Source organism: Schistocerca gregaria, unplaced genomic scaffold, assembly GCF_023897955.1.
Source record: "Schistocerca gregaria isolate iqSchGreg1 unplaced genomic scaffold, iqSchGreg1.2 ptg000336l, whole genome shotgun sequence".
In the NCBI taxonomy this organism is placed as follows: Eukaryota; Metazoa; Arthropoda; class Insecta; order Orthoptera; family Acrididae; genus Schistocerca; species Schistocerca gregaria.
The window spans coordinates 352875-641232 of NW_026061801.1; the positions used below are offsets into that span (position 1 = coordinate 352875).

A 288358-nucleotide genomic window follows, 5' to 3' on the forward strand; every position below is an offset into this window, starting at 1 on the left:
ATAAACCCACCGTGGTTCAACAACAAAGTTAGGAAACTACTGCGAAAGCAAAGACAGCTTCACTCCAAGTATAAACGCAGCCAAAACCTCTCAGACAAACAGAAGCTGAACGATGTCAAAGTTAGCGTAAGGAGGGCTATGCGTGAAGCGTTCAGTGAATTCGAAAGTAAAATTCTATGTACCGACTTGACAGAATATCCTAGAAAGTTCTGGTCTCACGTTAAATCAGTAAGTGGTTGGAAACAGCATGTCCAGACACTCCGGGGTGATGATGGCATTGAAACAGAGGATGACAGGCGTAAAGCTGAAATACTAAACACCTTTTTCCAAAGATGTTTCATAGAGGAAGACCGCACTGCAGTTCCTTCTCTAAATCCTAGCACTAACGAGAAAATGGCTGACATCGAAATAAGTGTCCAAGGAGTAGAAAAGCAACTGGAATCACACAACAGAGGAAAGTCCACTGGACCTGACGGGGTACCAATTCGATTCTACATAGTACGAGAAAGAACTTGCCCTCCCTTCTAACAGCCGTGTACCGCCAGTCTCTAGGGGAACGGAAGGCTCCAAATGATTGGAAAAGAGCACAGGTAGTCAGAGTCTTCAAGAAGGGTCGTAGAGCAGATGCGCAAAACTATAGACCTATATCTCTGACGTCGATCTGTTGTAGAATTTTAGAACATGTTTTTTGCTCGAGTATCATGTAGTTTTTGGAAACCCAGAATCTACTCTGTAGGAATCAACACGGATTCCGGAAACATCCATCGTGTGAGACCCAACTCACTTTATTTGTTCATGAGATCCAGAAAATATTAGATACAGGCTCCCAGGTAGATGCTATTTTTCTCGACTTCCGGAAGGCGTTAGATTCAGTTCCGCACTGTCGCCTGATAAGTAAAGTAAGAGCCCACGGAATATCAGACCAGCTCTGTGGCTGGATTGAAGAGTTTTAACAAACAGAACACAGCATGTTGTTATCACTGGAGAGACGTCTACAGACGTTAAAATAATCTCTGGCGTGCCACAGGGGAGTGTTATGGGACCATTACTTTTCACAATATATATAAATGAGGTAGTAGATAGTGTCGGAAGTTCCATGCGGTTTTTCGCGGATGATTCTGTAGCATACACAGAAGTTGCAGCATTAGAAAATTGTAGCGAAATGCCGGAAGATCTGCAGCGGATAGGCCCTTGGTGCAGGGAGTGGCAACTGACCCTTAACATATACAAATGTAATGTATTGCGAATACATAGAAAGAAGGATCCTTTATTGTATGATTATATGATAGCGGATCAAACACTGGTATCAGTTACTTCTGTAAAATATCTCGGAGTATGCGTGCGGAACTTTTTGAAGTGGAATGATCATATAAAATTAACTGTTGGTAAGGCGCGTACCAGGTTGAGATCCATTGCGAGAGTCCTTAGAAACTGTAGTTCATCAACAAAGGAGGTGGCTTACAAAACACTCGTTGGACCTATACTTGAGTATTGCTCATCGGTGTGGGATCCGTACCAGATCGGGTTTGCGGAGGAGATAGAGAAGATTCAAAGAAGAGCGGCGCGTTTCGTCACAGGGTTATTTGGTAACCGTGATAGCGTTACGGAGATGTTTGACAAACTCAAGTGCCAGACTCTGCAAGAGAGCCGCTCTTCATCGCGGTGTAGCTTGCTCGCCAGATTTCGAGAGGGTGCGTTTCTGGATGAGGTATCGAATATATTGCTTCCCCTTACTTATACCTCCCGAGGAGATCACGAATGTAAAATTAGAGAGAGGCTTTCAGATAGTCTTTCCTCCCGCGAACCATACGCGACTGGAACAGGAAAGGGAGGTAATGACAGTGGCACGTAAAGTGCCCTCCGCCACACACCGTTGGGTGGCTTGCGGAGTATAAATATAGATGTAGATGAGTGTGGTGCGTGATGCGGCGCTCCCCATCCCCATATACCGATCAAATCAGTCACGACTTGAACCGAGCGTGCCCGAACATTGTCCTACAAAATGATGTCCGCCTCCTGCAGAAACCGACGCCGCTTCTTTCTCTCAGTTGCTTTTCTGCTTTTTAACACAGTCTGTTTCGTTTTCGAGTCCAAACCGCTTAACAGATATTGTTCAAATTTGGCATGGAGACAGTTTGAACTCTGAGAAAGAACATAGCCCACTTTAAAAAGCAAGAATTTTTTTTTTTTTGCATCAGTGAACGTAAACTACATTAAAACTTACTTATTTTGCTTGTATAACTTAAGAATTCTATAATGTATAAGTACTTCAGTAGTCGCCGCGCGGGATAGTCTCTCAAACGAAATTGCTCCCACGTCCGAGGCCTTTCAATATCACTTCTTCCATTCCGCTTGTAGTTCATAATCTTTTGTGGAAGTCTGGGACGTAGCATTCTCACCAGTCTTCACGATATTTTTGAATTTTTTAGTTTCTGTTGAAAATACTTAATTTTTCTCTAGTATCTTCATTCCTAATCATTTCTTGTTGTGCAGCTCTTCGAATTTCTTAGGAACCTCATCTCTGCCGTGTGATTTTTTTTGCTTTTTTTTTAACCATGTTTTCGCTTTCATAGCATAATACAGGAACCGGGACCACGTTATAGAATTTCGGAACAATCTTTTTGTACTTCACTGCCCAATATTCAGATAATAGTGTCACAGACAGCTTAGAATTTGTGTAATTTATTTTAAGTATCAGAGTAAAAATCAGATCTTACAGCGTAGCCTAAGTGAAAGATTAAGAGACCAGTTCTAAAGCAGGATTATCCAAAACTAGTTTTAAAATGACTGAGTATTTTCCTCGGAGTGCACTTATTTTCGTTTTATTACTAGAAATTTTAAAGTTGTATTCATTGCATATTTCGTTCAGGTGGTATATAGATCTTTGGAGGTCATTTCGTGAACGTGAATCATGTCATCTACAAACAGAAGCACAATCAGGTATTTCTCATTCGTTATCCCAATTCCTTTGTCTTGTAGTAGTTCCTGCTTTCATTTATGAAGAACGAAGTCAATGTAAATACTAAAAATGCTGACTTAATCTGCTCATTTAAATGTATACCGAACGAGCTGCCGCAGTGGTTAGTACATGGTATGATGATGATGATGATGATGATGATGATGATGATGATGTTTGGTTTTTGGGGCGCTTAACTGCACGGTTATCAGCGCCTGTACAAAGCCCCAACCTTTACACAGTCCAGTTTCGCCACCTTCACGAATGATTATGAAATGATGGCATCACAGACACCTACTTCCCGGGCGGAGAACGCAACCCAGCCGTGAATCGAGCCCGGAATCCCATCACCAGCAACGCTAGCTTCTACACGACGAGCTGTCAACTAGTACACTAGACTCGCATTCGGGAGGATGACGTTTAAATCCGCATCCGGCCATCCTGATACGTTTTCCATAACTTTCCTGAATCGCTCCAAGCAAATGCTGGGATGATTCCTTTGAAAGGGAACGGCGGACTTCTTTTACCCTTCCCTGACGCATTGCCAACTCCTGCTCCGTCTCTAATGACCTCGACATCGATAGCACATTAAATGCAATCCTCCTTCCGTCCTTCATTTAAAGGCATAGGTTTACGCAATAAGTCGGGCGTTAAAAGTTACAAACTGCGTACTCGTCTAAGGCAGCATAATTTCATGGAGCGCAAATTATCGAGACTATATTCACCGAGCATTTGTGAAAGGCAGCACGTAGCGACTTCCAACAAACTTCACACATAATTTCGAAACTTGGCGAAACTTTTTTTTCCCCTCTGACATCCCTGACAGAATGATGAAAGGAAAAAGACTTTTATCACTTCTACATTTTCGCTGTTCGTGCAGTAAAGTGTCAGCATCAGGCTTGATGTTTCACTTCATTACTTCTTTACTACTCACTTTATTCGCAACACATTTGTCAGACAGTATCCACATACGTCGCCAAATGTACCTGAAAATTATAGAATTGTACAACACCTAGTTCAGTACATACATATTGAGACGTTTTCGAAAAACTAGCTTCTCTTACAACAGAGCGTCTTCAACTGCAAAGGGTTATGTTTCTTCAGGTCAAGTTTTTAACACATTAACTGATACGGAAAGTGAACGAACTTCTGAAGGTGGTTTACATATGGGACTTACCGTTTTGAGACAGCAATTTGGAGAGGAGAAGGGGCGGTGGTTACGCGGTCTATTTGGATCTTCAGTGTTTCCGCAAATGATGCTGTTGCCTGTAATAAAGTTCTGTTTGAAAGAAGCCACGCCCTCATAAGATTTCAGTGTAGTGCAAAGCATGACAACTTAGTTTAAATGTTCCCGAAATGTAAAATTGTTCGGTTCACAAAACGATATAACCTTATCCTACGAGTATAGTGCAGCGAGTCAAATTCGCAATCGCTCAACCCACATGAATACCTGGGTGTAAAAATTTCTAGAGATTTGAAATGGAACCGTCACATAGTCGCAGTCTTAGGGAAATACGGTGGCTGGCTGCAATTCGTTGGTAGAATTCTAGGAAAATACAATCGGTGTACAAAAGAAATTGCTTACAAATCACGCTTGCGACCCATCCCCCAATATTGCTCGAGATTCTTGGATCCTAATCAGATACAACTGCCCGGCGATACTGAATGTATACAGAGAAGGGCGGCACGAATGGTCACAGGTTTTTTGACCCGTTGGAGAATGTCACACAGTTTCTGATCAAATTGAACAGGCAGGCGCTTGGAAACAAACGTAAAATATCCAGAGAAAGTCTACTTGGAATATTTCCGGAGGGATCCTTAACTGTTGAATATAGGCGAATGGTGGTCAATGGAGGGAATGACTGGGAATGCTCGTTCGATTTGCGTTCTCTTCCGTAGGCTGCGATGCAAACTAATCCTGGTAATATTCCCGGTGTGAGATGTAGTTGGCAGCTCTGTAAATGCTGACCGGTGAGTCGCTTAAAGTCCAGGTGAAATTAATCTCGGAGGGACACATCACGCTCCCAACCGACTAAGCATATCCCCTAAGGATCGCCTAGAGCCTGTGACTAGTGCATTGAATGTAAATACGGAAAACTGCAAAAACTCACTTTCTGAACTATTTGTAATTCCATTAACTAGTTTTGTAACCTTTACAGACTCATCTTCAAATGTGGCACACAGAATTTCCGTCTCTCTGACGTGGAGACAGGGCGACAGTAACATGGTGACATCTGTCGGAAAACCAATTATTCCACTTACTGACTAACGGGCAGTTCATGGTAGACACAGACTATCCCGTGGAAGAGCAAAGTATCGCGAGGAGACCTAATTAGAAAGTTTCTAGAACTGACGTTACATGATGAAAGTAGGAATGGAATATACTTAAACCGCCTAGGTATTGTAACTGTAGGAAGCGTGAAGACCAGAAGAGACTAAGCACAGCACGCACAGAGGCTTTTAAGCAGCCACAGTTCGCACGCTCCATACGTCAGTGGAGTGGGAATAAGTCCTAATAACTGGTATACTGGCAAGTTCCATCTGTCACGCAATTCACGGTCATTTATAGACTACAAATTATAAGCTGCCTATGTTTTGTTTAAATTTGGATTACAAGAAAATGGGCGTTTTGCAAAATGTCCTACATAAGTCTCCTCTTCATCAACACCACCACCATGAGTGTTCTGCCCTAGGGCAGGTCTTCACATGTAGCTCTCCATGCAGTCCCATCATTTGTTACCCTCTTGTTTTCTCACAACTATTTTCTGTTCTTACGCTGTCCATCACCTGGTATGTTCATCGTCTTCTTCTTCTTCTTCTTCTTCTTCTTCTTCTTGCATTCACCGTTTCCTCCATACCATCAATAAACAATCTCTTCTCATTCAGTGTCCATGCCAATTGTGTTTGCTCATCCTGCTACCTTTAAAATTTCTCTCTGTTCTCCCACTCAACACCACCTCATTTCTCACTGTGCCTGCCTATTTTATCCCCTATCAACGCACCCACATAAAAGCCTCCTGTTATGAAACGTCTCGTTGGCAATTGCTATACGTATTTTCACCTCCATATTACTTCCAATGTCGTCCATAATAGCACGTCGCAGTTATCTAAAAACACTAAATTGTTGTGTATCTTCCTGCCTAACATTATAGTTGTTCTTGCTTTTCTTGCACCTATCACCGGACATTTTGCGATTTTCTTATTATTTCTCATTCCAATTTACTCACGCCTCTTGTTCAATTCTTTTAACATTTCAGTCATACTTCTTTCGCTCTCTGCCAATAACACCACATGATCCGCGAGTCTAATACATTCTGCTCTCCTAACAACAACCCGCTCCCGTCTATGTCGTTTCAAACGTTTTTGAATGACATGCTCCAAATATATTTACACACTAAGGAGAATAAACGTATCCCGGAGGACTTACCCCAGCGCGATGGAAATCGATACACGTGATGTTCATTCATGCCCAATAGTATCCGAACGACCTGAATTGAAATTCGCCTGATTCACATGCAACCCACATAGCGCAACTGTCTAGCAGGTCTCCTTATCGCTCCTTGGTACAGTCGTTTGACTATTGAAAGTGGTTCCAACAAGTCACCACGAGAAAAAACTGTTCTGTATCGCAATAACTCAAGATGTAAAGTAATACCACGATACTACAAATATCACGGAACACCTTATCACAGATAAGACTGCCCTTAAGGCTTGTAGCTCACATTTATTACAATAAATGACATACCTGACATTTTACCACTCTCATTATTACGTCAGATAGGTAATGCACGTAGTAAATTCGTCGTATTCATGATTTACTCTTCAAAGTAACATACCGTACTTATTATTTAACACAAAATAAGATTAAAAATTAAAGGTATTCACGAGCAGCTAATTGAGAATATTTATGAACTTCAAATGACACGACGAACCGTCTCGTTCTGCATATGGATGCAAACTCAGGTCATGCAGACTAAGCAATGATTTCGTGCCTGACGGATACTAACTGCCACTCGTGATTAGGCATACAGAGAGTGATATACCTCGATTTTAGACAAAGCCAGTTTGCAAATTCCATCTTTAAATTACATATCGCAAGTATTTTTGCCGGACGCGAATTTATTGTCCCTGTAACGAACGACGAGAGATGTTGAATCTTGGTTCTTAACAAGTAACTTACGTGAATTGCCGTGAGGTAAGGCTTTGTATTGGGCAGGGATTCGAACGCGGAACTTAATCGGATAGATAGCGACGCACAATCAACTGTGACATTTCGGATTTTCTCGGCAGTAGCTAGATGTTTTAACTGAAATGACGAGACGAAACATTAATTTTTTTCCTTCCCAAGACCCCAACCCGGCATCTATCGCTGTTATATTCTAGAGAAAACGAACGTTAAATATGGGTTTGTTGCACCAGCAGCGACATGTGAGCGTGTTGGAACTAGAAATAATATGACGAAGAGTTCGGTGCTCTCTGGGAATACAGCTCCACACATCATATCGCTTTTGACTACACACAAAGATACGTCAGCTTCCGAATTTTTGTCCAGCTCGGACTAACATCTTGAACTTACAGTGATCTCGCAAATAGTTCTGTGTCTCACTGGGTGTCAAAAACGTCACATATCGTTAGTGTTGACAACGAATGAAAATACATTAAACATTAAAATATATATCCACCAGCAGATAGGTGTTCTCATGCTAGAGCTTGATAATACATAATGAAATCTATAGTGCCGGGCCAGGATTCGAACCCATTCACGCGCAGTATGTGGAGACGTTGAGGAATCTGCAGTTCTGAACAAACAACAAATAGTAGCCGTGCTGTATTCTCACGAAGGGATCAAATTGAGCGTTAAGTACGGTCTAAGTTGCATTCCCAGTTCAGAACCGATTTTATCGACATACAGAAGCTCAGATAAAATATGGACTAAATGTCCTGTGAGCCTACATAGCGTTTGTTTCGTCACTAGAAATAAATAACAAGTATAAGAAAGGTTTCTACGTGTCGCCGCTCCAGTCTTTATTGTGATTCATCCTAACGTCTACTTTGTAGAAAAGGAATATCATTTTTCATGTCAATTTCAGACCACAATGTCATTATATCTTCTTCACTTGGTGTAGCCAGAAGAGAATGGAATCTGTCTCTTCTTATCTAAAATCATTGACAGAAGTTGGAATCGAACCCAGTCCATAGATATTCAAGCATATTATAAGTATGTGGCTCATTTTTCTGTCGTAACGCCGTTGCACCACACTGGATGAGAATTGACACACAGGCTTCCTGTAGTAATTTGCAGCAGGTTCAGTAAATTCATTTACTTGGTTGACCGAATCACAATGAACTAGCTGCCTCGACTACCCAGTACATAAATTCGACCGAAATAAAATCACGTACCTGCCACCTACACAGAACAGCCAACAGTGTAGGATGCACAAATTTGAAAAGGAAGTGTTTCTTTCCACTTGAGCTACTGTATTGCGCCATCTCTTTGTTGAAAACGTCGTGCAGTACAAATGTCGCATTTCATAAGTAAAGTTTTGTATTCCTAGAAACCCAAAATTTGTTTGTCAGCGGCGGGAAGAGGAGTTACCCGTTGTGCAGCATTGTAAGTTTTCACCATTGAACTATGAGCCGAAAGTATTTTTTTGCGATTTCCTTATCGATGTTTTATCTGACTGTTAGTAGCTCTTTCACAGAAGGGATAAAAACGTTACAGTCAGCGAGACTGGAAGTGCGAACCATAACAGATGCTATTTCTCAGGTCAGCGCATTACCATAGAGCTGGCGTAGAAGTACGTGTCTTAGCTTACTCTTACGAGATCGATAATGTCTAGCACTCGTAAACCGCTATTTAAAGGACGAGATTAGTTACGATTTCCACGTGCAACGACTTTCCTGGGCTGAAAACCGTAAATTTACAATCTTTTGTTACACGTAAAGCGATAATAAATCAGATTATTCAATGGAAATGACAGGTAAAATCAAGTGAACTTTGAGGATAAATTCCGTGCACACCAGGAAGCAACTGGTCGATCACAGAGTTGCCAAACATACGTTGCCTTGTTGTCAAATCTCAGTTACAGTACCAGCAGAAAGAAGACGAACCGATGTGATCGTACAGCGGTCTGGGAAGTGACCATAGCTGGTGTCTCCAAGTCGTGGTTGCTACGGCCTGGAATACGTAATGCGTCTGATTCGCATTTCTGTAACTAGGTTTAGGGACTGGAGCGTGGTTACTAATAATACTCGGAACTGACTGAAAACTAAGCATCATATATCAGTAACTCTCACAGTTATTTTTATATTTATTTCGTAAGTGTACTAAAAACTAAGAAGCTCATTCAGAGACGTTTTCATGCCTCGCCGATAGTCGAGCAAAACAAACAAATAAAGAAAAAAAGAATGTGTGTGTGTATGATAGAGAGAGAGAGAGAGAGAGAGAGAGAGAGAGAGAGAGAGAGAGAGAGAGAGAGAGAGAGAGAGAGAAATCAAAAAGAATGAGAGAGAGTAAGAAATTGTTGTAAAGAAATTGAATCATGGTATGTAAAGAAATCTTTCATTAAAATTACACGTTACACGTCATTACGAAATATCGTATTCATGATCTATGAAACAAGAATTGATCTAATGTAATCTAATCATATCATATTGATGGCTATCCATGAAGAGTCATGAATTTTGCCAATACCAGTAATGAAATCTAAACTTGAAAATAAAAGACGACAATTTTTTTAATAAACCGGGACTCCTAACAAGACAATTTCGTCCCTGTTAACTAACCACGAAAGATGTCTGATATACCTCCATGCTCAAGTAACAAAGTGCGCATGCATTTAAAGATTAAGTGCATGATGTGAAGTTATATGACGGAGATACGAACCCAACACGTAATCGTATTGTTAATTAAGTAAAATCAAATTTACGTATCGGTTTTTCTTACCAGCTGCTAGGTTTTTGAATCTAAACTAAGGATACAAACTTTTGTACCTAAGCGACAATCTAACTACACGCCTACCGTGCATCCACAAATATAGCTTAAATATCAGTTGCTTACTCACCAACGGTAAGGTGTGTGCGTGTTTGACAAGAAATAATGACACCTATTGCGATTGTTGGCAACACATGAATAGACATTAAAAGCGCACGTTGGTTTTCACTAGCGGGACGGTGTGCACGTTATAGGGCTTGAACTGAAACTATGAATATTTTTGTATTGGATCAGGATTCGGACCCACATACTTACCTTTGGAGGAGACCTAGAGAAGGTTGCAGTCTTGCGAAAAGGGACGAAATGGTTGAACTATAATGTCCCGAGAGATTCAGATCCTCGAAAGAGGAGAAACGAATTCGAATCACAGTCCAGCACCAAATTTTTCAACGTCTCTAGTTCAATCAATTACAAGTAAAATAAGAGCCCCATCCTTTAAATGGCTATCGGTTCATAAAATAAAATAAAATTTTCTAATGTAAGTTTACTGGCGACTGTATTTCTGTTTACGATGACTTCCGCTATGTCATTTCCCAACGTAACCTGGCTCTGCCAGTTGGTAATGATGGAACGTGATTTGTATTGCGAATTCTGGATTATAACGTCTTTCTTTTGAGGTTACCAGACGCAAAGTAAATCTGTTTGTGCTTCTTAAAAGTAAATGTCTGAACCCACGCATTGCTCCTGTGATAGTTCCACCAGGCCATTGTGCCCATATTTCCCAGCCCCAGGAGTGAGCTGCAACGGATGATGTGCTGAGCTTACAAAAGTAGTCACGGTGGATAAAACGCGAGTCTATTAAATGTTTAAGTAGAAACAAGCTTCTGACGCGGAGATTATGCTATTCTCATGTCAGCAGGATGTAAAGACCCTTGTAGGCATCATAGGCTCGATGTGAAGCCATTTTGAAATGTTCACAAATTCAGATATTTTCTTAGTTCGTGAAGATCCACTGGGAAGTGTGAAGTTACCGGATAATTGGATTATTACCGTCATTATTACTATCATTTTCTTCATGCCGCTGCTGGAACACTGTACTTGAATATCAGTTCGTGCCTTTTGGTCACTATACAAGTAGTTTCCCAAGAAGAGGTTCTTTCTCTGTCTACAGAATTCTTTTCATGTTAATATCTATGAGTAATTACTCATAGATTACATTAAAACTAAAGTAATCGATGAAGACGTTACTTGATAACAATAACGCTCTGCCTTTCTTCTATTACTTGCGCCTAGAAATGGCTGTCGAGTACTGCCAAACCAAAAGCCAAGAGATCTTACTGCCTGCCGATATACGCCGCTGGCAATTTTTCCATATGATTTGGTCGACGTGACCTGTTTCAAGTTGTGTATGACAGAGAATGTTTTAGAAAATCAATTGTTTTCCTTTGCAATAAAGAAAAAGATTTTCATTCTAAGCTATCCAAGTTCAAAATTTTTGGAATATTAGTTCCAGTTTAATATTCGCTTCTATAATGTAGGAAAGTATTTCGCACTTGCAAAACTCGGATCCGGCCCACTGACCTTACACTCAGCCGCCGGCCATAAATTCTAGCTCAGAGTGACACCAGATTAAGTAACCTAATTTAGCGAAGATTATTTGCCAGTGCTCTCTCTCACCGGAAAATACGCAGTTCTCTCATTAATTGGGCTCCATTAGTACACTGTAACAGTAATTTCTGTGTGTCTGCAATGCATACGGATTGTGGAATTTAGCGGTGCTCTCTCTTCCACTTCTTTATACAATATGACTGACCTAAACGGGCCCTTTATCGTTACAGGCCCTGAGCAGTGCTACATCATACTGACAACAGTAATGTTCTTATACTGACAATCTGACTGATCGTTTTACCTGATTTTGTAATCATTTAAATAAGACAACATGACCTTCCAGTGGGAGACATTTCGTTCTCCCTTTTCCTTCTGTGACATTTTTCCGTAATCTATTTGCCTTCCAATCAGCGAAATGTGGTAGAGTACGGCCGGTAAACGATTTACAAATCACGATTTAGTCCCGTTAAGACGGTTTCTTCAAACATTGTCGTTGCTAAAGGTATTTCCTTTCGTCTTAAATCGTCTCAAGCAGCAACGTTCACAGACATCCCAAATACGTGAAAGCTCATTATCCTGGTACGAAGTTTGTAAAACAAACTTCCCACAGTTTGTGTCAGGTTGATCTTTTCGTCTGATAGCACTGCCTAAGTATCACAAGTAGTGTCCCTGTAGCTGTGGGAATCATTGGTTAATAACGAGTTTAACACCAATGGGTATAGTATTGCTAAATATTCAAATTAATTATCAACCCAAGTCTGAGTTTATCCGCGGACTGTAGCGATTTTATAATACTGAAGCTACACTTTGTATCCTTGTCCTCCTTGAGTGGGCATTGGAAGGCGTTTGCACACACGAACACAACACTATGAATACTTCGAACGCCATAGTTAACGTTGCTCTCATAAACTACTTTTGTTATTTTAATTCTTCTAGGTGTTCAGGATGCAATATGTGTTGTAGATACAGCCTTAGAGCAAAACATTGACCGCCGAGCCGTCCTCATAAGGTGGACAACACAGTCGTTCTCCTCTCAGGATACTGTGTCCGGCAGTAAGTTCGATCTGCAACATTGTAGACTGCGGCACCTCCCAGAGGAAGTCTTGAGTTCAGTCTTAGTACATTATTCTTGACTAAGGCCGTAGTCTTGAGGTAAAACGTGAGACTAGCTAATATGACGTCTGGCGACCGGAAGCAGACAACGACAAAATTTTTATCGCCCCTTTCCTCTCGGTGCTGAAGCTATGCGTGTAATTCAAGCGAATCTACAATATATTTCGCTTTGTGTCACACTGGTAATAATAGTTTGGTTCAACAATGTTTTAGCGAAAGATTTCTTTACCGAGCATCTGCCTCTGAACACCGCATGCGTCTGAGTTCTCTGGGACCCGTTTGCTGCCTACCGGCGGGGGCTGAGGCACTGCGCTGCCTTCTGCCGACAACATCTGCTCCACTCCACACTCTCAACCATGTAAAATGCTTTAATGTTGTTGAGTAGTGACCCATAAAATCTGTCTACGATTTGTGTTTCACTCTTGATAGCAAAGGAGGCACAAAACCGTTTTTATTTGATGATTATTTTATTACATTAGAATGCAGTACATCAATGTGACACAGAATTAATTTCATTGTTTCTGATCCAGTGCGCTATAATTAAGGCGTCCCATTCTGTTCTTTTCCTTGCACAGGAGATTCTTCAAATAATTTATTATTGTCATGGATTCATATGTGTTACTCAAGGCACAGGGAGTAAATGCAATGTAATGTTTGGTTTCTTTCTTTGATTTTCTATGGTAAATGGATGAAAAAGATTGCGTCAGTTCCTATCAGAACCTGCTCTATAGCTACTAAGGCAAATTGCTTCTTTTGAGGTCCATAAATTAATTAATGGAGAAGTGAACGCTGTTCACAAATGATATTTAGAATATTCAATTGGATTTAAGGCGACAAAACTGCCACATTTGAAGCTACCCAGAGAAAAAGTAAGTTGCTAGAGACACTGTCAGCACATGTCTGCAGGAAAGTTTAGCATAGAGTAATCAAGAGGCTCATTTCCTTCATACTTATCACCCTGGAATGTGAGTCTTAAGTGAAGAACAATATTGAAATTCGTATCGTTGATGATCGATTCGAATTTCTTCAGAGACGCTGGTATTGCGAAGCAGCTTGGAAGTCAGAACGCCATGATCTATGACGATTAACACAACTTACTGAGTCGAGCTACCAAGAAGATTTGATGTGTAAAGGTTTTCTTCCGATTTCGATACAGAATTTTTTCTGGAAATTCGCAGCTCCTTAAAAAAAAAAGCTCGCACACGATGGTCCCTACCTCAGTTGGAACTGACGACTGATTGAGCCGTTCTGACACGAGACATGGGCGGTACCACCGGGTTACAGACACACTGCTACCTTTGCACCACTCTCCTCATGGTATTGGTCGCTCAGCCTCATAACGCATCGTGAAAGATAATAAAAGTTGCCACTTATGTGAAGAATAGCATTTCTTTAGCCAAAAAATTGAATTTTCTGCCTCAGTATCTTAGTTTACGTAAGGATTATACAGCATGAGCCATTCAAATGGAAAGGTAATATCAAGTAAATTTAGTGAGCCAATTCAGTACCATAGGCGGAAGTGATTGCATTGTCACAGTGTTGCCTAATGTTTGTGACGATGTTGCCAAATCTCAGGTGTGCTAGGAACAGCTGTGTAGCGGTATGCGTGGAGAATCCCCTGCTCGTGTCTTACGGGGATATGGAGAGGAACCGCAGGGTTTGGTTAGGATGCAGCGTTTTCTCCTAGCAGTTGTGTCAAACATTAAGGTGTATAATCTTCCATCACGATTACAGTTTCCTACAAAATATATACAAATAAAACACTTACCTTGTTTCTTTCCGACAAAAGATTATTTCAGTACGATAAAAAGTTTTTGGAAATCTCTTATGCCAACCTGTCACCAAAGTAAGATAAACACTTTGCACCTCGAAATCGATTGCATGTATGTGCAGTCTTGTGATGCTTAAATAACGCTCAAAGGACATTTAGTCCATATTTTATCTGAGCTTCTGTATGTCGATAAAATCGGTTCTGAACTGGGAATGCAACTTAGACCGTACTTAACGCTCAATTTGATCCCTTCGTGAGAATACAGCACGGCTACTATTTGTTGTTTGTTCAGAACTGCAGATTCCTCAACATCTCCACATACTGCGCGTGAATGGGTTCGAATCCTGGCCCGGCACTATATATTTCATTATGTATTATCAAGCTCTAGCATGAGAACACCTATCTGCTGGTGGATAATTATTTTAATGTTTAATGTATTTTCATTCGTTGTCAACACTAACGATATGTGACGTTTTTGACACCCAGTGAGACACAGAACTATTTGCGAGATCACTGTAAGTTCAAGATGTTAGTCCGAGCTGGACAAAAATTCGGAAGCTGACGTATCTTTGTGTGTAGTCAAAAGCGATATGATGTGTGGAGCTGTATTCCCAGTGAGCACCGAACTCTTCGTCATATTATTTCTAGTTCCAACACGCTCACATGTCGCTGCTGGTGCAACAAACCCATATTTAACGTTCGTTTTCTCTAGAATATAACAGCGATAGATGCCGGGTTGGGGTCTTGGGAAGGAAAAAAATTAATGTTTCGTCTCGTCATTTCAGTTAAAACATCTAGCTACTGCCGAGAAAATCCGAAATGTCACAGTTGATTGTGCGTCGATATCTATTCGATTAAGTTCTGAGTTCGAATCCCTGCCCAGTACAAAGCCTTACCTCACGGCAATTCAAGTAAGTTACTTGTTAAGAACCAAGATTCAACATCTCTCGTCGTTCGTTAACAGGGACAATAGGTGCTGGGTAGGAATTCGCGTCCGGCAAAAATACTTGCGCTATGTAATTTAAAGTTGGTATTTGCAAACTGGCTCAGTCTAAAATCGATGTATATCACTCTCTGTATGCCTAATCACGAGTGACTGTTAGTTTCCGTCAGGCACGAAATCTTTGCTTAGTCTGCATGACCTGAGTTTGCATCCATATGCAGAACGAGACGGTTCGTCGTGTCATTTGAAGTTCATAAATATTCTCAATTAGCCGCTCGTGAATACCTTTAATTTTTAATCTTATTTTGTGTTAAATAATAAGTACGGTATGTTACTTTGAAGAGTAAATCATGAATTCGACGAATTTACAATGTGCATTACCTATCTGACGTAATAATAATGAGAGTGGTAAAATGTCAGGTATGTCATTTATTGTAATAAATGTGAGCTACAAGCCTTAAGGGCAGTCTTATCTGTGATAAGGTGTTCCGTGATATTTGTAGTATCGTGGTATTACTTTACATCTTGAGTTATTGCGATACAGAACAGTGTTTTCTGGTGGTGATTTGTTGGAACCATTTTCAATAGTCAAACGACTGTACCAAGGAGCGATAAGGGGACCTGCTAGACAGTTGCGTTATGTGGGTTGCATGTGAATCAGGCGAAATTCAATTCGGGCGTTAGGATGGTTTTGAGCATGACTGTACGTGTAGGGGCAAATGAATGATTAGAGTTGAAGAAAAACTGGATGATTAATTCAAGACAAAGAGATTCACAAATTGATAAGTCGATAATGTGTTGGGCCACCTCTGGCAGTTACTAGGCTTGACATTGACTGATAAAGTTAGTGGAAACCTTCCTGATGGATATGGTACCAAATTCAGTTCAGTTGGTTCATTACATCGCCAAAATCGCGACCTGCTTTAAAGAACCTGCCCATTGTGCTCCAAATGTTCAAAATTGGTGAGAGATATGGCTATCTTGCTGAGCAATGTATTGCCTTGCATGTACAAACACGTAGATACGATCTCCGTGTGTGGTGCGTAAATTGTCGGCAGGCACCTCACTTAGTGTCCCGAGCAGAGTTCAAGCCGCCATAGAGACAAAGGTTGGACACACTGCATATTAATGTCCACTAATAGGTGTCTGTACACTCATTGATAGGATAGTGTATTTCGAAATGTTAGCAGATAAAGCTTACGTGGGGCGAGTCGTAGAATCTCTAAAAAGAGACACCTCTGGCAACACTAGTTGAAAGTGGCCTTCAAACTAGCCGTGCTGCGCTCTCTACCTCCGGCCATTCTCGTGGCCGTCAGAGCGGCCGTAGCCGAGACGCCCCCTGGGTAAACGCTACGGACGTCTGCACTCGCGCCTCACGATCTGTCACAAATTATGGAATGTATTCGCAGATACCAATTGTAACACGACAACGGCTATACAGTTTGCTGGAAACGTACAGGATGTTCTGAAATTCCCATCACTACCTGCTACAATTTGTAGAGGGGACTGAGTACATAATACTCATATTTTAAATTGTAACCCGTCTCCCGAGACGTACCGTATACTAGAACAATTTGAAAACATGTTGGTAAGGCTGTCACATTGACAAGTAATTTGTTACACTGTGGAATCAAAGAAATATCGTTTATGGCCCCCGCGAGCACGCAGAAGTGCCTCAACACGCCGTGGCATGGACTCTACTGATGGCTGAAGTCGCGCAGCAGGGAACTGACACCATGAAACCTGCAGAGCTGCCCATAAATCCGTAACAGTAAGAGGGAGCAGAGATCTCCTCTGATCAACACTTTGCAAGGCATTCCAGATATGGTAGTTAATGCTAAAAAATTTACTAGAGACGTACAGTATGTTTGGGGAGTTTGGTGGCCAGCGAAAGTGTTTAAGCTCGGAAGAGTGTTCCTGCAGCCACTCTGTAGCAATTGTGGTTGTGTGGGCCGCTCCTTTGTCCTGCTGGAATTACCCACTTCCGTCGGAATCCACAATGGACACGAATGGATGCAGGTGATTAGACAGAATGTATCTAGACGTGTCAGGGATCCCACATAACTCCGAATGCGCACGCTCTACAACGTCACAGAGCCTCCACCAGCTTGAACAGTTTCCAGCTGACATGCAGGGTCCATGGAGTCATGATGTCGTATTCATACCCATACACTTCCGTACTGTATATACATTTTGAAATGAGACACGTCCAACCAGGCAATATGTTGCGAGTCATCAACAGTCCAATGTTCGTACCGATGGGCCCAAATGAGGCGTAAAGCTTTGTGCTGTGCAGCGAGCAAGGGTACACGAGTGGGCCTTCGGCTCTGAAAGCCCATGTAGATGATGTTTCCATGAATGGTTCGCATGCTGATACTTGTTGATGGTCAAGCATTGAAATTTTCAGTTACTTTCGGAAGGGTTGCACTTTCGCCACTCTGAACGATTCTCTTCAGATTCCATTCTTGCAGGATTTTTTTTCTGGCCGCAGAGATGTTGGAGATTTATTGTTTTACTGGATTGCTGATATTCAGGGTGCCCTCGTGAAATGGTCGTACAGGAAAATCCCCACTTCATCGCTACCTCGTAGATGCTGTGTCCCATCGGTCTTGCGCCAAGTATAAAACCACGTTCAAAGTCATTTAAATCTTGATAACCTGCCATTGTAGCAGCAGTAACCGATCTAACAACTACGGTAGACACATGTCTTACATAGGCGTTGCCGGCGGCAGCACCATATTAAGCCTGTTTACATATCTCTGTGTTTGAATACGCATTATTATAATAGTTTCTTTGGCATTTCAGTGTAGATGTGGCCGAGTACATCTATTGTTCTACAGTTTCACTCTTTAATAACCAAAGAATCAAAAAAATCGGTCTTCAGAGACACTGTTTTTACAGGAGGGCCTTTTCCAATTTGAAATTAGAATGATATTATTTCCTTCAGCTGCTGACGGGCGTTGATAGATATCAACGAAGACAGGTGAAAATGTGTGCCCCGACCGGAACTTGAACCAGGGATCTCCTGCTTACATGGCAGTCGATCTATCCATCTGAGCCACCGACGGCACAGAGGATAGTGAGACTACAGGAATTATCTCGCGCACGCCTCCCGCGAGACCCACTCTCTCACCTATGTATGACCACACACTACATTCGTAGCGTCCTTTCGGACATGTCCGAAAGAACAGACACCATATCCATATAAATATATTTTCCAATTCGCGTGCGCTGCGTCTCCACGGGCACCACACACGCACCTGATGACGTTGAAGGCACCCTTACTCGAAGACGTTGTGCAATGGTAACGAAAAGCGTGTGGGGAGGAGTCAGACGCTGTGGACAACGATCTTGATAAACGCGACCAGCAGCTCTTCCAGTACTGTGAGCTTCGCCACACAGAATACTCCTGTCGGTATATTCGGCAAAAGTGTACTCATCAATGTTCCTCTAACACTCACAGAAACATGAACGAGACTCGAACCAGGTCAGAGAGGAGACAGCTGTCAAATGACATCATACGATCCGACGTAAGTAACCCCCCTCCCCCCCCCCCCCCAGTGATTATAACCCTGTTGCATACCACATTAGCGAAGGTGTATTCATACGGCTGTAGCACGGATATACCTTTCCATACATGGGCTCCTCTTCAAAATATCATTACTCATTTCCCTAGAAGTTTTTAACGTGATTTTGGAACATCCTGTATCTCTCCAGTAACTATACAGCTGTTTCCAGAATTAGTTCCCTCTGGAGCGGAGTGTGCGCCGATATGAAACTTCCCGGCAGATTAAAACTCTTTGCGGGACCAAGATTCGAAATCGCTACCTTTGCCTTTCATGGGCAAGTGCTCTACCATCTGAGCTACCCAAACACGACTCACGCCCCGTCTAAACAGCTTTACTTCTGCAGTACCTCGTCTCCTACCTACAGCTGTTGTACCACATTCGAAATATACGGATGTATTTCAGAATTTCGGCGTAATGCTACTTCGCAGAAACATGACTGAATTTTCCTGTATATTGTTATCATTAAAACCAAGCACCGTCTCTGTCTCCATATCAAAAAGTATTAGGTAATATTTTCATCATTTCTAGCACTATTAAAGTTGGTAGGTGTAGGAAAAAATACTACTATCATTCTGAAAATATCGTTGAGAAGCGATAGAATTCCTACAAACAAATTTAAGAAAATCATTTTGGGTACTAGGCCATGTCATTATACAACAGTGAAACAACTAAAATAACGACATTTCGACCATCATTTGAACGATCCTCTTCAGAGCGAATAAATGCCACGAAATTTCAAATCAGCAGCAGCGAAATGAAAGATCGATTTGGAAACAATTTCTATTTCTTCTTTCTTATCTTCGATTAATTTCCCAAATATCTCGTTCGTTTCGTATGTTGCTTTCTTTATACAAGGTGTTCAACATTTCTAGAGCTTGCAATTTTACCTAGTAACTCATGCATGCAAACGTCATCTAACGAGGCTACAGAGCATCAAAATACAGGCACCAGCCCCGGCGAATGTATGTAAGTAGAGTGTGATGCCGTGATTATTTATCAATTTGATCATGTATCATGTTCCGGAAGTTACAAGGGAATATCGTTATCATACCTCTGACGGCGGAATACAAGTACTGGTACTGTTGTTGCTAACTTTCATAGGTGGTAGTATGGATCAAAGTAAGAAAAAAATGTCCGGTAAACATGGGCTACAAAATGCATACCTGAGGCGCTATGAGCACTTGTTCAACAGTGGAGATATGTTTTATGCTAGCGAAGATGAACAAGTCCTCACAGCTCTTAAGGTATGCATTTTACAGCCCATGTGTACTGGACATTCGGTCCATACTACCACCTCTGAAAGTTTCCTGCCCTACATCTTAGCTGCAACACTACCGGTACATACTGTCACACGTAACAGGAATGTCTTCTCTTCCAATTTTTCGTTATAGGGACATAACCTCAAATTTATCCATCTCCATCATCATAGAAAATTGCTAACATCTTCATTGGATCTCCCTGTGTACACACATTTTACAGACTACAGCGCCTGTAACTTTGATACTCTGTAGCCTCGCTGGATGACGTTTCCAGACATCGATTCCCAGGTAGGTCCCCTCTACAAACGCGATAAGTGTGTCGCACGACGTGTGAAACTTTCTGTATGCAAACTCACTCTCTCTCTCCCTCCTCAACTATCAACTACCAGCTTTCTTATAAGTCTTACATCTGCTGGCTGATTTTTGGCAGAGCTCTAGATAACATGCCGCTCACTGTATTTTATCGCTGGTTGCATCTTAAATTCAAACTATATTTTGGTCAAAACTGTGAAAAGTTATTTTCTACATCTATAGATGTTATAAATATGGGTTGAATTTCTTCAACCGATCTCTAGCGGCTAGTGTGTTCGATTTTCCTATAGCTCGTCTCCTCTAATGTGTTCCATTCCTCTGTAAATATTTTGGATCAGTATTTTCAGCCAGGACGTATGAAAGAGATGGTTCGGTAGTATTCACAATTATCACTATTTGCCATATTTGGTGTTATTTTTTTCGTTTATTCTGAAGATTTAGCAGCATATCAGCGAGCATAGATGTTGAGCAGTGAAGCAGCAAACGCCGACAGAGTGAGTCCTCGCCGATGCTGATAGAGCCCTCTGGTAGCGAAGCTCTGCACTACAGGCAACGAAGTGTGTGAGGTACTAGTAGCGACACGTAGCAGCGAAGTGATGAACCGCAAAATGGCCGCGAATATTGAGTGACTTAAATGTCTAGTTGCTGTTTATTTCTTCCTTTACACTATTATTACAAAACAGACTACGGCATCACTGCTCGGTTTGTCTGTTACCGTATTTTTGTGTATTTCACACATTACAAAATAATTCTGTTCTCGTAACATATAATGCAAACTACATCTCGAGCGACATTAATGTATGCAGCATGTTACATTCATCATTCCCTCTTCGTAATTTAGTATTACTAATAGTTTTGTCCACAGTTTTAAGCATTAAAAATGGATATGTGGCTCGGAACAGGGCTACTGTTATATTAAATGTTAACAAAATAATCGCACGGTATAGTGGGTTAAAGAATATTGAACAGCAACGAGAACTGTAAGTAAGTTTATGCAATGCAACGTTAGTGATATAATAGTACAACAGTAATAGACGTTTGTCATCCATTTTTTCTATTTTACAGTTTCACTCATTACTGATGGCAAATGCCTTGCAGAGAAGGTAACATTCTGCATCTTCGGCTAAGGCCTTTACAATCTCTTTCATTCAACCAGACTTAACTCATAGAAGTAGTAACATAATTTCTTTTCTGATCCAAAAGATACTTTTACATAAAGTAGAGGCAGAGAGGTTGTCATATAACTATTAATCGAAATATTATATCAAATATATGGGCTTGTTAGTGAAATCCCCAAGAAATTCCTCTTGTTAACGTTAAGTATTATCTGTTTGATTCAGCATTCAGCTCACATAAAACCACGAGAAATAACGTTTTTCATACAAAAAAGAGTTTATCTCTTTAGTGACCTGTGTCACATCAAACATCTCATTTTGATACTAGAATAATTTGAGAAAAAAGAAGGCCTTTGTTCGTTTTTGAAAATGCAATTAGTGAAAAGTATTTTTGAAAGATATTGTCAACTATTACGAAACGATTTCTTCTACAGGATTTATTTATCACATAGTCAATCATGATACTAAAAATAACACAGCGTTGGCTTGTGATTTGCTATTGATGTAATATTTTGTATTTTCTTATGACGTTGAAATAATTATTGCTTTTTCAACACTGAGAATGTGTGAAATACAGTATGTAATATATGAATCAGTATGATAACCTTTTTTTCGAATATTCACTGGTAACTACAGGAAAATGGCACATGTTTGGGTATTAACCTCAGCAGTATTCAGTACACGAAGGAAAACATCTTTTTTTTTGTAAGGGTTTTATTTCATAGTTGTAATCCTACAAATATACCAAGCAGTTTCTTTTGATAGTGAGATATATTAAATACCTTAAAATATATGTAGATGAAGTCTGGTGAAGAAAGTGTGCGAATTAAAATTTTAAATGTTTGTAGCAGCATAATCAGGTACAGTTTGTAGTGTGGGAGTGAGCTCCACGTGGGATCCAAAGCACGGACCCCACGGGGGTGCCTGACATGCGCCACATGCCAAGGCAGAGGTGGAGGCTAGTGTTCGGAAGTCTGAAAATTCCAGCGCCGGCCGGGGATTGAACCCCGGCCCGGCTGGGGCGAATAGCCCCAGCCGAGGCGCTGGAACGTTTCAGACGCCCCTTACCACTAGACCACCGGGGACCCCGGCTGTTTCCTGCTCTGGAGTCCAGCTAGTGGTCGTGCACTTCCTGCTGTCCTCCGTGTTTACACCGAGGCAGCAGTGGCGTGGTGTAACAGGAAGTGTTTACCTGCGTCCGCTGGATGTCCTCTTAGTGTGGGACTTATTTACCCGGCTGACGTTCGTGTCCTATAAAGTCCTTAGTTGAGTTACAATTATTTCCAGAGACCAAAATCTGCCTATGCAGTTCCACACAGTCGCGTCTCACTATTTGAACCTCTGTAATTCGATCGTGTTGTCAAGACCCATGTAAGAACTTCTGTTTACCGAAGAAACCTCCTGTGTTTGGTACATTCCATAAACGGAAGCGACTGTCATAACAGACAGCCCCGTAAACATTTCGTAATGAAGTGCCAGCCGGTACGTAATACTCGATATCTGGAATTGTTTTATCGGTTATTAAGATAATCGTTTCATCTCTAAACACTTTGAAAAATTTACGTGTTTTCTCAATAAAGCAAAGCACAGTACATAGATCCGCCGTGAAAATGACATCGAAGAAGTACAAGTGTTCGAGTGCCATAGAAAAGAAGTTCGTCCTTGAAGGTGTGGAACGAAGAGCAGTACAAAAGTAAGATGTCACGTTTCGGGATTCCCTCATACTCGCTGTAGACACTCCAGAAGCAGGAAAATAAGTTTGATGATGTCTCATGAGGAGCGAGGAATAAATTCACTCTCATATAACTACTGTACGAGATGCCTCGCCGCCTCTTAAAGGGTGTCATGGGCTTCTGCGGCCGTGAGTCAACGTGGTGTTTCTGGCCACATACATTTTAGCTGCGGTTTCTCCGACCTGCAAAGGAAGCCGCGACAATGGGGAGGCTCTGCGTGCCGTTTTGTAATAAGAACGCCTCTCCACATTTTATCGTAGGAATGATATAAATTTTAAACTTCTTAGATCCACCGAGTCATTATGTATTCTTAAAATATCTTTTAACTCTTTTTCAACACATATGTATCTTTTACCTCTTTCACTGAAGAAGCTGACCAACCGTGCAGTTAAGCGCCCCAAAAACCAAACATCATCATCATCATCATCATCATACCATGTACTAACCACTGCGGCAGCTCGTTCGGTATACATTTAAATGAGCAGATTAAGTCAGCATTTTTAGTACTTACATTGACTTCGTTCTTCATAAATGAAAGCAGGAACTACGACAAGACAAAATAATTGGGATAATGAATGAGAAATACCTGATTGTGCTTCTGTTTGTAGATGACATGATTCACGTTCACGAAATGACCTCCAAAGATCTATATACCACCTGAACGAAATATGCAATGAATACAACTTTAAAATTTCTAGTAATAAAACGAAAATAAGTGCACTCCGAGGAAAATACTCAGTCATTTTAAAACTAGTTTTGGATAATCCTGCTTTAGAACTGGTCTCTTAATCTTTCACTTAGGCTACGCTGTAAGATCTGATTTTTACTCTGATACTTAAAATAAATTACACAAATTCTAAGCTTTCTGTGACACTATTATCTGAATATTGGGCAATAAAGTACAAAAAGATTGTTCCGAAATTCTATAACGTGGTCCCGGTTCCTGTATTATGCTACGAAAGCGAAAACATGGTTAAAAAAAAAGCAAAAAAAATCACACGGCAGAGATGAGGTTCCTAAGAAATTCGAAGAGCTGCACAACAAGAAATGATTAGGAATGAAGATACTAGAGAAAAATTAAGTATTTTCAACAGAAACTAAAAAATTCAAAAATATCGTGAAGACTGGTGAGAATGCTACGTCCCAGACTTCCCCAAAATATTCTGAACTACAAGCGGAATGGAAGACGTGATATTGAAAGGCCTCGGACGTGGGAGCAATTTCGTTTGAGAGACTATCCCGCGCGGCGACTACTGAAGTACTTATACATTATAGAATTCTTAAGTTATACAAGCAAAATAAGTAAGTTTTAATGTAGTTTACGTTCACTGATGCAAAAAAAAAAAATTCTTGCTTTTTAAAGTGGGCTATGTTCTTTCTCAGAGTTCAAACTGTCTCCATGACAAATTTGAACAATATCTGTTAAGCGGTTTGGACTCTAAAACGAAACAGACTGTGTTACAAAGTTGGAAAGCAACTGAGAGAAAGAAGCAGCGTCGGTTTCTGCAGGAGGCGGCCATCATTTTGTAGGACAATGTTCGGGCACGCTCGGTTCAAGTCGTGACTGATTTGATCGGTATATAGGGATGGGGAGCGCCGCATCACGCACCACACTCATCTACATCTATATTTATACTCCGCAAGCCACCCAACGGTGTGTGGCGGAGGGCACTTTACGTGCCACTGTCATTACCTCCCTTTCCTGTTCCAGTCGCGTATGGTTCGCGGGAGGAAAGACTATCTGAAAGCCTCTCTCTAATTTTACATTCGTGATCTCCTCGGGAGGTATAAGTAAGGGGAAGCAATATATTCGATACCTCATCCAGAAACGCACCCTCTCGAAATCTGGCGAGCAAGCTACACCGCGATGAAGAGCGGCTCTCTTGCAGAGTCTGGCACTTGAGTTTGTCAAACATCTCCGTAACGCTATCACGGTTACCAAATAACCCTGTGACGAAACGAGCCGCTCTTCTTTGAATCTTCTCTATCTCCTCCGCAAACCCGATCTGGTACGGATCCCACACTGATGAGCAATACTCAAGTATAGGTCGAACGAGTGTTTTGTAAGCCACCTCCTTTGTTGATGAACTACAGTTTCTAAGGACTCTCCCAATGGATCTCAACCTGGTACGCGCCTTACCAACAGTTAATTTTATATGATCATTCCATTTCAAATCGTTCCGCACGCATACTCCGAGATATTTTACAGAAGTAACTGCTACCAGTGTTTGATCCGCTATCATATAATCATACAATAAAGGATCCTTCTTTCTATGTATTCGCAATACATTACATTTGTATATGTTAAGGGTCAGTTTCCACTCCCTGCACCAAGGGCCTATTCGCTGCAGATCTTCCGGCATTTCGCTACAATTTTCTAATGCTGCAACTTCTGTGTATGCTACAGAATCATCCGCGAAAAACCGCATGGAATTCCGACACTATCTACTACCTCATTTATATATATATTGTGAAAAGTAATGGTCCCATAACACTCCCCTGTGGCACGCCAGATATTATTTTAACGTCTGTAGACGTCTCTCCAGTGATAACAACATGCTGTGTTCTGTTTGTTAAAACTCTTCAATCCAGCCACAGAGCTGGTCTGATATTCCGGGGGCTCTTACTTTATTTATCAGGCGACAGTGCGGAACTGTATCGAACGCCTTCCGGAAGTCGAGAAAAATAGCATCTACCTGGGAGCCTGTATCTAATATTTTCTGGGTCTCATGAACAAATAAAGTGAATTGGGTCTCACACGATGGATGTTTCCGCAATCCATGTTGATTCCTACAGAGTAGATTCTGGGTTTCCAAAAACGACATGATACTCGAGCAAAAAACATGTTCTAAAATTCTACAACAGATCGACGTCAGAGATATAGGTCTATAGTTTTGCGCATCTGCTCTACGACCCTTCTTGAAGACTCGGACTACCTGTGCTCTTTTCCAATCATTTGGAGCCTTCCGTTCCCCTAGAGACTTGCGGTACACGGCTGTTAAAAGGGAGGGCAAGTTCTTTCGCGTACTATGTAGAATCGAATTGGTACCCCGTCAGGTCCAGTGGACTTTCCTCTGTTGAGTGATTCCAGTTGCTTTTCTACTCCTTGGACACTTATTTCGATGTCAGCCATTTTCTCGTTAGTGCTAGGATTTAGAGAAGGAACTGCAGTGCGGTCTTCCTCTATGAAACATCTTTGGAAAAAGGTGTTTAGTATTTCAGCTTTACGCCTGTCATCCTCTGTTTCAATGCCATCATCACCCCGGAGTGTCTGGACATGCTGTTTCCAACCACTTACTGATTTAAATTGAGACCAGAACTTTCTAGGATATTCTGTCAAGTCGGTACATAGAATTTTACTTTCGAATTCACTGAACGCTTCACGCATAGCCCTCCTTACGCTAACTTTGACATCGTTTAGCTTCTGTTTGTCTGAGAGGTTTTGGCTGCGTTTATACTTGGAGTGAAGCTGTCTTTGCTTTCGCAGTAGTATCCTAACTTTGTTGTTGAACCACGGTGGGTTTATCCCGTCCCTCACAGTTTTACTCTACACGTACCTGTCTAAAACGCATTTTACGATTGCCTTGAACTTTTTCCAAAAATACTCAACATTGTCAGTGTCAGAACAGAAATTTTCGTTTTGATCTGTTAGGTAGACTGAAATCTGCCTTCTATTACCCTTGCTAAACACGTAAGCCTTCCTCCCTCTTTTTATATTCCTATTAACTTCCATATTCAGGGATGTTGCAACAGCCTTATGATCACTAATCCCTGTTCTGCACATACAGAGTCGAAAAGTTTGGGTCTGTTTGTTATCAGTAGGTCCTAGATGTCATCTCCACGAGTCGGTTCTCTGTTTAATTGCATGAGGTAATTTTCGGATAGCGCACTCAGTATAATGTCACTCGACGCTCTGTCCCTACGACCCATCCTAAACATCTGAGTGTCCCAGTCTATATCTGGTAAATTGAAATCTCTACCTAAGACTATAACATGCTGAGAAAATTGATGAGCAATGTATTCCAAATTTTCTCTCAGTTGTTCTGCCGCTAATGCTGCTGGGTCGGGAGGTCGGTAAAAGGAGCCAATTATTAACCTAGCTCGGCTGTTGCGTGTAACCTCCACCCATAATAATTCACAGGAACTATCCACTTCTACTTCACTACAGGATAAACTTCTACTAACAGCGACTAACTCTCCACCACCGGTTGCATGCAATCTATCCTTTATATCTGTCTGTACCTTTGTAAAAATTTCGGCAGAATTTCTCTCTGGTTTCAGCCAGCTTTCTGTACCTATAACGATTTCAGCTTCGGTACTTTCTATCAGCGCTTGAAGTTCCGGTACTTTACCAACGCAGCTTCGACAGTTTACCATTACAATACCGATTGCTGCTTGGTCCCCTCATGTCCTGCTTTGCCCCGAACTCGTTGAGGCTGCCGCCCTTTTTGTACTTGCCCAATGCCATCTAACCTAAAAAACCGCCCAGCTCACGCCACACAACCCCTGCTACTCGTGTAGCCGCTTGTTGCGTGTAGTGGACTCCTGACCTATCCAGCGGAACCCGAAACCCCACCACCCTATGGCTTAAGTCGAGGAATCTGCAGCCCACACGGTCACAGAACAATCTCAGCCTCTGATTCAGACCCTTTACTCAGCTCTTTACCAAAGGCCCGCAGTCTGTCCTGTCGACGATGCTGCAGATGGTGAGCGGTGAGCTCTGCTTTCATCCGGCTAGCGAGACTGGCAGTCTTCACCAAATCAGATAGCCAGGAAGGGTTTCCTCCGATCCATAGCGACACACATCATTGGTGTCGACATGAGCGACCACCTGCAAATGGGTGCAACCTGTACCCTTCATGGCATCCGGAAGGACCCTTTCCACATCTGGAATGACTCACCCCGGTATGCACACGGATTGCACATTGGTTTTCTTCCCCTCTCTTGCTGCCATATCCCTAAGGGGCCCCATTACGCGCCTGACGTTGGAGCTCCCAACTACCAGTAAGACCACCCTCTGCGACTGCTCGGATCTTGCAGACTGAGGGGCAACCCCTGGAACAGGACAAGCAGCCACGTCAGGCCGAAGATCAGTATCGGCCTGAGACAGCCCCGGAATTGCGCCCTTCTGAGCTCAGCTTGATTCCTGACGTGAAGGTAGCGTTCTCGCTTTCCGCGTCTGGGTTCCCGGGTTCGATTCACGGCGGGGTCAGGGATTTTGTCTGCCTCGTGATGGCTGGGTGTTTTGTGATGTCCTTAGGTTAGTTAGGTTTAAGTAGTTCTAAGTTCTAGGGGACTGATGACCATAGATGTTAAGACCCATAGTGCTCAGAGCCATTTGAACCATTTGTCGAACTTTGGGGTATTCGGTTCGGAGCTGTTATGGAGATACGTCAGACAATAGACCGCTCCATTCGAACTACCTATACAACTGGCGTAGTTAGGGGTATCTTGCTCTTTCGACATCACTGGCGATGGCTTATATACATGAGCTGTTCAAAAAATATCCGACCTTTTTTAATTGTTGAAATCAACAATGGTATCAGGGCGCGCATGGGCTCATGTTTTCAGGCATATTTAGCACACATACCTGATTTTCTCCACTACTTCGGAACACTTGCAAGTCGTACACGTTGGATTTAGTATTCTGAGCAAAATGACGTCTTTACATCACATTTGGCTCCAAGCTTGGCGATTCTCAAGTTGAAACCATCGTGTTTGTGGACAAAGTAATGGGTACTGCAGGGCTAAAGGAGTGGTACAACCATTTCAAAGGTAGCCGCTAATCAATGAAGACAGAAGCCAGTTAAGGTACGCCCGCAATATCCGCAAATCAGGTCGTTACTGATCCCGCAATATTGCTGGTGAAGCAGAATGGACGAATCACTATCAGAGAAGTTGTAGTCTAATCTAAAAGCCGTAAAGTCAACTAACTAACTAGGTGTTACAATAACTAACGTCCGCCCGCGGTAGCTGAGTGGTCAGCACGACAGACTGTCAATCCTAAAAGACCGGGTTAGATTCCCGGCTGGGTCGGAGATTTTCTCCGCTCAGGGACTGGGTGTTGTGTTGTACTAATCATCATTTCATCCCCATCGACGCGCAAGTCGCCGAAGTGGCGTCAAATCGAAAGACTTGCACCAGGCGAACGATCTACCCGATGGGAGGCCCTCGTCACACGCCATTATTATTATACAATAACGAACAACTTAAATTGGAAAGAACACATAGAAAATGTTGCGGTTAAGGCTAACCGAAGACTGCGTTTTATTGGCACAACACTTAGAAAACGTAACAGACCTACAAAGGACACTGCCTACACTACGCTTTTCCGTCCTCTTTTAGAATACTGCTGGGAAATGTGGGATCCTTAAAAGATCGGACTGACGGAATAGATCGAAAAAGTCCAAAGAAAGGCAGCACGTCCTCCTATTATCGCGAAATATGAGGGAGTGTGTCACACAAATGATACAGGATTTTGGCTGGACATCATTAAAAGAAAAGCGTTTTTCTTTGCGACGGAATCTTCTCACGAAATTCCAATCACCAACTTTTTCCTCCGAATGCGAAAATATTTTGTTGACACCGACCTACGTAGGGAGAAACGACCACAACGATAAAATAAGGGAAGTCAGAGCTCGTATGGAAAGACACAGGTGATCATTCTTTCCGGGTGCTATGCGAGATTGGAATAATAGAGACTTGTGAAGGTGGTTCGATGAACAACCTGCCAGGCACTTAAATGTGATTTGCAGAGTATCCATGTAGATGCAAGTATAGGTGGTCACATTTTTACTATCCCCTGTATGTGCATATCGCTTCACACGACCTTTGTTACCTCAATGTCGATATCGGCATCATTTTCGAAATATGTGAGCTTTCTTATATTATCTGTAATGTTAATATACAACATGAACAGTAAGGCTCCCAACACGCTTCCCTCTGGCACAAGTGGTTACTTTTACACGTATAGATGAACGCTCCATTTAGGATGAGATGATGTGTCCTCCCTACAAAAATATTTTATTGGCCGTACTTTATACGGTGCAGGCAAATGGTCAACTACAATTGCTGTTTACTGTGAGGTAACGTCTAGCGTATCAGAAGCAGTTTAGGAACATTTTTTCAAATGAGTATACGCACTCGTATTTCGGCAGGTGCACAGTTTTTCCATTTCAATTTTTGCACGTTTCACAGATACCTTTTCGAAAATTTCGAGCAAAACAAATCGAAATCTTTATTACATCATGAAACAATGAAGAAGCAAATGCGGGTTTGTTCGCAAGCCCGAAGCAACATCTGGTACAAGAATCATGGATTTTAATAAAATAGCTGTCGACAGGTTTTTTTCGTTGCTTACAGATGTAACTGACAATCACAAACTAATGACTTCTCAAATAACTAATTGTGATGGAACAGGCGTCTCGGTTAATGCTAAAAACTAATCGAACATCGCAGCTTGCAAAGGGAACCGTCCAGTGCGATCGTTAACATCTGCAGAAAGGGGCGAAACTGCAACCAGCCTCATTAGTACGTCAGCAAGCGGAGCTGACATTCCTCCTACGATTATTTTTCCACGAAAGAAGAAGCAGAAAGAATTTGAGTTAGGACAGGCAGCAGGAGGTTGCGCTGAGGTCCACAGCACAGCATGTATGGCCACAGAGTCCTTCTTTGTATGGTTTCCACAATTAGTGGTATTTTCTAAGGCATCAAAGCAGGTCCCAGTTCTCCTTATATCAGATGGCCACTCAGCACATACCACGAACATTGACGTTATGGACTACGCGAGGGAGAGTGGCGTTTCTTTACCACCACATTGCTCTCACAGACTTCAGCCGCTTGATGTTTGTTTTATAAATCCTCGTTATAGTGATCAGCTTCGAAAATGGCTACGGAACCATGCAGCGAAAGTCGTAACTATCTTTCAAATTTCAACGCTTTTTGGTTCAGCTTTCGTCTAAAGCGCAACAATGAAAACCGCTATTAAAGGTTTCGAAGCTACTGCAATATGGCCCACGGACCCATCCATATTCACGACGCACACTTCCTCCCGGCACACACAACTGACAGCGGACGTGATAGGCCGTCAGATAAAGAGGTTATTATATCTGAACAATTGGAATTGCCTTCACCTAGCACACCAGCTGAAAAAGACGACTCAAACGGGCTGGATAATCAAGGGGACGAGGTTTCAGCGAATTGTTACAATGAACTGCCGCCTAAGAATAACAAAGTTATTGGGGCTAATTGTTCTAATCTTGGGTGCTCTTGGATGACAACTGACAACACAACCTCCTCATTTCATATTTCACCTGAGATTCTGATTTTCTTGTCAAAAGTTAACGAAAGCAAGAAAAGATCGAGACTGAAAAGGGGGAACAACGTTGTTTTAACTGATTCGCCGTACAAAAAAAGAGTTAAAAGGCATTAATGGGAGAAATAGAAAAAAGAACTTTGACAAAGAAGAAAGAGCAAACAGAAAACTTTCTGCGAAAGGGAATAAAATTAAGAACTCAAAAAAGAGAGAAAGATTCTGAAGGTAAATGGAAAAAAGGAGAGAGAATACAATACTAACGAGAGTGATTATGAGGAAAGTTCTGACTGTCAATGTGTATATTGTGGTGGGTTATATTCAAAATCAGTTGGAAGTTGGGTCGCTTGTTCCACCTGCAAAAAACTGACACACGATTCTTGTGCAGGAATAGATAGCGAAGATGATGAGTGTCTCCCCGTGTGTGAATTTTGTAAACAGCCTCAAGAAAAGGATACGATACATGAAAACTGTAGTTTGACATTAATACTCACTTTGAACTAAAAAAAATACCGAGCAAGCCAATATTTTCTGCATTTCCGATAATTTTATACGTTTTTGTAATCACTTGTATTTACCACCCCATTCTGCCGCGTGCAAATGATATAAATTTCTGTTTTTGAGTGAGAAAATATTGTTGTTTTATTTTATGGCAATGTTCTTATATTTTTGTGATTAATACATCATAATGTGTTCATATAAAAATTTGTAACTCTCTTATTTATCAATTTTGTACATTTAATCAAAGTTTTCAACTGTGTACCCCATTATACCTTGGATTCCCCAACGTGTCGGATAAGAAAGATAAAAATACAATCACTACTCGTTTCTTCAACGACAATTTAAGCTGTGTTCTGTGGTTCCTCCCAGAGTTCATCACGATATATTCCGAAAAAAATCATAGTTAACGAACATTATAAATTGCTCTAGAAAGGAAGGCAATCGCAGTTAACATTTAATAAGGCCACTGGTATCCTTCGAAATGCAACTAATCAACGTCATGCAGAACGTCGTGGGTCACAGCGGATGGGTGGAATCGAAATATGACATTTACCCACGATCGCTTCTTTTTGTCAATTTGTGCCATTAATTTCTCTGCTCCCTAATCTGATTTCGTATCTCCCCATCAGCTATTCGATCAAAACTTTTTTAGCATTCTTCTACACCACCACATTTCGGAAGTTCCCCAAACGAAGTTTCTAGTCGTCTCCTGTTTGGGGAACCAGGCATGTTAACTACTGATTCGCAATATATTTATTCCGAAAGGCAAAAGGAACCCCGAAAACAATGAAAATAATTTTGTTTATTGGTGATTGTACCAGTTTTATTTACACTTAGTGTGAATATGAAAGTATTTTAGTCCAAATCCGTATTTGAAGGTTCTAAATGTCGGTTTAAATGGCAGCTTGCTATGTAAGACATGCCCACTTGTTTCTCTGTGCCATCTCTTCTTTGAGATGATAAGCCTAGGGACATTTTACCCGTAGCTTTGAGCTTTCACCTATTGAATACATTTTTTCTTGTCTCGTAGTCAGTTGTTTGCTAGAGTAATAACGTTTCTGAACAAAACAAATGCCAAGATCTACCCACAAAGTTTTCGAAAGAAGTTCTAGAAGACTTGCAAGAAATAAAAAAGTAAATATCATGAAACAAATGTTATGTTTATTTACAGCATGCGTACTATTGGAAAGTGAAAGAAACTATGAATTTAAATGAGTGCATGTACGACGGTAAGTGCAATACAACTTTAAATTTTCCGTAACTTTTCTAACTAAATGTACCTTTCCTCTCAAACCATTTATCCCAGAACCATGGAATTCTAACGACCAGTTTTCTTACTCGAGGGCATGAAGAGTCGAGGGATATGAAAGGAAGCAGTGGTTGGGAAGAGAGTGAGACATGGTTGTAGCCTATCCCCGATGTTATTCAATCTGTTTGCTGAGCAAGCAGTAAAGAAAACAAAAGAAAACTTCGGAGTAGGAATTAAAAACCATGGAGAAATTGTATTATAATGAACACTATGGTCTTATAATTTTTGAAATTTGCCCGCAAAACCTGTCTTTCAAAATTTTTCTAAAAATTTCACTATTAATATATTATTCATGAAAAATTGTCAGCTTGTTGGAAAATAGTGGAAATGCATGTAAGAAATGTTTTGTGTTGTACCGTTAATATAACACAACTTAGGATAAGGGTCATATAAATAGATCAGTTAACATGGTGGAGATGGAAGATACGTTCTCCCCGTGAATATTGTGTTTAAAAACAAATGAATATTTTCAAATCAACAGCTCATTTCATGAAGTCATAACTAGAAGTGAATAATCTCCACAAAAATTGGTAAGTTAATTACTTTGGTGCAAGAAAGTCTCCATCATTAAGGAGAACGATGTTTTCAGTAACTTGCCGGCAGCCATAAAAAGCTTTACTACTGACAGATTTCTGTTTAAGAGGAGCCTAAAGGATTTCTTGCTAACCATCTCTTCCGACACCATTAATGAATTGAATTACTTAGTAGAACAAGAGCGCGCGCGCGATTGAGTGTGTGTGTGTGTGTGTGTGAGAGAGAGAGAGAGAGAGAGAGAGAGAGAGAGAGAGAGAGAGAGAGAGAGAGAGAGAGAGAGAGAGAGAGAGAGAGAGGGGGGGGGGGTCAAATAATACGTGTACTATCAGAAGTGTGACCAAATTTTCATTCCTCGTTCATGATCAGTCCATTTGCGGTCTGTGGATAATAAATTAGCATATTATTTTCCCATTGAGTATCTCCCCATTATGGATCAATTTCAATGGAAAGTACATATAATCTAACCCTCTTGTCTGCCCCACTTCTGTTGAAGGTTACACATGAGACAAATACCTTGTTGTTGTTGTTGTTGTTGTTGTTGTTGTCTTCAGTCCACAAACTGGTTTGATGTAGCTCTCCATGCTACTGTATCGTGTGGAAGCTTCATCTCCCAGTACCAACTGCAACCTACATCCTTGTGAATCTGCTTAGTGTATTCATCTCCTGGTCTCCCTCCTCGATTTTTACCCTTCACGTTGCCCTCCAATATTAAATTGGTGATTCCTTAATGTCTCAGAACGTGTCCTACCATCCGACCCCATCTTCTAGTCAAGTTGTGCCACAAAGTTCTCTTCTCCAGTATCCTATTCAATACCTCCACATTAGTTATGTGATCTACCCATCTAATCTTCAGCATTCTTCTGTAGCACCACATTTCGAAAGCTTCTATTCTCTTCTTGTTCAAACTATTTATTGTTCATTATTCACTTCCATACGTGGCTACACTCCATACAAATACTCGGAGAAAAGACTTCCTGATACCTAAAGCTATACTCGATGTTAACAAATTTTTCTTCTTTAGAAACACTTTTCTTACCATTGACAGTCGACATTTTAAATCACTCCTAATGCGTACTCCCAGATAATTTATGGAATTAACTGCTTCCAGTTGCTGACCTGCTATTTTGTAGCTAAATGATAAGGGAGCTATCGTTCTATGTATTCGCATCACATTACACTTGTCTACATTGAGATTCAATTGCCATTCCGTGCACCATGCGTAAATTCGCTGCAGATCCTCCTGCATATCAGTACAATTTTCCATTATTGCAAACTCTCGATACACCACAGCATCATCTGCAAAAAGCCTCAGTGACTTTCCGATGTCACTCACCAGGTCATTTATGAATATTGTGAATAGCAACGGCCCTATGACACTCCCGTGCGGCACACCTGAAATCACTCTTACTTCGGAAGACTTCTCTCCATTGAGAATGACATGCTGCGTTCTGTTATCTAGGAACTCCTCGATCCAAGCACACAACTGATCTGATAGTCCGTATGCTCCTACTTTGTTAATTAAACGACTGTGGGGTACTGTGTCAAACGCCTTGCGGAAGTCAAGAAACACGGCATCTACCTGTGAACCCGTGTCTAAGACCCTCTGAGTCTCGTGGACGAATAGCGCGAGCTGGGTTTCACACGGCCGTCTTTTTCGAAACCCATGCTGATTCCTACAGAGTAGATTTCTAGTCTCCAGAAAAGTCATTATACTCGAACATAATACGTGTTCCAAAATTCTACAACTAATCGACGTTAGAGATATAGGTCTATAGTTCTGCACATCTGTTCGACGTCCCTTATTGAAAACGGGGATGACCTGTGCCCTTTTCCAATCCTTTGGAACGCTTCGCTATTCTAGAGACCTACGGTACACCGCTGCAAGAAGGGGGGCAAGTTCCTTCGCGTACACTGTGTAAAACCGAACTGGTATCCCATCAGGACCAGCGGCCTTTCCTCTTTTGAGCGGTTTTAATTGTTTCTCTATTCCTCTGTCGTCTATTTCGATATCTACCATTTTGTCAACTATGCGACTTCAAGAGAAGGAAGCACAGTGCAGTCTTCCTCTGTGAAACAGCTTTGGAAGAAGACATTTAGTATTTCGGCCTTTAGTCTGTCATCCTCTGTTTCAGTACCATTTTGGCCACAGAGTGTCTGGACATTTTGTTTTGATCCACCTACCGCTTTGACATAGGACCAAAATTTCTTACGATTTTCTGCCAATTCAGTACATAGAACTTTACTTTCGAATTCACTGAAAGCCTCTCGCATAGCCCTCCTCACACTACATTTCGCCTCGCGTAATTTTTGTTTGTCTGCAAGGCTTTGGCTATGTTTATGTTTGCTGTGAAGTTCCCTTTGCTTCCGCAGCAGTTTTCTAACTCGGTTGTTGTACCACGGTGGCTCTTTTCCATTTCTTACGATCTTGCTTGGCACATACTCATCTAACGCATATTGTACGATGGTTTTGAACTTTGTCCACTGATCCTCAACACTATCTGTACTTGAGACAAAACTTTTGTGTTGAGCCGTCAGGTACTCTGTAATCTGCTTTTTGTCACTTTTGCTAAACAGAAAAATCTTATTACCTTTTTTAATATTTCTATTTACAGCTGAAATCGTCGTTGCAGTAACCGCTTTATGATCGCTGATTCCCTGTTCTGCATTAACTGATTCAAATAGTTCGGGTCTGTTTGTCACCAGAAGGTCTAATATATTATCGCCACGAGTCGGTTCTCTGTTTAACTGCTCAAGGTAGTTTTCAGATAAAGCACTTAAAAATATTTCACTAGATTCTTTGTCCCTGCCACCCGTTATGAACGTTTGAGTCTCCCAGTCTATATCCAGCAAATTAAAATCTCCACCCAGAACTATAACATGGTGGGGAAATCTACTCGAAATATTTTCCAAATTATTCTTCTGGTGCTGAGCCACAACAGCTGCTGAGCCTGGGGGCCTATAGAGACATCCAATTACCATGTCTGAGCCTGCTTTAACCGTGACCTTCATCCAAATCATTTCACAATTAGAATCTCCGTCAATTTCCTTCGATACTATTGCACTTCTTATCGCTATAAACACGCCTCCCTCTTTACTGTCCAGCCTTTCTCTGCGATATACATTCTAATCGGAGTTTAGGATTTCATTACTGTTTACATGTGGTTTCAGCCAACTTTCTGTCCCTAGTACTATATGGGCGTTGTGACCGTTTATTAATGAGAGCAGTTCTGGGACCTTTCTATAGACGCTCCTGCAGTTTACTATTAGCACATTAATATTGTTATTCCCTGTCGCATTTTGCCTACTCCTGCCTTGCCGCGTCTCAGGAGGCGTCTTGTCGGGCCTAGGGAGGGAATTCTCTAACCTAATAAAAAGCCCATGTGCACTCCACACGTACTCCGCTACCCTCGTAGCCGCTTCCGGCGTGTAGTGCACGGCTGACCTATTCAGGGGGACCATACATTTCTCCACCCCATTGCGGAGGTCGAGAAATTTGCACCCCAGCTCTCCGAAGAATCGTCTGAGCCTCTGGTTTAAGCCTTCCACTCGGATCCAAACCAGAGGACCGCGATCGGTTCTGGGAACGATACTAAAAATAGTTAGCTCTGATTCCACCCCGCGAGCGAGGCTTTCCGCCTTCACCAACTCCGCCAACCGCCTGTACGAACTGAGGATGACCTCTGAACCCAGACGGCAGGAGTCATTGGTGCCGACATCAGCAACAATTTGCAGTCGGGTGCACCCAGTGCTCTCTATCGCCGCCGGTAGGGCCCCCTCCACATCTCGGATGAGACCCCCCCGGCAAGCACACAGAGTGAACACTGGCCTTCTTCCCCGACCTTTCCGCTATTTCCCTAAGGGGCTCCATCACCAGCCTAACGTTGGAGCTCCCAATACCTAATAAACCCCTCCCCCCGTGTGCCTGCTCGGACCTTGCTGAAGGAGCAGCCACATGTCCATTCACAGGCAGAGCGGGCGATGCCACACGGCCAGCCTCCACATTGACCCTCCGCCTCGTGCGCCGCGAACGCCGCTGAACCCGCCACTCCCCTTGGGGAGAGGGTGGCCAGCCGCGCCCGGTACCCGCGAAGATGTCTCGACAGCAGGGACAGTGGGTGAAGCATCTAACACCTGGGGTGCACCATGCGACGCACTAGTCTCCCCACTGCCGCTACACTCCGAGGCAGCAAAAGCAAAAACACACGGAAGAAGAAGTGACAAGTAAGAAAAATACAGTTAATACTTAAATTAAGGTAGCTCGCTGCACAGCAGACGTGAAGCAGACGGCGGTTAGGGCGACACATGAACTTGCAACATAAAAGTAATAACAGATAAAAATACATGTTCATGAACCTGAGAGAAAATCAGTCCATAAGTTTAAGCAAACGCTATCAGCAGTACAATGAGAATCAGCTTAATTTTTCAATTAACTCCTCGACAGAATAGAAGGAGTTACCCATGTGGAAACACTCCAGTTTCGATTTGAAAGCGCGTGGATTACTGCTAAGATTTTTGAATTCGAGTGGCAGCTTATTGAAAATGGATACAGCAGTATACTGCACACATTTTTGCACAAGAGTTAAGGAAGTCCGATCCAAATGGAGGTTTGATTTCTCCCGAGTATTAACCGAGTGAAAGCTGCTTATTGTTGGAAATAAACTAATATTGGTAACAAGAAACGACAATAAGGAATATACATATTGAGAGGCCAATGTCAAAATACCCAGACTCCCTGAACAGAGGTCGACAAGAGGTTCGTGAACTCACACCACTTTTTGCCCGAACCTCTCGTTTCTGAGCCAAAAATATCCTTCTAGAATGGGAAGAGTTACCCAAAAACATAATACCATACGACATAAGTGAATGGAAATAAGCAAAGTAGACTAATTTACTTGGCGCAGTATCACTCACTTTCGGTACCGTTCGAATAGTGAAAATGGCAGTATTAAGTCTTTGAACAAGATCCTGAACGTGGGCTTTCCACAACACCTTACTATTTATTTGAACACCTAGGAATTTGAACCGTTCAGTTACACTAATCATATGCCTATGCTGTGATATTAAAACGTCAGGTTTTGTTGAATTGTGTGTTAGAAACTGTAAAAACTGAATCTTACTGTGATTTAACGTTAGTTTATTTTCTACAAGCCATGGACTGAGGTCATGTACTGCACTACTTGAAACGGAGTCAATGTTGCACACAACATCCTTTACTACCAAGCTAGTGTCATCAGCAAACAAAAATATTTTAGAGTTACCCGTAATACTTGAGGGCATATCATTTATATAAATAAGGAACTATAGCGGCCCCAACACTGATCCCTGAGGAACCCCCTCCCCCTTGACAGTACACCACTCAGATCCCCCATCACACTGTATTACGTTCCCCCATTCCTGTAGATCGTTCCCTAATGCTCTTCCTGAAACACTGTACAACTTCTGATTCTGTCAGTTCTTTCAGGTCCCATCTCCTTAAATTCCCACCTTTTTCCAGTTTCTTCAGTTTTAATCTACAGTTCATAATCAATATATTGTGATCAGAGTTCACATTTGCCCCTGGAAATGTCATACAATTTAAAATATGGTTCCTAAATCTCTGTCTTACCATTATATAATCTATATGAAATATTGCAGTATCTCCAGGTCTCTTCCACGTATACAACCTTCTTTCATGATTTTTGAACCAAGTGTTAGTTATGATTAAGTTATGCTCTGGGCAAAAGCCAACCAGGCGGCTTCCTCTTTAATTTTTTACCCCCATTCCATATTCACCTACTACGTTTCCTTTTCTTCCATTTCCTACTGTCGAATTCCAGTCACCCATTAATATTAAATTTTCATCTCCCATCACTATCTGAATGATTTCTTTTATCTCATCACACATTCCATCAATTTCTTCATCATCTGAGGACTACTTTTACGACTTTGGTAGGCGTGGGATTCGTGGCTATCTTGGCCACAACAATGCGTTCACTATGCTGTATGTAGTAGCTTACCCGCATTCCTATTTTTATTAATTATTAGACCTACTCATGCATTAGCTTCATATTAGCCTTCCTAATACTTAAATCTATATCCGATGTTAACAATGACGCCGGTGGATGGACTATCACGAAATTACTGACCGTCGAGAATGTCACAAATATAACCGACAAGCTAATGGGCCCTTCACAGGAAAAGGTTTTTTGCCAGAAAACGGGGAAAACTGAAACCCAGCAAATGAGTAAAGAAGTGTATATTCACTAACAAAAAAAATAGTGTACGCACACAACTTACACAACAATACTCTGGGATTACTCTATTACGTAATACAGTTTTTGTGATTGTATCTTGCAGCTTTAGTTATTTTTAATTAAAAGAGGCTTTAAAAGGACAGAAAGAACGTGTTGGACTACGCTAGAGATCGTTCTGTTAGCACAGTCTTTACTTTGTAATCACTTTCGTTGACTTCGGCAACTCTCGACAGAAATCTCCAACCTAACCGAGACAATGTGCTACGATACAGCCGAGATCATGACAAGAGAATGGGCTACATCACACTCGAAGTAAATGTATATAGGTAAGGATCCCCATGACCTGTATACGTCTGTTATAAAAAATCTCCAAGCCACTCTCCTCAAATAGACCGCAATCTTCTCTTGACCTTCAACTGTTACTATTTCAGAATTGAAAACCAGATTCAAAGAAAATTTGGCTACAAGGCACAAAACTAGAAAAATAAAAATAATAAAAGTGAGAACGTGAAACATGTTAGCAATAACCATAAACAGGAGATTTTACAGAAAATAAAATTGAGAAAGGAAATTATTAATATTATCGACCGTTTAGGAACTCTAGGCTACGAAAGGGATGAAAACACATATCGAATAAGTGGTGGAAGAGTTAGTGTGTTTTAAGATTAAATCCAAACAAGAATTAGAGAAAAACATATCGACGCAAGGCCTCTATTACGAAAAATTGCTAAATCTCGAGACAAATTGTGTCCTTCTGTATTTGATGAAATGTTTTGGCCCCTAGTACGGATGAAACAGTATCTGCAATATCAACAGGAACTTCGGACATGTGTTTCATATTTCATCCAAGCCTGCAGTCTATAAATATTTAAACAAAATACAATAACAAAATACCACTACAGGGGAATTACTTACGGAGTAGGTCTTGGTAAAGAAACACAGGACACAATTACGTATGTGGGCTTAATACGAACTACAACTGTGTTTATAAATCGCTATAGTTGCCTTGGACTAACGACGAGCGAATATCAATATAACCTTTACGCTTTTCAAAGCTGTTATCCATGAAAAAGCTAAACCACGTATCGCGAACAAAATACTATTTAACACCGAAACAATGATATTAGCTGACAATGGGCACAGACTTTAGTCAATGGGCACTGTTGAAAATTTGTGCCAGACCAGGATTAGCACCCGAGTCCCCTGGTTACTAGGGAGAGGCAATGATCACTGTGTCCGAATTACACAGTGGTCAACAGAATATCACGAACTGCCCGAGCATGCCGTTCGTTAGATCCAAATTCTCAATTTCTCCATAGACTGCTAATGCACTGCTCCTTGAACATAATCCTCCTCCCCTTAATTATACAGTACATGGCCAAAAAAACAGACACCGAATATATGCAAACTTGGCCTTACGAACATTGCAGACGTCGTCTATGTAACACACGTCAAACTTCAAAGAATTTACCAATTCGTTGCATTGTTTACTATAGACCACAAATCAAGTAACGTAAAAAAAGCACTGCGTCTATTGAGATCATGATTCAGAGTTTAAAAAAAACTAATAAGTCGCCTACATATTACAGTTGCTGCCAAAAGAGGAGAACCATTATCTTCCCACAAAAGGAAATATAGTTAAAATGACGCTTCTATTTCGGTTAGTTTATGCGGTTACTAAAATTTGCCGTGAAAGTTACATAGTGGACTCTACCCTCCCCCCACCAGAAACGTAGTTATCGTGGCTGTTGTGAGACTTTTGTACACAGTTAGAGAAAGTGTGTTAAATGTGGCGCGGACGGAAACACTAGGCTACGCTACAGGGCAATCTGCTCGCACAACGTTTAGTCGGCATTCATAATCGTTGGCGTAAACAACTCTCAATCAAATTACCACCTTCCAACCTAACTTAGATCTCGGGCTACACTACCAATCGGCCTGTCATCACAACCAAATATTCATTGAGTGGGGGTGGGGGGATTTCCTGTATCTCTAGGAAAAACTGTCAGTTTTGTCAGACTCAACAGCAAGATTTACCAATGGTAAACACTTTTTAGACGGCTCGTAATTTTAGAATAGTCCTCTTCGTCTTACTTGGCATAAATTGTTCGCTGGCGTCCCAGCAGCTAGCTCCCTCAGTGTCTGCTTCTGCCATCGCACCACGCCAGTCTGCTGTTGTCCTAGCAGACCGAACGCACCGCACATCCGACACCTTCGGAACCACTCACTGGCCAGTTAGCAACTGAGCGGAACACTGTTTACATCGTGAAAGGAAAACTATGCAAAGATGTACACTTAAATGGCACGACTGAGTAGCACACACACAGTAATATCTGAGGAATGTCCTTCGACACGCGCAGAACGAAAGTCTTCTCGCGAACGTACAGCGTTTATGAAAAAAAAATCTCGTGACTATATTCCGGCGTTACGGCCAGGTTCTCATACAAATGAGCAAAAAAGGGTAAATTTGAAATTTTTTTTGAGACAATGAAAATACATTCGAACGATCTGTTTGGGAATTACGAGTGACAATACTATGAGCTTAATTTTAGATTTTCAATAAAAAATGGCGCCCGTAATTATGATTTGATCAAGGGCTTGCGAGACTGGAGTACGCAGAGTGCGTGCAGTGTGGCACCTCAGATGTTACCTGAATTCAAAAATGGGTAACATCAGTTGATACTACATTATTTCTCTGAACTTGAAAATGGATAACATCAGTCGATAATACATAAAATTAATGGGAGCGCATACCTAACCGCAATGAAACAACCTTAAATTTAACGATACAGTGCTAATTCGAACTTTGAGTTCGATTTTGAGGGGTTTTTTTCACTCCTTATGCCTACACAAAAATTAGTTAATATTAACAAATGTCATATTATAGCTATAAGTTCCTAAGAAAAGTGTTTACTTTTAGGGGTCAGAGGTAGAAGTTAAGAGATCGAACCACTTTTAATTTATGCTGCATGCCGTTCTGAGAAAATAGTTACCCGAAAAAAATGTGTTCAAAGTTTAGGGAAAACATTTAGTTATATTATTACTTCGATTTGCATGAACTGAGTGTTACATATATATTTTTAATGTCGCTGAAAACGAATCTGAAGTCAGATTTTCAATATTCAAAACAGCTAATCCAATACGGAGGGCAACCGATTATGTTTTGACCAATTTTTACCAAAAATGTATTTTCGTTATTTACGTTTAGTCTGCAAGTCAAGGAGTATTTATCAACCCCTCCTCTACCTCTGATTGTTCCTAGACAGCAACTTCCTGTTCTTCTTGGCAGGAAAAGCCGATCTGTCTAAGCTGGATATGCAGCACTCGGCAGCCTGCACTTGATATTCGTCCGAATTTTCGGTGAGTATGTTTGCATGCATTCTGCAGTATGAATCCTTTTGAGCACGTGCGACACGGGACGAGTTATCATCTACATCTATATGGATACCCTGCAAAACACATTTAAGTGCCTGGCAAAGGGTTCATCGAATCACCTACACAACTGATAATTAATTGAAACCCTCAGCTGCCGACAGGTGTTGTTGATATACTTCGATGGGGACAGCTGAAAAGTGTGCCGCTACTGGGACTCGAACCCAGGATCTCCTGCTTACAAGGCAGACGCTCAATCCATCTGAGCTATCGAGGGCACAAATGAACAGCACGACTGCAGGAATTTATCCCTCGCACGCTTCCCGTGAGACTCACACCCCGAACCGCCCACAATCCGTTTACGTAATGTACTTAATAGGTATTTGTCCATCCACTCATTACTGGCTCACACTAAGGTGACGATTCCCGTAAGATTTCCGGTAGCCTGTGCGCATTCGCACAGACGAAGGTCAATGGCTGGGTGACGTTTAACCATAGATATGAAGATAGTAACTGTTCTAGAAAGAACAGGCGCCACTGACGACCGTGCAGCTCTTCTAGAATACATGATAGACCGGCCGATGTGGCCGAGCGGTTGTAGGCACTTCAGTCGGGAGCCACGCGACCGCTACGGTCGCAGGTTCAAATCCTGCCTCGAGCATGGATGTGTGTGATGTCCTTAATTTAGTTACGTTTAAGTCGTTCTAAGTTCTAGGAAACTGATGACCTCAGATGTTAAGTCCCAAAGTGCTCAGAGCCATTTGAACCATCAGTCCGTATGTTTGCACACTACTTACAGTAACTTATGCTAAGGACAACACACACACAACCATGCCCGAGGGAGGACTCGAACCTCCAACGGGGGGAGCCGCGCGAACCGTGACAAGGCGTTGGACACATGGCGGGTACCCCGCGCGGCTCATGGCAGCCGTGACACTGCTTCAAACAATGGACTGTAGAAACTTTTGTAAAGCACGGATTAAAAAAAAAAAACCTTTCCGTTCCAGGAGTCTAGACAAGTACACCTTTAAAAAATGCAACTACAAAGAAATTGAATTTTCGAACGGGGCAGGGCTTAAAACTTTGAAGAGTTAAATTTTAATGGCCGTTCTCTTGTATGCAAATAGTTTCACAGTAGAAATTTCTCTAGTTTTATTTATTTATTTATTTTTTGCTGTAGGTAAAGAAGGATAGGATTCTGAGAAGGGGGAAGGGGGGGGGGGGGAGGAATCTCGCCTCTCCCACCTTGGAATTCTCAGTACAGAATTTTTATTCATTACGAGATTCTCAGCCACTTGCAGAAGTGATTTCGTGTGATTCTGCAAAACTTTTCCTTTAGCCAATCGTAGCAACTATAGGATTCCGTTCCTGCTGCATGACATGTCTCGGAACTTAAACTGACCAACTTATTTGCATAAAGAGCTAGCTTATCATCCGCTTCTTTACTTACTTAGACCGTTCATGGTCTGCAAAGCATTTTTTCTTTAATCGTTTTTTTATGTCTTTTATAAACTGCAACACTTTCTAAACTTTTCTAAACTTAACGCCGTTGAAGCATGGTCTTTTGCTGAATGACCAAAAAGCAATGCTGACAGCTGGGGTCCAAGGTTTTTGTTAATCAAGCCGTTTGTATTCTTGTTTGTATAACGCATATTTCTTTATATCTAATTGAGAAGTGAAATACGGGTTTTCGTAGATGCAGATTTAAAATATTTTAATATAACGCAATAAATATTTCATTAAAATTTTCATCCCCTTATGCTCGAAGTTAAAAACCAGTGAAACACGTAGTTTTTAAAAATTGTAACAGATTAGCCGAATACGAATTGTCAGATATGCTTTCATAATGCTTTCATAATGAACCATTTTCAGAAACGTGGAGCCGGATCTGGGGGTGAATTTCCTTCTCTCCGAGACACCCGGCTTCTTCTTCGACTTAGCCGGCAAACAGGCCGAGGACGCCGGGTGGGGACCGAATATGCAGCAGTTTGTGGATGGCGACGTCGTCACTAGCTGTTGCCTTCGTGCGGGCCTCTTGTGTAAAGGGGGAGCCAACCGTGGCCAAGTGAAGGTCTGTATTCCACAGGAACGAGTTAGCATGGCACTCAGATATTTCCACGAGTCGGCGGACGGGGGTCATTTGGGGTTCTTCAAGACCTTGAACCGAGTTCAGGAATACATGTTTTGGCCCAACCTATATCGCGATGGCAGGCGATTTGTTGGCAACTGTGTCCAGTGTAAGCGTGGTAAGCCCGATGTTGGGCTGCACAGAGAACTACTACAGTCGCTTAGGGAGCAGTGTCCTCTGGACCGCGACTCAAAGATCGAAACAACGATCGACGGAAACTGGCGCCAGAAACGCACCAGCTCACTCTATTTCATCCCCTTAGGGGTTGAACTTCCAAAAACACCGAAACACGTATTTTCTTATTTGTAGCCTTGAAGTCAAATACCAATTTTCGTAGATGTAGCCTTAAAAATACTTTCATAGTTCTTCCATAATTATTTATCTCAAAATAAAATGTTCATCCACTATTTCACCTCATAGAGGTTAAATTCCCAAAGATACTGGAACACATATTTCTTTATTTCTGACCTAGAAACCAGATACAAATGTTCGTATGCCTAGCTTCAAAATTACCTTAATAGCTACATGATTCAGAAATCCTTTCATGTCCTGCGTCTCCCCCTTAGAGGTGGAATTTTGAAATATGCAGTATAAGCGGTATAAGATCAACACTCTTTCCAAATCTCAAGGTTTATTTTCCTTGGCGGTCTGGACTGTGTGAGTTTCATAGTAATAGTCCTCCACACACACACACACACACACACACACACACACACACACACACACACACACCACTACCAATACCACCACCACCTCCTGGGGAAATTTCTGCAGACGCCCTTGTTCCACTGCAGTCATATTTTGCCGACGACCTACATTTAGCAGCGTGGGAGGGATAGTGTCGTGCAACAGACAGTATACTCAGTAGACAACGAACTGTTCGTTGTGAAATCAGCGACATATTAACCGAGACTGACACAGAAGGTGCTGAAGGTGAAGCACACTAGACTCGTGTCTACCACGGCTTCAAATAGTATCGATTTACTATGAACGGAAGTTCCGAAAAGTGAGCAAGTAATTTTACAGTAAATTCAGTACCGATGGTGAGGATACACAACGAAAAACATTTCTATAAAATTTCAGAAATAATGAAATATTCCACTCAAGTCGCTTGACAGAAAACGCAATGGATATGCTTGCACTTAAGACGGAAGGCCCTACGTGCTTACGCAGGCTTACGACAGATCGCAAAATTCGGCAGTAGGCGTAAGCCAACCTCTTGTGCTGCCATCTGTTATTGATGCCAGACATCAAGGTCTCAGTAGTACGACCATCCACTGGAGAGTAGTTTGCTTTGTAAGCACTCCGTCTTCAGGCCACGAGTGACCTACTGGGACAGCACCATCCGACCGCCGTGTCATCATCCGTGGAGGATGCGAACAGGAGGGGCGGGGGTCAGCACACTGCTCTCCCGGTCGTTATGTTGGTATTTTTTGACCGGAGCCGCTACTATTGGGTCGAGTAGCTCCTCGATTGGCATCATGAGGCTGAGTGCACCCCGAGAAATGGCAAGAGCGCATGGCGGCCTGGATGATCACCCATCCAAGTGCCTTCAACGCCCGACAACGCACTTAACTTCGGTGATCCCACGTGAACCGATGCAACCTCCGCGGCAAGGCCGTTGCCGCAGATATTTTACAGTAGTTGCTTACGTTTCATAATTATCTAGTTTACGGGGAAAATGTAAAAAAGGCGATTGTCACCGAAGCTACAACTAATCTGAATTTCTGGTTAGTTATCAAGTGGTCTTGTGTGCGAGCCTGAATTTTTCATCCTTTGCGGTGGGAATGATTCAAACCCGTCATGTTCTTCTTATGAAGTGTTCTATTTATTTTGCACACAATGATCGTTTGTAGTTGTCTTGAGTTACTAGGTTGATAAATTTTTGTTTGGTGCACGTATCATAACTGAGATTTGCGCTTAATGGCTGAAGGTGAATTAGCGTAATGAGTAGTAGCGAATGTTACAGTAACATGTTTGTAAATTATTTCAGGTAAATTACGTTAGTCGTGTAATATTATCCGTATACCAGTACAGTATATGGGCCAATTACGTTAGTCATGGAATACTATCCGTATAAGACTATGTCACCTTGGTGTCCCGGAATTTGCTTCAATTTTGGAATCCACGAAAGAACTGGAAATTTTCCTTTACACAGCTTTCCATATAATTTCTATTACAGTGATTCAGTCTTGCCTGTCACTCGACTTTTCTGACTGTGAAATAAATTCTATCGCTCAGGTGCTTATTACCTCTTCGTGTTTCCATTTGCCGATATTGCGCATAAACACATATCTCAAAGTTGCTATGGACATTGATGGAGCGACACACTTTTCTATGGCGACACTGCAGTTTATAGATAGAAAAACCGATCAGTTAAAACGACATGGGTATTTTAGTTCTGAATAACCGATGTATTTGTTTGCTCTCGGTTATAACAAGTATCTTTTCATTTTTTCCTGATAACCACGTAAAAACAGATATATCAATTAGCCACAGATGTCGTAGTAAAATTTTTAGTTTTCAAATAAACCTTTTTAAAAAAAGACGAGTAATTTTTATTCGTAAGATTTCCATAGCACTGAAATACGGCGTTATTACAGAAAAAAATGGGAAAAGTTATGTATGCCACTTTAATAACACTGCTGATAGAAACGAGCAACAAATGGATTGGTCCAACATTGCCGAGACAATACTGTGCCTGTTATTCAAGCAGAGCGCGAGACTGGACACAGTTTCTCGCTGTTGTCGAACGTCAGTTGTAACATAGAATGGCACCATCTGGAAGTCTGGAAGTATTTTACGATATGCGGTACGAGTGAAGAACAAAGTTAGATTTGGTCGACTTGCGACATCATACAAGGAAAAAAGTTAAAATTTAACAAATCATTCATAGTTCTGGATAAAAGTAGAAAGTGCCTGATCTGCTGCTGTGTCTACGTAGTATGCCGTTATCTGCTTTTAGCCCTTAAAAACAGAGAAATTAAAACGAAAAAGAGAGTTCTCCTGCCGCAGTTTTCACTCTTTATCGCTGGACTATACGTAATGCCTGCATAGTGCTGTGATAACCGATTACAATATAATTTTTGAGCAGAGCTTCTAAAAACTATAATCAGTAGGATAATATTGCCAGTTTTCTGTAGTATAGAAGCACTCGCCAGCAGCGAAGATCGGACAAAGTTTTATTTGACTATTTAATTTAAAGAAATTAGAATTATATTAATACCGTCAGTTGCTCGCGGGCGTTGATAAATATCAACGTGGACAAGTGAAAATGTGTGCCGCGACCGGGACTCGAACCCGGGATCTCTTGCTAAAATGACAGACGCTCTATCCATCTGAGGCACAGAGGACACAGTGTATGGTTCGACTGCAGGGACTATCTCGCGCACGCCTCCTGCGAGACTCACATTCTCACCTTGAATGTCCATACACTACAGTCGTAGAGTCCCACTCCAACACACTCATTCCTCGTGGAAGACATGTCCATATCAATATAAGTATATGGTTCTGGCAATACCAGCCATGACCTTCTTCTGTGAAGATGCACACGTATTCCCCGAACTGGACTTGGTAAGAATGTGTTCCACGAGTAATGAGTGTGTCGGTGTGGGACACTACGAATGTAGTGTGTGGACATGCAAGGTGAGAATGTGAGTCTCGCGGGAGGCGTGCGCGAGATAGTACCTGCAGTCACACTATCGTCTGTGCCCTCGGTGGCTCAGATGGGCAGAGCACCTGCCATGTAAGCAGGAGATCCCGGGTTCGAGTCCCAGACGTGCACACATTGTCACCTGTCGCCGTTGATATATATCGACACACGTGTGCAGCTGACGGTATTAATATAATTCTAATTTCGTTCTGAACGGCTGCAGGTCATCATAAGGGTATTTAATTTGACATTTTGATTCCATTTATCAAGAAACTGAGAAAGTAAAAATTGTTTAATCTTTGTTTGATTTCTACGTTTACTAGAGAAAATAATGTAAATAAAAGACTGAAAATCGGTTATTACAAGAACTGGTATTGTGACGGGCTTTAACAATTAGCTTAAAGAAGGGTTGGGAAACTGATAAGAGCCGAAAACCAGTTATTTCAGCGATAACCAACATTCCCACTGGTGTTCTGAGTGGTAAGATTGACGCACAAGGACAACAAGAACAGTTTCTCAGAAAGGTTACTGGAGCTCTGATGTTCTCAAAATGAACGGGCCAGCCATTGGCGTCTGCGAGGGTGAAGGGAAGGGGGAGGGGAGGAGGTCGGGAGGGGAGGATAGGCAAAAGGGCACTTTCACCCATCGCCCCCAACCCTCCCTGGAATCTGGAGTAAAGAGTTTTTATTCGTTACAGTATACTCTTCCAGATAAGAATTCTCCACAATACTGATAAACCTTAGCTTTGGCCAGTTGTAGCGCTTATAGAGTTAGGCACTTGTAGCTTGATGCACCTCGTAACTGACCAGCTGATTTGTACACAGAGTGCCAGTCTCAGAATCATGCACTCCAGCCCCGACCCGCCTTCCCCCCTCCCCACCACTGGAAATATTTCTGCAGACTCCAGTCTGCCACTGTGCATATATTTTGATAACATCCTGGTTTTAATAGCATCGAAGGAACAGCATTGTGCAGTAAAAGGGTAGACCTAGCACAGAACACACCATTCACAATGAAACGCATCACTTAGTAGATGGTGAAGTACTCTGAAGCTAGCCAGATAGAAACAGAACCTCCTGGCACTGCATCTAACCCAAATTCTAATCTTACACTAATCTCTTGTATGTACCTACCACGCCCTCAAAGAGCCAACGATTTACTATTATCAGAAGTTCCGAAAAATGAGGAAGAAATTGACCCACACTTTTTTGCGTTGTTTATTATTTCGATTACACCATAAAGGGAATGAACTTGTAGCCACAGGTTACACAAGCGATAGATGGTTTAAAAATACATAAAAAGAGATGACAATAAGAAACGCTTTTTAAAAACACAATGATGCACGGCTTTTACTATTTTTACAGGAAAAAAATGGATGACAAAATAAAGGGTTTTCAAAAATACGCTGGTAGACAATATTGGGGATTTTTTATCTTTATAGATGACTAGCGGAAAAGCTTGGTGTTGACCAGGCATTTATTTAGAGCTGTGCGTCCACGTCCGTACTATGCAGCGTCTGGCCTTGTCCTGAGTTTTTATGACGTATCTCCCGAAACATGTGTCGTACAATGATATAATTTTGTAGGTACATTCAGCGTCATATGCGGATACTGTCTGCAAAATTTATTGCGAATATAGTAGCAAAGAAGTAACAAATTAAAATGTCACGAATGCTGTGATGCCCACACACTTGGGTGTAACTAATGTACACGGGATGCTTGGCACGATCATTATGGCTACCATCACCTGTGGTCGTAATTGGACCAGCTGTGTCGACGTAGTGAAAATATAAATGTGCATAACATGGTAAACGTCCATTCTTCCCAGCCATCAGACCTGAACTACGATCAAAAATATCATAAAAAGTGGTAGGGGCAATGGCCTTGCCGCAGTGGATACACCGGTTCCCGTCAGATAACTGAAGTTTAGCACTTTCGGGCATGGTCGGCACTTGGATGGGTGAACATATGGGCCGCTATGCGCTGTTGGCATTTTTCGGGTTGCACTCAGCCTTCCGATGCCAATTGAGGAACTACTCGTCCGAATAGTAGCGGCTCCAGTCAAAGGAAACTACCACAACGAGTGGGAGAGCCAGCTCCTCCTCCACCCTCAGTGAGAATGACGTGGCGGTCGGATGGTCCTGATTGGCCACTTGTGACCTGAACACGGAGTGCTTTTTTAAAGTAGTACTCCCTACATAAAACTGACAGTCTAGGCTCAGGGACTGTCCACGGTAAATGCTGCAATGGACCTACGAATACTATTAAAATAACGGTTTGAGTTCTCTTTAATTGTCCAATCATCTGAAGTGAGTCCTTATTGCAGTACGCTGAAAAATAGATTTTATGTTAATGGCGGATAAATTTTATGTGAATGGCGGCAAATTAACTTTACCCTAATGACACACAAGGTCAATGCTGTACTATCACGTAAAGTATTCTCAGATCGAAATGTTTTGCATTACAAAATCTCCAATGTAGATTCATAATACCGCAATTATAATTCTCAAAATAATTTGGAGCTACGTTCAATGCATATTTAAATGCATCTTTCAAAACAATAACAGAATTCTCATTAGATCATCATTATCAATGGCTAGAGTATTCCTATTATTTCGTCTACCAAAAACCGCGTCTCACTATGGCTTCTTCAGTACGCTGTTTTGTTTTCCACTGTTGACAATAGAAACGATCTAGCAGATGTGACATTGTAGATGCGCAGTATGCGTGTCTTAATGCAAATAAACCGTCTGGAACATTTACCCTTGAACGTCCCTAGAATGGGATTTCATGGAACGTTATTACTTTCCTGTGTCCATTTCCATCACAAAAGCTGATCGCCACGACTGGGGAAGGGGAGGAGGGGGTGGGCTGAAAGTTGGCAGCAGTGGCAGAAAAACCGAAGAAAACCTCACGTTTTCGTCATTTGTTTTCATAATGAAGTAGTGCTAATTCATCACATCGCACGCTTTTCTCTCGGAAACGGTAAAATTCATCGTCTGGATATCAATGTCGCCTGCTGAGGTATGCAGTCGCACCACTCTGTACGAAATAGGTTCTAAGCTGATGCAGTCGACAAGTAACATCGAAATATATCGTCACCTAGAAATACATCGACACCTCGAAATAAATCCACACCTCGAAATAAATCGCCACCTCGAAATAAATCGCCACCTCGAAATAAATCGCAACCCTCGAAAAATCGCAACCTCGAAATAAATCGACACCGTGAAATAAATCGAAACCTCGAAATAAATCGACACTTCCAAACAACCGCTACACCGAAATGAGTCGATATCCCGAAGTATATCGACATCTAGACGCATTTCGGCTTACCATATAGACCGAAATCTCGATGCTAGTCGACATATCGAGATAAATTGAGGTACAGAAATATATCGATATCTCGAAATATATGGTACCACGTAACATAAAGAGATCTCTCAAAATAGCGATATCTAGAAATTTATGGATTACTAGGTTCCTTGAATTATAACGATATCTCGATAAGAATCGATATCGGTAGTACACCAATACATGGAAATATATCGATACCTGGAAATATATAGACAACCTTAATTGTGTCGGTATATCAAAATAAATCGATATCTCGATATAATCGGATACTCTAAATCAATCGATATCTCGAAATAAATAGACTCCTCAATATTGATATATATCTCGAAATAAATCGATATCATGATTTAATGTGCGCATCTACGTAAGTCGATATATCGAATTGAATCGATAATGGGAAAAGTATGGACGTCTCAAAATAAATCTGTACCCCTAAGAAAACGATTATCGAAATAAATAGATATAACGAAATATATCGCTATCTTGATAAATACCATTATCTAGTGGTCGGATAAATGTTTCAAGATGACATGACATAACAGTATAGTCTACATACATGAAAATACTTTGGATTTTCAATATATCGATAGATATCTAGACCTCGGGAAAAAAAATCTTTGATCCGACCTCGGGGCAAAAACGCAGACCTCGGGAAAAAACGTCGACCTCGGGGAAAAACGCCGACCTTAGGGCAAAAACGCCGACCTCGGGGAAAAACGCCGCCCTCGGGGCAAAAACGCCGACCTCGGGGAAAAACGCCGACCTCGGGGGAAAACGCCGACCTTGGGGAAAAACGCCGACCTTGGGAAAAACGACGACATCGTGGAAAAACGCCGACCTTGGGGAAAAACGACGACATCGTGGAAAAACGCCGACATCGGGGAAAAACGCCGCTGTTGGGAAAAAACGCCGACCTCGGGGAAAAACGCCCAACTCGGGGAAAAACGCCGACCTCGGGGAAAAACGCCGACCTTGGGAAAAACGACGACCTCGGGAAAAACGACGACCTTCGGAAAACTGCTGACCTCAGGAAAAATCCAGTTCCATTAATTTACATAGACAATAATGTTAGTTACCATTAGGTTCTCAAAATGCAATCAAATTCCTGGTATTTATCACCTCACACAAAAAGTGGTCATGACAGAAAAGTCTCGTTCTTTAGAAAGTTTAGAATGAGATGTTCTAAATAATGCAGATAATCCATTTACAATAATCTACAAGCACTGCACAATGAGAAGAGACTGTCAACCAGAGCACTTTGAAATAGTGCACAGCCAGGAAGACAGAGGTTGCATTGCTGTTTATAATCCTCTGGTGCTTGAGATTCAGAATCCAGGATTGCCTCGAATGAGAACAGCACGAATGAATGTCCTGCACCAGTATAGAACTTACTCTGGAACTCCACAGAAAATCACAAGGCACAATTATATCACATCATTTTCAGCAAACTACAGAAGCCTCTAGTGGACATAACAACGTCGTCACCTCCTTCACTAGTGAAAGATCTTAGTAGCTATTGAGTCAAGAGTAGGTGGCCAATTAATAATTTGTTGTTCAAAGCTAACTTCAGTGTATATGGGAATACTCAGTGGACACCTTTAACCATCATATTTTAATGTCTAAGATATGTCAACTTCCCAGACTATAAGTATAAGCAGAGCTTGGTCTTTACCAATCCGAGATTGTTTAGAATAGGTATCAATGGAATCAGATCCACTGGGCATTTAGAGCAACCTGCTTTAAACAATATGAGCAGGCAATAGACACAGACACAGAATTTGAAATTTCTCTGTGAAGCGGTTACCTTCATCGTCTTCAAACTTACTTTGTGTGCTGCGGTATGCGGAGGCACTAATAGCAACACAGTAAAACACAGAAGAAACTTATAAGTTGATGTAATCAGCCAGTAAGAAGCAGTAAAATTCAAGTTTTAGTAATCGATTATTGACTTATTATCCGGCTTTGGTGCCTCAGACATGTCCGACGACCTTAAGATTTGGCATGAAACGAAGTCTGGAAGACACGTTACACGATGGAATTGGAAAAGTTTTCATGTGTTGTAAAAACCTAAGAAATCGTCCCGTTTTCGTCAATTGCCGTCGAATCGACGTAATGACATATCGTCACATTGGATGCTTTTCTCTATAAAACAGTTACATTTATCGTCTGGAAACTTATGTCCCTGGCTGCGGCATGCGGAGGCACTAATAGCAACTCCATAGAACACAGAAGAAGCTTCTAAGTTATTGGTTCAAATGGCTCTGAGCACTATGGGACTTAACATCTGTTTTCATCAGTCCCCTAGAGCGTAGAACTCCTTAAACCTAACTAACCTAAGGACATTAAACACATCCATGCCCGAGCAGGATTCGAACCTCCGAGCGTAGCAGTCCCGCGGTTACGGACTGAGCGCCTGAACTTCTTGACCACCGCGGCCGGCTCTAAGTTGATGTAATCGGCCAGTAAGAAGCAGTACAATTCAAGTTTTAGCTATCGATTACTGACTTATTAGCCGCCTATGGCGCCAGGGATATGACTGACGACGTTACGATTTTGCATGAAACGAGGTCTGGGAGCCACGTTACACGAGATTGTGTGAAAACTGATCATATGTAGTAAAAACTTAAGAAATCCTCCCGTTTTCGGCATCTACTATCGAATCGACGAAATACCAGATCGCCACAATGGCCGCTCTTCTCTCTGAAACGGTTACATTTATCGTGGGCAAAGCTATGTCGTGTGCTGCGATATGCGGAGACCCTAAAAGCACCATAGTAGAACACAGAAGAAGCTTCTAAGTTGATGTAATAGCCAGTAAGAAGCAGTACAATTTAAGTCTATTTATCGATTTTTGACTTTTTAGCCTTCTTTGGTGCCTTGGATATCAGCTAGGTCCTTACCATTTTGCATGCAGGGACGACTAGCAGCCACGTTGCACGGGAGAATGTGAAAAGTGATCATATGTAGTAAAAACCTAAGAAGTCCGCCAGGTTTCGTCATTTGCTATCGAATCGACTTTATGTCAGTTCGTCACATTGGCCGCTCTACACTTTGAAACGGTTACATTTATCGTGTGGAAGGCTATGTCGCGTGCTGCGATATGCGGAGACACTAATAGCACCATAGTAGAAGAAGCTACTAAGTAGATGTAATAGCCTGTATGCAGCAGTAAAATTCAAGTATAGTTATCGATTTTTTTACTTTTTAGCCTTCTCTGGAGCCTTGGACATGAGCTAGGACATTAAGATTTTGCATGCAGGGAGGTCTAGCAGCCACGTTGCAGGGGACAATGAGAAAAGAGTTCATATGTAGTAAAAACCTAACAAATCCGACCGTTTTCGTCATTTGCGATCGAATCGATTTAATGTCAGATGGTCACATTGGCCGCTCTTCTCTCTGAAACGGTTACATTTATCGAGTGCAAAGCTATGTCGCGTACTGCGATATGCGGAGACACTAAAAGCACCATAGTAGAACACAGAAGAAGCTTCTAAGTTGATGTAATATCCAGTAAGAAGCAGTACAATTCAAGTTATCGATTTTGACTCTTTAGTCGGCTTTGGGGCTTGGACATGAACTACGAACTTAAGATTTTGCATGCAGGGAGGACTAGCAGCCACGTTGCACGGGAGAATGTGAAAAGTGATCATATGTAGTAAAAACCTAAGAAGTCCGCCAGGTTTCGTCATTTGCTATCGAATCGACTTTATGTCAGTTCGTCACATTGGCAGCTCTACTCTCTGAAACGGTTACATTTATCATGTGGAAGGCTATGTCGCTTGCTGCGATATGCGGAGACACTAAAAACACCATAGTGGAACACAGAAGAAGCTACTAAGTTGATGTAATAGCCAGTAAGAAGCAGGACAATTCAAGTTTAGTTATCGATTTTTCAATTTTTAGGCGGCTTTGGTGCCTTGGACATAAGCTATGACCTTGAGATTTTGCATGCAACGAGGACTAGCAGCCACGTTGCACGGGGGAATGTGAAAAGTGTTCATATGTAGTAAAAATCCAACAAATCCGACCGTTTTCGTCATTTGCTACCGAATCGACTTAATGTCACATCGTCACATTGGCCGCTCTACTCTCTGAAACGGTTACATTTATCATGTGGAAGGCTATGTCGCTTGCTGCGATATGCGGAGACACTAAAAACACCATAGTGGAACACAGAAGAAGCTACTAAGTTGATGTAATAGCCAGTAAGAAGCAGGACAATTCAAGATTAGTTATCGATTTTTTACTTTTTAGCCTTCTTTGGAGCCTTGGACATGAGCTAGGACCTTAAGATTTTGCATGCAGGGTCTAGCAGCCACGTTGCAGGGGACAATTAGAAAAGTGTTCATATGTAGTACAAACCTAACAAATCCGCCCATTTTCGTCATTTGCTATCGAATCGACTTAATGTCAAATGGTCACATTGGCCGCTCTTCTCTCTGAAACGGTTACATTTATCGTGTGCAAAGCTATGTCGTGTACTGCGGAATGCGGAGACACTAAAAGCACCATAGTAGAACACAGAAGAAACTTCTAAGTTGATGTACTAGCCAGTAAGAAGCAGTGCAATTCAAGTTATCGATTTTGTACTTTTTAGCCGGCTTTGGGGCACTGGACATGAGCTAGGAACTTAAGATTTTGCATGCAGGGAGGACTAGCAGCCACGTTGCACGATAGTATGTGAAAAATATTCATATGTAGTAAAAACATAAGAAATCGGCCCGTTTTCGTCATTTGCTATCGAATCGAGTTTATGTCAGATCGTCGCATTGGCTGCTCTACACTCTGAAACGGTTACATTTATCGTGTGCAACGCTATGTCGCGTGCTGCGATATGCGGAGACACAAAAAGCACCATAGTAGAATACAGAAGAAGATTCTACGTTGATGTAACAGCCAGTAAGGAGCAGTACAATTCAAATTTATTTATCGATTTTTGACTTTACGCGTTACATAACTTGTAGGAACATGAAAAGTATTGACCTTGACGCTCTAACAGCCGATTGCTCAGAAATCTCATGGCATCAAATAATCAGAGAACCTTCAATTGACGGCAAAATTAATGAACTTGGTGATAAACTCTTTGCCCTCTATGACAAACATGCACCTGCGCACACAGTCCGTGTAAGAAAATCTCCTGCTCCATGGTTGAGAGCTGAATTACGTCAAAGGATGACTAATAATGATGCTGCCCACAGGCGTTTCAAGGCAGATCCGAAAACCGAGCGTTTCGAAGAAGATAGAAAGCTACGGAACAGAGTGAAACAATGTATTCGCAATGCCAAAATCAGGCACGCTCGCTCCCTTGTATGCAGCGATCTGAAACCCACGACTCTATGGAAGAATCTCCGTAGCTTGGGGGTCGGAAAGGCAAAATCGGAAACTAATTTTCATGTGTCAGCTAACGAATTAAATGAATTCTTCTCTGCACCTCTGATTACCGGCACGGCTGATAATTACGGTCCACAAGAATCCCCAAACAGGATAACTAACAACGATACCTTCCATCTAAAACATGTAACAACAAATACGGCAAGAATAGCAATAATGAGAATCTCTTCTGATGCAATAGGCAACGACATTATCGGTATAACCATGATTAAGAATGTTGCCGATATCTTAGTACCTGTCTTAACTGACATATTTAATTTTTCCCTCGTGAACGGAATATACCCCACTGCATGGAAAAGAAGCATAATTCGACCCATCCCTAAGATCGAAAACCCGCAACTGCCTAGTGATTACCGACCAATTAGCATACAGCCAGCTGTTTCCAAAGCACTTGAATATATTGTTCATGACCAAATCACTGAACACTTGCATGAATTCAGTCTATATGACAAATTTCAATCTGGTTTCCGTAAACATCACAGCACAAACACTGCTCTAATTAAAGTAACTGATGACCTGAAATATGCCATCGACAATCGAAAGGCAACAATATTGACGCTACTGGACTTCAGCAAAGCTTGTGACACTGTTAACTTTGACATATTACTCAGAAAAATGCAACAGCTTAATTTCTCTGATAGTGCAATGAGATGGTTTGAAAGCTACTTACAAGACAGACAGCAATGTGTTGTCTGCGCAAATGAAAAATCTTCCTCGAAACATGTTTCTTCCGGAGTGCCACAAGGATCAGTCTTAGGACCACTGTTGTTTTCGTCGGTTTTGTCCTCCTGTAAACATATGCCGACGACCTCCAGCTCTACCTAAGCGTCAGACCTGAAGACGTAAACACTGCAATCGCTCTGATGAATGATGATCTGTCTTCAGTAGTGACATGGGCGAAAAACCAGGGGCTTAAATTAAACGCAAAAAAGACGCAAGTAATCTTAATAGCCCATCAGAAATTAATAAGTTCAGATTTCCGCGAACGGCTACCTCCTATTCTGCTCGAAGGTACTCCAATACCATATCAGAAAACAGTGAAAAACTTGGGTGTAACTTTGGACGAGCATCTCAACTGGGCGGAGAATACAGTCGCAGTGTGCCGAAAGACGTCTGCTTCTCTCTATGCTCTCAAAAAGTTTCGGAACATATTCCCACAGAACTTGAAACGCCAGCTCGTGCAAGCACTCGTTCTACCGAACCTCCACTATTGTGAGGTGATTCAACAAGGCATGAGTAGTGAAAACAAAAGACGGCTAGAGCTAACCATGAATGCCTGTGTGCGTTACACCTGCAACATTCGCCGATATGATCATGTTAGTGCTTCATACTCCGAGCTAGGGTGGCTGCGGCCGGACAAACTGCGTGACTACCACACTATATGTCTACTTCACCGACTCCTCGTCGCCCAAGCACCCCAGTACCTAGCTTCAGAGATTAAAAACGTGTAATGCCATCATAATCGAAACACGAGGTCGCTCTTATCTGGTATCCTAGCTGTGCCCACTCACAAAACAAAAACTTTTGCAAACTCCTTCTCAGTTGCCGCTGTTCGCCTCTGGAACAAACTGCCCCTCACCTTGAGGAAAATTCAATCTCCTGTTGCTTTTAAGAAGAAGTTGAAGCATTTCCTACTATCATCCGCATGAAAATTCTCCACAAAATTAATGTGCAAGGCCAATCCTCTCATATGTCAAATAGCAAAGCTAGCGTCTCCTATCTTGCTTCTGAGATGCCTTCCTCTTCATCTATCTCTATTAGCCACGCAGTCTTCTTTTCCTTTATATTTTCCTTAATTATGTATCATCATGTCCCTCTATTTCTCTCCTCCCTTCACCATGAGTTCCCCCCACACTCCCTGCTGCCAGCACTCCTATCTGAAATCTTTCTCTTCAATAATGTATTTTTCGAGGTGTACCTTTCTAATTGTTTATCTCACTTTTTGTATTACATGTAGTTTAACATGCCTACTACAACATATGACTGTAAAATAAGTAGAATGCCTGGTTAGATGTAAGAGAGGGACTGATGGCCCTAATCTTCTCAGGTTAAATAAGAAAATAAATAAATAAATAAATAAATTTGCTATCGAATCGACTTAATGTCAGATCGTCACATTGGCCGCTCTTCGCTCTGAAACGGTTACATTTATCTTGTGCAAAGCTATGTCGCGAGCTGCGAAATGCGGAGACACTAAAAGAACCATAGTACAACAGAGAAGAAGCTTCTAAGTTGAAGTAATAGCCAGTATAAAGCAGTACAATTAAAGTTTAGTTTTCGATTTTTGGCTTTTTAGCCGGCTTTGGCGCCTTGCAAATGAGGTAGGACCTTAAGATTTTGCATGAAGGGAGGACTAGCTAACACCTTGCATGGGAGAATGTGGAGATTGTTAATATGTAGTAAAAACCAAAGAAACCCGACCGTTTTCGTCATTTGCTTTCCAATCGAGTTAATGTCTGATCGTCACATTGGACGCTCTTCCCTCTGAAACGGTTACATTTACCGTGTGCAAAGCTATGTCGCGTGCTTCCGAATGCGGAGACACTAAAAGCACCATAGTAGAACACAGAAGGAGCTTCTAAGTTGATGTAATAGCCAGTAAGAAGCAGTACCATTCAAGTTTACTTACCGATTTTTGACTTTTTAGCCGGCTTTGGTGCGTTGGACTTGAGCATGGGCCTTAAGATTTTGCATGAAGGGAGGACTAGCAGCCACGTTGCATGGGAGAATCTGAAAAGATTTCATATGTAGTAAAAACCTAAGAAATCAGCCCGTTATCTTCATTTGCTATCGAGTCGACTTAATGTCAGATCGTCACATTGCCCGCTCTTCTCTCTGAAACGGTTACATTTATCGTGTGCAAAGCTATGTCGCGTGATGCGGAATGCGGAGACACTAAAAGCACCATAGTAGAACACTGATGAAGCTTCTAAGTTGACGTAATAGCCAGTAAGACGCCGTAAAATATTAGTTTTAGCTACCGATTATTGACTTTTTAGCAGGCTTTGGTGCCTTGGACATGAGCTAGGACGTTACGATTTTGCATGAAGTTAAGAATTACAGCCACGTTGCACGGGACAATGTGAAAAATGTTCATATGTTGTAAAAACCTAAGACATCCGCCCGTTTTCGTCATTTGCTATCGATTCTACTTAATGTCATATCGTCACATTAGCCGCACTTCTCCCTGAAACGGTTACATTTATCGTGTGCAAAGCTATGTCGCGTGCTGCGGAATGCGGAGACACCAAAAGCCCCGTAGTAGAACACAGAAGAAGCTTCTAAGTTGATGTAATAGCGAGTAAGGAGCAGTATTATTTAAGTTTTAGTGATCGATTTTTAAATTTTTAGCCGTCTTTGGTGCCTTGGACATGACCTAGGACCTTACGATTTTGCAAGAATGAAAGACTAGCAGCCACGTTGCACAGGAGAATGTGAAAAGTGTTCATATGTAATACAAACCACAGATATCCAACCGTTTTCGTCATTTGCTATGGAATAGACTTAATGTCAGATCGTCACATTGGCCGTTCTTCTCTCTGAAACGGATACATTTATCGTGTGCAAAACTATGTGGCGTGCTGCGATATGTGGAGACACTAAAAGCCCCATAGTAGTACACAGAATAAGCTTCTAAGTTGATGTAATAGCCAGTAAATAGCAGTACAATTTAAGTTTTAGTGATCGATTTTTTAATTTTTAGCCAGCTTTGGTGCCTTGGACATGAGCTAGGACCTTACGATTTTGCATGAAGGGAGGACTAGCAGCCACGTTGCACGGGAGAATGTGAAAAGTGTTCATATGTAGTAAAAACCTAAGAAATTCGTCCGTTCTCAACATTTGCTATCGAATTGACTTAATGTCAGATCGTCACATTGGCCGCTCTTCTCTTTGAAACGGCTACATTTATCGTGTGCAAAGCTATGTTGCGAGCTGCGATATGCGGAGACACTAAAAGCACCATAGTAGAACACAGAAGTAGCTTCTAAGTTGATGTAATAACCAGTAAGAAGCAGTACCATTCAAGTTTTAGTTATCGATTTTTGACTTTTTAGCCGGCTTTGGTGCCTTGGACATGAGCTACGACTTTAAGATTTTGCATGAAGGGAGGACTAGCCGCCACGTTGCACGGGAGAATGTGAAAAGTGTTCATATGTAGTAAAAACCTAAGAAATCCGCCCGTTTTCGTCATTTGCTATCGATTCGACTTTATATCAGATCGTCAAATTGACCGCTCTTGTCTCTGAAACGGTTGCATTTATCGTGTGCAAAGCTATGTTGCGTGCTGCAATATGCAGAGACACAAAAAGCACCATAGTAGAACACAGTAAAGCTTCTAAGTTGATGTAATAGCCAGTAAGTCGCAGTAGAACTCAAATTTAGATATCGATTTTTGAATTTTTAGGCGGCTTTGGTGCCTTCGACATGAGGTAGGACCTTAAGAATTTGTATGAAGGGAGGACTAGCAGCCACGTTGCTCGGGAGAAGGTGAAATGTGTTCAAATGTAGTAAAAACATAAGAAATCCGCCCGTTTTCGCCAGTTGCTATCGAATCGACTTAATGTCAGATCGTCACATTGGATTCTCTTCTCTCTGAAACGGTTACATTTATCGTGTGCAAAGCTATGTCGCGTGCTGCGATATGCGGAAACACTACAAGCACCATAGTAGAACAAAGAAGAAGCTTCTAAGTTGAAGTAATAGCCAGTAAGAAGCGGTAAAATAATACACTCCTGGAAATTGAAATAAGAACACCGTGAATTCATTGTCCCAGGAAGGGGAAACTTTATTGACACATTACTGGGGGTCAGGTACATCACATGATCACACTGACAGAACCACAGGCACATAGACACAGGCAACAGATCATGCACAATGTCGGCACTAGTACATTGTATATCCACCTTTCGCAGCAATGCAGGCTGCTATTCTCCCATGGAGACGATCGTAGAGATGCTGGATGTAGTCCTGTGGAACGGCTTGCCATGCCATTTCCACCTGGCGCCTCAGTTGGACCAGCGTTCGTGCTGGACGTGCAGACCGCGTGAGACGACGCTTCATCCAGTCTCAAACATGCTCAATGGGGGACAGATCAGGAGATCTTGCTGGCCAGGGTAGTTGACTTACACCTTCTAGAGCACGTAGGGTGGTACGGGATTCATGCGGACGTGCATTGTCCTGTTGGAACAGCTAGTTCCCTTGCCGGTCTAGGAGTGGTAGAACGATGGGTTCGATGACGGTTTGGATGTAGCGTGCACTATTCAGTGTCCCCTCGACGATCACAGAGGTGTACGGCCAGTGTAGGAGATCGCTCCCCACACCATGTTGCCGGGTGTTGGCCCTGTGTGCCTCGGTCATATGCAGTCCTGATTGTGGCGCTCACCTGCACGGCGCCAAACACGTATACGACCATCATTGGCACCAAGGCAGAAGCGACTCTCATCGCTGAAGACGACACGTCTCCATTCGTCCCTCTATTCACGCCTGTCGCGACACCACTGGAGGCGGGCTGCACGATGTTGGGGCGTGAGCGGAAGACGGCCTAACGGTGTGCGGGACCGTAGCCCAGCTTCATGGAGACGGTTGCGAATGGTGCTCGCCGATACCCCAGGAGCAACAGTGTCCCTAATTTGCTGGGAAGTGGCGGTGCGGTCCCCTACGGCACTGCGTAGGATCCTACGGTCTTGGCGTGCATCCGTGCGTCGCCGCGGTCCGGTCCAAGGTCGACGGGCACGTGCACCTTCCGCCGACCACTGGCGACAACATCGATGTACTGTGGAGACCTCACGCCCCACGTGTTGAGCAATTCGGCGGTACGGCCACCCGGCCTCCCTCATGCCCACTATACGCCCTCGCTCAAAGTCCGTCAACTGCACATACGGTTCACGTCCACGCTGTCGCGGCATGCTACCAGTGTTAAAGACTGCGATGGAGCTCCGTATGCCACGGCAAACTGGCTGACACTGACGGCGGCGGTGCACAAATGATGCGCAGCTAGCGCCATTCGACGGCCTACACAGCAATTCCTGGTGTGTCCGCTGTGCCGTGCGTGTGATCATTGCTTGTACAGCCGTCTGGCAATGTCAGGAGCACGTATGGTGGGTCTGACACACCGGTGGCAATGTGTTCTTTTTTCCATTTCCAGGAATGTAGTTTTAGCTATCGATTATTAAGTTTTTAGCCGGCTTTGGTGCCTTGGGCATGAGCTAGGACCTCAAGAATTTGTATAAAAGGAGGACTAGCAGCCACGTTGCACGTGAGAATGTGAAAAGTGTTCATATGTAGAAAAAACTTAAGAAATCCCCCCGTCTTCGTCATTTGCTGTCGATTTGTCTTAATGTCAGTTCGTCACATTGGCCGCTCTTTTCTCTGAAACGGTTACATTTATCGTGTGCAAAGCTATGTTGCGTGCTGCGATATGCGGAGACACTAAAAGCACCATAGCAGAACACAGAAGAAGCTTCTAAGTTGATGTAACAGCGAGTAAGAAACAGTACAATTCAAGTTTAGTTATCGATTTTTGACTTTTGAGCCGGCTTTGGTGTCTTGGCCATGCGTTAGGACCTTACGATTTTGCATGAAGGGAGGACTAGCAGGCACGTTGCACGGGAGAATGTGAAAAGTGTTCATATGTAGTAAAAACCTAAGAAATCCGCTCGTTTTCGTCTTTTGCTATCGTATCGACGTAATGTCAGATCGTCACATTGGATGCTCTTCTCTCTGAAATGGTTACATTTATCGTGTGCAAAGCTATGTCGCGTGCTGCGATATGCGGAGACACTACAAGCACCATAGTAGAACAGAGAAGAAGCTTCCAAGTTGACGTAATAGCCAGTAAGAAGCCGTAAAATAATAGTTTTAGCTATCGATTATTAACTGTTTAGTCGGCTTTGGTGCCTTGGACATGAGCTAGGATCTTAAGATTTTGCATGATGCGAGGACTAGCAGCCACGTTGCACGGGAGAATGTGAAAAGAGTTCATATGTAGTAAAAACCAGAAAAATTCGTCCGTTTTCGTCATTTGCTATCGAATCGACTTAATGTCAGCCGTCACATTGGAAGCTCTTCTCTCTGAAACGGTTACATTTATCGTGTTCAAAGCTATGTCGCGTGCTGAGGAATGCGGAGACACCAAATGCCCCATAGTAGAACACAGAAGACCCTTCTAAGTTGGTGTAATAGCCAGTAAGGAGGAGTACAATTGAAGATTTAGTGATAGATTTTTAAATTTTTAGGCGGCTTTGGTGCCTTGTGCATCAGCTAGGACCTTACGATTTTGCATGAAGGGAAGATTAGCAGCCACGTTGCACGAAAGTATGTGCAAAGTGTTCATATGTAGTAAAAACCTAAGAAATCCGCCCGTTTTCGTCGTTTGCTATCGATTCGACTTTATATCAGATCGTCACATTGGCCGCTCTTCTCTCTGAAACGGTTACTTTTATCGTGTGCAAAGCTATATTGAGTGCTGCAAAATTCGGAGACACTAAAAGCACCATAGTAGAACACAGAAGGAGCTTCTAAGTTGACGTAATAACCAGTAAGAAGCAGTATAATTCAAGTTTTAGTTATCAATCTTTGACTTTTTATCCGGCTTTGGTGCCTTGGACATGAGCTAGGAGCTTAAGATTTTGCATGAAGGAAGGACTAGCAACCACGTTGCACGGGAGAATGTGAAAAGTGATCGAATATAGTAAAAACCTAAGAAATCCGCTCGTTTTCGTCATTTGATATCGAATCGACTTAATGTCAGGTCGTCACATTGGACGCTCTTCTCAATGAAACGGTTATATTTATCGTGTGCAAAACTATGTGGCGTGCTGCGGAATGCGCAGACACTAAACGTACCATAGTAGAACACAGAAGTAGTTTCTAAGTTGATGTAAAAAACACTAAGAGGCATAACAATTCAAGTTTTAGTTATCGATTTTTGACTTTTTAGACGGCTTTCGTGCCTTGACTGAGCTAGGACCTTAAGAATTTGCATGAAGAGTGGACTAGCAGCCACGATGCACGGGAGAATGTGAAAAGTGTTCATATGTTGTAAAAAACTAAGACATCCGCCCGTTTTCGTCATTTGCTATCGAACCGACTTAATGTCAGATCGTAACATTGGAAGCTCTTCTCTCTGAAACGGTTACATTTATCGTGTGCAAAGCTATGTCGCGTGCTGCGGAATGCGGAGACATTACAAGCACCATAGTAGAACACAGAACAAGCTTCTAAGTTGACGTAATAGCCAGTAAGAAGACGTAAAATAATAGTTTTAGCTATCGATTATTGACTTTTTAGCCGGCTTTGGTTCCTTGGACATGAGCTAGGACCTTAAGAATTTGTATGAAGGGAGGACTAGAAGCCACCTTGAACGGGAGAATATGATATGTGAAAGTTTTCGTCATTTGCTGTCGAATTGACTTAATAACAAATCGTCACATTGGCTGCTCTTCTCTCTGAAAAGGTTACATTTATCGTGTGCAAAGCTATGTCGCGTGCTGCGATATGCGGAAACACTAAAAGCGCCGCAGTAGAACACAAATGAAACTTCTAAGTTGATGTAATAGCCAGTAAGAAGCAGTACAATTCAAGTTTAGTTATCGATTTTTGACATTTTAGACAGCTTTGGTGCCTTGGAAATGAGCTAGGACCTTACGATTTTGCATGAAGGAAGGACTAGCAGCCACGTTGCACGGGAGAATGTGAAAAGTGTTCATATGTAGTAAAAACCTGAGAAATTCGTCCGTTTTCGTCACTTGCTATCGACTCGACTTAATGTCAGATCGTCACATTGGCCGCTCTTCTCTCCGAAACGGTTACATTTATCGGGTTCAAAGCTATGTCGCGTGCTGCGAAATGCGGAGACACCAAAATCCCCATAGTAGAACACAGAAGAAGCTTCTAAGTTGATGTAATAGCCAGCAAGGAGCAGTACAATTTAAGTTTTAGAGATCGATTTTTAAATTTTTAGCCGGCTTTGGTGCCTTGGACATGAACTAGTACCTTAAGATTTTGCATGAAGGGAGGACTCGCAACCACGTTGCACGGGAGAATGTGAAACGCGTCCATATGTAGTAAGAAACTAAGAAATCCGCCCGTTTTCGTCATTTGCTATCGACTCGACTTAATGTCAGATCGTCACATTGGCCGCTCTTCTCTCTGAAACGGTTACATTTATCGTGTGCGAAGCTATGTTGCGTGTTGCGATATGCGGAGACACTAAAAGCACCATAGTAGAACACAGAAAAAGCTTCTAAGTTGATGTAATAGCCAGTAAGAAGCAGAAGAACTCAAATTTAGCTATCGATTTTTGAATTTTTAGCCGGCTTTGGTGCCTTGGACATGAGGTAGGATCTTAATATTTTGCATGAAGGGAGGACTAACAGCCGCGTTGCACTGGAGAATGTGAAAAGAGATCGCATGTAGTAAAAACCTAAGGAATCCGCCCGTTGTCGTCATTTGCTATCGAAAAGACTTAATGTCAGATCGTCACACTGGTCGCTCTTCTCTCTGAAACGGTTACATTTATCGTGTTCTAAGCTATGTCGCGTGCTGCGGAATGCGGAGACACTACAAGCACCATAGTAGAACACAGAAGAAGCTTCTAAGTTGACGTAATAGACAGTAAGAAGCCGTAAAATAATTGTTTCAGCTATCGATTATTGACTTTTTAGTCGTCTTTGGTGCCTTGGACATGAGCTAGGAAATTAAGAATTTGTATTATGGGAGGACTAGCAGCCACGTTGCACGGGAGAATGTGAAAAGTGTTCATATGTAGTAAAAACCTAAGACATCCGCCCGTTTTCGTCGTTTGCTATCGATTCGACTTTATATCAGATCGTCACATTGGCCGCTCTTCTCTCTGAAACGGTTACATTTATCGTGCGCAAAGCTTTGTTGCGTGCTGCGAAACTCGGAGACATTAAAGCACAATAGTAGAACACAGAAGGAGCTTCTACGTTGATGTAATAACCAGTAAGAAGCAGTACAATACAAGTTTTATTTATCGATTGTTGACTTTACAGCCGGATTTGGTGCCTTGGACATGAGCTAGGACCTTACGATTTTGCATGAAGGGAGGACTAGCAGCCATCTCGCACGAGAGAATGTGAAAAGTGTTCATATGTAGTAAAAACCTGAGAAATTCGTCCGTTTTCGTCACTTGCTATCGACTCGACTTAATGTCAGATCGTCACATTGGCGGCTCTTCTCTCCGAAACAGTTACATTTATCGGGTTCAAAGCTATGTCGCGTGCTGCGAAATGCGGAGACACCAAAATCCATATAGTAGAACACAGAAGAAGCTTCTAAGTTGATGTAATAGCCAGCAAGGAGCAGTACAATTTAAGTTTTAGCGATCGATTTTTAAATTTTTAGCCGGCTTTGGTGCCTTGGACATGAACCAGTACCTTAAGATTTTGCATGAAGGGAGGACTCGCAACCACGTTGCACGGGAGAATGTGAAACGCGTCCATATGTAGTAAGAAACTAAGAAATCCGCCCGTTTTCGTCATTTGCTATCGACTCGACTTAATGTCAGATCGTCACATTGGCCGCTCTTCTCTCTGAAACGGTTACATTTTTCGTGTTCTAAGCTATGTCGCGTGCTGCGGAATGCGGAGACACTACAAGCACCATAGTAGAACACAGAACAAGCTTCTAAGTTGACGTAATAGACAGTAAGAAGCCGTAAAATAAATGTTTCAGCTATCGATTATTGACTTTTTAGTCGTCTTTGGTGCCTTGGACATGAGCTAGGAAAGTAAGAATTTGTATTATGGGAGGACTAGCAGCCACGTTGCACGGGAGAATGTGTAAAGTGTTCATATGTAGTAAAAACCTAAGACATCCGCCCGTTTTCGTCGTTTACAATCGATTCGATTTTATATCAGATCGTCACATTGGCCGCTCTTCTCTCTGAAACGGTTACATTTATCGTGCGCAAAGCTTTGTTGCGTGCTGCGAAACTCGGAGACATTAAAGCACAATAGTAGAACACAGAAGGAGCTTCTAAGTTGATGTAATAACCAGTAAGAAGCAGTACAATACAAGTTTTAATTATCGATTGTTGACTTTACAGCCGGATTTGGTGCCTTGGACATGAGCTAGGACCTTACGATTTTGCATGAAGGGAGGACTAGCAGCCATCTCGCACGGGAGAATGTGAAAAGTGTTCATATGTAGTAAAAACCTGAGAAATTCGTCCGTTTTCGTCACTTGCTATCGACTCGACTTAATGTCAGATCGTCACATTGGCCGCTCTTCTCTCCGAACCGGTTACATTTATCGGGTGCAAAGCTATGTCGCGTGCTGCGGAATGCGGAGACACCAAAATCCCCATAGTAGAACACAGAAGAAGCTTCTAAGTTGATGTAATAGCCAGCAAGGAGCAGTACAATTTAAGATTTAGCGATCGATTTTTAAATTTTTAGCCGGCTTTGGTGCCTTGGACATGTACTAGTACCTTAAGATTTTGCATGAAGTGAGGACTCGCAACCACGTTGCACGGGAGAATGTGAAACGTGTTCATATGTAGTAAAAACCTAAGAAATCCGAACGCTTTCGTCATTTGCTATCGAATCGACTTAATGTCAGATGGTCACATTGGAGGCTGTTCTATATGAAACGGTTACATTTATCGTGTGCAAAGCTATGTTGCGTGCTGCGATATGCGGAGACACTAAAAGCACCATAGTAGAACACAGAAAAAGCTTCTAAGTTGATGTAATAGCCAGTAAGAAGCAGAAGAACTCAAATTTAGCTATCGATTTTTGAATTTTTAGCCGGCTTTGGTGCCTTGGACATGAGGTAGGATCTTAATATTTCGCATGAAGGGAGGACTAACAGCCACGTTGCACTGGAGAATGTGAAAAGAGATCGCATGTAGTAAAAACCCAAGAAATCCGCTCGTTTTCGTCATTTGCTATCGAATCGACTTAATGTCAGATCGTCACACTGGCCACTCTTCTCTCTGAAACGGTTAAATTTAACGTCTGCAAAGCTATGTCGCGTGCTGCGGAATGCGGAGACACTACAAGAACCATAGTAGAACACAGAAGAAGCTTCTAAGTTTATGTAATAGCCAATAAGAAGCAGTACAATTATAAGTTTTAGTAAACGATTTTTGACTTTTTAGCCGGCTTTGGTGCCTTGGACATGAGCTAGGACCCTAAGATTTTGCATGAAGGGACGCCTAGCTGCCACGTTGCACGGGAGAATGTAAAAAGCGTTCATATGTAGTAAAAACCTAAGAAATCCGCCTGTTTTCGTCATCTGCTATCAAATCGACTCAATGTCATATCGTCACGTTAACCGCTCTTCTCTCTGAGACGGTTACATTTATCGTGTGCAAAGCTATGTCGCGTGCTGCGGAATGCGGAGAATCTAAAAGCACCATAGTAGAACACAGAAGAAGCTTCTAAGTTGATGTAATAGGCAGTAAGAAGCAGTAAAATAATAGTTTTAGCTATCGATTATTGAATTTTTAGCCGGCTTTGGTTACTTGGACATGAGCTAGGACCTTTAGAATTTCTATGAACGGAGGACTAGCAGCTACGTTGCACGGGTGAATGTGAAAAGATTTCATATGTAATAACAACCTAATAAATCCGTCCGTTTTCGTCATTTGCTATTGAATCGACTTAATGTCAGATGGTCACATTGGCCGCTCCTTTCTCTGAAACGGTTACATTTAACGTGTGCAAAGCTATGTCGCTTGCTGTGGAAGGCGGAGACACTAAAAGCACCATAGTAGAACACAGAATAAGATTATAAGTTGATGTAGTAGCCGGCAAGAAGCAATACAATTCAAGTTTTAATTACCGAAAATTGAATATTTAGCCGACTTTGGTGCCTTAAGATTTTGCATGAGGGGAGGTCTAGCAGACGCGTTGCATATGAAAATGTGAAAAGTGTTCATATGTAGTAAAGACATTCATCGTCTGCAAAGATATGTCGCTTGCCGCAGTATGTGGAGACACAAAAGCAACATAGTATAATACAGAAGCACATTCTACGAAGATGTAATCGCCAATAAGAAGCAGCACTATTCAAGATTTAGTTGTCGGTTATTCACATATTTGCCACCTTTGGTACATTGGACATGACCGAAAACCTAAAGATTTGGCATGAAACGACGTCTGGAAACCACATTGCACGGGGGAATGTGGAAACTGTTCATATGTAGTAAAAACTAGAGAAAAATGCCTGCGTTCGTCATTTGCAACTGAATCTATTTTATTGAAACATCTTCCCATTGGCCGCTTTTGTTTCTGAAACAGTTACATTTATCATCTGCAAAATTTTGACGTGTTTTCCGGTATGAGGAAAAAACTGAAAACATCATATTAGAACACAGTAAAAGCATCTAAGAAGATGTAATCGCAAGTAAGAAGCAGTACTATTCAAGTTTTAGCTATCGGTTATTCACTTATTTTCCGCCTTTGGTACATTGGACATGACCGACGACCTAAAGTTTTGCATGAAACGACGTCTGGAAACCACTTTGCACGGGGGAATGTGGAAACTGTTCATATGTAGTAAAAACTGGAGAAAACCGCCCGCTTTCTTCATTTGCTACCGAATCTATTTTATTGCAACATCTTCACATTGGCTGCTTTTCTCTCTGAAACAGTTACATTTATCGTCTGGAAATGTATGTCGCGTATTGCAATATGCGGAAAAAACTGAAAACATCTTATTAGAACACAAAAAAAGCTTCTAAGAAGATGTAATCGAAAGTAGGAAGCAGTACTATTCAAGTTTAAGCGATCGGTTATTCACTTATTTGCGGCTTTATTGCATTGGACATGAGCTAGGACCTTAGGATTTTGCATGAAAGTACGTCTGTAAGCCACGTTGCACGGGAGAATGTAGAAAGTGTTCATATGTAGTAAAAACCTGAGAAATCCATCGCTTTCGTCATTTGCTAACGAATCGAATGTATTGCCAGATCGTCCCATTGGCCGCTTTTCTCTCTGAAACGGTTACATTTATCGTCTGGAAATTTGTGCCACGTGTTTGCAATATGTGGAAAAAACTGAAAACATCATATCAGAACACAAAAAAGCTTCTAAGAAGATGTAATCGAAAGTAGGAAGCAGCACTTTCAAGTTTTTGCTATCGGTTATTCACTTATTTGCAAGCTTTGGTGCATTGGACGTGAGCTATAACCTTAAGATTTTGCATGAAATTACGTCTGTACGCCACGTTGCACGGGAGAATGACAAAGTTGTACATAATAGTAACAACATGAGAAATCCGCCCGTTTTCTTCATTTGCGTTCGAATCGACTTAGTGCCAGATCGTAACATTGGCCTCTTTCCTCTCTGAAATGGTTACATTTATCGTATGCAAAATTATGTCGCGTCTTGCGGTATGCGGAAAAAACTAAAAACATTATATTAGAATACAGAAAACGCTTCAAAGAAGATGTAATTGCCAGTAAGAAGCAGTACTATTCAAGTTCCAGTTATCGGTTTATTCACTTATTTGCCGGCTTTGGTGCATTGGACATGAGCTACGACCTTAAGATTTTGCATGAAAGTACGTCTGTACGCCACGTTGCACGGGAGAATGAGAAAAGTTTTCATATGTAGTAACACCATGAGAAATCCGCCCGTTTTCGTCATTTGCCGTCGAATCGACTTAATGACAGATCGTCACACTGGTGGCTTTTCTCTCTGAAACGGTTACATTCATCGTATGCAAAGTTATGTCGCTTGCCGCGGTATGCGCAGATACTAAAATCACTATAGTAGTCACAGAAGAAGCTTCTAAGAAGATGTAATTGGCCAGTAACAAGCAGTACTAGTCAAGTTCTAGTTATCGGTTACTCACTTATTTTCCGGCTTTTGTGCATTGTACATGAGATAGGACCTTAAGATTTTGCAAGAAAGTACGTCTGTACGACACGTTGCACGGGAGAATGTGGAAAGCGTTCATATGTAGTAAAAACCTGAGAAACCCGATCGCTTTCGTCATTTGCTATAGAGTCGAATGTATTGCCAGATCGTCCCATTGGCCGCTTTTCTCTCAGAACAGGTTACATCCATCGTCTGCAAAATTATGTCGCGTGTTGCGGTATGGAAAAAAACTGAAAACATTATATTAGAACACAGAAAAAGCTTCGAAGAAGATGTAATCGCCAATAAGAAGCAGTACTATTCTAGATTTAGTTATCGGTAATTCACTTATTTGCCGGGTTTGGTATATTGGACATGACCGACGACCTATAGATTTCGCATGAAACGACGTCTGGAAATCACATTGCGCGGGGGAATGTGAAAACTGTTCATATGTAGTAAAAATTTGAGAGATCCGCTCGCTTTCGTCATTTGCCATCGAATCGACTTGATGCCAGATCGTCACATTGGCCGCTTTTCTCTCTGAAACAGTTACATTTATCGTCTGGAAATGTATGTCGCGTATTGCAATATGCGGAAGAAACTGAAAACATCATATTAGAACACAAAAAAAGCTTCTAAGAAGATGTAATCGAAAGTAGCAAGCAGAACTATACTATTGACTTATTTGCCGGCTTTGGTGCATTAAACATCAGTTCAAATGGCTCTGAGCACAATGGGACTCAACTGCTGAGGTCGTTAGTCCCCTAGAACTTAGAACTACTTAAACCTAACTCACCCAAGGAGATCACACACATCCATGCCCCAGGCAGGATTCGAACCTGCGACCTTAGCAGTCGCACGGTTGGACATGAGCTAGGACCTTAAGATTTTGCATGAAAGTACGTATATACGCCACGTTGCACGGTAGAATGTGAACAGTGTTCGTATGTACTAACAACATGAGAAATCCGCCCGTTTTCGACATTTGCCATTGAATCGACTTATTGTCAGATCGTCATATTGGCTACTTTTCTCTCAGAAACGGTTACATTTATCGTCTGTAAAGTTATGTCGCGTGTTGGGGTATGCGGAAAAAACTGAAAACATTATATTAGAACACAGAAAAAGCTTCAAAGAAGATATAATCGAGAGTAGGAAGCAGTAATATACATGCTTTAGTTATCGGTTATTCACTTATTTGCCGCCTTGGTGCATTGGACATGAGCTAGGACCTTAAGATTATGCATGAGAGTACGTCTGTACGCCACGTTGCACGGGAGAATATAAAAAATGTTCATATGTAGTAACAACATGAGAAATCCGCCCGTTTTCGACATTTTCCATCGAATCGACTTAATGTCAGATCGTCATATTGGCCGCTTTTCTCTCTGAAACGGTTACATTTAGCGGCTGCAAAAGTATGTCGCGTGTTGCGGTATGCAGAAAAAACTGAAAACATCATATTAGAACACAGAAAAAGCTTCTAAGAAGATGTAATAGCCAATAAGAAGCAGTACTATTCAAGTTTAAATATCGGTTTATTCACTTATTTGCCGGCTTTGGTACATTGGACATGAACTAAGTTCTTAAGATTTTGCATGAAAGTACGTCTGGAAACCACGTTGCACGGGAGAATGTGGAAACTGTTCATACGTAGTAAAAACTTCAGAAATCCGCCCGCTTTCGTCATTTGCTATCGAATCGACTTTATTGCCACATCTTCACATTGGCCGCTTTTCTCTCTGAAACGGTTACATTTATCGTCTGCAAAATTATGTCGCGTGTTGCGGTATGCGGAAAAAGCTGAAAACATTATATTAGAATACAGAAAAAGCTTCAAAGAAGATGAAATTGTCAGTAAGAAGCAGTACTATTCAAGTTTCAGTTATCGGTTTATTCACTTATTTGCCGGCTTTGGTGCATTGGACATGAGCTACGACCTTAAGATTTTGCATGAAAGTACGTCTGTACGCCACGTTGCACGGGAGAATGAGAAAATTTTTCATATGTAGTAACACCATGAGAAATCCGCCCGTTTTCATCATTTGCCATCGAATCGACTTAATGACAGATCGTCACACTGGTGGCTTTTCTCTCTGAAACGGTTACATTCATCGTATGCTAAGTTATGTCGCTTGCCGCGGTATGCGCAGATACTAAAATCACTGTAGTAGTCACAGAAGAAGCTTCTAAGAAGATGTAATTGGCCAGTAACAAGCAGTACTAGTCAAGTTCTAGTTATCGGTTACTCACTTATTTTCTGGCTTTTGTGCATTGGACATGAGCTAGGACCTTAAGATTTTGCAAGAAAGTACGTCTGTACGACACGTTGCACGGGAGAATGTGGAAAGCGTTCATATGTAGTAAAAACCTGAGAAACCCGATCGCTTTCGTCATTTGCTATCGAGTCGAATGTATTGCCAGATCGTCCCATTGGCCGCTTTTCTCTCTGAACAGGTTACATCCATCGTCTGCAAAATTATTTCGCGTGTTGCGGTATGGAAAAAAACTGAAAACATTATATTAGAACACAGAAAAAGCTTCGAAGAAGATGTAATCGCCAATAAGAAGCAGTACTATTCAAGATATAGTTATCGGTAATTCACTTATTTGCCGATTTTGGTATATTGGACATGACCGACGACCTATAGATTTCGCATGAAACGACATCTGGAAATCACATTGCGCGCTGGAATGTGAAAACTGTTCATATGTAGTAAAAATTTGAGAGATCCGCCCGGTTTCGTCATTTGCCATCGAATCGACTTGATGCCAGATCGTCACATTGGCCGCTTTTCTCTCTGAAACAGTTACATTATTGTCTGGAAATGTATGTCGCGTATTGCAATATGCGGAAGAAACTGAAAACATCATATTAGAACACAAAAAAAGCTTCTAAGAAGATGTAATCGAAAGTAGCAAGCAGAACTATACTATTGACTTATTTGCCGGCTTTGGTGCATTGAACATCAGTTCAAATGGCTCTGAGCACAATGGGACTCAACTGCTGAGGTCGTTAGTCCCCTAGAACTTAGAACTACTTAAACCTAACTCACCCAAGGAGATCACACACATCCATGCCCCAGGCAGGATTCGAACCTGCGACCTTAGCAGTCGCACGTTTGGACATGAGCTAGGACCTTAAGATTTTGCATGAAAGTACGTATGTACGCCACGTTGCACGGGAGAATGTGAAAAGTGTTCATATGTACTAACAACATGAGAAATCCGCCCGTTTTCGACATTTGCCATTGAATCGACTTATTGTCAGATCGTCATATTGGCTACTTTTCTCTCTGAAACGGTTACATTTATCGTCTGTAAAGTTATGCCGCGTGTTGGGGTATGCGGAAAAAACTGAAAACATTATATTAGAACAAAGAAAAAGCTTCAAAGAAGATATAATCATAAGTAGGAAGCAGTAGTATACATGCTTTAGTTATCGGTTATTCACTTATTTGCGCCTTGGTGCATTGGACATGAGCTAGGACCTTAAGATTATGCATGATAGTACGTCTGTACGCCACGTTGCACGGGAGAATATAAAAAATGTTCATATGTAGTAACAACATGAGAAATCCGCCCGTTTTCGACATTTTCCATCGAATCGACTTAATGTCAGATCGTCATATTGGCCGCTTTTCTCTCTGAAACGGTTACATTTAGCGGCTGCAAAAGTATGTCGCGTGTTGCGGTATGCAGAAAAAACTGAAAACATCATATTAGAACACAGAAAAAGCTTCTAAGAAGATGTAATAGCCAATAAGAAGCAGTACTATTCAAGTTTAAATATCGGTTTATTCACTTATTTGCCGGGTTTGGTACATTGGACATGAGCTAAGATCTTAAGATTTTGCATGAAAGTACGTCTGTACGCCACGTTGTACGGGAGAATGAGAAAAGCTTTCATATGTTGTAACACCATGAGAAATCCGCCCGTTTTCGTCATTTGCCATAAGAATCGACTTAACGCCAGATCGTCATATTGGTCGATTTTCTCTCTGAATCGGTCACATTCATCGTCTGCAAAGTTATGTCTCTTGCCGCGGTATGCGGAGACACTAAAAGCACCATAGTAGAACACAGAAGAAGCTTCTAAGAAGATGTTATCGGCCAGTAACAAGCAGTAGTAGTCAAGTTTTAGCTATCGGTTATTCACTTATTTGCCGGCTTTGGTACATTGCACATGACCGACGACCTAAAGATTCAGCATGAAACGACGTCTGGAAACCACGTTGCACGGGAGAATGTGGAAACTGTTCATACGTAGTAAAAACTTCAGAAATCCGCCCGCTTTCGTCATTTGCTATCGAATCGACTTTATTGCCACATCTTCACATTGGCCGCTTTTCTCTCTGAAACGGTTACATTTATCGTCTGCAAAATTATGTCGCGTGTTGCGGTATGCGGAAAAAGCTGAAAACATTATATTAGAATACAGAAAAAGCTTCAAAGAAGATGAAATTGCCAGTAAGAAGCAGTACTATTCAAGTTTCAGTTATCGGTTTATTCACTTATTTGCCGGCTTTGGTGCATTGGACATGAGCTACGACCTTAAGATTTTGCATGAAAGTACGTCTGTACGCCACGTTGCACGGGAGAATGAGAAAAGTTTTCATATGTAGTAACACCATGAGAAATCCGCCCGTTTTCGTCATTTGCCATCGAATCGACTTAATGACAGATCGTCACACTGGTGGCTTTTCTCTCTGAAACGGTTACATTCATCGTATGCAAAGTTATGTCGCTTGCCGCGGTATGCGCAGATACTAAAATCACTATAGTAGTCACAGAAGAAGCTTCTAAGAAGATGTAATTGGCCAGTAACAAGCAGTACTAGTCAAGTTCTAGTTATCGGTTACTCACTTATTTTCCGGCTTTTGTGCATTGTATATGAGATAGGACCTTAAGATTTTGCAAGAAAGTACGTCTGTACGACACGTTGCACGGGAGAATGTGGAAAGCGTTCATATGTAGTAAAAACCTGAGAAACCCGATCGCTTTCGTCATTTGCTATAGAGTCGAATGTATTGCCAGATCGTCCCATTGGCCGCTTTTCTCTCAGAACAGGTTACATCCATCGTCTGCAAAATTATGTCGCGTGTTGCGGTATGGAAAAAAACTGAAAACATTATATTAGAACACAGAAAAAGCTTCGAAGAAGATGTAATCGCCAATAAGAAGCAGTACTATTCTAGATTTAGTTATCGGTAATTCACTTATTTGCCGGGTTTGGTATATTGGACATGACCGACGACCTATAGATTTCGCATGAAACGACGTCTGGAAATCACATTGCGCGGGGGAATGTGAAAACTGTTCATATGTAGTAAAAATTTGAGAGATCCGCTCGCTTTCGTCATTTGCCATCGAATCGACTTGATGCCAGATCGTCACATTGGCCGCTTTTCTCTCTGAAACAGTTACATTTATCGTCTGGAAATGTATGTCGCGTATTGCAATATGCGGAAGAAACTGAAAACATCATATTAGAACACAAAAAAAGCTTCTAAGAAGATGTAATCGAAAGTAGCAAGCAGAACTATACTATTGACTTATTTGCCGGCTTTGGTGCATTAAACATCAGTTCAAATGGCTCTGAGCACAATGGGACTCAACTGCTGAGGTCGTTAGTCCCCTAGAACTTAGAACTACTTAAACCTAACTCACCCAAGGAGATCACACACATCCATGCCCCAGGCAGGATTCGAACCTGCGACCTTAGCAGTCGCACGGTTGGACATGAGCTAGAACCTTAAGATTTTGCATGAAAGTACGTATATACGCCACGTTGCACGGTAGAATGTGAACAGTGTTCGTATGTACTAACAACATGAGAAATCCGCCCGTTTTCGACATTTGCCATTGAATCGACTTATTGTCAGATCGTCATATTGGCTACTTTTCTCTCAGAAACGGTTACATTTATCGTCTGTAAAGTTATGTCGCGTGTTGGGGTATGCGGAAAAAACTGAAAACATTATATTAGAACACAGAAAAAGCTTCAAAGAAGATATAATCGAGAGTAGGAAGCAGTAATATACATGCTTTAGTTATCGGTTATTCACTTATTTGCCGCCTTGGTGCATTGGACATGAGCTAGGACCTTAAGATTATGCATGAGAGTACGTCTGTACGCCACGTTGCACGGGAGAATATAAAAAATGTTCATATGTAGTAACAACATGAGAAATCCGCCCGTTTTCGACATTTTCCATCGAATCGACTTAATGTCAGATCGTCATATTGGCCGCTTTTCTCTCTGAAACGGTTACATTTAGCGGCTGCAAAAGTATGTCGCGTGTTGCGGTATGCAGAAAAAACTGAAAACATCATATTAGAACACAGAAAAAGCTTCTAAGAAGATGTAATAGCCAATAAGAAGCAGTACTATTCAAGTTTAAATATCGGTTTATTCACTTATTTGCCGGCTTTGGTACATTGGACATGAACTAAGTTCTTACGATTTTGCATGAAAGTACGTCTGGAAACCACGTTGCACGGGAGAATGTGGAAACTGTTCATACGTAGTAAAAACTTCAGAAATCCGCCCGCTTTCGTCATTTGCTATCGAATCGACTTTATTGCCACATCTTCACATTGGCCGCTTTTCTCTCTGAAACGGTTACATTTATCGTCTGCAAAATTATGTCGCGTGTTGCGGTATGCGGAAAAAGCTGAAAACATTATATTAGAATACAGAAAAAGCTTCAAAGGAGATGAAATTGCCAGTAAGAAGCAGTACTATTCAAGTTTCAGTTATCGGTTTATTCACTTATTTGCCGGCTTTGGTGCATTGGACATGAGCTACGACCTTAAGATTTTGCATGAAAGTACGTCTGTACGCCACGTTGCACGGGAGAATGAGAAAATTTTTCATATGTAGTAACACCATGAGAAATCCGCCCGTTTTCATCATTTGCCATCGAATCGACTTAATGACAGATCGTCACACTGGTGGCTTTTCTCTCTGAAACGGTTACATTCATCGTATGCTAAGTTATGTCGCTTGCCGCGGTATGCGCAGATACTAAAATCACTGTAGTAGTCACAGAAGAAGCTTCTAAGAAGATGTAATTGGCCAGTAACAAGCAGTACTAGTCAAGTTCTAGTTATCGGTTACTCACTTATTTTCTGGCTTTTGTGCATTGGACATGAGCTAGGACCTTAAGATTTTGCAAGAAAGTACGTCTGTACGACACGTTGCACGGGAGAATGTGGAAAGCGTTCATATGTAGTAAAAACCTGAGAAACCCGATCGCTTTCGTCATTTGCTATCGAGTCGAATGTATTGCCAGATCGTCCCATTGGCCGCTTTTCTCTCTGAACAGGTTACATCCATCGTCTGCAAAATTATTTCGCGTGTTGCGGTATGGAAAAAAACTGAAAACATTATATTAGAACACAGAAAAAGCTTCGAAGAAGATGTAATCGCCAATAAGAAGCAGTACTATTCAAGATATAGTTATCGGTAATTCACTTATTTGCCGATTTTGGTATATTGGACATGACCGACGACCTATAGATTTCGCATGAAACGACATCTGGAAATCACATTGCGCGCTGGAATGTGAAAACTGTTCATATGTAGTAAAAATTTGAGAGATCCGCCCGGTTTCGTCATTTGCCATCGAATCGACTTGATGCCAGATCGTCACATTGGCCGCTTTTCTCTCTGAAACAGTTACATTATTGTCTGGAAATGTATGTCGCGTATTGCAATATGCGGAAGAAACTGAAAACATCATATTAGAACACAAAAAAAGCTTCTAAGAAGATGTAATCGAAAGTAGCAAGCAGAACTATACTATTGACTTATTTGCCGGCTTTGGTGCATTGATCATCAGTTCAAATGGCTCTGAGCACAATGGGACTCAACTGCTGAGGTCGTTAGTCCCCTAGAACTTAGAACTACTTAAACCTAACTCACCCAAGGAGATCACACACATCCATGCCCCAGGCAGGATTCGAACCTGCGACCTTAGCAGTCGCACGTTTGGACATGAGCTAGGACCTTAAGATTTTGCATGAAAGTACGTATGTACGCCACGTTGCACGGGAGAATGTGAAAAGTGTTCATATGTACTAACAACATGAGAAATCCGCCCGTTTTCGACATTTGCCATTGAATCGACTTATTGTCAGATCGTCATATTGGCTACTTTTCTCTCTGAAACGGTTACATTTATCGTCTGTAAAGTTATGCCGCGTGTTGGGGTATGCGGAAAAAACTGAAAACATTATATTAGAACACAGAAAAAGCTTCAAAGAAGATATAATCATAAGTAGGAAGCTGTAGTATACATGCTTTAGTTATCGGTTATTCACTTATTTGCGCCTTGGTGCATTGGACATGAGCTAGGACCTTAAGATTATGCATGAGAGTACGTCTGTACGCCACGTTGCACGGGAGAATATAAAAAATGTTCATATGTAGTAACAACATGAGAAATCCGCCCGTTTTCGACATTTTCCATCGAATCGACTTAATGTCAGATCGTCATATTGGCCGCTTTTCTCTCTGAAACGGTTACATTTAGCGGCTGCAAAAGTATGTCGCGTGTTGCGGTATGCAGAAAAAACTGAAAACATCATATTAGAACACAGAAAAAGCTTCTAAGAAGATGTAATAGCCAATAAGAAGCAGTACTATTCAAGTTTAAATATCGGTTTATTCTCTTATTTGCCGGGTTTGGTACATTGGACATGAGCTAAGATCTTAAGATTTTGCATGAAAGTACGTCTGTACGCCACGTTGTACGGGAGAATGAGAAAAGCTTTCATATGTTGTAACACCATGAGAAATCCGCCCGTTTACGTCATTTGCCATAAGAATCGACTTAACGCCAGATAGTCATATTGGTCGATTTTCTCTCTGAATCGGTCACATTCATCGTCTGCAAAGTTATGTCTCTTGCCGCGGTATGCGGAGACACTAAAAGCACCATAGTAGAACACAGAAGAAGCTTCTAAGAAGATGTTATCGGCCAGTAACATGCAGTAGTAGTCAAGTTTTAGTTATCGGTTATTCACTTATTTGCCGGCTTTGGTACATTGCACATGACCGACGACCTAAAGATTCAGCATGAAACGACGTCTGGAAACCACGTTGCACGGGAGAATGTGGAAACTGTTCATACGTAGTAAAAACTTCAGAAATCCGCCCGCTTTCGTCATTTGCTATCGAATCGACTTTATTGCCACATCTTCACATTGGCCGCTTTTCTCTCTGAAACGGTTACATTTATCGTCTGCAAAATTATGTCGCGTGTTGCGGTATGCGGAAAAAGCTGAAAACATTATATTAGAATACAGAAAAAGCTTCAAAGAAGATGAAATTGCCAGTAAGAAGCAGTACTATTCAAGTTTCAGTTATCGGTTTATTCACTTATTTGCCGGCTTTGGTGCATTGGACATGAGCTACGACCTTAAGATTTTGCATGAAAGTACGTCTGTACGCCACGTTGCACGGGAGAATGAGAAAAGTTTTCATATGTAGTAACACCATGAGAAATCCGCCCGTTTTCGTCATTTGCCATCGAATCGACTTAATGACAGATCGTCACACTGGTGGCTTTTCTCTCTGAAACGGTTACATTCATCGTATGCTAAGTTATGTCGCTTGCCGCGGTATGCGCAGATACTAAAATCACTATAGTAGTCACAGAAGAAGCTTCTAAGAAGATGTAATTGGCCAGTAACAAGCAGTACTAGTCAAGTTCTAGTTATCGGTTACTCACTTATTTTCTGGCTTTTGTGCATTGGACATGAGCTAGGACCTTAAGATTTTGCAAGAAAGTACGTCTGTACGACACGTTGCATGGGAGAATGTGGAAAGCGTTCATATGTGGTAAAAACCTAAGAAACCCGATCGCTTTCATCATTTGCTATAGAGTCGAATGTATTGCCAGATCGTCCCATTGGCCGCTTTTCTCTCTGAACAGGTTACATCCATCGTCTGCAAAATTATGTCGCGTGTTGCGGTATGGAAAAAAACTGAAAACATTATATTAGAACACAGAAAAAGCTTCGAAGAAGATGTAATCGCCAATAAGAAGCAGTACTATTCTAGATTTAGTTATCGGTAATTCACTTATTTGCCGGGTTTGGTATATTGGACATGACCGACGACCTATAGATTTCGCATGAAACGACGTCTGGAAATCACATTGCGCGGGGGAATGTGAAAACTGTTCATATGTAGTAAAAATTTGAGAGATCCGCTCGGTTTCGTCATTTGCCATCGAATCGACTTAATGCCAGATTGTCACATTGGCCGCTTTTCTCTCTGAAACAGTTACATTTATCGTCTGGAAATGTATGTCGCGTATTGCAATATGCGGAAGAAACTGAAAACATCATATTAGAACACAAAAAAAGCTTCTAAGAAGATGTAATCGAAAGTAGCAAGCAGAACTATACTATTGACTTATTTGCCGGCTTTGGTGCATTGAACATCAGTTCAAATGGCTCTGAGCACAATGGGACTCAACTGCTGAGGTCGTTAGTCCCCTAGAACTTAGAACTACTTAAACCTAACTCACCCAAGGAGATCACACACATCCATGCCCCAGGCAGGATTCGAACCTGCGACCTTAGCAGTCGCACGTTTGGACATGAGCTAGGACCTTAAGATTTTGCATGAAAGTACGTATGTACGCCACGTTGCACGGGAGAATGTGAAAAGTGTTCATATGTACTAACAACATGAGAAATCCGCCCGTTTTCGACATTTGCCATTGAATCGACTTATTGTCAGATCGTCATATTGGCTACTTTTCTCTCTGAAACGGTTACATTTATCGTCTGTAAAGTTATGCCGCGTGTTGGGGTATGCGGAAAAAACTGAAAACATTATATTAGAACACAGAAAAAGCTTCAAAGAAGATATAATCATAAGTAGGAAGCTGTAGTATACATGCTTTAGTTATCGGTTATTCACTTATTTGCGCCTTGGTGCATTGGACATGAGCTAGGACCTTAAGATTATGCATGAGAGTACGTCTGTACGCCACGTTGCACGGGAGAATATAAAAAATGTTCATATGTAGTAACAACATGAGAAATCCGCCCGTTTTCGACATTTTCCATCGAATCGACTTAATGTCAGATCGTCATATTGGCCGCTTTTCTCTCTGAAACGGTTACATTTAGCGGCTGCAAAAGTATGTCGCGTGTTGCGGTATGCAGAAAAAACTGAAAACATCATATTAGAACACAGAAAAAGCTTCTAAGAAGATGTAATAGCCAATAAGAAGCAGTACTATTCAAGTTTAAATATCGGTTTATTCTCTTATTTGCCGGGTTTGGTACATTGGACATGAGCTAAGATCTTAAGATTTTGCATGAAAGTACGTCTGTACGCCACGTTGTACGGGAGAATGAGAAAAGCTTTCATATGTTGTAACACCATGAGAAATCCGCCCGTTTACGTCATTTGCCATAAGAATCGACTTAACGCCAGATCGTCATATTGGTCGATTTTCTCTCTGAATCGGTCACATTCATCGTCTGCAAAGTTATGTCTCTTGCCGCGGTATGCGGAGACACTAAAAGCACCATAGTAGAACACAGAAGAAGCTTCTAAGAAGATGTTATCGGCCAGTAACATGCAGTAGTAGTCAAGTTTTAGTTATCGGTTATTCACTTATTTGCCGGCTTTGGTACATTGCACATGACCGACGACCTAAAGATTCAGCATGAAACGACGTCTGGAAACCACGTTGCACGGGAGAATGTGGAAACTGTTCATACGTAGTAAAAACTTCAGAAATCCGCCCGCTTTCGTCATTTGCTATCGAATCGACTTTATTGCCACATCTTCACATTGGCCGCTTTTCTCTCTGAAACGGTTACATTTATCGTCTGCAAAATTATGTCGCGTGTTGCGGTATGCGGAAAAAGCTGAAAACATTATATTAGAATACAGAAAAAGCTTCAAAGAAGATGAAATTGCCAGTAAGAAGCAGTACTATTCAAGTTTCAGTTATCGGTTTATTCACTTATTTGCCGGCTTTGGTGCATTGGACATGAGCTACGACCTTAAGATTTTGCATGAAAGTACGTCTGTACGCCACGTTGCACGGGAGAATGAGAAAAGTTTTCATATGTAGTAACACCATGAGAAATCCGCCCGTTTTCGTCATTTGCCATCGAATCGACTTAATGACAGATCGTCACACTGGTGGCTTTTCTCTCTGAAACGGTTACATTCATCGTATGCAAAGTTATGTCGCTTGCCGCGGTATGCGCAGATACTAAAATCACTATAGTAGTCACAGAAGAAGCTTCTAAGAAGATGTAATTGGCCAGTAACAAGCAGTACTAGTCAAGTTCTAGTTATCGGTTACTCACTTATTTTCCGGCTTTTGTGCATTGTATATGAGATAGGACCTTAAGATTTTGCAAGAAAGTACGTCTGTACGACACGTTGCACGGGAGAATGTGGAAAGCGTTCATATGTAGTAAAAACCTGAGAAACCCGATCGCTTTCGTCATTTGCTATAGAGTCGAATGTATTGCCAGATCGTCCCATTGGCCGCTTTTCTCTCAGAACAGGTTACATCCATCGTCTGCAAAATTATGTCGCGTGTTGCGGTATGGAAAAAAACTGAAAACATTATATTAGAACACAGAAAAAGCTTCGAAGAAGATGTAATCGCCAATAAGAAGCAGTACTATTCTAGATTTAGTTATCGGTAATTCACTTATTTGCCGGGTTTGGTATATTGGACATGACCGACGACCTATAGATTTCGCATGAAACGACGTCTCGAAATCACATTGCGCGGGGGAATGTGAAAACTGTTCATATGTAGTAAAAATTTGAGAGATCCGCTCGGTTTCGTCATTTGCCATCGAATCGACTTGATGCCAGATCGTCACATTGGCCGCTTTTCTCTCTGAAACAGTTACATTTATCGTCTGGAAATGTATGTCGCGTATTGCAATATGCGGAAGAAACTGAAAACATCATATTAGAACACAAAAAAAGCTTCTAAGAAGATGTAATCGAAAGTAGCAAGCAGAACTATACTATTGACTTATTTGCCGGCTTTGGTGCATTAAACATCAGTTCAAATGGCTCTGAGCACAATGGGACTCAACTGCTGAGGTCGTTAGTCCCCTAGAACTTAGAACTACTTAAACCTAACTCACCCAAGGAGATCACACACATCCATGCCCCAGGCAGGATTCGAACCTGCGACCTTAGCAGTCGCACGGTTGGACATGAGCTAGGACCTTAAGATTTTGCATGAAAGTACGTATATACGCCACGTTGCACGGTAGAATGTGAACAGTGTTCGTATGTACTAACAACATGAGAAATCCGCCCGTTTTCGACATTTGCCATTGAATCGACTTATTGTCAGATCGTCATATTGGCTACTTTTCTCTCAGAAACGGTTACATTTATCGTCTGTAAAGTTATGTCGCGTGTTGGGGTATGCGGAAAAAACTGAAAACATTATATTAGAACACAGAAAAAGCTTCAAAGAAGATATAATCGAGAGTAGGAAGCAGTAATATACATGCTTTAGTTATCGGTTATTCACTTATTTGCCGCCTTGGTGCATTGGACATGAGCTAGGACCTTAAGATTATGCATGAGAGTACGTCTGTACGCCACGTTGCACGGGAGAATATAAAAAATGTTCATATGTAGTAACAACATGAGAAATCCGCCCGTTTTCGACATTTTCCATCGAATCGACTTAATGTCAGATCGTCATATTGGCCGCTTTTCTCTCTGAAACGGTTACATTTAGCGGCTGCAAAAGTATGTCGCGTGTTGCGGTATGCAGAAAAAACTGAAAACATCATATTAGAACACAGAAAAAGCTTCTAAGAAGATGTAATAGCCAATAAGAAGCAGTACTATTCAAGTTTAAATATCGGTTTATTCACTTATTTGCCGGCTTTGGTACATTGGACATGAACTAAGTTCTTAAGATTTTGCATGAAAGTACGTCTGGAAACCACGTTGCACGGGAGAATGTGGAAACTGTTCATACGTAGTAAAAACTTCAGAAATCCGCCCGCTTTCGTCATTTGCTATCGAATCGACTTTATTGCCACATCTTCACATTGGCCGCTTTTCTCTCTGAAACGGTTACATTTATCGTCTGCAAAATTATGTCGCGTGTTGCGGTATGCGGAAAAAGCTGAAAACATTATATTAGAATACAGAAAAAGCTTCAAAGAAGATGAAATTGCCAGTAAGAAGCAGTACTATTCAAGTTTCAGTTATCGGTTTATTCACTTATTTGCCGGCTTTGGTGCATTGGACATGAGCTACGACCTTAAGATTTTGCATGAAAGTACGTCTGTACGCCACGTTGCACGGGAGAATGAGAAAATTTTTCATATGTAGTAACACCATGAGAAATCCGCCCGTTTTCATCATTTGCCATCGAATCGACTTAATGACAGATCGTCACACTGGTGGCTTTTCTCTCTGAAACGGTTACATTCATCGTATGCTAAGTTATGTCGCTTGCCGCGGTATGCGCAGATACTAAAATCACTGTAGTAGTCACAGAAGAAGCTTCTAAGAAGATGTAATTGGCCAGTAACAAGCAGTACTAGTCAAGTTCTAGTTATCGGTTACTCACTTATTTTCTGGCTTTTGTGCATTGGACATGAGCTAGGACCTTAAGATTTTGCAAGAAAGTACGTCTGTACGACACGTTGCACGGGAGAATGTGGAAAGCGTTCATATGTAGTAAAAACCTGAGAAACCCGATCGCTTTCGTCATTTGCTATCGAGTCGAATGTATTGCCAGATCGTCCCATTGGCCGCTTTTCTCTCTGAACAGGTTACATCCATCGTCTGCAAAATTATTTCGCGTGTTGCGGTATGGAAAAAAACTGAAAACATTATATTAGAACACAGAAAAAGCTTCGAAGAAGATGTAATCGCCAATAAGAAGCAGTACTATTCAAGATATAGTTATCGGTAATTCACTTATTTGCCGATTTTGGTATATTGGACATGACCGACGACCTATAGATTTCGCATGAAACGACATCTGGAAATCACATTGCGCGCTGGAATGTGAAAACTGTTCATATGTAGTAAAAATTTGAGAGATCCGCCCGGTTTCGTCATTTGCCATCGAATCGACTTGATGCCAGATCGTCACATTGGCCGCTTTTCTCTCTGAAACAGTTACATTATTGTCTGGAAATGTATGTCGCGTATTGCAATATGCGGAAGAAACTGAAAACATCATATTAGAACACAAAAAAAGCTTCTAAGAAGATGTAATCGAAAGTAGCAAGCAGAACTATACTATTGACTTATTTGCCGGCTTTGGTGCATTGATCATCAGTTCAAATGGCTCTGAGCACAATGGGACTCAACTGCTGAGGTCGTTAGTCCCCTAGAACTTAGAACTACTTAAACCTAACTCACCCAAGGAGATCACACACATCCATGCCCCAGGCAGGATTCGAACCTGCGACCTTAGCAGTCGCACGTTTGGACATGAGCTAGGACCTTAAGATTTTGCATGAAAGTACGTATGTACGCCACGTTGCACGGGAGAATGTGAAAAGTGTTCATATGTACTAACAACATGAGAAATCCGCCCGTTTTCGACATTTGCCATTGAATCGACTTATTGTCAGATCGTCATATTGGCTACTTTTCTCTCTGAAACGGTTACATTTATCGTCTGTAAAGTTATGCCGCGTGTTGGGGTATGCGGAAAAAACTGAAAACATTATATTAGAACACAGAAAAAGCTTCAAAGAAGATATAATCATAAGTAGGAAGCTGTAGTATACATGCTTTAGTTATCGGTTATTCACTTATTTGCGCCTTGGTGCATTGGACATGAGCTAGGACCTTAAGATTATGCATGAGAGTACGTCTGTACGCCACGTTGCACGGGAGAATATAAAAAATGTTCATATGTAGTAACAACATGAGAAATCCGCCCGTTTTCGACATTTTCCATCGAATCGACTTAATGTCAGATCGTCATATTGGCCGCTTTTCTCTCTGAAACGGTTACATTTAGCGGCTGCAAAAGTATGTCGCGTGTTGCGGTATGCAGAAAAAACTGAAAACATCATATTAGAACACAGAAAAAGCTTCTAAGAAGATGTAATAGCCAATAAGAAGCAGTACTATTCAAGTTTAAATATCGGTTTATTCTCTTATTTGCCGGGTTTGGTACATTGGACATGAGCTAAGATCTTAAGATTTTGCATGAAAGTACGTCTGTACGCCACGTTGTACGGGAGAATGAGAAAAGCTTTCATATGTTGTAACACCATGAGAAATCCGCCCGTTTACGTCATTTGCCATAAGAATCGACTTAACGCCAGATCGTCATATTGGTCGATTTTCTCTCTGAATCGGTCACATTCATCGTCTGCAAAGTTATGTCTCTTGCCGCGGTATGCGGAGACACTAAAAGCACCATAGTAGAACACAGAAGAAGCTTCTAAGAAGATGTTATCGGCCAGTAACATGCAGTAGTAGTCAAGTTTTAGTTATCGGTTATTCACTTATTTGCCGGCTTTGGTACATTGCACATGACCGACGACCTAAAGATTCAGCATGAAACGACGTCTGGAAACCACGTTGCACGGGAGAATGTGGAAACTGTTCATACGTAGTAAAAACTTCAGAAATCCGCCCGCTTTCGTCATTTGCTATCGAATCGACTTTATTGCCACATCTTCACATTGGCCGCTTTTCTCTCTGAAACGGTTACATTTATCGTCTGCAAAATTATGTCGCGTGTTGCGGTATGCGGAAAAAGCTGAAAACATTATATTAGAATACAGAAAAAGCTTCAAAGAAGATGAAATTGCCAGTAAGAAGCAGTACTATTCAAGTTTCAGTTATCGGTTTATTCACTTATTTGCCGGCTTTGGTGCATTGGACATGAGCTACGACCTTAAGATTTTGCATGAAAGTACGTCTGTACGCCACGTTGCACGGGAGAATGAGAAAAGTTTTCATATGTAGTAACACCATGAGAAATCCGCCCGTTTTCGTCATTTGCCATCGAATCGACTTAATGACAGATCGTCACACTGGTGGCTTTTCTCTCTGAAACGGTTACATTCATCGTATGCTAAGTTATGTCGCTTGCCGCGGTATGCGCAGATACTAAAATCACTATAGTAGTCACAGAAGAAGCTTCTAAGAAGATGTAATTGGCCAGTAACAAGCAGTACTAGTCAAGTTCTAGTTATCGGTTACTCACTTATTTTCTGGCTTTTGTGCATTGGACATGAGCTAGGACCTTAAGATTTTGCAAGAAAGTACGTCTGTACGACACGTTGCATGGGAGAATGTGGAAAGCGTTCATATGTGGTAAAAACCTAAGAAACCCGATCGCTTTCATCATTTGCTATAGAGTCGAATGTATTGCCAGATCGTCCCATTGGCCGCTTTTCTCTCTGAACAGGTTACATCCATCGTCTGCAAAATTATGTCGCGTGTTGCGGTATGGAAAAAAACTGAAAACATTATATTAGAACACAGAAAAAGCTTCGAAGAAGATGTAATCGCCAATAAGAAGCAGTACTATTCTAGATTTAGTTATCGGTAATTCACTTATTTGCCGGGTTTGGTATATTGGACATGACCGACGACCTATAGATTTCGCATGAAACGACGTCTGGAAATCACATTGCGCGGGGGAATGTGAAAACTGTTCATATGTAGTAAAAATTTGAGAGATCCGCTCGCTTTCGTCATTTGCCATCGAATCGACTTAATGCCAGATTGTCACATTGGCCGCTTTTCTCTCTGAAACAGTTACATTTATCGTCTGGAAATGTATGTCGCGTATTGCAATATGCGGAAGAAACTGAAAACATCATATTAGAACACAAAAAAAGCTTCTAAGAAGATGTAATCGAAAGTAGCAAGCAGAACTATACTATTGACTTATTTGCCGGCTTTGGTGCATTGAACATCAGTTCAAATGGCTCTGAGCACAATGGGACTCAACTGCTGAGGTCGTTAGTCCCCTAGAGCTTAGAACTACTTAAACCTAACTCACCCAAGGAGATCACACACATCTATGGCCCAGGCAGGATTCGAACCTGCGACCTTAGCAGTCGCACGGTTGGACATGAGCTAGGACCTTAAGATTTTGCATGAAAGTACGTATATACGACACGTTGCACGGGAGAATGTGAAAAGTGTTCATATGTACTAACAACACGAGAAATCCGCCCGTTTTCGACATTTGCCATTGAATCGACTTATTGTCAGATCGTCATATTGGCTACTTTTCTCTCTGAAACGGTTACATTTATCGTCTGTAAAGTTATGTCGCGTGTTGGGGTATGCGGAAAAAACTGAAAACATTATATTAGAACAAAGAAAAAGCTTCAAAGAAGATATAATCGAAAGTAGGAAGCAGTAATATACATGCTTTAGTTATCGGTTATTCACTTATTTGCCGCCTTGGTGCATTGGACATGAGCTAGGACCTTAAGATTATGCATGAGAGTACGTCTGTACGCCACGTTGCACGGGAGAATATAAAAAATGTTCATATGTAGTAACAACATGAGAAATCCGCCCGTTTTCGACATTTTCCATCGAATCGACTTAATGTCAGATCGTAATATTGGCCGCTTTTCTCTCTGAAACGGTTACATTTAGCGGCTGCAAAATTATGTCGCGTGTTGCGGTATGCAGAAAAAACTGAAAACATCATATTAGAACACAGAAAAAGCTTCTAAGAAGATGTAATACCCAATAAGAAGCAGTACTATTCAAGTTTAAATATCGGTTTATTCACTTATTTGCCGGCTTTGGTACATTGGACATGAGCTAAGTTCTTAAGATTTTGCATGAAAGTACGTCTGTACGCCACGTTGCACGGGAGAATGAGAAAAGCTTTCATATGTAGTAACACCATGAGAAATCCGCCCGTTTTCGTCATTTGCCAAAAGAATCGACTTAACGCCAGATCGTCATATTGGTCGATTTTCTCTCTGAATCGGTCACATACATCGTCTGCAAAGTTATGTCTCTTGCCGCTGTATGCGGAGACACTAAAAGCACCATAGTAGAACACAGAAGAAGCTTCTAAGAAGATGTTATCGGCCAGTAACAAGCAGTAGTAGTCAAGTTTTAGCTATCGGTTATTCACTTATTTGCCGACTTTGGTACATTGCACATGACCGACGACCTAAAGATTCAGCATGAAACGACGTCTGGAAACCACATTGCACGGGAGAATGTGGAAACTGTTCATACGTAGTAAAAACTTCAGAAATCCGCCCGCTTTCGTCATTTGCTATCGAATCGACTTTATTGCCACATCTTCACATTGGCCGCTTTTCTCTCTGAAACGGTTACATTTATCGTCTGCAAAATTATGTCGCGTGTTGCGGTATGCGGAGAAAACTGAAAACATCATATTATAACACAGAAATATCTTCTAAGAAGATGTAGTAGCCAGTAAGAAGCAGTACTATTCAAGTTTTAGTTATCGGTTATTCCCTTATTTGTCGGCTTTGGTGCATTGGACAAGAGCTAGGACCTTACGATTTTGCATAAAAGTACGTCTGTACGCCAGAATACAGCATTTTCAGTTGTCAGACGGCTTCTAAAACCGAACTGTTCATTTGACAGCAAATTGTGTGATATCAAGTGATCAATTAACCTTACATGCACATCCTTTTCGGTAACTTTTGCAGACACTGATGGCATAGAAGTAGGTCTAAAATTATCTATATTATCCCTTTCTCCCTTTTCATAAAGCGGCTTTACTGATGAGTACTTTAATCGGTCAGGAAACTGACCAACTCTAAAGGAAAAATTGCAAATATGGCTAAATACAGGGCTAACATGTGCAGCACAGTACTTTAATATGCTTCTAGGCACTCCATCATATCCATGAGAGTCCTTAGTCTTCAGTGATATAGTTATTGACTCAATCTCTCTCTTGTTTGTATCACAGAGGAGTATTTCAGACGTCAATCTCAGAAAGGTATTTGCGAAGAAATTTGTATGATTTCCTGTTGAAACTAAATTTTTATTTAGCTTGATTGTGACTACTTCTAACATTTTGATATAATTCGCCCTATGTTCTACATGAAATCATTATCCCACTAGTCAGCCAACTGTGCTGTCTATTACTGCTAGTACCCCATTCAGAATGTTCTAATGGAAAACAACTCTCAAAGAGCATGAGAAATGTGCCATGGAAAGCATTGTATTTATCATCTGTATTATTGGCACTATAAACATCTTGCCACTCTTGTTCCTTGACAAGTTTTAAAAACACTCTATTGCTGTTGGATTAACTTTCCTACGTTCTTTGTAACTAAATATGACATTGGGTTGAGTACAAAAACCTTTTAGTGTTAAAATTTGTGCATTATGGTCTGAAAGGCCATTCCCTTTTTTACTAACAGGATGCCCATCTAGTATTGAAGAACGAATAAAAATACTGTCTATAATTGTGCTACTATTCGCCTGCACCCTAGTTTGAAAAAAAAAAAAAACACAGTTGGCATCAGATCATATGAATTTAGGAGATCTACCAACATCATTTTTCTTGGGACCGAGCGAGGTGGCGCAGTGGTTAAGGCACTGGACTCACATTCGGGAGGACGACGGTTCAGTCCCGCGTTCAGCCATCTTGATTCAGGTTTTCCGTGATTTCCCTAAATCACTCCCGGCAAATTCTGGGTTAGTTCCTCTCAAAGGGCATGGCCGACTTCCTTCCCCATCCTTCCCTAATCCGATGAGACCAATGACATCGCTGTCTGGTCTCCTTCCCCAAACAACCCAACCCCCCTTTTTCTTGCACAATCATATACAAAATTAATATTGAAGTCCCCACATATAACTACTTTCTGGTACTTCCTACAAAGTGAATCAAGAACCCTCTCTAGCTTAAGCAAAAATGCTCTGAAGTTTGAGTTAGAGGCCCTATAAACACCAGCAATTAGAAGTTGAGTTTCACTAAATTCAACAAATGCTGCACAACTTTCAAATATCTGTTCAGTGCAGTGTCGTGATAAGTCTATGGACTCAAATAACGTACTGTTTTTTATGTACGGAGACACCTCCCCACCCCGCAAGGAACTCCTTGAGAAACAGCCAGGTAATATGTAGCCTGGTAAAGGAAGCCTATAAATTATCAATTTATTGAAGTGGTGCTCTGATATACAAATAATTTCAGCGTTAACATCTGTTAGCAGTTCACTAACTTTATCTCTAATAACTCTTATATTCTGATGAAATATGCCAATTCCTTCTCTACTTGGAAACATTACATCCTCTGGAGGAGAGCCCTTAGAGGCACGCCGGCCGCGGTGGTCTTGCGGTTCTAAGCGCTCAGTTCGGAACCGCGCGACTGCTACGGTCGCAGGTTCGAATCCTGCCTCGGGCATGGATGTGTGTGACGTCCTTGGGTTAGTTAGGTTTAATTAGTTCTAAGTTCTAGGCGACTGATGACCCCATATGTTAATTTGCATAGTGCTCAGAGCCATTAGAACCATTTTTGAACCTTAGAGGCACTTCCTTTAAGCTGGTATACCAATCAGCTGACTTCAGTATTAAAAAGGTGCAGCTCTAACACCAAATACTACAGGAATTTTTCCATGAGTGACACCACTACCGCCACCACCACCCACTACACTGTCACCTATAAGCTTAGGTAGCCTCTCCTTCGCATACCTATTGAGGTGCAGGCCATGCCTAGTGAAACCCCATCTACTGATAGACCCAACTGGCACCACTGAGATGTGATCCATGCCCTCTCCCATCACTGCACTCCCCAGCCCCACAATTACGCCCCCAACAGCCGCATTAAGGTGTGGCCGATCATTATGCTGAAACAGTTGCACGAAAAGCACATTAGTGCCACCAGTTTGAGTAGCTATCTTAACCAAGTCACCACTGACATCATACCCCCTGTCCCTATTGCGACTGCTCCCAGCACCACCCACTATCACTACCTGATCCTCCTTTGTAAAATTCTTACATAACTCCCCTATGCTTTCAGCCACCTGAGCCAACCCTGCATTAGGCTTCACAATGCTTGTGACCTGGTACTCACTCCACAAAACTTCTTGCAAATGCTGGCCCACACCTCTACCCGGTAACTACCTAGCAGCAGAACCTAGGCCTCCTAATTGCTGAGGACGGCTGCAAGTTACCTCCATATACAGCTACACGAGGCTCCTCTCCGCTCAACTTTGACAGTTTGTCGTATCTATTGCATGTATGCAAAGTAAAACTGTCTGACTACCTCCTTTTCCTATCTATCTTCTTGTCAACTGCCAGTTCCCATTCCCCAGCACCCTTCACCCTCCTCAACTTATCTAGTTCCTCCTTTGCGCATTGTAACTGCACCTGAAGAGCACAGATCTTACGCTCCTGCTCTTCTATTAACTTGTTTCTATTACAGATTCTACATTCCCAGGACAGGATCACCCTCAAATGACCACTGGCTTCCCCACCGCATTCCCCCCAATGAAAATACTTTGAACAAATCCCACAGCTTAATCCACTACTCACAAACCTACGACATAGCAATCACTTCTCACTCACGATAAAATTTTACAGTTACTAAAAAAAACTATACGTCTACGTTACCAAAGTTCAGTTACAAAAGCAGCACTATTTAAGAACTAACAACTATGGTCTCGAAATTCTCTGCCTACTAAGAAAGCAGCTACTTGTATTAATACTACTACAACACAGCCGATACCAATACCAGCAAAACTTCACAAAATTATTGGCTAAAACCAAAAAATTTAAACTAAACGCCAGTTGAAAACTAAAGCACGAAATTTACTAAACGACTTCAACACACTGAAAACTCTATAAAACACAGCGAGCGAACGATTACAAGAGTTTATTAAGTCATTATTTCGCCAAAAATGGCAAGCAACACCACTGCAATCTATTCAGTTTAATAACGTATTACAGAGCACAAACAAGTTCGTCAGTACTTAGCTTATAACCGCTGCAGATGCAGTGCACGCCGCAAAATGTAAACACGCTGATGAGGCGCGAGGCTTAGACGAACCATGGAAGCACACTTACACATAATAGACCACTCGAGTCAATACCACAGGAAGAAACACTGAGATAAATGAATATCCACTAATAATTTGCTTTTACGGCAAAAATAATAACACAAAAAAACTTTAAAATACGTAAATGAAGTCTAAAATTTATAAAACATTAACAAGCTATTTCAACAGCAGTGCAGCTCACGTGACGTCACACCCATGATGATCTGCCCCCCCCCCCCCTGGGAAGGTGGCTATCTACCCCACCTTCGAAATATGCCTATCTATCCCCCTCAGAAGATATCTACCGAGCTACCCATCCATGGAAGATCTCTGTCAACCTGCACCGCCCCTCCCCCCTCAGATGATGTCTGTGTACCTACCCACACCCTTGGAATATGTCTGTCTACCTAAATCCCCCCCCCCCCTTAGAATATGTATGACTACCTACCCCTCCCCACAGAATATGAATGTCTACCTACCCCACTCCTCGGGAGATGTCTGTGTACCTACCCCTCTCAGATGATATCTACCTACACCTCCCACATCGGAAGATTTCATACTACCTCTACCCCATCGAAAGCTGTCTGTCTCTCATCGCCCCACCATCTAATATGTAATTCTACCTACTTGCTCCTTATAAAATGTCAGTCTACGTAACTCTCCACAGGAGATGTCTGTCTACCTGCCCCCTCGTCAGATGTCTGCCTACCTCACCCCCCTAAGGAAGATGTTTGTCCACCTACCTCACCCTGTGAAGATGTCTATCTATACCCCCACAAAAACTCTCCCCACCTCGTAAGATGTCTATCACCCTGAAAGATGTCTCTCAACGCCCCCCCCCCCCCCCCCACACTAAGGAGAAGTCTATCTACCTACCTGCCCTCTCGGAATTTGTCTGTCTACCTATCCCAACCCCTACTCAGCCCCCCCACTCGGAAGTTGTTTACCCCTGTCTCGGAAGATGTCTAGAGACCCCCAAACTTTGGAAGGTGTCGTCCAGCCCCTCAGGCGATGTCTGTCTACCCCCCCCCCCCCTCAGAAGATGTCTGTCAGCATACCAACCACCCTGGAATTAGTCTGTCTACCTACCAACTGCCTTGGAATATATCTGTCTACCTCCCACCTCGGAAAATGTCTTCCAAACACAGTCTCAGAAAAGCCCAGTCTACCAACTGCCAAATTTCAACCCCCAGAAGATTTCTATCCAACCCCCCCCCCCACTCGGAATATGTCTATCTACCTCCACTCTTGGTAGCTATCTACACCTCCCTCTCAGAGAATCTCTAACCCCACTCTCATAGGATGTCTACCTACCCTCACCACCATTCGAAGATGTCTACCCCTTGGAGGATGTCTACTCCACCTGGAATATGTCTGTCTACCCACGTTGGATGATGTCTGTCTATCTACTCAGCCCCCCCTGGGAAGATGTCTGTTAAACTACCACCCCTTGGAATTTGTTTATCTATCATTACCTGCACAAAATATGTCCATCAACCTACAATCTCCTTCTGAAGATGTCTGTCTAACTACAGCTCCCGCTTGGAAGATGTCTGTCTACCTACAACCCCTCAGAAGACGTCTGTCTACCTATCTCCACATCAGAAAATGTCTCTCATCTCCCCACCCTTAGAATATGTCTGTCTACCTACACTCCCCATCGGAAATGTCTGTCTACCTAAGCTCCCTCAAACCATGTCCGATTAGCTGTTCACCCCGGAAGATGTCTGTCTACCTACCCAACCATCAGAAGATGTCTGTCTACCTACCCCTCCCCCTCAGAAAATGTCTGTCTCTCATCCCCCTACCCTGAGTATATGTCTGTCTACTTACCTGCCCCCCCTTGGAAAGATCTCTGTATACCTAAACCCAGCCCTCAGAAGATGTATGACTACCTACCCCTTCCATTGGAAGATGTATGTTTTCCAACCCTCCCTTCGGAATATTTCTGCCTACCGACCATCTATCACAAAGGATGTCTGTCAGCCTACAATTCCTTACTGGTGTCTGTCTACATACCCACCCACACTCGGAAGAAGTTTGTCTACCTGCCACTCCTTAGGAAATGTTGGTCTACCAAACCCCTTAGAAGATGTCTGTCTACCTATACACCTCTGATAAGACTGTCTACCTAACCCCCCTCTGTAGATGCCTGTCTACCTACCCCCTTGGAATATGTCCGTCCTCCTACAACTCTTCAGAATATGTCTGCCTACCTACCCCCCTCTCGTAAGATATCTGTCTACATATCCCCCCCCCCCCCCCGCATGATCTGTCTACCTACCCCCTTCCCCTGTCATAAGATGAATGTCTACCTAAACCCCTCAGAAGATGTATGCCTATCTACCCCCTTCAAATGATTCGATTTTATCCCTCCTGTGGGAGATATCTGTCTCCCTACCCCTACCTCTGAGGATATCTGTCTGCCTACCCAACCCCCCCCCCCTCTCGGAAGTTGTTAAACTACCACTCCTCTGGGAAGATATCTACTCCCACATCAGAGAATGTCCACACCCCTCTTGGAGGATGTCTGTATACCAAAACGCATACTTTGGAAGATGTCTCCCCCCCTTTGAAAGATGTCTGTCTACCATGAACACCCCTCAGAAGATGTCTGAGTACTGAACTCACCCTCAGAATATATCTCCTCCTTACCTACCCCCCCTCCCTTGGAATATGTCTGTCTACCTACCCATTTCCCATAAGAAGATGACTGTCTACCTTATTCCCCTCAGAAGGTGTATGTCTACATGCCACACCTCGGAACATGTCTGCCTACCTAAAACCCTCGGAAGAGGTCCATCTACCTCGCATCTTGGAAGATATTTATTTACACCCCTCTTGGAAGATATCTACCCCTGTGTTGGAGGATGACTACCTCCCTCTCGGATGATGTCTACCCTCTCTCTGAAATGTCTGTCTACATACCCTCCTCTCAAAAGATATTTCTCCTCCCTCAGATGATGTAAGTCTATCAACCCTCAAATGGAAAATGTCTGTCCTCCTAATCCCCCTCGGAAGATGTCTGTATACCTACCCACCTGTCTGTCTACGTACCCCCACTCCCATGATGTCTGTCTACCTCCCCCTTAGGTATATGTCTGTATACCTACACCCGTTCGGAAGATGTCTGTATACCAAACACTCCTCCGAAGATGACTATCTACCTACCCTGCCTCAGAAGGTGTCAGTCTACCTAACCCCTCGTTGGAAGATGTCTGTCTACAAAACTTCACTGGGAAGATGTCTGCCTACCTAACCCTGTCCATGATAATTGTCTGTTTACCAACACCTCTGCTTCGGAAGATGTCTGCCTACCTACAAATCCCACAACAGAAGAGGTCTGTCTACCTACTTACACCCCTTGGAAGATGTCTCTCTACATCCCTCCTGTCATAAAGTATTGTCTACCAACCCATACTTCTGAATATGTCTGTCAGCCTACCCCAGAAGATGATTGTCTAATTACCCCCCTCATCTGAAGATGTCTGTCTACCTAGACCCCACGTGGAAAATGTATGTCTATGTACACCCCTCGGAAAATGTCTGTCTCCCTACACCCCCTCAGAAGATGTGTGTCTACCTACATGAACTTTTGTATGATATCTGTCTACGACGCCCGCACTTGGAAGATGTTTGTCTACCTACCGCACCCATTGGAATATGTCTGTCTATGTACCCACCAACCATCGGAAGATGTATGTCCACCTACACATCCCCCTCGGAAGATGTCTGTCTACCTACACTCATCAGAAGATGTTGTCTACTTTCCACCATCGGAAAATGTCTCTCTACCTACCCCTCTTGGCAAATGTCATTCTACGCCACCCCTCTGAAGAGGTCAGTTTACCTACAACCCCCCAGAAGATGTCTGTCTAACTACCCCCCCCCTCTCGAAAAATGTCTATAGTCACCCTGCCTCGGACAATGTCTCTCTGCCTACGCCCCATCATGGAAGATGTCAGTCTACCCACCCACCCATCAGAAGAAGGCTGTCTAAACCATCCCCTCACATGATATGTCTGCCTACCAACCCCCTATTGGAAGATGTCTGGCTACCTACCCCACCCCACATCTGAAGATGTCTGTCTACCAACCCTCCACTTGGAAGATATCTGTCCTCCTACAACCCCTCAGAAGATGCCAGTCTACATAAACCCTCTCAGACATTATCTGCCTAAATACCCCTCCTCGGATGTTTTCTGTCTACCTACACCCACAACCCGTCATAATATGAATGTTTACCTAAACCCCTCAGAATCTGTATATTTATCTACCATACCTTGAATGATTTGTCTCTATCTTATCCCTATCTCGGAAGATGTCTGTCTCCCAACCCACCCCCTCTGAGGATGTCTGTATACCTACCCCCCTTCTCGAAAGTTGTCTGTGTACATTCACCACACATTTAAACATGTCTATCGATGTACCTCCTCTCGGAAGATATCTATCTATTGCCGCCATGGAAGAAAAGTATCTCCCCCCTCTCGGAAGATGTCAATCTACCACTCCTCTCAGAAGATATACACTCCCCATCTGAGAATGTCTACATCCTCTCTCGTAGGATGTCTGTCTACCAAACTGCATCCTTTAGAAGGTGCTTCCCACCCCTTGGAAGATGTCTGTCTTCCAACACCCCCCTCCACCCCTTGGAAGATGTCTTTCTACCGCACCCAGGCTCAGAAGATGTCTCCATACCTAACACTCCTCGGAAGATGTCTTTCTACCTACCCCCCCCCCCCCCCCAATCAGAAGATGACTGTTGACGTTATCCCCCTCACAGAATGTCTAGACCCCTCTCGGAGGATGCTGCTTACCAAACTGCATCCTTTAGAAGATGTTTCCCACCCCTTGAAAAATATCTGTCTTCCAACACCCCCCCTTGGAAGTTGCCTGTCTACCGAATCCAGCCTCAGAAGACGTCTCCATACCTACCACCACTCGGAAGATGTCTGTCTACCCACCCACCCCGATCAGAAGATGACTGTCGACGTTATCCCCCTCAGAAGATGTCTGTCTACATACCCTCCCTCAGAAGATGTCTGCCTAGATAAGACCAGTGGAAGATGTACAACTGCCTCCCATCTCGGAAGACATCTACTCCCCCTCTCGGAGGATGACTATCTCCCTCTCCGAGGATGACTACCTCCTCTCTGAAGATGTCCGTCTATGTACCCTCCCCTCAAAAGATGTCACTCCCCCTCAGATGATTTATGTCTACCAACCCCCACATGGAAAATGTCTGTCCTTCTAACCTCCTTGGATGATGTCTGTGTACCTACCCAACTGGAAGATGGCTGTCTACCTACCACCACTCGGGACATGTCTGTCTACCTTCCCCCTAGGTATATGTCTGTATACCTACACCCCTTCGGAAAATGTCTGTCTACCTACCCCATCACTTCAGAAGATGTAATTCTACTTACCACACATCGGAAAGTGTCAGTCTACCTATGCCCCACACTCAGAAACTATATGTCTACCTTGCCCCTTTGGAAGATGTCAGTTTACCAACCCCACTCAAAAGATGTCTGCTTACCTACTCTCCCATCGAAAGATGTCTTTCTACCTACCCCCTCTCGGAAGATTTTGTCTACCCCCTCTCTGAGATGTCATTCTACACCCACTTGGAAGATGCCTATCTAAACCCCTGGGAAGAAATCCCTCCCTCTAAAAATGCCTACCTAAACCCTTCCACATCGGAAGATGCCAATCTAGCCCCCTTCAGCTGATGCCTACCAACACCCACCTCATAAGATTATCTATCCATACCTTCCTCGGAAGAGGTGTATCTACCCCCTCAGAAGATGTGTATCTGCCCCCATCCTTGGAAAATGTCTATCTACCCCCCTCAGAAGCTGTCTCTCTACCCCCCCCCCCCCTTGGAAGACGTCTACCCCCCTTCAAAAGATTATCTACCCAGCCCAGGTGGAAAATATCTGTATCCCTCCACTAGGAAGGTGACTATCAACCAACACCTCAGAAGATGTCTATCTACCCCACCCACAGATATCTACACCCACTGGAAGATACCTATCCCCACCTCAGAAGATGTCTATCCCCCAGGCGGATGTCTATAACTCACCTCATGAAAGATGCCTGTCTATCAACCCCCTCCTCTCAGAATATGTCTGACTACCTACCCCACCCCTGTTAAGATTTCCATCTAGCCCCTCCTCTCAGAGAACATTTATCCTAGACTCAGAAGATTTCTACAGCCTCCCTTCATTTGGAATGTGTCTACTGCCCATTCTGAATATGTTTGTCTACCTCCAAATTCTAGGAAGATGTCTGTATGTCTGTCTACCTCACAAACTCGGGACAAGTCTATCTATCCCCGCTATGGAAGAAATCTATCTAACCCCCTCTCGGAATATGTCTATCTACCCTCCTTGCCAAAGACATCTACACCCCATCTTCGAGGAGCTCTATCCCCCCATCATGAAAGATGCCTGTTTATCTACCCGAACCCATCAGAAGATGTAAGTGTACATACCATCACTTCCCACAGAAGATGTCTGTCTACTTACCGACATTTCTTGGAAGATGTCTGTCTACCGACCCCCCCCCCCCAACCTTTGAAGATGTCTGACAACTCACCTCCCCCCATGGAAGAATACTATCTCCCCCCTCCCAGAAGATGTCAATCTACTCTCCCCCTCGAAAATATCTCCCCCCCCCCGGAAAATGTCTACCTCCCTCTCAAAGGATATCTGTTTACCTATTTGGCCCCAATCGAAAAATGTCTCCTCCCTTGGAAACTGTCGGTCTACCAATCCTCCCCCTTGAAGACGTCTGACTAAGAAACAACCACTCAGAAGATGACTGTCTAACTACCCCTCCTTGGAATTGTTTGTATACCATTATCACCACAGAAAATGTCTCCCCCCCCTCTTGGAGGATGTCTGTCTACCTACCACCCTTCAGAAGATGTCTGACCATGTACCCTGCTTTGGAATATGTCTGTCTACCTACCCCTCGCGGAAGATGTGTGTCTTCCTACCTCCCCACAGAAGATGTAGGTAAACAGATATCTTTCAAGAGGGAGTAGGTACACAGACATCTTGCAAGGGAGTGGTATGTAGACAGAAATTACCAAGGGGTGGGGAATAATTAGACAGACTTCTTCCGAGGGGGGGGGGTAGGTATACATACATTTACTGAGTGTTCGTAGGTAGACAATCTTCTGAGAGGGTAGGCACAAAGGCACCTTTCGAGGGGGTTGGTAGACAGACATCTCCCATTGGTGGATTGGTAGACAGCCATCTTCTGAGGGGCATACGTAGACAGACATCATCTAGAGGGGTAAGTAGACCAACATCTTCCAAGGGGGTAGGTAGACAGACATCTTCTGAGGGTGTAGGAAGACAGACATCCTCGGAGGATGGGGGCAGGGGGTAGGTAGATAGACATCATCTGTGGAGGTGTGGATAAACAGACATCTTCTGAGGGGTAGGTAGACAGACATTTACCGAGTTGTGTTGTAGGTAGACACATATCTCCCAAAGGGGGGGGGGGAGGGATAGGTAGACAGAGACTTTCCTGGTGGGTGGTTTGAGAATCTCCTGAAGGGGGGTTGGTAAACAGACTTCTTCTTAAGGGGGTAGGTACACAGACATCTACTGTTGGTGTGGGACAAATAGACATAATTCTTCTGAGGCTGGGGATGATAGACATCTTCCGAAGGAGGGCACGTAGACAGACATTTTCCAAGTTGGGCAGACTGACAGACATCTTCCGGGGAGTAGAAAGACATAGATGTTCCAAGGGTGGTAGGTAGACAGACATCTTCTGTGGGGGAGTAGATTGCCAGACATCATCTTAGTTTGGGTATGTAGACAGACATCTTCCAAGGGGAGGGAGTATATAGGAAGATACCTTCTGAGGGGGATGATAGACATCTTATGGGAGTAGGTAAACAGACATAGTTGATAGACATATACATTCAGAGGGGGTAGTTAGACAGACATCTTCTGAGTGGTGGAAAATAGACCACTTCCAAGGGGGAGGTAGGCATCTTCCTAAGTGAGCGGGCAGGTTGCCTGACATCTTCCATGGGGTAGGTAGCCAATCATCTTCCAAAGATGGGTTGGGTAGGCAGATATATTCAATGGGGGGTAGGTAGACAGACATCTTCTGAGATGGTAGTAGATAGACATTTCTGAGTTGGGGTAGAAAGGCATTGTCCAAAGTGGGTAGATAGGAATCTTCCGTGTGTGGATGGGGTAGGTAGACAGACATTTTCTGAAAGGGGTGCATCTTCTGTATGGGGGTAGGTAGACAATCATATTCTGAGGGGAAGATGGGTACAGAGACATTTTACTGGGGGTAGGTAGACAGACATCTTCAAGGGGGTAGGTAGACAGACAACTGGGTGGGGGGGTTGTTAGACAGACATGTTCTGAGGGGTTTTTAAGTAGACAGACATCTTCTGAGCAGGGGTAGTAGACATACAGCTTCAGAGGATGAGGGATATGTAGACAGATATCTTCTAAGGTAGCTTAGGTAGAGAGACAATTAGTGAGGGGGTAGGTAGACAGACATTATCCGAGGCTGGGTTGTAGGTAGACAGAAATAATCTGAGGGGTGTAGTTAGACAAGTATTTTCTGAGGCTAGGGGTATGTAGACAGACATTGTCCATGGGGATAGTTAGACACACCTTCTGAGGTATGGGGAGTAGGAAGACTGACATTTCCTGAGGATGGTAGGTAGGGTGTCACTTTCGAAGGGGGGGGTAATGAGAGAGACTTCATAAGAGGTGGGGGATGTTGGTAGATAGACATGTTCTGAGGGAGGTAGGTAGATAGACATGTTCAGAGGGAGGGGTGGTAGAAAGCAATATTCCGAATGAGTGTAGGTAGACATACATATTCCGAGGGGTGGTTGGTAGGCAGACATCTTTTGAGGTGGGGTAGGTAGGCAGTCGTTTTCTGAATTTGGGTCCATTGACAGACATCTTCCAAGAGAAGTGGGTATGAAGGCAGATATCTTCGTGGGGGGGAGCTAGGTAGCCAGACGTCTTCCGAGGGTGTTGGGTATGTAGGCATACATCTTCAAGGGCAGTTGGTAGACCGATATTTTCCAATGGGTGTAGGTAGACACACATACTACGAGTGGTGGTAGGTAAACACATATTCCATGGGGTAGGTAGACAAACATCTTCCGAGGTGGGGTTGGTAGACATTCATTATCTGGGGTGTAGGTAGACTAACATTTTCGAGAGGGGTAGGACAGATATCTTCTGAGGGTGGTGTATTGGACAGACATCTTCCGAGGGGGTGTAGATAGACAACTTATGTAGGTGGTGGACAGACAACTGCTGACTGGGAGGGGGGGGGTAGGTAGACATGTTCCAAGGGTACGGTAGATAGATATACTACTTCTGAGGGGGGTGGTAGGTAGACAGACATCTTCTGAGAGGGGGCTGGTAGACAGATATTTTCCGTGAGGTGTTGTAGGTAGACAGAAATCTTCCAAGGGGGGGTAGGTCGACTGACATTTTCTGAGGGGGCAGGTAGACAGACAACTTCTGGGGGGTAGATAGACATACATGTTCAGTTTGTGTGCATAAACAGAGACCTTCTGAGGTGGGTTAGGTTGGCAGCTATCTTATTAGTTTTGGCATGTAGAGGGAAGAGTATTGGTAGACAGGTATCTTCCGAGGGGGGTATGTAGACTGACATTGTCTAAGGGAGTTAGGTAGACATACACATTCCACAGGCAGATAGATAGACAGACATCTTCTGAGGGGGGTTAGGTAGCCATACATCTTCCGACAGGAGAGTTGGTGGACAGACACCTTCCAAGGATGGGGGGTAGGTAGACAGATATTTTCCAAGCGAGATTTAGGTAGACAGGCATTTTCCAAGGAGGGGTAGGTAGACAAACATCTTCCGAGGATGGTTGGGGTAGGAAGACAGACAGTGTGGGGTAGGTAGACAGACATCTTATTAGAGGGTGTATGTAGACAGACAGTATCCGAGGGCAGGTTGTAGGTAGACAGATATCTTACAGGGGGTGGGGTAGGTACGCACGTATTTTCCAAGGCTGAGAGTATGTAGATAGACATAGTCCCGGTGGGCAATTAGACCGATATCTCCTGAGGGAGGGTAGGTACACAGACATCTTCAGAGTGGGAGGACAGGTAGACAGACACCTTCTAAGAGTGGGATGATAGACATCTTTCCAACTGGGAAAGATAGACATTTTACGAGGGGGGGGGGGGGAGTAGACATACATCCTCCATGAGGTGGTAGACACACATATTATGAGGGGGGGTGGTAGGTAGAAAGATTTCTTATAAGGTGGGGTAGGTTGGTAGACATCTTCTGAGGTTGAGTATGTAGGCACCAAGGGTAGAGGATATGAAGACATATATCTTCCGAGGGGGGGGGGGCAAGGTAGACAGAAATTCTCTAACAGAGGGATGATAGACTTCTTCCGAAGGGGGTAGGTATGCAGACATCGTATGAGGGGGTGTAGGAAGACATACATATACCAAGGCAGGGTAGGTAGACAAAAATTTTCTGAGGGGGGTTGGAAGATAGACCTCTTCTGAGGGGCGAATGGAATACATACATCTTCCGAGGGGGTAGGAAGACAAAGTCCTCCAAGGGGGGGGGGGAGATGAACAGACATCCACCAAGGGGGTTAGATGGATGGTCATCTTCTGTTGTAGTGGGAGGGGGCAGGTAGGCTTCCATCTTCTGGGTGGTCAGTAGACAATCATCTTCTGAGTTGTGGTTCAGTAGGCAATCATGTTCAGAGGGGGGTAGGTAGACAGACATCTTCCGAGGTGGGATGATAGACATCTTCCAAAGGGGTGGAAAGTAGACAGGCATTTTACAAAGTGGGGTGCAGGTGGACTGACATCTCCCATGCATTAGGTGGAAAATCATATTCCGAGGTCGGGTTCGATATACATACATATTCCGAGGGAGGTGGTAGGTAGACAGCCATCTTCCGAGTGGGGATAGGTAGACATACTTTTCCCGAGAGGGGGTTGGGTAGACAGGCATTTACCGAGGGGATGGGGGGTAGGTAGATAGACATCTTCTGAAGGGGGGTAGGTAGACAGACATCTCCCGAGGAGGGGTGGTAGACATACAACTTTCGAGGGGCGGTAGGTAGACAGACATTTTCTGTTGGAGGGGTTGATTGACAGGCGTCTTTCAGAAGTGAGGGGGTGCAGGTAGACTGAAATCTTCCGGGGGTAGGTAGACAATCATCTTCTGAGGGGGTGTTGGGTAGACAGACATCCTCCGGGTTTTGGTAGACATAAATATTCCAAGGTGGGCAGGTAGACAGACATTTTCTGAGGGAGGGCCAGGTTGACAGACATCTTCAAATGGCGGGTTGGTAGACACACAACTTATGAGTGGGGGCGTAGGTAGAGAGACATGTCCGGAGGTGGGGTAGGTAGACATACATGTTCCGAGGGGAGTGGTGGCTAGTCATACATATTCCGAGTGTGTGTTTATGTGGGCAGACATCTTCCAAGAGGGGCTAGGTAGACAAACATCTTCCAAGGGGGGGGGGGGTAAGTAGACAGACATCTTCCATGTGGGGTATGTAGACAGACATATTCTGACAGGGTGAGGCAGGCATATACCGTGGTTCGGTAGATAGACAGGCATCTTCGAGGGGGTGCTAGGTAGACATACACCTTCCGAGGGTAGTGGTAGGAAGTCATACATCTTCCAAAACGGTTTTTTCGGTTGTCAAATGTCTTCCAAGAGGGGGGTCTGCACACATACATCCTCCAGGGATGGGAGGAGGGTTTGACAGAGATCTTCGGAGGTGGGGTAGTCAGTTACACATCTTTTGAAGTGGGTGTAGGTAGGCAGACACCTTCTAAATGGCGGTACCTAGGAAGATAGGCAGACATCTTCGGGGGGGGGGGGAGGTAGGTAGACAGACAGTTTCTGATTGTGAGAATGGTGGTGGTGGTGGTTAGTGTTTAATGTCTCGTCAACAACGAGGTCATTAGAGACGGAGTACAAGCTCGGGTTAGGGAAGGATTGGGAAAGAAATTGGCCGTGCCCTTTCAGAGGAACCATCCCGGCATTTGCCTGAAACGATTTAAGGTAATCACGAAAAACCTAAATCAGGATGGCCGGAGACGGGATTGAACCGTCGTCCTCCCGAATGCGAGTCCAGTGTGCTAACCACTGTACCACCTCTCTCGATGTGTGAGAATGGTAGACAGACAGATAGTGTGGGAGATCAGAGACAGTCATATTCTGAGGGTGGGGTATGTAGACAGCCATCTTCTGAGGGGGTAGATAAGAGTCTTCTGAAGGTGATGGAGAGATAGTCATCTTCCAAGTGCAGGTAGATAGGAATCTTCTGAGTTGGGGTAGCTTCCGAGCTAGGCGATAGATAGGCATCTTCACAGGGGGGGATGTTAGATTGGCATGTTATGGGGTGGGGGGGGGGGCGAGTAGACAAACATCACCCGATAGGTGGTATGTATAGAGACATCTTCCATGGAGTAGAAGGTAGGCAGACATCTTCTGAAGGGTGGGGTAGGGAGACAGACATCATCAGAGCAGTAGTAGGTAGACAGACATTTTCCGAAGGGGGTGTATGTAGACAAATATTTTCTTAGATGGAGGGTAGCTGGGCAGACATCTTCCAAGGGGTGGGGAGGGGGTAGGTAGACAGGCCTCTTCCAAAGGTGTGTAGGTAGACAGACATCTTCCAAGAAGGGGTATGTAGGCAAACATCTTCTGAAGGGTGGGTTAGGGAGACAGGCATCATCCACGTGTGGAGTAGGTAGAGAGTGATCTTCTGAGGGGGGTGGGGGATGTAGATAGAAAGACATATTTTGAGAGGCTGGTAGGTAGGCAGACATGTTCCAAACGAGGGGGGGGGGGTTAAGTAGACAGGTATCTTCCGAGGGTGTGTAGGTAGACAGTCATCTTCTGAGGGGGGGAGGGGGTGGGAAAACTGACGTTTTCCGGTTGGCGGGATAAGTAGAGAGTCATCTTCTGAGGGGGAAGTGGGTAGACACACATTTTCAGAAGGCGTGAGTAGGTAGGCAGACATATTACGAGGGGGGGGGGGGGGTGGCGGGTGTACGTAGAAAGTCATCTTACGAGGGGGGAGGGGGGTAAAAAGACAGGCATGTTCCAAGGTCCTCTATCAACTGCAAGACACCAGAACCGGCCTACAGTTGATTTTAGATACCTAAAACTTGAGTAGTACTACTTCTTACCTGCCGATTGCATCAAATGAGAGGCTCCTATTTTGTTGTTTGTGGTGCGACCGCATACCTCAGCACATGACGTAAGTTTCCAGATGTATATGTAAACAGTTCCGTGAGCAAAGCTGCCACTGCGACGATCTGGCATTACGATTAGGCGCGTGAGTGCGTGTGAAATCGCTCTCTAAGTTTTCATACATTTATAGGTTTCAGATACATATTTTAACGGTTTTTGTGATAATATTTACTATATAAGATACTTATTAATGGTTTCTTCATTCACCTCCGCCTTTCTTGGGTTGTGACCTGATATTTGCGAGTGTTTCGTATCGAGCAACTTAACTTCTTACCTGTGTTTACATTCCGCGCTGACCAGTTGCAGCTGTAGCGGCGCATCCAAAGCTAAGTACTAATTAGTTGTTTGTGTATAGTGGTTTATTTTGGAACTTTAGTAGTCTTCAATCGGTGTTCTTGTTGTTTCCTGGTGAAATAATTTCAGAAGAAATTGTCGCGAACTGTTTTCAGTTTCGTTACTGTGCCATTAGACGTTTGATAATCTTTCTGTTTTACCTTTTGTTTTATTTGCTGTTGATAAATACTGTTAATAATAGTAGCTACTTCCCTTGTACAGCAAGATAATGATTATTGTAGTCAGTTTTTTAACAGATTCTTATTGTACTAAAGGAACTTAAATAAATGCGAAAGGTTTTCTTAGGTTTTTAATATATATTAACACGTTTCACATTTCCCCGTGCAACGTGACGTTCAGACCTCGTTTGATGCAAAAGCTTGAGGTCCTCGATCATGTCCAAGGCACCAAAGCCGGCTAATAAGTCAGTAATCTATAACTAAAACTTGAATTGTACTGTTTCTTACTGGCCGAATACATCTTCTTAACACCTTCTTCTGTCTTCTACTGTGGTGCTTTTAGTGTCTCCGCAAACCGCAGCAGGCGACATAAGTTTGCAGACTATAAATTTAACCGTCTCAGAGCGTAAAGCGGCCGATGTGACGATCTGCCAATAAGTCGATTCGACAGCAAATGAAGAAAACGGTCGGATTTGTCAGGTTTTTACTACAAATGGACACTTTTCACATCATCCCGTGCAACGTGGCGTCCAGACCCCGTTTCATGCAAAATCTTAAGGCCCTAGCTCATGTCCAAGGTACCAAAGCAGGCTAATAAGTCAATAAATGATAACTAAAATTTGAATTGTACAACTTATTACTGGTTCTTTCTCGCTGATTACACCAACAGAGAAGCTTCATCTGTGTTCTACTGTGATGCTTTGACTGTCTCCGCATAACGCAGCACGCGACATAAGCTTGCAGATCTGGCAATTAGTCGATTAAATAGAAAATGACGAAAACGGGAGGATTTCTCAGGTTTTTACTACATATGAACACTTTTCACATTCTCCCGCGCAACGTGGCAGACAGACCTCGTTTCATGAACAATCTCAAGGTCATAGCTCATGTACAAATAACCAAAGCCGGTTAATAAGTCAATAATAGATAAGTAAAATGTGAATTGTAATGCTTCGTACTGGCCGATTACATCTTCTGAGAGTCTTCTTCTGTGTTCTACTATGGTTCTTTTAGTGTCTAAGCATAGCGAAGGACACGATATAGTTTTGCAGAAGATAAATATAACCATTGCAGAGAGAAAAGCGCCCAATATGACGATCTGGCATTAAGTCGATTCGATATCAAATGACGAAAACGGCCGAATTTGTCAGGTTTTCACTACATATGAACACATTTCACATTCCCCCGTGCAACACGGCTGCTCGACCTCCCTTCATGCCAAATCTTAAGGTCCTAGCTCATGTCCAAGGCACCAAAGCCGGCTAAAAAGTCAATAATCGATAACTAAAACTTGAATTGTACTACTTCTTACTGGCTATTACATCAACATAGAACCTTCTTCTGTGTTCTATTATGGTGCTTTTATTGTCCCCGCATACCGCAGCACGCGACTTAGCTTTGCAGACGATAAATGTAACCCTTTCAGAGAAAAGAGCGGCCAATATGACGATCTGGCAAAAGTCGATTCGATAGCAAATGACGATCTCACTTTAAGTCGATTTGATAACAAATGACGAAAACTGACGGATTTCCAGGTTTTTACTACTTGTGAACACAGTCTCCCTTGTACCGCGGCTGCTAGTTCTTCTGTGGTGCAAAATTGTAAGGTCCTAGCTCAAGTCCTAAGCACCAAAGAAGGGTAAAAAGTCAATAATCGATAACTAAAACTTGAATTGTACTACTTCTTACTGCCTAATACATCAACTTAGAAGCCTCTTATGTGTTCTGCTATGCTGCATTTAGTGTCTCCGCATACCGCAGCACGCGACATAGATTTGCAGTCCATAAATGTAACCGTTTCAGAGAGAAGACCGGCCAATGTGACGATCTAGCTAAAAGCCGATTCGATAACAAATGACGAAAACGGACTGATTTCTCTGTTTTTTACTACAAATTAACACTTTTCACATTCTCTCGTGCAACACGGCTGCTAGACCTCCCATCATGCAAAATCGTAAGGTCCTAGCTCATGTCAAAGGCACCAAAGGCTAAAAACACAATAATCGATATCTAAAACTTGTAATGTATTACTTCTTACTGGCTATTACATCAACTTAGAAGTTTCTTCAGTGTTCTACTATGGTGCATTTAGTGTCTCCGCGTACCGCAGCACGCGACATAGCTTTACAGACGATAAATGTAACCGTTTTAGAGAGAAGAGCGGCCAATGTGACGATTAGACTTTAACTCGAATCGATAACAAATGACGATAACGGACGGATTGCTCAGGTTTTTACTACATATGAACACTTTTCACATTCTCCCGTGCAATGCGGCTGCTAGGCCTCCTTTCATGCAAAATCTTGAGTTCCTAGCTCATGTCTAAGGCACCAAAGATGGGTAAAAAGTCAATAATCGATAGCTAAAACTTGAGTTGTACTGGTTCTTACTGGCTATTAAATCATTTTAGAAGCTTCATCTGTGTTCTACTATGGTGCTTTTAGTATCTCCGCATACGCAGCAAGCGCCATAGCTTCGCAGACGATAAATTTAACCGTATCAGAGAGAAGAGCGTCTAATCTGACGATCTGGCATAAGTCGATTCGATAGCAAATGACGAAAACGGGCGGGTTTCTCAGGTTTTCACTACATATGAACACTTTTGCACATTCCCCCGAGCAACGCGGCTACTAGAGCTACCTTCATGCAAAATCTGAAGGTCCTAGTTCATTCCCAACGCAACAAAGCCGTCTATAAAATCAATAATCGATAACTAAATTTGAATTGTACTGCTTCGTACTAGCTATCACATGAACTTAGAAGCTTCTTCTGTATTCTATTATGGTGCTTTTAGTGTCTCCGCATACCGCAGCACGCGACATATCTTTGCACACGATAAATGTAACGGTTTCAGAGAGAAAAGCGGGCTATATGACGATCTTGCATTAACCTGATTCGATAGCAAATGACGCAAACGGGCGGATTTCTCATTTTTTCACTACATATGAACACTTTTCACATACCCCAGTGCAACACAGCTCCTAGACCTCCCTTCATGCAATATCTTAAGATCCTAGCTCATGTCAAAGGCACCAAAGCCGTGTAAACGGTCAATAATCGATAACTAAAACAAAAATTGTAATGCTTTGTACAGGCTATCACATCATCTTTGAAGCTTCTTCTGTGTCCTATTATGGTGCTTTTATTGTCTCCGCATACCTCAGCACGCGACATAGCTTTGCACACGATAATTGTAACCGTTTCATGGAGAAGAGCGGCCAATATGACGATCTGGCAAAAGTCGAATCGATAGCAAATAACGAAAACGAGCGGATTTCTCCGGTTTTCACTACATATGAACACTTTTCACATTCCCCCGTCCAACGCGGCTGCTAGACCTCCCTTCATGCAAAATCTTAAGGTCCTAGCTCATGTGCAAGGCACCAAAGCCGTCTAAAAAATCAATAATCGATAACTTAATCTAGAATTGTACTGCTTCGTTTTGGGTATCACACCAACTTAGAAACTTCTTCTGTGTTCTATTGTGGTGCTTTTAGTGTCTACGCATACCGCAGTACGCGACATAGCTTTGAACACGATACATGTAACCGTTTCAGAGAGAAGAGTGGCCAATATAACGATCTGGCAAAAGTCTATTCGGTAGCAAATGACGAAATCGGCGGTTTTCTCAGGTTTTCACTAAATATGAACACATTGCACTTTCCCCCGTGGAACGCGGCTGCTAGAACTCCCTCATGCAAAATCTTAAGGTCCTAGCTCATGTCCTAGGCACCAAAGCCGTCTAAAAAGTCAATAATCGATAACAAAAACTTGAATTGTACTGCTTCGTACTGGTTATCACATCAACTTAGAAGCTTATTCTGTGTTCTATTATGGTGCTTTTAGTGTCTACGCATACCGGAGCACGCAACTTAGCTTTGCACACGATAAATGTAACGGTTTCAGACAGAAATGCCGGTAATATGACGATCTGGCATTAAGTCGATTCGACAGCAAATGACAAAAACGGGCGGATTTCTCAGCTTTTCACTACATATGAACACTTTTCACATTCCCCCGTGCAACGTGGCTGCTACACCTCCCTTCATGCAAAATCTTAAGGTCCTAGCTCATGTCCAGGGCACCAAAGACGTCTAAAAAGTCAGTAATCGATAACTAAAACTTGAATTTTACTGCTTCTTACTGGCTATCACATCAACTTAGAAGCTTCTTCTGTGTTCTATTATCGTGCTTTTAGTGTCTACGAATACCGCAGTACGAAACATAGCTTTGCACACGATAAATATATCGGTTTCAGAGAGAACAGCGGGCAATATGATGATCTGGCATCAAGTCGATTCGATAGCAAATGAGGAAAACGGGCGGATTTCTCAAGTTTTCACTACATATAAACACTTTTCACATTCCCACATGCAACGCGGCTGCTAGACCTCCCTTCATGCAAAATCTTAAGGTCCTAGCTCATGTCCAAGGCACCAAAGCCTTCTAAAAATTCAATAATCGATAACTGAAACTTGAATTGTACTGCTTCTAACTGGCTATCACATCAACTTAGAAGCTTCTTCTGTGATCTATAATGGGGCTTTTAGTGTCTCCGCATTCCAGCACGCTACATAGCTTTGCACACGATAAATGTAACTGTTTCAGAGAGATAACCGGCCAATATGACGATTTGGCATTAAGTCGATTCGATAGCAAATGACGAAAACGGGCGGAATTCTCATGTTTTCACTACATATGAACACTTTTCACATTCCCCCGTGCAACGCGGCTGCTAGACCTTACTTCATGCAAGGTCCTAAAGTCCTAGCTCATGTTCAAGGCACCAAAATCGTCTAAAAATTAAATAATCGATAAGTAAATCTTGAATAGTACTGCTTCGTACTGGCTATCACATCAACTTAGAAGCTTTTTCTGTTTTATATTATTGTGCTTCTAGTGTCTCTGCATACCGCAGCACGCGACATAGCTTTGCACACGATGAATGTAACCGTTTCAGAGACAAGTGCGGCCAGTATGACGATCTGGCATTAAGCTGATACGATAGCATATGACGAAAACGGGCGGATTTCTCAGGTTTTCACTACATATGAACACTTTTCACATTCCCCCGTGCAACGCGGTTGCTAGACCTCGCTTCATGCAAAATCTTAAGGTCCTTGATCATGTCTAGGGCACCGAAGCCGTCAAACAAGTTATTAATCGATAACTAAAACTTGAATTGTACTGCTACGTAATGACTTTCACAGCAACTTATAAGCTTCATCTATGTTCTATTATGGAGCTTTTAGTGACTCCGCATACCGCAGCACGCGACATAGCTTTGCAAACCATAAATGTAACCGTTTCAGAGAGAAGAGCCGCCAATATGACGATCTGGCAAATGTCGATTCGATAGCCATGAGGAGAACGGGCGGATTTTCCAGGTTTCCACTGCATATGAACACTTCCCACATTCCCCTGTCAAACGCGGATGCTAGACCTCCCTCATGCAAAATCTTAAGGAACTACCTAATGTCCAAGCCACGAAAGCCGTGTAAAAAGTCAATGATCGATAGTTAAAACTTGAATTGGACTGCTTCGTACTGGCTATCACATCAACTTAGAAGCTTCTTCTGTGATCCATTATGGTGCTTTTAGTGTCTCCACATACCGCAGCACGCGACATATCTTTGCACACGATAAATGTAACGGTTTCAGAGAGAATTGCGGGCAATATGACGATCTGAAATTAAGTCGATTCGATAGCAAATGACGAAAACGCTCGGATATCTCAGGTTTTCTCTACATATGAACACTTTTCACATTCCCCCGTGCAACGCTTCTCTTAGACATCCCTTTATGCAATATCTTAAGGTCCTAGCTCATCTCAAAGGAACCAAAGCCATTTAAAAACTCAATAATCGATAACTAAAACTTGAATTGTACTGCTTGGTACAGGTTATCACATCAACTTAGAAGCTTCTTCTGTGTTCTATTATGGTGATTTTTGTGTCTACGCATACCGCAGCATACGACATAACTTTGCACACGATAAATGTTACGGTTTAAGAGAGAAAAGCGGCCAATATGACACTCTGGCAAAAGTCGAATCGATAGCAACTGACGAAAACGGGCGGATTTCTCCGGTTTTCACTACATATGAACACTTTTCACATTCCCCCGTCCAACGCGGCTGCTACACCTCCCTTCATGCAAAATCTTAAGGTCCTAGCTCATGTCCAAGGCACCAAAGCCGTCTAAAAAATCAGTAATCGATAACTTAAACGAGAATTGTACTGCTTCCTTTAGGGTATCACACCAACTTAGAAACTTCTTCTGTGTCCTATTATGGTGCTTTTAGTGTCTCCGCATACTGCAGCACGCGACATAGCTTTGCACACGATAAATGTAACCGTTTCGAAGAGAAGAGCGGCCAATATGGCGATCTGGCAAAAATCGATTCGATAGCAAATGACGTAATCGGCGGATTTATCTGGTTTTTACTACATATGAACACTTTGCACATTCCCATGTGCAACGCGGCTGCTAGAACTCCCTCATGCAAAATCTTAAGGTCCTAGCTTATGTCCAGGGCACCAAAGACGTCTAAAAAGTCAGTAATCGATAACTAAAACTTGAATTTTACTGCTCCTTACTGGCTATCACAACAACTTAGAAACTTCTTCTGTGTTCTATTATGGTGCTTTTAGTGTCTACGAATACCGCAGTACGCAACATAGCTTTGCACACGATAAATATAACGGTCCCAGAGAGAACAGCGGGCAATATGATGATCTGGCATCAAGTCGATTCGATAGCATATGACGAAAACGGGCGGATTTCTCAGGTTTTCAATACATATGAACACTTTTCACATTCCCCCATGCAACGCGGCTGCTAGACCTCCCTCATACAAAATCGTTCGGAACTACCTCATGTCCAAGCCACGAAAGCCGTCTAAAAAGTCAATAATCGATAGTTAAAACTTGATTTGGACTGCTCCGTGCTGTCTATCACATCAACTTAGAAGCTTTTTCTGTGATCCTTTATGGTGCTTTTACTGTCTCCACATACCGCAGCACGCGACAAAGTTTTGCACACGATACATGTCATCGTTTCAGAGAAAAGAGCGGCCAATATGACGATCTGGCAAAAGTCGATTCGATAGCAAATGACGAAAACGGGCGGATTTCTCAGTTTTTCACTACATATGAACACTTCTCACATTCCCCCGTCAAACGCGGCTGCTAGACCTCCCTCATACAAAATCGTTCGGAACTACGTCATGTCCAAGCCACGAAAGCCGTCTAAAAAGTCAATAATCGATAGTTAAAGCTTGATTTGGACTGCTCCGTACTGTCTATCACATCAACTTAGAAGCTTTTTCTGTGTTCTACTATGGTGCTTTTAGTGTCTCCGCATACCGCAGCACGCGACATAGCTTTGTACACGATAAATGTAGCGGTTTCAGAGAGAATAGCGTGCAATATGACGATCTGAAATTAAGTTGATTCGATAGCAAATGATGAAAACGCTCGGATATCTCAGGTTTTCTCTACATATGAACACATTTCAAATTCCCCCGTGCAACGCGTCTCTTAGACATCCCTTTATGCAATATCTGCAGGTCCTAGGTCATCTCAAAGGAACCAAAGCCGTCTAAAAAGAAAATAATCGATAGATAAAACTTGAATTGTACTGCTTCGTACTGGCTATCACATCAACGTAGAAGCTTCTTCTGTGTTCTATTATGGTGATTTTAGTGTCTCCGCATACCGCAGCACGCGATATAGCTTTGCACACGATAAATCTAACGGTTTCAGAGAGAAAAGCGGGCAATATGACGATCTGGCATTAAGCTGATACGATAGCAAATGACGAAAATGGGCGGATTTCTCAGGTTTTCACTACATATGTTCAATTTTCACATTCCCCCGTGCAACGCGGCTGCTAGACCTTACTTCATGCAAAGTCGTAAAGTCCTAGCTCAAGTTCAAGGCACCAAAATCGTCTAAAAATTCAATAATCCATAACTAAACCTTGAATAGTACTGCTTCGTACTGGCTATCACATCAACTTAGAAGCTTTTTCTGTTTTCTATGATGGTGCTTTGAGGGTCCCCGCGTACCGCAGCACGCTACATAGCTTTGCACACGATAAATGTAACCGTTTCAGAGAGAAGACCAGTTATAAGACGAACTGCCAAAAGTCGATTCGATAGCAAATGACGAAATGGCGGATTTCTAAGGTTTTCACTACATATGAACACTTTTCACATTACCCCGTGCAACGCGGCTGCTAGACGTCCCTTCATGGAAAATCTTAAGGTCCTAGCTCATGTGCAATGCACCATAACCGTCTAAAAGGTCAATAACCGATAACTAAAACTTGAATTGTACTGCTTCGTTTTGGCTATCACACCAACTTAGAACGTTCTTCTGTGTTCTATTATGGTGCTTTTAGTGTCTCCGCATACCGCAGCACGCGACAAAGCTTTGCACACGATAAATGTCACCGTTTCAGAGAGAAGAGCCGAAAATATGACGATCTGGCAAATGTCGATTCGATAGCAAATCACGAAAACGGGTGTATTTCCCAGGTTTTCACTACATATGAACACTTTTCACATTCCCCAGTGCATTACGGCTGCTAGACCTCCCTTCATGCAAAAACTTAAGGTCCTAGCTCATGTCCAAGGCACCAAAGCCGTCTAAGAAGTCAATATCGATAACTAAAACTTGATTTGTACTGCTTCTTACTGGCTATCACTTCAACTTAGAAGCTTCTTCTGTGATCCATTATGGTGCTTTTAGTGTCTCCGCATAACGCAGCACGCGATATGGCTTTGCACACGAATAATGTAACCGTTTCAGAGAGAGGAGCGCGAAATATGACGATCTGGCATTAGGTCGATTCTATGGCAAATGACGAAAACGGGCGGATTCCTCAGGTTTTCACTACATATGAACACTTTTCACATTCCCCAGTGCATGACGGCTGCTAGACCTCCCTTCATGCAAAATCTTATGGTCCTACCTCGCGTCAGAGGCAACAAAGCCGTCCAAAAAGTCAATACTCAAAAATTAAAACTTGAATTGTACTGCGTCGTAGTGGCTATCACATCAACTTAGAAGCTTCTTCTTTGATCTATTATGGTGCTCTTAGTGACTCTGCATACCGCACCACGTGACATAGCTTCGCACACTATAAATGTAACCGTTTCAGAGAGAAGTACGTCCAATATGACGATCTGGCATTAAGTCGATTCGATAGCAAAAGAAGGGCGGGTTTATCAGGTTTTCACTACATATGAACACTTTTCACATTACCCCGTGTAACGCGGCTGCTGGATCTCCCTTCATGCAAAATTTTAAGGTCCTAGCTCATGTCCAAGGCACCTAAGCCGTCTAAAAAGTCAATAATCGATAGCTAAAACTGGAATTGTACTGCATCTAACTGGCCATCACATCAACTTAGAAGCTTCTTCTGTGTTCTATTATGGAGGTTTTAGTGTCTCCGCATACCGCAGCACGCGACATAGCTTTGCACACGATAAATGTAACCGTTTCAGTGAGAAGAGCCGCCAATACGACGATCTTTCAAACGTCGATTCGATAGTAAATGAGGAGAACGGGCGGATTTACAAGGTTTTCACTACATATGAACACTTCTCACATTCCCCCGTCAAACGCGGCTGCTAGACCTCCCTAATGCAAAATGTTAAGGACCTACCTCATGTCCAAGCCACGAAAGCCGTCTAAAAAGTCAATAATCGATAGTTAAAACTTGAATTGGACTGCTTCGAACTGGATATCACATCAACTTAGAAGCTTCTTCTTTGATCTATTATGGTGCTTTTAGTGACTCCGCATACCGCAGCACGTGACATAGCTTTCCTAACGATAAATGTAACCTTCTCAGGGTGAAAACCGGCCAATATGACGATCTGGCAAAACTCGAATCGACAGCAAATGACGAAGACGGGCGGATTTCTCAGGTTTTCGTTACATAAGAACACTTTTCACATTCCCCCGTGCAACGCGGCTGCTAGATTTCCATTCATGCAAAATTTTAAGGTCCTAGCTCATGTCGAAGGCACCAACGCCGTCTACAAAGTCAATAATCGATAGGTAAAACTTGAATTGTACTGCTTCGTTTTGGCTATCACATCAACTTAGAAGCTTAATCTGTGTTCTTTTATGGTGCTTTTAGTGTCTCCACATACCGCAGCACGCGATATAGCTTTGCACACGATATATGTAACGGTTTCAGAGAGAATAGCGGGCAATATGACGATCTGGCATTAAGTCGATTCGATTACAAATGACGAAAACGGGCGGATTTCTCAGGTTTTCACTACATATGAACACTTTTCACATTCCCCCGTGCAACGCGGTCGCTAGACCTCCCTTAATGCAAAATGGTAATGTCCTAGCTCATGTCCAAGGCACCGAAGCCGTCTAAAAATTCAATAATCGATAACTAAGAGTTAAATTGTACTGTTTCGTACTAGCTGTCACATCAACTTAGAAGCTTCTTCTGTGTTCTATTATGGTGCATTTAGTGTCTCCACATACCGCAGCACGCCATATAGCTTTGCACACGATAAATGTAACAGTTTCAGAGCGATGAGCGGCCAATACGAAGATCTGGCATTAAGTCGATTCGATAGCAAATGACGAAAACGGGCGGATTTCTCAGGTTTCCACTACATATGAACACTTTTCAAATTCCGTCGTGCAACGCGGCTGCTAGACCTCCATTCAAGCAAATTATCAAGGTCCTAGCTCATGTCCAATGCACCAAAACTGTCTAAAATTCAATAATCGATAACTAAAACTTGAATTGTACTGCTTCGTACTGGCTATCACATCAACTTCAAAGATTCTTCTGTGTACTATTATGGTGTTTTTTGTGTCTCCGCATACCGCAGCACGCGACATAGCTTTGCACACGGTAAATGTAACCGTTTCAGAGAGAAGTGCGGCCAATATGACGATCTGGCAAATGTCGATTCGATAGCAAATGACGAAAACATACGGATTTCTCAGGTCTTCACTACATATGAACACTTTTCACATTCACCCGTGCAACGCGGCTGCTAGATCTCCTTGACGGAAAATCTTACGGTGCTAGCTGATACCCAAGGCACCAAAGCTGTCTACAAAGTCAATAATCGATAGCTAAAACTTGAATTGTACTACTTGGTACTGGCTATCACATCAACTTAGAATAATCTTCTGTGTTCCATTATGGTGCTTTTAGTATCTCTGCATTTCGCAGCACGTTACATAGCTTTGCACACGATAAATGTAACCGTTTCAGAGAGATTACTGGCCAATATGACGATCTGGCATTAAGTCGATTTGATAGCAGATTACGAAAACGGAAGGATTTCTCAGGTTTTCACTACATATGAACTCTTTTCACATTCCCCGTGCAATGCGGTTGCTACACCTCCCTTCATGCAAAATCTTAAGGTCCTAGCTCATGTCCAAGGCACCAAAGCCGTATAAACAGTCAATAATCGATAACTAAAACTTGAATTGTACTGCTACGTACTGGCTATCACATCAACCTAGAAGCTTCTTCTGTGTTCTATTATGGTGCTTTTAGTGTCTCCGCATACCGCAACACGCTACTTAGCTTTGCACACGATAAATGTAACCGTTTCAGAGAAAAGAGCGGCCAATATGACGATCTGGCAAAAGTCGATTCCATAGCAAATGACGAAAACGGGCGGATTTCTAGGGTTTACCAACATATGAACACTTTTCACATTCCCCCGTGCAATGCGGCTGCTAGACCTCCCTTCATGCAAAATCTTAAGGTCCTATCTCATGTCCAAGGCACAAAAGCCGTCTAAGAAGTCAATAATCGATAACTAAAACCTGAATTGCACTGATTCTTACTGGCTATCACATCAACTTAGAAGCATCTTCTGTGTTCTATTATGGTGCTTTTAGTGTCTCTCCATACCGCAGCACGCGACATAGCTTTGTACACGATACATGTGACGGTTTCAGAGAGAATAGCGGGCAATATGACGATCTGAAATTAAGTGGATTCGATAGCAAATTACGAAAACGCTCGGTTATCTCAGGTTTTCTCTACATATGAACAATTTTCACATTCACCCGTGCATCGCTTCTCTTAGTCATCCCTTTATGCAATATCTTAAGGTCCTAGCTCATCTCAAAGGAACCAAGGCCGTCTAAAAAGTCAATAATCGATAACTAAAACTTGAATTATACTGCTTCGTACTGGCTATTACATCAACTTAGAAACTTCTTCTGTGTTCTATTATGTTGCTTTTAGTGTCTACGCATACCGCAGCACGCGACGTAGCTTTGAACACGATAAATGTAACCGTTTCAGAGAGAAGAGCGGCCAATATGACGATTTGGCGTTAAGTCGATTCGACAGCAAATGACGATATCGGCGGTTTTCTCAGGTTTTCACTACATATGAACACTTTTCACATTCCCCCGTGCAACGTGGCTGCTAGAACTCCCTCATGCAAAATCTTAAGGTCCTAGCTCATGTCCAAGGCACCAAAGCCGTCTAAGAAGTCAATAATCGATAACTAAAACCTGAATTGTACCGCTTCGTACTGGCTATCACATCAACATAGAAGCTTCCTCTGTGTTCTATTATGGTTCTTTTTGTAGCTACGCATACCGCAGCACGCAACATAGCTTTGCACACCATAAATGTAACGGATTCAGAGATAATTGCGGGTAATATGTCGATCTGGCACTAAGTCGATTCGATAGCAAATGACGAAAACGGGCGGATTTGTCAGGTTTTCACTACATATGAACACTTTTCACATTACCCCGTGCAACGCGGCTGCTAGACCTCCCTTCATGCAAAATCTTAAGGTCCTAGCTCATGTCCAAAGCACCAAAGCCGTCTATAAAGTGAATAATCGATGACTTAAACTAGATTTGTACTGCTTCGTTTTGGCTATCACACCAACTTAGAAACATCTTCTCTGTTCTATTATGGTGCTTTTATTGTCTACGCATACCGCAGCACGCGACATACTTTTCACACGATAAATGTAACCGTTTCAGAGAGAAGAGCGGCCAGTATGACGATCTGACAAAAGTCGATTCGATAGCAAATGACGTAATCGGCGGATTTCTCGGTTTTTACTACATATGAACACTTTGCACATTCCCCCGTGCAACGCGGCTGCTAGAACTCCGTCATGCAAAATCTTAATATTCTAGCTAATGTCCAGTGCACCAAAGCCGACTAAAATGTCAATAATCGATAGCTAAAAGAATTATTTTACGGCTTCTTACTGGCTATTACGTCAACTTAGAAGCTTCTTCTGTGTTCTACTATGGTGCTTGTAGTGTCTCCGCATTCCGCAGCACGCGACATAGCTTTGCACACGATAATTGTAACCGTTTCATAGAGAAGAGCGGCAAATATGACGATCTGGCAAAAGTCGATTCGATAGCAAATGACGAAAATGGCGGATTTCTCATGTTTCCACTACATATGAACACTTTTCACATTCCCCCGTGCAACGCGGTTGCTAGAACTCGCTTCATGCAAAATCTTAAGGTCCTGGATCATGTCCAAGGCACCGAAGCCGTCTAAAAAGGTAATAATCGATACCTAAAACTTGAATTGTACTGCTGCGTACTTTCTATCACTTCAACTTAGAAGCTTATTCTGTGTTCTATTATGGAGCTTTTAGTGTCTCCGCATACCGCAGCACGCGACATAGCTTTGCACACGACAAATGTAACCGTTTCAGAGAGAATTCCGGCCAATATGACGATCTGGCATTAAGTCGATTCGATAGCAAATGACGAAAACGGGCGGATTTCACAGAATTTCACTACATATGAACACATTTCACATTCACCCGTGGAACGCGGATGCTAGACCTCCATTCATGCAAAATCGTAATGTCCTAGCTCATGTCCAAGGCACCAAAACCGTCTAAAAATTCAATAATCGATATCTAAAACTTAATTTGTACTGCTTCATACTAGCTATCACATCAACTTAGATGCTTCTTCTGTGTTCTATTATGGTGCTTTTAGTGTCTCCGCATACCGCAGCACGCGACATTGCTTTGCAGACGATAAATGTAACCGTTTCAAAGCGAAGAGCGTGCAATATGACGATCTGGCATTAAGTCGATTCGATAGCAAATGAGGAAAACGGGCGGATTTCTCAGGTATTCACTACATATGAACACATTTCACATTCCCCCGTGCAACGCGGCTGCTATAACTCCTACATGCAAAATCTTATGGTCCCAGCTCATGTCCAAGGCACCAAAGCCATCTAAAAAGTCAATAATCGATAACTAAAACTTGAATTGTACTGCTTCTTACTGGCTATCACATCAACTTAGAAGCTTCTTCTGTGTTCTATTATGGTTCTCTTAGTGTCTCCGCATACCGCAGCACGCGACATAGCTTTGCACTCGATAAATGTAACCGTTTTAGAGAGAAGAGCGGCCAATATGACGATCTGGCATTAAGTCGATTCGATAGCAAATGACGAAAACGAGCCGATTTCTCAGGATTTCACTACATGTGAACACTTTTCACATTCACCCGTGCAACGCGGCTGCTAGACTCCTTTCATGCAAGGTCGTAAGGTCCTAGCGCATGTACATGGCACCAAAATCTTCTAATAAGTCAATAATCTGTATCAAAATCTTCAATTTTACTGCTTCGTACTGGCGATCACATCAACCTAGAAGCTTTTTCTGTGTTCTATTATGGTGCTTCTAGTGTCTCCGCATACCACATCACGCGACATAGCTTTTCACACGATAAATGTAACCGTTTCAGAGTGAAGAGCTGCCAATATGACGATCTGGCATTAAGTCGATTCGATAGCAAATGACGAAAAAGGACGGATTTCTCACGTTTACACTACATATGAACACTTTTCACATACCCCCATCCAACGCGGCTGCTTGAACTCCCTTCATGCAAAATCATAAGGTCCTAGCTCATGTCCAAGGCACCAAAGCCGTCTAAAAAGTAAATAATCGTTAACTAAAACTGGAATTGGACTGCTTCGTACTGGCTATCACTTCAACTTAGAAGCTTCTTCTGTGTTCTATTATGATGCCTTTAGTGTCTCCGCATACCGCAGCACGCGACATAGCTTTGCACACGATAAATGTAACCGTTTAAGAGAGAAGAGCGGCAAATATGACGATCTGGCATTAAGTCGATTCGATAGCAAATGACGAAAACGAGTGGATTTCTCAGGATTTCACTACATTCGAACACTTTTCACATTCCCCCGACCAACGTGGCAGCTAGACTGCTTTCATGCAAGGTCTTAAGGTCCCAGCGCATGTCCAAGTTACAAATATCGTCTAAAAAGTCAATAATCGATAACTAAATCTTGAATTGTACTGCTTCGTACTGGCTATCACATCAACCTAGAAGCTTCTTCTGTGTTCTATTATGGTGCTTCTAGTGCCTCCGCAACCACAGCACGCGACATAGCTTTGCACACGAAAAAAATAATCGTTTCCGAGAGAAGAGCGTCCAATATGACGATATGGCATGAAGTCGATTCGATAGCAAATGACCAAAACGGGGGGATTTCTCAGGTTTTCACTACATATGAACACATTTCACATTCCCCCGTGAAAGACCGGTGCTAGAACTCCCTCATGCAAAATCTTAACGTCCAAGCTCATGTCCAAGGCACCAAAGCCGTCTAAAAAGTCAACAATCGATAGCTAAAAATTGAATTGTACTGCTTCGTTTTGGCTATCACACCATCTTAGAAGCTTCTTATGTTTTCTATTATCGTGCTTTTAGTGTCTCCGCATACCGCAGCACGCGACATAGCTTTCATAGCTTTGCACACGAGAAATGTAAACATTTCAGAGAGAAGAGCGGCCAATATGACGATCTGGCATTAAGTCGATTCGATAGCAAATGACGAAAACGAGCGGATTTCTCTGGATTTCACTACATATGAACACTTTTCACATTCCCCCGTGCAACGCGGCTGCTAGACTCCTTTCATGCAAGGTCGTAAGGTCCTAGCGCATGTACATGGCACCAAAATCGTCTAAAAAGTCAATAATCTGTAACTAAATCTTGAATTGTACTGCTTCGTACTGGCGATCACATCAACCTAGAAGCTTTTTCTGTGTTCTATTATAGTGCTTCTAGTGTCTCCGTATTCCACAGCACACGACATAGCTTTGCACACGATAAATGTAACCGTTTCAGAGTGAAGAGCTGCCAATATGGCGATCTGGCATTAAGTCGATTCGATAGCAAATGACGAAAACGGGCGGATTTCTCACGTTTACACTACATATGAACACTTTTCACATTCCCCCGTCCAACGCGGTTGCTAAACCTCCCGTCATGCAAGGTCGTAAGGTCCTAGCTCATGCCCAAGTCACCAAAATCGTCTGAAAAGTCAATAATCGATAGCTAAAACTTCAATATTACTGCTTAGTACTGACTATCTCATCAACTTAGAAGCTTCTTCTGTGTTCTATTATGGTGCTTTTAGTGTCTCCGCATACCACAGCAGCGGCATTGCTTTGCACACGATAAATGTAACCGTTTCAGAGAGAATACCGGCCAATATGACGATCTGGCATTAAGTCGATTCGATAGCAAATGACGAAAACTGGCGGATTTCTCAGGTTTTCACAACGTATGAACAGTTTTCACATTCCACAGTGCAACGCGGCTACTAGACCTACCTTTATGCAAAATCTTAAGGTCCTAGCTCATGTCCAAGGCACCAAAGCCGTTTAAAAAGTCAATAATCGATAACTGAAACTTGAAATGTACTGCTTCGGACTGGCTATCACACCAATTTAGAAGCTTCTTTTGTGTTCTGTTATGGTGCGTTTAGTGTCTCCGCATACCGCAGCACGCGACATAGCGTTACACACGATAAATGTAACCGTTTCAGAGAGAAGAGCGGGCAATATGACGATCTGGCATTTAGTCGATTCGATAGCAAATGACGAAAACGGGCGGATTTTTCAGGTTTTTTTTGCATATGAAAACTTTTCACGGTCTCCAGTGCAACGCGGCTGTTAGACCTCCCTTCATTCAAAATCGTAAGGTCCTAGCTCATGTCCAAGGCACCAAAGCAGTCTAAAAAGTCAATAATCGATAACTAAAACTTGAACTGTACTGCTTCGTACTGTCTATCACATCAACTGAGAAGCTTCTTCTGTGATCTATTATGGTGCGTTTAGTGTCTCCGCATACCGCAGTGCGAGACCTTGCTTTGCACACGATAAATGTAACCGATTCAGAGAGAAGAGCGGCCAATATGACGATCTGGCATTAAGTCGATTCGATAGCAAGTGACGAAAACGGGCGGATCTCTCAGGTTTTCACTACATATGAACACATTTCACATTCCCCCATGCAACGCAGCTCCTAGATCTCCCTTCATGCAATATCTTAAGGTCGACGCTTATGTCAAAGGAAACAAAGCCTTCTTAAAAGTCAATAATCGATAACTGAAACTTGAATTGTACTGCTTCGTACTGGATATCATGTCATCATAGAAGCTTCTTCTGTGTTCTGTTATGGTGCTTTTAGTGTCTCCGCATACCGCAGCACGCGACATAGCTTTGCACACGATAAACGTAATCATTTCAGAGAGAATAGCGGGCACTATGACGATCTGGCGTTAAGTCGATTCGATAGCAAATGACGAAACATAGGCGGATATCTCAGGTTTTTACTGTATTTGAACACTTTTCAAATTCCCCCGTGCAACGCAGCTGCTAGACCTCCCTTCCTGCAAATTCTTATGGTCCTAGCTCATGTCCAAGGCACCAAAGCCATATAAAAAGTCAATAATGGATAACTAAAACTTGAAATCTACTGCTTCGTAATGGCTATCACATCAACTTAGAAGCTTCATGTGTGTTCTATTATGGTGTTTTTAGTGTCTCCGCTTACCTTAGCACGAAACATTGCTTTGCACACGATAAATGTAACTGTTTCAGAGAGAAGAGCGGCCAATATGACGATGTGGCATTAAGTCGATTCGATAGCAAATAACGAAAACGGTCGGATTTCTCAGGTTTTACTACATATGACCACTTTCACATTCCCCCGTGCAACGCGTCTGCGAGACCTCCATTCCTGCAAAATCTGAATTTCTTTGCTCATGTCCAAGGCACCAATGCCGTGTGAAGAGTCAATAATCGATAAGTAAAACTTGAATTGTACTGCTTCGTACTGGCTATCACATCCACTTAGAAGCTTCGTCTGTGTTCTATTATTGCGCTTTTGGTGTCTAGACATTCCGCAGCTCGCGACATAGTTTTTTACACGATAAATGTAGACGTTTCAGGGAGAAGAGCGGCCGGTATGACGGTCTGGCATTACGTCGATTCCATAGCAAATGACGAAAACGGTCGGATTTCTCAGGTTTTTACTACATATGAATACTTTTCACATTCTCTCGTGCAACGTGGCTGCTAGACCTCCCTTCATGCAAAATCTTAAGGTCACAGCTCTTGTTCAAGGCACCAAAGCCGTCTGACAAGTCAATAATCGATAACTAAAACTTGAATTGTACGGCTAAGTACTTTCTATCACATCAACTTAGATGCTTCTTCTGTGTTCTATTATGGTGCTTTTAGTGTCTCCTCATACCGCAGCACGCGACATAACTTTGCACGCGATAAATGTAACCGTTTCATAGAGAAGAGCGTCCAATATGACGATCTGGCATTAAGTCGATTCGATAGCAAATAAAGAAAACGGGCGAATTCCTCAGGTTTTTACAACATATGAACACTTTTCACATTCTATCGTGCAACGTGGCTGCTAGACCTTCCTTCATGCATAATCTTCAGGTCCTAGCTCATGTCCAATGCACAAAAGCCGTCTAAAAAGTCAATAATCGATAACTAAAACTTGAATTGCACTGCTTCGTACTGGCTATCACATCAACTTAGTAGTTTCTTGTGTGTTCTATTATGCAGTTTTTAGTGTCTCCGCATACCGCAGCACGCGACATAGCTTTGCACACGATAAATGTAACCATTTCAGAGAGAACAGCGGCCAAGATGACGATCTGGCATTAAGTCGAATCGATAGCAACGAAAACGGGCGGATTTCACAATTTTTCACTACATATCAACACTTTTCACATTCTCCCATGCAACGCGGCTGCTAGACCGCCCTTCCTGCAAAGTCTGAAGGTCGTAGCTCATGTCCAAGGCACCAAAGCCGTCTAAAAAAGGCAATAATCGATAACTGAAATTTGAATTGTACTGCTTCGTACTGGCTATCACATTAACTTAGGTGCTTCTTTTGTGTTATATTATGGTGCTTTTCGTGTCTCCACATACCGCATCACGCGACATAGCATTGCACACGATAAATGTAACCATTTCAGAGAGAAGAACCGTCAATATGACGATCTCGCATTAAGTCGATTCGATAGCAAATGACGAAAACGGGCCGATTTCTCAGGTTTTCACTACATATGAACACTTTTCACATTCCCCTGTGCAACGCGGCTGCTATACCTACCTTCTTACAAAATGTTAAGGTACTAGCTCATGTCCAAGGCACCAAAGCCGTCTAAAAAGTCAACAATCGATAACTAAAACTTGAAATGTACAGCTTCGTACTGGCTATCACATCAACTTAGATGCTTCTCCTATGTTCCATTATGGTGCTTTTAGTGTCTAGGCACTCCGCAGCAGGCGAGATAGCTTCGCACACGATAAATGTAACCGTTCAAGAGAGAAGAGCGGCCAATATGAAGATCTGGCATTAGGTCGATTCGATAGCAAATAACGAAAACGGGCGGATTTCTCAGCTTTTCACTACATACGAAACTTTTCACATCACCCCGTGCAACGTGGCTGCTAGAATTCCCTTCATGCCAAATCTTAAGGTCTTAGATCATGTTCGATTCACCAAAGCCGTCTAAAAACTCAATAATCGATAACCAAAACTTGAATTGTACTGCTACGTGCTGGCTTTCACATCAACTTAGAAGCTTCTTCTGTGTTCTATCACATCAACTTAGAAAATTCTTCTGTGTTCTGTTATGGTGCTTTTAGTGTCTCCTCATACCGCAGCACGCGACATAGCTTTGCACACGATAAATGTAACCGTTTCAGAGAGAAAAGCGGCCAATATGACGATCTGGCATTAAGTCGATTCTATAGCAAATGACGAAAGCAGGCGGATTTCTCCGGTTTTCACTACATATGAACACTTTTCACATTCCCCCATGCAACGCGGCGGCTAGACCTCCCTCCCTGCAAAATCTTAAGGTCCTAGCTCATGCCCACGGCACCAAAGCCGACTAAAAAAGGCAATAATCGATAGCTGAAACTTGAATTGTACTGCTTCGTACTGGCTATCACATTAACTTAGGTGCTTCTTTTGTATTATATTATGGTGCTTTTCGTGTCTCCACATACCGCAGCACGCGACATAGCAATGCACACGATAAATGTAACCATTGCAGAGAGAAGAACCGTCAATATGACGATCTGGCATTAAGTCGATTCGATAGCAAAATACGAAAACGGGCAGATTTCTCAGGTTTTCACTACATATGAACACTTTTCACATTCCCCTGTGCAACGCGGCTGCTATACCTACCTTCTTACAAAATCTTAAGGTACTAGCTCATGTCCAAGGCACCAAAGCCGTCTAAAAAGTCAATAATCGATAACTAAAACTTGAATTGTACTGCTTCGTACTGGCTATCACATTAACTTAGGTGCTTCTTTTGTATTATATTATGGTGCTTTTCGTGTCTCCACATACCGCAGCACGCGACATAGCAATGCACACGATAAATGTAACCATTGCAGAGAGAAGAACCGTCAATATGACGATCTGGCATTAAGTCGATTCTATAGCAAATGACGAAAGCGGGCGGATTTCTCCGGTTTTCACTACATATGAACACTTTTAACATTCCCCCATGCAACGCGGCGGCTAGACCTCCCTCCCTGCAAAATCTTAAGGTCCTAGCTCATGCCCACGGCACCAAAGCCGTCTAAAAAGTCAATATTCGATAACAAAAACTTGAATTGCACTGCTTCGTACTGGCTATCACATCAACTTAGTAGTTTCTTGTGTGTTCTATTATGCAGTTTTTAGTGTCTCCGCATACCGCAGCACGCGACATAGCTTTGCACACGATAAATGTAGCCGTTTCAGAGAGAAGAACGGCCAATATGACGTTCTGGCATTAGGTCGATTCGATAGCAAATAACGAAAACGGGCGGATTTCTCAGGTTTTTACAACATATGAACACTTTTCACATTCTCTCTTGCAACGTGGCTGCTAGACCTCCGTTCATGCAAAATCGTAAGGTCCTAGCTCATGTCCAAGGCACCAAGGCCGTCTAAAAAAGGCAATAATCGATAACTAAAACTTGAATTGTACTGCTTCGTACTGGCTATCACATCAACTTAGATGCTTCTTTTGTATTATATTATGGTGCTTATACTGTTTCCACATACCGCAGCACGCGACATAGCTTTGCACACGATAAATGTAACCATTTCAGAGAGAACAGCGGCCAAGATGACGATCTGGCATTAAGTCGAATCGATAGCAAATAACGAAAACGGGCGGATTTCACAAGTTTTCACTACATATCAACACTTTTCACATTCTCCCATGCAACGCGGCTGCTAGACCTCTCTTCCTGCAAAATCTGAAGGTCCTAGCTCATGTCCAAGGCACCAAAGCCGTCTAAAAAAGGCAATAATCGATAACTGAAATTTGAATTGTACTGCTTCGTACCGGCTATCACATTAACTTAGGTGCTTCTTTTGTATTATATTATGGTGCTTTTCGTGTCTCCACATACCGCAGCACGCGACATAGCATTGCACATGATAAATGTAACCATTTCAGAGAGAAGAACCGTCAATATGACGATCTGGCATTAAGTCGATTAGATAGCAAATGACGAAAACGGGCAGATTTCTCAGGTTTTCACTACATATGAACACTTTTCACATTCCCCTGTGCAACGCGGCTGCTATACCTACCTTCTTACAAAATCTTAAGGTACTAGCTCATGTCCAAGGCACCAAAGCCGTCTAAAAAGTGAACAATCGATAACTAAAACTTGAAATGTACGGCTAAGTACTTTCTATCACATCAACATAGATGCTTCTTCTGTGTTCTATTATGGTGCTTTTAGTGTTCAGGCATTCCGCAGCTCGCGACATAGGTTTGCACACGATAAATGTAACCGTTTCAGAGAGAATACAGGCCAATGTGACGATCTGGCATTAAGTCGATTCGATAGCAAATGACGAAAACGGGCGGATTTCTCAGGTTTTCACTACATATAAACACTTTTCACATTCTCGCGTGCAACGCGGGTGTTATACCTCCCTTCATGCAGGGTCGTAAGGTCCTAGCTCATGTCCAATGCACCAGAATCGTCTAAAAATTCAATAATCGATAACTAAAACTTGAATTATACTGCTTCGTACTTTCTATCACATCAACTTAGATGCTTCTTTTGTATTATATTATGGTGCTTTTCGTATCTCCACATACCGCAGCACGCGACATAGCATTGCACACGATAAATGTAACCATTTCAGAGAGAAGAACCGTCAATATGACGATCTGGCATTAAGTCGATTCGATAGCAAATGACGAAAACGGGCAGATTTCTCAGGTTTTCACTACATATGAACACTTTCCACATTCCCCTGTGCAACGCAGCTACTATACCTACCTTGATGCAAAATCTTAAGGTACTAGCTCATGTCCAAGGCGCCAAAGCCGTCTAAAAAGTCAATAATCGATAACTAAAACTTGAAATGTACGGCTTCGTACTGGCTATCACATCAACTTAGATGCTTCTCCTATGTTCTATTATGGTGCTTTTAGTGTCTAGGCATTCCGCAGCAGGTGCGATAGCTTTGCACACGATAAATGTAACTGTTTAAGAGAGAAGAGCGGCCAATATGAAGATCTGGCATTAAGTCGATTCGATAGCAAATAACGAAAACGGGCGGATTTCTCAGCTTTTACTACATACGAAACTTTTCACATCACCCCGTGCAACGTGGCTGCTAGAATTCCCTTCATGCAAAATCTTCAGGTCCTAGCTCATGTCCAATGCACATGACAAATGTAACCGTTTCAGACTGAAGTGCGGCCAATGTGACGATCTGGCTTCAAGTCGATTCGATAACAAATGACGAATACGGACGGATTTCTAGGTTTTTACTACATATGAACACTTTTCACATTCTCCAGTGCAACTCGGCTGCTAGTCCTCCTTTCATGCAGAATCTTAAAGTCCTAGCACATGTCCAAGGCACCAAAGCCAGCTAAAAAGTCAATAATCGATACCTAAAACTTGAATTGGACTACTTCTTACTGGCTATTACATCAACTTAGAACCTTCATCTGTGTTCTACTATGGTGCTTTTAGTATCTCCGCATACCGCAGCACGCGACATAGCTTTGCAGACGATAAGTACAATCGATTCAGAGAGAAGAGCGACCAATGTGACGATCTGGCTTTAAGACGATTCGATAACAAATGACGAATACGGACGGATTTCTCAGGTTTTTACTACATATGAACACTTTTCACATTATCCCGTGCAACTCGGCTGCCAGTCCTCCTTTCATGCAGATTCTTAAGGTCCTAGCTCATGTCCAAGGCGCCAAAGCCAGCTAAAAAGTCTATAATCGATACCTAAAACTTGAATTGTACTACTTCTTACAGGCTATTACATTTAATTAGATGCTTCATCTGTGTTTTACTATGGTGGTTTTAGTGTCTCCGCATACCGCAGCACACGTCATAGTATTGCAGACGATAAGTACAACCATTTCAGAGAGAAGAGCGACCAATGTGACGATCTGGCTTTAAGTCGATTCTATAACAAATGACGAATACGGACGGATTTCTCAGGTTTTTACTACATATGAACACTTTTCACATTCTCCCGTGCAACTCGGCTGCCAGTCCTCCTTTCATGCAGATTCTTAAGGTCCTAGCTCATGTCCAAGGCGCCAAAGCCAGCTAAAAAGTCCATAATCGATACCTAAAACTTGAATTGTACTACTTCTCACAGGCTATTACATTTAATTAGATGCTTCATCTGTGTTTTACTATGGTGGTTTTAGTGTCTCCACATACCGCAGCACGCGACATAGCTTTGCAGACGATAAGTACAACCGTTTCAGAGAGAAGAGAGGCCAATGTGACGATTTGGCTTTAAGTCGATTCGATAACAAATGACGAAAACGGACGGATTTCTCAGGTTTTTACTACATATGAACACTTTTCACATTCTCCCGTGCAACTCGGCTGCTAGTTCTCCTTACATGCAGAAACTTAAGGTCCTAGCTCATGTCCAAGGAACCAAAGCCAGCTAAAAAGTCAATAATCGATACCTAAAACTTGAATTGTACTTCATCTTACTGGCTATTACATCAACTTAGAACCTTCATCTGTGTTCTACTATGGTGCTAATAGTGTCTCCGCATACCGCAGCACGCGATATAGCTTTGCAGACGATAAGTACAACCGTTTTAGACAGAAACGCGGCCAATGTGACGATCTGGCTTTAAGTCGATTCGATAACAAATGACGAAAACGGGCGGATTTCTCCGGTTTTCACTACATATGAACACTTTTCACATTCCCCCATGCAACGCGGCAGCTATACTTCCCTCCCTGCAAAATCTCAAGCTCCGAGCTCATGTCCATTCACCAAAGCCGTCTAAAAAGGCAATAATCGATAACTAAAACTTAAATTGTACTGCTACGTGCTGGCTTTCACATCAACTTAGATGCTTCTTCTGTGTTCTAACACATCAACTTAGAAATTTCTTCTGTGTTCTGTTATGGTGCTTTTAGTGTCTCCTCATAGCGCAGCTCGCGACATAGGTTTGCACACGATAAATGGAACCGTTTCAGAGGAAAGAGCGGCCAATATGACAATCTGGCATTAAGTTGATTCGATAGCAAAAGACGAAACGGGCTGATATCTCAAGTTTTCACTACATATGAACACGTTTCACATTCCCCCATGGAACGTGGCTGCTAGACCTCCCTTCATGCAAAATCGTAAGGTCCTAGCACATATCCAAGGCACCAAAGAAGGGTAAAAAGTCAATAATCGATAACTAAAGCTTGAATTGTACTACTTCTTACTGGCTATTACATCAACTTAGAAACTTCATCAGTGTTCTACTACGGTGCTTCTAGTGTCTCCGCATACCGCAGCACGCGACATAGCTTTGCAGACGATAAATGTAACTGTTTCAGACAGAAGAGCGGACAATGTGACAATCTAGCTTTAAGTCGATTCGATAACAAATGACAAAAACGGACGGATTTCTCAGGCTTTTACTACATATGAACACTTTTCACATTCTCCAGTGCAACTCGGCTGCTAGTCCTCCTTTCATGCAGAATCTTAAAGTCCTAGCTCATGTCCAAGGCACCAAAGCCAGCTAAAAAGTCAATAATCGATACCTAAAACTTGAATTGGACTACTTCTTACTGGCTATTACATCAACTTAGAACCTTCATCTGTGTTCTACTATGGTGCTTTTAGTGTCTCCGCATACCGTAGCACGCGACATAGCTTTGCAGACGATAAGTACAATCGATTCAGAGAGAAGAGCGACCAATGTGACGATCTGGCTTTAAGTCGATTCGATAACAAATGACGAATACGGACGGATTTCTCAGGTTTTTACTACATATGAACACTTTTCACATTCTCCCGTGCAACTCGGCTGCCAGTCCTCCTTTCATGCAGATTCTTAAGGTCCTAGCTCATGTCCAAGGCGCCAAAGCCAGCTAAAAAGTCCATAATCGATACCTAAAACTTGAATTGTACTACTTCTTACAGGCTATTACATTTAATTAGATGCTTCATCTGTGTTTTACTATGGTGGTTTTAGTGTCTCCACATACCGCAGCACGCGACATAGCTTTGCAGACGATAAGTACAACCGTTTCAGAGAGAAGAGAGGCCAATGTGACGATTTGGCTTCAAGTCGATTCGATAACAAATGACGAAAACGGACGGTATTCTCAGGTTTTTACTACATATGAACACTTTTCACATTCTCCCGTGCAACTCGGCAGCTAGTCCTCCTTTCATGCAGAATCTTAAGGTCCTAGCTCATGTCCAAGGAACCAAAGCCAGCTAAAAAGTCAATAATCGATACCTCAAACGTGAATTGTACTACTTCTCACTTGCTATTGCATCAACATAGAAGCTTCATCTGTGTTCTACTATGGTGCTTTTAGTGTCTCCGCATACCGCAGCACGAGACATAGCTTTGCAGACGATAAATGTAACCGTTTCAGACTGAAGTGCGGCCAATGTGACGATCTGGCTTCAAGTCGATTCGATAACAAATGACGAAAACGGACGGATTTCTCAGGTTTTTAATACATATGAACACTTTTCACATTCTCCCGTGCAACTCGGCTGCTAGTCCTCCTTTCATGCAAAATCTTAAGTTCCTAGCTCATGTTGAAGGCAACAAAGAAGGGTAAAAAATCAATAATCCATAAATAAAACTTGAATTGTACTACTTCTTACTGGCTATTACACCTTCTTAGAAGCTTCATGTGTGTTCTACTATGGTGCTTTTAGTGTCCCCGCATACCGCAACACACGTCATAGCTTTGCAGACGATAAGTACAACCGTTTCAGAGAGAAGAGAGGCCAATGTGTCGAACTGCCTTTAATTCGATTCGATAACAAATGACGAAAACGGACGGATTTCTCAGGTTTTTACTACATATGAACACTTTTCACATTCTCCAGTGCAACTCGGCTGCTAGTCCTCCTTTCATGCAGAATCTTAAGGTCCTACCTCATGTCCAAGGCACCAAAGCCAGCTAAAAAGTTAATAATCGATAAATAAAACTTGAATTGGACTACTTCTTACTGGCTATTACATCAACTTAGAACCTTCATCTGTGTTCTACTATGGTGCTAATAGTGTCTCCGCATACCGCAGCACGCGACATAGCTTTGCAGACGATAAGTACAATCGTTTCAGAGAGAAGAGCGACCAATGTGACGATCTGGTTTAAAGTCGATTCGATAACAAATGACGAATACGGACGGATTTCTCAGGTTTTTAATACATATGAACACTTTTCACATTCTCCCGTGCAACTCGGCTGCCAGTCCTCCTTTCATGCAGATTCTTAAGGTCCTAGCTCATGTCCAAGGCGCCAAAGCCAGCTAAAAAGTCCATAATCGATACCTAAAACTTGAATTGTACTACTTCTTACAGGATATTACATTTAATTAGATGCTTCATCTGTGTTTTACTATGTTGGTTTTAGAGTCTCCGCAAAACACAGCACACGACATAGCATTGCAGACTGTAAGTACAACCATTTCAGAGAGAAGAGCGGCCAATGTGACGATCTGGCTTTAAGTCGATTCGATAACAAATTACGATAACATACGGATTTTTCGGGTTTTTACTGCATATGAACACTTTTCACATTCTCCCGTGCAACTCAGCTGCTAGTCCTCCTTTCATGCAGATTCTTAAGGTCCTAGCTCATGTCCAAGGCACCAAAGCCAGCTAAAAAGTCAATAATCGATACCTAAAACTTGAATTGTACTACTTCTTACTGGCTATTACATCATCTTAGAAGCTTCATCTGTGTTCTACTATGGTGCTTTAAGTGTCTCCGCATACCGCAGCACGCGACATAGCTTTGCAGACGATAAGTACAACCGTTTTAGACAGAAATGCGGCCAATGTGACGATCTGGCTTTAAGTCGATTCGATAACAAATGACGAAAACGGACGGATTTCTAGGTTTTTACTACATATGAACACTTTTCACATTCTCCCGTGCAACTCGGCAGCTAGTCCTCCTTTCATGCAGAATCTTAAGGTCCTAGCTCATGTCCAAGGAACCAAAGCCAGCTAAAAAGTCAATAATCGATACCTAAAACTTGAATTGTACTACTTCTTACTGGCTATTACATTAAATTAGATGCTTCATCTGTGTTTCACTATGGTGGTTTTAGTGTCTCCGCATACCGCAGCACACGTCTTAGCTTTGCAGACGATAAGTACAACCGTTTCAGAGAGAAGAGCGGCAAGTGTGACATTCTGGTTTTAAGTCGATTCGATAACAAATGACGAAAACGGACGGATTTCTCAGGTTTTTACTACATATGAACACTTTTCACATTCTGCCGTGCAACTCGGCTGCTAGTTCTCTTTTCATGCAGAATCTTAAGGTCCTAGCGCATGTCCAACCGCACCAAAGCCAGCTAAAAAGTCAATAATCGATACCTAATGCTTGAATTGTACTACTTCTTACTGGCTATTACATCAACATAGAAGCTTCATCTGTGTTCTGCTATGGTCCTTTTAGTATTTCCACATACCGCAGCACGCGACATAGCTTTGCAGACGATAAGTACAACCGTTTCAGAGAGAAGAGAGGCCAATGTGACGATTTGGCTTTAAGTCGATTCGATAACAAATGACGAAAACGGACGGATTTCTCAGGTTTTTACTACATGTGAACACTTTTCACATTCTCCCGTGCAACTCGGCTGCTAGTTCTCCTTTCATGCAGAATCTTAAGGTCCTAGCTCATGCCCAAGGCATCAAAGCCAGCTAAAAAGTCAATAATCGATACCTAAAACTTGAATTGTACTACTTCTAACTGGCTATTACATCAACTTAGAAGATTCATCTGTGTTCTACTATGGTGCTTTTAGTTTCTCCGCATACCGCAGCACGCGACATAGCTTTGCAGACGATAAGTACAATCGTTTCAGAGAGAAGAGCGACCAATGTGACGATCTGGCTTTAAGTCGATTCGATAACAAATGACGAAAACGGACGGATTTCTCATTTTTTTACTACATATGAACACTTTTCACATTCTCCCGTGCAACTCGGCTGCTGGTCCTCCTTTCATGCAGATTCTTAAGGTCCTAGCTTATGTCCAAGGCACCAAAGCCAACTAAAAAGTCCATTATCGATACCTAAAACTTGAATTGTACTACTTCTTACTAGCTATTACAATAAATTAGATGCTTCATCTGTGTTTTACTATGGTGGTTTTAGTGTCTCCCCATACCGCAGCACACGTCTTAGCTTTGCAGACGATAAGTACAACCGTTTCAGAGAGAAGAGCGGCCAGTGTGACATTCTGGCTTTAGGTCGATTTGTAACAAATGACGAAAACGGACGGATTTCTCAGATTTTTACTACATATGAACACTTTTCACATACTCCCGTGCAACTCGGCTGCTAGTTCTCCTTTCATGCAGAATCTTAAGGTCCTAGCTCATGTCCATAGCACCAAAGCCAGCTAAAAAGTCAATAATCGATACCTAAAACTTGAATTGTACTACTTCTTACTGGCTATTACATCAACTTAGAAGCTTCATCTGTGTTCTACTATGGTGCTTTTAGTGTCTCCGCATACCGCAGCACGCGACATAGCGATGCAGTCGATAAGTACAATCGTTTCAGAGAGAAGAGCGACCAATGTGACGATCTGGCTTTAAGTCGATTCGATAACGAATAACGATAACGAACGGATTTTTCGGGTTTTTCCTGCATATGAACACTTTTCACATTCTCCCGTGCAACTCAGCTGCTAGTCCTCCTTTCATGCAGAATGTTAAGGTCCTAGCTCATGTCCAAGGCACCAAAGCCAGCTAAGAAATTAATAATCGATACCTAAAACTTGAATTGGACTACTTCTTACTGGCTATTACATTAAATTAGATGCTTCATCTGTGTTTTACTATTGTGGTTTTAGTGTCTCCGCATACCGCAGTACACGTCATAGCTTTGCAGACGATAAGTACAACCGTTTCAGAGAGAAGAGCGGCCAATGTGACATTCTGGCTTTAAGTCGATTCGATAACAAATGACGAAAAAGGACGGATTTCTCAGGTTTTTACTACATATGAACACTTCTCACATTCTCCCGTGCAACGCGGCTGCTAGTCCTCCTTTCATGCAGAATCTTAACGTCCTAGCTCATGTCCAAGGCACCAAAGCCAGCTAAAAAGTCAATAATCGATACCTAAAACTAGAATTGTACTATACCTTACTGGCTATTACATCAACTTAGAAGCTTCATCTGTGTTTTACTATGGTGGTTTTAGTGTCTCCGCATACCGCAGCACACGTCATAGCTTTGCAGACGATAATTAGGACCGTTTCAGAGAGAAGAGCGGCCAATGTGAAGATCTGGCTTTAAGTCGAGTCGATAACAAATGACGAAAACGGACGTATTTCTAGGTTTTTACTACATATGACCACTTTTCACATTGTCCCGTGCAAATCTGCTGCTAGTCCTCCTTTCATGCAGAATCTTAAGGTCCTAGCTCATGTCCAAGGCACCAAAGCCAGCTAAAAAGTCAATAATCGATACCTAAAACTTGAATTGGACTACTTCTTACTGGCTATTACATCAACTTAAAACCTTCATCTGTGTTCTACTATGGTGCTTTTAGTGTCTCCGGATACCGCAGCACGCGACAGAGCTTTGCAGTCGATAAGTACAATCGTTTCAGAGAGAAGAGCGACCAATGTGACGATCTGGCTTTAAGTCGATTCGGTAACAAATGACGAATACGGACGGATTTCTCAGGTTTTTACTACATATGAACACTTTTCACATTCTCCCGTGCAACTCGGCTGCTAGTCCTCCTTTCATGCAGATTCTTAAGGTCCTAGCTCATGTCCAAGGCACCAAAGCCAGCTAAAAAGTCCATAATCGATACCTAAAACTTGAATTGTACTACTTCTTACCGGCTATTACATTAAATTAGATGCTTCATCTGTGTTTTACTATGGTGGTTGTAGTGTCTCCGCATACCGCAGCACACGTCATATCTTTGCAGACGATAAGTACAACCATTTCAGAGAGAAGAGCGGCCAATGTGACGATCTGGCCTTATGTCGATTCGATAAAAAAATGACGATAACGAACGGATTTTTCGGGCTTTTACTGCATATGAACACTTTTCACATTCTCCCGTGCAACTCGGCTGCTAGTCCTCCTTTCATGCAGAATCTTAAGGTCCTAGCTCAAGTCCAAGGCACCAAAGCCACCTAAAAAGTCAATAATCAATACCTAAAACTTGAATTGTACTACTTCTTACTGGCTATTACATCAACTTAGAAGCTTCATCTGTGTTCTACTATGGTGCTTTTAGTGTCTCCGCATACCGCAGCACACGACATAGCTTTGCAGGCGATAAGTACAACCGTTTCAGAGGGAAGAGCGGCCAATGTGACGATCTGGCTTTAAGTCGATTCGGTAACAAATGACGAAAACGGACGGATTTCTAATGTTTTTGCTACATGTGAACACTTTTCACATTCACCCATGCAACTCGGCTGATAGTCCTCCTTTCATGCAGAATATCAAGGTCCTAGCTCATGTCCAAGGCACAAAAGCAAGCTAAAAAGTCAATTATCGATACCTAAAACTTGAGTTGTACTACTTCTTACTGGCTATTACATCAACTTAGAAGCTTCATCTGTTTTCTACTATGGTGCTTTTAGTGTCTCCGCATACCGCAGCACGCGACATAGCTTTGCAGACGATAAGTACAACCGTTTCAGAGAGAAGAGCGGCCAATGTGACGATCTGGCTTTAAGTCGATTCGATAACAAATGACGAAAACGGAAGGATTTTTAGGTTTTTACTACATATGAACACATTCCACATTCTCCCGTGCAACTCAGCTGCTAGTCCTCCTTTCATGCAGAATCTTAAGGTCCTAGCTCATGTCCAAGGCACCAAAGCCAGCTAAAAAGTCAATAATCGATACCTAAAACTTGAATTATACTATACCTTACTGGCTATTACATCAACTTAGAAGCTTCATCTGTTTTCTACTATGGTTCTTTTAGTGTCTCCGCATACTGGAGCACGAGACATAGCTTTGCAGACGATAATTACGACCGTTTCAGAGAGAAGAGCGGCCAATGTGATGATCTGGCTTTAAGTTGAGTCGATAACAAATGACGAAAACGGACGGATTTCTCAGGTTTTTACTACATATGTACAGTTTTCACATTCTCCCGTGCAACTCCGGTGCTAGTTCTCCTTTCATGCAGAATCTTAAGGTCCTAGCTCATGTCCAAGGCACCAAAGCCAGCTAAAAAGTCAATAATCGATACCTAAAACTTAAATTGTACTACTTCTTACTGGCTATTACATCAACTTAGAAGCTTCATCTGTGTTCTACTATAGTGCTTTGAGAGTCTCCGCATACCGCAGCATGCGACATAGCTTTGCAGACGATAAGTACAACCGTTTCAGAGAGAAGAGCGGCCAATGTGACGATCTGGCTTTTAAGTCGATTCGATAACAAATGACGAAAACAAACGGATTACTCAGGTTTTTACTACATATGAACACTTTTCACATTGTCCCGTGCAACTCAGCTGCTAGTCCTCCTTTCATGCAGAATCTTAAGATGCTAGCTCAAGTCCAAGGCACCAAAGCCAGATAAAAAGTCAATAATCACTACCTAAAACTTGAATTGTACTACTTCTTACTGGCTATTACATCAACTTAGAAGCTTCATCTGTGTTCTACTATGGTGCATTTAGTGTCTCCGCATACCGCAGCACGCGACATAGCTTTGCAGACGATAAGTACAACCGTTTCAGAGAGAAGAGCGGCCAATGTGACGATCTGGCTTTAAGTCGATTCGGTAACAAATGACGAAAACTGACGGATTTCTAGGTTTTTACTACATATGAACACATTCCACATTCTCCCATGCAACTCGGCTGCTAGTCCTCCTTTCATGCAGAATCTTAAGGTCCTAGCTCATGTCCAAGGAACCAAAGCCCCCTAAAAAGTCAATAATCGATACCTAAAACTTGAATTGGTCTACTTCTTACTGGCTATTACATCAACTTAGAAGCTTCATCTGTGTTCTACTATGGTGCTTTTAGTGTCTTCGCATACCGCAGCACGCGACATAGCTTTGCAGACGATAAGTACAACCGTTTCAGGGAGAAGAGCGGCCAATGTGACGATCTGGCTTTAAGTCGATTCGGTAACAAATGACGAAAACGGACGGATTTCTAGGTTTTTACTACATATGAACACATTCCACATTCTCCCATGCAACTCGGCTGCTAGTCCTCCTTTCATGCAGAATCTTAAGGTCCTAGCTCATGTCCAAGGCACCAAAGCCAGCTAACAAGTCAATAATCGAAACCTAAAACTTGAATTGTACTATATCTTATTGGCTATTACATCAACTTAGAAGCTTCATCTGTTTTCTACTATGGTGCTTTTAGTGTCTCCGCATACCGGAGCACGAGACATAGCTTTGCAGACGGTAATTAGGACCGTTTCAGAGAGAAGAGCGGCCAATGTGAAGATCTGGCTTTAAGTCGAGTCGATAACAAATGACGAAAACGGACTGATTTCTCAGGTTTTACTACATATGGACACTTTTCACATTCTCCCGTGCAACTCGGCAGCTAGTCCTCCTTTCATGCAGAATCTTAAGGTCCTAGCCCATGTCCAAGGAACCAAAGCCAGCTAAAAAGTCAATAATCGATACCTAAAACTTGAATTGGTCTACTTCTTACTGGCCATTACATCAACTTAGAACCTTCATCTGTGTTCTACTATGGTGCTTTTAGTGTCTCCGCATACCGCAGCACGCGACATAGCTTTGCAGACGATAAGTACAATCGTTTCAGAGAGAAGAGCGACCAATGTGACGATCTGGCTTTAAGTCGATTCGATAACAAATGACGAAAACGGACGGATTTCTAGGTTTTTACTACATATGAACACCTTTTACATTGTCCCGTGCAACTCTGCTGCTAGTCCTCCTTTCATGCAGAATCTTAAGGTCCTAGCTCATGTCCAAGGCACCAAAGCCAGCTAAAAAGTCAATAATCGATACCTAAAACTTGAATTGGACTACTTCTTACTGGCTTTTACATCAACTTAGAACCTTCATCTGTGTTCTACTATGGTGCTTTTAGTGTCTCCGGATACCGCAGCACGCGACAGAGCTTTGCAGTCGATAAGTACAATCGTTTCAGAGAGAAGAGCGACCAATGTGACGATCTGGCTTTAATTCGATTCGGTAACAAATGACGAATACGGACGGATTTCTCAGGTTTTTACTACATATGAACACATTCCACATTCTCCCATGCAACTCGGCTGCTAGTCCTCCTTTCATGCAGATTCTTAAGGTCCTAGCTCATGTCCAAGGCACCAAAGCCAGCTAAAAAGTCCATAATCGAAACCTAAAACTTGAATTGTACTACTTCTTACTGGCTATTACATTAAATTAGATGCTTCATCTGTGTTTTACTATGGTGGTTTTAGTGTCTCCGCATACCGCAGCACACGTCATATCTTTGCATACGATAAGTACAACCATTTCAGAGAGAAGAGCGGCCAATGTGATGATCTGGCTTTAAGTTGAGTCGATAACAAATGACGAAAACGGACGGATTTCTCAGGTTTTTACTACATATGTACAGTTTTCACATTCTCCCGTGCAACTCCGGTGCTAGTCCTCCTTTCATGCAGAATCTTAAGGTCCTAGCTCAAGTCCAAGGCACCAAAGCCACCTAAAAAGTCAATAATCAATACCTAAAACTTGAATTGTACTACTTCTTACTGGCTATTACATCAACTTAGAAGCTTCATCTGTGTTCTACTATGGTGCTTTTAGTGTCTCCGCATACCGCAGCACACGACATAGCTTTGCAGGCGATAAGTACAACCGTTTCAGAGGGAAGAGCGGCCAATGTGACGATCTGGCTTTAAGTCGATTCGGTAACAAATGACGAAAACGGACGGATTTCTAATGTTTTTGCTACATGTGAACACTTTTCACATTCACCCATGCAACTCGGCTGATAGTCCTCCTTTCATGCAGAATATCAAGGTCCTAGCTCATGTCCAAGGCACAAAAGCAAGCTAAAAAGTCAATTATCGATACCTAAAACTTGAGTTGTACTACTTCTTACTGGCTATTACGTCAACTTAGAAGCTTCATCTGTTTTCTACTATGGTGCTTTTAGTGTCTCCACATACCGCAGCACGCGACATAGCTTTGCAGACGATAAGTACAACCGTTTCAGAGAGAAGAGCGGCCAATGTGACGATCTGGCTTTAAGTCGATTCGATAACAAATGACGAAAACGGAAGGATTTTTAGGTTTTTACTACATATGAACACATTCCACATTCTCCCGTGCAACTCAGCTGCTAGTCCTCCTTTCATGCAGAATCTTAAGGTCCTAGCTCATGTCCAAGGCACCAAAGCCAGCTAAAAAGTCAGTAATCGATACCTAAAACTTGAATTATACTATACCTTACTGGCTATTACATCAACTTAGAAGCTTCATCTGTTTTCTACTATGGTTCTTTTAGTGTCTCCGCATACTGGAGCACGAGACATAGCTTTGCAGACGATAATTACGACCGTTTCAGAGAGAAGAGCGGCCAATGTGATGATCTGGCTTTAAGTTGAGTCGATAACAAATGACGAAAACGGACGGATTTCTCAGGTTTTTACTACATATGTACAGTTTTCACATTCTCCCGTGCAACTCCGGTGCTAGTTCTCCTTTCATGCAGAATCTTAAGGTCCTAGCTCATGTCCAAGGCACCAAAGCCAGCTAAAAAGTCAATAATCGATACCTAAAACTTAAATTGTACTACTTCTTACTGGCTATTACATCAACTTAGAAGCTTCATCTGTGTTCTACTATAGTGCTTTGAGAGTCTCCGCATACCGCAGCATGCGACATAGCTTTGCAGACGATAAGTACAACCGTTTCAGAGAGAAGAGCGGCCAATGTGACGATCTGGCTTTTAAGTCGATTCGATAACAAATGACGAAAACAAACGGATTACTCAGGTTTTTACTACATATGAACACTTTTCACATTGTCCCGTGCAACTCAGCTGCTAGTCCTCCTTTCATGCAGAATCTTAAGATGCTAGCTCAAGTCCAAGGCACCAAAGCCAGATAAAAAGTCAATAATCACTACCTAAAACTTGAATTGTACTACTTCTTACTGGCTATTACATCAACTTAGAAGCTTCATCTGTGTTCTACTATGGTGCATTTAGTGTCTCCGCATACCGCAGCACGCGACATAGCTTTGCAGACGATAAGTACAACCGTTTCAGAGAGAAGAGCGGCCAATGTGACGATCTGGCTTTAAGTCGATTCGGTAACAAATGACGAAAACTGACGGATTTCTAGGTTTTTACTACATATGAACACATTCCACATTCTCCCATGCAACTCGGCTGCTAGTCCTCCTTTCATGCAGAATCTTAAGGTCCTAGCTCATGTCCAAGGAACCAAAGCCCCCTAAAAAGTCAATAATCGATACCTAAAACTTGAATTGGTCTACTTCTTACTGGCTATTACATCAACTTAGAAGCTTCATCTGTGTTCTACTATGGTGCTTTTAGTGTCTTCGCATACCGCAGCACGCGACATAGCTTTGCAGACGATAAGTACAACCGTTTCAGGGAGAAGAGCGGCCAATGTGACGATCTGGCTTTAAGTCGATTCGGTAACAAATGACGAAAACGGACGGATTTCTAGGTTTTTACTACATATGAACACATTCCACATTCTCCCATGCAACTCGGCTGCTAGTCCTCCTTTCATGCAGAATCTTAAGGTCCTAGCTCATGTCCAAGGCACCAAAGCCAGCTAACAAGTCAATAATCGAAACCTAAAACTTGAATTGTACTATATCTTACTGGCTATTACATCAACTTAGAAGCTTCATCTGTTTTCTACTATGGTGCTTTTAGTGTCTCCGCATACCGGAGCACGAGACATAGCTTTGCAGACGGTAATTAGGACCGTTTCAGAGAGAAGAGCGGCCAATGTGAAGATCTGGCTTTAAGTCGAGTCGATAACAAATGACGAAACCGGACTGATTTCTCAGGTTTTACTACATATGGACACTTTTAACATTCTCCCGTGCAACTCGGCAGCTAGTCCTCCTTTCATGCAGAATCTTAAGGTCCTAGCCCATGTCCAAGGAACCAAAGCCAGCTAAAAAGTCAATAATCGATACCTAAAACTTGAATTGGTCTACTTCTTACTGGCCATTACATCAACTTAGAACCTTCATCTGTGTTCTACTATGGTGCTTTTAGTGTCTCCGCATAGCGCAGCACGCGACATAGCTTTGCAGACGATAAGTACAATCGTTTCAGAGAGAAGAGCGACCAATGTGACGATCTGGCTTTAAGTCGATTCGATAACAAATGACGAAAACGGACGGATTTCTAGGTTTTTACTACATATGAACACCTTTTACATTGTCCCGTGCAACTCTGCTGCTAGTCCTCCTTTCATGCAGAATCTTAAGGTCCTAGCTCATGTCCAAGGCACCAAAGCCAGCTAAAAAGTCAATAATCGATACCTAAAACTTGAATTGGACTACTTCTTACTGGCTTTTACATCAACTTAGAACCTTCATCTGTGTTCTACTATGGTGCTTTTAGTGTCTCCGGATACCGCAGCACGCGACAGAGCTTTGCAGTCGATAAGTACAATCGTTTCAGAGAGAAGAGCGACCAATGTGACGATCTGGCTTTAATTCGATTCGGTAACAAATGACGAATACGGACGGATTTCTCAGGTTTTTACTACATATGAACACATTCCACATTCTCCCATGCAACTCGGCTGCTAGTCCTCCTTTCATGCAGATTCTTATGGTCCTAGCTCATGTCCAAGGCACCAAAGCCAGCTAAAAAGTCCATAATCGATACCTAAAACTTGAATTGTACTACTTCTTACTGGCTATTACATTAAATTAGATGCTTCATCTGTGTTTTACTATGGTGGTTTTAGTGTCTCCGCATACCGCAGCACACGTCATATCTTTGCATACGATAAGTACAACCATTTCAGAGAGAAGAGCGGCCAATGTGACGATCTGGCCTTATGTCGATTCGATAAAAAAATGACGATAACGAACGGATTTTTCGGGTTTTTACTGCATATGAACACTTTTCACATTCTCCCGTGCAACTCGGCTGCTAGTCCTCCTTTCATGCAGAATCTTAAGATCCTAGCTCAAGTCCAAGGCACCAAAGCCACCTAAAAAGTCAATAATCGATACCTAAAACTTGAATTGTACTACTTCTTACTGGCTATTACATCAACTTAGAAGCTTCATCTGTGTTCTACTATGGTGATTTTAGTGTCTCCGCATACCGCAGCACGCGACATAGCTTTGCAGACGATAAGTACAACCGTTTCAGAGAGAAGAGCGGCCAATGTGACGATCTGGCTTTAAGTCGATTCGGTAACAAATGACGAAAACGGACGGATTTCTAGGTTTTTACTACATATGAACACATTCCACAATCTCCTGTGCAACTCGGCTGCTAGTCCTCCTTTCATGCAGAATCTTAAGGTCCTAGCTCATGTCCAAGGCACCAAAGCCAGCTAAAAAGTCAATAATCGAAACCTAAAACTTGAATTGTACTATATCTTACTGGCTATTACATCAACTTAGAAGCTTCATCTGTTTTCTACTATGGTGAATTTAGTTTATCCGCATACCGCAGCACGCGACATAGCTTTGCAGACGATAAGTACAACCGTTTCAGAGAGAAGAGCGGCCAATGTGACGATCTGGCTTTATGTCGATTCGGTAACAAATGACGAAAACGGACGGATTTCTAGGTTTGTACTACATATGAACACTTTTCACATTCTCCCGTGCAACTCTGCAGCTAGGGCTCCTTTCATGCAGAATCTTAAGGTCCTTGCTCATGTCCAAGGAACCAAAGCCAGCTAAAAAGTCAATAATCGATACCTAAAACTTGAATTGGACTACTTCTTTCTGGCTATTACATCAACTTAGAAGCTTCATCTGTGTTCTACTATGGTGCCTTTAGTGTCTCCGCATACCGCAGCACGCTACATAGCTTTGCAGACGATAAGTACAACCGTTTCAGAGAGAAGAGCGGCCAATGTAACGATTTGGCTTTAAGTCGATTCGATAACAAATGACGAAAACGGACGGATTTCTAATGTTTTTGCTACATGTGAACACTTTTCACATTCACCCGTGCAACTCGGCTGATAGTCCTCCTTTCATGCAGAATATCAAGGTCCTAGCTCATGTCCAAGGCACAAAAGCAAGCTAAAAAGTCAATTATCGATACCTAAAACTTGAGTTGTACTACTTCTTACTGGCTATTACATCAACTTAGAAGCTTCATCTGTTTTCTACTATGGTGCTTTTAGTGTCTGCGCATACCGCAGCACGCGACATAGCTTTGCAGACGATAAGTACAACCGTTTCAGAGAGAAGAGCGGACAGTGTGACGATCTGGCTTTAAGTCGATTCGATAACAAATGACGAAAACGGAAGGATTTCTAGGTTTTTACTACATATGAACACATTCCACATTCTCCCGTGCAACTCGGCTGCTAGTCCTCCTTTCATGCAGAATCTTAAGGTCCTAGCTCATGTCCAAGGCACCAAAGCCAGCTAAAAATTCAATAATCGATACCTAAAACTTGAATTGTACTATATCTTACTGGCTATTACATCAACTTAGAAGCTTCATCTACTTTCTACTATGGTGCTTTTAGTGTCTCCGCATACTGGAGCACGAGACATAGCTTTGCAGACTATAATTACGACCGTTTCAGAGAGAAGAGCGGCCAATGTGACGATCTGGCTTTAAGTCGATTCGATAACAAATGACGAAAACGGACGGATTACTCAGGTTTTTACTACATATGAACACTTTCCACATTGTCCCGTGCAACTCAGCTGCTAGTCCTCCTTTCATGCAGAATCTTAACGTCCTAGCTCATGTCCAAGGCACCAAAGCCAGATAAAAAGTCAATAATCACTACCTAAAACTTGAATTGTACTACTTCTTACTGGCTATTACATCAACTTAGAAGCTTCATCTGTGTTCTACTATGGTGCATTTAGTGTCTCCGCATACCGCAGCACGCGACATAGCTTTGCAGACGATAAGTACAACCGTTTCAGAGAGAAGAGCGGCCAATGTGAAGATCTGGCTTTAAGTCGAGTCGATAACAAATGACGAAAACGGACGGATTTATCAGGTTTTTACTACATATGAACACTTTTCACATTCTCCCGTGCAACTCGGCTGCTAGTCCTCCTTTCATGCAGAATCTTTAGGTCGTAGCTCATGTCCAAGGCACCAAAGATAGCTATAAAGTCAATAATCGATACCTAAAACTTGAATTTTACTACTTCTTACTATCTATTACGTCAACTTAGAAGCTTCATCTGTGTTCTACTATGATGCTTTTAGTGTCTCCGCATACCGCAGCACGCGACATAGCTTTGCAGACGATAAGTACAATCGTTTTAGACATAAATGCGGCCAATGTGACAATCTGGCTTGACGTCGATTCGATAACAAATGACGAAAACGGACGGATTTCTAGGTTTTTACTACATATGAACACTTTTCACATTCTCCCGTACAACTCGGCTGATAGTCCTCCTTTCATGCAGAATCTTAAGGTCCTAGCCCATGTCCAAGGCACTAAAGCCAGCTAAAAAGTCAATAATCGATACCTAAAACTTGAATTGTGCTACTTCTTACTGGCTATTACATCAACTTAGAAGCTTCATCTGTGTTCTACTATGGATCTTTTAGTGTTTCCGCATACCTTAGCACGCGACGTAGCTTTGCAGACGATAAGTACAACCGTTTCAGAGAGAAGAGCGGCCAATGTGACGATCTGGCTTTAAGTCGATTCGATAACAAATGACAAAAACGGACGGATTTCATGGTTTTTACTACATATGAACACATTCCACATTCTCCCATGCAACTCGGCTGCTAGTCCTCCTTTCATGCAGAATCTTAAGGTCCTAGCTCATGTCCAAGGCACCAAAGCCAGCTAAAAAGTCAATAATCGAAACCTAAAACTTGAATTGTACTATATCTTACTGGCTATTACATCAACTTAGAAGATTCATCTGTTTTCTACTATGGTGCTTTTAGTGTCTCCGCATACCGGAGCACGAGACATAGCTTTGCAGACGATAATTAGGACCGTTTCAGAGAGAAGAGCGGCCAATGTGAAGATCTGGCTTTAATTCGAGTCAATAACAAATGACGAAAACGGACGGCTTTCTCAGGTTTTTACTACATATGAACACTTTTCACATTCTCCCGTGCAACTCGGCAGCTAGTCCTCCTTTCATGCAGAATCTTAAGGTCCTAGCTCATGTCCAAGGAACCAAAGCCAGCTAAAAAGTCAATAATCGATACCTAAAACTTGAATTGTTCTACTTCTTACTGGCTATTACATCAACTTAGAACCTTCATCTGTGTTCTACTATGGTGCTTTTAGTGTCTCCGCATACCGCAGCACGCGACATAGCTTTGCAGACGATAAGTACAATCGTTTCAGAGAGAAGAGCGACCAAAGTGACGATCTGGCTTTAAGTCGATTCGATAACAAATGACGAAAACGGACGGATTTCTAGGTTTTTACTACATATGAACACTTTTCACATTGTCCCGTGCAACTCTGCTGCTAGTCCTCCTTTCATGCAGAATCTTAAGGTCCTAGCTCATGTCCAAGGCACCAAAGCCAACTAAAAAGTCAATAATCGATACCTAAAACTTGAATTGGGCTACTTCTTACTGGCTATTACATCAACTTAGAACCTTCATCTGTGTTCTACTATGGTGCTTTTAGTGTCACCGGATACCGCAGCACACGACAGAGCTTTGCAGTCGATAAGTACAATCGTTTCAGAGAGAAGAGCGACCAATGTGACGATCTGGCTTTAATTCGATTCGGTAACAAATGACGAATACGGACGGATTTCTCAGGTTTTTACTACATATGAACACTTTCACATTCTCCCGTGCAACTCGGCTGCTAGTCCTCCTTTCATGCAGATTCTTAAGGTCCTAGCTCATGTCCAAGGCACCAAAGCCAGCTAACAAGTCCATAATCGATACCTAAAACTTGAATTGTACTACTTCTTACTGGCTATTACATTAAATTAGATGCTTCATCTGTGTTTTACTATGGTGGTTTTAGTGTCTCCGCATACCGCAGCACACGTCATATCTTTGCAGACGATAAGTACAACCATTTCAGAGAGAAGAGCGGCCAATGTGACGATCTGGCCTTATGTCGATTCGATAAAAAAATGACGATAACGAACGGATTTTTCGGATTTTTACTGCATATCAACACTTTTCACATTCTCCCCTGCAACTCGGCTGCTAGTCCTCCTTTCATGCAGAATCTTAAGGTCCTAGCTCAAGTCCAAGGCACCAAAGCCACCTAAAAAGTCAATAATCGATACCTAAAACTTGAATTGTACTACTTCTTACTGGGTATTACATCAACTTAGAAGCTTCATCTGTGTTCTACTATGGTACTTTTAGTGTCTCCGCATACCGCAGCACGCGACATAGCTTTGCAGACGATAAGTACAACCGTTTCAGAGAGAAGAGCGGCCAATGTGACGATCTGGCTTTAAGTCGATTCGGTAACAAATGACGAAAACGGACGGTTTTCTAATGTTTTTGCTACATGTGAACACTTTTCACATTCACCCGTGCAACTCGGCTGATAGTCCTCCTTTCATGCAGAATATCAAGATCCTAGCTCATGTCCAAGGCACAAAAGCAAGCTAAAAAGTCAATTATCGATACCTAAAACTTGAGTTGTACTACTTCTTACTGGCTATTACATCAACTTAGAAGCTTCATCTGTTTTCTACTATGGTGCTTTTAGTGTCTGCGCATACCGCAGCACGCGACATAGCTTTGCAGACGATAAGTACAACCGTTTCAGAGAGAAGAGCGGCCAATGTGACGATCTGGCTTTAAGTCGATTCGATAACAAATGACGAAAACGAAAGGATTTTTAGGTTTTTACTACATATGAACACATTCCACATTCTCCCGTGCAACTCGGCTGATAGTCCTCCTTTCATGCAGAATCTTAAGGTCCTAGCTCATGTCCAAGGCACCAAAGCCAGCTAAAAAGTCAATAATCGATACCTAAAACTTGAATTGTACTATATCTTACTGGCTATTACATCAACTTAGAAGCTTCATCTGTTTTCTACTATGGTGCTTTTAGTGTCTCCGCATACTGGAGCACGAGACATAGCTTTGCAGACGATAATTACGACCGTTTCAGAGAGAAGAGCGGCGAATGTGATGATCTGGCTTTAAGTTGAGTCGATAACAAATGACGAAAACGGACGGATTACTCAGGTTTTTACTACATATGAACACTTTTCACATAGTCCGTGCAACTCAGCTGCTAGTCCTCCTTTCATGCAGAATCTTAACGTCCTAGCTCATGTCCAAGGCACCAAAGCCAGATAAAAAGTCAATAATCACTACCTAAAACTTGAATTGTACTACTTCTTACTGGCTATTACATCAACTTAGAAGCTTCATCTGTTTTCTACTATGGTGCATTTAGTGTCTCCGCATACCGCAGCACGCGACATAGCTTTGCAGACGATAAGTACAACCGTTTCAGAGAGAAGAGCGGCCAATGTGACGATCTGGCTTTAAGTCGATTCGGTAACAAATGACGAAAACGGACGGATTTCTAGGTTTTTACTACTTATGAACACATTCCACATTCTCCCATGCAACTCGGCTGCTAGTCCTCCTTTCATGCAGAATCTTAAGGTCCTAGCTCATGTCCAAGGAACCAAAGCCCCCTAAAAAGTCAATAATCGATACCTAAAACTTGAATTGGTCTACTTCTTACTGGCTATTACATCAACTTAGAAGCTTCATCTGTGTTCTACTATGGTGCTTTTTGTGTCTCCGCATACCGCCGCACGCGACATAGCTTTGCAGACGATAAGTACAAACGTTTCAGAGAGAAGAGCGGCCAATGTGACGATCTGGCTTTAAGTCGATTCGGTAACAAATGACGAAAACGGACGAATTTCTAGGTTTTTACTACATATGAACACATTCCACATTCTCCCATGCAACTCGGCTGCTAGTCCTCCTTTCATGCAGAACCTTAAGGTCCTAGCTCATGTCCAAGGCACCAAAGCCAGCTAAAAAGTCAATAATCGTAACCTAAAACTTGAATTGTACTATATCTTACTGGCTATTACATCAACTTAGAAGCTTCATCTGTTTTCTACTATGGTGCTTTTAGTGTCTCCGCATACCGCAGCACGCGACATAGCTTTGCAGACGATAAGTACAACCGTTTCAGAGAGAATAGCGGCCAATGTGAAGATCTGGCTTTAAGTCGAGTAGATAACAAATGACGAAAACGGACTGATTTCTCAGGTTTTTACTACATATGAACACTTTTCACATTCTCCCGTGTAACTCGGCAGCTAGTCCTCCTTTCATGCAGAATCTTAAGGTCCTAGCTCATGTCCAAGGAACCAAAGCCAGCTAAAAAGTCAATAATCGATACCTAAAACTTGAATTGGTCTACTTCTTACTGGCTATTACATCAACTTAGAAGCTTCATCTGTGTTCTACTATGGTGCTTTTAGTGTCTCCGCATACCGCAGCACGCGACATAGCTTTGCAGACGATAAGTACAATCGTTTTAGAGAGAAGAGCGACCAATGTGACGATCTGGCTTTAAGTCGATTCGATAACAAATGACGAAAACGAACGGATTTCTAGGTTTTTACTACATATGAACACTTTTCACATTGTCCCGTGCAACTCTGCTGCTAGTCCTCCTTTCATGCAGAATCTTAAGGTCCTAGCTCATGTCCAAGGCACCAAAGCCAGCTAAAAAGTCAATAATCGATACGTAAAACTTGAATTGGACTACTTCTTACTGGCTATTACATCAACTTAGAACCTTCATCTGGGTTCTACTATGGTGCTTTTAGTGTCTCCGGATACCGCAGCACGCGACAGAGCTTTGCCGTCGATAAGTACAATCGTTTCAGAGAGAAGAGCGACCAGTGTGACGATATGGCTTTAATTCGATTCGGTAACATATGACGAATACGGACGGATTTCTCAGGTTTTTACTACATATGAACACTTTTCACATTCTCCCGTGCAACTCGGCTGCTAGTCCTCCTTTCATGCAGATTCTTAAGGTCCTAGCTCATGTCCAAGGCACCAAAGCCAGCTAAAAAGTCCATAATCGGTACCTAAAACTTGAATTGTACTACTTCTTACTGGCTATTACATTAAATTAGATGCTTCATCTGTGTTTTACTATGGTGGTTTTAGTGTCTCCGCATACCGCAGCACACGTCATATCTTTGCATACGATAAGTACAACCATTTCAGAGAGAAGAGCGGCCAATGTGACGATCTGGCCTTATGTCGATTCGATAAAAAAATGACGATAACGAACGGATTTTTCGGGTTTTTACTGCATATGAACACTTTTCACATTCTCCCGTGCAACTCGGCTGCTAGTCCTCCTTTCATGCAGAATCTTAAGATCCTAGCTCAAGTCCAAGGCACCAAAGCCACCTAAAAAGTCAATAATCGATACCTAAAACTTGAACTGTACTACTTCTTACTGGCTATTACATCAACTTAGAAGCTTCATCTGTGTTCTATTATGGTGCTTTTAGTGTCTCCACATACTGCAGCATGCTACATAGCTTTGCAGACGATAAGTACAACCGTTTCAGAGAGAAGAGCGGCCAATGTAACGATCTGGCTTTAAGTCGATTCGGTAACAAATGACGAAAACGGAAGGATTTCTAGGTTTTTACTACATATGAACACATTCCACATTCTCCCGTGCAACAGGGCTGCTAGTCCTCCTTTCATGCAGAATCTTAAGGTCCTAGCTCATGTCCAAGGCACCAAAGCCAGCTAAAAAGTCAATAATCGATACCTAAAACTTGAATTGTACTATATCTTACTGGCTATTACATCAACTTAGAAGCTTCATCTGTGTTCTACTATGGTGCTTTTAGTGTCTCCGCATACCGCAGCACGCGACATAGCTTTGCAGACGATAAGTACAACCGTTTCAGAGAGAAGAGCGGCCAATGTGACGATCTGGCTTTAAGTCGATTCGGTAACAAATGACGAATACGGACGGATTTCTCAGGTTTTTACTACATATGAACACTTTTCACATTCTCCCGTGCAACTCGGCTGCTAGTTCTCGTTTCATGCAGATTCTTAAGGTCCTAGCTCATGTCCAGTGCACCAAAGCCAGCTAACAAGTCCATAATCGATACCTAAAACTTGAATTGTACTACTTCTTACTGGCTATTACATTAAATTAGATGCTTCATCTGTGTTTTACTATGGTGGTTTTAGTGACTCCGCATACCGCAGCACACGTCATATCTTTGCAGACGATAAGTACAACCATTTCAGAGAGAAGAGCGGCCAATGTGACGATCTGGCTTTTAAGTCGATTCGATAACAAATGACGAAAACGGACGGATTACTCAGGTTTTTACTACATATGAACACTTTTCACATTGTCCCGTGCAACACGGCTGCTAGTCCTCCTTTCATGCAGAACTTAACGTCCTAGCTCATGTCCAAGGCACCAAAGCCAGATAAAAAGTCAATAATCACTACCTAAAACTTGAATTGTACTACTTCTTACTGGCTATTACATCAACTTAGAAGCTTCATCTGTGTTCTACTATGGTGCATTTAGTGTCTCCGCATACCGCAGCACGCGACATAGCTTTGCAGACGATAAGTACAACCGTTTCAGAGAGAAGAGCGGCCAATGTGACGATCTGGCTTTAAGTCGATTCTATAACAAATGACGAAAACGGACGGATTTCTAGGTTTTTACTACATATGAACACTTTTCACATTGTCCCGTGCAACTCTGCTGCTAGTCCTCCGCTCATGCAGAATCTTAAGGTCCTAGCTCATGTCCAAGGCACCAAAGCCAGCTAAAAAGTCAATAATCGATACCTAAAACTTGAATTGGACTACTTCTTACTGGCTATTACATCAACTTAGAACCTTCATCTGTGTTCTACTATGGTGCTTTTAGTGTCTCCGGATACCGCAGCACGCGACATAGCTTTGCAGTCGATAAGTACAATCGTATCAGAGAGAAGAGCGAACAATGTGACGATCTGGCTTTAAGTCGATTCGGTAACAAATGACGAATACGGACGGATTTCTCAGGTTTTTACTACATATGAACACTTTTCACATTCTCCCGTGCAACTCGGCTGCTAGTCCTCCTTTCATGCAGATTCTTAAGGTCCTAGCTCATGTCCAAGTCACCAAAGCCAGCTAAAAAGTCCATAATCGATACCTAAAACTTGAATTGTACTACATCTTACTGGCTATTACATTAAATTAGATGCTTCATCTGCGTTTTACTATGGTGGTTGTAGTGTCTCCGCATACCTCAGCACACGTCATATCTTTGCAGACGATAAGTACAATCATTTCAGAGAGAAGAGCGGCCAATGTGACGATCTGGCCTTACGTCGATTCGATAAAAAATGAGGATAACGAACGGATTTTTCGGGTTTTTACTGCATATGAACACTTTTCACATTCTCCCGTGCAACTCGGCTGATAGTCCTCCTTTCATGCTGAATATCAAGGTCCTAGCTCATGTCCAAGGCACAAAAGCAAGCTAAAAAGTCAATAATCGATACCTAAAACTTGAGTTGTACTACTTCTTACTGGCTATTACATCAACTTAGAAGCTTCATCTGTTTTCTACTATGGTGCTTTTAGTGTCTGCGCATACCGCAGCACGCGACATCGCTTTTCAGACGATAAGTACAACCGTTTCAGAGAGAAGAGCGGCCAATGTGACGATTTGGCTTTAAGTCGATTCGATAACAAATGACGAAAACGGAAGGATTTCTAGGTTTTTACTACATATGAACACATTCCACATTCTCCCGTGCAACTCGGCTGCTAGTCCTCCTTTCATGCAGAATCTTAAGGTCCTTGCTCATGTCCAAGGCACCAAAGCCAGCTAAAAAGTCAATAATCGATACCTAAAACTTGAATTGTACTATATCTTACTGGCTATTACATCAACTTAGAAGCTTCATCTGTTTTCTACTATGGTGCTTTTAGTGTCTCCGCATACTGGAGCACGAGACATAGCTTTGCAGACGATAATTACGACCGTTTCAGAGAGAAGAGCGGCCAATGTGATAATCTGGCTTTAAGTTGTGTCGATAACAAATGACGAAAACGGACGGATTTCTCAGGTTTTTACTACATATGAACACTTTTCACATTCTCCCGTGCAACGCGGCTGCTAGTCCTCCTTTCATGCAGAATCTTAAGGTCCTAGCTCATGTCCAAGGCGCCAAAGCCGGCTAAAAAGCCAATAATCGATACCTAAAACTTGAATTGTACTACTTCTTACTGGCTATTACATCAACTTAGAAGCTTCATCTGTGTTCTACTATGGTGCTTTTAGTGTCTCCGCATACCGCAGCACGCGACATAGCTTTGCAGACGATAAGTACAACCGTTTCAGAGAGAAGAGCGGCCAATGTGACGATCTGGCTTCAAGTCGATTCGATAACAAATGACGTAAACGGATGGATGTTTCGGGTTCTTACTGCAAATGAACACTTTTCACACTCTCCCGTGCAACTCGGCTGCTAGTCCTCATTTCATGCAGAATCTTAAGGTCCTAGCTCATGTCCAAGGCACCAAAGCCAGCTAAAAAGTCAATAATCGATACCTAAAACTTGAATTGTACTACTTCTTACTGGCAATTACATCATCTTAGAGGCTTCATCTGTGTTCTACTATGGTCCTTTTAGTGTCTCCGCATACCGCAGCACGCGACATAGCTTTGCAGACGATAAGTACAACCGTTTCAGAGAGAAGAGCGGCCAATGTGACGATCTGGCTTTATGTCGATTCGATAACAAATGACGAAAACGGACGGATTTCTCAGGTTTTTACTACATATGAACACTTTTCACATTGTCCCGTGCAACTCTGCTTCTAGTCCTCCTTTCATGCAGAATCTTAAGGTCCTAGCTTTTATCCAAGGCACCAAAGCCAGCTAAAAAGTCAATAATCAGTACCAAAACATAGAATTGTACTACTTCTTACTTGCTATTACATCAACTTAGAAGCTTCATCTGTATTCTACTATGGTGCTTTTTGTGTCTCCGCATACCGCAGCACGCGACATAGCTTTGCAGACGATAAGTACAACCGTTTCAGAGAGAAGAGCGACCAATTTGACGATCTGGCTTTAAGTCGATTCGATAACAAATGACGAAAACGAACGGATTTCTCAGGTTTTTACTACATATGAACACTTTTCACATTCTCCCGTGCAACTCGGCTGCTAGTCCTCCTTTCATGCAGAATCTTAAGGTCCTAGCTATGTCCAAGTCTCCAGAGCCAGCTACAAAGTCAATAATCGATACCTGAAACTTGAATTGTACTATATCTTACTGGCTATTACATCAACTTAGAAGCTTCATATGTGTTCTACTATGGTGCTTTTAGTGTCTCCACATACCGCAGCAAGCAACATAGCTTTGCAGTCGATAAGTACAACCGTTTTAGACATAAATGCGGCCAATATGACGATCTGGCTTTAAGTGGATTCGATAACAAATGACGAAAACGGACGGATTTCTAGGTTTTTACTACATATGAACACTTTTCACATTCTCCGGTACAACTCGGCTGATAGTCCTCCTTTCATGCAGAATCTTAAGGTCCTAGCTCATGTCCAAGGCACCAAAGCCAGCTAAAAAGTCAATAATCGATACCTAAAACTTGAATTGTACTATATCTTACTGGCTATTACATCAACTTAGAAGCTTCATCTGTTTTCTACTATGGTGCTTTTAGTGTCTCCGCATACCGGAGCACGAGACATAGCTTTGCAGACGATAATTACGACCGTTTCAGAGAGAAGGGCGGCCGATGTGAAGATCTGGCTTTAAGTCGAGTCGATAACAAATGACGAAAACGGACGGATTTCTCAGGTTTTTACTACATATGAACACTTTTCACATTCTCCCGTGCAACTCGGCAGCTAGTCCTCCTTTCATGCAGAATCTTAAGTTCCTAGCTCATGTCCAAGGAACCAAAGCCAGCTAAAAAGTCAATAATCGATACCTAAAATTTGAATTGGTCTACTTCTTACTGGCTATTACATCAACTTAGAACCTTCATCTGTGTTCTACTATGGTGCTTTTAGTGTCTCCGCATACCGCAGCACGCGACATAGCTTTGCAGACGATAAGTACAACCGTTTCAGAGAGAAGAGCGGCCAATGTGGCGATCTGGCTTTAAGTCGATTCGATAACAAATGACGAAAACGGACGGATTTCTAAGGTTTTTACTACATATGAACACTTTTCACATTCTCCCGTGCAACGCGGCTGCTAGTCCTCCTTTCATGCAGAATCTTAAGGTCCTAGCTCATGTCCAAGGCGCCAAAGCCAGCTAAAAACCAATAATCGATACCTAAAACTTGAATTGTACTACTTCTTACTGGCTATTACATCAACTTAGAAGCTTCATCTGTGTTCTACTATGGTGCTTTTAGTGTCTCCGCATACCGCAGCACGCGACATAGCTTTGCAGACGATAAGTACAACCGTTTCAGAGAGAAGAGCGGCCAATGTGACGATCTGGCTTTAAGTCGATTCGATAAGAAATGACGAAAACGGATGGATTTCTCAGGTTTTTACTACATATGAACACTTTTCACATTCTCCCGTGCAACTCGGCTGCTAGTCCTCCTTTCATGCAGAATCTTAAGGTCCTAGCTATGTCCAAGTCTCCAGAGCCAGCTATAAAGTCAATAATCGATACCTGAAACTTGAATTGTACTATATCTTACTGGCTATTACATCAACTTAGAAGCTTCATATGTGTTCTACTATGGTGCTTTTAGTGTCTCCACATACCGCAGCAAGCAACATAGCTTTGCAGACGATAAGTACAACCGTTTTAGACAGAAATGCGGTCAATGTGAAGATCTGGCTTTAAGTCGAGTCGATAACAAATGACGAAAACGGACGGATTTCTTGGGTTTTTACTACATATGAACACTTTTCACATTCTCCCGTGCAAATCAGCTGCTAGTCCTCCTTTCATGCAGAATCTTAAGGTCCTAGCTCATGTCCAAGGCACCAAAGCCAGCTAAAAAGTCAATAATCGATACCTAAAACTTGAATTGTACTACTTCTTACTGGCTATTACATCAACTTAGAAGCTTCATCTGTGTTCTACTATGGTGCTTTTAGCGTCTCCGCATACCGCAGCTCGCGACATAGCTTTGCAGACGATAAGTACAATCGTTTCAGAGAGAAGAGCGACCAATGTGACGATCTGGCTTTAAGTCGATTCGATAACAAATGACAAAAACGGACGGATTTCTAGGTTTTTACTACATATGAACACTTCTCACATTCTCCCGTGCAACGCGGCTGCTAGTCCTCCTTTCATGCAGGATCTTAAGGTCCTAGCTCATGTCCAAGGAACCAAAGCCAGCTAAAAAGTCAATAATCGATACCTAAAACTAGAATTGTACTATATCTTACTGGCTATTACATCAACTTAGAGGCTTCATCTGTGTTTTACTATGGTGGTTTTAGTGTCTCCGCATATCGCAGCACACGTCATAGCTTTGCAGACGCTAAGTACAACCGTTTCAGAGAGAAGAGCGGCCAATGTGAAGATCTGGCTTTAAGTCGAGTCGATAACAAATGACGAAAACGGACCGATTTCTCAGGTTTTTACTACATATGAACACTTTTCACATTCTCCCGTGCAACTCTGCAGTTAGGCCTCCTTTCATGCAGAATCTTAAGGTACTAGCTCATGTCCAAGGAACCAAAGCCAGCTAAAAAGTCAATAATCGATAACTAAAACTTGAATTGGAGTACTTCTTACTGGCTATTACATCAACTTAGAAGCTTCATCTGTTTTCTACTATGGTGCTTTTAGTGTCTCCGCATACCGCAGCACGCGACTTAGCTTGGCTGACGATAAGTACAATCGTTTCAGAGAGAAGAGCGTCCAATTTGACGATCTGGCTTTAAGTCGATTCGATAACAAATGACAAATACGGACGGATTTCTCAGGTTTTTACTACATATGAACACTTTTCACATTCTCCCGTGCAACTCGGCTGCTAGTCGTCCTTTCATGCAGAATCTCAAGGTCCTAGCTATGTCCAAGTCTCCAGAGCCAGCTATAAAGTCAATAATCGATACCTGAAACTTGAATTGTACTATATCTTACTGGCTATTACATCAACTTAGAAGCTTCATCTGTGTTCTACTATGGTGCTTTTAGTGTCTCCACATACCGCAGCAAGCAACATAGCTTTGCAGACGGTAAGTACAACCGTTTCTTAGGTTAAACCTAACCTAACCTAACCTAACCTAACCTAACCTACAACTTAGAAGCTTCATCTGTGTTCTACTATGATGCTTTTAGTGTCTCCGCATACAGCAGCACGCGACATAGCTTTGCAGTCGATAAGTACAACCGTTTTAGACATAAATGCGGACAATATGACGATCTGGCTTTAAGTGGATTCGATAACAAATGACGAAAACGGACGGATCTCTAGGTTTTTACTACATATGAACACTTTTCACATTCTCCGGTACAACTCGGCTGATAGTCCTCCTTTCATGCAGAATCTTAAGGTCCTAGCTCATGTCCAAGGCACCAAAGCCAGCTAAAAAGTCAATAATCGATACCTAAAACTTGAATTGTGCTACTTCTTACTGGCTATTACGTCAACTTAGAAGCTTCATCTGTTTTCTACTATGGTGCTTTTAGTGTCTCCGCATACCGCAGCACGCGACATAGCTTTGCAGACGATAAGTACAACCGTTTCAGAGAGAATAGCGGCCAATGTGAAGATCTGGCTTTAAGTCGAGTAGATAACAAATGACGAAAACGGACGGATTTATCAGGTTTTTACTACATATGAACACTTTTCACATTCTCCCGTGCAACTCGGCTGCTAGTCCTCCTTTCATGCAGAATCTTTAGGTCGTAGCTCATGTCCAAGGCACCAAAGATAGCTATAAAGTCAATAATCGATACCTAAAACTTGAATTTTACTCCTTCTTACTATCTATTACGTCAACTTAGAAGCTTCATCTGTGTTCTACTATGATGCTTTTAGTGTCTCCGCATACCGCAGCACGCGACATAGCTTTGCAGACGATAAGTACAATCGTTTTAGACATAAATGCGGCCAATGTGACAATCTGGCTTGACGTCGATTCGATAACAAATGACGAAAACGGACGGATTTCTAGGTTTTTACTACATATGAACACTTTTCACATTCTCCCGTACAACTCGGCTGATAGTCCTCCTTTCATGCAGAATCTTAAGGTCCTAGCCCATGTCCAAGGCACTAAAGCCAGCTAAAAAGTCAATAATCGATACCTAAAACTTGAATTGTGCTACTTCTTACTGGCTATTACATCAACTTAGAAGCTTCATCTGTGTTCTACTATGGATCTTTTAGTGTTTCCGCATACCTTAGCACGCGACGTAGCTTTGCAGACGATAAGTACAACCGTTTCAGAGAGAAGAGCGGCCAATGTGACGATCTGGCTTTAAGTCGATTCGATAACAAATGACAAAAACGGACGGATTTCATGGTTTTTACTACATATGAACACATTCCACATTCTCCCATGCAACTCGCCTGCTAGTCCTCCTTTCATGCAGAATCTTAAGGTCCTAGCTCATGTCCAAGGCACCAAAGCCAGCTAAAAAGTCAATAATCGAAACCTAAAACTTGAATTGTACTATATCTTACTGGCTATTACATCAACTTAGAAGATTCATCTGTTTTCTACTATGGTGCTTTTAGTGTCTCCGCATACCGGAGCACGAGACATAGCTTTGCAGACGATAATTAGGACCGTTTCAGAGAGAAGAGCGGCCAATGTGAAGATCTAGCTTTAATTCGAGTCAATAACAAATGACGAAAACGGACGGATTTCTCAGGTTTTTACTACATATGAACACTTTTCACATTCTCCCGTGCAACTCGGCAGCTAGTCCTCCTTTCATGCAGAATCTTAAGGTCCTAGCTCATGTCCAAGGAACCAAAGCCAGCTAAAAAGTCAATAATCGATACCTAAAACTTGAATTGTTCTACTTCTTACTGGCTATTACATCAACTTAGAACCTTCATCTGTGTTCTACTATGGTGCTTTTAGTGTCTCCGCATACCGCAGCACGCGACATAGCTTTGCAGACGATAAGTACAATCGTTTCAGAGAGAAGAGCGACCAAAGTGACGATCTGGCTTTAAGTCGATTCGATAACAAATGACGAAAACGGACGGATTTCTAGGTTTTTACTACATATGAACACTTTTCACATTGTCCCGTGCAACTCTGCTGCTAGTCCTCCTTTCATGCAGAATCTTAAGGTCCTAGCTCATGTCCAAGGCACCAAAGACAACTAAAAAGTCAATAATCGATACCTAAAACTTGAATTGGACTACTTCTTACTGGCTATTACATCAACTTAGAACCTTCATCTGTGTTCTACTATGGTGCTTTTAGTGTCACCGGATACCGCAGCACACGACAGAGCTTTGCAGTCGATAAGTACAATCGTTTCAGAGAGAAGAGCGACCAATGTGACGATCTGGCTTTAATTCGATTCGGTAACAAATGACGAATACGGACGGATTTCTCAGGTTTTTACTACATATGAACACTTTTCACATTCTCCCGTGCAACTCGGCTGCTAGTCCTCCTTTCATGCAGATTCTTAAGGTCCTAGCTCATGTCCAAGGCACCAAAGCCAGCTAACAAGTCCATAATCGATACCTAAAACTTGAATTGTACTACTTCTTACTGGCTATTACATTAAATTAGATGTTTCATCTGTGTTTTACTATGGTGGTTTTAGTGTCTCCGCATACCGCAGCACACGTCATATCTTTGCAGACGATAAGTACAACCATTTCAGAGAGAAGAGCGGCCAATGTGACGATCTGGCCTTATGTCGATTCGATAAAAAAATGACGATAACGAACGGATTTTTCGGATTTTTACTGCATATCAACACTTTTCACATTCTCCCCTGCAACTCGGCTGCTAGTCCTCCTTTCATGCAGAATCTTAAGGTCCTAGCTCAAGTCCAAGGCACCAAAGCCACCTAAAAAGTCAATAATCGATACCTAAAACTTGAATTGTACTACTTCTTACTGGGTATTACATCAACTTAGAAGCTTCATCTGTGTTCTACTATGGTGCTTTTAGTGTCTCCGCATACCGCAGCACGCGACATAGCTTTGCAGACGATAAGTACAACCGTTTCAGTGAGAAGAGCGGCCAATGTGACGATCTGGCTTTAAGTCGATTCGGAAACAAATGACGAAAACGGACGGTTTTCTAATGTTTTTGCTACATGTGAACACTTTTCACATTCACCCGTGCAACTCGGCTGATAGTCCTCCTTTCATGCAGAATATCAAGGTCCTAGCTCATGTCCAAGGCACAAAAGCAAGCTAAAAAGTCAATTATCGATACCTAAAACTTGAGTTGTACTACTTCTTACTGGCTATTACATCAACTTAGAAGCTTCATCTGTTTTCTACTATGGTGCTTTTAGTGTCTGCGCATACCGCAGCACGCGACATAGCTTTGCAGACGATAAGTACAACCGTTTCAGAGAGAAGAGCGGCCAATGTGACGATCTGGCTTTAAGTCGATTCGATAACAAATGACGAAAACGAAAGGATTTTTAGGTTTTTACTACATATGAACACATTCCACATTCTCCCGTGCAACTCGGCTGCTAGTCCTCCTTTCATGCAGAATCTTAAGGTCCTAGCTCATGTCCAAGGCACCAAAGCCAGCTAAAAAGTCAATAATCGATACCTAAAACTTGAATTGTACTATATCTTACTGGCTATTACATCAACTTAGAAGCTTCATCTGTTTTCTACTATGGTGCTTTTAGTGTCTCCGCATACTGGAGTACGAGACATAGCTTTGCAGACGATAATTACGACCGTTTCAGAGAGAAGAGCGGCGAATGTGATGATCTGGCTTTAAGTTGAGTCGATAACAAATGACGAAAACGGACGGATTACTCAGGTTTTTACTACATATGAACACTTTTCACATAGTCCGTGCAACTCAGCTGCTAGTCCTCCTTTCATGCAGAATCTTAACGTCCTAGCTCATGTCCAAGGCACCAAAGCCAGATAAAAAGTCAATAATCACTACCTAAAACTTGAATTGTACTACTTCTTACTGGCTATTACATCAACTTAGAAGCTTCATCTGTTTTCTACTATGGTGCATTTAGTGTCTCCGCATACCGCAGCACGCGACATAGCTTTGCAGACGATAAGTACAACCGTTTCAGAGAGAAGAGCGGCCAATGTGACGATCTGGCTTTAAGTCGATTCGGTAACAAATGACGAAAACGGACGGATTTCTAGGTTTTTACTACTTATGAACACATTCCACATTCTCCCATGCAACTCGGCTGCTAGTCCTCCTTTCATGCAGAATCTTAAGGTCCTAGCTCATGTCCAAGGAACCAAAGCCCCCTAAAAAGTCAATAATCGATACCTAAAACTTGAATTGGTCTACTTCTTACTGGCTATTACATCAACTTAGAAGCTTCATCTGTGTTCTACTATGGTGCTTTTTGTGTCTCCGCATACCGCCGCACGCGACATAGCTTTGCAGAAGATAAGTACAAACGTTTCAGAGAGAAGAGCGGCCAATGTGACGATCTGGCTTTAAGTCGATTCGGTAACAAATGACGAAAACGGACGAATTTCTAGGTTTTTACTACATATGAACACATTCCACATTCTCCCATGCAACTCGGCTGCTAGTCCTCCTTTCATGCAGAACCTTAAGGTCCTAGCTCATGTCCAAGGCACCAAAGCCAGCTAAAAAGTCAATAATCGAAACCTAAAACTTGAATTGTACTATATCTTACTGGCTATTACATCAACTTAGAAGCTTCATCTGTTTTCTACTATGGTGCTTTTAGTGTCTCCGCATACCGCAGCACGCGACATAGCTTTGCAGACGATAAGTACAACCGTTTCAGAGAGAATAGCGGCCAATGTGAAGATCTGGCTTTAAGTCGAGTAGATAACAAATGACGAAAACGGACTGATTTCTCAGGTTTTTACTACATATGAACACTTTTCACATTCTCCCGTGTAACTCGGCAGCTAGTCCTCCTTTCATGCAGAATCTTAAGGTCCTAGCTCATGTCCAAGGAACCAAAGCCAGCTAAAAAGTCAATAATCGATACCTAAAACTTGAATTGGTCTACTTCTTACTGGCTATTACATCAACTTAGAAGCTTCATCTGTGTTCTACTATGGTGCTTTTAGTGTCTCCGCATACCGCAGCACGCGACATAGCTTTGCAGACGATAAGTACAATCGTTTTAGAGAGAAGAGCGACCAATGTGACGATCTGGCTTTAAGTCGATTCGATAACAAATGACGAAAACGAACGGATTTCTAGGTTTTTACTACATATGAACACTTTTCACATTGTCCCGTGCAACTCTGCTGCTAGTCCTCCTTTCATGCAGAATCTTAAGGTCCTAGCTCATGTCCAAGGCACCAAAGCCAGCTAAAAAGTCAATAATCGATACGTAAAACTTGAATTGGACTACTTCTTACTGGCTATTACATCAACTTAGAACCTTCATCTGGGTTCTACTATGGTGCTTTTAGTGTCTCCGGATACCGCAGCACGCGACAGAGCTTTGCCGTCGATAAGTACAATCGTTTCAGAGAGAAGAGCGACCAGTGTGACGATATGGCTTTAATTCGATTCGGTAACATATGACGAATACGGACGGATTTCTCAGGTTTTTACTACATATGAACACTTTTCACATTCTCCCGTGCAACTCGGCTGCTAGTCCTCCTTTCATGCAGATTCTTAAGGTCCTAGCTCATGTCCAAGGCACCAAAGCCAGCTAAAAAGTCCATAATCGATACCTAAAACTTGAATTGTACTACTTCTTACTGGCTATTACATTAAATTAGATGCTTCATCTGTGTTTTACTATGGTGGTTTTAGTGTCTCCGCATACCGCAGCACACGTCATAACTTTGCATACGATAAGTACAACCATTTCAGAGAGAAGAGCGGCCAATGTGACGATCTGGCCTTATGTCGATTCGATAAAAAAATGACGATAACGAACGGATTTTTCGGGTTTTTACTGCATATGAACACTTTTCACATTCTTTTGTGCAACTCGGCTGCTAGTCCTCCTTTCATGCAGAATCTTAAGATCCTAGCTCAAGTCCAAGGCACCAAAGCCACCTAAAAAGTCAATAATCGATACCTAAAAATTGAACTGTACTACTTCTTACTGGCTATTACATCAACTTAGAAGCTTCATCTGTGTTCTATTATGGTGCTTTTAGTGTCTCCACATTCTGCAGCACGCTACATAACTTTGCAGACGATAAGTACAACCGTTTCAGAGAGAAGAGCGGCCAATGTAACGATCTGGCTTTAAGTCGATTCGGTAACAAATGACGAAAACGGAAGGATTTCTAGGTTTTTACTACATATGAACACATTCCACATTCTCCCGTGCAACAGGGCTGCTAGTCCTCCTTTCATGCAGAATCTTAAGGTCCTAGCCCATGTCCAAGGCACCAAAGCCAGCTAAAAAGTCAATAATCGATACCTAAAACTTGAATTGTACTATATCTTACTGGCTATTACATCAACTTAGAAGCTTCATCTGTGTTCTACTATGGTGCTTTTAGTGTCTCCGCATACCGCAGCACGCGACATAGCTTTGCAGACGATAAGTACAACCGTTTCAGAGAGAAGAGCGGCCAATGTGACGATCTGGCTTTAAGTCGATTCGGTAACAAATGACGAAAACGGACGGATTTCTAGGTTTTTACTACATATGAACACATTCCACATTCTCCCATGCAACTCGGCTGCTAGTCCTCCTTTCATGCAGAATCTTAAGGTCCTAGCTCACGTCCAAGGCACCAAAGCCAGCTAAAAAGTCAATAATCGATACCTAAAACTTGAATTGGACTACTTCTTACTGGCTATTACATCAACTTAGAACCTTCATCTGTGTTCTACTATGGTGCTTTTAGTGTCTCCAGATACCGCAGCACGCGACAGAGCTTTGCAGTCGATAAGTACAATCGTTTCAGGGAGAAGAGCGAGCAATGTGACGATCTGGCTTTAATTCGATTCGGTAACAAATGACGAATACGGACGGATTTCTCAGGTTTTTACTACATATGAACACTTTTCACATTCTCCCGTGCAACTCGGCTGCTAGTTCTCGTTTCATGCAGATTCTTAAGGTCCTAGCTCATGTCCAGTGCACCAAAGCCAGCTAACAAGTCCATAATCGATACCTAAAACTTGAATTGTACTACTTCTTACTGGCTATTACATTAAATTAGATGCTTCATCTGTGTTTTACTATGGTGGTTTTAGTGACTCCGCATACCGCAGCACACGTCATATCTTTGCAGACGATAAGTACAACCATTTCAGAGAGAAGAGCGGCCAATGTGACGATCTGGCTTTTAAGTCGATTCGATAACAAATGACGAAAACGGACGGATTACTCAGGTTTTTACTACATATGAACACTTTTCACATTGTCCCGTGCAACACGGCTGCTAGTCCTCCTTTCATGCAGAACTTAACGTCCTAGCTCATGTCCAAGGCACCAAAGCCAGATAAAAAGTCAATAATCACTACCTAAAACTTGAATTGTACTACTTCTTACTGGCTATTACATCAACTTAGAAGCTTCATCTGTGTTCTACTATGGTGCATTTAGTGTCTCCGCATACCGCAGCACGCGACATAGCTTTGCAGACGATAAGTACAACCGTTTCAGAGAGAAGAGCGGCCAATGTGACGATCTGGCTTTAAGTCGATTCTATAACAAATGACGAAAACGGACGGATTTCTAGGTTTTTACTACATATGAACACTTTTCACATTGTCCCGTGCAACTCTGCTGCTAGTCCTCCGCTCATGCAGAATCTTAAGGTCCTAGCTCATGTCCAAGGCACCAAAGCCAGCTAAAAAGTCAATAATCGATACCTAAAACCTGAATTGGACTACTTCTTACTGGCTATTACATCAACTTAGGACCTTCATCTGTGTTCTACTATGGTGCTTTTAGTGTCTCCGGATACCGCAGCACGCGACATAGCTTTGCAGTCGATAAGTACAATCGTATCAGAGAGAAGAGCGAACAATGTGACGATCTGGCTTTAAGTCGATTCGGTAACAAATGACGAATACGGACGGATTTCTCAGGTTTTTACTACATATGAACACTTTTCACATTCTCCCGTGCAACTCGGCTGCTAGTCCTCCTTTCATGCAGATTCTTAAGGTCCTAGCTCATGTCCAAGTCACCAAAGCCAGCTAAAAAGTCCATAATCGATACCTAAAACTTGAATTGTACTACTTCTTACTGGCTATTACATTAAATTAGATGCTTCATCTGTGTTTTACTATGGTGGTTGTAGTGTCTCCGCATACCTCAGCACACGTCATATCTTTGCAGACGATAAGTACAATCATTTCAGAGAGAAGAGCGGCCAATGTGACGATCTGGCCTTACGTCGATTCGATAAAAAATGAGGATAACGAACGGATTTTTCGGGTTTTTACTGCATATGAACACTTTTCACATTCTCCCGTGCAACTCGGCTGATAGTCCTCCTTTCATGCTGAATATCAAGGTCCTAGCTCATGTCCAAGGCACAAAAGCAAGCTAAAAAGTCAATAATCGATACCTAAAACTTGAGTTGTACTACTTCTTACTGGCTATTACATCAACTTAGAAGCTTCATCTGTTTTCTACTATGGTGCTTTTAGTGTCTGCGCATACCGCAGCACGCGACATCGCTTTTCAGACGATAAGTACAACCGTTTCAGAGAGAAGAGCGGCCAATGTGACGATTTGGCTTTAAGTCGATTCGATAACAAATGACGAAAACGGAAGGATTTCTAGGTTTTTACTACATATGAACACATTCCACATTCTCCCGTGCAACTCGGCTGCTAGTCCTCCTTTCATGCAGAATCTTAAGGTCCTTGCTCATGTCCAAGGCACCAAAGCCAGCTAAAAAGTCAATAATCGATACCTAAAACTTGAATTGTACTATATCTTACTGGCTATTACATCAACTTAGAAGCTTCATCTGTTTTCTACTATGGTGCTTTTAGTGTCTCCGCATACTGGAGCACGAGACATAGCTTTGCAGACGGTAATTACGACCGTTTCAGAGAGAAGAGCGGCCAATGTGATAATCTGGCTTTAAGTTGTGTCGATAACAAATGACGAAAACGGACGGATTTCTCAGGTTTTTACTACATATGAACACTTTTCACATTCTCCCGTGCAACGCGGCTGCTAGTCCTCCTTTCATGCAGAATCTTAAGGTCCTAGCTCATGTCCAAGGCGCCAAAGCCAGCTAAAAAGCCAATAATCGATACCTAAAACTTGAATTGTACTACTTCTTACTGGCTATTACATCAACTTAGAAGCTTCATCTGTGTTCTACCATGGTGCTTTTAGTGTCTCCGCATACCGCAGCACGCGACATAGCTTTGCAGACGATAAGTACAACCGTTTCAGAGAGAAGAGCGGCCAATGTGACGATCTGGCTTCAAGTCGATTCGATAACAAATGACGTAAACGGATGGATGTTTCGGGTTCTTACTGCAAATGAACACTTTTCACACTCTCCCGTGCAACTCGGCTGCTAGTCCTCATTTCATGCAGAATCTTAAGGTCCTAGCTCATGTCCAAGGCACCAAAGCCAGCTAAAAAGTCAATAATCGATACCTAAAACTTGAATTGTACTACTTCTTACTGGCAATTACATCATCTTAGAGGCTTCATCTGTGTTCTACTATGGTCCTTTTAGTGTCTCCGAATACCGCAGCACGCGACATAGCTTTGCAGACGATAAGTACAACCGTTTCAGAGGGAAGAGCGGCCAATGTGACGATCTGGCTTTAAGTCGATACGATAACAAATGACGAAAACGGACGGATTTCTCAGGTTTTTACTACATATGAACACTTTTCACATTGTCCCGTGCAACTCTGCTTCTAGTCCTCCTTTCATGCAGAATCTTAAGGTCCTAGCTTTTATCCAAGGCACCAAAGCCAGCTAAAAAGTCAATAATCAGTACCAAAACATAGAATTGTACTACTTCTTACTTGCTATTACATCAACTTAGAAGCTTCATCTGTATTCTACTATGGTGCTTTTTGTGTCTCCGCATACCGCAGCACGCGACATAGCTTTGCAGACGATAAGTACAACCGTTTCAGAGAGAAGAGCGACCAATTTGACGATCTGGCTTTAAGTCGATTCGATAACAAATGACGAAAACGAACGGATTTCTCAGGTTTTTACTACATATGAACACTTTTCACATTCTCCCGTGCAACTCGGCTGCTAGTCCTCCTTTCATGCAGAATCTTAAGGTCCTAGCTATGTCCAAGTCTCCAGAGCCAGCTACAAAGTCAATAATCGATACCTGAAACTTGAATTGTACTATATCTTACTGGCTATTACATCAACTTAGAAGCTTCATATGTGTTCTACTATGGTGCTTTTAGTGTCTCCACATACCGCAGCAAGCAACATAGCTTTGCAGACGATAAGTACAACCGTTTTAGACAGAAATGCGGTCAATGTGAAGATCTGGCATTAAGTCGAGTCGATAACAAATGACGAAAACGGACGAATTTCTCAGGTTTTTACTACATATGAACACTTTTCACATTCTTCCGTGCAAATCAGCTGCTAGTCCTCCTTTCATGCAGAATCTTAAGGTCCTAGCTCATGTCCAAGGCACCAAAGATAGCTATAAGGTCAATAATCGATACCTAAAACTTGAATTGTACTACTTTTTACTGTCTATTACATCAACTTAGAAGCTTCATCTGTGTTCTACTATGATGCTTTTAGTGTCTCCGCATACCGCAGCACGCGACATAGCTTTGCAGTCGATAAGTACAACCGTTTTAGACATAAATGCGGCCAATATGACAATCTGGCTTTAAGTGGATTCGATAACAAATGACGAAAACGGACGGATTTCTAGGTTTTTACTACATATGAACACTTTTCACATTCTCCGGTACAACTCGGCTGATAGTCCTCCATTCATGCAGAATCTTAAGGTCCTAGCTCATGTCCAAGGCACCAAAGCCAGCTAAAAAGTCAATAATCGATACCTAAAACTTGAATTGTACTACTTCTTCCTTTGTATTACATCAACTTAGAAGCTTCATCTGTGTTCTACTATGGTGCTTTTAGCGTCTCCGCATACCGCAGCTCGCGACATAGCTTTGCAGACGATAAGTACAATCGTTTCAGAGAGAAGAGCGACCAATGTGATGATCTGGCTTTAAGTCGATTCGATAACAAATGACAAAAACGGACGGATTTCTAGGTTTTTACTACATATGAACACTTCTCACATTCTCCCGTGCAACGCGGCTGCTAGTCCTCCTTTCATGCAGGATCTTAAGGTCCTAGCTCATGTCCAAGGAACCAAAGCCAGCTAAAAAGTCAATAATCGATACCTAAAACTAGAATTGTACTATATCTTACTGGCTATTACATCAACTTAGAAGCTTCATCTGTGTTTTACTATGGTGGTTTTAGTGTCTCCGCATATCGCAGCACACGTCATAGCTTTGCAGACGCTAAGTACAACCGTTTCAGAGAGAAGAGCGGCCAATGTGAAGATCTGGCTTTAAGTCGAGTCGATAACAAATGACGAAAACGGACCGATTTCTCAGGTTTTTACTACATATGAACACTTTTCACATTCTCCCGTGCAACTCTGCAGTTAGGCCTCCTTTCATGCAGAATCTTAAGGTACTAGCTCATGTCCAAGGAACCAAAGCCAGCTAAAAAGTCAATAATCGATAACTAAAACTTGAATTGGAGTACTTCTTACTGGCTATTACATCAACTTAGAAGCTTCATCTGTTTTCTACTATGGTGCTTTTAGTGTCTCCGCATACCGCAGCACGCGACTTAGCTTGGCAGACGATAAGTACAATCGTTTCAGAGAGAAGAGCGTCCAATTTGACGATCTGGCTTTAAGTCGATTCGATAACAAATGACGAATACGGACGGATTTCTCAGGTTTTTACTACATATGAACACTTTTCACATTCTCCCGTGCAACTCGGCTGCTAGTCGTCCTTTCATGCAGAATCTGAAGGTCCTAGCTATGTCCAAGTCTCCAGAGCCAGCTATAAAGTCAATAATCGATACCTGAAACTTGAATTGTACTATATCTTACTGGCTATTACATCAACTTAGAAGCTTCATCTGTGTTCTACTATGGTGCTTTTAGTGTCTCCACATACCGCAGCAAGCAACATAGCTTTGCAGACGGTAAGTACAACCGTTTTTTAGGTTAAACCTAACCTAACCTAACGTAACCTAACCTACAACTTAGAAGCTTCATCTGTGTTCTACTATGATGCTTTTAGTGTCTCCGCATACAGCAGCACGCGACATAGCTTTGCAGTCGATAAGTACAACCGTTTTAGACATAAATGCGGCCAATATGACGATCTGGCTTTAAGTGGATTCGATAACAAATGACGAAAACGGACGGATTTCTAGGTTTTTACTACATATGAACACTTTTCACATTCTCCGGTACAACTCGGCTGATAGTCCTCCTTTCATGCAGAATCTTAAGGTCCTAGCTCATGTCCAAGGCACCAAAGCCAGCTAAAAAGTCAATAATCGATACCTAAAACTTGAATTGTGCTACTTCTTACTGGCTATTACGTCAACTTAGAAGCTTCATCTCTGTTCTACTATGGATCTTTTAGTGTCTCCGCATACCGCAGCACGCGACGTAGCTTTGCAGACGATAAGTACAACCGTTTCAGAGAGAAGAGCGGCCAATGTGACGATCTGGCTTAAGTCGATTCGATAACAAATGACGAAAACGGACGGATTTCTAGGTTTTTACCACATATGAACACATTCCACATTCTTCCGTGCAACTCGGCTGCTTGTCCTCCTTTCATGCAGAATCTTAAGGTCCTAGCTCATGTCCAAGGCACCAAAGCCAGCTAAAAAGTCAATAATCGATACCTAAAACTAGAATTGTACTATATCTTACTGGCTATTACATCAACTTAGAAGCTTCATCTGTGTTTTACTATGGTGGTTTTAGTGTCTCCGCATATCGCAGCACACGTCATAGCTTTGCAGACGATAAGTACAACCGTTTCAGAGAGAGGAGCGGCCAATGTGAAGATCTGGCTTTAAGTCGAGTCGATAACAAATGACGAAAACGGACGGATTTCTCAGGTTTTTACTACATATGAACACATGCCACATTCTTCCGTGCAACTCGGCTACTAGTCCTCCTTTCATGCAGAATCTTAAAGTCCTAGTTCATGTCCAAGGCACCAAAGCCAGCTAAAAAGTCAATATTCGATACCTAAAACTTGAATTGTACTATATCTTACTGGCTATTACATCAACTTAGAAGCTTCATCTGTTTTCTACTATGGTGCTTTTAGTGTCTCCACATACCGGAGCACGAGACATAGCTTTGCAGACGATAATTAGGACCGTTTCAGAGAGAAGAGCGGCCAACGTGGAGATCTGGCTTTAAGTCGAGTCGATAACAAATGACGAAAACGGACGGATTTCTCAGGTTTTTACTACATATGAACACTTTTCACATTCTCGCGTGCAACTCGGCAGCTAGTCCTCCTTTCGTGCAGAATCTTAAGTTCCTAGCTCATGTCCAAGGAACCAAAGCCAGCTAAAAAGTCAATAATCAATATCTAAAACTTGAATTGGTCTACTTCTTACTGGCTATTACATCAACTTAGAACCTTCATCTGTGTTCTACTATGGTGCTTTTAGTGTCTCCGCATACCGCAGCACGCAACATAGCTTTGCAGACGATAAGTACAACCGTTTCGGAGACAAGAGCGGCCAGTGTGACATTCTGGCTTTAAGTCGATTCTATAACAAATGACGAAAACAGACGGATTTCTCAGGTTTTTACTACAAATGAACACTTCTCACTTTCTCCCGTGCAACGCGGCTGCTAGTCTTCCTTTCATGCAGAATCTTAAGGTCCTAGCTCATGTCCAAGGCACCGAAGCCATCTAATAAGTCAATAATCGATACCTAAAACTAGAATGTACTATATCTTACTGGCTATTACATCAACTTAGAAGCTTCATCTGTGTTCTACTATGGTGCTTTTAGTGTGTCCGCATACCGCAGCACACGTCATATCTTTGCAGACGATAAGTACAACCATTTCAGAGAGAAGAGCGGCCAATGTGACGATCTGGCCTTATGACGATTCGAAAAAAAAATGACGATAACGAACGGATTTTTCGTGTTTTTACTGCATATGAACACTTTTCACATTCTCCCTTGCAACTCAGCTGCTAGTCCTCCTTTCATGCAGAATCTTAAGGTCCTAGCTCAAGTCCAAGGCACCAAAGCCACCTAAAAAGTCAATAATCGATACCTAAAACTTGAATTGTACTAATTCTTACTGGCTATTACATCAACTTAGAAGCTTCATCTGTGTTCTACTATGGTGATTTTAGTGTCTCCGCATACCGCAGCACGCGACATAGCTTTGCAGACGATAAGTACAACCGTTTCAGAGAGAAGAGCGGCCAATGTGACGATCTGGCTTTAAGTCGATTCGGTAACAAGTTACGAAAACGGACGGATTCCTAGGTTTTAATTACATATGAACACATTCCACATTCTCCCGTGCAACTCGGCTGCTAGTCCTCTTTTCATGCAGAATCTTAAGGTCCTAGCTCATGTCCAAGGCACCAAAGCCAGCTAAAAAGTCAATAATCGAAACCTAAAACTTGAATTGTACTATATCTTACTTTCTATTACATCAACTTAGAAGCTTCATCTGTTTTCTACTATGGTGCTTTTAGTGTCTCCGCATACCGGAGCACGAGACATAGCTTTGCAGACGATAATTAGGACCGTTTCAGAGAGAAGAGCGGCCAATGTGATGATCTGGCTTTAAGTCGAGTCGATAACAAATGACGAAAACGGACCGATTTCTCAGGTTTTTACTACATATGAACACTTTTCACATTCTCCCGTGCAACTCGGCAGCTAGTCCTCCTTTCATGCAGAATCTTAAGGTCCTAGCTCATGTCCAAGGAACCAAAGCCAGCTAAAAAGTCAATAATCGAAACCTAAAACTTGAATTGGACTACTTCTTACTGGCTATTACATCAACTTAGAAGCTTCATCTGTTTTCTACTATTGTGCTTTTAGTGTCTCCGCATACCGCAGCACGCGACATAGCTTGGCAGACGATAAGTACAATCGTTTCAGAGAGAACAGCGACCAATTTGACGATCTGGCTTTAAGTCGATTCGATAACAAATGACGAATACGGACGGATTTCTCAGGTTTTTACTACATATGAACACTTTTCACATTCTCCCGTGCAACTCGGCTGCTAGTCCTCCTTTCATGCAGAATCTTAAGGTCCTAGCTATGTCCAAGTCTCCAGAGCCAGCTATAAAGTCAATAATCGATACCTGAAACTTGAATTGTACTATATCTTACTGGCTATTACATCAACTTAGAAGCTTCATCTGTGTTCTACTATGATGCTTTTAGTGTCTCCGCATACCGCAGCACGCGACATAGCTTTGCAGTCGATAAGTACAACCGTTTTAGACATAAATGCGGCCAATATGACGATCTGGCTTTAAGTGGATTCGATAACAAATGACGAAAACGGACGGATTTCTAGGTTTTTACTACATATGAACACTTTTCACGTTCTCCGGTACAAGTCGGCTGATAGTCCTCCTTTCATGCAGCATCTTAAGGTCCTAGCTCATGTCTAAGGCACCAAAGCCAGCTAAAAAGTCAATAATCGATACCTAAAACTTGAATTGTTGTACTTCTTACTGGCTATTACGTCAACTTAGAAGCTTCATCTGTGTTCTACTATGGATCTTTTAGTGTCTCCGCATACCGCAGCACGCGACGTAGCTTTGCAGACGATAAGTACAACCGTTTCAGAGAGAAGAGCGGCCAATGTGACGATCTGGCTTAAGTCGATTCGATAACAAATGACGAAAACGGACGGATTTCTAGGTTTTTACCACATATGAACACATTCCACATACTTCCGTGCAACTCGGCTGCTAGTCCTCCTTTCATGCAGAATCTTAAGGTCCTAGCTCATGTCCAAGGCACCAAAGCCAGCTAAAAAGTCAATAATCGATACCTAAAACTTGAGTTATACTATATCTTAATGGCTATTACATCAACTTAGAAGCTTCATCTGTTTTCTACTATGGTGCTTTTAGTGTCTCCGCATACCGGAGCACGAGACATAGCTTTGCAGACGATAATTAGGACCGTTTCAGAGAGAAGAGCGGCCAATGTGAAGATCTGGCTTTAAGTCGAGTCGATAACAAATGACGAAAACGGACGGATTTCTAGGTTTTTACCACATATGAACACATTCCACATTCTTCCGTGCAACTCGGCTGCTAGTCCTCCTTTCTTGCAGAATCTTAAGGTCCTAGCTCATGTCCAAGGCACCAAAGCCAGCTAAAAAGTCAATAATCGATACCTAAAACTTGAATTGTGCTACTTCTTACTGGCTATTACGTCAACTTAGAAGCTTCATCTGTGTTCTACTATGGATCTTTTAGTGTCTCCGCATACCGCAGCACGCGACGTAGCTTTGCAGACGATAAGTACAACCGTTTCAGAGAGAAGAGCGGCCAATGTGACGATCTGGCTTAAGTCGATTCGATAACAAATGACGAAAACGGACGGATTTCTAGGTTTTTACCACATATGAACACATTCCACATTCTTCCGTGCAACTCGGCTGCTAGTCCTCCTTTCATGCAGAATCTTAAGGTCCTAGCTCATGTCCAAGGCACCAAAGCCAGCTAAAAAGTCAATAATCGATACCTAAAACTAGAATTGTACTATATCTTACTGGCTATTACATCAACTTAGAAGCTTCATCTGTGTTTTACTATGGTGGTTTTAGTGTCTCCGCATATCGCAGCACACGTCATAGCTTTGCAGACGATAAGTACAACCGTTTCAGAGAGAGGAGCGGCCAATGTGAAGATCTGGCTTTAAGTCGAGTCGATAACAAATGACGAAAACGGACGGATTTCTCAGGTTTTTACTACATATGAACACATGCCACATTCTTCCGTGCAACTCGGCTACTAGTCCTCCTTTCATTCAGAATCTTAAGGTCCTAGTTCATGTCCAAGGCACCAAAGCCAGCTAAAAAGTCAATATTCGATACCTAAAACTTGAATTGTACTATATCTTACTGGCTATTACATCAACTTAGAAGCTTCATCTGTTTTCTACTATGGTGCTTTTAGTGTCTCCACATACCGGAGCACGAGACATAGCTTTGCAGACGATAATTAGGACCGTTTCAGAGAGAAGAGCGGCCAACGTGGAGATCTGGCTTTAAGTCGAGTCGATAACAAATGACGAAAACGGACGGATTTCTCAGGTTTTTACTACATATGAACACTTTTCACATTCTCGCGTGCAACTCGGCAGCTATTCCTCCTTTCGTGCAGAATCTTAAGTTCCTAGCTCATGTCCAAGGAACCAAAGCCAGCTAAAAAGTCAATAATCAATATCTAAAACTTGAATTGGTCTACTTCTTACTGGCTATTACATCAACTTAGAACCTTCATCTGTGTTCTACTATGGTGCTTTTAGTGTCTCCGCATACCGCAGCACGCAACATAGCTTTGCAGACGATAAGTACAACCGTTTCGGAGACAAGAGCGGCCAGTGTGACATTCTGGCTTTAAGTCGATTCTATAACAAATGACGAAAACAGACGGATTTCTCAGGTTTTTACTACAAATGAACACTTCTCACTTTCTCCCGTGCAACGCGGCTGCTAGTCTTCCTTTCATGCAGAATCTTAAGGTCCTAGCTCATGTCCAAGGCACCGAAGCCATCTAATAAGTCAATAATCGATACCTAAAACTAGAATGTACTATATCTTACTGGCTATTACATCAACTTAGAAGCTTCATCTGTGTTCTACTATGGTGCTTTTAGTGTGTCCGCATACCGCAGCACACGTCATATCTTTGCAGACGATAAGTACAACCATTTCAGAGAGAAGAGCGGCCAATGTGACGATCTGGCCTTATGTCGATTCGAAAAAAAAATGACGATAACGAACGGATTTTTCGTGTTTTTACTGCATATGAACACTTTTCACATTCTCCCTTGCAACTCAGCTGCTAGTCCTCCTTTCATGCAGAATCTTAAGGTCCTAGCTCAAGTCCAAGGCACCAAAGCCACCTAAAAAGTCAATAATCGATACCTAAAACTTGAATTGTACTAATTCTTACTGGCTATTACATCAACTTAGAAGCTTCATCTGTGTTCTACTATGGTGCTTTTAGTGTCTCCGCATACCGCAGCACGCGACATAGCTTTGCAGACGATAAGTACAACCGTTTCAGAGAGAAGAGCGGCCAATGTGACGATCTGGCTTTAAGTTGATTCGGTAACAAGTGACGAAAACGGACGGATTCCTAGGTTTTAATTACATATGAACACATTCCACATTCTCCCGTGCAACTCGGCTGCTAGTCCTCTTTTCATGCAGAATCTTAAGGTCCTAGCTCATGTCCAAGGCACCAAAGCCAGCTAAAAAGTCAATAATCGAAACCTAAAACTTGAATTGTACTATATCTTACTGGCTATTACATCAACTTAGAAGCTTCATCTGTTTTCTACTATGGTGCTTTTAGTGTCTCCGCATACCGGAGCACGAGACATAGCTTTGCAGACGATAATTAGGACCGTTTCAGAGAGAAGAGCGGCCAATGTGATGATCTGGCTTTAAGTCGAGTAGATAACAAATGACGAAAACGGACCGATTTCTCAGGTTTTTACTACATATGAACACTTTTCACATTCTCCCGTGCAACTCGGCAGCTAGTCCTCCTTTCATGCAGAATCTTAAGGTCCTAGCTCATGTCCAAGGAACCAAAGCCAGCTAAAAAGTCAATAATCGAAACCTAAAACTTGAATTGGACTACTTCTTACTGGCTATTACATCAACTTAGAAGCTTCATCTGTTTTCTAGTATTGTGCTTTTAGTGTCTCCGCATACCGCAGCACGCGACATAGCTTGGCAGACGATAAGTACAATCGTTTCAGAGAGAACAGCGACCAATTTGACGATCTGGCTTTAAGTCGATTCGATAACAAATGACGAATACGGACGGATTTCTCAGGTTTTTACTACATATGAACACTTTTCACATTCTCCCGTGCAACTCGGCTGCTAGTCCTCCTTTCATGCAGAATCTTAAGGTCCTAGCTATGTCCAAGTCTCCAGAGCCAGCTATAAAGTCAATAATCGATACCTGAAACTTGAATTGTACTATATCTTACTGGCTATTACATCAACTTAGAAGCTTCATCTGTGTTCTACTATGATGCTTTTAGTGTCTCCGCATACCGCAGCACGCGACATAGCTTTGCAGTCGATAAGTACAACCGTTTTAGACATAAATGCGGCCAATATGACGATCTGGCTTTAAGTGGATTCGATAACAAATGACGAAAACGGACGGATTTCTAGGTTTTTACTACATATGAACACTTTTCACGTTCTCCGGTACAAGTCGGCTGATAGTCCTCCTTTCATGCAGCATCTTAAGGTCCTAGCTCATGTCTAAGGCACCAAAGCCAGCTAAAAAGTCAATAATCGATACCTAAAACTTGAATTGTTGTACTTCTTACTGGCTATTACGTCAACTTAGAAGCTTCATCTGTGTTCTACTATGGATCTTTTAGTGTCTCCGCATACCGCAGCACGCGACGTAGCTTTGCAGACGATAAGTACAACCGTTTCAGAGAGAAGAGCGGCCAATGTGACGATCTGGCTTAAGTCGATTCGATAACAAATGACGAAAACGGACGGATTTCTAGGTTTTTACCACATATGAACACATTCCACATACTTCCGTGCAACTCGGCTGCTAGTCCTCCTTTCATGCAGAATCTTAAGGTCCTAGCTCATGTCCAAGGCACCAAATCCAGCTAAAAAGTCAATAATCGATACCTAAAACTTGAGTTATACTATATCTTACTGGCTATTACATCAACTTAGAAGCTTCATCTGTTTTCTACTATGGTGCTTTTAGTGTCTCCGCATACCGGAGCACGAGACATAGCTTTGCAGACGATAATTAGGACCGTTTCAGAGAGAAGAGCGGCCAATGTGAAGATCTGGCTTTAAGTCGAGTCGATAACAAATGACGAAAACGGACGGATTTCTAGCTTTTTACCACATATGAACACATTCCACATTCTTCCGTGCAACTCGGCTGCTAGTCCTCCTTTCATGCAGAATCTTAAGGTCCTAGCTCATATCCAAGGCACCAAAGCCAGCTAAAAAGTCAATAATCGATACCTAAAACTAGAATTGTACTATATCTTACTGGCTATTACATCAACTTAGAAGCTTCATCTGTGTTTTACTATGGTGGTTTTAGTGTCTCCGCATATCGCAGCACACGTCATAGCTTTGCAGACGATAAGTACAACCGTTTCAGAGAGAAGAGCGGCCAATGTGACGATCTGGCCTTATGTCGATTCGAAAAAAAAATGACGATAACGAACGGATTTTTCGTGTTTTTACTGTATATGAACACTTTTCACATTCTCCCGTGCAACTCAGCTGCTAGTCCTCCTTTCATGCAGATTCTTAAGGTCCTAGCTCAAGTCCAAGGCACCAAAGCCACCTAAAAAGTCAATAATCGATACCTAAAACTTGAATTGTACTAATTCTTACTGGCTATTACATCAACTTAGAAGCTTCATCTGTGTTCTACTATGGTGCTTTTAGTGTCTCCGCATACCGCAGCACGCGACATAGCTTTGCAGACGATAAGTACAACCGTTTCAGAGAGAAGAGCGGCCAATGTGACGATCTGGCTTTAAGTCGATTCGGTAACAAATGACGAAAACGGACGGATTCCTAGGTTTTAATTACATATGAACACATTCCACATTCTCCCGTGCAACTCGGCTGCTAGTCCTCCTTTCATGCAGAATCTTAAGGTCCTAGCTCATGTCCAAGGCACCAAAGCCAGCTAAAAAGTCAATAATCGAAACCTAAAACTTGAAGTGTACTATATCTTACTGGCTATTACATCAACTTAGAAGCTTCATCTGTTTTCTACTATGGTGCTTTTAGTGTCTCCGCATACCGGAGCACGAGACATAGCTTTGCAGACGATAATTAGGACCGTTTCAGAGAGAAGAGCGGCCAATGTGATGATCTGGCTTTAAGTCGAGTCGATAACAAATGACGAAAACGGACCGATTTCTCAGGTTTTTACTACATATGAACACTTTTCACATTCTCCCGTGCAACTCGGCAGCTATTCCTCCTTTCATGCAGAATCTTAAGGTCCTAGCTCATGTCCAAGGAACCAAAGCCAGCTAAAAAGTCAATAATCGATACCTAAAACTTGAATTGGACTACTTCTTACTGGCTATTACATCAACTTAGAAGCTTCATCTGTTTTCTACTATGGTGCTTTTAGTGTCTCCGCATACCGCAGCACGCGACATAGCTTGGCAGACGATAAGTACAATCGTTTCAGAGAGAACAGCGACGAATTTGACGATCTGGCTTTAAGTCGATTCGATAACAAATGACGAATACGGACGGATTTCTCAGGTTTTTACTACATATGAACACTTTTCACATTCTCCCGTGCAACTCGGCTGCTAGTCCTCCTTTCATGCAGAATCTTAAGGTCCTAGCTATGTCCAAGTCTCCAGAGCCAGCTATAAAGTCAATAATCGATACCTGAAACTTGAATTGTACTGTATCTTACTGGCTATTACATCAACTTAGAAGCTTCATATGTGTTCTACTATGGTGCTTTTAGTGTCTCCACATACCGCAGCAAGCAACATAGCTTTGCAGACGATAAGTACAACCGTTTTAGACAGAAATGCGGTCAATGTGAAGATCTGGCTTTAAGTCGAGTCGATAACAAATGACGAAAACGGACGAATTTCTCAGGTTTTTACTACATATGAACACTTTTCACATTCTCCCGTGCAAATCAGCTGCTAGTCCTCCTTTCAAGCAGAATCTTAAGGTCCTAGCTCATGGCCAAGGCACCAAAGATAGCTATAAAGTCAATAATCGATACCTAAAACTTGAATTGTACTACTTCTTACTGTCTATTACATCAACTTAGAAGCTTCATCTGTGTTCTACTATGATGCTTTTAGTGTCTCCGCATACCGCAGCACGCGACATAGCTTTGCAGTCGATAAGTACAACCGTTTTAGACATAAATGCGGCCAATATGACGATCTGGCTTTAAGTGGATTCGATAACAAATGACGAAAACGGACGGATTTCTAGGTTTTTACTACATATGAACACTTTTCACATTCTCCGGTACAACTCGGCTGATAGTCCTCCTTTCATGCAGCATCTTAAGGTCCTAGCTCATGTCCAAGGCACCAAAGCCAGCTAAAAGTCAATAATCGATACCTAAAACTTGAATTGTGGTACTTCTTACTGGCTATTACGTCAACTTAGAAGCTTCATCTGTGTTCTACTATGGATCTTTTAGTGTCTCCGCATACCGCAGCACGCGACGTAGCTTTGCAGACGATAAGTACAACCGTTTCAGAGAGAAGAGCGGCCAATGTGACGATCTGGCTTAAGTCGATTCGATAACAAATGACGAAAACGGACGGATTTCTAGGTTTTTACCACATATGAACACATTCCACATTCTTCCGTGCAACTCGGCTGCTAGTCCTCCTTTCATGCAGAATCTTAAGGTCCTAGCTCATGTCCAAGGCACCAAAGCCAGCTAAAAAGTCAATAATCGATACCTAAAACTTGAGTTATACTATATCTTACTGGCTATTACATCAACTTAGAAGCTTCATCTGTTTTCTACTATGGTGCTTTTAGTGTCTCCGCATACCGGAGCACGAGACATAGCTTTGCAGACGATAATTAGGACCGTTTCAGAGAGAAGAGCGGCCAATGTGAAGATCTGGCTTTAAGTCGAGTCGATAACAAATGACGAAAACGGACGGATTTCTCAGGTTTTTACTACATATGAACACTTTTCACATTCTCCCGTGCAACTCGGCAGCTAGTCCTCCTTTCATGCAGAATCTTAAGTTCCTAGCTCATGTCCAAGGAACCAAAGCCAGCTAAAAAGTCAATAATCGATACCTAAAACTTGAATTGGTCTACTTCTTACTGGCTATTACATCAACTTAGAACCTTCATCTGTGTTCTACTATGGTGCTCTTAGTGTCTCCGCATACCGCAGCACGCGAAATAGCTTTGCAGACGATAAGTACAATCGTTTCAGAGAGAAGAGCGACCAATGTGACGATCTGGCTTTAAGTCGATTCGATAACAAATGACAAAAACGGGCGGATTTCTAGGTTTTTACTACAAATGAACACTTTTCACATTCTCCCGTGCAACTCGGCTGCTAGTCCTCCTTTCATGCAGAATCTTAAGGTCCTAGCTCATGTCCAAGGCACCAAAGCCAGCTAAAAAGTCAATAATCGATAAATAAAACTTGAATTGGACTACTTCTTACTGGCTATTACATCAACTTAGAACCTTCATCTGTGTTCTACTATGGTGCGTTTAGTGTCTCCTAATACCGCAGTACGCGACATAGCTTTGCAGACGATAAGTACAAACGTTTCAGAGAGCAGAGCGGCCAATGTGCCGATTTGGCTTTAAGTCGATTCGACAACAAATGACGAAAACGGACGGATTTCTCAGGTTTTTACTACATTTGAACACTTTTCACATTCTCCCGTGCACCTCGGCTGCTAGTCCTACTTTCATGCTGAATCTTAAGGTCCTAGCTCACGTCCAAGGCACCAAAGCCAGCTAAAAAGACAATAATCGATACCTAAAACTTGAATTGTACTACTTCATACTGGTTATTACATCAACTTAGAAGCTTTATCTGTGTTCTACTATGATGATTTTCGTGTCTCCGCATACCGCAGCACGCGACATAACTTTGCAGACAATAAGTACAACCGTTACAGAGAGAAGAGTGGCCAATGTGACGATCTGGCTTTAAGTCGATTCGATAACAAATGACGAAAACGGACGGATTTCTCAGGTTTTTACTACATATGAACACTTTTCACATTCTCCCGTGCAACTCGGCTGCTAGTCCTCCTTTCATGCAGAATCTTAAGGTCCTGGCTCATGTACAAGGCACCAAAGCCAGCTAAAAAGTCAATAACCGATACCTAAAAATTGAATTGTACTACTTCTTACTGGCTATTACATCATCTTAAAAGCTTCATCTGTGTTCTACTATGGTGTTTTTAGTGTCTCCGAATATCGCAGTACGCGTCATAGCTTTGCAGACGATAAGTAGAACCGTTTCAGAGAGAAGAGCGGCCAATGTGACGATCTGGCTTTAAGTCGATTCGATAACAAATGACGAAAACGGACGGATTTCTCAGGTTTTTACTACATATGAACACTTTTCACATTCTCCCGTGCAACTCGGCTGCTAGTCCTCCTTTCATGCCGAATCTCAAGGTCCTAGCTCATGTCCAAGGCACCAAAGCCAGCTAAAAAGTCAATAATCGATACCTAAAACTTGAATTGTACTATTTCTTACTGGCTATTACATCAACTTAGAAGCTTCATCTGTGTTCTACTATGGTGTTTTTAGTGTCTCCACATACCGCAGCACGCGACATAGCTCTGCAGACGATAAGTACAACCGTTTAAGAGAGAAGAGCGGCCAATGTGTCCATCTGGCTTTAAGTCGATTCGATAACAAATGACGAAAACGGACGGATTTCTCAGGTTTTTACTACATATGAACACTTTTCACATTCTCCCGTGCAACTCGGCTGCTAGTCCTCCTTTCATGCAGAATCTTAAGGTCCTGGCTCATGTCCAAGGCACCAAAGCCAGCTAAAAAGTCAATAACCGATACCTAAAAATTGAATTGTACTACTTCTTACTGGCTATTACATCATCTTAAAAGCTTCATCTGTGTTCTACTAGGTGTTTTTAGTGTCTCCGAATATCGCAGTACGCGTCATAGCTTTGCACACGATAAGTACAACCGTTTCAGAGAGAAGAGCGGCCAATGTGACGATCTGGCTTTAAGTCGATTCCATAACAAATGACGAAAACGGACGGATTTCTCAGGTTTTTACTACATATGAACACTTTTCACATTCTCCCGTGCAAATCGGCTGCTAGTCCTCCTTTCATGCCGAATCTCAAGGTCCTAGCTCATGTCCAAGGCACCAAAGCCAGCTAAAAAGTCAATAATCGATACCAAAAACTTGAATTGTACTATTTCTTACTGGCTATTACATCAACTTAGAAGCTTCATCTGTGTTCTACTATGGTGATTTTAGCGTCCCTGCATACCGCAGCACGCGAAATAGCTTTTCAGACGATAAGTACAACCGTTTCAGAGAGAAGAGCGGCCAATGTGACGATCTGTCTTTAAGTCGATTCGATAACAAATGACGAAAACGGACGGATTACTCAGGTTTTTACTAGATATGAACACTTTTCACATTCTCCCGTGCAACTCGGCTGCTAGTCCTCCTTTCATGCATAATCTTAAGGTCATAGCTCATGTCCAAGGCTCCAAAGCCACCTAAAAAGTCAATAATCGATACGAAAAACTTGAATTCTACTACTTCTTACTGACTATTACTTCAACTTAGAAGCTTCATCTGTGTTCTACTATGGTGCTTTTAGTGTCTCCGAATACCGCAGTACGCGACATAGCTTTGCAGACGATAAGTACAACCGTTTCAGAGAGCAGAGCTGCCAATGTGATGATTTGGCTTTAAGTCGGTTCGATAACAAATGACGAAAACGGACGGATTTCTCAGGTTGGCTTTTACTACATTTGAACACTTTTCACATTCTCCCGTGCAACTCGGCTGCTAGTCCTACTTTCATACTGAATCTTAAGGTCCTAGCTCACGTCCAAGGCACCAAAGCCAGCTAAAAAGTCAATAATCGATACCTAAAACTTGAATTGTACTACTTCATACTGGTTATTACATCAACTTAGAAGCTTTATCTGCGTTCTACTATGATGATTTTCGTGTCTCCGCATACCGCAGCACGCGACATAACTTTGCAGACAATAAGTACAACCGTTACAGAGAGAAGAGTGGCCAATGTGACGATCTGGCCTTAAGTCGATTCGATAACAAATGACGAAAACGGACGGATTTCTCAGGTTTTTACTACATATGAACACTTTTCACATTCTCCCGTGCAACTCGGCTGCTAGTCCTCCTTTCATGCAGAATCTTAAGGTCCTGGCTCATGTCCAAGGCACCAAAGCCAGCTAAAAAGTCAATAACCGATACCTAAAAATTGAATTGTACTACTTCTTACTGGCTATTACTTCATCTTAAAAGCTTCATCTGTGTTCTACTATGGTATTTTTAGTGTTTCCGAATATCGCAGTACGCGTCATAGTTTTGCAGACGATAAGTACAACCGTTTCAGAGAGAAGAGCGGCCAATGTGACGATCTGGCTTTAAGTCGATTCGATAACAAATGACGAAAACGGACGGATTTCTCAGGTTTTTACTACATATGAACACTTTTCACATTCTCCCGTGCAACTCGGCTGCTAGTCCTCCTTTCATGCCGAATCTCAAGGTCCTAGCTCATGTCCAAGGCACCGAAGCCAGCTAAAAAGTCAATAATCGATACCTAAAACGTGAATTGTACTACTTCTTACTGGCTATTGCATCAACTTAGAAGCTTCATCTGTGTTCTACTATGGTGATTTTAGCGTTCCTGCATACCGCAGCACGCGACATAGCTTTTCAGACGATAAGTACAACCGTTTCAGAGAGAAGAGCGGCCCATGTGACGATCTGGCTTTAAGTCGATTCGATAACAAATGACGAAAACGGACGGATTTCTCAGGTTTCTACTATACATGAACACTTTTCACATTCTCCCGTGCAACTCGGCTGCTAGTCCTCCTTTCATGCAGAATCTTAAGGTCCTGGCTCATGTCCAAGGCACCAAAGCCAGCTAAAAAGTCAATAACCGATACCTAAAAATTGAATTGTACTACTTCTTACTGGCTATTACATCATCTTAAAAGCTTCATCTGTGTTCTACTATGGTGTTTTTAGTGTCTGCGAATATCGCAGTACGCGTCATAGCTTTGCAGACGATAAGTACAACCGTTTCAGAGAGAAGAGCGGCCAATGTGACGATCTGGCTTTAAGTCGATTCGATAACAAATGACGAAAACGGACGGATTTCTCAGGTTTTTACTACATATGAACACCTTTCACATTCTCCCGTGCAACTCGGCTGCTAGTCCTCCTTTCATGCTGAATCTCAAGGTCCTAGCTCATATCCAAGGCACCAAAGCCAGCTAAAAAGTCAATAATCGATACCTAAAACTTGAATTGTACTATTTCTTACTGGCTATTACATCAACTTAGAAGCTTCATCTGTGTTCTACTATGGTGATTTTAGTGTCTCCACATACCGCAGCACGCGACATAGCTCTGCAGACGATAAGTACAACCGTTTAAGAGAGAAGAGCGGCCAATGTGTCCATCTGGCTTTAAGTCGATTCGATAACAAATGACGAAAACGGACGGATTTCTCAGGTTTTTACTACATATGAACACTTTTCACATTCTCCCGTGCAACTCGGCTGCTAGTCCTCCTTTCATGCATAATCTTAAGGTCCTTGCTCATATCCAAGGCACCAAAGCCAGCTAAAAAGTCAATAACGATATCTAAAACTTGAATTGTACTACTTCTTACTGGCTATTACATCATCTTAAAAGCTTCATCTGTGTTTTACTATGGTGTTTTTAGTGTCTCCGAATATCGCAGTACGCGTCATAGCTTTGCAGACGATAAGTACAACCGTTCAGAGAGAAGAGCGGCCAATGTGACGATCTGGCTTTAAGTCGATTCGATAACAAATGACGAAAACGGACGGATTTTTTAGGGTTTTACTACATATGAACACTTTTCACATTCTCCCCTGGAACTCGGCTGCTAGTCCTCCTTTCATGCAGAATCTTAAGGTCCTAGCTCATGTCGAAGTCACCAAAGCCAACTAAAAAGTCAATTATCGATACCTAAAACTTGAATTGGACTACTTCTTACTGGCTATTACATCAACTTAGATGCTTCATCTGTGTTCTACTATGGTGATTTTAGTGTTTCCGCATACCGCTGCACGCGACATAGCTTTGCAGACGGTAAGTACAACCGTTTTAGAGAGAAGAGCGGCCAATGTGACGATCTGTCTTTAAGTCGATTCGATAACAAATGACGAAAACGGACGGATGTCTCAGGTTTTTACTACATATGAACACTTTTCACATTCTCCCGTGCAACTCGGCTGCTAGTCCTCCTTTTATGCAGAATCTTAAGGTCCTAGCTCATGTCCAAAGCACCAAAGCCAGCCAAAAAGTCAATTATCGATACCTAAAACTTGAATTGTTCTACTTCTTACTGGCTATTACATCAACTTAGAAGCTTCATCTGTGTTCTACTATGGTGCGTTTAGTGTCTCCGAATACCGCAGTACGCGACATAGCTTTGCAGACGATAAGTACAACCGTTTCAGAGAGCAGAGCGGCCATGTGACGATTTGGCTTTAAGTCGATTCGATAACAAATGACGAAAACGGACGGATTTCTCAGGTTTTTACTACATATGAACACTTTTCACATTCTCCCGTGCAACTTGGCTGCTAGTCCTCCTTTCATGCAGAATCTTAAGGTCCTGGCTCATGTCCAAGGCACCAAAGCCAGCTAAAAAGTCAATAACCGATACCTAAAAATTGAATTGTACTACTTCTTACTGGCTATTACATCATCTTAAAAGCTTCATCTGTGTTCTACTAGGTGTTTTTAGTGTCTCCGAATACCGCAGTACGCGACATAGCTTTGCAGACGATAAGTACAACCGTTTGAGAGAGCAGAGCTGCCAATGTGATGATTTGGCTTTAAGTCGGTTCGATAACAAATGACGAAAACGGACGGATTTCTCAGGTTGGCTTTTACTACATATGAACACTTTTCACATTCTCCCGTGCAACTCGAGTGCTAGTCCTCCTTTCATGCAGAATCTTAAGGTCATAGCTCATGTCCAAGGCACCAAAGCCAGCTAAAAAGTCAATAACTATACCTAAAACTTGAATTGTACTATTTCTTACTGGCTATTATATCATCTTAGAAGCTTCATCTGTGTTCTACTATGGTGCGTTTAGTGTCTCCGAATACCGCAGTACGCGACATAGCTTTGCAGACGATAAGTACAAACGTTTCAGAGAGCAGAGCGGCCAATGTCCCGATTTGGCTTTAAGTCGATTCGACAACAAATGACGAAAACGGACGGATTTCTCAGGTTTTTACTACATTTGAACACTTTTCACATTCTCCCGTGCAACTCGGCTGCTAGTCCTACTTTCATACTGAATCTTAAGGTCCTATCTCACGTCCAAGGCACCAAAGCCAGCTAAAAAGTCAATAATCGATACCTAAAACTTGAATTGTACTACTTCATACTGGTTATTACATCAACTTAGAAGCTTTATCTGCGTTCTACTATGATGATTTTCGTGTCTCCGCATACCGCAGCACGCGACATAACTTTGCAGACAATAAGTACAACCGTTACAGAGAGAAGAGTGGCCAATGTGACGATCTGGCTTTAAGTCGATTCGATAACAAATGACGAAAACGGACGGATGTCTCAGGTTTTTACTACATATGAACACTTTTCACATTCTCCCGTGCAACTCGGCTGCTAGTCCTCCTTTCATGCAGAATCTTAAGGTCCTGGCTCATGTCCAAGGTACCAAAGCCAGCTAAAAAGTCAATAACCGATACCTAAAAATTGAATTGTACTACTTCTTACTGGCTATTACATCATCTTAAAAGCTTCATCTGTGTTCTACTATGGTGTTTTTAGTGTTTCCGAATATCGCAGTACGCGTCATAGCTTTGCAGACGATAAGTACTACCGTTTCAGAGAGAAGAGCGGCCAATGTGACGATCTGGCTTTAAGTCGATTCGATAACAAATGACGAAAACGGACGGATTTCTCAGGTTTTTACTACATATGAACACTTTTCACATTCTCCCGTGCAACTCGGCTGCTAGTCCTCCTTTCATGCCGAATCTCAAGGTCCTAGCTCATGTCCAAGGCACCAAAGCCAGCTAAAAAGTCAATAATCGATACCAAAAACTTGAATTGTACTATTTCTTACTGGCTATTACATCAACTTAGAAGCTTCATCTGTGTTCTACTATGGTGATTTTAGTGTCTCCACATACCGCAGCACGCGACATAGCTCTGCAGACGATAAGTACAACCGTTTAAGAGAGAAGAGCGGCCAATGTGTCCATCTGGCTTTAAGTCGATTCGATAACAAATGACGAAAACGGACGGATTTCTCAGGTTTTTACTACATATGAACACTTTTCACATTCTCCCGTGCAACTCGGCTGCTAGTCCTCCTCTCATGCAGAATCTTAAGGTCCTAGCTCATGTCCAAGGCACCGAAGCCAGCTAAAAAGTCAATAATCGATACCTAAAACGTGAATTGTACTACTTCTTACTGGCTATTGCATCAACTTAGAAGCTTCATCTGTGTTCTACTATGGTGATTTTAGCGTTCCTGCATACCGCAGCACGCGACATAGCTTTTCAGACGATAAGTACAACCGTTTCAGAGAGAAGAGCGGCCAATGTGACGATCTGGCTTTAAGTCGATTCGATAACAAATGACGAAAACGGACGGATTTCTCAGGTTTCTACTATACATGAACACTTTTCACATTCTCCCGTGCAACTCGGCTGCTAGTCCTCCTTTCATGCAGAATCTTAAGGTCCTGGCTCATGTCCAAGGCACCAAAGCCAGCTAAAAAGTCAATAACCGATACCTAAAAATTGAATTGTACTACTTCATACTGGCTATTACATCATCTTAAAAGCTTCATCTGTGTTCTACCATGGTGTTCTTAGTGTCTCCGAATATCGCAGTACGCGTCATAGCTTTGCAGACGATAAGTACAACCGTTTCAGAGAGAAGAGCGGCCAATGTGACGATCTGGCTTTAAGTCGATTCGATAGCAAATGACGAAAACGGACGGATTTCTCAGGTTTTTACTACATATGAACACCTTTCACATTCTCCCGTGCAACTCGGCTGCTAGTCCTCCTTTCATGCTGAATCTCAAGGTCCTAGCTCATATCCAAGGCACCAAAGCCAGCTAAAAAGTCAATAATCGATACCTAAAACTTGAATTGTACTATTTCTTACTGGCTATTACATCAACTTAGAAGCTTCATCTGTGTTCTACTATGGTGATTTTAGTGTCTCCACATACCGCAGCACGCGACATAGCTCTGCAGACGATAAGTACAACCGTTTAAGAGAGAAGAGCGGCCAATGTGTCCATCTGGCTTTAAGTCGATTCGATAACAAATGACGAAAACGGACGGATTTCTCAGGTTTTTACTACATATGAACACTTTTCACATTCTCCCGTGCAACTCGGCTGCTAGTCCTCCTCTCATGCAGAATCTTAAGGTCCTAGCTCATGTCCAAGGCACCGAAGCCAGCTAAAAAGTCAATAATCGATACCTAAAACGTGAATTGTACTACTTCTTACTGGCTATTGCATCAACTTAGAAGCTTCATCTGTGTTCTACTATGGTGCTTTTAGTTCTCCACATACCGCAGCACGCGAAATAGCTTTTCAGACGATAAGTACAACCGTTTCAGAGAGAAGAGCGGCCAATGTGACGATCTGTCTTTAAGTCGATTCGATAACAAATGACGAAAACGGACGGATTACTCAGGTTTTTACTAGATATGAACACCTTTCACATTCTCCCGTGCAACTCGGCTGCTAGTCCTCCTTTCATGCATAATCTTAAGGTCCTTGCTCATATCCAAGGCACCAAAGCCTGCTAAAAAGTCAATAACGATATCTAAAACTTGAATTGTACTACTTCTTACTGGCTATTACATCATCTTAAAAGCTTCATCTGTGTTCTACTATGGTGTTTTTAGTGTCTCCGAATATCGCAGTACGCGTCATAGCTTTGCAGACGATAAGTACAACCGTTCAGAGAGAAGAGCGGCCAATGTGACGATCTGGCTTTAAGTCGATTCGATAACAAATGACGAAAACGGACGGATTTCTCAGGGTTTTACTACATATGAACACTTTTCACATTCTCCCCTGGAACTCGGCTGCTAGTCCTCCTTTCATGCAGAATCTTAAGGTCCTAGCTCATGTCGAAGTCACCAAAGCCAACTAAAATTCAATTATCGATACCTAAAACTTGATTTGGACTACTTCTTACTGGCTATTACATCAACTTAGATGCTTCATCTGTGTTCTACTATGGTGATTTTAGTGTTTCCGCATACCGCTGCACGCGACATAGCTTTGGAGACGGTAAGTACAACCGTTTTAGAGAGAAAAGCGGCCAATGTGACGATCTGGCTTTAAGTCGATTCGATAACAAATGACGAAAACGGACGGATTTCTCAGGTTTTTACTACATATGAACACCTTTCACATTCTCCCGTGCAACTCGGCTGCTAGTCCTCCTTTTATGCAGAATCTTAAGGTCCTAGCTCATGTCCAAAGCACCAAAGCCAGCTAAAAAGTCAATAATCGATACCTAAAACTTGAATTGTTCTACTTCTTACTGGCTATTACATCAACTTTGAAGCTTCATCTGTGTTCTACTATGGTGCGTTTAGTGTCTCCGAATACCGCAGTACGCGACATAGCTTTGCAGACGATAAGTACAACCGTTTCAGAGAGCAGAGCGGCCAATGTGACGATTTGGCTTTAAGTCGATTCGATAACAAATGACGAAAACGGACGGATTTCTCAGGTTTTTACTACATATAAACACTTTTCACATTCTCCCGTGCGACTCGGCTGCTAGTCCTCCTTTCATGCAGAATCATAAGGTCCTACCTCTTGTCCAAGGCACCAAAGCCAGCTAAAAAGTCAATAATCGATACCTAAAACTTGAATTGTACTAGTTCTTACTGGCTATTACATCAACTTGGAAGCTTTATCTGTGTTCTACTATGGTGTTTTTAGAGTCTCCGAATACCGCTGTACGTGACATAGCTTTGCAGACGTTAAGTACAACCGTTTCAGAGAGAAGAGCGGCCAATGTGACCATCTGGCTTTAAGTCGATTCGATAACAAATGACGAAAACGGACGGATTTCTCAGGTTTTTACTACATATGAACAGTTTTCACATTCTCCCGTGCAACTCGGCTGCTAGTCCTCCTTTCATGCAGAATCTTAAGGTCCTAGCTCATGTCCAACTCACCAAAGCCATCTAAAAAGTCAATAATCGATACCTAAAACTTGAATTGGACTACTTCTTACTGGCTAGTACATCAACTTAGATGCTTCATCTATGTTCTACTACGGTGCTTTTAGTTTCTCCGCAGACCGCAGCACGCGACACAGCTTAGCAGACGATAAGTACAACCGTTTTAGAGAGAAGAGCGGCTAATGTTACGATCTGGCTTTAAGTCGATTCGATAACAAATGACGAAAACGGACGGATGTCTCAGATCTTTACTACATATGAACACTTTTCACATTCTCCCGGGCAACTCGGCTGCTAGTCCTTCTTTCATGCAGAATCTTAAGGTCCTAGATCATGTCCAAGGCACCAAAGCCAGCTAAAAAGTCAATAATCAATATCAAAAACTTGAATTGTACTACTTCTTACTGGCTATTACATCAACTTAGAAGCCTCATCTGTGTTCTACTATGGTACTTTTAGTGTCTCCGCATATCGCAGCACGCGACATAGCTTTGCAGACGATAAGTACAACGGTTTAAGAGAGAAGAGCGGCCAATGTGACGATCTGGCTTTAAGTCGATTCGATAACAAATGACGCAAACGGACGGATTTCTCAGGTTTTTAGTAGATATGAACACTTTTCACATTCTCCCGTGCAACTCGGCTGCTAGTCCTCCTTTCATGCAGAATCGTAAGGTCCTAGCTCATGTCCAAGGCACCAAAGCCAGCTAAAAAGTCAATAACGATATCTAAAACTTGAATTGTACTATTTCTTACTGGCTATTACATCATCTTAGAAGCTTCATCTGTGTTCTACTATGGTGCGTTTAGTGTCTCCGAATACCGCAGTACGCGACATAGCTTTGCAGACGATAAGTACAACCGTTTCAGAGAGCAGAGCGGCCAATGTGACGATTTGGCTTTAAGTCGATTCGATAACAAATGACGAAAACGGACGTATTTCTCAGGTTTTTACTACATATAAACACTTTTCACATTCTCACGTGCAACTCGGCTGCTAGTCCTCCTTTCATGCAGAATCGTAAGGTCCTAGCTCATGTCCAAGGCACCAAAGCCAGCTAAAAAGTCAATAATCGATACCTAAAACTTGAATTGTAGTAGTTCTTACTGGCTATTACATCAACTTAGAAGCTTTATCTGTGTTCTACGATGATGATTTTCGTGTCTCCGCATACCGCAGCACGCGACATAGCTTTGCAGACAATAAGTACAACCGTTTCAGAGAGAAGAGTGACCAATGTGAGGATCTGGCTTTAAGTCGATTCGATAACAAATGACGAAAACGGACGGATTTCTCAGGTTTTTACTACATATGAACACTTTTCACATTCTCCCGTGCAACTCGGCTGCTAGTCCTCCTTTCATGCAGAATCTTAAGGTCCTAGCTCATGTCCAAGGCATCAAAGCCAGCTACAAAGTCAGTAATCGATAACTAAAACTTCAATTGTACTACTTCTTACTGGCTATTACATCAACTTAGAAGCTTAATCTGTGTTCTACTATGGTGGTTTTAGTGTCTCTGCATACCCCAGCACGCGACATAGATTTGCAGACGATAAGTACAACCGTTTCAGAGAGAAGAGCGGTCAATGTGACGATCTGGCTTTAAGACGATTCGATAACAAATGACGAAAACGGACGGATTTCTCAGGTTTTTATTACATATGAACACTTTTCACATTCTCCCGTGCAACTCGGCTGCTAGTCCTCCTTTCATGCAGAATCTTAAGATCCTAGCTAATGTCCAAGGCACCAAAGCCAGCTAAAAAGTCAATAATCAATACCTAAAACTTGAATTCTACTACTTCTTACTGGCTACTACATCAACTTAGAAGCTTCATCTCTGTTCTACTATGGTGCTTTTAGTGTCTCCACATAACGCAGCACGCAACATAGCTTTGCAGAAGATAAGTACAACCGTTTCAGAGAGAAGTGCGGCCAATGTGACGATCTGGCTTTAAGTCGATTCGATAACAAATGACGAAAACGGACGGATGTCTCAGGTTTTTACTACATGTGAACACTTTTCACATTCTCCCGTGCAACTGGGCTGCTAGTCCTCCTTTTATGCAGAATCTTAAGGTCCTAGCTCATGTCCAAGGCACCAAAGCCAGCTAAAAGGTCAATATTCAATACCTAAAACTTGAATTGTACTACTTCTTACTGGCTATTACATCAACTTAGATGCTTCATCTGTGTTCTACTATGGTGATTTTAGTGTCTCCGCATACCGCAGCACGCGACATAGCTTTGCAGACGATAAGTACAACCGTATCAGAGAGAAGAGCGGCCAATGTGACGATCTGGCTATAAGTCGATTCGATAACAAATGACGAAAACGGACGGATTTCTCAGGTATTTACTACATGCGAACACTTTTCACATTCTCCCGTGAAACTCGGCTGCTACTCCTCTCTTCATGCAGAATCTCAAGGTCCTAGCTCATGTCCAAGGCACCAAGGCAGCTAGAAGGTCAATAATCAATACTTAAAACTTGAATTGTACTACTTCTTACTGGCTATTACATCAACTTAGAAGCTTCATCTGTGTTCTACTATGGTGCTTTTAGTGTCTCCGCATACCGCAGCAGGCGACATAGCTTTGCAGACGATAAGTACAACCGTTTCAGAGACAAGAGCGGTCAATGTGACGATCTGGCTTTAAGACGATTCGATAACAAATGACGAAAACGGACGGATTTCTTGGGTTTTTACTATATATGAACACTTTTCACATTCTCCCGTGCAACTCGGCAGCTAGTCCTCCTTTCATGCAGAATATTAAGGTCCTAGCTCATGTCCAAGTCACCAAAGCCAGCTAAAAAGTCAATAACCGATACCTAAAACTTGAGTTGTACTACTTCTTACTGGCTATTACATCAACTTAGAAGCTTCATCTGTGTTCTACTATGGTGCTTTTAGTGTCTCCGCATACCGCAGCACGCGACATAGCTTTGTAGACGATAAGTACAACCGTTTCAGAGAGAAGAGCGGCCAATGTGACGATCTGGCTATAAGTCGATTCGATAACAAATGACGCAAACGGACGGATTTCTCAGGTTTTTACTACATATGAACACTTTTCACATACTCCCGTGCAACTCGGCTGCTAGTCCTCCTTTCATGCAGAATCTTAAGGTCATAGCCCATGTCCAAGGCACCAAAGCCAGCTAAAAAGACAATAACGATATCTAAAACTTGAATTGTACTATTTCTTACTGGCTATTACATCATCTTAGAAGCTTCATCTGTGTTCTACTATGGTGCGTTTAGTGTCTCCGAATACCGCAGTACGCGACATAGCTTTGCAGACGATAAGTACAACCGTTTCAGAGAGCAGAGCGGCCAATGTGACGATTTGGCTTTAAGTCGATTCGATAACAAATGACGAAAACGGACGTATTTCTCAGGTTTTTACTACATATAAACACTTTTCACATTCTCACGTGCAACTCGGCTGCTAGTCCTCCTTTCATGCAGAATCGTAAGGTCCTAGCTCATGTCCAAGGCACCAAAGCCAGCTAAAAAGTCAATAATCGATACCTAAAACTTGAATTGTAGTAGTTCTTACTGGCTATTACATCAACTTAGAAGCTTTATCTGTGTTCTACGATGATGATTTTCGTGTCTCCGCATACCGCAGCACGCGACATAGCTTTGCAGACAATAAGTACAACCGTTTCAGAGAGAAGAGTGACCAATGTGAGGATCTGGCTTTAAGTCGATTCGATAACAAATAACGAAAACGGACGGATTTCTCAGGTTTTTACTACATATGAACACTTTTCACATTCTCCCGTGCAACTCGGCTGCTAGTCCTCCTTTCATGCAGAATCTTAAGGTCCTAGCTCATGTCCAAGGCATCAAAGCCAGCTACAAAGTCAGTAATCGATAACTAAAACTTCAATTGTACTACTTCTTACTGGCTATTACATCAACTTAGAAGCTTAATCTGTGTTCTACTATGGTGGTTTTAGTGTCTCTGCATACCCCAGCACGCGACATAGATTTGCAGACGATAAGTACAACCGTTTCAGAGAGAAGAGCGGTCAATGTGACGATCTGGCTTTAAGACGATTCGATAACAAATGACGAAAACGGACGGATTTCTCAGGTTTTTATTACATATGAACACTTTTCACATTCTCCCGTGCAACTCGGCTGCTAGTCCTCCTTTCATGCAGAATCTTAAGATCCTAGCTAATGTCCAAGGCACCAAAGCCAGCTAAAAAGTCAATAATCAATACCTAAAACTTGAATTCTACTACTTCTTACTGGCTACTACATCAACTTAGAAGCTTCATCTCTGTTCTACTATGGTGCTTTTAGTGTCTCCACATAACGCAGCACGCAACATAGCTTTGCAGAAGATAAGTACAACCGTTTCAGGGAGAAGTGCGGCCAATGTGACGATCTGGCTTTAAGTCGATTCGATAACAAATGACGAAAACGGACGGATGTCTCAGGTTTTTACTACATGTGAACACTTTTCACATTCTCCCGTGCAACTGGGCTGCTAGTCCTCCTTTTATGCAGAATCTTAAGGTCCTAGCTCATGTCCAAGGCACCAAAGCCAGCTAAAAGGTCAATATTCAATACCTAAAACTTGAATTGTACTACTCCTTACTGGCTATTACATCAACTTAGATGCTTCATCTGTGTTCTACTATGGTGATTTTAGTGTCTCCGCATACCGCAGCACGCGACATAGCTTTGCAGACGATAAGTACAACCGTATCAGAGAGAAGAGCGGCCAATGTGACGATCTGGCTATAAGTCGATTCGATAACAAATGACGAAAACGGACGGATTTCTCAGGTTTTTACTACATGCGAACACTTTTCACATTCTCCCGTGAAACTCGGCTGCTACTCCTCCTTTCATGCAGAATCTCAAGGTCCTAGCTCATGTCCAAGGCACCAAGGCAGCTAAAAGGTCAATAATCAATACTTAAAACTGTAATTGTACTACTTCTTACTGGCTATTACATCAACTTAGAAGCTTCATCTGTGTTCTACTATGGTGCTTTTAGTGTCTCCGCATACCGCAGCAGGCGACATAGCTTTGCAGACGATAAGTACAACCGTTTCAGAGACAAGAGCGGTCAATGTGACGATCTGGCTTTAAGACGATTCGATAACAAATGACGAAAACGGACGGATTTCTTGGGTTTTTACTATATATGAACACTTTTCACATTCTCCCGTGCAACTCGGCAGCTAGTCCTCCTTTCATGCAGAATATTAAGGTCCTAGCTCATGTCCAAGTCACCAAAGCCAGCTAAAAAGTCAATAACCGATACCTAAAACTTGAGTTGTACTACTTCTTACTGGCTATTACATCAACTTAGAAGCTTCATCTGTGTTCTACTATGGTGCTTTTAGTGTCTCCGCATACCGCAGCTCGCGACATAGCTTTGTAGACGATAAGTACAACCGTTTCAGAGAGAAGAGCGGCCAATGTGACGATCTGGCTATAAGTCGATTCGATAACAAATGACGCAAACGGACGGATTTCTCAGGTTTTTACTACATATGAACACTTTTCACATACTCCCGTGCAACTCGGCTGCTAGTCCTCCTTTCATGCAGAATCTTAAGGTCATAGCCCATGTCCAAGGCACCAAAGCCAGCTAAAAAGACAATAACGATATCTAAAACTTGAATTGTACTATTTCTTACTGGCTATTACATCATCTTAGAAGCTTCATCTGTGTTCTACTATGGTGCTTTTAGTGTCTCCGCATACCGTAGCACGCGACATAGCTTTGTAGACGATAAGTATAAATGACGAAATCGGACGGATTTCTCAGGTTTTTACTACATGCGAACACTTTTCACATTCTCCCGTGCAACTCGGCTGCTAGTCCTCCTTTCATGCAGAATCTTAAGGTCCTAGCTCATGTCCAAGGCATCAAAGCCAGCTACAAAGTCAGTAATCGATAACTAAAACTTCAATTGTACTACTTCTTACTGGCTATTACATCAACTTAGAAGCTTAATCTGTGTTCTACTATGGCGCTTTTAGTGTCTCCGCATACCCCAGCACGCGACATAGATTTGCAGACGATAAGTACAACCGTTTCAGAGAGAAGAGCGGTCAATGTGACGATCTGGCTTTAAGACGATTCGATAACAAATGACGAAAACGGACGGATTTCTCAGGTTTTTATTACATATGAACACTTTTCACATTCTCCCGTGCAACTCGGCTGCTAGTCCTCCTTTCATGCAGAATCTTAAGGTCCTAGCTAATGTCCAAGGCACCAAAGCCAGCTAAAAAGTCAATAATCAATACCTAAAACTTGAATTCTACTACTTCTTAGTGGCTACTACATCAACTTAGAAGCTTCATCTCTGTTCTACTATGGTGCTTTTAGTGTCTCCACATAACGCAGCACGCAACATAGCTTTGCAGAAGATAAGTACAACCGTTTCAGAGAGAAGTGCGGCCAATGTGACGATCTGGCTTTAAGACGATTCGATAACAAATGACGAAAACGGACGGATGTCTCAGGTTTTTACTACATGTGAACACTTTTCACATTCTCCCGTGCAACTGGGCTGCTAGTCCTCCTTTTATGCAGAATCTTAAGGTCCTAGCTCATGTCCAAGGCACCAAAGCCAGCTAAAAGGTCAATATTCAATACCTAAAACTTGAATTGTACTACTTCTTACTGGCTATTACATCAACTTAGAAGCTTGATCTGTGTTGTACTATGGTGCTTTTAGTGTCTCAGCATACCGCAGCACGCGACATAGCTTTGCAGACGATAAGTACAACCGTTTCAGAGAGAAGAGCGGCCAATGTGACGATCTGGCTTTAAGTCGATTCGATAACAAATGAAGAAAACTTACGGATTTCTCAGGTTTTTACTACATGCGAACACTTTTCACTTTCTCCCGTGCAACTCTGCTGCTGGTCCTCCATTCACGCAGAATCTCAAGGTCGTAGCTCATGTCCAAGGCACCAAAGCCAGCTAAAAAGTCAATAATCTATACCTAAAACGTGAATTGTACTACTTCTTACTGGCTATTACATCAACTTAGAAGCTTCATCTGTGTTCTACTATGGTGCTTTTAGTGTCTCCGCATACCGCAGCACACGACATAGCTTTGTAGACGATAAGTACAACCGTTTCAGAGAGAAGAGCGGCCAATTTGACGATCTGGCTTTAAGTCGATTCGATAACAAATGACGAAAACGGACGGATTTCTCAGGTTTTTATTACATATGAACACTTTTCACATTCTCCCGTGCAACTCGGTTTCTAGTTCCTTTCATGCAGAATCTTAAGGTCCTAGCTCATGTCCAAGTCACCAAAGCCAGCTAAAAAGTCAATAATCGATACCTAAAACTTGAACTGTACTATTTCTAACTGGCTATTACATCAACTTAGAAGCTTCATCTGTGTTCTACTACGGTGCTTTTAGTTTCTCCGCATACCGCAGCACGCGACATAGTTTTGCAGACGATAAGCACAACCGTTTCAGAGAGAAAGGCGGCCAATGTGACGATCTGGCTTTAAGTCGATTCGATAACAAATGACGAAAACGGACGGATTTCTCAGGTTTTTACTACATGCGAACACTTTTCACATTCTCCCGTGCAACTCTGCTGTTAGTCCTCCTTTCACGCAGAATCTCAAGGTCCTAGCTCATGTCCAAAGCACCAAAGCCAGCTAAAAAGACAATAATCGATACCTAAAACTTGAATTGTACTACTTCTTACTGGCTATTACACCAACTTAGAAGCTTCATCTGTGTTCTACTATGATGATTTTCGTGTCTCCGCATACCGCAGCACGCGACATAGCTTTGCAGACGATAAGTACAACCGTTTCACGGAGAAGAGTGGCCAATGTGACGACCTGGCTATAAGTCGATTCGATAACAAATGACGAAAACGGACGGATTTACAAGGATTTTACTACATATGAACACTTTTCACATTCTCCCATGCAACTCGGCTGCTAGTCCTCCTTTAATGCAGAACGTTACGGTCCTTGCTCATGTCCAATGCACCAAAGCCAGCTAAAAAGTCAATAATCGATACCTAAAACTTGAACTGTACTACTTGTAACTGGCTATTACATCAACTTTGAAGCTTCATATGTGTTCTACTATGGGGCTTTTACTGTCTCCGCATACCGCAGCACGCGACATAGCTTTGCAGACGATAAGTACAACCGTTTCAGAGAGAAGAGCGGCCAATGTGACGATGTGGCTTTAAGTCGATTCGATAACAAGTGACGAAAACAGACGGATTTCTCAGGTTTTTACGACATATGAGCACTTTTCACATTCTCCCGTGCAACTGGGCTGCTAGTCCTCCTTTTATGCAGAATCTTAAGGTCCTAGCTCATGTCCAAGGCACCAAAGCCAGCAAAAAAGTCAATAATCGATACCTAAAACTTGAATTGGACTACTTCTTACTGGCTATTACATCAACTTAGAAGCTTCATCTGTGTTCTACTATGGTGCTTTTAGTGTCTCCGCATACCGCAGCACGCGACATAGCTTTGCAGACGATAAGTACAACCGTTTCAGAGAGAAGAGCGGCCAATGTGACGATCTGGCTTTAAGTCGATTCGATAACAAATGACGAAACCTGACGGATTTCTCAGGTTTTTACTACATATGAACACTTTTCACATTCTCCCGTGCAACGCGGCTGCTAGTCCTCCTTTTATGAAGAATGTTAAGGTCCTAGCTCATGTCCAAGGCACCAAAACCAGCTAAAAAGTCAATAATCGATACCTAACCTCTTACTGGCTATTACATCAACTTAGAAGCTTCATCTGTGTTCTACTACGGTGCTTTTAGTTTCTCCGCATACCGCACCACGCGACACAGCTTTGCAGACGATAAGTACAACCGTTTCAGAGAGAAGAGCGGTTAATGTGACGATCTGGCTTTAAGTCGATTCGATAACAAATGACTAAAACGGACGGATTTCTCAGGTTTTTACTACATATGAACACTTTTCAAATTCTCCCGTGCAACTCGGCTGCTAGTCCTCCTTTCATGCAGAATCTTAAGGTCCTAGCTAATGTCCAAGGCACCAAAGCCAGCTAAAAAGTCAATAATCAATACGTAAAACTTGAATTCTACTACTTCTTACTGGCTACTACATCAAATTAGAAGCTTCATCTCTGTTCTACTATGGTGCTTTTAGTGTATCCACATAACGCAGCACGCAACATAGCTTTGCAGAAGATAAGTACAACCGTTTCAGAGAGAAGTGCGGCCAATGTGACGATCTGGCTTTACGTCGATTCGATAACAAATGACGAAAACGGACGGATGTCTCAGGTTTTTACTACATGTGAACACTTTTCACATTCTCCCGTGCAACTGGGCTGCTAGTCCTCCTTTTATGCAGAATCTTAAGGTCCTAGCTCATGTCCAAGGCACCAAAGCCAGCTAAAAAGTCAATATCCAATACCTAAAACTTGAATTGTACTACTTCTTACTGGCTATTACATCAACTTAGAAGCTTGATCTGTGTTGTACTATGGTGCTTTTAGTGTCTCAGCATACCGCAGCACGCGACATAGCTTTGCAGACGATAAGTACAACCGTTTCAGAGAGAAGAGCGGCCAATGTGACGATCTGGCTTTAAGTCGATTCGATAACAAATGAAGAAAACTTACGGATTTCTCAGGTTTTTACTACATGCGAACACTTTTCACATTCTCCCGTGCAACTCTGCTGCTAGTCCTCCATTCACGCAGAATCTCAAGGTCGTAGCTCATGTCCAAGGCACCAAAGCCAGCTAAAAAGTCAATAATCGATACCTAAAACTTGAATTGTACTACTTCTTACTGGCTATTACATCAACTTAGAAGCTTCATCTGTGTTCTACTATGGTGCTTTTAGTGTCTCCGCATACCGCAGCACACGACATAGCTTTGTAGACGATAAGTACAACCGTTTCAGAGAGAAGAGCGGCCAATTTGACGATCTGGCTTTAAGTCGATTCGATAACAAATGACGAAAACGGACGGATTTCTCAGGTTTTTATTACATATGAACACTTTTCACATTCTCCCGTGCAACTCGGTTTCTAGTTCTTTTCATGCAGAATCTTAAGGTCCTAGCTCATGTCCAAGTCACCAAAGCCAGCTAAAAAGTCAATAATCGATACCTAAAACTTGAACTGTACTACTTCTAACTGGCTATTACATCAACTTAGAAGTTTCATCTGTGTTCTACTACGGTGCTTTTAGTTTCTCCGCATACCGCAGCACGCGACGTAGTTTTGCAGACGATAAGCACAACCGTTTCAGAGAGAAAGGCGGCCAATGTGACGATCTGGCTTTAAGTCGATTCGATAACAAATGACGAAAACGGACGGATTTCTCAGGTTTTTACTACATGCGAACACTTTTCACATTCTCCCGTGCAACTCTGCTGCTAGTCCTCCTTTCACGCAGAATCTCAAGGTCCTAGCTCATGTCCAAAGCACCAAAGCCAGCTAAAAAGACAATAATCGATACCTAAAACTTGAATTGTACTACTTCTTACTGGCTATTACACCAACTTAGAAGCTTCATCTGTGTTCTACTATGATGATTTTCGTGTCTCCGCATACCGCAGCACGCGACATAGCTTTGCAGACGATAAGTACAACCGTTTCATGGAGAAGAGTGGCCAATGTGACGACCTGGCTATAATTCGATTCGATAACAAATGACGAAAACGGACGGATTTACAAGGATTTTACTACATATGAACAGTTTTCACATTCTCACATGCAACTCGGCTGCTAGTCCTCCTTTCATGCAGAACGTTAAGGTCCTTGCTCATGTCCAATGCACCAAAGCCAGCTAAAAAGTCAATAATCGATACCTAAAACTTGAACTGTACTACTTGTTACTGGCTATTACATCAACTTTGAAGCTTCATATGTGTTCTACTATGGGGCTTTTACTGTCTCCGCATACCGCAGCACGCGACATAGCTTTGCAGACGATAAGTACAACCGTTTCAGAGAGAAGAGCGGCCAATGTGACGATCTGGCTTTAAGTCGATTCGATAACAAATGACGAAAATGGACGGATTTCTCAGGTTTTTACTACATATGAACTCTTTTCACATTCTCCCGTGCAACTGGGCTGCTAGTCCTCCTTTTATGCAGAATCTTAAGGTCCTAGCTCATGTCCAAGGCACCAAAGCCAGCTAAAAAGTCAATATCCAATACCTAAAACTTGAATTGTACTACTTCTTACTGGCTATTACATCAACTTAGAAGCTTGATCTGTGTTGTACTATGGTGCTTTTAGTGTCTCAGCATACCGCAGCACGCGACATAGCTTTGCAGACGATAAGTACAACCGTTTCAGAGAGAAGAGCGGCCAATGTGACGATCTGGCTTTAAGTCGATTCGATAACAAATGAAGAAAACTTACGGATTTCTCAGGTTTTTACTACATGCGAACACTTTTCACATTCTCCCGTGCAACTCTGCTGCTAGTCCTCCATTCACGCAGAATCTCAAGGTCGTAGCTCATGTCCAAGGCACCAAAGCCAGCTAAAAAGTCAATAATCGATACCTAAAACTTGAATTGTACTACTTCTTACTGGCTATTACATCAACTTAGAAGCTTCATCTGTGTTCTACTATGGTGCTTTTAGTGTCTCCGCATACCGCAGCACACGACATAGCTTTGTAGACGATAAGTACAACCGTTTCAGAGAGAAGAGCGGCCAATTTGACGATCTGGCTTTAAGTCGATTCGATAACAAATGACGAAAACGGACGGATTTCTCAGGTTTTTATTACATATGAACACTTTTCACATTCTCCCGTGCAACTCGGTTTCTAGTTCCTTTCATGCAGAATCTTAAGGTCCTAGCTCATGTCCAAGTCACCAAAGCCAGCTAAAAAGTCAATAATCGATACCTAAAACTTGAACTGTACTACTTCTAACTGGCTATTACATCAACTTAGAAGTTTCATCTGTGTTCTACTACGGTGCTTTTAGCTTCTCCGCATACCGCAGCACGCGACGTAGTTTTGCAGACGATAAGCACAACCGTTTCAGAGAGAAAGGCGGCCAATGTGACGATCTGGCTTTAAGTCGATTCGATAACAAATGACGAAAACGGACGGATTTCTCAGGTTTTTACTACATGCGAACACTTTTCACATTCTCCCGTGCCAATCTGCTGCTAGTCCTCCTTTCACGCAGAATCTCAAGGTCCTAGCCCATGTCCAAAGCACCAAAGCCAGCTAAAAAGACAATAATCGATACCTAAAACTTGAATTGTACTACTTCTTACTGGCTATTACACCAACTTAGAAGCTTCATCTGTGTTCTACTATGATGATTTTCGTGTCTCCGCATACCGCAGCACGCGACATAGCTTTGCAGACGATAAGTACAACCGTTTCATGGAGAAGAGTGGCCAATGTGACGACCTGGCTATAATTCGATTCGATAACAAATGACGAAAACGGACGGATTTACAAGGATTTTACTACATATGAACAGTTTTCACATTCTCCCATGCAACTCGGCTGCTAGTCCTCCTTTCATGCAGAACGTTAAGGTCCTTGCTCATGTCCAATGCACCAAAGCCAGCTAAAAAGTCAATAATCGATACCTAAAACTTGAACTGTACTACTTGTTACTGGCTATTACATCAACTTTGAAGCTTCATATGTGTTCTACTATGGGGCTTTTACTGTCTCCGCATACCGCAGCACGCGACATAGCTTTGCAGACGATAAGTACAACCGTTTCAGAGAGAAGAGCGGCCAATGTGACGATCTGGCTTTAAGTCGATTCGATAACAAATGACGAAAATGGACGGATTTCTCAGGTTTTTACTACATATGAACTCTTTTCACATTCTCCCGTGCAAGTCGGCTGCTAGTCCTCCTTTCATGCAAAATCTGAAGGTCCTAGCTCATGTCCAAGGCACCAAGGCCAGCTAAAAATTCAATAACCGATACCTACAACTTGAATTGTACTACTTCTTACTGGCTATTACATCATCTTAGGAGCTTCATCTGTGTTCTACTATGGTGCTTTTAGTGTCTCCGAATACCGCAGTACGCGACATAGCTTTGCAGACAATAAGTACAACCGTTTCAGAGAGCAGAGCGGCCAATGTGACGATCTGGCTTTACGTCGATTCGATAACAAATGACGAAAACGGACGGATTTCTCAGGTTTTTACTACATATGAACACTTTTCACAGTCTCCCGTGCAACTCGGCTGCTAGTCCTCCTTTCAGTCAGAATCTTAAGGTCCTTGCTCATGTCCAAGGCACCAAAGCCAGCTAAAAGGTCAATATTCAATACCTAAAACTTGAACTGTACTACTTCTTACTGGCTATTACATCAACTTAGAAGCTTCATCTGTGTTCTACTATGGTGCTTTTAGTGTCTCCGCATACCGCAGCACGCGACATAGCTTTGCAGACGATAAATACAACCGTTTCAGAGAGAAGCGCGGCCAATGTGACGATCTGGTTTTAAGTCGATTCGATAACAAATGACGAAAACGGACGGATTTCTCAGGTTTTTACTACATATGAAAACTTTTCACAATCTCTCGTGCAACTCGGCTGCTAGTCCTCCTTTCATGCAGAATCTTAAGGTCCTAGCTCATGTCCAAGGCACCAAAGCCAGCTAAAAGGTCAATATTCATTACCTAAAACTTGAATTGTACTACTTCTTACTGGCTATTCATCATCTTAGGAGCTTCATCTGTGTTCTACTATGGTGCTTTTAGTGTCTCCGAATACCGCAGTACGCGACATAGCTTTGCAGACGATACGTACAACCGTTTCAGAGAGAAGAGCGGCCAATGTGACGATCTGGCTTTAAGTCGATTCGATAGCAAATGACGAAAACGGACGGATTTCTCAGGTTTTTACTACATATGAACACTTTTCACATTCTCTCGTGCAACTCGGCTGCTAGTCCTCCTTTCATGCAGAATGTTAAGGTCCTAGCTCATGTCCAAGGCACCAAAGCCAGCTAAAAAGTCAATAATCGATACCTAACTTCTTACTGGCTATTACATCAACTTAGAAGCTTCATCTGTGTTCTACTACGTTGCTTTTAGTTTCTCCGCATACCGCAGCACGCGACACAGCTTTGCAGACGATAAGTACAACCGTTTCAGAGAGAAGAGCGGCCAATGTGACGATCTGGCTTTAAGTCGATTCGATAAGAAATGACGAAAACGGACGGATTTCTCAGGTTTTTACTACATATGAACACTTTACAAATTCTCCCGTGCAACTCGGCTGCTAGTCCTACTTTCATGCAGAATCTTAAGGTAATAGCTCATGTCCAAGGCACCAAAGCCAGCTAAGAAGTCAATAATCGATACCTAGAACTTGAATTGTACTACTTCTTACTGGCTATTTTATAGACTTAGAAGCTTCATCTGTGTTCTACTATGGTGCTTTTAGTGCCTCCGCGTAGCGCAGCACGCGACATAGCTTTGCAGACGATAAGTACAACCGTTTCAGAGAGAAGAGCAGCCAATGTGACGATCTAGCTTTAACTCGATTCCATAACAAATGACGAAAACGAACGGATTTCTCAGGTTTTTACTACATATGAACACTTTTCACATTCTCCCGTGCAAGTCGGCTGCTAGTCTTCCTTTCATGCAGAATCTTAAGGTCCTAGCTCATGTCCAAGGCACCAAAGCCAGCTAAAAAGTCAATAACCGATACCTACAACGTGAATTGTACTACTTCTTACTGGCTATTACATCATCTTAGGAGCTTCATCTGTGTTCTACTATGGTGCTTTTAGTGTCTCCGAATACCGCAGTACGCGACATAGCTTTGCAGACGATACTTACAACCGTTTCAGAGAGAAGAGCGGCCAATGTGACGATCTGGCTTTAAGTCGATTCGATAGCAAATGACGAAAACGGACGGATTTCTCAGGTTTTTACTACATATGAACACTTTTCACATTCTCTCGTGCAAATCGGCTGCTAGTCCTCCTTTCATGCAGAATCTTAAGGTCCTAGCCCATGTCCAAGGCACCAAAGCCAGCTAAAAGGTCAATATTCATTACCTAAAACTTGAATTGTACTACTTCCTACTGGCTATTACATCATCTTAGGAGCTTCATCTGTGTTCTACTATGGTGCTTTTAGTGTCTCCGAATACCGCAGCACGCGACATAGCTTTGCAGACGATAAGTACAACCGTTTCAGAGAGAAGAGCGGCCAATGTGACGATCTGGCTTTAAGTCGATTCGATAACAAATAACGAAACCGGACGGATTTCTCAGGTTGTTACTACATATGAACACTTTTCACATTCTCCCGAGCAACGCGGCTGCTAGTCCTCCTTTCATGCAGAATGTTAAGGTCCTAGCTCATGTCCAAGGCACCAAAGCCAGCTAAAAAGTCAATAATCGATACCTAACTTCTTACTGGCTATTACATCAACTTAGAAGCTTAATCTGTGTTCTACTATGGCGCTTTTAGTGTCTCCGCATACCCCAGCACGCGACATAGATTTGCAGACGATAAGTACAACCGTTTCAGAGAGAAGAGCGGTCAATGTGACGATCTGGCTTTAAGACGATTCGATAACAAATGACGAAAACGGACGGATTTCTCAGGTTTTTATTACATATGAACACTTTTCACATTCTCCCGTGCAACTCGGCTGCTAGTCCTCCTTTCATGCAGAATCTTAAGGTCCTAGCTAATGTCCAAGGCACCAAAGCCAGCTAAAAAGTCAATAATCAATACCTAAAACTTGAATTCTACTACTTCTTACTGGCTACTACATCAAATTAGAAGCTTCATCTCTGTTCTACTATGGTGCTTTTAGTGTATCCACATAACGCAGCACGCAACATAGCTTTGCAGAAGATAAGTACAACCGTTTCAGAGAGAAGTGCGGCCAATGTGACGATCTGGCTTTACGTCGATTCGATAACAAATGACGAAAACGGACGGATGTCTCAGGTTTTTACTACATGTGAACACTTTTCACATTCTCCCGTGCAACTGGGCTGCTAGTCCTCCTTTTATGCAGAATCTTAAGGTCCTAGCTCATGTCCAAGGCACCAAAGCCAGCTAAAAGGTCAATATTCAGTACCTAAAACTTGAATTGTACTACTTCTTACTGGCTATTACATCAACTTAGAAGCTTGATCTGTGTTGTACTATGGTGCTTTTAGTGTCTCAGCATACCGCAGCACGCGACATAGCTTTGCAGACGATAAGTACAACCGTTTCAGAGAGAAGAGCGGCCAATGTGACGATCTGGCTTTAAGTCGATTCGATAACAAATGAAGAAAACTTACGGATTTCTCAGGTTTTTACTACATGCGAACACTTTTCACATTCTCCCGTGCAACTCTGCTGCTAGTCCTCCATTCACGCAGAATCTCAAGGTCGTAGCTCATGTCCAAGGCACCAAAGCCAGCTAAAAAGTCAATAATCGATACCTAAAACTTGAATTGTACTACTTCTTACTGGCTATTACATCAACTTAGAAGCTTCATCTGTGTTCTACTATGGTGCTTTTAGTGTCTCCGCATACCGCAGCACACGACATAGCTTTGTAGACGATAAGTACAACCGTTTCAGAGAGAAGAGCGGCCAATTTGACGATCTGGCTTTAAGTCGATTCGATAACAAATGACGAAAACGGACGGATTTCTCAGGTTTTTATTACATATGAACACTTTTCACATTCTCCCGTGCAACTCGGTTTCTAGTTCCTTTCATGCAGAATCTTAAGGTCCTAGCTCATGTCCAAGTCACCAAAGCCAGCTAAAAAGTCAATAATCGATACCTAAAACTTGAACTGTACTACTTCTAACTGGCTATTACATCAACTTAGAAGTTTCATCTGTGTTCTACTACGGTGCTTTTAGTTTCTCCGCATACCACAGCACGCGACATAGTTTTGCAGACGATAAGCACAACCGTTTCAGAGAGAAAGGCGGCCAATGTGACGATCTGGCTTTAAGTCGATTCGATAACAAATGACGAAAACGGACGGATTTCTCAGGTTTTTACTACATGCGAACACTTTTCACATTCTCCCGTGCAACTCTGCTGCTATTCCTCCTTTCACGCAGAATCTCAAGGTCCTAGCTCATGTCCAAAGCACCAAAGCCAGCTAAAAAGACAATAATCGATACCTAAAACTTGAATTGTACTACTTCTTACTGGCTATTACACCAACTTAGAAGCTTCATCTGTGTTCTACTATGATGATTTTCGTGTCTCCGCATACCGCAGCACGCGACATAGCTTTGCAGACGATAAGTACAACCGTTTCACGGAGAAGAGTGGCCAATGTGACGACATGGCTATAAGTCGATTTGATAACAAATGACGAAAACGGACGGATTTACAAGGATTTTACTACATATGAACACTTTTCACATTCTCCCATGCAACTCGGCTGCTAGTCCTCCTTTCATGCAGAACGTTAAGGTCCTTGCTCATGTCCAATGCACCAAAGCCAGCTAAAAAGTCAATAATCGATACCTAAAACTTGAACTGTACTACTTGTTACTGGCTATTACATCAACTTTGAAGCTTCATATGTGTTCTACTATGGGGCGTTTACTGTCTCCGCATACCGCAGCACGCGACATAGCTTTGCAGACGATAAATACAACCGTTTCAGAGAGAAGCGCGGCCAATGTGACGATCTGGCATTAAGTCGATTCGATAACAAATGACGAAAACGGACGGATTTCTCAGGTTTTTACTACATATGAAAACTTTTCACAATCTCTCGTGCAACTCGGCTGCTAGTCCTCCTTTCATGCAGAATCTTAAGGTCCTAGCTCATGTCCAAGGCACCAAAGCCAGCTAAAAGGTCAATATTCATTACCTAAAACTTGAATTGTACTACTTCTTACTTGCTATTCATCATCTTAGGAGCTTCATCTGTGTTCTACTATGGTGCTTTTAGTGTCTCCGAATACCGCAGTACGCGACATAGCTTTGCAGACGATACGTACAACCGTTTCAGAGAGAAGAGCGGCCAATGTGACGATCTGGCTTTAAGTCGATTCGATAGCAAATGACGAAAACGGACGGATTTCTCAGGTTTTTACTACATATGAACACTTTTCACATTCTCTCGTGCAACTCGTCTGCTAGTCCTCCTTTCATGCAGAATCTTAAGGTCCTAGCTCATGTCCAAGGCACCAAGGCCAGCTAAAAAGTCAATAACCGATACCTACAACTTGAATTGTACTACTTCTTACTGGCTATTACATCATCTTAGGAGCTTCATCTGTGTTCTACTATGGTGCTTTTAGTGTCTCCGAATACCGCAGTACGCGACATAGCTTTGCAGACAATAAGTACAACCGTTTCAGAGAGAAGAGCGGCCAATGTGACGATCTGGCTTTACGTCGATTCGATAACAAATGACGAAAACGGACGGATTTCTCAGGTTTTTACTACATATGAACACTTTTCACAGTCTCCCGTGCAACTCGGCTGCTAGTCCTCCTTTCAGTCAGAATCTTAAGGTCCTTGCTCATGTCCAAGGCACCAAAGCCAGCTAAAAGGTCAATATTCAATACCTAAAACTTGAACTGTACTACTTCTTACTGGCTATTACATCAACTTAGAAGCTTGATCTGTGTTCTACTATGGTGCTTTTAGTGTCTCCGCATACCGCAGCACGCGACATAGCTTTGCAGACGATAAATACAACCGTTTCAGAGAGAAGCGCGGCCAATGTGACGATCTGGCTTTAAGTCGATTCGATAACAAATGACGAAAACGGACGGATTTCTCAGGTTTTTACTACATATGAAAACTTTTCACAGTCTCTCGTGCAACTCGGCTGCTAGTCCTCCTTTCATGCAGAATCTTAAGGTCCTAGCTCATGTCCAAGGCACCAAAGCCAGCTAAAAGGTCAATATTCATTACCTAAAACTTGAATTGTACTACTTCTTACTGGCTATTCATCATCTTAGGAGCTTCATCTGTGTTCTACTATGGTGCTTTTAGTGTCTCCGAATACCGCAGTACGCGACATAGCTTTGCAGACGATACGTACAACCGTTTCAGAGAGAAGAGCGGCCAATGTGACGATCTGGCTTTAAGTCGATTCGATAGCAAATGACGAAAACGGACGGATTTCTCAGGTTTTTACTACATATGAACACTTTTCACATTCTCTCGTGCAACTCGGCTGCTAGTCCTCCTTTCATGCAGAATGTTAAGGTCCTAGCTCATGTCCAAGGCACCAAAGCCAGCTAAAAAGTCAATAATCGATACCTAACTTCTTACTGGCTATTACATCAACTTAGAAGCTTCATCTGTGTTCTACTACGTTGCTTTTAGTTTCTCCGCATACCGCAGCACGCGACACAGCTTTGCAGACGATAAGTACAACCGTTTCAGAGAGAAGAGCGGCCAATGTGACGATCTGGCTTTAAGTCGATTCGATAAGAAATGACGAAAACGGACGGATTTCTCAGGTTTTTACTACATATGAACACTTTACAAATTCTCCCGTGCAACTCGGCTGCTAGTCCTACTTTCATGCAGAATCTTAAGATAATAGCTCATGTCCAAGGCACCAAAGCCAGCTAAGAAATCAATAATCGATACCTAGAACTTGAATTGTACTACTTCTTACTGGCTATTATATAGACTTAGAAGCTTCATCTGTGTTCTACTATGGTGCTTTTAGTGCCTCCGCGTAGCGCAGCACGCGACATAGCTTTGCAGACGATAAGTACAACCGTTTCAGAGAGAAGAGCAGCCAATGTGACGATCTAGCTTTAACTCGATTCCATAACAAATGACGAAAACCAACGGATTTCTCAGGTTTTTACTACATATGAACACTTTTCACATTCTCCCGTGCAAGTCGGCTGCTAGTCTTCCTTTCATGCAGAATCTTAAGGTCCTAGCTCATGTCCAAGGCACCAAAGCCAGCTAAAAAGTCAATAACCGATACCTACAACGTGAATTGTACTACTTCTTACTGGCTATTACATCATCTTAGGAGCTTCATCTGTGTTCTACTATGGTGCTTTTAGTGTCTCCGAATACCGCAGTACGCGACATAGCTTTGCAGACGATACGTACAACCGTTTCAGAGAGAAGAGCGGCCAATGTGACGATCTGGCTTTAAGTCGATTCGATAGCAAATGACGAAAACGGACGGATTTCTCAGGTTTTTACTACATATGAACACTTTTCACATTCTCTCGTGCAACTCGGCTGCTAGTCCTCCTTTCATGCAGAATCTTAAGGTCCTAGCCCATGTCCAAGGCACCAAAGCCAGCTAAAAGGTCAATATTCATTACCTAAAACTTGAATTGTACTACTTCCTACTGGCTATTACATCATCTTAGGAGCTTCATCTGTGTTCTACTATGGTGCTTTTAGTGTCTCCGAATACCGCAGCACGCGACATAGCTTTGCAGACGATAAGTACAACCGTTTCAGAGAGAAGAGCGGCCAATGTGACGATCTGGCTTTAAGTCGATTCGATAACAAATAACGAAACCGGACGGATTTCTCAGGTTGTTACTACATATGAACACTTTTCACATTCTCCCGAGCAACGCGGCTGCTAGTCCTCCTTTCATGCAGAATGTTAAGGTCCTAGCTCATGTCCAAGGCACCAAAGCCAGCTAAAATGTCAATAATCGATACCTAACTTCTTACTGGCTATTACATCAACTTAGAAGCTTCATCTGTGTTCTACTACGGTGCTTTTAGTGTCTCCGCATACCGCAGCACGCGACATAGCTTTGTAGACGATAAGTACAACCGTTTCAGAGAGAAGAGCGGCCAATGTGACGATCTGGCTTTAAGTCGATTCGATAACAAATGACGAAGACGGACGGATTTCTCAAGTTTTTACTACATATGAACACTTTTCACAGTCTCCCGTGCAACTCGGCTGCTAGTCCTACTTTCATGCAGAATCTTAAGGTAATAGCTCATGTCCAAGGCACCAAAGCCAGCTAAGAAGTCAATAATCGATACCTAAAACTTGAATTGTACTACTTCTTACTGGCTATTACATCAACTTAGAAGCTTCATCTGTGTTCTACTATGGTGCTTTTAGTGCCAACGATTAGCGCAGCATGCGACATAGCTTTGCAGACGATAAGTACAACCGTTTCAGAGATAAGAGCGGCCAATGTGACGATCTGGCTTTAACTCGATTCGATAACAAATGACGAAAACGGACGGATTTCTCAGGTTTTTACTACATATGAACACTTTTCACATTCTCCCGTGCAAGTCGGCTGCTAGTTCTCCTTTCATGCAGAATCTTAAGGTCCTAGCTCATGTCCAAGGCACCAAAGCCAGCTAAATATTCAATATTCAGTTAATAAAACTTGAATTGTACTACTTCTTACTGGCTATTACATCAACTTAGAAGCTTCATCTGTGTTCTACTATGGTGCTTTTAGTTTCTCCGCATATCGCAGCACGCGACATAGTTTTGCAGTCGATAAGCACAACCGTTTCAGAGAGAAGAGCGGCCTATGTGACGATTTGGCTTTAAGTCGATTCGATAACAAATGATGAAAACGGACGGATTTCTCAGGTTTTTACTACATATGAAAACTTTTCACTTCTCCCGTGCAACTCGGCTGATTGTCCTCCTTTCATGCAGAATCTTAAGGTCCTAGCTCATGTCCAAGGCATCAAAGCCAGCTACAAAGTCAGTAATCGATAACTAAAACTTCAATTGTACTACTTCTTACTGGCTATTACATCAACTTAGAAGCTTAATCTGTGTTCTACTATGGCGCTTTTAGTGTCTCCGCATACCCCAGCACGCGACATAGATTTGCAGACGATAAGTACAACCGTTTCAGAGAGAAGAGCGGTCAATGTGACGATCTGGCTTTAAGACGATTCGATAACAAATGACGAAAACGGACGGATTTCTCAGGTTTTTATTACATATGAACACTTTTCACATTCTCCCGTGCAACTCGGCTGCTAGTCCTCCTTTCATGCAGAATCTTAAGGTCCTAGCTAATGTCCAAGGCACCAAAGCCAGCTAAAAAGTCAATAATCAATACCTAAAACTTGAATTCTACTACTTCTTACTGGCTACTACATCAAATTAGAAGCTTCATCTCTGTTCTACTATGGTGCTTTTAGTGTCTCCACATAACGCAGCACGCAACATAGCTTTGCAGAAGATAAGTACAACCGTTTCAGAGAGAAGAGCGGCCAATGTGACGATCTGGCTTTACGTCGATTCGATAACAAATGACGAAAACGGACGGATGTCTCAGGTTTTTACTACATGTGAACACTTTTCACATTCTCCCGTGCAACTGGGCTGCTAGTCCACCTTTTATGCAGAATCTTAAGGTCCTAGCTCATGTCCAAGGCACCAAAGCCAGCTAAAAGGTCAATATTCAATACCTAAAACTTGAATTGTACTACTTCTTACTGGCTATTACATCAACTTAGAAGCTTGATCTGTGTTGTACTATGGTGCTTTTAGTGTCTCAGCATACCGCAGCACGCGACATAGCTTTGCAGACGATAAGTACAACCGTTTCAGAGAGAAGAGCGGCCAATGTGACGATCTGGCTTTAAGTCGATTCGATAACAAATGAAGAAAACTTACGGATTTCTCAGGTTTTTACTACATGCGAACACTTTTCACATTCTCCCGTGCAACTCTGCTGCTAGTCCTCCATTCACGCAGAATCTCAAAGTCGTAGCTCATGTCCAAGGCACCAAAGCCAGCTAAAAAGTCAATAATCGATACCTAAAACTTGAATTGTACTACTTCTTACTGGCTATTACATCAACTTAGAAGCATCATCTGTGTTCTACTATGGTGCTTTTAGTGTCTCCGCATACCGCAGCACACGACATAGCTTTGTAGACGATAAGTACAACCGTTTCAGAGAGAAGAGCGGCCAATTTGACGATCTGGCTTTAAGTCGATTCGATAACAAATGACGAAAACGGACGGATTTCTCAGGTTTTTATTACATATGAACACTTTTCACATTCTCCCGTGCAACTCGGTTTCTAGTTCCTTTCATGCAGAATCTTAAGGTCCTAGCTCATGTCCAAGTCACCAAAGCCAGCTAAAAAGTCAATAATCGATACCTAAAACTTGAACTGTACTACTTCTAACTGGCTATTACATCAACTTAGAAGTTTCATCTGTGTTCTACTACGGTGCTTTTAGTTTCTCCGCATACCGCAGCACGCGACATAGTTTTGCAGACGATAAGCACAACCGTTTCAGAGAGAAAGGCGGCCAATGTGACGATCTGGCTTTAAGTCGATTCGATAACAAATGACGAAAACGGACGGATTTCTCAGGTTTTTACTACATGCGAACACTTTTCACATTCTCCCGTGCAACTCTGCTGCTAGTCCTCCTTTCACGCAGAATCTCAAGGTCCTAGCTCATGTCCAAAGCACCAAAGCCAGCTAAAAAGACAATAATCGATACCTAAAACTTGAATTGTACTACTTCTTACTGGCTATTACACCAACTTAGAAGCTTCATCTGTGTTCTACTATGATGATTTTCGTGTCTCCGCGTACCGCAGCACGCGACATAGCTTTGCAGACGATAAGTACAACCGTTTCACGGAGAAGAGTGGCCAATGTGACGACCTGGCTATAAGTCGATTCGATAACAAATGACGAAAACGGACGGATTTACAAGGATTTTACTACATATGAACACTTTTCACATTCTCCCATGCAACTCGGCAGCTAGTCCTCCTTTCATGCAGAACGTTAAGGTCCTTGCTCATGTCCAATGCACCAAAGCCAGCTAAAAAGTCAATAATCGATACCTAAAACTTGAACTGTACTACTTGTTACTGGCTATTACATCAACTTTGAAGCTTCATATGTGTTCTACTATGGGGCTTTTACTGTCTCCGCATACCGCAGCACGCGACATAGCTTTGCAGACGATAAGTACAACCGTTTCAGAGAGAAGAGCGGCCAATGTGACGATCTGGCTTTAAGTCGATTCGATAACAAATGACGAAAATGGACGGATTTCCCAGGTTTTTGCTGCATATGAACACTTTTCGCAGTCTCCCGTGCAACTCGGCTGCTAGTCCTACTTTCATGCAGAATCTTAAGGTAATAGCCCATGTCCAAGGCACCAAAGCAAGCTAAGAAATCAATAATCGATACCTAAAACTTGAATTGTACTACTTCTTACTGGCTATTACATCAACTTAGAAGCTTCATCTGTGTTCTACTATGGTGCTTTTAGTGCCTCCGTTTAGCGCAGCACGCGACATAGCTTTTCAGACGATAAGTACAACCGTTTAAGAGAGAAGAGCGGCCAATGTGACGATCTGGCTTTAACTCGATTCGATAACAAATGACGAAAACGGACGGATTTCTCAGGTTTTTACTACATATGAACTCTTTTCACATTCTCCCGTGCAAGTCGGCTGCTAGTCCTCCTTTCATGCAAAATCTTAAGGTCCTAGCTCATGTCCAAGGCACCAAGGCCAGCTAAAAAGTCAATAACCGATACCTACAACTTGAATTGTACTACTTCTTACTGGCTATTACATCATCTTAGGAGCTTCATCTGTGTTCTACTATGGTGCTTTTAGTGTCTCCGAATACCGCAGTACGCGACATAGCTTTGCAGACAATAAGTACAACCGTTTCAGAGAGCAGAGCGGCCAATGTGACGATCTGGCTTTACGTCGATTCGATAACAAATGACGAAAACGGACGGATTTCTCATTTTTTTACTACATATGAACACTTTTCACAGTCTCCCGTGCAACTCGGCTGCTAGTCCTCCTTTCAGTCAGAATCTTAAGGTCCTTGCTCATGTCCAAGGCACCAAAGCCAGGTAAAAGGTCAATATTCAATACCTAAAACTTGAACTGTACTACTTCTTACTGGCTATTACATCAACTTAGAAGCTTGATCTGTGTTCTACTATGGTGCTTTTAGTGTCTCCGCATACCGCAGCACGCGACATAGCTTTGCAGACGATAAATACAACCGTTTCAGAGAGAAGCGCGGCCAATGTGACGATCTGGCTTTAAGTCGATTCGATAACAAATGACGAAAACGGACGGATTTCTCAGGTTTTTACTACATATGAAAACTTTTCACAATCTCTCGTGCAACTCGGCTGCTAGTCCTCCTTTCATGCAGAATCTTAAGGTCCTAGCTCATGTCCAAGGCACCAAAGCCAGCTAAAAGGTCAATATTCATTACCTAAAACTTGAATTGTACTACTTCTTACTGGCTATTCATCATCTTAGGAGCTTCATCTGTGTTCTACTATGGTGCTTTTAGTGTCTCCGAATACCGCAGTACGCGACATAGCTTTGCAGACGATACGTACAACCGTTTCAGAGAGAAGAGCGGCCAATGTGACGATCTGGCTTTAAGTCGATTCGATAGCAAATGACGAAAACGGACGGATTTCTCAGGTTTTTACTACATATGAACACTTTTCACATTCTCTCGTGCAACTTGGCTGCTAGTCCTCCTTTCATGCAGAATGTTAAGGTCCTAGCTCATGTCCAAGGCACCAAAGCCAGCTAAAAAGTCAATAATCGATACCTAACTTCTTACTGGCTATTACATCAACTTAGAAGCTTCATCTGTGTTCTACTACGTTGCTTTTAGTTTCTCCGCATACCGCAGCACGCGACACAGCTTTGCAGACGATAAGTACAACCGTTTCAGAGAGAAGAGCGGCCAATGTGACGATCTGGCTTTAAGTCGATTCGATAAGAAATGACGAAAACGGACGGATTTCTCAGGTTTTTACTACATATGAACATTTTACAAATTCTCCCGTGCAACTCGGCTGCTAGTCCTACTTTCATGCAGAATCTTAAGGTAATAGCTCATGTCCAAGGCACCAAAGCCAGCTAAGAAGTCAATAATCGATATCTAGAACTTGAATTGTACTACTTCTTACTGGCTATTATATAGACTTAGAAGCTTCATCTGTGTTCTACTATGGTGCTTTTAGTGCCTCCGCGTAGCGCAGCACGCGACATAGCTTTGCAGACGATAAGTACAACCGTTTCAGAGAGAAGAGCAGCCAATGTGACGATCTAGCTTTAACTCGATTCCATAACAAATGACGAAAACGAACGGATTTCTCAGGTTTTTACTACATATGAACACTTTTCACATTCTCCCGTGCAAGTCGGCTGCTAGTCTTCCTTTCATGCAGAATCTTAAGGTCCTAGCTCATGTCCAAGGCACCAAAGCCAGCTAAAAAGTCAATAACCGATACCTACAACGTGAATTGTACTACTTCTTGCTGGCTATTACATCATCTTAGGAGCTTCATCTGTGTTCTACTATGGTGCTTTTAGTGTCTCCGAATACCGCAGTACGCGACATAGCTTTGCAGACGATACGTACAACCGTTTCAGAGAGAAGAGCGGCCAATGTGACGATCTGGCTTTAAGTCGATTCGATAGCAAATGACGAAAACGGACGGATTTCTCAGGTTTTTACTACATATGAACACTTTTCACATTCTCTCGTGCAACTCGGCTGCTAGTCCTCCTTTCATGCAGAATCTTAAGGTCCTAGCCCATGTCCAATGCACCAAAGCCAGCTAAAAGGTCAATATTCATTACCTAAAACTTGAATTGTACTACTTCCTACTGGCTATTACATCATCTTAGGAGCTTCATCTGTGTTCTACTATGGTGCTTTTAGTGTCTCCGAATACCGCAGCACGCGACATAGCTTTGCAGACGATAAGTACAACCGTTTCAGAGAGAAGAGCGGCCAATGTGACGATCTGGCTTTAAGTCGATTCGATAACAAATAACGAAACCGGACGGATTTCTCAGGTTGTTACTACATATGAACACTTTTCACATTCTCCCGAGCAACGCGGCTGCTAGTCCTCCTTTCATGCAGAATGTTAAGGTCCTAGCTCATGTCCAAGGCACCAAAGCCAGCTAAAAAGTCAATAATCGATACCTAACTTCTTACTGGCTATTACATCAACTTAGAAGCTTCATCTGTGTTCTACTACGGTGCTTTTAGTGTCTCCGCATACCGCAGCACGCGACATAGCTTTGTAGACGATAAGTACAACCGTTTCAGAGAGAAGAGCGGCCAATGTGACGATCTGGCTTTAAGTCGATTCGATAACAAATGACGAAGACGGACGGATTTCTCAGGTTTTTACTACATATGAACACTTTTCACAGTCTCCCGTGCAACTCGGCTGCTAGTCCTACTTTCATGCAGAATCTTAAGGTAATAGCTCATGTCCAAGGCACCAAAGCCAGCTAAGAAGTCAATAATCGATTCCTAAAACTTGAATTGTACTACTTCTTACTGGCTATTACATCAACTTAGAAGCTTCATCTGTGTTCTACTATGGTGCTTTTAGTGCCAACGATTAGCGCAGCACGCGACATAGCTTTGCAGACGATAAGTACAACCGTTTCAGAGATAAGAGCGGCCAATGTGACGATCTGGCTTTAACTCGATTCGATAACAAATGACGAAAACAGACGGATTTCTCAGGTTTTTACTACATATGAACACTTTTCACATTCTCCCGTGCAAGTCGGCTGCTAGTTCTCCTTTCATGCAGAATCTTAAGGTCCTAGCTCATGTCCAAGGCACCAAAGCCAGCTAAATATTCAATATTCAGTTAATAAAACTTGAATTGTACTACTTCTTACTGGCTATTACATCAACTTACAAGCTTCATCTCTGTTCTACTATGGTGCTTTTAGTGTCTCCACATACCGCAGCACGCGACATAGCTTTGCAGAAGATAAGTACAACCGTTTCAGAGAGAAGAGCGGCCAATGTGACGATCTGGCTTTAAGTCGATTCGATAACAAATGAAGAAAACGGACGGATTTCTCAGGTTTTTACTACATGCGAACACTTTTCACATTCTCCCGTGCAACTCTGCTGCTAGTCCTCCATTCACGCAGAATCTCAAGGTCGTAGCTCATGTCCAAGGCACCTAAGCCAGCTAAAAAGTCAATAATCGATACCTAAAGTTTGAATTCTACTTCTTCTTACTGGCTATTACATCAACTTAGAATCTTCATCTCTGTTCTACTATGGTGCTTTTAGTGTCTCCACATACCGCAGCACGCGACATAGCTTTGCAGAAGATAAGTACAACCGTTTCAGAGAGAAGAGCGGCCAATGTGAAGATCCGGCTTCAAGTCGATTCGATAACAAATGACGAAGACGGACGGATTTCTCAGGTTTTTACTACATATGAAAACTTTTCACAGTCTCCCGTGCAACTCGGCTGCTAGTCCTTCTATCATGCAGAATGTCAAGGTCCTAGCTCATGTCCAAGGCACCAAAGCCAGCTAAAAAGTCAATAATCGATACCTAAAACTTGTATTGTACTACTTTTTACTGGCTATTACATCAACTTAGAAGCTTCATCTGTGTTCTACTATGGTGCTTTTAGTGTCTCAGCATACAGCAGCACGCGACATAGCTTTGCAGACGATAAGTACAACCGTTTCAGAGAGAAGAGCGGCCAATGTGACGATCTGGCTTTAATTCGATTCGATAACAAATGACGAAAACGGACGGATTTCTCAGGTTTTTACTACATATGAACACTTTTTACATTCTCTCGTGCAACTCGGCTGCTAGTCCTCCTTTCATGCAGAATCTTAAGGTCCTAGCCCATGTCCAAGTTACCGAAGCCAGCTAAAAAGTCAATAATCGATACCTAAAACTTGAATTGTTCTACTTCTTACTGGCTATTGCATCAACTTAGAAGCTTCATCTGTGTTCTACTATGGTGATTTTAGTGTCTCCGCATACCGCAGCACGCGTCATAGCTTTGCGGACGATAAGTACAACCGTTTCAGAGAGAAGAGTAGCCAATGTGACGATCTGGCTTTAAGTCGATTCGATAACAAATGACGAAAACGGACGGATTTCTCAGCTTTTTACTACATATGAACACTTATTACATTTTCTCGTGCAACTCGGCTGCTAGTCCTCCTTTCATGCAGAATCTTAAGGTCCTAGCTCATGTCCAAGGTACCGAAGCCAGCTAAAAAGTCAATAATCGATACCTAAAACTTGAATTGTTCTACTTCTTACTGGCTATTGCATCAACTTAGAAGCTTCATCTGTGTTCTACTATGGTGATTTTAGTGTCTCCGCATACCGCAGCACGCGACATAGCTTTGCAGACGATAAGTACAACCGTTTCAGAGAGAAGAGCGGCAATTGTGACGATCTGCCTTTAAGTCGATTCGATAACAAATGACGAAAACGGACGGATTTCTCAGGTTTTTACTACATATGAACACTTTTCACATTCTCCCGTTCAACTCGGCTGCTAGTCCTCCTTTCATGCAGAATCTTAAGGTCCTAGCTCATGTCCAAGGCACCAAAGCCAGCTAAAAAGTCAATAACCGATACCTAAAACTTGAAATGTACTACTTCTTACTGGCTATTACGTCATCTTAGGAGCTTCATCTGTGTTCTACTATGGTGCTTTTAGTGTCTCCGAATAAAGCAGTAATCGACATAGCTTTGCAGACGATAAGTACAACCGTTTCAGAGAGCAGAGCGGCCAATGTGACGAACTGGCTTTAAGTCGATTCGATAACAAATGACGAAGACGGACGGATTTCTCAGGTTTTTACTACATGTGAACACTTTTCACATTCTCCCGTGCAACTCGGCTGCTAGTCCTCCTTTCATGCAGAATCTTAAGGTCCTAGCTCATGTCCAAGGCACCAAAGCCAGCTAAAAGGTCAATATTCATTATCTAAAACTTGAATTGTACTACTTCTTACTGGCTATTACATCATCTTAGGAGCTTCATCTGTGTTCTACTATGGTGCTTTTAGTGTCCCCGAATACCGCAGTACGCGACAAAGCTTTGCAGACGATAAGTACAACCGTTTCAGAGAGCAGAGCGGCAAATGTGATGATCTGGCTTTAAGTCGATTCGATAACAAATGACGAAAACGGACGGATTTCTCAGGTTTTTACTACATATGAACACTTTTCACATTCTCCCGTGCAACTCGGCTGCTAGTCCACCTTTCATGCAGAATCTTAAGGTCCTTGCTCATGTCCAAGGCACCAAAGCCAGCTAAAAGGTCAATATTCAATACCTAAATCTTGAATTGGACTACTTTTTACTGGCTATTGCATCAACTTAGTAGCTTCATCTGTGTTCTACTATGGTGATTTTAGTGTCTCCGTATACCGCAGCACGCGACATAGCTTTGTAGACGATAAGTACAACCGTTTCAGAGAGACGAGCGTCCAATGTGACGATCTGGCTTTAAGTCGATTCGATAACAAATGACGAAAACGGACGGATTTCTCAGGTTTTTATTACATATGAACACTTTTCACATTCTCCCGTGCAACTCGGCTGCTAGTCCTCCTTTCATGCAGAATATTAAGGTCCTAGCTCATGTCCAAGGCACCAAAGCCAGCTAAATATTCAATATTCAGTTCCTAAAACTTGAATTGTACTACTTCTTACTGGCTATTACATCAATTTACAAGCTTCATCTCTGTTCTACTATGGTGCTTTTAGTGTCTCCACATACCGCAGCACGCGACATAGCTTTGCAGAAGATAAGTACAACCGTTTCAGAGAGAAGAGCGGCCAATGTGGCGTTCTGGCTTTAAGTCGATTCGATAACAAATGAAGAAAACGGACGGATTTCTCAGGTTTTTACTACATGCGAACACTTTTCACATTCTCCCGTGCGACTCTGCTGCTAGTCCTCCACTCACGCAGAATCTCAAGGTCGTAGCTCATGTCCAAGGCACCAAAGCCAGCTAAAAAGTCAATAATCGATTCCTAAAACTTGAATTCTACTTCTTCTTACTGGCTATTACATCAACTTAGAAGCTTCATCTCTGTTCTACTATGGTGCTTTTAGTGTCTCCACATACCGCATCACGCGACATAGCTTTGCAGAAGATAAGTACAACCGTTTCAGAGAGAAGAGCGGCCAATGTGAAGATCTGGCTTTAAGTCGATTCGATAACAAATGACGAAACCGGACGGATTTCTAAGGTTTTTACTACATATGAACACTTTTCACATTCTCCCGTGCAACTCGGCTGATAGTCCTCCTTTCATGCAGAATCTTAAGGTCCTAGCTCATGTCCAAGGCACCAAAGACAGCTAAAAAGTCAATAATTGATACCTAAAACTTGAACTGTACTACTTCTTACTGACTATTGCATCAACTTAGAAGCTTCATCTGTGTTCTACTATGGTGCTTTTAGTGTCTCCGCATACCGCAGCACGCGACATAGCTTTGTAGACGATAAGTAGAACCGTTTCAGAGAGAAGAGCGGCCAATGTGACGATCTTGCTTTAAGTCGATTCGATAACAAATGACGAAAACGGACGGATTTCTCAGGTTTTCACTACATATGAACACTTTTCACATTCTCCCGTGCAACTCGGCTGCTAGTCCTCCTTTCATGCAGAATCTTAAGGTCCTTGCTCATGTCCAAGGCACCAAGGCCAGCTAAAAAGTCAATAATCGATACCTAAAACTTGAATTCTACTTCTTCTTACTGGCTATTACATCAACTTAGAAGCTTCATCTCTGTTCTACTATGGTGCTTTTAGTGTCTCCACATACCGCAGCACGCGACATAGCTTTGCAGAAGATAAGTACAACCGTTTCAGAGAGAAGAGCGGCCAATGTGAAGATCTGGCTTTAAGTCGATTAGATGACAAATGACGAATACGGACGGATTTCTAAGGTTTTTACTACATGTGAACACTTTTCACATTCTCCCGTGCGACTCGGCTGATAGTCCTCCATTCATGCAGAATCTTAAGGTCCTAGCTCATGTCCAAGGCACCAAAGACAGCTAAAAAGTCAATAATAGATACCTAAAACTTGAACTGTACTCCTTCTTACTGACTATTGCATCAACTTAGAAGCTTCATCTGTGTTCTACTACGGTGCTTTTAGTTTCTCCGCATACCGCAGCACGCGACATAGTTTTGCAGACGATAAGCACAACCGTTTCAGAGAGAAGAGCGGCCAATGTGACGATCTGGCTTTAAGTCGATTCGATAACAAACGACGAAAACGGACGGATTTCTCAGGTTTTTACAACATGCGAACACTTTTCACATTCTCCCGTGCAACTCTGCTGCTAGTCCTCCTTTCACGCAGAATCTCAAGGTCCTAGCTCATGTCCAAGGCACCAAAGCCAGCTAAAAAGTCAATAATCGATACCTAAAACTTGAATTGTACTACTTCTTACTGGCTATTACATCAACTTAGAAGCTTCATCTGTGTTCTACTATGAAGATTTTCGTGTCTCCGCATACCGCAGCACGCGACATAGCTTTGCAGACGATAAGTACAACCGTTTCACGGAGAAGAGTGGCCAATGAGACAATCTGGCTTTAAGTCGATTCGATAACAAATGACGAAAACGGACGGATTTCTAAGGTTTTTACTACATATGAACACTTTTCACATTCTCCCATGCAACTCGGCTGCTAGTCCTCCTTTCATGCAGAACGTTAAGGTCCTAGCTCATGTCCAATGCACCAAAGCCAGCTAAAAAGTCAATAATCGATACCTAAAACTTGAACTGTACTACTTGTTACTGGCTATTACATCAACTTTGAAGCTTCATATGTGTTCTACTATGGTGCTTTTAGTGTCTCCGCATACCGCAGCACGCGACATAGCTTTGCAGACGATAAGTACAACCGTTTCAGAGAGAAGAGCGGCCAATGTGACGATCTGGCTTTAACTAGATTCGATAACAAATGACGAAACCGGACGGATTTCTCAGGTTTTTACTACATATGAACACTTTTCACATTCTCCCGAGAACGCGGCTGCTAGTCCTCCTTTCATGCAGAATCTTAAGGTCCTTGCTCATGTCCAAGGCACGAAAGCCAGCTAAAAAGTCAATAATCGATACCTAAAACTTGAATTCTACTACTTCTTACTGGCTATTACATCAACTTAGAAGCTTCATCTGTGTTCTACTATGGTGCTTTTAGTGTCTCCACATACCGCAGCACGCGACATAGCTTTGCAGACGATAAGTACAACCGTTTCAGAGAGAAGAGTACCCAATGTGACGATATGGCTTTAAGTCGATTCGATAACAAATGACGAAAACGGACGGATTTCTCAGGTTTTTACTACATATGAAAACTTTTCACAGTCTCCCGTGCAAATCGGCTGCTAGTCCTTCTTTCATGCAGAATGTCAAGGTCCTAGCTCATCTCCAAGGCACCAAAGCCAGCTAAAAAGTCAATAATCGATACCTAAAACTTGAATTGTACTACTTCTTACTGGCTATTACATCAACTTGGAAGCTTGATCTTTGTTCTACTATGGTGCTTTTAGTGTCTCCTCACACCGCAGCACGCGACATAGCTTTGCAGACGATAAGTACAACCGTTTCAGAGAGAAGAGCGGCCAATGTGACGATCTGGCTTTAAGTCGATTCGATAGCAAATGACGAAAACGGACGGATTTCTCAGGTTTTTACTACATATGAACACTTTTTACATTCTCTCGTGCAACTCGGCTGCTAGTCCTCCTTTCATACAGAATCTTAAGGTCCTAGCTCATGTCCAAGGTACCGAAGCCAGCTAAAAAGTCAATAATCGATACCTAAAACTTGAATTGTTCTACTTCTTACTGGCTATTGCATCAACTTAGAAGCTTCATCTGTGTTCTACTATGGTGATTTTAGTGTCTCCGCTTACCGCAGCACGCGACATAGCTTTGCAGACGATAAGTACAACCGTTTCAGAGAGAAGAGTACCCAATGTGACGATTTGGCTTTAAGTCGATTCGATAACAAATGACGAAAACGGACGTAGTTCTCAGGTTTTTACTACATATGAACACTTTTTACATTTTTTCGTGCAACTCGGCTGCTAGTCCTCCTTTCATGCAGAATCTTAAGGTCCTAGCTCATGTCCAAGGTACCGAAGCCAGCTAAAAAGTCAATAATCGATACCTAAAACTTGAATTGTTCTACTTCTTACTGGATATTGCATCAATTTAGAAGCTTCATCTGTGTTCTACTATTGTGATTTTAGTGTCTCCGCATACCGCAGCACGCGACATAGCTTTGCAGACGATAAGTACAACCGTTTCAGAGAGAAGAGCGGCCAATGTGACGATCTGGCTTTAAGTCGATTCGATAACAAATGACGAAAACGGACGGATTTCTCGGGTTTTTACTACATGTGAACACTTTTCACATTCTCCCGTGCAACTGGGCTGCTAGTCCTCCTTTTATGCAGAATCTTTAAGTCCTAGCTCATGTCCAAGGCAAAAGCCAGGTAAAAAGTCAATAATCGATTCCAAAAACTTGAATTGTACAACTTCTTACTGGCTATTACATCAACTTAGATGCTTCATCTGTGTTCTGCTATGGTGATTTTAGTGTCTCCACATACCGCTGCACGCGACATACCTTTGCAGACGATATGTACAACCGTTTCAGAGAGAAGAGCGGCCAATGTGACGATCTGGCTTTATGTCGATTCAATAACAAATGACGAAAACAGACGGATTTCTCTGGATTTTACTACATATGAACACTTTTCACATTCTCCCGTGCAACTCGGCTGCTAGTCCTCCTGTCATGCAGAATCTTAAGGTCCTAGCTCATGTCCAAGGCACCAAAGCCAGCTAAAAAGTCAATAATCGATTCCTAAAACTTGAATTGTACTACCTCTTACTGGCTATTACATCAACTTAGAAGCTTCATCTGTGTTCTACTATGGTGATTTTAGTGTCTCCACATACCGCTGCACGCGACATAGCTTTGCAGACGATATGTACAACCGTTTCAGAGAGAAGAGTGGCCAATGAGACCATCTGGCTTTAAGTCGATTCAATAACAAATGACGAAAACGGACGGAAGTCTCAGGTTTTTACTACATGTGAACACTTTTCACATTCTCCCGTGCAACTGTGTTGCTAGTCCTCCTTTCATGCAGAATCTTAAAGTCCTAGCTCATGTCCAAGGCAAAAGCCAGCTAAAAAGTCAATAATCGATACCTAAAACTTGAATTGTTCTACTTCTTACTGGCTATTGCATCAACTTAGAAGCTTCATCTGTGTTCTACTATGGTGATTTTAGTGTCTCCGCATACCGCAGCACGCGACATAGCTTTGCAGACGATAAGTACAACCGTTTCAGAGAGTAGAGCGGCCAATGTGACGATCTGACTTTAAGTCGATTCAATAACAAATGACGAAAACGGACGGATGTCTCAGGTTTTTACTACATGTGAACACTTTTCACATTCTCCCGTGCAACTGGGCTGCTAGTCCTCCTTTTATGCAGAATCTTAAGGTCCTAGCTCATGTCCAAGGCAAAAGCCAGCTAAAAAGTCAATAATCGATTCCTAAAACTTGAATTGTACTACTTCTTACAGGCTATTACATCAACTTAGATGCTTCATCTGTGTTCTACTATGGTGATTTTAGTGTCTCCGCATACCGCAGCACGCGACATAGCTTTGCAGACGAAAAGTACAACCGTTTCAGAGAGAAGAGCGGCCAATGTGACGAGCTGGCTTTAAGTCGATTCGATAACAAATGACGAAAACGGACCGATATCTCAGGTTTATACTACATATGAACACTTTTCACATTCTCCCGTGCAAATCGGCTGCTAGTTGTCCTTTCATGCAGAATCTTAAGGTCCTAGCTCATGTCCAAGGCACCAAAGCCAGCTAAAAGGTCAATAATCGATTCCTAAAACTTGAATTGTACTACTTCTTACTGGCTATTAAATCAACTTAGATGCTTCATCTGTGTTCTAGTATGGTTCTTTTAGTGTCTCAGCATACCGCAGTACACGACATAGATTTGCAGACGATATGTACAACCGTTTCAGAGAGAAGAGCGGCCAATGTGACGATCTGGCTTTAAGCCGATTCAATAACAAATGACGAAAACGGACGGATTTCTCAGGTTTTTCTACATGTGAACTCTTTTCACATTCTCCCGTGCAACTCGGCTGCTAGTCTTCCTTTCATGCAGAATCTTAAGGTTCTAGCTCATGTCCAAGGCACCAAAGCCAGCTAAAAAGTCAATTATCGGTACCTAAAACTTGAATTGGATTACTTCTTAATGGCTATTACATCCACTTAGAAGCTTCATCTGTGTTCTACTACGGTGCTTTTAGTTTCTCCGCATACCGCAGCACGCGACATAGCTTTGCAGACGATAAGTACAACCGTTTCAGAGAGAAGAGCTGCCAATGTGACGATCTGGCTTTAAGTCGATTGAATAGCAAATGACGAAAACTGACGGATGTCTCAGGTTTTTACTACATGTGAACACTTTTCACATTCTCCTGTGCAACTGGGCTGCTAGTCCTCCTTTTATGCAGATTCTTAAAGTCCTAGCTCATGTCCAAGGCACCAAAGCCAGCTAAAAAGTCAATAATCGATACCTAAAACTTGAATTGGACTACTTCTTACTGGCTATTACATCCACTTAGATGCTTCATCTGTGTTCTACTACGGTGCTTTTAGTTTCTCCGCATACCGCAGCACGCGACATAATTTTGCAGACGATAAGCCCAACCGTTTCAGAGAGAAGAGCGGCCAATGTGACGATGTGGATTTAAGTCGATTCGATAACAAATGACGAAAACGGACGGATTTCTCATGATTTTACTACATTTGAACACTTTTCACATTCTCCCGTGCAACTCGGCTGCTAGTCCTCCTTTCATGCAGAATCTTAAGGTCCTAGCTCATGTCCAAGGCACCAAAGCCAGCTAAAAAGTCAATAATCGATTCCTAAAACTTCAATTGTACTACTTCTTACTGGCTATTACATCAACTTAGATGCTTCATCTGTGTTCTACTATGGTGATTTTAGTGTCTCCACATGCCGCTGCACGCGACATAGCTTTGCAGACGATATGTACAACCGCTTCAGAGAGAAGAGCGGCTTATGTGACCATCTGGCTTTAAGTCGATTCGATAACAAATGACGAAAACGGAGGGATTTCTCAGGTATTTACTACATATGAACAATTTTCACATTCTCCCGTGCAACTCGGCTACTAGTCCTTCTTTCATGCAGAATGTAACGGTCCTAGCTCATGTCCAAGGCACCAAAGCCAGCTAAAAAGTCATTAATCGATACCTAAAACTTGAATTGTTCTACTTCTTACTGGCTATTGCATCATCTTAGAAGCTTCATCTGTGTTCTACTATGGTGCTTTTCCTGTTTCCGCCTACGGCAACACGTGACATAGCTTTGCAGACGATAAGCACAATCGTTTCAGAGAGAAGAGCGGCCAATGTGACGATCTGGCTTTAAGTCGATTCGATAACAAATGACGAAAAAGGACGGATTTCTCAGGTTATTACTACATATGAACACTTTTCACATTCTCCCGTGCAACTCGGCTGCTAGTCCTCCTTTCATGCAGAATCTTAAGGTCCTAGCTCATGTCCAAGGCACCAAAGCCAGCTAAAAGGTCCATATTCAATACCTATAACTTGAAGTGTACTACTTCGTACTGGCTATTACAACTTAGAAGCTTGATCTGTGTTCTACTATGGTGCTTTTAGTGTCTCCTCATACCGCAGCACGCGACATAGCTTTGCAGACGATAAGTACAACCGTTTCAGAGAGAAGAGCGGCCAATGTGACGATCTGGCTTTAAGTCGATTCGATAACAAATGACGAAAACGGACGAATTTCTCAGGTTTTTACTACATATGAACACTTTTCACATTCTCCCGTGCAACTCGGCTGCTAGTCCTCCTTTCATGCAGAATGTCAAGGTCCTAGCTCATGGCAAGGCACCAAAGCCAGTTAAAAAGTCAATAATCGATACCTAAAACTTGAATTGTACTACTTCTTACAGGCTATTAGATCAACTTAGAAGCTTCGTCTGTGTTCTACTATGGTGCTTTTAGTGTCTCCGCATACCGCAGAACGCGACATAGCTTTGCAGACGATAAGTACAACCGCTTCAGAGAGAAGAGCGGCCAATGTGACGATCTGACTAAGTCGATTCGATAACAAATGACGAAGAAGGACGGATTTCTCAGGTTTTTACTACATATGAACACTTTTCACATTCTCCCGTGCAACTCTGCTGCTAGTCCTCCTTTTATGCAGAATCTTAAAGTCCTAGCTCATGTCCAAGGCACGAAAGCCAGCTAAAAGGTCAATATTCAAAACCTAAAACTTGAATTGTACTACTTCTTACTGGCTATTACATCAACTTAGAAGCTTGATCTGTGTTCTACTATGGTGCTTTTAGTGTCTCAGCATACCGCAGTACGCGACATAGCTTTGCAGACGATAAGTACAACCGTTTCAGAGAGAAGAGCGGCCAATGTGACGATCTGGCTTTAAGTCGATTCGATAACAAATGACGAAAACGAACGGATTTCTTAGGTTTTTACTACATATGAACACTTTTCACATTCTCCCGTGCAACTCGGCTGCTAGTCCTCCATTCATGCAGAATCTTAAGGTCCTAGCTCATGTCCAAGGCACCAAAGCCAGCTAAAAAGTCAATAATCAATACCTAAAACTTGAGTTGTACTACTTCTTACTGGCTATTACATCAACTTACAAGCTTCATCTGTGTTCTACTACGGTGCTTTTAGTTTCTCCGCATACCGCAGCACGCGACACAGTTTTGCAGACGATAAGTACAACCGTTTCATAGAGAAGAGCGGCCAATGTGACGATCTGGCTTTAAGTCGATTCGATAACAAATGACGAAAACGGACGGATTTCTCAGGTTTTTACTACATATGAACAATTTTCACATTCTCCCGTGGAACTCGGCTGCTAGTCCACCTTTCATGCAGAATCTTAAGGTCCTAGCTCATGTCGAATGCACCAAAGCTAGCTAAAAAGTCAATAATCGATACCTAAAACTTGAATTGTACTACATCTTACTGGATATTACATCAACTTAGAAGCTTCATCTGTGTTCTACTGTGGTGATTTTAGTGTCACAGCATACCACAGCACGTGACATAGCTTTGCAGACGATAAGTACAACCGTTTCAGAGAGAAGAGCGGCCAATGTGACGATCTGGCTTTAAGTCGATTCTATAACAGATGACGAAAACGGACGGATTTCTCAGGTTTTTACTACATATGAACACTTTTCACATTCTCCCGTGCAACTCGGCTGCTAGTCCTCCTTTCATGCAGAATCTTAAGGTCCTAGCTCATGTCCAAGGTACCGAAGCCAGCTAAAAAGTCAATAATCGATACCTAAAACTTGAATTGTTCTACTTCTTACTGGCTATTGCATCAACTTAGAAGCTTCATCTGTGTTCTACTATGGTGATTTTAGTGTCTCCGCATACCGCAGCACGCGACATAGCTTTGCAGACGATAAGTACAACCGTTTCAAAGAGAAGAGCGGCCAATGTGACGATCTGGCTTTAAGTCGATTCGATAACAAATGACGAAAACGGACGAATTTCTCAGGTTTTTACTACATATGAACACTTTTCACATTCTCCCGTGCAACTTCGCAGCTAGTCCTCCTTTCATGCAGAATGTCAAGGTCCTAGCTCATGGCCAAGGCACCAAAGCCAGTTAAAAAGTCAATAATCGATACCTAAAACTTGAATTGTACTACTTCTTACAGGCTATTAGATCAACTTAGAAGCTTGATCTGTGTTCTACTATGGTGCTTTTAGTGTCTCAGCATACCCAGTACGCGACATAGCTTTGCAGACGATAAGTACAACCGTTTCAGAGAGAAGAGCGGCCAATGTGACGATCTGGCTTTAAGTCGATTCGATAACAAATGACGAAATCGAACGGATTTCTTAGGTTTTTACTACATATGAACACTTTTCACATTCCCCGTGCAACTCGGCTGCTAGTCCTCCATTCATGCAGAATCTTAAGGTCCTAGCTCATGTCCAAGGCACCAAATCCAGCTAAAAAGTCAATAATCAATACCTAAAACTTGAATTGTACTACTTCTTACTGGCTATTACATCAACTTACAAGCTTCATCTGTGTTCTACTACGGTGCTTTTAGTTTCTCCGCATACCGCAGCACGCGACACAGTTTTGCAGACGATAAGTACAACCGTTTCATAGAGAAGAGCGGCCAATGTGACGATCTGGCTTTAAGTCGATTCGATAACAAATAACGAAAACGGACGGATTTCTCAGGTTTTTACTACATATGAACAATTTTCACATTCTCCCGTGGAACTCGGCTGCTAGTCCACCTTTCATGCAGAATCTTAAGGTCCTAGCTCATGTCGAATGCACCAAAGCTAGCTAAAAAGTCAATAATCGATACCTAAAACTTGAATTGTACTACATCTTACTGGATATTACATCAACTTAGAAGCTTCATCTGTGTTCTACTGTGGTGATTTTAGTGTCTCCGCATACCGCAGCACGTGACATAGCTTTGCAGACGATAAGTACAACCGTTTCAGAGAGAAGAGCGGCCAATGTGACGATCTGGCTTTAAGTCGATTCGATAACAGATGACGAAAACGGACGGATTTCTCAGGTTTTGCTACATATGAACACTTTTCACATTCTCCCGTGCAACTCGGCTGCTAGTCCTCCTTTCATGCAGGATCTTAAGGTCCTAACTCATGTCCAAGGTACCGAAGCCAGCTAAAAAGTCAATAATCGATACCTAAAACTTGAATTGTTCTACTTCTTACTGGCTATTGCATCAACGTAGAAGCTTCATCTGTGTTCTACTATGGTGATTTTAGTGTCTCCGCATACCGCAGCTCGCGACATACCTTTGCTGACGATAAGTACAACCGTTTCAAAGAGAAGAGCGGCCAATGTGACGATCTGGTTTTAAGTCGATTCGATAACAAATGACGAAAACGGACGAATTTCTCAGGTTTTTACTACATATGAACACTTTTCACATTCTCCCGTGCAACTCGGCTGCTAGTCCTCCTTTCATGCAGAATGTCAAGGTCCTAGCTCATGGCCAAGGCACCAAAGCCAGTTAAAAAGTCAATAATCGATACCTAAAACTTAAATTGTACTACTTCTTACAGGCTATTAGATCAACTTAGAAGCATCGTCTGTGTTCTACTATGGTGCTTTTAGTGTCTCCGCATACCGCAGCACGCGACATAGCTTTGCAGACGATAAGTTCAATCGCTTCAGAGAGAAGAGCGGCATTTGTGACGATCTGGCTTTAAGTCGATTCGATAACAAATGACGAAAAAGGACGGATTTCTCAGGTTTTTACTACATCTGAACACTTTTCACATTCTCCCGTGCAACTCTGCTGCTAGTCCTCCTTTTATGCAGAATCTTAAAGTCCTAGCTCATGTCCAAGGCACGAAAGCCAGCTAAAAGGTCAACATTCAATACCTAAAACTTGAATTGTACTACTTCTTACTGGCTATTACATAAACTTAGAAGCTTGATCTGTGTTCTACTATGGTGCTTTTAGTGTCTCAGCATACCGCAGTACGCGACATAGCTTTGCAGACGATAAGTACAACCGTTTCAGAGAGAAGAGCGGCCAATGTGACGATCTGGCTTTAAGTCGATTCGATAACAAATGACGAAAACGGACGTATTTCTCAGGTTTTTACTAAATTTGAACACTTTTCACGTTCTACCGTGCAACTCGGCTGCCAGTCCTCCTTTCATGCAGAATATTAAGGTCCTAGCTCATGTCCAAGGCACCAAAGCCAGCTAAAAATACAATATTCAGTACCTAAAACTTGAATTGTACTACTTCTTACTGGCTATTACATCAACTTAGAAGCTTCATCTGTGTTCTACTATGGTGCTTTTCCTGTTTCCGCCTACGGCAACACGCGACATAGCTTTGAAGACGATAAGTACAACCGTTTCAGAGAGAAGAGCGGCCAATGTGTCGATCTGGCTTTAAGTCGATTTGGTAACAAATGACGAAAACGGACGGATTTCTCAGGTTTTTACTACATATGAACACTTTTCACATTCTCCCGTGCAACTCGGCTGCTAGTCCTCCATTCATGCAGAATCTTAAGGTCCTAGCTCATGTCCAAGGCACTAAAGCCAGCTAAAAAGTCAATAATCAATACCTAAAACTTGAATTGTACTACTTCTTACTGGCTATTACATCAACTTACAAGCTTCATCTGTGTTCTACTACGGTGCTTTTAGTTTCTCCGCATACCGCAGCACGCGACACAGTTTTGCAGACGATAAGTACAACCGTTTCAGAGAGAAGAGCGGCCAATGTGACGATCTGGCTTTAAGTCGATTCGATAACAAATGACGAAAACGGACGGATGTCTTAGGTTTTTACTACATTTGAACAATTTTCACATTCTCCCGTGGAACTCGGCTGCTAGTCCACCTTTCATGCAGAATCTTAAGGTCCTAGCTCATGTCCAATGCACCAAAGCCAGCTAAAAAGACAATAACCGATACCTAATACTTGAATTGTACTTCTTCTTACTGGCTATTACATCATCTTAGAAGCTTCATCTGTGTTCTACTATGGTGCTTTTAGTGTCTCCGAATACCGCAGTACGCGACATAGCTTTGCAGACGATAAGCACAATCGTTTCAGAGAGAAGACCGGCCAATGTGACGATCTGGCTTTAAGTCGATTCGATAACAAATGACGAAAAAGGACGGATTTCTCAGGTTATTACTACATATGAACAATTTTCACATTCTCCCGTGCAACTCGGCTGCTAGTCCTCCTTTCATGCAGAATCTTAAGGTCCTAGCTCATGTCCAAGGCACCAAAGCCAGCTAAAAAGACAATAACCGATACCTAATACTTGAATTGTACTTCTTCTTACTAGCTATTACATCATCTTAGAAGCTTCATCTGTGTTCTACTATGGTGCTATTAGTGTCTCCGAATACCGCAGTACGCGACATAGCTTTGCAGACGATAAGCACAATCGTTTGAGAGAGAAGAGCGGCCAATGTGACGATCTGGCTTTAAGTCGATTCGATAACAAATGACGAAAAAGGACGGATTTCTCAGGTTATTACTACATATGAACACTTTTCACATTCTCCCGTGCAACTCGGCTGCTAGTCCTCCTTTCATGCAGAATCTTAAGGTCCTAGCTCATGTCCAAGGCACCAAAGCCAGCTTAAAAGTCAATAATCGATTCCTAAAACTTGAATTGTACTACTTCTTACTGGCTATTACATCAACTTAGATGCTTCATCTGTGTTCTACTATGGTGATTTTAGTGTCTCCACATACCGCTGCACGCGACATAGCTTTGCAGACGATATGTACAACCGTTTCAGAGAGAAGAGCGGCCAATGTGACGATCTGGCTTTAAGTCGATTCGATAACAAATGACGAAAACGGACGGATTTCTTAGGTTTTTACTACATATGAACACTTTTCACATTCTGACGTGCAACTCGGCTGCTAGTCCTCCTTTCATGCAGAATCTTAAGGTCCTAGCTCATGTCCAAGGTACCGAAGCCAGCTAAAAAGTCAATAATCGATACCTAAAACTTGAATTGTTCTACTTCTTACTGGCTATTGCATCAACTTAGAAGCTTCATCTGTGTTCTACTATGGTGATTTTAGTGTCTCCGCATACCGCAGCACGCGACATAGCTTTGCAGACGATAAGTACATTCGCTTCAGAGAGAAGAGCGGCCAATGTCACGATCTGGCTTTAAGTCGATTCGATAACAAATGAAGAAAACGGACGGATTTCTCAGGTTTTTACTACATATGAACACTTTTCACATTCTCCCGTGCAACTCTGCTGCTAGTCCTCCTTTTATGCAGAATCTTAAAGTCCTAGCTCATGTCCAAGGCACGAAAGCCAGCTAAAAGGTCAATATTCAATACCTAAAACTTGAATTGTACTACTTCTTAGTGGCTATTACATCAACTTAGAAGCTTGATCTGTGTTCTACTGTGGTGCTTTTAGTGTCTCAGCATACCGCAGCACGCGACATAGCTTTGCAGACGATAAGTACAACCGTTTCAGAGAGAAGAGCGGCCAATGTGACGATTTGGCTTTAAGTCGATTCGATAACAAATGACGAAAACGAACGGATTTCTTAGGTTTTTACTACATATGAACACTTTTCACATTCTCCCGTGCAACTCGGCTGCTAGACCTCCATTCATGCAGAATCTTAAGGTCCTAGCTCATGTCCAAGGCACCAAAGCCAGCTAAAAAGTCAATAATCAATACCTAAAACTTGAATTGTACTACTTCTTACTGGCTATTACATCAACTTATAAGCTTCATCTGTGTTCTACTACGGTGCTTTTAGTTTCTCCGCATACCGCAGCACGCGACACAGTTTTGCAGACGATAAGTACAACCGTTTCAGAGAGAAGAGCGGCCAATGTGACGATCTGGCTTTAAGTCGATTCGATAACAAATGACGAAAACGGACGGATTTCTCAGGTTTTTACTACATATGAACAATTTTCACATTCTCCCGTGGAACTCGGCTGCTAGTCCACGTTTCATGCAAAGTCTTAAGGTCCTAGCTCATGTCCAATGCACCAAAGCTAGCTAAAAAGTCAATAATCGATACCTAAAACTTGAATTGTACTACATCTTACTGGATATTACATCAACTTAGAAGCTTCATCTGTGTTCTACTGTGGTGATTTTAGTGTCACCGCATACCGCAGCACGTGACATAGCTTTGCAGACGATAAGTACAACCGTTTCAGAGAGAAGAGCGGCCAATGTGACGATCTGGCTATTAGTCGATTCGATAACAGATGACGAAAACGGACGGATTTCTCAGGTTTTTACTACATATGAACACTTTTCACATTCTCCCGTGCAACTCGACTGCTAGTCCTCCTTTCATGCAGAATCTTAAGGTCCTAGCTCATGTCCAAGGCACCAAAGCCAGCTAAAAAGTCAATAATCAATACCTAAAACTTGAATTGTACTACTTCTTACTGGCTATTACATCAACTTCCAAGCTTCATCTGTGTTCTACTACGGTGCTTTTAGTTTCTCCGCATACCGCAGCACGCGACACAGTTTTGCAGACGATAAGTACAACCGTTTCAGAGAGAAGAGCGGCCAATGTGACGATCTGGCTTTAAGTCGATTCGATAACAAATGACGAAAACGGACGGATGTCTCAGGTTTTTACTACATATGAACAATTTTCACATTCTCCCGTGGAACTCGGCTGCTAGTCCTCCATTCATGCAGAATCTTAAGGTCCTACCTCATGTCCAATGCACCAAAGCTAGCTAAAAAGTCAATAATCGATACCTAAAACTTGAATAGTACTACATCTTACTGGATATTACATCAACTTAGAAGCTTCATCTGTGTTCTACTGTGGTGATTTTAGTGTCACCGCATACCGCAGCACGTGACATAGCTTTGCAGACGATAAGTACAACCGTTTCAGAGAGAAGAGCGGCCAATGTGACGATCTGGCTTTAAGTCGATTCGATAACAAATGACGAAAAAGGACGGATTTCTCAGGTTATTACTACATATGAACACTTTTCACATTCTCCCGTGCAACTCGGCTGCTAGTCCTCCTTTCATGCAGAATCTTAAGGTCCTAGCTCATGTCCAAGGCACCAAAGCCAGCTAAAAATACAATATTCAGTACCTAAAACTTGAATTGTACTACTTCTTACTGGCTATTACATCAACTTAGTAGCTTCATCTGTGTTCTACTATGGTGCTTTTAGTGTCTCAGCATACCGCAGTACGCGACATAGCTTTGCAGACGATAAGTACAACCGTTTCAGAGAGAAGAGCGGCCAATGTGACGATCTGGCTTTAAGTCGATTCGATAACAAATGACGAAAACGGACGGATTTCTCAGGTTTTTACTACATATGAACACTTTTCACATTCTCCCGTTCAACTGGGCTGCTAGTCCTCCTTTTATGCAGAATCTTTAAGTCCTAGCTCATGTCCAAGGCACGAAAGCCAGCTAAAAAGTCAATAATCGATACCTAAATCTTGAATTGGACTACTTCTTACTGGCTATTACATCAACTTAGAAGCTTCGTCAGTGTTCTACTATGGTGCTTTTCCTGTTTCCGCCTACGGCAACACGCGACATAGCTTTGCAGACGATAAGCACAACCGTTTCAGAGAGAAGAGCGGCCAATGTGACGATCTGGCTTTAAGTCGATTCGATAACAAATGACGAAAAAGGACGGATTTCTCAGGTTATTATTACATATGAACACTTTTCACATTCTCCCGTGCAACTCGGCTGCTAGTCCTCCTTTCATGCAGCATCTTAAGGTCCTAGCTCATGTCCAAGGCACCAAAGCCAGCTAAAAGGTCCATATTCAATACCTAAAACTTGAATTGTACTACTTCTTACTGGCTATTACATCAACTTAGAAGCTTCATCTGTGTTCTACTATGGTGCTTTTAGTGTCTCAGCATGCCGCAGCACGCGACATAGCTTTTCAGACAATAAGTACAACCGTTTCAGAGAGAATAGCGGCCAATGTGACGATCTGTCTTTAAGTCGCTTCGATAACAAATGACGAAAACGGACGGATTACTCAGGTTTTTACTACATATGAACACTTTTCACATTCTCCCGCGCAACTCGGCTGCTAGTCCTTCTTTCATGCAGAATCGTAAAGTCCTAGCTCATGTCCAAGGCAGCAAAGCCAGCTAAAAAGTCAATAATCGATTCCTAAAACTTGAATTGTACTTCTTCTTACTGGCTATTACATCAACTTAGATGCTTCATCTGTGTTCTACTATGGTGATTTTAGTGCCTCCACATACCGCTGCACGCGACATAGCTTTGCAGACGATATGTACAACCGTTTCAGAGAGAAGAGCGGCCAAAGTGACCATCTGGCTTTAAGTCGATTCGATAACAAATGACGAAAACGGACTGATTTCTCAGGTTTTTACTACATATGAACACTTTTCACATTCTGACGTGCAACTCGGCTGCTAGTCCTCCTTTCATGCAGAATCTTAAGGTCCTAGCTCATGTCCAAGGTACCGAAGCCAGCTAAAAATTCAATAATCGATAACTAAAACTTGAATTGTTCTACTTCTTACTGGCTATTGCATCAACTTAGAAGCTTCATCTGTGTTCTACTATGGTGATATTAGTGTCTCCGCATACCGCAGCACGCGACATAGCTTTGCAGACGATATGTACAACCGTTTCAGAGAGAATAGCGGCCAATGTGACGATCTGGCTTTAAGTCGATTCGATAACAAATGACGAAAAAGGACGGATTTCTCAGGTTTTTACTACATCTGAACACTTTTCACATTCTCCCGTGCAACTCTGCTGCTAGTCCTCCTTTTATGCAGAATCTTAAAGTCCTAGCTCATGTCCAAGGCACGAAAGCCAGCTAAAAGGTCAATATTCAATACCTAAAACTTGAATTGTACTACTTCTTACTGGCTATTACATCAACTTAGAAGCTTGATCTGTGTTCTACTATGGTGCTTTTAGTGTCTCAGCATACCGCAGTACGCGACATAGCTTTGCAGACGATAAGTACAACCGTTTCAGAGAGAAGAGCGGCCAATGTGACGATCTGGCTTTAAGTCGATTCGATAACAAATGACGAAAACGAACGGATTTCTTAGGTTTTTACTACATATGAACACTTTTCACATTCTCCCGTGCAACTCAGCTGCTAGTCCTCCATTCATGCAGAATCTTAAGGTCCTAGCTCATGTCCAAGGCACCAAAGCCAGCTAAAAAGTCAATATTCAATACCTAAAATTTGAATTGTACTACTTCTTACTGGCTATTACATCAACATAGAAGCTTCATCTGTGTTCTACTATGGTGCTTTTAGTGTCTCCGGATACCGCAGCACGCGACATAGCTTTGCAGACGATAAGTACAACCGTTTCAGAGAGAAGAGCGGCCAATGTGACGATCTGGCTTTAAGTCGATTCGATAAGAAATGACGAAAACGGACGGATTTCTTAGGTTTTACTACATACGAACACTTTTCACATTCTCCCGTGCAACGCGGCTCCTAGTCCTCCTTTCATGCAAAATCTTAAGTTCCTAGCTCATGACCAAGGCACCAAAGAAGGGTAAAAAGTCAATAATCGATACCTAAAACTTGAATTGTACTACTACTTACAAGCTATTACATCAACTTAGGAGCTTCATCTGTGTTCTACTATGGTGCTTTTAGTGTCTCCGCATACCGCAGCACGTGACATAGCTTTGTACACGATAAGTACAACCGTTTCAGAGAGAAGAGCTTCCAATGTGACGATCTGGCTTTAATCGATTTGATAACAAATGACGAATACGGACGGATTTCTCAGGTATTACTACATATGAACACTTTTCACATTATCCCGTGCATCGCGCCTGCTAGTCCTCCTTTCATGCAATATCATAAGTTCATAGGTCATGTTCAAGGCACCAAAGATGGGTAAAAAGTCAATAATCGATAGTAATAACTTGAATTGTACTACTTCATACTAGCTATTTCATCAACTTAGAAGCTTCATCTGTGTTCTACTATGGTGCTATTAGTGTCTCCACATACCGCAGCATGCGACATAGCTTTGCGGACGATAAGTACAACCGTTTCAGAGAGAAGAGCGGCCAATGTGACGATCTGGCTTTAAGTCGATTCGGTAACAAATGACGAAAACCTACGGATTTCTCAAGTTTTTACTACATATGAACACTTTTCACATTCTCCCACGCAACTCGGCTGCTAGTCCTCCTTTCATGCAAAATGTTAAGTTCCTAGCTCATGTCCAAAACACCAAAGCCAGCTAAAATTCAATAATCGATACCAAAACTCGAATTGTACTATTTCTTACTGTCTATTACATCAACTTAGATGCATCATCTGTGTTCTACTATGGTGCTTTTAGTGTCTCCGCATACCGCAACAAGCGACATAGCTTTGCAGACGATAAGTACAACCGTTTCAGAGAGAAGAGCGGCCAATTTGACGATCTTTCTTTAAGTCGATTCTATAACAAATGACGAAAATGGACGGATTTCTCAGGTTTTTACAACATATGAACACTTTTCACATTCTCCCGCGCATCGCGGCTGCTAGTCCTACTTTCATGCAAAATCTTAAGTTCCTAGCTCATCTCCAAGGCAACAAAGCCAGTTAAAAAGTCAATAATCGATAAATAAAACTTGAATTATACTACTTCTTACTGGCTATTACATCAACTTAGAAGCTTCATCTGTGTTCTAATGTGGTGCTTTTAGTGTCTCCACATACCGCAGCACGTGACATAGCTTTGCAGACGATAAATGTAACCGTTTCAGTGAGAAAAGCGGGCAATGTGACGATCTGGCTTTAAGTCGATTCGATAACAAATAACGAAAACGGACGGATTTCTCAGGCTTTTACTACATATGAACACTTTTCACATTCTCCCGCGCATCGCGGCTGCTAGTCCTCCTTTCATGCAAAATCTTAAGTTCCTAGCTCATGTGCAAGGCACAAAAGCCAGTTAAAAAGTCAATAATCGATAACTAAAACTTGAAATGTACTACTTCTTACTGGCTATTACATCAACTTAGAAGCTTCATCTGTGTTCTACTGTGGTGCTTTTAATGTCTCCGCATACCGCAGCACGCGACACAGCCATGCAGACGATAAATGTAACCGTTTCAGAGAGAAGAGCGGCCAATGTGACGATCTGGATTTAAGTCGATTCGATAACAAATGACGAAAATGGACGGATTTCTCAGGTTTTTACTACATATGAACACTTTTCACATTATCCCGTGCATGCGGCTGCTAGTCCTCCTTTCGTGCAATATCTTAAGTTCCTAGGTCATGTCCAAGGCACCAAAGATGGGTAAAAAGTCAATAACCGATAACAAAAACTTGAATTGTACTACTTCTTACTGGCTATTACATAAACTTAGAAGCTTCATCTGTGTTCTACTATGGTGCTTTTAGTGTCTCCGCATACCGCAGCACGCGACATAGCTTTGCAGAAGATAAGTACAACCGTTTCAGAGAGATGAGCGTACAATGTGACGATCTGGCTTTAAGTCGATTCGATAAGAAATGACGAAAACGGACGGATTTCTTAGGTTTTACTACATACGAACACTTTTCACATTCTCCCGTGCAACGCGGCTCCTATTCCTCCTTTCATGCAAAATCTTAAGTTCCTAGCTCATGACCAAGGCACCAAAGAAGGGTAAAAAGTCAATAATCGATACCTAAAACTTGAATTGTACTACTACTTACAAGCTATTACATCAACTTAGGAGCTTCATCTGTGTTCTACTATGGTGCTTTTAGTGTCTCCGCATACCGCAGCACGTGACATAGCTTTGTACACGATAAGTACAACCGTTTCAGAGAGAAGAGCTTCCAATGTGACGATCTGGCTTTAATCGATTTGATAACAAATGACGAATACGGACGGATTTCTCAGGTATTACTACATATGAACACTTTTCACGTTATCCCGTGCATCGCGCCTGCTAGTCCTCCTTTCATGCAATATCATAAGTTCATAGGTCATGTTCAAGGCACCAAAGATGGGTAAAAAGTCAATAATCGATAGTAATAACTTGAATTGTACTACTTCATACTAGCTATTACATCAACTTAGAAGCTTCATCTGTGTTCTACTATGGTGCTATTAGTGTCTCCACATACCGCAGCATGCGACATAGCTTTGCGGACGATAAGTACAACCGTTTCAGAGAGAAGAGCGGCCAATGTGACGATCTGGCTTTAAGTCGATTCGGTAACAAATGACGAAAACCTACGGATTTCTCAAGTTTTTACTACATATGAACACTTTTCACATTCTCCCACGCAACTCGGCTGCTAGTCCTCCTTTCATGCAAAATGTTAAGTTCCTAGCTCATGTCCAAAACACCAAAGCCAGCTAAAATTCAATAATCGATACCAGAACTTGAATTGCACTATTTCTTACTGTCTATTACATCAACTTAGATGCATCATCTGTGTTCTACTATGGTGCTTTTAGTGTCTCCGCATACCGCAACAAGCGACATAGCTTTGCAGACGATAAGTACAACCGTTTCAGAGAGAAGAGCGGCCAATTTGACGATCTTTCTTTAAGTCGATTCGATAACAAATGACGAAAATGGACGGATTTCTCAGGTTTTTACAACATATGAACACTTTTCACATTCTCCCGCGCATCGCGGCTGCTAGTCCTACTTTCATGCAAAATCTTAAGTTCCTAGCTCATCTCCAAGGCAACAAAGCCAGTTAAAAAGTCAATAATCGATAAATAAAACTTGAATTGTACTACTTCTTACTGGCTATTACATCGACTTAGAAGCTTCATCTGTGTTCTAATGTGGTGCTTTTAGTGTCTCCACATACCGCAGCACGTGACATAGCTTTGCAGACGATAAATGTAACCGTTTCAGAGAGAAAAGCGGGCAATGTGACGATCTGGCTTTAAGTCGATTCGATAACAAATAACGAAAACGGACGGATTTCTCAGGCTTTTACTACATATGAACACTTTTCACATTCTCCCGCGCATCGCGGCTGCTAGTCCTCCTTTCATGCAAAATCTTAAGTTCCTAGCTCATGTCCAAGGCACAAAAGCCAGTTAAAAAGTCAATAATCGATAACTAAAACTTGAAATGTACTACTTCTTACTGGCTATTACATCAACTTAGAAGCTTCATCTGTGTTCTACTGTGGTGCTTTTAGTGTCTCCGCATACCGCAGCACGCGACACAGCCATGCAGACGATAAATGTAACCGTTTCAGAGAGAAGAGCGGCCAATGTGACGATCTGGATTTAAGTCGATTCGATAACAAATGACGAAAATGGACGGATTTCTCAGGTTTTTACTACGTATGAACACTTTTCACACTCTCCCGTGCAACTCGGCTGCTAGTCCTCCTTTCATGCAGAATCTTAAGGTCCTAGCTCATGTCCAAGGCACCAAAGCCAGCTGAAAAAGTCAATAATCGATACCTAAAATTTGAATTGTACTACTTCTTACTGGCTATTACATCAACATAGAAGCTTCATCTGTGTTCTACTATGGTGCTTTTAGTGTCTCCGGATACCGCAGCACGCGACATAGCTTTGCAGACGATAAGTACAACCGTTTCAGAGAGAAGAGCGGCCAATGTGACGATCTGGCTTTAAGTCGATTCGATAACAAATGAAGAAAACGGACGGATTTCTCAGGCTTTTACTACATATGAACACTTTTCACATTCTCCCGTGCAACTCGGCTGCTAGTCATCCTTTCATGCAAAATCTTAAGTTCCTAGCTCATGTCCAAGGTACCAAAGAAGGGTAAAAAGTCAATAATCGATAACAAAAACTTGAATTGTACTACTTCATACTAGCTATTACATCAACTTAGAAGCTTCATCTGTGTTCTACTATGGTGCTTTTAGTGTCTCTGCATACCGCAGAACGCGACATAGCTTTGCATACGATAAGTACAACCGTTTCAGAGAGAAGAGCGGCCAATGTGACGATCTGGCATTAAGTTGATTCGATAACAAATGACGAATACAGACTTATTCCTCAGCTTTATACCACATATGAACACTTTTCACATTCTCCCGTGCAACGCGGCTGCTAGTCATTCTTTCATGCAAAATCTTAAGTTCCTAGCTCACGTCCAAGGTACCAAAGAAGGGTAAAAAGTCAATAATCGATAACAAAAACTTGAATTGTACTACTTCATATTAGCTATTACATCAACTTAGAAGCTTCATCTGTGTTCTACTATGGTGCTTTTAGTGTCTCTGCATACCGCAGCACGCGACATAGCTTTGCAGACGATAAATGTAACCGTTTCAGACAGAACTGCGGCTAATGTGACGATCTGGCTTTAAGTCGATTCGATAACAAATGACGAAAACGGACGGATTTCTCAGGTTTTTACTACAGATGAACACTTTTCACATTCTCAAGTGCTACTCGGCTGCTAGTCCTCCTTTCATGCAAAATGTTACGGTCCTAGCTCATGTCCAAGGCAACAAAGCCAGCTTAAAAGTCAATAATCGATACCTAAAATTTGAATTGTACTACTTCTTACTGGCTATTACATCAACATAGAAGCTTCATCTGTGTTCTAGTATGGTGCTTTTAGTGTCTCCGCATACCGCAGCACGCGACATAGCTTTGCAGACGATAAGTACAACCGTTTCAGAGAGAAGAGCGGCCTATGTGACGATCTGGCTTTAAGTCGATTCGATAACAAATGACTAATACGGACAGATTTCTCAGGTTTTACTACATACGAACACTTTTCACATTCTCCCGTGCAACGCGGCTGCTAGGCCTCCTTTCATGCAAAATCTTAAGTTCCTAGCTCATGTCCAAGGCACCAAAGAAGGGTAAAAAGTCAATAATCGATACCTAAAACTTGAATTGCACTACTACTTACAAGCTATTACATCAACTTAGGAGCTTCATCTGTGTTCTACTATGGTGCTTATAGTGTCTCTGCATACCGCAGCACGCGACATAGCTTAGCAGACGATAAATGTAACCGTTTAAGACAGAACTGCGTCCAATGTGACGATCTGGCTTTAAGACTATTCGCTAACAAATGACGAAAACGGACGGATTTCTCCGGTTTTTAATACGTATGAACACTTGTCGCTTTCTCCCGTGCAACTCGGCTGCTAGTCATCCTTTCATGCAGAATCTTAAGGTCCTAGCTCATGTCCAAGGCACCAAAGAAGGGTAAAAGTTCAATAATCGATAACTAAAACTTGAATTGTACTGTTTCTTAACGGCTGTTATATCAACTTAGATGCTTCTTCTGTGTTCCACTATGGTGCTTTTAGTGTCTCCGCATACCGCAGAACGCGACATAGCTTTGCAGAAGATAAATGTAACCCTTTCAGATAGATGAGCGGCCAATGTAACCACCTTGGTTTAAGTCGATTCGATAACAAATAAAGAAAACGGACGGATTTCTCAGTTTTTTGCTATATATGAACACTTTACACATTCTCCCGCGCAACGCGGCTGCTAGTCTTCCTTTCATGCAAATAGTAAGGTCCTAGCTCATGTCCAAGGCATCAAAGAAGGGTAAAAGGTCAAAAATCGATACCTAAAACTTGAATTGTACTACTACTTACAAGCTATTACATCAACTTAGGAGCTTCATCTGTGTTCTACTATGGTGCTTTTAGTGTCTCCGCATACCGCAGCACGTGACATAGCTTTGTACACGATAAGTACAACCGTTTCAGAGAGAAGAGCTTCCAATGTGACGATCTGGCTTTAATCGATTTGATAACAAATGACGAATACGGACGGATTTCTCAGGTATTACTACATATGAACACTTTTCACATTATCCCGTGCATCGCGCCTGCTAGTCCTCCTTTCATGCAATATCATAAGTTCATAGGTCATGTTCAAGGCACCAAAGATGGGTAAAAAGTCAATAATCGATAGTAATAACTTGAATTGTACTACTTCATACTAGCTATTACATCAACTTAGAAGCTTCATCTGTGTTCTACTATGGTGCTATTAGTGTCTCCACATACCGCAGCATGCGACATAGCTTTGCGGACGATAAGTACAACCGTTTCAGAGAGAAGAGCGGCCAATGTGACGATCTGGCTTTAAGTCGATTCGGTAACAAATGACGAAAACCTACGGATTTCTCAAGTTTTTACTACATATGAACACTTTTCACATTCTCCCACGCAACTCGGCTGCTAGTCCTCCTTTCATGCAAAATGTTAAGTTCCTAGCTCATGTCCAAAACACCAAAGCCAGCTAAAATTCAATAATCGATACCAGAACTTGAATTGTACTATTTCTTACTGTCTATTACATCAACTTAGATGCATCATCTGTGTTCTACTATGGTGCTTTTAGTGTCTCCGCATACCGCAACAAGCGACATAGCTTTGCAGACGATAAGTACAACCGTTTCAGAGAGAAGAGCGGCCAATTTGACGATCTTTCTTTAAGTCGATTCGATAACAAATGACGAAAATGGACGGATTTCTCAGGTTTTTACAACATATGAACACTTTTCACATTCTCCCGCGCATCGCGGCTGCTAGTCCTACTTTCATGCAAAATCTTAAGTTCCTAGCTCATCTCCAAGGCAACAAAGCCAGTTAAAAAGTCAATAATCGATAAATAAAACTTGAAATGTACTACTTCTTACTGGCTATTACATCAACTTAGAAGCTTCATCTGTGTTCTACTGTGGTGCTTTTAGTGTCTCCGCATACCGCAGCACGCGACACAGCCATGCAGACGATAAATGTAACCGTTTCAGAGAGAAGAGCGGCCAATGTGACGATCTGGATTTAAGTCGATTCGATAACAAATGACGAAAATGGACGGATTTCTCAGGTTTTTACTACGTATGAACACTTTTCACACTCTCCCGTGCAACTCGGCTGCTAGTCCTCCTTTCATGCAGAATCTTAAGGTCCTAGCTCATGTCCAAGGCACCAAAGCCAGCTGAAAAAGTCAATAATCGATACCTAAAATTTGAATTGTACTACTTCTTACTGGCTATTACATCAACATAGAAGCTTCATCTGTGTTCTACTATGGTGCTTTTAGTGTCTCCGGATACCGCAGCACGCGACATAGCTTTGCAGACGATAAGTACAACCGTTTCAGAGAGAAGAGCGGCCAATGTGACGATCTGGCTTTAAGTCGATTCGATAACAAATGACGAAAACGGACGGATTTCTCAGGCTTTTACTACATATGAACACTTTTCACATTCTCCCGTGCAACTCGGCTGCTAGCCATCCTTTCATGCAAAATCTTAAGTTCCTAGCTCATGTCCAAGGTACCAAAGAAGGGTAAAAAGTCAATAATCGATAACAAAAACTTGAATTGTACTACTTCATACTAGCTATTACATCAACTTAGAAGCTTCATCTGTGTTCTACTATGGTGCTTTTAGTGTCTCTGCATACCGCAGAACGCGACATAGCTTTGCATACGATAAGTACAACCGTTTCAGAGAGAAGAGCGGCCAATGTGACGATCTGGCATTAAGTTGATTCGATAACAAATGACGAATACGGACTTATTCCTCAGCTTTATACCACATATGAACACTTTTCACATTCTCCCGTGCAACGCGGCTGCTAGTCATTCTTTCATGCAAAATCTTAAGTTCCTAGCTCACGTCCAAGGTACCAAAGAAGGGTAAAAAGTCAATAATCGATAACAAAAACTTGAATTGTACTACTTCATATTAGCTATTACATCAACTTAGAAGCTTCATCTGTGTTCTACTATGGTGCTTTTAGTGTCTCTGCATACCGCAGCACGCGACATAGCTTTGCAGACGATAAATGTAACCGTTTCAGACAGAACTGCGGCTAATGTGACGATCTGGCTTTAAGTCGATTCGATAACAAATGACGAAAACGGACGGATTTCTCAGGTTTTTACTACAGATGAACACTTTTCACATTCTCAAGTGCTACTCGGCTGCTAGTCCTCCTTTCATGCAAAATGTTACGGTCCTAGCTCATGTCCAAGGCAACAAAGCCAGCTTAAAAGTCAATAATCGATACCTAAAATTTGAATTGTACTACTTCTTACTGGCTATTACATCAACATAGAAGCTTCATCTGTGTTCTAGTATGGTGCTTTTAGTGTCTCCGCATACCGCAGCACGCGACATAGCTTTGCAGACGATAAGTACAACCGTTTCAGAGAGAAGAGCGGCCTATGTGACGATCTGGCTTTAAGTCGATTCGATAACAAATGACTAATACGGACAGATTTCTCAGGTTTTACTACATACGAACACTTTTCACATTCTCCCGTGCAACGCGGCTGCTAGGCCTCCTTTCATGCAAAATCTTAAGTTCCTAGCTCATGTCCAAGGCACCAAAGAAGGGTAAAAAGTCAATAATCGATACCTAAAACTTGAATTGCACTACTACTTACAAGCTATTACATCAACTTAGGAGCTTCATCTGTGTTCTACTATGGTGCTTATAGTGTCTCTGCATACCGCAGCACGCGACATAGCTTAGCAGACGATAAATGTAACCGTTTAAGACAGAACTGCGTCCAATGTGACGATCTGGCTTTAAGACTATTCGCTAACAAATGACGAAAACGGACGGATTTCTCCGGTTTTTAATACGTATGAACACTTTTCACTTTCTCCCGTGCAACTCGGCTGCTAGTCATCCTTTCATGCAGAATCTTAAGGTCCTAGCTCATGTCCAAGGCACCAAAGAAGGGTAAAAGTTCAATAATCGATAACTAAAACTTGAATTGTACTGTTTCTTAACGGCTGTTATATCAACTTAGATGCTTCTTCTGTGTTCCACTATGGTGCTTTTAGTGTCTCCGCATACCGCAGAACGCGACATAGCTTTGCAGAAGATAAATGTAACCCTTTCAGATAGATGAGCGGCCAATGTAACCACCTTGGTTTAAGTCGATTCGATAACAAATAAAGAAAACGGACGGATTTCTCAGTTTTTTGCTATATATGAACACTTTACACATTCTCCCGCGCAACGCGGCTGCTAGTCTTCCTTTCATGCAAATAGTAAGGTCCTAGCTCATGTCCAAGGCATCAAAGAAGGGTAAAAGGTCAAAAATCGATACCTAAAACTTGAATTGTACTACTACTTACAAGCTATTACATCAACTTAGGAGCTTCATCTGTGTTCTACTATGGTGCTTTTAGTGTCTCCGCATACCGCAGCACGTGACATAGCTTTGTACACGATAAGTACAACCGTTTCAGAGAGAAGAGCTTCCAATGTGACGATCTGGCTTTAATCGATTTGATAACAAATGACGAATACGGACGGATTTCTCAGGTATTACTACATATGAACACTTTTCACATTATCCCGTGCATCGCGCCTGCTAGTCCTCCTTTCATGCAATATCATAAGTTCATAGGTCATGTTCAAGGCACCAAAGATGGGTAAAAAGTCAATAATCGATAGTAATAACTTGAATTGTACTACTTCATACTAGCTATTACATCAACTTAGAAGCTTCATCTGTGTTCTACTATGGTGCTATTAGTGTCTCCACATACCGCAGCATGCGACATAGCTTTGCGGACGATAAGTACAACCGTTTCAGAGAGAAGAGCGGCCAATGTGACGATCTGGCTTTAAGTCGATTCGGTAACAAATGACGAAAACCTACGGATTTCTCAAGTTTTTACTACATATGAACACTTTTCACATTCTCCCACGCAACTCGGCTGCTAGTCCTCCTTTCATGCAAAATGTTAAGTTCCTAGCTCATGTCCAAAACACCAAAGCCAGCTAAAATTCAATAATCGATACCAGAACTTGAATTGTACTATTTCTTACTGTCTATTACATCAACTTAGATGCATCATCTGTGTTCTACTATGGTGCTTTTAGTGTCTCCGCATACCGCAACAAGCGACATAGCTTTGCAGACGATAAGTACAACCGTTTCAGAGAGAAGAGCGGCCAATTTGACGATCTTTCTTTAAGTCGATTCGATAACAAATGACGAAAATGGACGGATTTCTCAGGTTTTTACAACATATGAACACTTTTCACATTCTCCCGCGCATCGCGGCTGCTAGTCCTACTTTCATGCAAAATCTTAAGTTCCTAGCTCATCTCCAAGGCAACAAAGCCAGTTAAAAAGTCAATAATCGATAAATAAAACTTGAAATGTACTACTTCTTACTGGCTATTACATCAACTTAGAAGCTTCATCTGTGTTCTACTGTGGTGCTTTTAGTGTCTCCGCATACCGCAGCACGCGACACAGCCATGCAGACGATAAATGTAACCGTTTCAGAGAGAAGAGCGGCCAATGTGACGATCTGGATTTAAGTCGATTCGATAACAAATGACGAAAATGGACGGATTTCTCAGGTTTTTACTACGTATGAACACTTTTCACACTCTCCCGTGCAACTCGGCTGCTAGTCCTCCTTTCATGCAGAATCTTAAGGTCCTAGCTCATGTCCAAGGCACCAAAGCCAGCTGAAAAAGTCAATAATCGATACCTAAAATTTGAATTGTACTACTTCTTACTGGCTATTACATCAACATAGAAGCTTCATCTGTGTTCTACTATGGTGCTTTTAGTGTCTCCGGATACCGCAGCACGCGACATAGCTTTGCAGACGATAAGTACAACCGTTTCAGAGAGAAGAGCGGCCAATGTGACGATCTGGCTTTAAGTCGATTCGATAACAAATGACGAAAACGGACGGATTTCTCAGGCTTTTACTACATATGAACACTTTTCACATTCTCCCGTGCAACTCGGCTGCTAGTCATCCTTTCATGCAAAATCTTAAGTTCCTAGCTCATGTCCAAGGTACCAAAGAAGGGTAAAAAGTCAATAATCGATAACAAAAACTTGAATTGTACTACTTCATACTAGCTATTACATCAACTTAGAAGCTTCATCTGTGTTCTACTATGGTGCTTTTAGTGTCTCTGCATACCGCAGAACGCGACATAGCTTTGCATACGATAAGTACAACCGTTTCAGAGAGAAGAGCGGCCAATGTGACGATCTGGCATTAAGTTGATTCGATAACAAATGACGAATACGGACTTATTCCTCAGCTTTATACCACATATGAACACTTTTCACATTCTCCCGTGCAACGCGGCTGCTAGTCATTCTTTCATGCAAAATCTTAAGTTCCTAGCTCACGTCCAAGGTACCAAAGAAGGGTAAAAAGTCAATAATCGATAACAAAAACTTGAATTGTACTACTTCATATTAGCTATTACATCAACTTAGAAGCTTCATCTGTGTTCTACTATGGTGCTTTTAGTGTCTCTGCATACCGCAGCACGCGACATAGCTTTGCAGACGATAAATGTAACCGTTTCAGACAGAACTGCGGCTAATGTGACGATCTGGCTTTAAGTCGATTCGATAACAAATGACGAAAACGGACGGATTTCTCAGGTTTTTACTACAGATGAACACTTTTCACATTCTCAAGTGCTACTCGGCTGCTAGTCCTCCTTTCATGCAAAATGTTACGGTCCTAGCTCATGTCCAAGGCAACAAAGCCAGCTTAAAAGTCAATAATCGATACCTAAAATTTGAATTGTACTACTTCTTACTGGCTATTACATCAACATAGAAGCTTCATCTGTGTTCTACTATGGTGCTTTTAGTGTCTCCGCATACCGCAGCACGCGACATAGCTTTGCAGACGATAAGTACAACCGTTTCAGAGAGAAGAGCGGCCTATGTGACGATCTGGCTTTAAGTCGATTCGATAACAAATGACTAATACGGACAGATTTCTCAGGTTTTACTACATACGAACACTTTTCACATTCTCCCGTGCAACGCGGCTGCTAGGCCTCCTTTCATGCAAAATCTTAAGTTCCTAGCTCATGTCCAAGGCACCAAAGAAGGGTAAAAAGTCAATAATCGATACCTAAAACTTGAATTGCACTACTACTTACAAGCTATTACATCAACTTAGGAGCTTCATCTGTGTTCTACTATGGTGCTTTTAGTGTCTCCGCATACCGCAGAACGCGACATAGCTTTGCAGAAGATAAATGTAACCCTTTCAGATAGATGAGCGGCCAATGTAACCACCTTGGTTTAAGTCGATTCGATAACAAATAAAGAAAACGGACGGATTTCTCAGTTTTTTGCTATATATGAACACTTTTCACATTCTCCCGCGCAACGCGGCTGCTAGTCTTCCTTTCATGCAAATCGTAAGGTCCTAGCTCATGTCCAAGGCATCAAAGAAGGGTAAAAGGTCAAAAATCGATAACTAAAACTTGAATTGTACTGTTTCTTACTGGCTATTACATCAACTTAGAAGTTTCTTCTGTGTCCTACTATGTTGCTTTTAGTGTCTCCGCATACCGCAGCACGCGACATAGCTTTGCAGACGATAAATGTAACCGTTTCAGAGAGAAGCGCGACCAAAGTGATGATCTGGCTTAAAGTCGATTTGACAACAAATGACGAAAACTAGCGAATTTCTCATGTTTTATTTACATATGAACACTTTTCACATTTTCTCGTGCAACGCAGCTGCTAGTTCACCTTTCATGCAAATTCTTAAGGTTCTAGCTCATGTCCCAGGTACCAAAGCCGGCTAAAATGTCAATAATCGATCACTATAACTTGATTTGTACTGCTTCTTACTGGCTATTACATCAACTTGGAAGCTTCGTCTGTGTTCTACTATTGTGCTTTTAGAGTCTCATCATACCGCAGAACGCCACATAGCTTTGCAGACGATATATGTCACCGTTTAAGAATGATGCGCGGCCAGTGAGACGATCTGACATTAAGTCGATTCAATAACAAATGACGAAAGCGGACTGATTTCTCATGTTTTTGCTACATATGAACACTTTTCATATTCTCCCGTGCAATGCGGCTGCTAGTCTTCCTTTCAAGCCAAATCTTAAGGTCCTAGCCCATGTCCAAGGCACCAAAGTTGGGTAAAAGGTCAATAATCGATAACATAACTTGAATTGTACTGTTTCTTACTTTCTATTATATTAACTTAGAAGTTTCTTCTGTGTTCTACTATGGTGCTTTTAGTGTCTCCGCATACCGCAGCACGCGACATAGCTTTGCAGAAGATAAATGTAACCGTTTCAGAGAGAAGAGGGGCCAATGTAACAACCTTGCTTTAAGTCGATTCGATAACAAATGACGAAAACGGACGGATTTCTCAGGTTTTTACTACATATGAACACTTTTCACATTCTCCCGTGCAACGCGGCTGATAGTCCTCTTTTCATGCAGAATCTTAAAGTCCTAGCTCATGTCCAAGGCACCAAAGCCAGCTAAAAAGTCAATAATCAATACCTAAAAATTGACTTGTACTACTTCTTACTGGCTATTACATCAATTTAGAAGCTCCATCTGTCTTCAACTATGGTGATTTCAGTGTCTCCGCATACCGCAGCACGCGACATAGCTTTGCAGACGATAAGTACAACCGTTTCTGAGAGAAGAGTAAAAAATCTTACGATCTGGCTTTAAGTCGATTCGATAACAGATGACGAAAACGGACGGATTTCTCTGGTTTTCACTACATATGAACACTTTCCACATACTAACGTGCAACGCGGCTGCTAGTCCTCCCTTCAAACAAAATCTTAAGGTCCTAGATCATGTCCAAGGCACCAAAGCCAGCTAAAATATCAATAATCGATACCTAAAACTCGAATTTTACTACTTCTTCCTTGCTATTACATTAACTTAGAAGCTTCATCTGTGTTCCACTATGGTGCTTTTAGTGTCTCTGTGTACCGCAGCACGCGACATAGCTTTACAGACGATAAGTACAACCGTTTCAGAGAGAAGAGCGGCCAATGTGACGATCTGGCTTTAAGTCGATTCGATAACAAATGACGAATACGGACGGATTTCTCAGATGTATCCCACATATGAACACTTTTCACATTCTCCCGTGCAAACGCGGCTGCTAGTCCTCCTTTCATGCAAAATGTTAAGTTCCTACCTCATGTCCAAGGCACCAATGCCACTTAAAAAGTCAATAATCGATAACTAAAACATGAATTGTACTACTTCTTACTGGCTATTACATCAAGTTAGAAGCTTCATCTGTGTTCTACTGTGGTGCTTTTTGTGTCTCCGCATACCGCAGCACGCGACATAGCTTTGCAGACGATAAGTACAACCGTTTCAGAGAGAAGAGCGGCCAATGTGACGATCTGGCTTTAAGTCGATTCGATAAGAAATGACGAAAACGGACGGATTTCTCAGGTTTTTAATACATATGAACACTTTTCACATTCTCCCGTGCAACTCGGCTGCTAGTCCTCCTTTCATGCAAAATGTTAAGTTCCTAGCTCATGTCCAAGGCACCAATGCCAGTTAAAAAGTCAATAATCGATAACTAAAACATGAATTGTAACACTTCTTACGGGCTATTACATCAACTTAGAAGCTTCATCTGTGTTCTACTGTGGTGCTTTTTGTGTCTCCGCATACCGAAGCACGCGACATAGCTTTGCAGACGATAAGTACAACCGTTTCAGAGAGAAGAGCGGCCAATGTAACGATCTGGCTTTAAGTCGATTCGATAACAAATGACGAAAACGGACGGATTTCTCAGATTTTTACTACATATGAACACTTTTCAGATTATCCCACGCAACGCATCTTAGTCCTCCTTTCATGCCAAATCTTAAGTTCCTAGCTCATTTCCAAGGCACCAAAGCCAGCTAAAAAGTCAATAATCGATACCTAAAACTTGAATTGTACTACTTCTTACTGGCTATTACATCAACTTAGAAGCTTAATATGTGTTCTACTATGGTGCTTTTAGTGTCTCCACATACCGAAGCCCGCGACATAGCTTTGGAGACGATAAGTACAACCATTTCAGAGGGAAGAGCGGCAATGTGACGATCTGGCTTTAAGTCGATTCGATAACAAATGACGAAAACGGACGGATTTCTCAGGTTTTTACTACGTATGAATACGTTTCACAATGTCCCTAACAACGCGGCTGCTGGTCCTACTTTTATGCAAAATCTTAAGGTACTAGCTCATGTCCAAGTCACCAAAGCCGGCTATAAAGGCAATAATTGATAACAGAAACTTGATTGGTACTGCTTCTTACTGGCTATTACATCAACTTGGAAGCTTCGTCTGTGTTCTACTATGGTGCTTTTAGTGTCTCCGCATACCGCAGAACGCGACATAGCTTTGCAGACGATATACGTCACCGTTTAAGAGTGATTAGCGGCCAATGAGACGATCTGACATTAAGTCGATTGGATAACAAATGACGAAAACGGTCTGATTTCTCATGTTTTTGCTACATATGAACACTTTTCACATTCTCCCGTGCAACGCGGCTGCTAGTCTTCCTTTCCAGCAAAATCTAAAGGTCCCAGCTCATGTCCGAGGCACCTAAGCAGGGTAAAAGTTCAATAATCGATAACAAAACTTGAATTGTACTGTTTCTTAATGGCTATTACATCAACTTAGATGCTTCTTCTGTGTTCCACTATGGTGCTTTTAGTGTCTCCGCATATGGCAGAACGCGACATAGCTTTGCAGAAGATAAATGTAACCGTTTCAGAGAGAAGAGCGGCCAATGTAACAACCTTGCTTTAAGTCGATCCGATAACAAATGACGAAAACAGACGGATTTCTCAGGTTTTTGCTACATATGAACACTTTACACATTCTCCCGTGCAACGCGGCTGCTAGTCTTCCTTTCATGCAAAATATTAAGTTCCTAGCTCATGTCCAAGGCACCAAAGAAGGGTAAAAGGTCAATAATCGATAACTAAAACTTGAATTCTACTGTTTCTTGCTGGCTATTACATCAACTTAGAAGTTCCTTCTGTGTCCTACTATGTTGCTTTTAGTGTCTCCGCATACCGCAGCACGCGACATAGCTTTGCAGACGATAAATGTAACCGTTTCAGAGAGAAGCGCGACCAAAGTGATGATTTGTCTTAAAGTCGATTTGATAACAAATGACGAAAACTAGCGAATTTCGAGTGTTTTATTTACATATGAACACTTTTCACATTTTCTTGTGCAACGCAGCTGCTAGTTCTCCTTTCATGCAAAATCTTAAAGTTCTAGCTCATGTCCCAGGTACCAAAGCCGGCTAAAAAGTCAATAATCGATCACTAAAACTTGAATTGTACTGTTTCTTACTGGTTATTACATCAATTTAGAAGTTTCTTGTGTGTCCTACTATGGTGCTTTTAGTGTCTCCGCATACCGAAGCACGCGACATAGCTTTGCAGACGATAAATGTAACCGTTTCAGAGAGAAGAGCGGCCAATGTAACCTCCTTGCTTTAATTCGATTCGATAACACATGACGAAAACGGACGGATTTCTCAGGTTTTTACTACATATGAATACGTTTCACATTCTGCCGAGCAACGCGGCTTCTAGTTCTCCTTTCAAGCAAAATCTTAAGGTCCTAGCTCATGTCCAAGGCACCAAAGTAGGGTAAAAGTTCAATAATCGATAACAAAACTTGAAGTGTACTGTTTCTTAATGGCTATTATATCAACTTAGATGCTTCTTCTGTGTTCCACTATGGTGCTTTTAGTGTCTCCGCATATGGCAGAACGCGACATAGCTTTGCAGAAGATAAATGTAACCGTTTCAGAGAGAAGAGCGGCCAATGTAACAACCTTGCTTTAAGTCGAATCGATAACATATAAAGAAAACGGACGGATTTCTCAGGTTTTTGCTATATATGAACACTTTTCACATTCTCCCGTGCAACGCGGCTGCTAGTCTTCCTTTCAAGCAAAATCTAAAGGTCCTAGCTCATGTCCAAGGCACCAAAGTAGGGTAAAAGTTCAATAATCGATAACAAAACTTGAATTGTACTGTTTCTTACTGGCTATTACATCAACTTACAAGCTTCTTCATTGTTCTACTATGGTGCTTTTAGGGTCTCCGCAAACCGCAGCACGCGACATAGCTTTGCAGACGTTATATGTCACCGTTTAAGAGTGATGAGCGGCCAATGAGACGATCTGACATTACGTCGATTGGATAACAAATGACGAAAACGGACTGATTTCTCATGTTTTTGCTACATATGAACACTTTTCACATTCTCCCGTGCAACGCGGCTGCTAGTCTTCCTTTCAAGCAAAATCTTAAGGTCCTAGCTCATGTCCAAGGCACTAAAGTAGGGTAAAAGTTCAATAATCGATAACAAAACTTGAAATGTACTGTTTCTTAATGGCTATTATATCAACTAAGATGCTTCTTCTGTGTTCCACTATGGTTCTTTTAGTGTCTCCGCATGTGGCAGAACGCGACATAGCTTTGCAGAAGATAAATGTAACCGTTTCAGAGAGAAGAGCGGCCAATGTAACAACCTTGCTTTAAGTCGAATCGAGAACAAATAAAGAAAACGGACGGATTTCTCAGGTTTTTGCTATATATGAACACTTTTCACATTCTCCCGTGCAACGCGGCTGCTAGTCTTCCTTTGATGCAAAATCTTAAGGTCCTAGCTCATGTCCAAGGCACCAAAGAAGGGTAAAAGTTCAAAACTCGGTAACTAAAACTTGAATTGTACTGTTTCTTACTGGCTATTACATCAACTTAGAAGTTTCTTCTGTGTCCTACTATGTTGCTTTTAGTGTCTCCGCATACCGCAGCACGCGAAATAGCTTTGCAGACGATAAATGTAACCGTTTCAGAGAGAAGCGCGACCAAAGTGATGATCTGGCTTAAAGTCGATTTGATAACAAACGACGAAAACTAGCGAATTTCTCATGTTTTATTTACATATGAACACTTTTCACATTTTCTCGTGCAACGCAGCTGCTAGTTCTCCTTTCATGCAAAATCTTAAGGTTCTAGCTCATGTCCCAGGTACCAAAGCCGGCTAAAAAGTCAATAAGAATCACTAAAACTTGATTTGTACTGCTTCTTACTGGCTATTACATCAACTTGGAAGCTTCGTCTGTGTTCTACTATGGTGGTTTTAGTGTCTCCGCATACAGCAGAACGCGACATAGCTTTGCAGAAGATAAATGTAACCGTCTCAGAGAGAAGAGCGGCCAATGTAACAACCTTGCTTTAAGTCGATCCGATAACAAATGACGAAAACAGACGGATTTCTCAGGTTTTTCCTACATATGAACACTTTACACATTCTCCCGTGCAACGCGGCTGCTAGTCTTCCTTTCATGCAAAATCTTAAGTTCCTAGCTCATGTCCAAGGCACCAAAGAAGGGTAAAAGGTCAATAATCGATAACTAAAACTTGAATTCTACTGTTTCTTACTGGCTATTACATCAACTTAGAAGTTCCTTCTGTGTCCCACTATGTTGCTTTTAGTGTCTCCGCATACCGCAGCACGCGCCATTGCTTTGCAGACGATAAATGTAACCGTTTCAGAGAGAAGAGCGGCCAACGTGACGATCTGGGTTTAAGTCCATTCGATAACAAATGACGAAAACGGGTGGATTTCTCAGGTTTTTACTACATATGAACACTTTTCACATTTTTCCGTGCAACGCGGCTACTAGTCCTCCTTTCATGCAAAATCATAAGGTCCTAGCTCATGTGCAAGGTACCAAAGAAGGCTAAAAATTCAATAATCGATAACTGAAACTTGATTTGTACTGCTTCTTACTGGTTATTACATCAGCTTGGAAGCTTCGTCTGTGTTCTACTATGGTGCTTTTAGTGTCTCCGCATACCGCAGCACGCGACATAGCTTTGCAGACGATAAGTACAACCGTTTCAGAGAGAAGAGCGGCCAATGTGACGATCAGGCTTTAAGTCGATTCGATAAAAAATAACGAAAACGGACGGGCTTCTCAGGTTTTTACTACATATGAACACTTTTCAAATTCTTCCGTGCAACGCGGCTGCTACACCTTCCATAATGCAAAATCGTAAAGTCCTAGCAAATGTCCAAGGCACCAAAGCCGGCTAAAAAGTCAATAATCGATAACTAAAACTTGAATAGTACTACTTCTTACTGGCTATTAAATCAACTTAGAAGCTTCTTTTGTGTTCTACAATGGTGCTTTTAGTGTCTCCGCATACCGCACCCAGCGACAGTGCTTTGCAGACGCTGAATGTAACCGTTTCAGAGAGAAGAGCGGCCTATATGACGATCTGGCTTAAAGTGGATTTGATAACAAATGACGAAAACGGGCGAATTTCTCACTTTATAACTACATATGGACACTTTTCACATTTTCCCGTTCAACGCAGCTGCTAGTCCTCATTTCATGCAAAATCTTAAGGTCCTAGCTCATGTCCAAGGCACCAAAGCCAGCTACAAAGTCAATAATCGATAACTAAAACGTGAATTGTACTACTTCTTACTGGCTATTACATCAACTTAGATGTTTCTTCTGTGTTCTACTATGGTGCTTTTCGCGTCTCCGCATACCGCAGCACGCGACATACCTTTGCAGAAGATGAATGTAACCGTTTCAGAGAGAAGAGCGGCCAATGTAACAACCTTGCTTTAAGTCGATTCGAATACAAATGACGAAAACGGACGGATTTCTCAGGTTTTTTCTACATATGAACACTTTTCACATTTTCCCGTGCAACGCGGCTGCTAGTCCTCCTTTCATGCAAAATCATAAGGTCCTAGCTCATGTCCAAGGCACCAAAGAAGGCTAAAAATTCAATAATCGATAACTGAAACTTGATTTGTACTGCTTCTTACTGGCTATCACATCAACTTTTAAGCTTCGTCTGTGTTCTACTATGGTGCTTTTAGTGTCTCAGCATACCGCAGCACTCCACATAGCTTTGCAGAAGATAAATGTAACCGTTTCAGAGAGAGGAGCGTCCAAAGGAACAACCTTGCTTTAAGTCGATTCGATAACAAATGACGAAAACGGACGGATTTCTCAGGTTTTTACTACATATGAACACTTTTCACATTCTCCCGTGCAACGCGGCTGCTAGTCTTGCTTTCATGCAAAATCTTAAGTTCCTAGCTCATGTCCGAGGCACCAAAGCCGGCTCAAAAGGTAATAATCGATAGTTAAAACGTGTATTGTACTACTTCTTACTGTCTATTACATCAACCTAGAAGCTTCTTCTGTGTTCTACTACGGTGCTTTTAGTGTCTCCGCTTACTGCAGCACGCGTCCTAGTTTTGCAGACGACAAATGTATCGTTTCAGAGAGAAGAGCGGCCGATGTGACGATGTGGCTTTAAGTCGATTCGATAACAAATAACGAAAACGGACGGATTTCTCAGGTTGTTACTACATATGATCATTTTTCCCATCCTGCCGAGCAAAGCGGCTGCTAGTCCTCCTGTAATGAAAATCTTAAGGTCCTAGATCATGTATAAGGCAGGAAAGCCGGCTAAAATGTGAATAATCAATACCTAAAACCTGAATTGTACTTTATCTTACTGGCTATTACATCAACTTAGAAGCTTCTTCTGTGTTCTACTATGGTGCTTTCAGTGTCTCCGCATACTGCAGCATGCGACATCTCTTTGCAGACTATAAATGTAACCGTTTCAGAGAGAAGAGCGGCCAATGTGACGATCTGGCTTTAAGTCGATTCCATAAAAAATAACGAAAACGGACGGGCTTCTCAGGTTTTACTATATATGAACACTTTTCAAAATCTTCCGTGCAACGCGGCTGCTACACCTTCCATAATGCAAAATCGTAAGGTCCTAGCAAATGTCCAAGGCACCAAAGCCGGCTAAAAAGTCAATAGTCGATAACTTAAACTTGAATTGTACTACTTCTTACTGGCTATTAAATCAACTTAGAAGCTTCTTTTGTGTTCTACAATGGTGCTTTTAGTGTCTCCGCATACCGCACCCAGCGACAGTGCTTTGCAGAAGCTGAATGTAACCGTTTCAGAGAGAAGAGCGGCCAATATGACGATCTGGCTTAAAGTGGATTTGATGACAAATGACGAAAACGGGCGAATTTCTCACTTTATAACTACATATGGACACTTTTCCCATTCTCCCGTTCAACGCAGCTGCTAGTCCTCCTTTCATGCAAAATCGTAAGGTCCCAGCTCATGTCCAAGGCACCAAAGCCAGCTAAAAAGTCAATAATCGATAACTGAAACGTGAATTGTACTACTTCTTACTGGCTATTACATCAATTTAGTAGTTTCTTCTGTGTTCTACTACGGTGCTTTTAGTGTCTCCGAATACCGCAGCACGCGACATACCTTTGCAGAAGATGAATGTAACCGTTTCAGGGAGAAGAGCGGCCAATGTAACAACCTTGCTTTAAGTCGATTCGATTACAAATGACGAAAACGGACGGATTTCTCAGGTTTTTACTATATATGAACATTTTTCACATTCTCCGGTGCAATGCGGCTCTTACACTTCCCTACGTGCAAAATCGTAAAGTCCTAGCTCATTTCCAAGGCACCAAAGAAAAGTAAATGGTCAATAATCGATAACTAAAACTTGAATTTTACTGTTTCTTACTGGCTCTTACATCAACTTAGAAGCTTCTTCTGTATTCTACTATGGCGCTTTTAGTGTTTTCGCATACCACAGCACGCGACATAGCTTTGCAGACGGTAAATATAACCGTTTCAGAGAGAAGAGCGGCCAATGTACAAATTAACAAATTACGAAAACGGACGGATTTCTCAGGTTTTTACTACTTATGAACACTTTTCACATTCTCCCGTACAACGCGGCTAATAGTCCTCCTTTCATGCAAAATCTTAATGTCCCAGCTGCTGTACAAGGCACCAAAGCCGGGTGAAAATTGAATAATCGATAACGAATACTTGAATTGCACTTCTTCTTACTGGCTATAACATCAACTTAGAAGCTTCGTCTGTGTTCTAGTATAGTGCTTTTAGTGTCTCCGCATTACGTAGCTCGCGACATATCTTTGGAGACTATAAATGTAACGGTTTCAGAGGGAAGAGCGGCCAATGTAACGATCTAGCTTTAAGTCGATTCGATAACAATTGACGAAAACATTCGGATTTCTCAGGTTTTCACTGCATATGAACCCTTTTCACATTTTCCCGTGGAACGCAGCTGCTAGTCCTCCTTTCATGCAAAATCTTATGGTTCCACCTCATATCCAAGGAACTAAAGCCGGCTAAAAATCATTAATCGATAACCAATACTTGAATTGCACTGCTTCTTACTGGCTATTACTTCAACTTAGAAGCTTCTTCTGTGTTCTATTATGTTTGCTTTTAGCGTCACTGCATACCGCAATACGTGACATAGCTTTGCAGACGATAAATGTAACCGTTACAGAGAGAAGAGCGGCCTATATGACGATGTGGCTTTAAGTTGATTCGATAACAAATGACGAAAATGGACGGATTTCTCAGGTTTTTAAAACATATGAACACTTTTTACATTTACCCGTGCAACGCGGCTAATACTCCTCCTTTCATGTAAAATCTTAAGGTCCCAGCTCATGTACAAGGCTCCAAAGCCGGCTAAAAAGTGAATAATCGATAACGAAAACTTTGAATTGTACTACTTCGTGCGGGCTATTACATTAACTTAGAAGCTTCTCCTGTGTTGTACTATGGTGCTTTAAGTGTCTATGCATACTGCACCCAACGAGATGCTTTGCAGACGATAAATAAACCGTTTCAGTGAGAGGAGCGGACAAAGTGACGATCTGGCTCTAAGTCGCTTCGATAACAAATGACGAACACGGACGGATTTCTCAGGTGTTTACTACACATGAACACTTTTCACATTCACCCGTGTAACGCGGCTGCTAGTCCTCCTTTCACACAAAATCTTAAGGTCCTAGCTCATGCCCAAGGCACCAAAGCCGGCTAAAAAGTCAAGAATCGATAGCTAAAACGTGAATTGTACTACTTCTTACTGGCTATTACAAAAACTTAGAAGTTTTTTCAGTGTTCTACTATGGTGCTTTTAGTGTCTCCGCATACCGCAGAACGCGACATATCTTTGCAGACGGTAAATATAACCGTTTCAGAGAGAAGAGCCCCCAATGTGACTATCTGGCTTTAAGTCGATTCGATAACAAATGACGAAAACGGAGGGATTTCTCATGTTTTTAGTATATATGAACATTTTTCACATTCTCATGTGCGAAGCATCTCTTACACTTCCCTACATGCAAAATCCTAAAGCCCTAGCTCATTTCCAAAGCACCAAAGAAAAGTAAATGGTCAATAATCGATAACTAAAACTTGAATTTTACTGTTTCTTACTGGCTCTTACATCAAGTTAGAAGCTTCTTCTGTGTTCTACTATGGTGCTTTTAGTGTCTCCGCATACCGCAGCACGCGACGTAGCTTTGCAGACGGTAAATATAACCGTTTCAGAGAGAAGAGTGGCCAATGTACGTCCTGGCTTTAAGTCGATTCGATAACAAATTACGAAAGCGGACGGATTTCTCAGGTTTTTTCTACATATGAACACTTTTCACATTCTCCCGTGCAACGCGGCTAATAGTCCTCCTTTCATGCAAAATTTTAATGTCCTAGCTGCTGTACAAGGCACCAAACCCGGGTGAAAAGTGAATAATCGATAACCAATACTTGAATTGCACAATTTCTTACTGGCTATGACATCAACTTAGAAGCTTCATCTGTGTTCTAGTATATTGCTTTTAGTGTCTCCGCATTACGTAGCTCGCGACGTATCTTTGGAGACGATAAATATAACGGTTTCAGAGGGAAGGGAGGCCAATATAACGATCTGGCATTAAGTCGATTCGATAACAATTGAAGAAAACATACGGATTTCTGAGGTTTTCACTACATATGAACCCTTTTCACATTCTCCCGTGCAACGCGGCTGCTAGTCCTCCTTTCATGCAAAATATTAACGTTCCACCTCATGTCCAAGGAACCAAAGCCGGCTAAAAATCAATAATTGATAACCAATACTTGAATTGTACTGCTTCTTACTGGCTATTACTTCAACTTAGAAGCTTCTTCTGTGTTCTATTATGTTTGCTTTTAGCCTCACCGCATAAAGCAATACGTGACATAGCTTTGCAGACGATAAATGTAACCGTTTCAGAGAGAAGAGCGTTAAATGTGACGATGTGTCTTTAAGTCGATTCGATAACAAATGAGGAACACGGACGGATTTATCAGGTGTTTACTACATATGAACACTTTTCACATTCTCCCGTGCAACGCGGCTGCTAGTCCTCCTTCAAGCAAAATCTTAAGGACCTAGCTCATGTCCAAGGCACCAAAAAAGGCTGAAAAGTCAATAATCGATAACTAAAACGTTAATTGTACTACTTCTTATTGGGTATTACGTCAACTTAGAAGCTACTTCTGTGTTCTACTATGGTGATTGTAGTGTCTCCGCATACCGTAGTTCGCGACATATCATTGGAGACGATAAATTTAACTGTTTCATAGGGAAGAGCGGCCAATGTAACTATGTGGCTTTAATTCGATTCGATAACAATTGACGAAAAAGGACGGATTTCTCAGGTTTTTACTACATATGAACACTTTTCACATTCGCCCGTGCAACGCGGCTACTAGTCCTCCTTTCATGCAAAATCTTAAGCTTCCACCTCATGTCCAAGGCACCATAGCCGGCTAAAAAGTCATTAATCGATACCTAAAACTTGAATTGTACTACTTCTTACTGGGTATTACATCAACTTAGAAGCTACTTCTCTGTTCTACTACGGTGATTTTAGTGACTCCGCATACCGCATCCAGCGTCATAGCTTAGCAGCCGATAAATGTAACCCTTTCAGAGGGAAGAGCGGCCAATGTGACGATCTGGCTTTAAGTCGATTGGATAACAAATGACGAAAACGGACGGATTTATCAGGTTTTTACTACATATGAACACTTTTCACATTCTCCCGTGCAACGCGGCTGCTAGTCCTCCTTTCATGCAAAATCGTAGAGTCGTAGCTCATGTCCAAGGCACCAAAGCCGGCTAAAGTGTCAACACTCGATAACTAAAACTTAAGTTGTAGTACTTCTTATTGTTTATTACATCAACTTAGAAGGTTCATCTGTGTTCTACTATGGTGCTTTTAGTGTCTCCTCATACCGAAGCACGCGACATAGCTTTGCAGACGATAAACGTAACCTTTTCAGAGAGAAGAGCGGCCAATGTGTCGATCTGGATTTAAGTCGATTCGTTAACAAATGACGAAAACGGACGGATTTCTCAGGTTTTTACTACATATGAACACTTTTCACAATCGCCCGTGCAACGCGGCTGCTAGTCCTCCTTTCATGCAAAATGGTATAGACGTAGCCCATATCCAAGGCACCAAAGCCGGCAAAAAAGTCAGTAATCGATAACTAAAACTTGCATTGTATAACTTCTTACTGGCTATTACATCAACTTAGAAGCTTCATCTGTGTTCTACTATGGTGCTTTTAGTGTCGCCGCATACCCCAGGACGCAACATAGCTTTCCAGAAGACAAATGTAACCGTTTCAGAGAGAAGAGCGGCCAATGTGTCGATCTGGATTTAAGTCGATTCGTTAACAAATGACGAAAACGGACGGATTTCTCAGGTTTTTACTACATATAAACTCTTTTCACATCCTCCCGTGGAACACAGTTGCTAGTCCTAATCTCATGCAAAATCGTAAGGTCCTACCTCATGTCCAAGGCACCAAAGCCGGCTAAAAAGTCAATAATTAATAACTAAAACTTGAATTGTACTACTTCTTACTGGCTATTACATTAACTTAGAAGCTTCGTCTGTGTTCTACTATGGTGCATTTAGTGTCTCCGCATACCGCAACACGAGACATATCTTTGCAGACGATAAATGTAACCGTTTCAGAGAGAAGACCGGCCAATGTGACGATCTGGATTTAAGTCGATTCGATAACAAATGACGATAACGGACGGATTTCTCAGGTTTTTTCTACATATGACACTTTTCACATTCGCACGTGCAACGCGGCTGCTAGTCCTCCTTTCATGCAAAATCGTATAGTCCTACCTCATGTGAAAGGCACCAAAGCCGGCTAAAAAGTCAATAATCGATAACTAAATCTTGAATTGTACTACTTCTTACTGGCTATTACATCAACTTAGAAGCTTTATCTGTGTTCTACTATGGTGCTTTTAGTGTCTCCGTATACCGCAGCACGCGACATAGCTTTGCAGACGATAAATATAACCGTTTATGTGAGAAGAGCGGCTAATATGACGATATGGCTTTAATTCGATACGATAACAAATGACGAAAACGGACAAATTTTTCAGGTTTTTGCTTCACATGAACACTTTTCAGATTCTTCCCTGCAACGCGGCCACTAGACTTCCCTTCATGCAAAATCTTGAGGTCCTAACTCATGTCCAAGCACCAAAGAAGGGTAAAAAGTCAATAATCGGTAACAAAACTTGAATTGTACTACTTCTTACTGGCTATTACATCAACTTATAAGCTTCATCTGTGTCTTACTATGGTACTTTTAGTGTCTCCGGATAACGTAGCACGCGACATAGCTTTGCAGACGATAAATGTAATCGTTTCAGAGAGAAGAGCGGCCAATGTGAAGATGTGGCTTTAAGTCGATTTGATAACAAATGACGAAAACCGACGAATTTCTCAGATTTTTACTACATATGAACACTTTTCACATTCTCCCCTGCAACGCGGCCACTAGACTTCCCTTCATGCAAAATCTTAATTTCCTAGCTCATGTCGAAGCACCAATGGATGGTAAAAGTCAATAATCGATAACAAAAATTGAATAGTACTACTTCTTACTGGCTATTACATCAACTTAGAAGGTTCATCTGTGTTTTACTCTGATGCTTTTAGTGTCTCCGGATAACGTAGCACGCAACATAGCTTTGCAGACGATAAATGTAATCCTTTCAGAGAGAAGAGCGGCCAATGTGTCGATCTGAATTTAAGTCGAATCAATAACAAACGACGAAAACGGACGGACTTCTCAGATTCTTACCACATATAAATGCTTATCGTATTCTCCCGTGCAACGCAGTTGCTAGTCCTCCTTTCATGCAAAATCCTAAGTTCCTAGCAAATGTCCAAGGCTCCAAAGCGTGCTAAAAAGTCAAAAACCGATAATTGAAACATGAATTGTACTACTGCTTACTGGCTATTACATTACATAGAAGCTTCATCTGTGTACTACTATGATGGTTTTAGTGTCTCCACATACCGCAGCACGCAACATAGCTTTGCAGACGATTAATGTAATCGTTCCAGAGAGAAGAGCGGCAAATGTGTCGATCTTAATTAAGGTCGATTCGATAACAAATGACGAAAACGGACGAATTTCTCAGGTTTTTACTACATATGAACACTTTTCACATTCTCCAGTGCAACTCGGCTGGTAGTCCTCCTTTCATGCAAAATCGTATAGTCCTACCTCATGTGAAAGGCACCAAAGCCGGCTAAAAAGTCAATAATCGATAACTAAATCTTGAATTGTACTACTTCTTACTGGCTATTATATCAACTTAGAAGCTTTATCTGTGTTCTACTATGGTGCTTTTAGTGTCTCCGCATACCGCAGCAGTCGACAGAGCTTTGCCGACGATAAATGTAACCGTTTCAGAGAGAAGAGCGGTGAATATGACGATCTGGATTTAAGTCGATTCGATAACAAATGACGAAAACGGACGGATTTCTCAGGTTTTTACTACATATGAACACTTTTCACATTGTCCCTTTCAACGTGGCTGCTAGTCTTCCTTTCATGCAAAATCTTAAGGTCCTAACTCATGTCCAAGGCACCAAAGCCGGCTAAAAAGTCAATAATCAATAACTAAGACTTGAATTGTACTACTTCTTACTGGCTATTACATCAACTTAGAAGCTTCTTCTGTGTTCTACTATGGTGCTTTCAGTATCTCCGCATACCGCAGCACGCGACATAGCTTTGCAGACGATAAATGTAAGCGTTTCCGAGAGAAAAGCGGCCAATGTGACGATCTGGATTTAAGTCGATTCGATAACAAATGACGAAAACGGACGGATTTCTCAGGTTTTTTCTACATATGACACTTTTCACATTCGCCCGTGCAGCGCGGCTTCTAGTCCTCCTTTCATGCAAAATCTTAAAGTCCTAGCTCATGTCCAGTGCACCAAAGCCAGCTAAAAAGTCAATAATCGATAAATGAACTTGAATTGTACTACTTCTTACTGGCATTACATCAACTTAAAAGATTCATCTGTGTTCCACTATGGTGCTTTCAGTATCTCCGCATACCGCAGCACTCGACGTAGCTTTGCAGACGATAAATGTAACCGTTTCAGAGAGAAGAGCGGCCAATGTGTCGATCGGGATTTAAGTCGAATTAATAACAAATGACGAAAACGGACGGATTTCTCAGGTTTTTACTACATAAGAACACTTTCACACTCGCCCGTACAACGCGGTTGCTAGTCCTCCTTTCATGCAAAATTGTAAAGTCTTAGCTCATGTCCAAGACACCAACGCTGGATAAAAACTCAATAATCGATAACTAAAACTTGAAATGTACTACTTCGTACTGTGTATTACATCAAATTTGAAGCTTCACCTGTGTTCTACTATGGTGCTTTTAGTGTCTCCGGATACCACAGCATGCGACATAGCTTTGCAGACTATAAATGTAACCGTTTCCGAGAGAAGAGCGGCCAATGTGGCGATCTGGATTTAAGTCGATTCGATAACAAATGACGAAAACGAACGGATTTATCAATTTTTTACCATATATGAACACTTTTCACTTTCTCCCGTGCTACGGGACTGATAGACTTCCGTTCATGTAAAATCTTAAGGTCCTACTTCAAGTGCAATGCTCCAAAGAAGGGTAAAAAGGCAGTAATCGATAACTAAAACTTGAATTGTACTACTTCTTACTGGCTATTACATCAACTTAGTGGCTTCATCTGTGCTCTACTATGCTGCTTTTAGTGTCTCCACATACCGCAGCACGCGACATAGCTTTGCAGACGACAAAACGTAACCGTTTCAGAGAGAAGAGCGGCCAATGTGTTGATCTGGAATTAAGTCGATAAGACTTTTTCAGGTTTTTATTACATATGAACACTTTTCACATTCTCCCATGCAACGTGACTGCTAATCTTACTTTCATGCAAAATCTTAAGGTCCTAGCTCATGTCCAAGGCACCAAAGCCGGCTAAAAAGTCAATAATCAATAACTAAAATTTGAATTGTACTACTTCTTACTGGCTATTACATCAACTTATAAGTTTCATCTGTGTTCTACTATGGTGCTATTAGTATCTCCGGATACCGAAACACGAGACATTGCTTTGCAGACGATAAATGGAACCGTTTCAGAGAGAAGAGCGCCCAATGTATCGATCTGGCTTTAAGTTGATTCGATAACAAATAACGAACCGGACGGATTTCTCAGGTTTGTACTACATATGAACACTTTTCACATTCGCTCGTGCAACGCGGCTGCTAGTCCTCCTTTCATGCAAAATCGTATACTGCTACCTCATGTGAAAGGCACCAAAGCCGGCTAAAAAGGCAATAATCGATAACTAAATCTTGAATTGTACTATTTCTTACTTTCTATGACATCAACTTAGAAGCTTCATCTGTGTTCTAGTATATTGCTTTTAGTGTCTCCGCATTACGTAGCTCGCGACTTATCTTTGGAGACGATAAATATAACGGTTTCTGAGGGAAGAGCGGCCAATCTAACGATCTGGCATTAAGTCGATTCGATAACAATTGAAGAAAACATACGGATTTCTCAGGTTTTCACTACATATGAACCCTTTTCACATTTTCCCGTGCAACGCGGCTGCTAGTCCTCCTTTCATGCAAAATCTTATGGTTCCACCTCATGTCTAAGGAACCAAAGCCGGCTAAAAATCAATAATTGATAACCAATACTTGAATTGTACTGCTTCTTACTGGCTATTACTTCAACTTAGAAGCTTCTTCTGTGTTCTATTATGTTTGCTTTTAGCCTTACCGCATACCGCAATACGTGTCATAGCTTTGCAGACGATAAATGTAACCGTTTCAGAGAGAAGAGCGTTAAATGTGACGATTCGATAACAAATGAGGAACACGGACGGATTTCTCAGGTGTTTACTACATATGAACACTTTTCACATTCTCCCGTGCAACGCGGCTGCTAGTCCTCCTTCAAGCAAAATCTTAAGGACCTAGCTCATGTCCAAGGCACCAAAGAAGGGTAAAAAGTCAACAATCGATACCTAAAACTTGAATTGTACTTTTTCTTACTGGGTATTACATCAACTTAGAAGCTACTTCTGTGTTCTACTACGGTGATTTTAGTTACTCCGCATACCGCAACACGCGACATAGCTTTGTAGACGATAAATGTAACCCTTTCAGAGGGAAGAGCGGCCAATGTGACGATCTGGCTTTAAGTCGATTGGATAACAAATGACGAAAACGGACGGATTTATCATGTTTTTACTACATATGAACACTTTTCACATTCTCCCGTGCAACGCGGCTGCTAGTCCTCCTTTCATGCATAATCGTAGAGTCGTAGCTCATGTCCAAGGCACCAAAGCCGGCTAAAAAGAAAACACTCGATAACTAAAACTTGAGTTGTAGTACTTCTTATTGTTTATTACATCAACTTAGAAGGTTCATCTGTGTTCTAATATGGTGCTTTTAGTGTCGCCGCATACCCCAGGACGCAACATAGCTTTCCAGAAGACAAATGTAACCGTTTCAGAGAGAAGAGCGGCCAATGTGAAGATCTGGCTTTAAGTCGATTCGATAACAAATGACGAAAACGGACGAATTTCTCAGATTTTTACTACATATGAACACTTTTCACATTCTCCCCTGCAACGCGGCCACTAGACTTCCCTTCATGCAAAATCTTCATTTCCTAGGTCTTGTCGAAGCACCAATGAATGGTAAAAAGTCAATAATCGATAACAAAAACTTGAATAGTACTACTTATTACTGGCTATTACATCAACTTAGAAGGTTCATCTGTTTTTTACTCTGATGCTTTTAGTGTCTCCGGATAACGTAGCACGCGACATAGCTTTGCAGACGATAAATGTAATCCTTTCAGAGAGAAGAGCGGCCAATGTGTCGATCTGGATTTAAGTTGAATCAATAACAAATGACGAAAACGGACGGATTTCTCAGATTCTTACTACATATGAACGCTTATCGTATTCTCCCGTGCAACGCAGTTGCTAGTCCTTCTTTCATGCAAAATCCTAAGTTCCTAGCAAATGTCCAAGGCACCAAAGCCTGCTAAAGAGTCAATAATCGATAACTAAAACCTGAATTCTGCTACTTCTTACTGGCTATTACATCAACTTATAAGTTTCATCTGTGTTCTACTATGGTGCTATTAGTATCTCCGGATACCGAAACACGAGACATTGCTTTGCAGACGATAAATGTAACCGTTTCAAAGAGAAGAGCGCCCAATGTATCGATCTGGCTTTAAGTCGATTCGATAACAAATGACGAAAACGGACGGATTTCTCAGGTTTTTACTACATATGAACACTTTTCACATTCGCCCGTGCAACGCGGTTGCTAGTTCTCCTTTCATGCAAAATCGTATAGTCCTACCTCATGTCAAAGGCACCGAAGCCAGCTAAAAAGTCAATAATCGATAACTAAATCTTGAATTGTACTACTTCTTACTGGCTATTATATCAAGTTAGAAGCTTTATCTGTGTTCTACTATGGTGCTTTTAGTGTCTCCGCATACCGCAGCACCGGACATAGCTTTGCAGACGATAAATGTAATCGTTTCAGAGAGAAGAGCGGCCAATGTGTCGATCTGGATTTAAGTCGATTCGATAACAAATAACGAAAACGGACGAATTTCTCAGATTTTTACTACATATGAACACTTTTCACTTTCTCCCCTGCAACGCGGCCACTAGACTTCCCTTCATGCAAAATGTTAAGGTCCTAGCTCATGTCCAAGCACCAAAGAATGGTAAAACGTCAATAATCGATAACAAAAGCTTGAATAGTACTACTTTTTACTGGCTATTACATCAACTTAGAAGGTTCATCTGTGTTTTACTATGATGCTTTAATGTCTCCGGATAACGTAGCACGCGACATAGCTTTGCAGACGATAAATGTAATCGTTTCAGAGAGAAGAGCGGATAATGTGACGATCTGGCTTTAAGTCGATTCGATAACAAATGACGAAAACGGACGGATTTCTCAGGTTTTTACTACATATGAACACTTTTCACATTGTCCCGTGCAACGCGGTTGCTAGTTCTCCTTTCATGCAAAATCGTAAAGTCTTAGCTCATGTCCAAGCCACCAAAGCCGGCTAAAAAGTCAATAATCGATAACTAAAATTTTAATAGTACTTCTTCTTACTGGCTATTACATCAACTTAGAAGCTTCATCTATGTTCTACTATGGTGCTTTCAGTATCTCCCCATACAGCAGCACTCGACAGAGCTTCGCCGACGATAAATGTAACCGTTTCAGAGAGAAGAGCGGTGAATATGACGATCTGGATTTAAATCGAATCGATAACAAATGACGAAACCGGACGGATTTCTCAGGTTTTTACTACATATGAACACTTTTCACATTCGATCGTGCAACGCGGCTGCTAGTCCTCCTTTCATACAAAATCTTAAGGTCCTAGCTCATGTCAATTGCACCAAAGCCGGCTAAAAAGTAATAATCGATAACGAAAACTTGAATTGTACTACTTCTTACTGGCTATTACATCAACTTAGAGGTTTCATCTGTGTACTACTATTATGGTTTTAGTGTCACCGCATACCGCAGCACGCGACATAGCTTTGCAGACGATAAATGTAATCGTTCCAGAGAGAAGAGCGGCAAATGTGTCGATCTGGATTTAAGTCGATTCGATAGCAAATGACGAAAACGGACGAATTTCTCAGATTTTTACTACATATGAACTCTTTTCACATTCTCCGTGCATCGTGGCCACTAGCCTTCCCTTCATGAAATATCTTAAGGCCCTAACTCATGCCCAAGCGCCAAAGAAGGGTAAAAAGTCAACAATCGATAGCTAAAACTTGAATTCTACTACTTATTACTGGCTATTACATAAACTTAGAAGTTTCATCTGTATTCTTCTATGGTGCTTTTAGTTTCGCCGCATACCACAGCACGCGACATATCTTTGCAGACGATAAATGTAGCCGTTTCAGAGAGAAGAGCGGCCAATAAGACGATCTGGTGTTAAGTCGATTCGATAACAAATGACGAAAACTGACGGATTTCTTAGTTTCTTACAACATATGAACACTTTCCACATTCGCCCGAGGACCGCGGCTACTAGTCCTCCTTTCATGCAAAATCCTAAAGTCCTAGCAAATGTCCAAGTGAAAAAAGCTAAAAAGTCAATAATCGATAACTAAAACCTGAATTGTACTACATCTTACTGGCTATTACATCAACTTATAAGTTTCATCTGTGTTCTACTATGGTGCTATTAGTGTCTCCGTATACCGCAGCACGCGACAGAGCTTTGCAGACGATAAATGCAACCGTTTCAGAGAGAAGACCGGCCAATGTGACGATCTGGCTTTAAGTCGATTCGATAACAATCGACGAAAACAGACAGATTTCTCAGGTTTTTACTACATATGAACACTTTTCACATTCGCCCGTGCAACGCGGCTACTAGTCCTCCTTTCATGCAAAATCGTATAGACGTATCCCATATCCAAGGCACCAAAGCCGGCTAAATAGTCAATAATCGATAACTAAAACTTGCGTTGTATGACTTCTTACTGTCTATTACATCGACTTAGAAGCTTCATCTGTGTTCTACTATGGTGCTTGTAGTGTCGCCGCATACCCCAGGACGCAACATAGCTTTGCAGAAGACAAATGTAACCGTTTCAGAGAGAAGAGCGGCCAATTTGTCGATCTGGATTTAAGTCGATTCGATAACAAATGACGAAAACGAACGGATTTCTCAGGTTTTTACTACATATGAACACTTTTCACATTGTCCCCTTCAACTTGGCTGCTAGTCTTTCTTTCATGCAAAATCTTAAGGTCCTAGCTCATGTCCAAGGCACCAAAGCCGGCTAAAAAGTCAATAATCAATAACTAAAACTTGAATTGTACTACTTCTTACTGGCTATTACATCAACTTAGAAGCTTCTTCTGTGTTCCACTATGGTGCTTTCAGTATCTCCGCATACCGCAGCACGCGACATAGCTTTGCAGACGATAAATGTAAGCGTTTCCGAGAGAAAAGCTGCCAATGTGACGATCTGGATTTAAGTCGATTCGATAACAAATGACGAAAACGGACGGATTTCTTAGGTTTTTACTACATATGACACTTTTCATATTCGCCCGTGCAGCGCGGCTGCTAGTCCTCCTTTCATGCAAAATCTTAAAGTCCTAGCTCATGTCCAATGCACCAAAGCCGGCTAAAAAGTCAATAATCGATAAAAGAACTTGAATTGTAATACTTGTTACTGGCTTTACAACAACTTAGAAGATTCATCTGTGTTCTACTATGGTGCTTTCAGTATCTCCGCATACCGCAGCACTCGACATAGCTTTGCAGACGATAAATGTAACCGTTACAGAGAGAAGAGCGGCCAATGTGTCGATCTGGATTTAAGTCGAATTAATAACAAATGACGAAAACGGACGGATTTCTCAGGTATTTACTACATATGAATACTTTTCACATTCGCTCGTGCAACGCGGCTGCTAGTCCTCCTTTCATGCAAAATCGTATAGTCCTACCTCATGTGAAAGGCACGAAAGCCGGCTAAAAAGTCAATAATCGATAACTAAATCTTGAATTGTACTACTTCTTACTGGCTATTACATCAACTTAGAAGCTTTATCTGTGTTCCACTATGGTGCTATTAGTATCTCCGGATACCGAAACGCGAGACATTGCTTTGCAGACGATAAATGTAACCGTTTCAGAGAGAAGAGCGCCCAATGTATCGATCTGGCTTTAAGTCGATTCGATAACAAATGACGAAAACGGACGGATTTCTCAGGTTTTTACTACATATGAACACTTTTCACACTCGTCCGTGCAACGTGGTTGCTAGTCCTCCTTTCATGCAAAATCGTAAAGTCCTAGCTCATGTCCAAGACACCAACGCTGGCTAAAAACTCAATAATCGATAACTAAAACTTGAATTGTACTACTGCTTACTGGATATTATATCAACTTAGAGGCTTCATCTGTGCTCTACTATGCTGCTTTTAGTGTCTCCTGATACTGCAGCACGCGACATAGCTTTGCAGATGACAAAACGTAACCGTTTCAGAGATAAGAGCGGCCAATGTGGCGATCTGGATTTAAGTCTATTCGATAACAAATCACGAAAACGAACCGATTTATCAGGTTTTTACTACATATGAAAACTTTTCACATTCCCCTGTGCAACGCGGTTGCTAGTCCTGCCTTTCATGCAAAATCTTAAGGTCCTATTTCATGTCAAAGGCACCAAAGCCGGCTAAAAATTCAATAATCTATAACTTAAACTTGAATTGTACTACTTCTTACTATCTATTACATTAACTTAGAAGGTTCATCTGTATTGTATTATGGTGCTTTTAGTGTCTCCGCATACCGCAGCACCGGACATAGCTTTGCAGACGATAAATGTAATCGTTTCAGAGAGAAGAGCGGCCAATGTGTCGATCTGGATTTAAGTCGATTCGAAAACAAATGACGAAAACGGACGAATTTCTCAGATTTTTACTACATATGCAAACTTGTCACCTTCTCCCCTGCAACGCGGCCACTAGACGTCCCTTCATGCAAAATCTTAAGGTCCTAGCTCATGTCCATGCACCAAAGAATGGTAAAACGTCAAAAATCGATAACAAAAACTTGAATAGTACTACTTCTTACTGGCTATTACATCAACTTAGAAGGTTCATCTGTGTTTTACTATGATGCTTTTAGTGTCTCCGGATAACGTAGCACGCGACATAGCTTTGCAGACGATAAATGTAATCGTTTCAGAGAGAAGATCGGATAATGTGACGATCTGGCTTTAAGTCGATTCGATAACAAATGACGAAAACGACGGATTTCTCAGGTTTTACTACATATGAACACTTTTCACATTCACCCGTGTAGCGCGGCTGCTAGTCCTCCTTTCATGAAAAATCTTAAGGTCCCATCTCATGTCCAACTCACCAAAGCCACCTAAAAAGTCAATAATCGATAGCCAAAACTTGAGTTTTACTACTTCTTCTTGGTTATTACATCAACTTAGAAGGTTCATCTGTGTTTTACTATGATGCTTTTAGTCTCTCCGGATACCGCACCACGCGACATAATTTTGCAGAGGATAAATGTAACCGTGTCAGAGAGAAGAGAGGCCAGTGTGACGATCTGGCTTTAGGTCGATTCGATAACAAATGACGAAAACGGACGGATTCTCAGGTTTTTACTACCTATCAACACTTTTCACATTATCCCGCGCAACGAAGCTGCTAGTCCTCCTTTCATGCAAAGTCTTAAGGTCAAACCTAATGTCTAAGGCACCAAAGCCGGCAAAAAAAGTCTATAATCGATAACTAAAACATGAGTTTTACTACTTCTTATTGGCTACAACATCAACTAAGAAGGTTCATCTGTGTTTTACTATGATGCTTTTAGTCTCTCCGGATACCGCACCACGCGACATAGTTTTGCAGAGGATAAATGTAACCGTGTCAGAGAGAAGAGAGGCCAATGTGACGATCTGGCTTTAAGTCGATACGATAAAAAGTGGCGAATCCGGTCAGATTTCTCAGGTTTTTAATACATATGAACACTTTTCACATTCGCCCGTGCAACGCGGCTTCTAGTCCTCTTTTCATGTAAAATCGTGAAGTCATAGCTCATGTCCAAGGCACCAAAGCCGGCTAAAAAGTCAATAATCGACAACTAAGACTTGAATTGTATTACTACATTTTGGCTATTACATCAACTTAGAAGCTACATCTGTGTTCTACTATAGCGCTTTTAGTATCTCCGCATACCGCAACACACGACATAGCTTTGCAGACGATAAATGTAATCGTTTCAGAGAGAAGAGTGGCCAATGTGTCGATCTGGATTTAAGTCGATTCGATAACAAATGACGAAAACGGACGAATTTCTCAGATTTTTACTACATATGAAAACTTGTCACTTTCTCCCCTGCAACGCGGCCACTAGACTTCCCTTCATGCAAAATCTTAAGGTCCTAGCTCATGTCCAAGCACCAAAGAATGGTAAAACGTCAATAATCGATAACAAAAACTTGAACAGTACTACTTCTTACTGGCTATTACATCAACTTAGAAGGTTCATCTGTGTTTTACTATGATGCTTTTAGTGTCTCCGGATACCGCACCACGCGACATAGTTTTACACAGGATAAATGTTACCGTGTCAGAGAGAAGAGAGGTTAATGTGACGACCTGGCTTTAAGTCGATTCTATAACAAATGACGAAAACGGACGGATTCTCAGGATTTTACTACCTATCAACACTTTTCACATTAGCCCGCTCAACGCCGCAGCTAGTCCTCCTTTCATGCAAAATCGTAAGGTCCAATCTAATGTCCAAGGCACCAAAGCCGGCAAAAAAAGTCAATAATCGATAACTAAAACTTGAGTTTTACTACGTCTTATTGTCTATAGCATCAACTTCGAAGATTCATCTGTGTTCTACTATGGTGCTTTTAGTGTCTCCGGATACCGCAGAACATGACATAGCTTTGCAGACGAAAAATGTAACCGTTTCAGAGAGAAGAGCTGCCAATCTGACGATCTGGATTTAAGTCGATTCTGTAACAAATGACGAAAACGAACGGATTTCTCAGGTTTTTACTATATTTGAACACTTTTCACATTCTCCCGCGCAACGCGGCTGCTGGTCCACATTTTCATGCAAAATCGTAAGGTCCCGTCTCATGTCCAACTCACCAAAGCCGCCTAAAAAGTCAATTAATCGATAGCTAAAACTTGAGTTTTACTACTTCTTCTTGGTTATTACATCAACTTAGAAGGTTCATTTGTGTTTTACTATGATGCTTTTAGTCTCTCCGGATACCGCACCACGCGACATAGTTTTGCAGAGGATAAATGTAACCGTGTCAGAGAGAAGAGAGGCCAATGTGACGATCTGGCTTTAAGTCGATACGATAAAAAGTGGCGAAACCGGTCAGATTTCTCAGGTTTATACTACATATGAACACTATTTACATTCTCCCGTGATACGCGGCTGCTAGTCCTCCTTTCGTGAAAAATCGTAAGGTCCTAGCTCATGTCCAAAGCACCAAAGAGGCTAAGAATTCAATATTCGATAACTAAAACTGGAATTGTACTACATCTTACTGGCTATAACATAACCGGACAAAAAGTCAAAAATCGATAACTACAATTAAAGTTGTACTACTTCTTACTGGCTATTACATCAACATATAGCCTTCATCTCTGTTCTGCTATGGTGCTTTTAGTGTCTCCGCATACCGCAGCACGCGACATAGCTTTGCAGACGATAAATGTAACCGTTTCAGAGAGAAGAGCGACCAATGTGACGATATGGCTTTAAGTCGATTTGATAAGAAATGACGAAAACGAACGGATTTCTCAGGTTTTTACTACATATGAACACTTTTCACATTCTCCCGTGCAACGAAGCTGCTAGTTCTCCTTTGATGCAAAGTCTTAAGGTCCTAGCTCATGTCCGAGAGCCAAAAGCCAGTTAAAAGTCAATAATCGATATCCAAAACGTTATTGCACTACTTCTTACTGGCTATTACATCAACTTAGAAGTTTCATCTGTTTTCTACTATGGTGCTGTTAGTGTCTCCGCATACCGCAGCACGCGACATAGCTTTGCAGACGATAAATGTAACCGTTTCAGAGAGAAGAGCGACCAATGTGACGATCTGGCTTTAAGTCGATTTGATAAGAAATGACAAAAACGGACGAATTTCCAGGATTTTACTACATATGTACACTTTTCTCATTCTCCCATGCAACGCAGCTACTAGTTCTCCTTTGATGCAAAATCTTTAGGTCCTAGCTCATGTCCAAGGCCACAAAGCCAAATAAAAAGTCAATAATCGATATATAAAACGTTATTGTACTACTTTTTACTGGCTATCACATGAACATAGAAGTTTCATCTGTGTTCTACTATGGCGCTGTTAGTGTTTCCGCATACCGGAGCACGCGACATAGCTTTGCAGACGATAAATGTAACCGTTTCAGAGAGAAGAGCGGCGAATGTGACGTTCTGCCTTTAAGTCGATTTGATAAGGAATGACGAAAACTGACGGATTTCTCAGGTTTTTACTACATATGAACACTTTTCACATTCTCCCATGCAACGCAGCTGCTAGTCCTCCTTTGATGCAATGTCGTAAGGTCCTAGCTATGTCCAAGACCCCAAAGCCAGCTAAAAAGTTAATAATCGATATCTAAAACGTTATTGTACTACTTCTTACTGGCTATTACATCAACTTAGAAGTTTCATCAGTGTTCTGCTATGGTGCTGTTAGTGTCTCCGCAAACCGCAGCACAAGACATAGCTTTGCAGACGATAAATGTAACCGTTTCAGAGAGAAGAGCGACCAATGTGACGACCTGGCTTTAAGTCGATTTCATAAGAAATGACGAAAACGGACGGATTTCTCAGGTTCTTAATACATATGACACTTTTCACTTTCTCCCGTGCAACGCAGTTGCTAGTTCTCCTTTGATGCAAAATCTTAAGGTCCTATAGCATGTCCAAGGCCCTAAAGTCAGCTAAAAAGTCAATAATCGATATCTAAAACGTTATTTTACTACTTCTTACTGGCTATTACATCAACTTAGTAGTTTCATCTGTGTTCTACTATGGTGCTGTTAGTGTCTCCGCATACCGCAGCACGCGACATAGCTTTGCAGATGATAAATGTAACAGTTTCAGAGAGAAGAGCGACCAATGTGACCATCTGGCTTTATGTCGATTTGATAAGAAATTACGAAAACTGACGGATTTCTCAGGTTTTTACTACATATGAACACTTTTCACATTCTCCCGTGTAACGCAGCTGCTAGTCCTCCTTTGATGCAAAATCTTAAGGCCCTAGCTCATGTCCAAGGCCCCAAAGCCAGCTAGAAAGTCAATAATCGATATCTAAAACGTTATTGCACTACTTCTTACTGGCAATTACTACAACTTAGAAGCTTCTTCTGTGTTCTACTATGGTGCTGTTAGTGTCTCGGCATACCGCAGCGCGCGACATAGCTTTGTAGGCGATAAATGTTACCGTTTCAGAGAGAAGAGCGGCCAATGTGACGTTCTGGCTTTAAGTCGATTTGATAAGAAACGACGCAAACGGACGGATTTCTCAGGTTTTTACTACATATGAACACTTTTCAGATTCTCCCGTGCAACGCAGCTGCTAGTCCTCCTTTGATGCAAAGTCTTAAGGTCGGAGCTCATGTCCAAGGCCCCAGAGCCAGCTAAAAAGTCAATAATCGATATCTAAAACTTTATTGTACTACTTCTTACTGGCTATTACATCAACTTAGAAGTTTCATCTGTGTTCTACTATGGTGCTGTTAGTGTCTCTTCATACCGTAGCACGCGACACAGCTTTGCAGACGATAAATGTAACCGTTTCAGAGAGAAGAGCGACCAATGTGACGATCTGGCTTTAAGTCGATTTGATAAGAAATGACGAAAACGGACGAATTTCCCGGATTTTACTACATATGTACACTTTTCTCATTCTCCCGTGCAACGCAGCTGCTAGTTCTCCTTTGATGCAAAATCTTTAGGTCCTAGCTCATGTCTAAGACCCCAAAGCCAGCTTAAAAGTCAATAATCGGTATCTATAACGTTATTGTACTACTTCTTACTGGCTATTACATCAACTTAGAAGTTTCATCTGTTTTCTACTATGGTGCTGTTAGTGTCCCCGCATACCGCAGCACGCGACATAGCTTTGCAGACGATAAATGTAACAGTTTCAGAGAGAAGAGCGACCAATATGACGATCTGGATTTAAGTCGATTTGATAAGAAATGACAAAAACGGACGAATTTCCAGGATTTTACTACATATGTACACTTTTCTCATTCTCCCGTGCAACGCAGCTGCTAGTTCTCCTTTGATGCAAAATCTTTAGGTCCTAGCTCATGTCCAAGGACACAAAGCCAAATAAAAAGTCAATAATCGATATATGAAACGTTATTGTACTACTTTTTACTGGCTATCACATGAACATAGAAGTTTCATCTGTGTTCTACTATGGCGCTGTTAGTGTTTCCGCATACCGGAGCACGCGACATAGCTTTGCAGACGATAAATGTAACCGTTTCAGAGAGAAGAGCGGCGAATGTGACGTTCTGCCTTTAAGTCGATTTGATAAGGAATGACGAAAACTGATGGATTTCTCAGGTTTTTACTACATATGAACACTTTTCACATTCTCCCATGCAACGCAGCTGCTAGTCCACCTTTGATGCAATGTCGTAAGGTCCTAGCTCATGTCCAAGACCCCAAAGCCAGCTAAAAAGTCAATAATCGATATCTAAAACGTTATTGTACTACTTCTTACTGGCTATTACATCAACTTAGAAGTTTCATCAGTGTTCTGCTATGGTGCTGTTAGTGTCTCCGCAAACCGCAGCACAAGACATAGCTTTGCAGACGATAAATGTAACCGTTTCAGAGAGAAGAGCGACCAATGTGACGATCTGGCTTTAAGTCGATTTGATAAGAAATGACGAAAACGGACGGATTTCTCAGGTTCTTAATACATATGACACTTTTCACTTTCTCCCGTGCAACGCAGTTGCTAGTTCTCCTTTGATGCAAAATCTTAAGGTCCTATCGCATGTCCAAGGCCCCAAAGCCAGCTAAAAAGTCAATAATCGATATCTAAAAAGTTATTGTACTACTTCGTACTGGCTATTACATCAACTTGGAAGTTTCATCTGTGTGCTACTATGGTGCTGTTAGTGTCTCCGCATACCGCAGCACGCGACATAGCTTTGCAGACGATAAATGTAACCGTTTCAGAGAGAAGAGCGTCCAATGTGACGTCCTGGCTTTAAGTCGATTTGATAAGAAATTACGAAAACGGACGGATTTCTCAGGTTTTTACTACATATGAACACTTTTCACATTCTCCCGTGCAACGCAGCTGCTAGTCCTCCTTTGATGCAAAATCTTAAGGCCCTAGCTCATGTCCAAGGCCCCAAAGCCAGCTAAAAAGTCAATAATCGATAACTAAAACGTTATTGCACTACTTCTTACTGGCAATTACTACAACTTAGAAGCTTCTTCTGTGTTCTACTATGGTGCTGTTAGTGTCTCGGCATACCGCAGCAAGCGACATAGTTTTGTAGGCGATAAATGTTACCGTTTCAGAGAGAAGAGCGCCCAATGTGACGTTCTGGCTTTAAGTCGATTTGATAAGAAATTACGAAAACGGAAGGATTTCTCAGGTTTTTACTGCATATGAACACTTTGCACATTCTCCCGTGCAACGGAGCATCTAGTCCTCCTTTGATGCAAAATCTTAAGGCCCTAGCTCATGTCCAAGGCCCCAAAGCCAGCTAAAAAGTCAATAATCGATATCTAAAACGTTATTGCACTACTTCTTACTGGCAATTACTACAACTTAGAAGCTTCTTCTGTGTTCTACTATGGTGCTGTTAGTGTCTCGGCATACCGCAGCAAGCGACATAGCTTTGTAGGCGATAAATGTTACCGTTTCAGAGAGAAGAGCGGCCAATGTGACGTTCTGGCTTTAAGTCGATTTGATAAGAAATGACAAAAACGGACGGATTTCTCAGGTTTTTACTACATATGAACACTTTTCACATTCTCCCGTGCAACGCAGCTGCTAGTCCTCCTTTGATGCAAAGTCTTAAGGTCCTAGCTCATGTCCAAGACCCCAAATCCAGCTAAAAAGTCAAAATCTATATCTAAAACTTTATTGTACTACTTCTTACTGGCTATTACATCAACTTAGAAGTTTCATCTGTGTTTTACTATGGTGCTGTTAGTGTCTCCGCATACCGTAGCACGCGACATAGCTTTCCAGACGATAAATGTAACCGTTTTAGAGTGAAGAGCGACCAATGTGACGATCTGGCTTTAAGTCGATTTGATAAGAAATGACGAAAACGAACGGATTTCTCAGGTTTTTACTACATATGAACTTTTTTCACATTCTCCCGTGCAACGCAGCTGCTAGTCCTCCTTTGATGCAAAATCTTAAGGCCCTAGCTCATGTCCAAGGCCCTTAAAGCCAGCTAAAAAATCAATAATCGATATCTAAAACGTTATTGTACTACATTTTACTGGCTATTACATCAACTTAGAAGTTTCATCAGTGTTCTACTATGGTGCTGTTAGTGTCTCCGCATACCGCAGCACTGGACATAGCGTTGCAGACGATAAATCTAACCGTTTCAGTGAGAAGAGCGGCCAATGTGACGATCTGGCTTCAAGTCGATTCGATAACAAATGACGAAAACGGACTGATATCTCAGGTTTTTACTGCATAAGAAGACTTTTCACATTATCCCGTGCAACGCTTCTGCTAGTCCTCCTTTCATGCAAAATCTTAAGGTCCTAGCTCATGTCAAAGGCATCTAAGAAGGGTAAAAAGTCAATAATCGATAACTAAAACTTGAATTGTACTGCTTCTTACTGGGTATTAGATCAACTTAGAAGCATCTTATGTGTTCTGCCATGCTGCGTTTAGTCTCTCCGCATACCGGAGCAAGCGACATCGCTTTGCAGACGATAAATGTACCCGTTTCAGAGAGAAGAGCGGCCAATTTGACGATCTTACTTTAAGTCGATTCGATAACAAATGATGAAAACGAACGGATTTCTCAGGTTTATACTGCATATGAACACTTTTCACATTCTCCTTTGCAACGCGGCTGCTAGTCCTCCTTTCATGCAAAATCGTAAGGTCCTAGCTAATGTCCAAGTCACCAAAGAATCAAAAATCGATAACTAAGTCTTGAATTGTACTGCGTCTTACTGGCTATTAGATCAACTTAGAAGCATCTTATGTGTTCTGCCATGCTGCTTTTAGTCTCTCCGCATACCGGAGCATGCGACATAGCTTTGCAGACGATAAATGTAAGCGTTTCAGAGAGAAGAGCGGCCAATTTGACGATCTTACTTTAATTCGATTCGATAACAAATGACGAAATAAACGGATTTCTCAGGTTTTTACTACATATGAAACCTTTTCACATTCTCCCGTGCAACGCGGCTGCTAGTCCTCATTTCTTCAAAAATCTTAAGGTTCTAGCACATGTCCAAGGCACCAAAGAAGGGTAAAAAGTCAATAATCGGTAACTAAAATTTGAATTGTACTGCTTCTTACTGGCTATTACTTCAACTTAGAAGCTTCTTCTGTGTTTTACTATGGTGCTTTTAGTGTCTCCGCATGCCGCATCACGCGACATAGCTTTGCAGACGATAAATGTAGCCGTTTCAGAGAGAAGAGCGGCCCATGTGACGATCTAGCTTTAAGTCGATTCGATAACAAATGGCGAAAACGTACGGATGTCTCAGGTTTTTACAACATATGGACACTTTTCACATTCTCCCGTGCAACGCGCCTGCTAGTCCTCCTATCATGCAAAATGTTAAGGTCCTAGCTCATGTCAAAGGCATCTAAGAAGGGTAAAAAGTCAATAATCGATAACTAAAACTTGAATTGTACTGCTTCTTACTGGGTATTAGATCAACTTAGAAGCATCTTATGTGTTCTGCCATGCTGCGTTTAGTCTCTCCGCATACCGGAGCACGC

General features: G+C 42.1%; 1 non-coding gene across 1 annotated transcript; it reads right to left on the reverse strand.

The window, feature by feature from the left end:
* Positions 1–43776: 43776 nt before the first annotated feature.
* Trnat-ugu (transfer RNA threonine (anticodon UGU)) lies at positions 43777–43851 on the reverse strand. Its single transcript has one exon. It is a non-coding gene; the product is annotated as a tRNA-Thr (tRNA).
* Positions 43852–288358: the final 244507 nt, after the last annotated feature.